Source organism: Eutrigla gurnardus (genome assembly GCF_963514095.1).
Source record: "Eutrigla gurnardus genome assembly, chromosome: 15".
Taxonomy (NCBI): domain Eukaryota; kingdom Metazoa; phylum Chordata; class Actinopteri; order Perciformes; family Triglidae; genus Eutrigla; species Eutrigla gurnardus.
Genome location: NC_139938.1, coordinates 8474018 through 8762375, shown reverse-complemented (window position 1 = coordinate 8762375; position 288358 = coordinate 8474018). Strand labels below are relative to the sequence as shown.

The following is a 288358-nucleotide window of genomic DNA, read 5'->3' as shown; positions in this document are numbered from 1 at the left end:
AAAATTCATCAAGAGTCTTGAAGCACTTGACGATTTGACCGTGGGACAGAACTTAACCCTCAGTGTGCATGTTGGGATGCGGCCTTAGTGAAGCTGTTCTTATTCATATAAAAACGGCTTCTGAGTTACGAAATCCACAGTATTATCCGTTTGCGTCTATTGCTAAAAGGACCTTGAGCGAGCCAGAGGCCTTTGCTGAGCTGTGGGTGGGGGAGCGGTGGATATGGCTGCCATTTGCCAAATGAACAGTCTGCAGCGAACAGGAAATGGCTCATCTCTGTCCAGGGACGGCTTTGATCTCTGCAGCCCACGGTCATACGTGATTTCTTCCCTTACTTCCAATTGCTCCCCGGCTTTTTAACATATGTGCTCTCTGTGTACACACATCACCACCAATTACAACATCGCTCACTCTGCCTTACAGCCGGAGCAGTGATGGACTATGTTTGATCGTTTCATTTTGAACGCTCGGGTTCTTTCCCCCCCGCCGAGACGGTGAAACTCTGGTGGGAAAAAAGACAGTTGGAAAGCAGAGAAGTTGGTTATAAGTGGTTTGAGAATGTTGTGTGGATGTTTTGATTTGGGTTTTTTATAGATGATAACTTTTCATCAATGGAACCAAAGTAAATTCAAGCTGACCGTTACAGGTTTCACACTAACACTTAACAAATATACTTTTCTGACAACCATAACAAAAATAATCTCGCTAAACCTGAATAAAATGAGATGAAATACGGCGTACTGGTAGCTCACTATTTTATACTGTATAATAAATATTTATAATATAATTTATGTAATAATTATATACCGGTAACAATAATCAGAATTGATATGGATATAAATAGTATTTATATATAATTTAAATATTGCTTAATTTATTACCTAATACTTACCAACTTAATTTCTGAATCTATGTGTGCTTTGCTACTAATAACCACTGGAGCTGAAATGATTTAATTAATTTAATTTCACAATAATTAATTTTTCAAGAAGAGAAAAAAGCAGTTGGTTGGACTAAATAAAGCATGAGTGTGTCACCTGGGGCAGCAGGAAATTGTGACAGGAAACTTAACCATAATCTGTCATTAAATAGAGCGAAAGATTACTCTAATGGAGAACGGATGATGATAATAATCGTTGGTTGCAGCCGCGAATAACTCGACTATGATTTGTGCTCAAGTGTCAGCATTGAACTAGAGGATAAATTTATCTTCGAATGGCTTTGGTGTCAGTTTGCAGGACCAGGCTTTTTGTTTTATCTCTAATTTGTGTCTCGTCTGTGTTTCGACAGGAACAAGAGAGTCTGCATTCGTCTACGCCCTGTCTGCCGCGACCATCAGCCACACCATAGCGCGGGCGTGCACGTCAGGAGACCTGCGGCTGTGCTCATGTGGTCCTATTCCCGCGGAGATCCCCGAGCCCGGATACCGCTGGGGCGGCTGCGCTGACAACCTGCACTACGGTCTGATCATGGGCTCCAAGTTCTCTGACGCGCCCATGAAGATGAAGCGCGCTGGTTCCCATGCCAACAAACTGATGCACCTGCACAACAGTGAAGTCGGGAGACAGGTGAGCTATATGGATATATATTATTAATTGTCTTAAAATAAGCACAAACATTTAAAGATGTTTCTGAACGTGTTTTAAAAGAAGTCTTTTTTTTAATTTGGAGTCTTTAAATTGTAGATCTAGTTAATGAGTTTTCTTATGATGCGTTCACACTCGATTCAGTAAAAATGTGTATTGGCTGATTATCATGACGTGTTCAAATATAATCTTGTAGTCTTGAAGATGTTTTCACAATATACAATAGATATTAGAGAGGGGATTCTAACTTCTAACATTCACTATTCTTAAAAAGATGTTCAGGTATGAAGTAAAAACGGTATGGTGGTATGTGCTGACTTGTATCTTATTTGTATGAATGTCCTCTAGGCGTTGAGAGATGCGCTGGTGATGAAGTGTAAATGTCATGGTGTGTCCGGCTCCTGCTCCATAAGGACCTGCTGGAGAGGCCTGCAAGACCTGAGGGAGATCGCCATGGACCTGAAGACCAAGTACCTGTCCGCCACCAAAGTGGTCCACCGGCCCATGGGGACACGCAAGCAGCTGGTACCCAAAGACATTGACATCCGGCCGGTGAGGGAGAATGAGCTGGTCTACCTGCAGAGCTCCCCGGACTTCTGTGCTAAGAATGACAAGCTGGGCTCCGTCGGCACACAGGACAGGTGAGACTGCCACGCCGCGTTGCTGTGCATGGCTGTGAGGAGGAGGGGCTGTCTGCTGCTAGTGGTAGTCCTCTGTTGTTTGGTTGTTATATCAGAGGAAGAGGAAATGGCGGATCCTGGATGTATGCGCTCCCAGGATGTTGACTCTGGTGAAGTGGCGTCCTGCCTGGTGGCACCGTTACGTTTGGGGCCAGCTGATAACGACCCGCGGCCCCTGAGAGGGCTCCATCTGTGGCTCGTCACTGAAAAGGCCACTGTGACTGGAGCCGTTGTCCCGCTATCTAATGACTAATGCCGTTATTCTTAGGGCTGAGTGCACTTGAGCTGATATTGATTGGAGAGGGCCACACAAACGGGGGAAGCCGAAGATAACGGTTTATTTACGCCGTCCGGCTCCAGTGTTTTAGTTGGGACGGCGTTACGTGCTGCGTGAGAAGCTAGTGGGCAGCGAGGAGCCCCTCTGTCTGAGGGTCCGACTCTGATCTGGCTGACCAGAACTCAATGTGCAGCATTATCTTGCAAACGTATTGAATTTCCAAAGTCCCAGGTCGTGTAAACTGTTTATTGATGCTTGGCACAGGAGGCACATTTTAGAGGATAAATGTAGATCTCATATTATTTTCATCAACCCCACGAATCATCCGTCAGACACGCCACCTCCTAAGAATAAATCACACCCACGTGTGCTTCAAAGTCATCCAGCACCCTTAAGTTGATTAAGGTTAAAAAGCTCCACTAAATGGAACGTGATGTTGTTGCATGTTCGAAATGTCATACATCATATGACTGCCACATCACGTGTCCCTCAGCCACAGGCCGCTCTCCAGATAACCAGGAGACATGCTTCGTGTCATGGACACTCACTGTCACCACGTCTGCAGCCTGATAACGCAGCAGCCACACACACTACAGGAACGTGTGACGCCAGTGTTTGTGTGCGAGTGACTGTGAGCGTACGTGTGAGGACGGATCATTCCCATATGTCTAGACCGGGACCGTAGACAACCATGGCAACCAAAGCAATAAGTGAAGTTTTTTGGGAAAAGTCGAAGTGCCCTCTCATCCGCATGTTAAATTACCTCTTTTTACGGTGACTGACAGTTACGTAGCCTGTTATTTACGGTAGATTGATTGACTTTAGACCCGCCCTCCTCTGCCTCTGGTTGGCTAGCACTCGTCTCGAAGTTGATTGTCAATGAGCAAGATTGGTGGAAGGTTGGTAGGTTAATGCTTTCCACTCCAATGTGGACGTTTTCATCAGACGGGCAGCCTTCCGGTTCAGTGCTCTCATATATAATAATAATAGCGTCTTGATTATGGGAGAATGTTGCTATGCAGGTTGCCTTTATGGATGGAATGAAATGACACTTACATTGACCTCGCTCTCGTCTACACGGTTGGCTCTGACCAACTCACAAGACCTGAGAGTGTTTGATAGAAGGAGAGAATCTGGGACAGCGGAAGTTAATTTTAGCAGCCGTGCCTAAATGGATCAAATGTGATCACCGGTACGACGCAGCGTCACAGCCCTGGGAAGAGACATGCCATTGAAGCCTGTGCGTTAGTCTTAAATTACATTACTGAGAACCAACAGATGTGAACGACACAATGCACAGCGCTGTCCTCTTCCATCGCTTACAGCACAGCGGTGATATAACGAGATCCCGCTCCCGACAAAGCAGTGTGAGGTTTCTGTCTTCTTCCCAGCTCCCACCGATCTAATAAACCTGTCTCCCTCCCTCTCCTGTGCTCCCGCAGCAGCCTCAGTGTCTCCCTCACCACGCTGGTCATTAACACGCTGCCATCATAAAACAATGCAATTATGTGGAGAAGACAAGCTGAAGAAAGGGAGGGCCGCCCTGTGTATTCAGTGTGATTTACGACGGGGCTATTCTCCGCTCATTCAACATGCTTTAGACTTCTTAGAGGCTCCCAAGCATCCACCGCTGAAAAGGGTCAGGCACACGGGACGGTCAAGCTCTTTTAAAGGACTATTGTGCGTGCTCAACAAAATATTTTAGAATTAAGCTGTAAACCGAATTGTCTCAGGCAGGAAACCAAACTAAAATATGTTCATAGCTGGTTGTTTTTGTTCAAAATGAACCACCCTTTCTCTCTTATTAAAGCATAATAAGTTGTGACACAAAGTCAAATTTAACACTTTTCTCTGCTTATTTCAGGCAGTGCAACAAAACCTCCCTGGGCAGTGACAGCTGTGACCTGATGTGCTGCGGCCGTGGCTACAACCCGTACACCGAGAAGCTGGTGGAGCGCTGCCACTGCAAGTACCACTGGTGCTGCTACGTCACCTGCAAGAAGTGTGAGCGGATCGTGGAGCGATACGTCTGCAAATGAGTCGCCACCGCCGCCACCTTCGCTGCCGCCGCCGCCGCCGCCGGCCCCACCAGCAGTCCTCCGCAGCCGCCCGAGGCCACAGATTAACCAAAGCACTACAGTACCAAGAAGGCTTACTTCTGTCTTAAGCTTTAGCATGTTTTATCTCAACGAGACAGGGTCTTTTGTCGTGTCAGTATCATTTTTGTATCAAATCTCCAAACTGCCAATTGGGCTTCTGAGCTTTTTTGCTTCACAAGAGCTGGACGTGGAGAGTGTGGTGACAGTGCCAGTTTACGTGAAGACTGCCGTCCGCCTGGGTATTTCCTTTTTCTTGTTAATGATTATAAACGCCCCTAACAGGGATGTTCAAAGCCTATTTTATTATATCTGTAATAAAAAGAAATGATATAGGATTTTATGCTGGAGGAGAGGGATTGTCTTTTCCCCTCACTAGGCAGAGACGTTTGTTTGCTTCATTCCGAGGAATCTGATGGATCCGCGTGGTACTTTTTTTTAGGTACTATTTAAACGTTTTTTCCTCTGCAGCAATGGACAATATGGGGAAAGGGAACACAAAGGGAACTTCAAAGTACTTTTCAATCATGGAACATTTTTTGTGGTTGACGTTTCGGACTCTCACCACACAGGATCTGCATCCCTGTGGATTGAGAGAAGACTATTAAGGACTTTGTGAAATGGTGCATTATCTCCTCTATGTCTGACATGCAGTTCAAAATATATTCTATTTTTCAGAGCATATGAGCTGAACTCATGGATTTTGTAAACCACTTTTGTGTGGCTGTACATACTGTTATTTTGTATACTGAAATAAAGAAAGAAATATTTATAAAATAATTAAATAATCTGCACTATCATCTTTACATGGCCGTTGCATGTTTCTCTTTTTATGTGAACTGCACCTTTATAATGACGCACTGTGCAGCTCATCTTACAGGACTTTTGGAAACAGAACCTTCAAGGCTAATTATTGAAGTTCCAAGCAACATTTACTGTAATTTGCTTCAAATCAAAGCGTTATAAAATGAGTTTGCCACAGCTTATAGCAGGCTGTGATTGTAAATCAGCTGAGCTCAGTCAGTAATGAGTTGCAGGGTTCAAACTGACAGCCTGTTGGGGTCTCTCTCTGAATTACCAAAACCCTGGGAAAGTGTTTGTTTGACATTCCACCTCCTCACAAAGGCCATGCAAATGGATTTTTGTCACTCCTATCGCAGCTTTAACCCTAAAACACTCATCTGTCTGGCGCCAGACCTCCAATGTACCACCATCAAATAATAGTGAAAAAAACAAAGAGGGAAATCTAATTCATTTTGAACACACAGCCAGACTGTTGTCCTGTCACGGGGAGCAGACTTGGCGCTGCATAGAGCCGAGATATTGCCCTCTGGCCAGCCGTGTGTTGGTTAAAGTGGTTCTCATGATTTTACACTGACAGAAATAGCTGTGGAGGATGTAGGGCCCATGCTGGGAGCTCACATGATACATCGCAGCACAGGGCTGCACACTCACTGGAGCTATAACACTCCTTGACCCAAGCCTGAGACCGCACACACAAAGTGCCAAAACAACCCGGCACACTCTGAAATAACAACGCTGAGCGGGGAATTATCACCAGTCATTTCCATTTTAGTGGCCATTTTTTAATGCTTGTTTCACAGCAGTCCATTGTATTTCATTTCAGTTTTGGATACAAACCTAGGATGAGAACAGGCAGCAAAAACTTGCATACTCTCTACTGGCCATCAGGGGGCGACTCCTCTGGTTGCAAAAAGAAGTCTAAGAAGAAAATGGCCCTACTTCTCTCTTGATTAATTATCAGTAAACATTGTAAACATGAGTCTATGGTCTCAATCTCTAGTTTCAAGTCTTCTTCAATCCAGCATGATGTTCATTTAGTAAATTATGGTCCATTTAGAGTCAAACAGACCAGAAAGAAGGAGATGCTTTAGGGCGGGGCTACCTGGTGATTGACAGTTAGCTACTAAGATGACTTTAACATTTAGCTGTAAAGTTGACCTTGAGTTATGAAGCTAACTTTGTTAGCAGCTTCAAACCAGAGACCAGATGGATCCAGATCCAGTAAGGGTGCCACTCTGCTGCTTGTGTTATCAGATCCACCCGTCACTCCTCCACAGTCCAAATATGGTCACTTCCTTCAAAAATCCAAGATGGTGACGGCCAAAATGCCGAACTTAAGGCTTTAAAACCGTAGTCCACAAACCAACGGGAGACGTCACCATGACTACCTCCACTTTTTCTTGTATACAGTCATAACAAGACTAAGAAGATTTGATTATGCGGGTCTAATAAAGATGATGCGTGGTAACAGTGTGACCGAGGGGAGTAACTGAACAATGAACTCTGGGAAGTCTTGGACGGATTGACTGACTGAAGACCTGCACGGCGTCCTCAAATACAGCCGGGGGCTTCGAGTGGGGGGGAAAGTGCTAATGAGGACACCAAAGTCTTGTTAGTGTGGACGAGTATGTAAGCATGCAAGATGCATAGATGAATTTGGAAAAAGGCATCTGTTTTTTAAAAAAATCATGGCAAATACTCTCTGGAACGTTTAAAGCACCAACTAAAGAAAAAGTGCCGACAGTGAGTGAATCAGCTGACTCTCGGAAGTGGAAAAAGCGGATACGTCTCACAAAATGACTTTACATCCATCATTCTTAGTCGAGTCTATATATTTACAAAATGACGAAATTGCGGTTATGTAATGTTGAAATCAGGTTGAGAAATTCTTTGTCACACAACAATGTGAAATGTTCCCGAAATCTAAGCATGACATGAGAGTGATTTCATCACGCCCCTTGAGATTAGATAGGGACTTTAGTCTGGAAATGCTGAACCCAGCCAACTGACCCTCTGAGCAACCACTGCTATCATTAAGCCGTGCAACTATTCGGCTGACCTCGGTCTAACCCTCAGTCTAAATATCTCAATTGGATATAGTCCACACAATAAAGCATGTCAGGTAAGGCCTGTATGCGACTGTTGTTCACATTAATTTGGTCCACATTCCTCCACTTTCCTGTCAACGTGAAGCCGCGGCGGTGCAGAAGGGTGACCGCGTGGGACGTGAATGGGCTGACATTTTGGCGGGGATCAGGTAAAAAGCAGCTTAAGAGCCAACCCTGATCTGGGATGTTGCGAGCTTTTGTGTCCAAAAAGAAGACAAAACAAAAGTAAAGACGACAAAGAGAAGAAAAAAAAAAAAAAACGGAACAAATCGCGGCTGCAGTTTATGTTTCTTTTCTTTCTTTCACTCTTTGTCAGAAAGTATCTAAGTATCTCTCCGTGGTCGCCGTGACCCCTCGCTCTGTGGGAATTGCCCGGTAATTGAGAAGGAAAAGAGGACTTTAATGGAGAGCAGTGAAAATATCAGGGGTTAATGTCAGTCCGGACAATATAATGCCAATTGCCTTTGTGAAGCCTGCGCTCGAGATAACGAGCTGTGAATGAGGGAGACAAAGAATTTGGCTGAAGTGGTAAAGGCTTTCAGATGTACTGACCCGTACTGTAGATTGACTTTTGTGGACCCCACCCCCACCCTCACCCTCACCCCCACCCTCCAGCCTTTAAATAGAAACCCGGCAGTATGTGCTGTTAAAGGACATTTTTTGTTTTGGTGTGTGTGTGTGTGTGTGTGTGTGTGTGTGTGTCCTCGGGCATGTTGCTGGGAGATAGCAGATCATGCAAAGCATGCACCTTTCCAGATAAAGACAAACCAGCGGATGGCAGCGCGGCAGACGGCCACACCAGCGAGGGTTTATGGTGTTTAGTCGGAAACTAACTTGAAAAGTGAACACAAATAAAGATTTCACTGTGGAGATAATTTATCTTCACTCTTAAGGCTTTTGTCCCGTCTCATCCTTGGGTTTTATGCACACCAGCTTGCTTGTGTTTTATGCTGTTCACAGCTCGTTATATTTCATTCCATTTTTATTTGTTGTTTCATTTCTAAGCTCATGTGTTCTGCTTTGTTTAGATTGTTATTCTTTTTGTGATTATGTGGACACATGTGTTCTGTGTAAACAAAGCTTTATCTTCAATTTATATTCATGACTACCAGATCACATAACACTGAAAACAAAATCCTAGTATTAACGTCAAACAAAAATTGCACATCACGTACATCCACTGTGAATATTGTTTTTTAAATCAGTCAAACTTACTCCTGCGAAAGCAGATATTAAACATATATAATAAACATGAACCTATGTCATGTGATAGAAATATGACAGTTTTAAGGAGATTTTGTTTTGTAAACTTTCTTTTTCCCCCCTAAACTAGAATCCCTTATTTTTCCGAGCACCCTGGTGACATTACAAACACACTGAGCTTCTTGTTGTGACTCACAGTGAGTCTGTCAATGTAACTGTAGGAGGCTACAATGTAACGCAATGCAAGCTAGTAAGTGCGTGACTGAGGTCGCTACAGCGTCACCATATATAGGGAAGTGAATTGATTTTTGATGACTCCTTCAATTTACATATAGTTAAACATTTCTACTCGTTCTCTGTGAAACTGTTTCAGAGTTCACCCTCCATAAAAGCAGAAGCATGAAAACAAATCTGTTCATCTTCAGACTAAACTCGACTTTGAACAGCTGCAGCGGATGAAGGTTTACTTCCATCATCTCAACATACGGTGAATCAGCGCCGATCTGGATGGTCAGCATGAGCTATCAGGGGAGGGACGGATGAAAAGAGCCGCGGAGAGAGAGGAGCGAGACTGAATTAATATGAATAAAAGAAGCAGGGAGCTAAGTACGCTGGGAAAAGTAAACACTGCTCCGTGTAATCACAGTAAATCTGTCCGGGGGGTCGACAGAGCCGGCTGCACCCTCAGTCAAGGAGTCAACAAACCCAGAGGAGAGGGGAAAAAAAACAGCTAACTAACTAGCATCACTGAGAGGGGTTAAAGAGGACAGCGGCACGGCTCGATCACATGAAGATCAGTGAAATGCCGCCATGTTTACCCAGCGTCTGGCTGAGTTACACAGTGTAAACCTCTGCAAAAATATTCAGGGTCACAAATGTAAAGACGACTTCAGTCACAGTTTTAGAGGCTTTTCAACTCACTGTGTGTGTGTGTGTGTGTGTGTGTGTGTGTGTGTGTGTGTGTGTGTGTGTGTGTGTGTGTGTGTGTGTGTGTGTGTGTGTGTGACATAAGACCTGCCACTGTTTAAGACCAGAGCGAGAGGACTATTGAGGAAAAACATTCACCCAGCCGGCAGCATTAAGATCAGCCGTGATGATCCTGATAAATGGATCTGATGAATGGACCCCCCCCCACAGATCAGTCAAGGCGTCAGGCCAATTGGCTTTGCATTTCATCAGCTGTCATGTGCTGCCAAGTTGACTGATGTCATGCATCAAAGGGATCTGGTCAATAGCAGATATTAAAAAAAAAATTAAGAAAAAATACACGAGAACAAAGAAGTGATTTCACGCAGGACTTCAAGTTATTGGTTTTAATACTCGTCTTCTCCATCTGTCGATGCAGCGTGTTTTTAGATTAACTTTATAAGCCAGATCTAAACCAACGTTTTATGTGTCACAGATGTCGACTCTTAATTAATTTGATCTAGTTTTAACATTTCTGTGAAGTGGGGGAGCGATTTTATGGGTTCATTGTTAAATAAGACAAAACATTTGGAACACGTCCCGCTCCGTATTGATTTGTGATCTTCATTTGAAGCACAGCTTGTGGACTCCTTTGTTTCAGCGTCCAGGTTTGGGAAATAAATGTGCACGTGGATAATGTTGGAAAAGGGGCTTTGTTTGTCATATATATTGATATATTGAGAACACATGTGGATCCTGTTTATTTCTAATAAATATTCCAGTCTCACTGTGACTGTGGCCTAAAGGTTAAATGTGAGAATCATTTCTCTTTGGGGGTTTTCGTTTTTGCGTCGGTGAATTCAGGAGGCTGCTGCTGATCGCCGCTCAGCTCCCTTTCAGTATTTTGTTAACCCAGAAAACTCAGGTTGAACACGGGAGCGCGTGGACAAGTTCAGGTCTAAGTGCTAACACTGCTCCTCCGCTCCCTTCGACAGTCACAGTTGTTGAGTGGATGAAACATACACACAGCCGTGGCTTAAGGCTGATCGACCATATGAGCTCAGCGCGCGGCTCAAATCCCCCCAGATCTGCTTAAATGCCGCTGTTCTCTCAAGTTGGCCAAACCAACGGCCGAGGCAGAACACGCAGACGTTTCTCCTCTCCGCTGCAACTCAAGCGCATCACAATAAATCAATCTTTTGCCCTCGCAAAATCTTTCAACTTGAGCTCTCATTTGAAAGAGCCATTTTTTACAGGAGGAAAAAGGAATCAACTTTATACATACACACATTTGTTTCAATCTCTCCCTCATATGCAACATAAAGGGGAGTGTTGAATGGCAGCCAGATTACCCCCCTCTCTTTAATTGCTCCCACATTTCTCAGCCTGAATGAGGTAATACCATTTATTTGGCAACCGACTGGGTGGGAAGGGCAGCCAGCAAAGCCATTATGTGTGATTAGCACTGTTTGCAGCCATGATTTGATTTGTGAATTGTCTGATTGGTGACACGGCCGGTGGGAAACGTTTTTTTACATTTTTTATCCAATTTAAGAATACCCCACTGGAAACTACGTGCCACCATCAATCATCAATAACCTGCTACTGAAAGTGAAACAGGTGCTGAAATATGTAGGGCTCCGTCAATTATGAAAGGGCAAATCAGCAAACATACATCTTGGCTCATATTTTGTGCTTCTATTTTCTTGTCAGACATTTTTAAAGTATCCCCCATCTTTCCCATCTTCAAGTTTAATACCTTTAAAATTGTTTAATACCTTTAAAATTGGAAAACAGAGATTTACTATTTAAAACTTGTTACGCTTAAAGATGAAAAAGGTGTGTTTAAATTAAATAACTAGTTTATTACAACTTTTTGGATTTCATAAGTAAAATGTGATGCATTTATTTTACTTTAAAAATTGAAAGAAAAGACAATGTACTAATATTTTTGCGAATGTTTACTTTATATCTATTTGTAATTTACTCTTACTTTACTTTAAATGTATTTGCATTGACTTAAAACATATAAGTAGAAAGTAAAAGGTAGACAGAGAGGTGGTAAACCTTAGTATGTTGTATCATAACCAACAGAAATTAGGCCAAAAATTGTAAAAATAAAACCCAATATGTGGTCAACCTTAAACCTCCTTTAATGAAAATACTTAACCCATAAATTACCTTTTGTATTTTAATTACTTACCCTGTGTTACCCTGAATTCTTGGAAAAAACTTCTCTCTCATACCTCCGTGGTGAACAAAGAATCAAAAAACAAAGAAAAGTGTTTGTATATGAAACCGGTGAAATCGGATGCTCAGTACTTTCCAACCACTAAAACCTTACGATTTGAAACACTTCTTCATAGGCAGTCTCACACTGCTCATCCAAAGTGTTTTAAATAGTAAGGTTTTAGCTAAGATGCATGTTTTTGCAGTTGAAATGACCACATGACTGGATGAGTGAGATTTGGATTATACTATACGAGCCTTCATATACTTTAGATTCTCCATTCGTCGTGGAGGCGAGGTGACAACAAAATGTTCTTGGATAATTCAGGGTAACGCTGATTTGTAAAAGGTCACTCTGTAAAGTAAGTGTTCCTTTAAGAACTTAGTGACAAACTATTTAAAAAAAACATATTTGCCTGTATGTGTTTTCCTAAATATCTTTTGTAACTCTAGTACTTTACTAATCAGCTGGGGAACGTTTCTGAGCACTTCCTTCTCCCTGGAGCGGAGTGACTTCACAACTTAATCTAAAGTTCTTGTTAGGCGGAGCCCTGAGGAACGACGCCGGTGCACACACCCGTCCGCTGTGCCGTCTCCGACCCACAGAGCTCCGCCACAGGATGCAGCTCCACTATATTATACCTGCAGCCTGACGCCAGCCTGATTTACTGGCCTCTATTAGAGCTGGAATGGACCCAACCGGCCGGGCTGTTAAATCTGCACACAGTCACTGTTGCTACGCTCAGCTCCTCCACTCCCACATACACCCTTCTAATCCAAACCCCCTCTCCCAACACGGTCATACAATCTCGTATGAGTAAACACTCGTGGAAACGCACTCTTTCAATCCGAGTCGCGGCGGTTTGGGTGGGCCGGCTCAGGTCTGGCACGGAAGACTGTTTGGGTCCTCCGATGACAACCACAGTTAAAAATACAGGTGTGAACACTTTCAAGATGCACCGAGAGTCCGATCACACGCACCACATTTGGAAGTTGTCATGGACACGTACTCCATTGTTAGTGCAGAGTACTTCCTGGCCACATTAGACACACGCATGTCATCTGTGCGAGTAGAAACACGCTGCCAAACGACGCAATCAGAGGCGAAACGGCAGTGAATGCAAGAGACGGAGCAGCAGCAGACAGAGGGAAAGTTTCCAGGTGGAAGGTCACGCGGATTCTGGTTGGTTCAATCAGCAATCAAGAAACATTGTACACTTTGTGTGAGGTGATGTACACATTATTGAGTACACACTATTGATTAGGTGGGAGAAGTCATCAGAAGCGTAGGATATTGAGACACACACTGAATTTGAATTTGACTGCAACCCGGTGAGTCAGATTACCTTACTAGACTACCTAAACATTTGAGCTGGCCGCTAACCAAACATACCCTCATTACTGTTGTGTTCTCAGAGGGACCCGCTTATTAAAATGATACAAATGTCATATGTACGTACGCAGGTGAGGGAAGATTAATCTGTGTTTGAAGAGGAATAGCTGGAGGGCCATCACGAGGAGCAGGTAGGCGTGAAGGGTCAAAGCAATTAGCGCACATCTCTGTCACATCCTGCCGTGGAGCAGATTTCCGATGCGGTTTCTCATGTTGCCCCTCTCGTGGCCCTGCCGTGGGCTTCACATCCACGACTCTTTCTAAATAGTCAAGTCCTAATATTTACTTCTTGCTTTCAAGCCCAGGCAGAGCGGTGGCTGGGCGCAGTCTGTCGGAGCGGAGCTGGCAGGAACTGATGCCCTCATTATTTCTGCAGAGGGAAACAAACACTTGTCCTTTCAGGGCCTTGTGTGACTTTGCGGAGGGGCGCAGCTGCAGACTGACAGGAGTGGTCTTGTTTGTCGGGTTCACATTTGTGTGATGAAGCTGTGTGTGTGTGCGGCCCGAGCTTGCCTGTGAACCAAAGAAGGTACTCATGCAGCTAATTTTCGAGACAAACAGCAGAGAATGGTATTGTTATGGTGGAAAATGCTCACTGTCTTGGACTGAAATGCTTGTAAAGACTAAATGCAGAAGTATTGAGTCCATGATCAGCCAGCACTGAAGTAGTGAGGCTCGCCCCTGTGTCGGCGTGGCCAGCCACGACGTGGGCTGGAGGGCCGAAGAAGCGTGATAAGGACCAGATGAAGAGCGCTTTCAGGAAGTGCAGGAACAAACCCGAGGACCAGGAGGATGTTGCTGCTGACTTCTCGGCGACAGCTGTTTGTGTTTATCTGTCGCTGAATTAATGCTACAACTCCTCAAGAACCCTGACGAGACGCAAGCTAAGTTCCCGTGTCTTGTTGTCGGCCAGCTGATGATTAAAGTGAAGGCGGTTAGCCCCGAAGTTAGTAACAACTTAAGCTGGACTGATCTTTAAGGTGGACCAGAGCTATTCTCTTTTGAGTGAGCTCTCTTTTATTTTTAATAGTTCTATCAACATCCCTACTGTAATCTCTACTCCGTTTTCATCAGGAAAACATCACAGATCTGACCGTTAAAGGAGCCGACGTCGTCTTCGCATCAATGAACAACCGAAGAAGAAGAGCGATCGTAGCTCTTAGTTTGGTTTATCTTGAATCATGAAGCTGTGCGACGCCGCCGTAGCCTCGATTCTCATACTGTCCTTCCTCGCTGCTGTTGTTTAGAAAGCTGTGCGACCCCCAAAGGAACAGATTTTTGGTTTCACAGCAGAATGTAAATAACATCGAATAGAATTTCACAACCAGCCATTTAGTGTGGAGCAACTGGAGTCACGTTTTATGTTTATTCTACGCCGAGTAAATGATTAAGGATGCTTTCCCCCCCCATCTCTGTCGCCATCAAAGTCTCACGAACAAACAGACCAACATTAACCATCTGCTGTCTATCGGAGATCTCTGTTCTCCGTGGAGGTGTGTCTACGTGACCGTGTACAGTTTTGCGACGTGTCGTGTTTATTATTACAGTTGACAAATTGCGATGTAGACGTATGACAGATTTTTTGTCTTGTTTTCCATCTTTCCTCCCCTCCCCTCCCTCTCTCCTCTGCGGTGGAACCAGCTTATTGCCTGCGAGGTTGGATCACAGTGCATTCCTACGCAAATCGGTTCCCTCAAGAATTTGCATCACAATCTTTGTTCCACATTGAACCACAATTCACAGCAGTACTGGTTCAGCAGCCTTGATCACTGACTCCGTTGGCACACACTTAGCCTGTCACAAAACGTGATGACAGCTTTTATGTCGTGACAGACAAACGAGAGAAGCCAAATGTATGCACTTCATATAACTACTAAACTTTTAATCCTGCCAAGTGGTCGCTGCCGACCCCATAACCTCCCCACAATTCACCATGCCATACGCCATCATTCCAACTTCTCATGACTTTGCCAATCGATTGTGCCAAAGCAGTTTTAATAGATAGAGGTATTTATTGATTTCCTGTGTGCCGTTTGGAAGGAGACAGCTCCATCTATTTTCATAAAGTACGTAAATTAAATGTAACTTTCCTAATGTAATAATAAAAAACATACAGGCACCCCTGTTTGTGAAATATGTTGGTCGGATAAGGGTTATAAGGATGAGTATCAGCTAAATATAATTGTCGTATCAATATGTATTATTCCAGTACTTTTTCTCTTTTTTATTACATGTTTATTTTATGCACCAAACACACCAAGACAAATTCCTTGCAAGTGAAAACTTACTTTGGCAATAAACCTGATTCTGATTCTGATTCTGACGTATAAATTAAATTATTTTCATGAGTAAAAAATTCATAAATGACTGAGGACAGGGGTGCTTTGTAAAACAAACATTTCCTTTGGAAAATGCCATAGAAAAATAAGCAACTTCACAAAAAGGCAATTAGTTAATATAAATGATTAATGATGTGTGCTTGAATCTTCATAAAAACAGAGTATATTTTTCTTTTAATATCAAACTTTCTTTTCCACTGCTCTTATCTGAAATGAAATGAGATCGATCCTAACCTCTCCATTAGTGGGCTTCTTGTCGTGCACCTCAACTGGAGTCAAGGCAGAACACCGTTCACTCCAAGCACGTTTGACAGAGAGCACTTCACAGTGATGGACGGCCTCTTCAGCCCAGAGGCACACACACTTCTCCTCACCCTGCCAACTGGGGATTAGCACTACAGCCTCGGCTGCCGGCCCCAAATCCCCTCCCGGTTCCTCCGCTAACCTCGGCGGTTCTCCACCGCTATCCTGCAACCAGCGAACCTCCCTGCGACCCGACGTCTGCCTCCAGCATTCCTCGCTGCGTCACATGGCCCTCGAGCTTGGCCGATGCTGCCCCGGGCCGAGGGATTCGAGTACCACAGGGTGCCAACATTCCAGCCTGACGGGCGTTTTGTTGGAGGGATTTCCTGTGGGCTTTCATGCCAGCGTGGAACAATTACTGCTGCTCAACAATCACTGGCTCTGACAGGTGGACACAGGGCCAGGGTCGTCCCACCTATCATCCGCCACTTTGAGTGCGTGCTCACTGTGAGACCATCTATTTTAGCAGACACTTTTTTATTGAATTTGATTATGCTGGGAAAGACACATTTCATCCTAAGGACTAAACAACCTGACAAAACCAAACAAACAAGCAGACAAACGGGTCTGGAGAAGCCGGTTCCAGGCAATCATGAAGAACGGAGGAATGTTGCCATTTGGGGGCCGTTCAACGGAGGTCACTTCTTCTTATCAGTTTGATTGTCTGAAGTTGGGCTTCACTTTGACCACACAAGGGCCATATTAGCTTTAAATTAGATCATGTTTAGCACAGATTAAATCAACCCAGCCCCTCAACGAGGTGCAGCTGTGTGTCCGGCTCTATTTTGACTGGGGTACTTGAGAAGGCTTTGATGAGGACTGTGGAATGAATCTCTGAATCATCCATGCTTGCAATATTTCACAGATACGCCTTTGGTCTATCAGAATGATTTAGCCGGCGTGTGTGCTGAGACGTGAGAGGTGTTTAAAAGAAGGGAAATTGTTAAAAGCTTGTATTCTGCGTGAGTTTTTCCCTTTCAGACACACACACACACACACACACATGTGCACACACTTTCAATTGGCTGGTTTCTATTGAGGTGAAGGTCAGAGCGCAGATGCCTCTTAAACGACTTTAATAGAGGCTGATTAACAGAGGACGAATGGAGGACTGGAGATCATTTGGACTGCCCGAGAGGGGCGAGGAATCCTGCTCTCCATTCATGCACACTCTGTCTCGGCTTTCCACTACGCCGTCCTTCTAAATCAGTAACTGCTCTAAATACAGTCAGTAAAGGTTTTATTCAAGTCTTTCAGCTGTTGCCTTGTCAGTATGCATTTGTTGCAATTTGTAAAATTAGATTCAAACATCTGTGCCTGAAAACTTGGCGAAGGAAATCACTCTTCCTTAAAGTCAGTGATTTCTGCCGAAGGTAAATAGATTCAGAGGAGGAGGTAGGAAATCTTCTCCGGGCAGTTATTCCGTAAAGATCCAAGACCTCAATTGCTCTCAGATCCGTCCTTTGCTCTGCCAAACAAGAGCAGGGCTTCCTTAGTTGTGGCAGCGCCGAGACAAGAGAAACGAATTACTTGCAATGTCACTCTCAGTGCCGCGCTGAACCGTTGGTTGGGGGGGCAGCGGAAGGAATTATCTGTCTGCGTCGCCGGCAGTCAGAGGAAAGAGAAGGTTTGGCATCGAAGCCGAGAGGGGCACATGAGATGGTCCCCTTGTTCCCCCACATGAAAGACCCTGCCTGGCTTTTTACTTTAATCACCGCTGGCCCCGGCTGGGAGGAACTACTTCATGTCTACGCTTTGCGAGTCTCAAACGGGATCATTGTTTGTCTGTTTTCGGCTTTTGTTTTTGATGGGCGACATTCAGTTCACTAGTGGCTGATTTCAGCTCTGCCTTCACATCTGACATATTCATATGGGAGAGTTGAAGACACCATCTCTTTAATATTCTGTTATTTTGTGGGCACTGATTCTTTCAATGGCCGTATCAGGTAATAAAGAAATTCCACATAAGCTGAGCTCCACTTGTTTACATTTAGATGTTGCTCTAACCGTGAGCCATAGCTCTTCTGCCAGAATCAATTAGCACCTCCAGAGCTGCCGCTGCAGCTCATAAAAGCTCAATGAGTCAGAAAACCCCTTGGTTCTACATGGAGTGACGGGCCGGGGAATCAAACTAGCGTACTTCCTCCTTCTCCACATGCCTGAGCAATGTGTCTGAGCAGCCATCGCCAGCACATATGATTCGATGATTTATGAGCACCTATGCACCATCTCCCCTGCCTGAACCCATAGAGCCAAGAGGACAAGGTTACTTAACAAATCAAAGGTTTACATGTAAAAACTACATTAGTCTCAGCGCCATGAAGCTCATGTGTGTTTCAGGAGGATTATTCTTTCCTATTTTTTACTTCTTTCCTCTCTCCATGTGTTGGCCTCTCTGAGTGTTTCTCTTGTGGCTCTTTGTGCTCAGCCTCTCTCTTTCTCTCAATGCTCTACTGACCTTGCACTTTCCTTGTTTCCCTCAGTACTGGGTTGCAGCAGCTGGACTGGCTGCGCTGGCCTCCGACTTGCCTCCATGGGGCCGTGATCATTTCCTGTGCGCCCCTCTGCCCTTTCTCTTGCTGACAGTGGCTCTAATCCCCCTGGCTGAGCTCTGCTTGCTGCCTGCCAACAGTGGGAAACATTACTTTTTAAATGGAAATTGCATTGAAAATGGCATTTTGTTTTACTGAGAGTTAAATAAAAAACATGCAAGATGACAGGTGCTTTCGGTCCAAGTTCTGTAAAATTAAATTCAATGCAGTAAAATTATAAAGTGTGTAAATGGCACACCATTGGGTGTAAGTGAAATGACAGCAGTCTGAATAATATCACAGTGTTTCAGTGTCTTGGCTTCATGCAGTAGCTGAAGTACAACAGCCTAATACAGAGTGACTTGAAATATTAAGAAAAGTGATATAATAAGATTGTGTATAATGCAATACTGGTGTAGTTGGTTGCTAATAATGTCAGGAAGAGAAATATTGTACAACTACTTTGCAAATTATGATTTCACATATAAAACATACGATGCATTGTTATAGATTATATAACAGCACATAACTAATCAGTGATAATGGGGGCTATATTACTATAAATACTCAGTTAAGTAAATTCTCCTGATAACAGAACTATTTAAAACTACAAAAAATTTTTGTGCAGTGGAGTATTTAATTTTGTGGTATTGCTACTTTTATCCACAGATTGTATATGAGAAGTGGACTTAGTCACCAATTTGTTTGACGGTTTTGAAACTTCGAGTTCGGCATTTTGGCCATCACCATCTTGGATTTTGGCAATCACTATGTTGAATTTTTGCAACCATTAAAGGAAGTGACCATATTTGGACAGTGGAGGAGCGACGGGTGGATGAACATAAACAGAACAGCAGTACCCGGAGCAGCAACCTTACTGGATCTGGATCCATCTGGATTCTGGTGTGAAGCTGCTAACAAAGTAAGCTTCATAATTCAAGGTCAACTTTACAGCTACAGGATCATACTAAATGTTGGATTGAAGAAGGCTTGAAACTAGAGATTGAGACCATAAACTATGTTTACAATGCTTACTGAGATAATAAATCAAGAGAGAAGTAGGGTCATTTTCTCATAGATCAGAATTTGTATCATATATTTTATTTCTCTAAAGACAAAAAACTGAGCTTTTAGAGCTCCCACTACTCTGTCTCACATGCATCTCTCCACCAAAATATTGCAGGTTATCCTGAATCCATCCCGTTTTTACTGTGATAGCCAGAAAACTAGTTTACACCTGTGGAGTAAAACGGCAGTAGCTCTAGTGTATTTTAAATAATGATCAGTCCAGTTAAAGAAAAAACATACCACTTACCTCTGTAAGCACTTTGGCTGTAGTTTGCACTGCTAGCAGCAAGCCCCCGGCTCAGCTGTAGCCATGTTGAGAGCCTTTGAGAGGCAATCTAAATGCTCCCAGCCTTGTATATTGCACCTTTAACTCAAGTTCAGTTTCTCATTTTATCACAGAGGTAATTTCTTACCAGACATGCTAGCTAGCAGCAGAGTTTAGCTGAGGACCGAGACAAACAGAGGGCTATTTGTTACGGGTTATGGTCAGCTCTTGATTATGAGCTGGAATCATTCAAAACTCATATGGCAGAAATAATCTGTCTGCAGGCACATATATTCAGACAAACAACAATGGTAATGTATACATGGTTCCTTTCGTGCCGTCTTTGCCCTATGATATTAAAACAAGTAACAAATTGAGACGTTATTACTGACAGTAATCTGAGCACTCTTGTGGTTCCTTGGTTCCCCACATGCTCATGGAAATAACTCCACACTTCTGGGAACATAAAACCCTGGTAAATGCCAGAAGCTAAACAGCAACAAATGCATATGCAAAGAGGATGCTTGAACCACATCTGGTTTGTAGTGTCACTCTGTGTCTTTGTCTGTGAGTGAGAGGAGGACATCAGCCGTGGACACAGTGCAGAGCTTCTATCACCTGTAATCCAATTTACCTGAACTAATCTAGGTGTCAAACATTAGGAGATCTCACTCAAACAGCCCTCTGGCTGTCTGTATGGCCTCAGTGATCGGTCTGACTACGGCTTTGGATATCACAACGTATAGTGTGTTGCTGTCCTCGCTGCAGCACGCACAGTTTTATCTTATTTTGTAACAAAATTGTCCATTAATTTGTGGAGCAGCGAAACGCTCAAAACAAAAGTACTGTGGAAGAAAAACAGCCCCCTTTCATCACAGATTACAGACATGAAATGTCCCTACATAACTCTGTAGCCACTTTATAACTGGAGGGTCCTCTGATCTGGTTTGAGATTATAGGAAAAAATGTCCCTCTAGTCTTCCTTGTTTGCTGCTTGAAACCTTAAAAGCAGCCATTCTGAATCAATTACTTGTGCTGAATATTTGCTGCACCTTCGAGGAGATTACACTACTCTGTCTTAAAGGCCCTGACAGAGTTTCTTCTGGAAAACCCACTTTGTGTTTGAACATCCAGATACCACAGGAGCATTATGGGGTGTTTAGGTGTTCAAAGCTGTGTGTTGTTGCCATGGTTTTATGATCACAACAATAAAATAAAATAAAATAAAAGTAATGATAATAATACAGTTGAATTATTTTAATAAAAAATTAAATCACAAATTGAGGGCTTGGTGCCAGCTATATCTGACAGTTATTTTCATTGTACTGACCAGTAATTAAAAATGATTCTGGTTTGGACATTTTCTTATCATCATCAATGATCAACATCAACAAAAAGATGTCATGTGATCAGCGCAAACAGCTTTTTTAACTTTCTGGAGAATTTATTGTTTGGGGCTTCTTTAATTTTTACATTTTCTGTATTTTTTTTAATGAATTGCTAATTAACTTAATCACTTCAACTATAGACATAATTCATTTCTAAACTACTAAAAATAACTAAATTTCCATTGAGTTAAATTAAGTCAAGTGATCTTTAAATTGTAATATATGTAAACACACACACACGGGTATGTGTGTGTGTGTGTGTGTGTGTGTGTGTGTGTGTGTGTGTGTGTGTGTGTGTGTGTGTGTGTGTGTGTGTGTGTGTATGTGTTTTTATATATACACTATCATTTTAAGTTATAAATGATAATGTAGTTAGTATAGATGCCACATACATAATGTGTGCTGGACGTTTATAGTTTCTATATCACGATTCTGTGAGCAGGGTATTGAACCACGACTGGCTTCAACACTAACAGTGATGTCACAAAATGCAGCTCAGGCTTTCTCTCAACTGAGATTGAAGGTGAACACTGACAAAAACAAATGTGAAAACTCTGCACAGACATCGTTCTGAACAGTGAAGCTCAAACATCACAATTAACAATAAGCAAAATACACTTGAGTGGTTGGGACTTTAAACGATTTTGGAATTGTTTCATAAGCAAATCCAGAAAATTATTCCAAATCAGAGGCACATGAGCAGTGAACTTTAATCAAGGTGAATATTTCACCAACGAGAACAAAGAGGCTGTTTGTTGTTGAGCTGTGATTTACAGGCTTGCCTTTCTCTGGTTCACCTTCCTTTAGTTGAACTGAATCAGCCTCTGAAGCTGTTGCTGGGGTTTGTTGCTTTCATTTAATGTGTTCCTGTGTGCTTGTGAATCTCCCGATTCTGCATCCATCTTGGATTAACTGTGCTGAAGGTCCGCTGAATGGAAACCGGCCTGAATAATGAGAAGTGGATGTTGAGACACTCCTTACTGACGGACAAATATTCAAAAACACGCGTTTGTTGCTTGAAAAATGGGACAATGAAAATTCGGTCATCAACCGGGATAAACAATATCAGCAGCCTCTGATTAGGAGCCACGGCTATTGATGTATTGTTATTTGATGTTCCTTCTACTGTCATAAACATTTAGACTTCGATTAAATTCCTATTTCATTTTTCACACTAGCTGTTTATGAGTCATTATATTCTTCAGCCAATCTTTTGCATCTCACTCTCTATTTGTAATGACAGCGAGACAGAGCTGAGAAGAAAGACGGATCAAATATTTATTCCGTCCATTGTTCTCTCGGTGGCCTCTCCTCTCTCACATGCTGAGGTATCCAAACAGATTCATACCAAGAATCATTAACAAATGGGACTTGGAGTGTAAGACTATTTCCCCTGCATACAGTCCTCTCTGTCATAATAGGGCACAGACAAACGTCATTGGTGTGAATGCTGGAAGCACTCACTTCCTATGTTCTTCTAAACATTTGGTGTGAATCCTGGAAAAATTCACAACCTATGTTCATCTAAATATTTATATCATATTATTATTCGTCTGGAGTCAACTGCTTCCACATTTTTCAACGGAAAAAGTTCATTCAAACATCAAAACGTTCATCTCCACGCTTTTACTTTCATATTTCATCTCTTTTATACTTTCATAAATATTCAACTGTGTGCACATTTTTTTTTAATTCAAATGAATGGACCTAATGTTTCACACAAGTTCATGCATTTTCAACTGCTATTTATTCATTCATACATTCCATATAAACGGCATTCAAACTTTAAAATGTCCACGTCACACATTCTGGATATTATTCAAACTTTTTATAATATTCAACCTTCTTTGAAGCTTAGTAAAAATACCCATCTCACATTTTAACATTAGTGTGTAATGAGCAGAGGACTCAACAGTTAGAGTGGAGATCTCAAATATAATATATATAGTATGTTTTAACTTGCTCTCACTCTCACAATTTCTACTCTACATACATAATTTCAGGTTAAAATGTAGGGAAATCAACAAAAACGTTGTGAAAGCAGACGGACACATTTGGCTACAGAAGCCTGAATGACAGGCTCTCCAACCAACTTATGCCAACTGCCATCAAACATTTCTGGAGAACAAACGATAATATTTTCCAATCTACTCCCATCTTCCCAATTTAACATTACACATACATTTCACACAATCATCATGGAAAATATTTAAGTGATAGGAGTTTTTTGTCTGGGAAGCAGCGGTATGAAAGGTGGCATCTTAAACTCTATGCAATGACTTGTCTAAGGAGTCACTTAGCGGTTACAATCACCATGGCAACCTAACACAGACACAGGTGATTGAGATGAGCCAGGTGCAGTTTGACTTTCACACACACACACACACACACACACACACACACACACACACACACACACACACACACACACACACACACACACACACACGCACACACACACGCACACACACACACACACACACACACATACACACACACACACAACAACAACACTGTGTAGTGTTAGCTTTTCAACAAAAATCTTCTAAATTTTAGACCCTATATTATTCAGCTTTTCGAATATGAATTAAACCCATTCCCACTATTTCAAACTATTTTTGCTACTTCACCTTCTTCTTAGACATTTAAGCCAGCAATTCAGTGTAGCAACATCTTTTCAGCAAACCTTGAAATATTCCACATCTGTCATACATTTTAAGCTTTATTCAACTTTTAAAGACAGCAATTCACACGTCAATTTCTTCTGAAATTGCCTTTTCTAGTTCTAAAATAAGTTGCCATGGAGATGATACAGATTTGGATATTTCCCATGTTGATATGGAGATTTGATACTATTTGTTCATTACAGGATAGCACACAGTACTAAGCAACAGATACAAATATTCACATAATTCATGCTGTCATTTCAAATTCCTTACAGGTTTTTCAAAGTGCTTCCAAAAGGCAGAAGTGCCAATTAGACGGTTGTATATCTCAAACTATGCAGCCAATAAGGCCATGTCTCTATTCAGCTATAAACACTCTTTCTTTTCCCTCCATAGCAACAAGAACAAACAAACCATCACTTTAAACTAACCCTCAGACAGAGAAGTCACGTTTCACTCTAATCACACACTACCACATAAAGCGATGACAGTGTGTGGTTATGAAATTTTCTACCTGCAAGGAATTATTTTTTAATATGGAGATGGAATAACAGTGTCATTGTCTGGGATTGACGGTTAGTCAGAATACACAGCAGAGGCTTGTTTTACTGCTTTTGTCAATTTTGATTGCATGACAAGTATTTCATCGAGCAAATATTATTTGCTCTGTGGATGACCTCTGAGTCAGGCAATACATTTTGTGGACAACGTTCAGAGACTTATAAGTCGTTTTTTTTATCCACACAGATTTTTTGGGGTTTTTACAAAAGTTGATCTGTTTATTATTAAACAAACTCAAGCTTTTATATACCGATTCACTGTATGCTTATACACACACAAATACAAATAAACTGTAATTTGTATATAACCCATGTAATTGTGAGCCAGGGCGTGCAGGGCACACTGGTTTAAAGCTTTACACCACGACAGAAGTTGCTTAACAAACAGCAATATTTATAAACCAAACCCCGGTTGTTTCCTAAACCTACAAAGTACATGTTGCATAAAACACCATACAATGCATTGTATTGGGATATGATGAGTGAGTTGATAATCAATTAATTATTTATGCAAACTTGTTATTTAATTTTGCTTCTTTTGCAGCCACAGTTTCCTATTAATAAACTGAATACTGGTTTGGAGTATAATATTGTAATATTGGTTTATGTTCAGAGAAATAAAACATTGTTTGATTTGTTACAGCCATTTTATACAACAAATTAATTTTATACAACTAATTGATCAATTGAGAAAATACAATTGATTGAGATCATCGCTGGCTACGTCTCTAAGAGTGATGAGTAACAGCGAACACAAGCACGCCATTAAGAACAATCACAATCATGACTAAACCAAGGAAAAGATCAATATGAAAAGACACTCAGCTCTGCTTTAATAACCTCAGTCGGAGCTCCGTGAGGAGCATGATAAATATGCACACTCTCACTCAAGTCTTCCCTTCAACCCACTGACAAAGAGCATGAGGAGAGAAAGCAGCCACGGGGTATTATGTTTCTCTTGAAACCCCAAACCGGAGCATTGATGAGGACCTGAGATGTAGCTCTCACTAGGGAACAAAGAGATTTTATTGGAGTCCGTCCCTGCAGGGAGTTTCTGGCCTTTTACCGAGGCTGAGCTGCCTGAGCTGTCGCTGTTGCTCCCTGTTGTGGTGGGATTACGGGGTGAAGGCCCATTTGCCCTACTGGAGCGAGCTGTAGAGGTCAGGCAGACCTAGGCTGTTGGCCCCTGGCCCCCCATGACATTCCTCTGCAGCACAGAGGCCCTCTTCAAGATAAACTGCCACTGAAAGATGCTCACGCATATCACAGGTGTGATTCCCAGGAAAACTGAATACCTGACTTAAAAAAACATATTTTTTATCGCGAATAACAATTTTCCAAGGTAATATCTTGAGACGTTAAAAGCTGAAAAACAGCGATTTGAGCGATACCCTGTACGTGGAACATTTGACTTTTCTCCGTTGAACATGGCTCAACAGTCTTCCTCGGGAAAAGTCCTGTGGGTCGCAGGAAGTGATGTGTTTTTACTTTTCCAATAACAGCTGCAACAGTGGTTTCTTTGTCATAAATCTGAGAGGAAATGTGTAGTTAGCATGAGTAGTAATAACTCCAACGGAAAGGACAAAGCAAAGAGAGAAAAAAAACCCTCCCTAAGATTTCATGTTGTCACCTTCAGCGGGTGGAATGTCCAAACCTCACAGCATAATTTCATTTCTTCAGTCGGCCGCGTCTCACCTGATGTTGCTGTTTTCAAGTCTGTGTTTGTGAAGTCTATTGCGCTAACACCTCACCAATTTGCGTTCAGTACTTTCACATGTCTTTCCATCTGTTTCATGACTTATTAGCAGAGAACTGTTGGCCCTTGTGAGCCAGAACACCCAGAACTGACATTTAGGGATGATTTGTTTAGTTTGCTGTGATCAGAAGAAAGGGTCACTCTCCGGGGATCCTTCACTCACCAAACAAAGATGCACTGAAACTGTAAGCAACTCCCACAGGACTGAATCCAGCAGGTGTTTAACTCCATCAGACAGAAAGCTCAAACATTTCAATGGTCTCTAATCTTCGATTGTTCCTGAAGTATGTCCTTTTATTCTTTCCACTGAACACAGTCCAACGCTTTGACTAAGCCAAACTGGCAAGTCAAAATCCACCCGATCCAATTTGGACTCCGCCTTTGTGTTTGTGTTTCTAAACTACAGCACACTTCTGTTATCTGTACGAGAATAGATACATCCCTTTTCTTTGTCCTCTTCCTTTTTATTTCTCTCTCCATAAGGTGAACTGAGAGTCTGAGAGAAACAACGGAGGAGGCATGTTGGTCAGGAGAGACCACAAGAATTCTGCTTATGTAAACTGTGGGAGTTTTTTACAAAGAACTTTACTGGTCCCCTGTGAAGCAACATCAACCCGTATATGACTCAAATCATAAAATCCAACACGGTTACATAGGAATTAAATGGTTCCCATGATCGCAAAAATCCAGAATGTGCAAAATCCAAAATGTGCAAATTTCCGCTGGGCTATCTTGGCTGACTACGCCCACCGTGGTGGACACTGCCTCCATCTCCAAGTGTGACTCTTCCCCGGAGCTGTTGTGACTTGATCCTCCTGATAAGGACGGCAGGAGGTCTTGGTGCTGTCGTGGTGTGCTGCGTGCGATCCAGTGTGTCTGTGGGGGAGCTGCTGCTGCCGCCAGTGTTCAGATTCGCCGCCCGAGGCTCGGTATGCAGAGATACATGCACTTTACGGGTCCTAATTGTAAGCTCCAAATGATGCGTCATAAATCACATGGCAGGGAGAATGTTGGACTGTGATGCAGCAGCCTGTCAGAGCAGAAAGTGCTTTGGAAAGACCCCAGACAGTATGGTATCATTTGCCTGTGTATATTTGGAGTAGTGTGTGTGTGTTTTTTTTACTCTGTTTATTCTTCAGTGCGATACTACTTCATAATTTTATTGCGTTGCCACGGTGTTGATGGAGAAATAGGTTTTTCTTCTAATTCAAAAGCTGGCTGCATACCTATTTGCAACTACAGAGCAATCCAAGTATGGCGTACCTCTGTCAAGGCTGCACTTTCTCAAAATAGATTGTAATAATAGAATATGTTCACTTTTTTTTATTGCATCCGTATAAACCTCAAATTATACACTGTCCCAATTATGGGATAGATCTTAAAGTATTTTTGCTGCAGGCAGAGTGGTGCTTTGAGCTTAATGCTAACGTCAGCATGCTAACATGAACAAGGTTCACCATGTTCATCATCTAAATTTAGTGGGTGTGCATGAAAACATTTGATAATTATCACTAAACAAACTACAGCTCATGTTGATTAATGTGTGTTTAGTTTATTATGTATTTAGTTTTCTTTACTGGCCATCAGGGGGTGAAAATGACCCTAACCTACTTAATTTATTATGTCAGTAAACATTGTAAACATGAGTTTAGTCAAAGAGACCATAAAGCAGGGTATGCTTGAGGGCATGGCTGCCTGGTGATTGACAGGTTGCTACCACAGCTTTGTCCGTGTCTTAGAACTCAATTCTTTCACAGTGTGTGTTCAGTTCGTTAACTGAAACATTTTGACTGCCTAAAAATGTCTTAAGGTGTTTTCCCAGCAAGCAAATTTTAGCCATGTGTTACTCACGTAAGTTTGACCATGGGATCATTTGTGTTAATTTGCGTTGCTCACGCTAGACGCACGCAGGAGAAGAAGTGGGGCTTCCCTCCATGTAGCCACCAACAAGGTTTCATTAATCATGGCATCAAAATAACTATTGCTGTTTTGTACATGTTGTGAAGTCATGAGTCCATAGCATCATTTAGAGGTGCTGGGTGAATTTCATCATGCTGGATTCACCGGATCTAGTAAAACACATGTCAGCTGGTTTATTAAAGTGGTATGAACCCAAAATAAATGATTAAGCTGTGATTTAATAACTCCATAATGATGATTAGTGAAAAGTTATGCTTTGTTAGGTCTGTCTGCAAGATGCCAAGCAAACAACTTTTAAAATGCTTGTTTTTTTTAACAGAGTTTGGTTGATGGGTGCTATGCTATGCTAACATTGTAGCTGCTCCTTCAACACTCTACACAAATAAGGTAATCTAGACATGATACAAATTATACAAATTTGATGTTTTTGTCTCATTTGTGGCGTGTCATTCGCATCTGGATAGCCACCCGCCACAAAGTTCCCTCCTTGCATTGACCTTGTATTGTCCAAAATGCCAATCTGGGGGCTTCACAACGGCAGTCCACAATGGGTGATGTCACAATGACTATATGCCCACTTACAGTCTATGTTATTTGGTCATAAAACAAAGCGTTTTGACCACCAGATCATTACATTACATTCAACCTCAAGATAACATGAATGAGTGTACAAAACTGAATCACAATTTATATAATAGTTATTGAGGTATTTCAATAAAAAAAATGCTAAACGAGAGCTGTATGTGATATCAAGTGGGGTCGGGCTCCGAGGACCCTGAATAGGAGAGCCCTTGTGCCTGGATGCACTATGAGGAGGTGCCTGATGAAGACCTCTGGCCATTACAGGACTTTGGTTTCAGGTCAGGCTGTGGACACATGCTGCCAGGAGCTGAATGGCACCCCGCCCTCCTCTAGAGACAGAAGGTCAGGGGGCAGCCACATCAATACAGCCTCCTGACCTCCCTTCGTGACCCCTGGAGCGCCTCATGTCTCTTCAGTACCTTGGCCATCAGGGCCACGGCAATTGGCAGAGCTGCATATGTTACAAGTATCATTAACAGAGAGATAGATAGATGAGCAGACAGACAGGCAGTGACACATCTTCCACGCTCTTCAACTTTGTTTCTTCTCAGTGGCTGTGACCCTCAGTAGGGTTGGCCTGGTTTAGACTTACTCTTTCTTTCAAGCCTTAGGGGACCAGGCAGCAGGTTAGGCTTTATTGCAGCAAAATGGATGGGTCGGGTACCTGCTGTGGCCTGTCGTTAGCCCCAAGACAGTCTTATCAGCTTAGAGCCAAACTGTGCTCTCAGATACTAAGGATCACATTAGCAGCCAATGCTGTCTGCCACAGTGCACAACGTCCCCTGCTGTGGGAATCCAGAGTGCAAAGAAGCATCTTCACAATGGATCCCAGTGAGGCAAAGGGAGAGACCTGCATGGGATTATCTAGTCCCATTGAGGAGTTGTTTGTAAGCTTAAAACAAGACATGCCTCTTAAGTATCATTCATCCCCGTTTCTTTGCCACAACTTTACAGGAAACAGATTAACTGCAGTAATTGAGGCTTTGATTTGATGTTCTGTGGGCAAGCACTCCAAGTGCTTTCCATTGTGCGCTTTGAAGATACGGAGACACGTTGAAATGTGTAACACATATTGTTAGAAAACTGATGACTGATGACTCACTTGTGAGTGGTCATAAAAGAGTTTAAAAATCTGCTAACAAGCTCTGTCAGTGTTATTATTTTATAAGTTTCTACAAAGTTGCTTTTGAAGAGCAACAGATCAGTTTATAAAAGTTACAAACAAGCTACAAAGTGCTAAAACAAGCTATAAAACAATAATGTGGACAATGCACAACATATATGGAGCAGCTACTCGTGCCTGGAAAACATTGAAATAAACTGTGTGGTGAATGGTGGGACAGCTCCAGGAACATCTCAGAAAAGATATAAGTTTGATTCTGCACTGTGCTTTATCTTTGCTACGTTTCCAAACTTAAGTGTGCAGTTGGATCGCAGCTCTGGACTTTCATCCAAAATGGCTGCCAGCACATGGTGCACATGCAGCGTTTCTGTGGCCTTGATTCTGACAAATCTGCTGTTCTCACACAAATACTTTGTTTCTGACATCTCTGTTTGGGCCTCCAAAAAAACTTAAATAAAATCTGTTAATCATTTACAGAATGTAAAAGCACTTCAACAATAAAGCATTATCCTATGGACGCAAAATCACACGAGTGTGACGCTGTGGTGCTCTTTAAAGGAGGACGGAGCATCAAATTTCAAACATCTTTCTAATTTCTTTTGTGTGTTCAATGCTCAAGCCATTCCCATGGAACAATGACAAACTGAACGGGCACGTCTTTATCCATTCTGGTTCGTTTTCTTTGGCTCGACATGTCGGACGCTGGTGATAACGCGGTGCCAGCCAGCTCTGGTTTGACGTTGTGTTGCACAATCGACCTAAAGCTCAAACCCAAGGAAGTCATCTCAGTTGTTCCTGTTTATTTAGAGAGGCATTTGTCTGTTTTCCATTCCCTTTCTTTCTTGTGAGAAGATTTCACACAATGCTGAGATGCTTTCCTCTGACTAAAGTAGTAAGTGGGTAAAGACAGCCTGTCAGAGTGACCGGTGTTGAGCTGTTGAGCATCATACTTTCCTCACAGCTGCTTGTCCGAAGGACAACATCAAGAACAGATGAAACCAAACTTCACACAAAGGAAACGCTGCAGAGAGACAATGGGCTGTAAATAATCAAAAGTGTGACATAGTTATTGGATCATTAAGACAAAAATGTCCCACTTTATTCTAACAATGTGTTCGCCAGTTGTTTCAGTGCGGCCTGTTCCACACTTACGGTTATTAAAAAAGGCAGCTTTTAAATGAGATTTTAAGGAATGATGATCAATGAATGAAATGTATTGCTGAACCACACAGGATGAAAACAACACCAGAATCTTGTACTCATTAAGTAGTGATAAAGCTGCCAGCTCTGCTCCCACCAGTCCTACCATGCATGCACGAGCTGTCAGCTAACTGATGGATAGCTGTTTAAACCAGATCTTCCATAATTAGTGTGATCCAAGCCACAGAAGAATTGCTGCGAAACATAATTTACACTCAGCTGTAAACCAATAATCTCATTTGGTTACAGTTTACGTGCTGTAAACAGCTGTCAATCAACTGGGCAACTAAATGCAGTTGTTCTAAATACTTTCTGCTCATTTTCAGCTCATCCAAGTACTGATTGTGTGAGTTTTCAGGAATGTGGACGTCATTTTGGCAAATTTGTTGTTCAGGCCGCCTCAAACAAATCTCTCATTTGCAATCACAGATCACAGATGATTCTCTAGTTGTGGGAACAGATCAAAGACAGAAATACAGAGGTAGGAATCAGCGACCCGTTGGGAAAACCGCTGAAGAAATCGAACAAAGCGAGTTATCTAACAACAAAGCAATTTCACTGTGAACAACATTGCAAATACAAGACGGAACAAGACACTTCAAAGTACCAGTTTTCTCATTTCTTGATACTGCCTTGAAGTCAACGTTCTTCTGGATGGGTTTTTGGTTAGATTCTAAAAAATAAGGTCTGTGTATCGCACAAGCTTAAGAGATTTTAACATTTAATACACGTCAGTAAATACCTGCCGAATTTTAAAGCTTTTACATTTCCAATAGGTGGCTAAATGAGATGACTGAGAATAGTGTCTATACTCTATATACGCTATTAAATCATAATAGTTGTGTTCATTTGTGAAGATTATATTGTTTAACAAAACATTTTTTTTTTTTTACATTTTAATGTAAAAGTTAAATACATCAATCTGGTTCATGAGTTCAAAATGAAGAGGCTAGTAATTTAATGAAATAAAATTTGAGGTACTAGTACTATACTTTAGTATTATCATTATATGTAACTATGTTGATAAACCACAGACTTTCTATGTTTGATGGCATATTCATGCCGAAAATAATGTTATTTGGCGTGTTTATGGAGCAGAAAACAAACATTTTAAAAGTTGTTTGCTTGTCGTCTTGCAGACAGACCTAACAAACCATGACATCAGACTTTTTACTAATTGTTATCATTATATAGTTATTTCTTTGTATTCCTTTTTTTCTGTTTATTGAAATAAAATCATAGCAAACGATGTAATTTTGGGTTCAAACCAGCCGGCATGTGACTTGTTATTCACAGTGAATACAGCTCAGTGAAACTCACCGAGCATCTGTGTGATGGATGAACTCAGACAGGACAGCGTTTTCCTGGTGAATCTGGTGCTTACAAACCATGTACTAAGCAGCAATGGTGGTTATTTTAGCCATGATTGATGAAACATTGTCTGGGTCCACATGGAGGTAAGCCCCGCCTCCTCTCTGGCACGTCTTGCGCAGGTGATGCCAATAAACACAAATGATCCCTCGAATAAACACAAATGATCCGGCGGTAAAACTTGTGTGAGTACGTTTGGTGTGAACACACCTTTAGAAACATGAAAGCTTCCACGTTTATGAGAGGAGTATTCACTGACGTTTTTAATATTGTAGATCAAACGTTAGGATCTCTTAAGCTTGTGTTAAACACAGACCTTATTTCAGGCATCTTACCAAAAACCCATTCAAAGGAACGTTGACTTCAAGACGAACAAACCTGAAGTGCAAAAATGCTGATTCATTTACATTTGTAGGACTCTGTGTGACCTACCTCAGTATATGAATATTACATAAACAAACCATAAATCCTCCTGAAGTGTATTACAAGTGTGCTGTAATCTATAAAAATAAGGTTTTCACATAGCAGCTCAATGACAGGGCACTGAAAGGTTATAATATTGTACACTGCGTGAATTAGCCTAGCAGCTAGTGGTCATTACTCTTACTTGGTTTAAGTCACTGAATCTACTGATAGGTTAACATCGCCACGGACAGTCGTTTTCTTCAGCCCCACACTGTAAAAATTAAATTAAATCAAATCAAAAAAGCTTTATTTTGTTCATGTCCACATTGAAATGCATCTTAGAATTGAGAAATGTCCACATCTCTACCTCCATAGTGGAGCATTCAGCAGTGAGTTGGTAAAGACTAGCACCATGTTAGGAGAGGTAAAAAAAAAAAAATTAAAAAAAAGACGTGAATATTGGAATTATTCACCAGTTGGCCAGAAACACTCCAACTTGATCATTTGTTTACTGCTAACAATTTCGCCACATCAATTAAAATGGTGATATGTCAATGTCGTCTTCACAACTTGTTTCTGCTGCCCCCAAGTGGCCATAAAAGAACGGGTATTGCAGGTTTAAAGAAGTGAGAACTTATACCATCGCTGATTGTGCACAAGTATGGTAAGTAAAGTAATTTCCCCAGTTTGTAATAAATGTATACTTCCTTATTTTCTGTTTTGCTTTCTAGCCGTCACACCTAAAGACGTGCTGTTTTCCATTACACACCTTGACCTGCATGGTGAATTCAGCTATCAGTGAACACGATGGCACAAGGATGACATTGTGCAGGTGTTTCATCTTCCCTCCTGAATATGAATCATCCCACCACACACACATGCAGGCAGACGGGTGAGTGAGCCGTGTGGCTCTTCCGTTAAATGCTCCTACTGTCCTGCTCTGGAAGGACTGAGCCGGTGTGGCTGAGGACTAAAATAAAAGTCAACTCTTTCTCCCCGGACCGCCGGTGAAACCACAGGCCCTTTTGCATGCTGGATAAATGTTTTGACAAGGGGAGGCCAACAGGCTTTCTCCTTTTATGCTTATTAAAATTGTAATCGTCCGTCACTAAATATGTATATGTATGTATGCAACGATTAGCAGCACCTTGAGGCAAAAGGGATGGAGTTATTTGTTTATTTGACTCCTAGCTCCGAATGCGTAGCGGAAAGCCCTGTCACAGCTCAGGGGCTATGGAGATGGAGGTTGGAGATTCAAAATATACTGACCTCATATTTGACTTGTGCTGACCATAAGCAGGCATACAAATCATAGACTGAACTAAGTCAACAAACAGATATCTGGGTTTATTTGTGTCCCACCGTGCAGCTCAGAGCTGATACCTTTATTGCTTTATGGATACATTGACCTCACACTCATCACTGCTCTTTCTCTTTTAGAAACCAATTGACAACTAGGATAGAAAAAGCTAAGATAATGAGGAGGTGATTTGTATAGGTGAAATACTGCCTGAACTCAGATATGCTTTGGCCCCTGGGTGCCCCGAGGGCATCTTGGCTCTTTGATGTCCCACACGCCTTCTGTTTGCCTTGGTGGGTGGGAAAAACAAAACCAACCCAGCGGTGGTTTGGAGCAACAACACTAAGACGCTGTTTCTGTTCAAATTTCACATCATACTGGCCGCCACAAATTCCAGCTAGAAATTCAAAACAAGCAACTCCTTCATTAATGCATAATAACCTTTAAATGGTGTGGCTTTATATATTTGACCAAACTATATTCTAAGAGAGCTGAACTCTGGTGTACTCTGGTGACCCTTTCAAGTCATCTCTTCAGTTTCTGAATTCATTATAAAGTTCAGATTTTCATATGATCAGTGGAAAAACATTTTTTAAAAATAACGTCTCTAGTGTGAGTAAAAACATACAGTTTAGGCAGAGGAATAATTGACCAGGGATGCACCGCTATCGGCCGATACTGACTAAAATAGCTTCGTCCGTGACAATGCTAGATCTATTCAATTCAATTCTATGATCATTACATTTTGACATAATTTGCTGCTGCATTTAAAAGGTATAAACTTGACTTGTAATTTATGTTAATTTGGTGGGTTTTGTTGCTGGTGTTTGATTTTTAATGATATTTTAATAACAAATAACAATTCAGTAAATAAAAAAAAACATTTTGTTTTACAAACTTAGGAAAGAAATGTTAAAGTCAAGCCACATGAAAGAATGATCTCAGTCCCTTTCACAGCCACATTGAGGCATACAGTTGTCGGTACAGCCCAAACCCAAAGCCCAGGTTTCACCATCGGTACCGGGGACTGAAAAAGTCTCATAAATGCATCCCTTCAAGTTTAAACCCAGGGTAAGACCTTTATTTTGTCTTGCATCTCTCTTCACTGATCTCTCTCATTCTTTCCTGATTAGAGTCTAAGCAACAATCCTCAAAAAGACAGTGTTTCACTGTAGTTATATCCTTCTAATCCAAATTTCTTAGAGTTCACCACGTCCCCTCCTGCCCCCCTAAACCCTGCCTGTTTTTCTGGTTAAAATCTGTCTGTCAGTCGATGGTTATTTATGGCGCCGCTGACCTGTGTGCTGGATAATTAATAATAGTCTGATTCATCCCCGTCCAAATGTACATGGTCTGCTCTGAAGGAGGACACAGCACAGCTCAGCACAGAAAATCCCCAGAGATTTAGAGCTCTCTGACTCCTGCAGCAGCAACACAGCAGCCCACAGTCCTCCTTCTGGAATTATTACCCTGCCGCATTTCTGTCAAAGGTAGACAGAGCGGTCACGGGACGTATGTGACATGTTTCTGTCGTTAATGGAAAAACAGTGAGGGTAGCATGTGTGGAGGTAATTTTTGGGATATATTCATATTGTGTTGCCATATTGGACCGATGCCAATCCAAGGCTACAAATATTTGTCTTAGTTTACATTTATTAAATCTATGTCTTTTAGATTTTTCTGGACAAAGGATACTAAACTCTCCTCTGAATCTGGTCTTTGAAAGGTTTATCGTAGGAGACGTGTAAACCTAAACTGCCCACTCGTCTGAACTAAAGAAGCCTCTTTGATAAGAGGAGTCTTCAAAAACCTAAAGCAGTAGCCTGACAAATCTTTCAAAGATAATCATGACCTTGATGACTGAGAACCATCACAGACACTCTGAAACTGGTACTAGTGAAATCAGTTCACATCACATAACGTTTGGTGACGGGTGACCCAACGGTGACATCCTTCCAAAGCTGGCGTTAGATCAAGAAAGTGTCTGATGAGACTCTCAAATGTCTGGAGAGGAACTTCTTGAAAAAGACCAAAACTGCTTCTCTCTACCCAGAAGTCACTAGGGGCTGAGAGAGGGGAACCACACCAGTCTTTAACAACGCGATGGCAGATCTGGTGTATATCTCCGCCATTACCCGAGGTCATATGCAGACATTCCTGTAGCTGGTCCCCCAATCGCCATGTCAAGCGTTAAGTGATACGTCTTTCTGCTGAAGAGGAAAACACAAATGGAAGGAGAGAATCTCGGAGAGCAGCTTCAGAGGGACCATATTAAAAAACATGGATGCTAAATAGTGGAAAATGTCTGGCTGAGGTAGACTGAAGCATTTCTACAGACTGTTAAAGTTTTGTTCTTTTAGATGGGTGCTCTCATGTAACTCAGGTGTTGGGACTAATAATGCTGCAGCCGCTATATAACCCTCACCAATGGCGCTATATATTCCGGTCAGTCACATGCTCTTTTCTCAGTGAAATGCCTTGCTTAAGGACACAGTATGATCAGTTCTGGCTGTGGAAGGAAAGCTAGACAAGGACTCTGGAGCAGAGCCCTTCCTGTCAAAAACATACTTGTCAGAACCTAAACTAATACCTCCATAAGAACTAGCTTATTTCAATAAAAAATGTCCATCATTTATCAAAAAAAATCTGGGCTCCCACCATATAATCTAATATTTTGAAATGTATACCTTTATAACACCCTTAAACTGACTGCAGCTCCAAAAAACGCATATGGTACCAATAGTGATGGTTTTTCCTGTTCCAACTCCAATCTGAGTTGGCTCCATTTCTCGGCGAGGAAAGGAGGCCAGAAATGTTCCTAAAATATCCAAAGGATTTCCAACACAATCAGTGTTCATGATCCCTTGGAATTATGGTGCAAATGTGATGTTGACCCAGCCTGATGTTCAGACATTTCCAGAAGTATTTGACAAAGTTGGAGATGTGGATGGTCAGAGATGAGGAAACAAGGCAAACTTTTCTCCATGACTTCTGCTGCTCAAACATGCCAAACTAACATGAGGCAACCAACCCCCTCGCTTAATACACTTCCATTATATAGGACACAGTTATGTTTATGTTATGTTATTAAGTTACGTTTAGGAGTCTGTCTGTCTGTCTGTCCTTTGCATATCTGGAGAAGCGTCCATCCGATTAACTTCACACGGTGGGCGTGTTGCTAGCAACTAGAGGAAGGTATGAAAATGTCCTATCCTGTTTCTCCTGGATATTATCCCGATAATCACCCAAATGTGCTTGAAAGTTAAAATGGCAGCAAAACCTACTATAATCACTTTTATTTGTTCAGTTAACATCCTTTTTTTGTGAAAACCAAACAAACAATCTTAAATAAGATGATCATGAATAAGGAATGATTTTTGTATCCATAATTTTTTTTTTTAAATCAGGCACTATTTTTAACTTGTCTACCATGATACAATATTTATGATTATCCCAATCTGCTATAAAATAATAATTAATAAACTTCAACAAGCGAACAGTGCTCTGTGTTGATGTGGGGGCGGGGCTTCAGGGCTCTGCAGATGGATGCCATCCACAGCTGATTGACTGAAGTCCACTTTACAACTGAACTGGAAGCAGAATCCAACCAGAGTTTTCATATTCATGCATCATAAATCTATAGCTGTTTAGGGCATTAGTGTTTCTGAGTCTTCTCAACTTGTATGTGATGCTCAGCTGCAACAAGGCTGGTGAGCGATGAGCGTGAAGTTTGTCCTACAAAGCTACAAGCAGCAACACCAAACGCCAAGCACTCATCCCGTTCTTTTTCAGCTGCAATCTACCAATTCTTTAGATGCTTTTAAAATTCTCACACATTTTGTGAATGCTATTATCCTTTAAAGCAGCCACAACCAATATTTTCATGTTGACAATGGCTCACAACCATTTGCATGTTAAAAAGGAAGGGCTGGACCTAATGATCATTTTTTGTATAAATTAAAATAACGGTTTTTTTAATTAGTCAATTAATCTAACGTCTAACATTGATTTTTCTAAAGATTATTTTTTAAATTCCTGCTTAATGTAACAATTCATTTACACAAAATCAATATCAAAAACTTGTCTTAAAATTAAAATTTTGGTTAGACTGACAAACATTTTTCTCAGGAGTTGTTGGAGACTAAATACTAAACGGAGAGTGAATATAAGACTTTCATTTGCCAAGTGGTCCAAATTAATGTTAATGGTGCTCCGTGTGTGAATAAACATCTATTTGCTAACAAGTTAGCCTCCTTTATGAGGCAATAATATGTCATTACTGTGTTCACAGCTTGTTTCCTAAAGGTTATTAAAGGTTTACAATATGTCAAGTCTTTATTTTTTAGCTTAATTTGCGACTGGAGGCCAGTCACTGCGTGTCCAGTTTCACACCGACAGCTGCATATTCTCTTTGGAACAATTCAAGCACTAGAACGTACCATTTCTCTCACTTACTCTTGGAAGTGTCTGAAGATATTGCTAATCTCAGCATACAACATACAACAGAAATCCAGAGTAGGCCCATCGTTTCTCTCACCGGAGGGACTAAATACAAGGGAGCACAATGGAGGTGTAATGAAGCTGATAGGAATTGGCTGTGAAAATGTGCAACAGGAAGAAGACTATAAAATGTAGTGCCAATGGATGACCTGCTGAAAAGGCATTCACACTTTACAGGCTATAACACTCCACTTAGAAAGCCATTGTTTGTCTGTGAGAGAAATCTGGACTTTAATAGGTTGCAAAAACCGCTGCTCCATCTTCCAGACCAGATGTGATAAATGTTTATACTTCGTGGGTTGGGACCAGCTTTGAATAACCAAGTGGACGTGTCTGTTTGAGCTGATTGTGGAAACCTCGTACAGGGATTGGGCAGAACTGATCACTTTAAGTGGATGATTATCAAAACCAAATGTTTTTTTCTTTTTCTTTATTATTTCTTGCGTAGATCTTATTTTTATATTTATTACATGAACATAAATGAATGAAAATGGCAGCTTTGGTATTTACTGAATTTTCTGGACTGTTTCACAACACAGTAGAGTTGTTTCAAATGCTTTCTCAAATGTACAAATTAAAATACTGTATACAATATAATACAGTACAGTACTGTATATAAAATAGAGCTTTCTGTAGTTAAAATTTCCAAAATGATATAAGGCTATAGGATAAAACAGTATACACTGTAAAGTAACATCTGTAGTACAAATAGGTAACTAAGCAACAGCATGGGGTTTCAGTGCATTTCTAATCTGTTTAAAAAGGCCTGAAAAGAAACTATTTACCCCGAACTGGAATCAGAAACATATTCATAAAGAACAATATCATGGGAGTTAAGGTAAAAACAAAATAGAAATATGTGGTTTAATATTTTTTTATAAGCGGTTGTTTCCACCTTATTAGTAAAATATCATAAAGTTGAATATGAAAGGATATTTTTCCTAATTATAATATAAAATATATAATTATTTATTGTTATTAATAATAATAATAATAATAATAATAATAATAATAATAATAATAATAATAATAATAATAGTACAAATAATAATTAGTATTTATTACATAATTTCTGGTCTATTTTATAATCCCTCTGTAAGGCTTGACTACTTATCCATTCCCAGTTGAAACTGTGACTGAGTGGGGTCTAGTGGGGTGAAGGGTGGCTGGGTCAATGTGAGAGGTTGGAGGTGGAGGGAAAATGGAGGAGAGAGATTAATGAATAAATGAAGTATGAGAGAGTGAGTGAGTGAGTGAGTGAGTGAGTGAGTGAGTGAGTGAGTGAGTGAGTGAGTGAGTGAGTGAGTGAGTGAGTGAGTGAGTGAGTGAGTGAGTGAGTGAGTGAGAAAGTTAGAGGAGTGGACATGAAGAAATAAGGGCAAGTCAGTTACATTCATGATTTATCCTTGTATCACTGTGGTGCCTCAGTGAAAAATTTAAAATGACAAAAAAATATTCCTTTAAAGGGCATAACGCAAATTAAGTTACATACTGAAAAGATATTTTACAGCAAATCAAACTTTTGTCACTAAAGATTCTGTTATAGGAAGCCATTTGTCACGGCGCAAGGTGCCTCTGCAGCCGTTTCCCAGCATTCTCCACATTCACAGAGCAATGGCTGCATTATCCTGGATCGGCCTCCTAGCTGCAGCCCTGTGGTATGCCCGGTGCCAGCTGTCACTGGAATGACCTCTAATTATCACTGAGCTGCAGGCTTTAATGTCCTTTTGAATGTGTGTGTGTGTGTGTGTGTGTGTGTGTGTGTGTGTGTGTGTGTGTGTGTGTGTGTGTGTGTGTTATGTGTGTGTTCCGACTCTCTCCATAACCAACCAAATACTCTCCAGCACGTAGACGCGATGTTGATCAAGGAGCTCTGCTGTTGGCTGTTTGTGTGTGGGCATGCATGTGTATACATTATTTGCATGCCTTTGTGCCTGTTTGTGTGTATGTGGCACATAAAAGTTAAAGGCTGCTTTATTGCTGTTGAAAACAGTGCGGAAAGCATTTTCCCACCTGTAACCAAGGAAAGAGGCGATGCTGTTTTAATTAAGGATGGGATGTTCCGCCCTCCCACACACTGGCTGTAGGTGGACACACACATCTCCCACACATGGCTTCCACTTGTTGACCTGCGGTGCCAGCCTGATCCTGTCTTTCTAGCAGCCCATAAAGGCAGCTCGAGTGGACGGCCCCTTCACACTCAAGGGTCCTTCTCAGATCTCATTACACTGTATTACAGCTAAGCCCACCATGTGTTCCCCCTGCGGAAAACCCTACTGTTCTCGAAGTATGGCTGAAAAAACCATTAATTCCACCTCCGACATCTTACGTACTATCATACAATCTCCTCTTCCTGTTCTTCATAAAACCAGTGAGAGCCCTCCACGGCGGTGAGATCCCAGCTGCATGGATGGTGTTCCTGTTCTTATATGAACAATGAAGGTGGGGTGCCACAGGCCTGGAGGGCCAGATGAGAAATGGTTTGAAGAAAAAAGAAGAATATTTTCTGAATGAAATCGCACAGGATGTTAAAACTCCAGCGGAGTCTGGCGGCACTAAATCAGGACAGAGGAGGGCTTCATTAATTAGCCTTTTTGTTATTTTCCCTGTGCCGACGCTGGTATTTTTAGAGCAAACGTGGAGCGGCTCACTCAACAGCTGTGACCTACCCAGAATGAGTGCGTGCATGTATGTTTGCATGAGGCTGAATGCTGTTATTAGTTCATGGTCACCTTCCCGGCTTAGCAACCGGTGACGGCTGGCTGGGGTGTGAAAGTGAGCCAGGCCACACACACCTCATACGTGGCTTCAATGTTTATGTCCCACAGTTTCATCCTCCGTGTGGATTACTGAAACAGGCACAGGAGGCGTCTGGTTGAGATAAAGTGTTAGCAGTCAGATATATTGGCCTGTAGGGCCCCACCTGGGAGAGCTAAAGACCTCAGATAGCTGATCCTCCTCACGCTGATACTGATGTATGATCTGATACTGTGTGTATCACTCTCTGAGTGATCTGACACTGGGGTGCACAAGGCTAAAAGACAACCCTGGGACCGGCTGCACAGGGGGATCTCGGATGGCGAGGCCCCGAACTCCGCGTCCACAAAAATAATAATAACATGCTTCTTTGTAGCTCCCTCCATGTCAAAATCCCAGCCTGCTGCGATCACAGGGGCAAGAACGAATTCCTGTCTGGAAATGCCAGAAGCTGTTAGTCTGAGGAGCAGTGTTCACTCGCTCCGTTCAAACAAGAGGGAGGGAAGATGAGGGTTCTTCTATACAAGGAGCCAAACTAACAGAGGAGGGGGGGGGACATGCCTGCAGGCTTTCAATTCATCGGGAGGGCGATTAAATCAATGAAGATAAACAGCTTCCACTGAGAAAAATTATTACACCAAAAACATTGACTGTAAGTATTTCACTGACATGAACATTTATCTAATTTTATTATAGAAGTTCAATGTAAAGCTCAAATTTAATGCAATGCTTTCTATCATGTTGTTTCAGTGTGAATAAATAACTAACTAAATAATAATACAATAAAACTAACTTCTACAAAACCCATATGTGTTTATTCAAGTATTGCATATAAAGGGAAACTCTTTTCAAGTATTATATGTTCGTATTGGACCAAAGAAAACAGCATCCAAGGACAGTACTCAGAGTTCAGGGTTCATGTGGGTCAAGTGACGATTACTTACTCTTACACACATCGCACATATCCTCCTTTTTACTTGATTTGTTTATACTAAGCATATTAACGTCAGGTTTACTCTTTTTCTATATCTCACTTATATTTTTACCTAATTACCTTACTACCTTTTTCATGTTTTTCAAACCTTCTTTTCCTCTCTACCTCTTCACTATATTTATACTTTTTCCATCTTTTGTACGATAGTCCTTAAATGTTTCTCGTCTTCCTTCCTAACCCCCCCCCCCTTTAACCCCTTTTACATTCTTTCTCTCCCCCCCTTTTCTGGCCTCCCATTCCTTTTTTTCTCCCATCTTTCCCTTGTTTCTTCTCTTCTCCACTTCTGTTCCCATTGTTACTGTTCCCTCCATTATTTCCTCCTTACCGACTTTTCTCCAAACGACTTTTTCACTTTCTTTTCTATTCCTTCTCTTTTCTTCATATTTCTATGCCACTTATTTACTTGTTCACCACATTCCACCTTCTTTCTTTCTCCTTTACCTGCCTTTCTCCTTGTCCCCCTCATACCTTACTTTCCTCTGGCTTTCTGCCACTTCCACTTTAGTTTATCCCTTCATACCTTCCACCCTCATTTCTCTCTCTCCCCTCTTTGCCTCTATTGCAGAGCACCACGGACATATGAACTCACACTGTATCTTTGTACTTGTCTCATAAAGTGACCGTCAGACACTTAGAAGATTTGAACACTGAGCTTTATGTGTACATTGTGACAGCTCCTAAATGCTGCTGCCTCTGTAGTGACAGGCTGCTGAACGCTTGGTTGATGGGACACAGTTAAAGTTACAGCGGCAGATGGAAAAGCGTTACAGAGAAGCATTCAGGGCTGCTTTGCATGCCCATACGCATTTGTGCAGCAGTAACATACAAATACACACACATACATATATATATATATATATATATATATATATATGGTGAGGTATTAAAAGCAGAAGGTTGTATATATCCTGTGCTCAAACATATCCTGGGCAACCAGGAAAGGGAGGCTCATAGTTTTCCCACATTGCACCTGGGTGGATTTTGAACCAACCATACTCGCTCACTCCCCTTCCTTCTTCATTTGTCTTTTACTTTTGTTTTTTTCTTTAGCAACCCAGTATCTGACACTTCTGCGCCGCCACCCTGACAGATGATTTATTTCCATTAGGTGCAAAAGGGAGTCCCACCTTGAAGGATGTGCGGCACTGGGGGGGTGGGGGGGCGGTAGCGTGGTGTTACACCACAGGCGCTTGCGGTTTGCATTGTTGTCATGCTGCACCGACGTCATTTGACATTCATACCTACCTCATACCCTGCAAACTGACTGATCTCATTACCATTCAGCAGGCGGAAGAATAAATCCTTGGCTGTGTAAGAGTTTATAGGGCTCCCTGGATGTTATTTATCCCTGTAGCCAGAGGGAGATCCCATGTGAGTACAAGGCATTCAGGGGTTAATGTGAAATCCTCCTCATTCCCCTCATACAGCATGATTTATTCCTCCGACTTAAGTTGTAGCACATGTGTCTCGCATGGACAGAGCAGCACATCGGATATGACTGCTGCCCCTGATGCCTTGGGAGTCATTTGTTCAGGGTCCAAAGGGGTCAGAAATAATTTTTGACCCAACAATCAGCCAAGTGTGCCGGCCGCGGCGTACATATCAGTTGTTGTACACGTTGACCCTTAAAGGTACTTTGTGTTGCTTAACAAGCAGGAGGCTTCAGCTCAAGTATCAACAGCTGGCAAGCTGTCACCATCCCAGATGCACACAGGCAGAATACAGGCGGCAACAAGTGACAAACTGTTGCGTTAACACTGAGAACAGGCAGTCATCAGATGTGTTATTTAATCACAAGGCAGCCTGGATGTGACTGGAGGCTACGAACCTGTAAGAGCCGTTAAGGTGAGCAGCAAAAGTTAGCAATCAGGATGTCAAAGCCTTGTCGGGGCTTAAAATACACCATTGTCCATATTGAAGGTGTATTTTCGCCTTCCTTCGACATTGTTCATGCCCATCTCCAGTATCCACTTGGCTTCTATTCTTAGCTCTATTGTAGCTGGGATTACAGTGACATGTTGTCTATTGTGGCGCTTACAGCAGCGACAGCATCCGTCGCTGCAGGACCAACGCAGGTCAGCCAGTGTAAGTTACAGGCGTCTTTCACGCACTGTGCCTAACGTTACAGGCTGGTTTGATGAAGCTTTTTCACAAGCTTAGCTAGGAAACATTTCAAATAAAAGGACACCGATTAGTTCAATAGTTCTGCAATAATTTTGGTCATGGTTAAATAATTTATTGCTGTTTATAAGAATAGTTCCAAGTTTTGGAAAATATGCTAATTTGCTTCCTTGCAGAGAGCTATATGAGAAACCTCATACCACTCTCATATCTTCTATTAAATATGAAGCTGTAAGTAGCAGACAGTTAGCTTAGCATAAAAACCAGAGTGTTGACTGTGCATGCCACATAAAGTCCTACATTTAACCAAGTTATTTTGTTGACTAAACATAACCAAGTTGTTTTATTGCATAAAAGTAACCAGTAGTTTTGTTGACTAAACATAACCGAGTAGTTTTATTGCCTCATCATAAGCAAGCAGTGTTGTTTCCTTAACTCAACTAAGTAATTGTGTGGCCTTCATTTAACCAATTCGTTTTGTTGCCTTAACATTACCAAGCAGTTTTGTTGCAGAAATGTAACCAAGTAGTTTTATTGCCTTCATTTAACCAAGTAGTTTTGTTGCCTTAATTTAACCAAGTAGTTTTATTGCCTAAACTAAACCAAGTAGTTTTGTTGCCTTCATTTAACCAAGTAGTTTTATTGCCTAAACTAAACCAAGTAGTTTTGTTGCCTTAATGTATCCAGGTAGTTTTGTTGCATAAATGTAACCAAGTAGTTTTATTGCCTTAATGTAACCAAGTCATTTTATTGTCTTAATTTAACCAAGCAGTTTTGTTGCCGAAATGAAACCAAGTAATTTTGCTGCCTATTTTCCTTCCCTGTTTTCAGATTGTATACTCAGTCAAGCTAATAGGCAGCTTCCCTAGTTTTATATTTAGCACAGATATGACAGTGGAATCCATCTTCTCGTCAAAACCTAAGTGTATCTCCCAAACTATTTTAAACTATTTCTTCTCATCCAAAAAAGTGTTTTGTTTGCAATTTCCCATAAGCTAGTCTGTGTTTAGATGGTAGGTAACATGTATTTTGGCCTCAGATGTTCCGCAGTCAGATGGTATCAGGTCACACCAGCAGTAGGTGGCTTCTTGTTCAATTAAACAACCTTTTAAAAAGATAGTCATATTTGGATCCCACACTTGCATATGTGCAGTGGACGCAAACTTTAGGTTGATTTGTGCATTGTACAAGTGTAAGATCCCCAAAGAGTAATAAATAACATGTTGGCTGATAGGTGATTCATTCATTAAATAGCCATCATAGAGTCATATCAGTGACATATCATCCAACACTCACGGCTGCTTGTTTTAGGAACAGCACTACATTTTAGTACTGTTTCAAGTCATGATTCAATATCTTGTTCCTGCACGGACACAGACTGCTGATTGAACCAGTGACATTTCTGCACCCATTGTTACAACTTGGAGAAAACAAAGCAACAACAATCTAAAGATCCTCGGAGATTACAGTGGAGATGAAAAGTAATGCATTTCAATAGCACTATCTCAGTTACCACCCAACTGTATGATTATGGAGGATGACAATCAGAAAACACAAATGTATATAAATTGAATATATACTGTATAAGTATGTATAATATATTTAAAACTATAAAAACACTAATTAACTGGTTTAAGCACATTTTAGCTTCGTATTCAGTCGCACCAAACATGGGGGGAAGAAAAGGTAAGAACAGATGAGGAGGAAACTGAACACTGGATGTGCAATAAACCTGTCTTTAAGAAGGGAGGTCACATTTCCCACTACGCAAAACATATCAGCAAGCCAAAGTCAGGTCACGTCTGTCAGTCGGTCAAGCAGCGTTGCCTCACTGCAGTAATCCTCACCGGGGTGATCAGGTGGAATATGTTCTTACTCCAGGGCAGCTGACCTCGTGTCCCCTACCGCACACCATCTGGATTGTCTGTGTATTTGTTCACCTGAAATATAACACTGGCCTGTAACAAACAAGGGAGGAATTCCTCTTCCTGTTTTGGTTAAAAGATCCTCGATTGTGTAATAAGTCAGGCCTGCAGTGCCAAACAACAAACAGAGCACAGTAACTCTGATTACTATGACTATATGAAGTGTACATTTGTTTCAACACATCAGATTAAAGTTAACTGAATGTGATACATTGGGGGAAACTTATTAGCATTAGGAATGACTGACATTCTTTTATTTGCTTGGCGAAAATATGATTTTAAAGGTAATTGCTGGTTTTATTTACAGTTCTATTCTTTATGTGATGTTTTTCTTTCATAGTTGCATGCTGACAATGTAATTTATATTTACAGCATTTAGCAGACGCTTTTGTCCAAAGCGACTTACAATAAGAACATTTGTCAAAAGAAAGAAACCACAACATATCATTGCCTATAAAGTAAGAGCAAAAAAAGTGTTAGGTCCTCATCTGGGTAAAGTAGTAGCTGTTCAGCAAGTATACCTTAAGTACAACAGTGATATGGGGGGTCGAGGTGAAGTCTGAAGTCTAAACAGGTGAGTCTTGAGCCTTTTTCAGAAGATGGAATTTATGTAATCTTTTATCCATCCACTCCTCTAGGGAACCCCTGTACTAATTATGTTTTCTCAGATGTGACTCATGTTGTGGCTATGCTACTAACATGCTGGTAAAAGTTCAGCCCATTTCATGGCCATCTTGAACAAAGTCATGCGTCTTCATCCTAATTCAGTTAGCCTTGAACCGGCAAAGCCGCTGCGTTGTTTCCTATGAGGAAGGACTACCAATTCTGATAATGCAGCCACATATGCCTCCAATAAGAAGTGGCGGGAAATGGGGGTCAAAGGTGGCATTGCTAAGGCTGAGAAAACATCAGAAGATGGAGATATAAATCTGACAAAGTCAATATTAGACAGATAGGAGAGATGCAGACTTTGAAGGAGACATCTCTAGATCAATGCACCGGCCCTCGGGACGTTTAAGGTGGACCCCTCTGTCCGGCCCCACCCTCATCCCTCCTCTCTTTAACTCTACCTGCACTCCAGCCTCTATCTCATCCATCTCATCTGCAGCAGTGCTGTTGGCTGCTCCTGCTCGCCCAGCTGCCTGCTCAGGAATCCACATACCACCTTTCCTCTGCACTCCCCCGCCCTGCCAAGCCCCATTCGGTCCACAAACAACAAATAATTTACCTCATCTGATGGATGACTCGCTGTGAAACCTAAGAAGGAAGCTTTCATCCCGTCTGCGGAGCTGCTGACAGCTTACCATTGCTGGGGGTGTAACAAAGTTTTGATCAGGATGAAAATGCAACTGATGTGTTCGTCATTAACTCAGGACAAAGGATTTAGATCTGCAATGCACACATAAAGTTGAATTGGATGGCTGATGTGATTAAAGTCTGAGGATATTTTCTTTATTTATTAGTCCTACTCCCAGAGCTCTAAGCTCCCCATACGTTTTTATGTTTAAAGCTACATTCAAAACCTTAAATTCTCACTGATGGCTAGATTTACAGATAAGGGAACAACTACAGGTCACATTTCACATATTCGTAGTAGAAAGTGCAGTGGAGTCGAGCCTGGACAGCAGAGATTTACTGACCAAACAGAGTGTGCCTGGATTCAGACCTCAGTCTTTTATATAAAGTGCTTCCCCAGCAGTTCCACTAAAGGAAGATCTTCTCCACAGAGATGATCTTACAGGACATGGTATCTATGTAGACCTGAATTGAATTCCCTATATTGAACAGTTTACCATATGAAGTAGAATTATCGGAAAAGACCAGACAAACTATGTTACTGTTTTATAATGAACGATTTGTGAAAAACAATCAAATAACCTTAAATAAGATCATGATAAATCATAAGGTCTCCCTGCAAAAATAAACCATAAATACGTTTTGCTTTTTTAATGTATTTTTATATCCTGTATTTTTCAAATCAAATCGCTTGTGATGATATTTACGATTATCCCGATAATGGAAATTCACTTTGATCAACTTATTGTGAATGTTTTTCATCCTAATACGCGATAAAATCCCATTTCGTCCCATGTCTGCCTACAGTACCATTTTGCAGTACATGGATGTCCAGTCTCTCCTGCTGGTCTTTGGAAACCATTAAAACCAGATTGTCGTCAACAGAACTCGTACTGACAGAGAAATCGCTGTCCTGCCACCTCACAGTGCTTACAGCTGTCAGAATGGATTATATGTGAGGTGTATATTGTAACCGTTTCTGCTTGACTGACAAAACAAAAACTGTGCTCTTAAAGGCTGTTTTCACGGTAGCTCGGTACGGACTGGTGAAGAAATGAACATCCCATATTAGAGCTTAAAATGAGCAGGTACACAAGTGATCATATCTGTAATAATATTAACATCAGCGAATAACTCATGATGATAACACTTTCTATAGAGAGGGGGAAGCCACCATCTGTCACGAGAGCTAGGATGACATAATTATTTTCTCCAATGACACAGTTGAGATGCTTCTTATCTTAACAACAATGTCAAGCCTCCATTGTCTCTAGCATTCACTTTTAATCCTTCTGTTCTGATGTGGGAAACTAAACCCGACAAACCAACAACTACAGTGAACCTGGAGTAGAAGAAATGAAACTATCGTGGCCCTCCTCATACATGTTCCTCCAGAGCCTTTTAGCGAAACATTTAATTGGATAATCCTCCTGTCCTTTGCCATCACTGAGGTGTGAACCAGTCCCAAGGTTTACACCATGTAATCCTGCATTAAAAAGAGTAAAAGAGTCTGTATTATCTTCTCCTTTTTGAGGAAGCAGTCCTGCTGTGTCAGACTATCGCCCTGGCTAACATTGCCGCTGTCACAGTAGCAACCTGAGCCTCTCTGAAGCCTTTCTTAGTCGCTCATACAAGTGGACTGAAGTTTAAGATACTGGAACTTTTAACTGGTTATTTAACAGTTTTGATTTAATACTGATGCCTCTATGTGTGTGACTCCAGCGGGGCCTCCAGCAGCGGGACGGGACAACCAGAACCAGCACCGCGGAGCAGACTGTTAGAGCCTGTGGCAGTAAAATGAGAGCCTTTCTTAATGGACTCTGGTGTGCGGAAACACTACTGCTTTTGTCCACAAGGACCGCCAAATTAAAGTTCATTGTAGTAGCTTTAATTGCATTTACTATAATTACTCTGCTATCCCCTGATGGCGGAAGTGAACCAGCTACAGCTGACAACATTGATACAGTGAGCTCGACTAGAACATGATACGTCTGTAGAGTAACAGGTTGACATATGGAAATAAAGTTGGAAATGTTCCTTTAATCTAAAATGAGTTACCTTCTGCAGCATGAAAATAAGCACATTTGCTGATGTTTCTACAGCCTGGGTCTACAGTACAGTTTGTCATGCAGCTACTAAAGCATGAAGGCTCAGTGTACTGTTCAATACACGCAGTCTAATGGACTAGCAATCTGCACACCAACCACTTGAATAGCCCTTGTCATTAGACTCTAATCAGACTTTAACATGGCTCAGTGTTGTTTTACAGCGCATGTGTGAGTTATGTGTGAGTTATGTGTGACTAGTCAGTTACTCAGTGTACACTTACTTTAATGTTCTCTTGATAGATTGAAACGATTTTGCCCCTTGCTCCGCCGCTTGCCATTTCAACGTCATTAGACATTATTGTTATGATAACCAGGACAAAATCTTTGGACCGGCAAAGGCCGAGGGAACATTTGATTAAATGCATCAATCTCTATTAGGAGGCCATACGTGGAGTCTATGCTTAATACATACAGACGATGAAACCCTGAGCCCTGCTGGTACAAATTAAAGTGACGTTTTTTCCAACTTATCAGTGGGACGGACCGCCTCGTCACGGACATGAGAATATTTATGGAGATTTTCAAGTGAGTGAATTTCAAGCTTTGAAAAATGTTATTCCTCTGCCAGGTAGTTCAGTACGTGTTACATGAACGTCGGTTTATCACGCCTGAATAAGAGCTTTGTATCAGCTGCATGGCACACTGTGCACTATTTCTGATTCGGCCATTTATAACTGAAAAGTATACCTTTGGGTTAGCCACAGGCAACTCATGTTTTCTCTGTGCACTTTCTGTCATTGAACGCTGTCTGTTCTATGTGCCGCTCACTGACATGTGCTCCCATGTGCTTTTCATTCTCAGTCCTCTGGTTAAAGCTCAGTCTCATCCAGTCTGCTTTTCTTCGGCTAAGCCTAATATTGTCTCGGAAATTCCTGGTGCAGTATTATTCAGCCCGAGCATTGTTATACAAAAAGTACAATATTGCCTGTTGGCGTTGCCTTACACAGCTTATCTCATCCTTCCCCTCCCTGCTGCTGGTGATAGGCAACCCACCGGTCTATGTTGGGAGCAGTCCAACTGGACGACAGCAAAGCAGGAAGCAGTGCTGTTTTCTGAAAAGTGCACTCAGGAGCGTCACAGGAGATGATTGGGTGGTATCTGTGGATGTATTCTGTGTCGCATTGCATCTATTACACATTCGTCATCTGACATACTATCCAGCCTCACAGGCCAGAGATGCAGATTGATCTCGTCCACTCCAGTCTCCACATAGCAGGAAAATGTTTTTGTTAAAAATATTAATTGGAGCATATATGATGATTTATTTGGAACCAATTTGATACCTCAGACATTAATGGCAATTAATTGATCACAAACTTCATCAACTTTTCATGTATACAAAAGGTTTTTCAGAAAAGTAATGATCTTGGGAATGACATAGAGGAAAGTTGTGTATCAAATATGTTACAAATGGCGTTGAGCACATTTTTGCACAGCATATATTTGCACATTCCCTCCTCTTCATTTCAAACACAGATGTTCATTTTAGAATATATAGCATTTCCATTTCATTTGTAAATCTCCTATTTTATATTAATGATCTTGATTCACAAAACTGAAGTCTAAAGCTGTGATTCCACCAAGCAGTTTTTCCGTTTTTCCATTCACAAAAGTTGTGGCTTGTATCTGTTACTTTTTTTTTTTGCCCCACCTCGGTTGAACTTCCAAAGGAGCTGAACCGAAACTAGAAGTTGGAGTTAAAACACTGCAGACTAGGGATGGGACAATTAAGGATTTAATCGTATCAACATAAAAAATACGATTGTGTTGATTGTGGTGAATTTCTATTATCTGCATTATCGTAAATATCATGAATTGAATATAAGCTGTCTAGCTTGCTATTATAGCAGATAAGTGAAAATTAGAGTCTGATTTTTTAAAAATGCAACAAAAATATATTTTATTTATTAATCCTTTATTTATGAAGGGAGACCTTGATATATGATCATTTTATTTAACAATTATTTGGTTGTTAAGGTTAATTGTGACAAAATCTTCATATTGTTCCATGCTCTCTGCAGACCACTGATTGGTCAGAGGGAAGTGACCACTGATTGGTCAGAGAATTATCACTAAGGACTTCCTGTACACAGTTTTTGATAGCGATGCTTCCGTCAATAGCGGTGGCAATTTGTGCACATTCCTCCGTTTGGTTGCCATTTAAATTATTCAGGAAGTGTCCCGTCACGGCAGTTTCACGTGGCATCGCTATGGTGATCAGCTGAGAATCCTGCCTACACCGAGGTAATACTATCTGCAGTGGAAAACGAAATAGAGAAAATGACCCGGTACCAGAAAGTGAGTGAAGTTGAACAGAGCCGTACCATGCGGCGGTGTCTCCAGGTAGTGGAAAATGAAATCAGACTCATGAAACCAGGAGTATTTCTTTTGAGATACATGCTGCATACTTTATGTTGTCAAAGTAGTTTTTCCAATGGACAGAGCCAACGATAACAAACACAAAATGCAAAATATTTCCAGAGGACAGCAATCTCCAAAAAATACAGTAATTTTCTTCCTGAGGGTTGTATGATTGCAGATTAAAGTAACACTATCAGACATAATAACACCTTAAAAGGACTTGTTTGTGTGCTTTCTTAAGCTTAGTCCACATGATATTGTCTTATATGTCATTCTTCACATTACAAAAGACTTTGATATTGTGTCTGATTTCAGTGTTAAACCGGTAATAGGAGTAATGCTAATGGCGTAATACCACCGTTTTATGATAGAGGGGCCGAGTATCCATTTCAAGGGCCACTAATGGACTACTGGTGTGACACAAGAAGCTGAGGAATGTTCCAGGACTCCTTTTACAAACAAGACACAGAAATATGCAGCCGCTGAACAATAGATATACTGACAGCTGTGATCTTTGTGGTTATGTGAAATCAAAACACCTCTATTGTAGGATATAACGGAATACACATCCAAAATGATCCTATAAGAATCAACAATCATTTGAAAGCAGTTTGAGTTTTTACTTTGCAGTGGTAATCTGTGAAGAAGCCCTTAACATTGTCGGAAATTCATTCTTTTCCTTTCTAAATCACAAACAACATACCTTATTTCTTACTTAAACAAGCAACCTCCATCTTCTAACTGCCTGTGTGACCAGACAGAAATGTTTTCAGATGGCATATTACATTTGGCTCACCAAGTGCAACCTGTACAACATATGAGAAATATTTGGCAAGCTGGCCTCTAAATATTACACAGGCTGCCAGAAATTAAGGAGGGAGAAAATGATCCAATGTAGAAGAAAACATACACATGGTGGGTTTTTTGCAGGCTGATTCAGTATTATTTTGTGTTTTTAAATTATTCTTTTTAGGCCAATACATCAATAAAAAAGTATTCTCCACCAGAATTTTATCCCTGAGAGAAGAGAGCTTCGAAAGTGCATTTGGCACTTTATTTTGGAACGTAAAAGTACAGTAATGATTTATTTTAATGGGTTTGTTATTTCCTGATGATTTACAGGGAAGTTTCCAGAAGTTTTCTGTCACACTTTTGAGTTGAGTTTATCAGCCGATGTACGGTTTGGTTATCAGGGAAATCCCCTCCAGTTCCAGTGTTATACAGAAGTCTTCATAGATGCCAAGGCGATCAGCTACACACACACACACACACACACACACACACACACACACACACACACACACACACACACACACACACACACACACACACAAACACACAATGACTAATATCGTTAATAATAAAATCATAGCTACACAACCACACAACAACGATGCAACGATAGATGGCAACCTCCACTTCTAAAAAGTGAAGTCAATGCTGCGTTGCCTGAAACTTGCATTCTCCCTCCTAGTGACCAGGGGGCGACTCCTCTCTGATTGTATAGAACATTCTCCTCACTTGATTTATTATCTAATTAAACACGAGTTTATGGTCTCAATCTCTTGTCCTCTTCAATACAGCATGATGGTCATTTGGTAAATTATGGTCCATTTAGAGTCAAATAGACCGTAAAGCAAGGGATGATTTAGGGTGGGGCTACCTTATGATTGACAGTTCACTGCCATGGCGTTGCTACAGTCGCTATCATGCTACCAATGCAGTTAGCAACTAAGATGACTTTCAATCTGGACCATCAATATAAGAGGAAACATTAAAAGTGACAAATCATTTTTCTGGAGACATCCCAAACTGTTCCTGTTGAGATTTTCAATGGGTCTAAAAAACCTGTCAAGGGGTCCCATGTGTCCCATCAAGGGCTCTCTGATCCCCCAATATTAGATGAGAAATCAAAAAAACATTTACAAAACTTTCTATAGGTGTCTGTCTGTTGTTTTCAGGGGGAATTCAATGTTTCTAGAATCCTGTTTGGACCTGATTCTTGTTTCAGCCAGTTTGAGAAATAACTTGAGAAGTATCAATAAATCTCTCACAAACACCTACGAAGGCCTGTCATACCCCTGACGCAAATCTGCTTCTCCCTATTTAACCCAGGATATTATTAGGCCCAACATTTGTTTGGGTTCCTCTCCAGAGGAAGTTGGTTGAGGGAGGTCAGGGTGGTTACGGCTGTTTGTCAGTGCTGCTGCAGAGTCCTGGAAGAGATTTCTGGAAGGGTCTTCAAAACAGGGGCCTGGCCATGTTTCTTCCCCCCCGTTGAAAAGCTAGACCATGAGGCCCTCTAGAATAACACAGAATTCCTGGAGCAAACATAATCCTCCCCATATCACACAATAAGGGAGTATGTGGATTTTGTCTCCAGCACAGCTCTGAGAAATGTGCAGATTGATAAGAACACCGCCGTCTTTATCATAAAAAACAAGGATATAGGTTTTACTGAGCAGGCTCACCAGGCTATCCATCTGACATCCTGGCAGTCATGTCTATCGTTGCATTCATCATATACATAAGGTAACTGAAACCAGACAACCCTGACTGTACACAACAAGCATCGGAGACGTGTTGTCCTGGCTGCTTATAACTGTGCATGAAGAGTCTTATTGTTAAAAAACAACGTATACCTGTAAACTGATACTGATGTGTTCAGTTTGCATCATTCGTTTTAACATAGAGGACAGAATAAATGAATATATACAATGGAATTGAGAAAATAGTCATGTTGCGTAGATAGACTCCTTAAATTACCAATTTGTCCTTGAAATTGAAAAGGAGAAATCAGATCAATCAATAAGGCCAATAAAGATGATCTAAAGGAGAAACCTTGAGGCTCATTATGCGTACATTATAATAATAGTGATCATTTAACAGATTGCTATGGTCAATGAAAAAGAAATGGCAACAGACTGAAGGAAAAACTGAAGAGTGTTTTTCCAGATATAGTCCATTTTCTTCTTAGGTTTGGCTCAGAGTTTTCATATAATCTACTTGTTGCCTCACAGTTCATTTTAACATAGCTTTCGTGAGAATAACTTTTTCCATGCATTAAGGAGTAGTCTGACATTTTGGGAAAAGCACTTATTCACTTTCTTGTTGGATGAGACGATCAATACCACTGGCTTATCAGCCCTTTAGATATGAAGAGCAGGCAGGAGATTGGGCCTCTTTAACAAAAGTCCCTGAAGAAGAAATGTCTTCTTAAAACCCACTTATGCAGTTTTCACAAAGATTCTGACATTCACCAATGTTCTCTGATTTGTTATCTTAGCATAGCATGAAGACTGAAAATACTAGCCTCGCTCTGTCCAAAGTTTAAAAATGTGCTCGTCAACGAGTTTGGACTGAAACTAATCAAGAGATAACATGTTGATTAGCTGAGGTAAAATGGTTGTTTATTATATGCTGAATTGTTGATAAATATTATTACTATACTTTTACATTAAAACACATTGTATTCAAGTAAAGGCACTTGTGGGGTTATGGATATATGATACTACTGTTTAATTAACAAAATACATTGTATTCAATGTCAACTAATACACAAGTGGAACAACATCAGCAACAAGACCAACAGACAGGCATGTGAGGAGTAGGCAGGAGATCTAGGTAATAGGGGATGACAGATGGGGAAGTAGGACCACATGTGTCAGTGGGAGGTGCTCAGGTAAGAAAAGGCAAGCTTGACGGGTGGTCGGCCTCTTTGTCTTCCACCTCTTGTTTGAGCCAAACACTGAGATCTGGGGTCAGAGGCATTCAGTGATTTTCAGGTGTCTTATATGAAGTCTGATAGGAAATCTATATCTCTGTACTTTTCTTAGGAAAGCTGATTCAAAGTACCTTACAGCCAAGTCATGGTTTTATAATGTCAGTCTGCATGTATTATATTTACAGTAGTGTTGTACATATACTAGATACTGCTTGATCTTGTGTTGGGTCAATCCCAAGCTGTTACAAAACAGCCCTCCTATGGCTGTCTGGGTTATGTGTACTTAAATATCTGGTATTTATTTAGAAATGTAGATAAATCAAAGAGGATGTGAAGCTGGAATGATTTACATCGATGTGTGCCAGGTAATTTGTCTTTTAATTCCAGCCAAGTGCTGATACATCCATTAGGTCTTGTTTATTTGTTTAAGGCTTCCCTTTACATTTTACATTACAAGAGAACTACCTCCGAGGGTTTCCCGGAGGCAGCCAGTGGGTGAAATGGGGATGGTTTCATGTGGGTGGCACCTGGACCTGCAGTGGAGTGGTGTGTGGTAGTAGTTGGGTGTGGTCACTTTAGGGTGGATAGTGTATTTTGGTTGTAATTCTTTGACCAGCTGCTAACCCCTCTGCTCTCCCTTCAGACTCTCTTTTTGGTGAGGTTGTAATGACATAAAACTGCTTGTAACAGGGCTTGAACTTGTTATTTTGTCAGCTGTGCTAATTCAGAACTACATGCAGCTGTATTCACTGTGCATTTTGTCACCATAACACTGCTGCATGTCTATACAATTGATTAACAATTAAATATACAACAGCCTCCTTAGTGTATAGCCTAACAATAATTAACTAGAAGAGACCACTTGGACCAACAATGATTGACAAATAATCTATCTATGGACAATAAATCAAACCATCTATAGACAGAAACTACTCTGATAATCCCCAGTGGAATAAAACACTGAGGAAAAAAACAGGTAAACAATCACAACTCCGCGGATGCAGCGCGTGTTGCACACGCTACTCTGTTGCTAGGCAACACCGTTGCCCCAACAGAGGTTGTTGATGTTAAGGTCTGGGAGAGTTCAGCAGTTTGGTGTTGTACTGACCTGTTTGAACGGCACCGTGATGTCATCCAAAATCTGCTGCAGGTTAAACAGCTCCACTCGTTCTCCAAGCATATTGTACCCGGTCCAATGGGCCTCTCTGGCTCAGTAGGCTATATCTGGTCCAATGGGCCTCTCTGGCTCAGTACAACGGGTCCAATGGGCCTCACTGGCTCAGTACAACGGGTCCATTCGGCCTCTCTGGCTGAGTACAACGGGTCCACTCGGCCTCTCTGGTCTCACTTTCCTCCTCAAATTTAAAAAAAAAACTTTTGAGCTGAATGAGTCTCTACCATAGATTACCTGTCTCAAACGGCAGATATTAAAAGTTCTTCAGTAAAGGCAACAGTAAAGGCCCTGTGAGCGTTTTAGCTTTTAGCATTTAGCATGTTAGCCAGCAGCAGCGCACCCCTACTGTTTGGGTCACGAACATCGTGGCTGTATCACGTAGCCTAGCGTGACCACCGGGCAGTTAGTCATTCATACACTAATGCTAATTAAAACACCTGTTCTCTAACGTAAGTTGTTAATCTTCTCATCTCTGGAGCTACGACTCTCAGCGATCAATAACGCCCCTCTCTGCATCTTTTGTATGTTACCAGGCAGTAAATTCATTGTGCTTTTTATATTAGTGGTAGCTTTAAATTAATCAGATCCATGAACGTCAGCACATGTAACAAACCCAAACCTCCACACAGTCACTGAGATACAGCAATGCAAGTGAACCATACAGAGAGTACAATGCTCTATGATCTAATATTAACTCATACTATTCATGTAAGTTATCCTAGAGAATATTTGCATTTGTTTCATCACCAAATTAGAAATAGCAACTAGCTATACAATTAAAAATCCAAAATGAAACTATTTGAGATGTCGTACAGCTTCGGGATTCTCATACAGGTGTAATCAATAAGATAAGAGATTCAATATGAATATTGTTTTGTCTTATGAACCTCAGATATTATTTTCTGCACAAAGTCAATATGGATGATATACGTTTAAGATTACAAACTGTTTGACGAGCTGTGTGTCCGGGATTACAACTGGCTACATACTGTATGTTCCATTACAAGTGCAGATTTTTTTTTTTCCGCCTGATTACCTGAAGCGTCGTATCAGTTCCTGACGGGCAGATTTCCGCTTGATTGAAGCATCTTGTCGACTAAACAAAGATAGAAGCTTTAAGTCACTAAACATCAACATTAGCTGCTGTTGCTGATTTAGCCCGCTGGAAACGTAACTATCAAACAAAGTCAAAATCCATCTGTTTATTTGAATGGATTCTCTTGTTTTGTGAGGAGAACGGTCCTGTTTCATTTCAACGCGCCCTATAGTAATATGTAGCACATGTTAGTTAGTGACCACTTACAGGGCTGGACAGGAAGTACAACATTTGGACGGAGCTTGTCGTCAAAGTCATGCACTCTGCAACGTTTTGATCAAAATCCCATCACTTTAATCTCTGGAAAACAGCACATGTTGGATGCACCAGTGGACATGCCGACGTGCTTTTGTGATAGGTCCAAGTGTTCTGCATCCAGATCTGGGATCATTCTAGAGATGTGTTGCTGAAGCCCACAGATGTTGGGTGTATCTCAGATATCTCATCACTTATTAGAGTGATTGAAGAATACCTGGCTGCTGACGCTGCACATTTTCATTAATTGGAACTGATGGAGCCATAAAAGTAAGTGAATGGGTAATGAGAATGATTGCCCTGTACACCCAAATAAACCTGTACAGTCATGAAACACGACATTCACTTTTACTGTCTGCAAATCCACTTTGTGATTTATTGTCATGAATCTCAGTCAAAGCCGAGTGATTCATCTGGAATGTATCCTCCTCTCCGTGTAAAATGAACCGTCCGTGGAGAGTTAAGTGACATTTTTATAGAATCCAAATTGGTTCCAAGGTTTTTATGTATTCCTTAAAAGCCAAATGTTTAGCGGGATGAAACACGCAGACTAAGTCCATCTCTAATATGACAAAATGGGGAGGGAGGGAAATGCCAAGCTGGAGGTGAAGCGAGCCAGCCAGGGGCTGAACATAACAGGAGTGGACCAGTGCAACCGCTGGAGAATGTTGCATGTTGGGAATTATGTTATTCTCATGCCACCAAACAAACCAAGCGTTGATAGGCACTACAGCTTTTCATTTGAGGGGTAACTTAGGTCCTCAACGTACATCGTAGGTAGCGGCAAACACGCTCTTCCTAACGTTATAGTACCTTCAGCAACTGACATCCGAGGTCATGCCCGACCAGTCAGGAGCAGCAAAACGGAAAAAACTGTGATGGTTCCCAGCAAATTAGCAAGGGCACTTTGAAACAAAGGGATAAAAGTCCAAAGACGTTAAATATTTTAACTGACTGAAATCACAAAATGAGACAGCGAGTGAACATATGCTTTCAACTGTGTGTGTGTCTGACAAAGCAGAGGCTCATTTTTTAGTGGCGGAGTTCGATGCCAAAGTTAAAAAGCCACATACCATCGCGGAATCGCTCGTATTACCAGCGTGCAAGCTGGAGTAAAGCTCGGGCCAGATGCTGTTAGAGACATCGAGAAAGATCTGCAATCTGACAGCACCATCAAACGGCACGATGACGATATGTTGGATGACATGAAATCTGTCCTCAGTGAGAAGGACGGACATTTCCAATCAAAATTCTGGGGTGCAGTGGATAAAAAAAATTATGTATTGGGGTGCCCTGAGCCCGAAAATATATAAATATATTTAGTATATAAAGTCCTCTAATAGTCCTTTCCATAGACCTCTAGTCCTATATAGTCCACTATATAGGCCTCTATACAGTCCTACATAGTCCTCTATATAGTCATCTACATAGTCCTCTACACAGTCCTCTATTTAGTCCTCTACATACTCCTCTATATAGTCCTCTATATAGGCCTCTAATATTCCTCTCCATAGACATATAGTGGACCATATAGGCCTCTATATAGTCCTACATAGTCCTCTATATAGTCATCTACATACTCCTCTATATAGGCCTCTACATACTCCTCTATATAGGCCTCTACATAGTCCTCTATATAGGCCTCTACATACTCCTCTATATAGGCCTCTACATAGTCCTCTATATAGGCCTCTACATTGCCGTCTATATATTCATCTCCATAGTCCTCTACACAGTCCTCTATATAGTCCTCTACATGGTCCTCTATATAATCCTATACATGGTCCTCGATATAGTCCCCTACATAGTCCTCTATAAGTCTGCTAACTTAGCTACAGTATGTGGCACACAAATGTAACGTTACCTTACGTGACTATTAGGTGTGTAGTCTTTCTAATTACATATTTCCGTGGCCTTCCCAGTTGCTGGGTGTTTTCCAGAGGACCGAAGGAAGTGCAGTGTTGAGAGCGAACTCTCAAATCCGTGACTCACTTTAGCACATTCAAGAACAGATAAAGAGACACCAGAGATCTACAGGACGTATGTATGTATTAATTATTTTTCTCGACAGCTGTTCATCCGATTCACTTCACACTTGGCAGGTGTGTTGCTCAGGACCCCAGGAAGCGTAGTGTCGAGTGTGAACTTGTTTGGATGAGGGGTTATCGAGGACGCTGCAAACAGTAACACCGGATCCAAACCAAGCAATCAGCCCTTTACTGTAGCTGATATCATTATCAACACTGGGAAACTTGACTAACCCTCCCAGTTATTTTATTTCATTTTATTTTTTCATCTTTTTGGGCCATTTTTGGCTTTTATTAAGAGAGAGAGAGAGGGAGTGAGTGAGAGTGAGAGTGAGAGTGAGAGTGAGAGTGAGAGTGAGAGTGAAAGTGAAAGGGGGAGAGAGATGGGGATGACATTGCAGAAAGGGCCGCTGCAGTGAGGACTCATCCTCGGTACGTGGGGCGCCAACTCTGAGCCATCCCGGCACCCCCCACCCAGTTATTTTATGTATGATGATGTTCACTTTGTATTATTTGTTGTGAGATCATAGTATGTCTTCATGATGAGAGTTCTGCGCAGGCCTAAGGCCTCAGACACAAAACTGAGTTTAAAGAGGGACCGTAGACTGTAAGAGAAGTGGACGTAGTCATCACCCATGGGATTGTGGACTATGGCTTTGAAGCCTCGAATTCTGTGTATTGGCCGTCGCCATCTTGTATTATGGCTGTCACCAATGTGGATTTTTCGCAACCAGTGAAGGAAGTGACCATATTTGGACTGTGGAGGAGCGATGGTTGGATCTGAAGAAAACATGCAGCAGAGCAGCAACCTTACTGGATCTGGATCAATCTGGATTCTGGTGTGAAGCTCTGAACAAAGATAGCTTTATAATTCAACTATAAGTGTTGAAGTCATCATAGTAGCTTACTGCATTGGTAGCGATGGTAGCGACGGTAGCGACGGTAGCGATGGTAGCAAGGCCGTGGTAGCATCCTGTCAATCACAAGGTGGCTCCGCCCTAAAGCATCTCCAGCTTTATGGTCTATTTGACTCTAAATGGATCATAATTTAGTAAATTAAATTTACTAAATAAAAATCATCCTGGATTGAAGAAGACGTGAAACTAGAGATTGAGACCATAAACTCATGTTTACAATGTTTACTGAGATAATAAATCAAGAGAGAAGTAGGGTCATTTTCTCATAGACTTCTATGCAACCGCACTTCTTTTTGCAACCAGAGGAGTCGCCCCCTGATGGCCAGTAGAGAGAATGAGATTAAGGCACTTCAGCGTTGGACTTCACTTTTCAGAACTGGAGGTTGCCCTTCAAGTTATATGCTTGCATTTAAAAGGCTTAATCATGAAAAAAAATGTAATTCATTAAAAACAAACCTACTCCAACAGCGAAGCACCAACACAGAACACAGCACCGTGGCCCACCTGCACAAGAATATATAACTCAAACAACACTTTCACCAGGATGAGGTAATGGACAATAAATCTTTAATAAGTGGATCTTAAATGTGTTTATTCCTTTTAGCACTCTGAAAATGTGGATGAGGTGTGTTAAGCGTTCAGCCCTGTTGATAAAGTTTCATCATCAGTTGATTTTAACGTTCCCCGCTGGCTCCTTGAACTCTTGGAGTTTTCCGGCCAAGGTGAAATACTGGGAGCTCTCCCAGATTCACTCTGAATTGTGTTTCCACACAGAGCTTTGGCAAGTTCCAGAGGAAGACCAGAGACCATTTGTCAGAAATTAACTTGACACGTTGATGAACGGTTTTGCTGAACATTTAACCGCCACATACGTATCTTAAATCAGCTCTCAGCGATGGGAAGTGATGTTGGTTGGCCAACACTGTCCATGAACGCGGACTTCAGAGAGAGGTGAGAATGTGTATGTGAGTAAGCATAGCGCGGGCAGGAAGAACAGATTTCCAAAGCTCTGGTGTGGGCGAATCAGTCACTGTTTCCAGGCGTATCAAAGCTGCCGGTGCAGCCAGGAGGACATTCTTCTTTCTTCACACAAGAAAGCTTTTATTCTCCAATGCAGCCAGGAGGCTTTAGTAAATCCTCAGGCAAGAGTGTCCCACCTGCTGGGTAGATTTCTAGAAAAGGGTGCTTGGCCCCAAGGCCCTCCCTGGAAATCTCACCTCCACCACTTAGCACTCAAGTGGCTCTCCTTCACACACACATGCACAGCACACACTTTTCATTCCTCAGCCCCTCTTTCACTTCCTCTAACTCCTTTGTGTAACCGGTCTCTCTGGGAGACAATGAGCATCAGATGTGCGTAAATGCTTCTGGGATCTAAAGGGCCTGGATCCACCTGGGATGCCCAAGACGAGACAATTACACACAGGACGAGGTGATTAACAAAGAGGACATCAAGTCAATTCACCAACCTTGAAGATTTCCTCAAGAAACGGTGGTATTTCAGTGATTATCAGTGGAAGTGGCCATGTGTGTCCCATTATCAGATGACTGAGTTTGCACAGTTAAGATGTGGTCTTGGTTTGAGTCCAAACTGGATCTTCTGGGACAATCTCACATAAAAAGGAGTCTATTTACTTAATAAGCACAGCTACGATTGTTCTAATATGTTTTTCATCAAGGAATCTGAGAAATTGTTTGATCAGTTCTCCTTAAATGTAGACTGATGTATCTTCATTTCTGGCAGACAACACACGTTTGTGCTTTCGGGCAACATATGTTATTAATGCAGCTTCTATTGGAAAGTAACACAAATGTGCACTGTCCCGAAGAAGACATACAGATGTGGTAAAAATGACATTGTGACCTGTGTGTGACTTGTGTTTGTGATGGTTGCTATGGGGATAAAGCCTATAAAGTAAAATAACTGTCTGCCCGTTAACAGCTGACCTCCAGTGGTTCATTTTGGGTTTGACAATAAACCAAACATTCATAAACCAAAGCATTAAAACAGTCTACAGTCTAAAACCTCTTATCAGAAGTTGTATGTGAGTTGTGGGCAACATCGCCAACAATGTTGGTTGTCTTTTTTTTGATTATCTACATTTAAACAACTTTAGAAGCCTGAAGAGGTAAAACTCTTCACTATTTAACAATGAATAAAAGAGTCGTCATGTGGCTCTGTGAGGCTGTAGCTCTTCAGCTAAATGTTAGCATGCTCACAGTGAAAATGCTGCCATGACGATATTCAGCAGGTACAATGTTCAACATGTTCACTCTTTTAGTTTAGCATGCTAGAAAATGAAGCTGGACTCATCTGTCATTCCTTTTGAGGCTATTTTAAAAAGGATTGGACAAATTTAAATTTTGACCCATTGATGGCGCTAGATGAAAAAGTCCAGGGTGAACCAAAGAGATAGATTTGTTCCCGAGGAGGGCATGCATGTGTGTAACACAAATATGACCATGCAGCTAATAGTTACTCAAAACCACAAATATGAATTGGGCTTCATTCTCTGAGGACCACGAATGTTTGTTTCATAGTAATCTGTTTTAGGTGATGAGGTCTTTCACTCTGGATCAATACAATGTGTTTATTGTGCAGCAGACAGAGTTTTAGAAGTGTTTTCTGAGGATCGTTTAATGGCTTTCAGGGGGTTTTCAAACTTGGAAAAAGATTTTGAGAAATGGCTGCTTTGGATCTATCAAATACGAATACTAATGCTAATAGATAGGAAGCACAAACTGGGGGACCAAATCGGTGGACTGACCAAATTACAGATTGCTACATATTGCTAATTTTAGAATAAAAGATTGGATTTTGATTGGAAGAAATGGCCTTTTCGGTATATATTAGATAGGTGAACAATATGAGGCATTTTTAATTTCAGATCAAATTAATGCACAAGTTGTGTTTTTTTCCATGTTTTTTCTTTAATTAAGCCACTGTTTTCTTTTCTTTTCTTTTTTTTTAATCAGTCATGAAAAAGTTGGGTGGGAAAAGTAATTGCATTCAAATCCTACCTGGAGACACTGGGTGTTAGGTAGAGGACAGATGGGGTGTGGTGGGACTCTGTCAGAGGAAGACAAAAATCATGCTGAAACAATCTACCAACAATAGTCCAATGCATGCAAATAACAAGCAGACGCCACGCTTTGTTTTTACTTTCTCTGTCTTTTCCCATCGGATGCCATGCTGTGTTCTAGCGGCGCAGCAGGACGCCGTGGTTGTTTGTGGTGACTGGCGTTTCACTCACGAGATGGGGACTTTGAATCAGTGCACTGCTGGACCTCAGAGGCACACAGAAGGAAAGGGAATCATTCCCAGAAATAGGAGAGGAGCAAAAACGATGTTATCCATGAAAGTACATTTACTTCAAAACATGTACGCCACATAGTGCACAATGGCTACTGTACAAAAGCAAAATGATCATCCGGCACAAATCTAACCTTTCCCCCCTGTGCTGTGATATTCCGTTTCATATCGTTTCCCATTGCGGTAGCTGCAGGGGGGCCGTTGTTCAGGCCTTTTGTGTGTTGTCGTCTGTATGTCGGGTATCAATTACGTCATTCAAACTTTCTAAAGGTAATTATAGAAAGCCACAATGTCTTCGAGCACCAATTTACCCCGAAATCCTCGTACGAGCGCGATGACATCAGTCCTCAACAATCGGTTTTAATTTCACAAGGTCCGTAATAAAACAGTCAAGGTCATTGTGATATTATTTTTTACCCAGAATTCTGCGCTCAACGGCACCCCAATCTCAATATTGATATTGCTGCAATGAAATCAGCTGGACGCTGCTGCGTTTCATTCGCCTGTGCAACTGGAGCATGTGGGGAGAATAAGTCAGCCCTATAAAAGTCTGAGTTTGCTGAATTGCTGGGAAAGGTCGAGGCTGGCGTTTTAAAAAAGAAAACACTGGGAGTGATGGAGAGGAGCAAGGTTTTACTGCTGAAAAATTGGAGGGGTGACTGGGATTTCATCCAGGCAGATGGTCTTGTTCCAGAGATGGTTTAAACAGCTGAGCCGGGTCGCACTGCAGCGTTGACCGGCCCAGTCCAGGACAGGGACGGGTCAAGGTGAGCGGATCCACCAGGGTCTGGTCTGAGCTCTCAGACAGGACACCAGAGCTGCAGAGTCTTCCGCCAGGCTTGTAACGCCGTCCCCAGGTCCCTGTATTATGACTATAATCCAGCAATAAAGAGGTCCAGTCCTTGTATGAGGTCTCGACTCACTAATGAATGAGAAAGTACTTTACGTCTTCGTGTTGACTTTAAACCACAGAGCTGAACCCGTGCCAAGGCTGATATGTGACTCCTGGCCTTCTCTGGTCCTGGGACGAGACCCAAATGTGGGACATTCACATCAGGACACAAGGTGTCCCGAATACTGTATGCAACATCAAAAGAGTAGTGTTGGATATTTGCTTTTATCTTTTACGGAGAGGTCGCTGAGAAGATCGACACCTCTCTGGTATCAAAGTGTTAAATATGAAGCAACAGCCAGGGAATGGTGTGGTTAGCTTAGCGTAGCAAGGAGACTGGAAACAGGGACAAACAGCTAACCTGGCTCTGTCACAGGTAAAACAAATCTCATTTGTTTAATCCGTAAAATAACCCTAAGTGAAAATGGCAACTGGCAACGTCACGGTAACAACAGGACTCCAGGAAATCACCGTCTCCGGCCAAGAAATTGTCCACAACCTCCAGTAAAACCACAACTTTAGGTTTTACACTTGTTGTAACCTTTGGACAGGGCCGGGCTAGCTGTTCTCCGGGTTCCAGTCGTCGTGCCAAGCTAAACTCACCGCCTCATGTTGTCAGTGTAATGGTTCACGGTAAAATGGAACAGTAGCACAAGTAGAGAGGAGTCATTACTCAGTCAGCCATGCAGCCATATCAATCTCCATTCTGCTAACGTTAGCTCACATGAGTTAGCATATTGCTACTTGTCAGACCGGACCGAGGAAGGCTAGCTTACCGAGTTGAGCAAGGGTACGTTTCATTGCTCTTCTTCCAAATGTTACATTGTCTTATTCTCAATCATCCAGGTCATACAATCTTTGAAAGCTTTATCGTAGGCAGCTGGACTTGTTTAGGTTACATTGTCTTACTTAAATTTCAGCTGAAACCAAAACCCTTTTACTTCATTTCGCAATATGTGCCGAAAAAATTACAAATAAATATCAATGTCTTCATATTTTTGCATCGGACTCCAATATCTTTTTCTACCTGGAAACTTAATATGACGCATGCTTATATCAGGTGGTACCAACCAGGACGACATACAGCCTCTTCTGTCCCGGGACGCCCCATCGAGTGAGGAACAACTCCCTAAAATACCTTTTTAATGGGGAGAAAGAAACCTAGATGAACAGAAGTGCAATAGATGTCATGTGTACATAATTACAACAAAAATGACAACATATATGACAGAAATGATACATGTGAAAAAAAGCAGTAATAGCAGTAGCAACAATAGCCAAAAAATGATTACCACTGAAGATAACAGCAGCAGCTGTCTGTCCACCTGTCTCTCTCAGAAATGTCTCCATACAGAAGACAGATAGTTCAGCTCCACTTTAAACCCAGAAGTAGTGAGAGGCATCGATCTCATCTTACGTTCTTACAGTCGTTTGCCTGAAACAAACCTTAATGTCTCTCTGGAGCTTCTCTTCCCACTCTCGTTTTAGTCCCAACAGAAGCCTGATGGTCATTAATCCCCACAATATACCGTAATGCTGCCATCAAAAACATATTTTCTCCGTTCACAGCTCTCCACAAGGAAAAGTACAGAACCCGGCGTTCTGTCTGATGTGCAGCAGTGACAGGATTACCGTGCCTGAGTGACATCCGCAGTAATGATGCCGAGGGCCGTGTAGGATGGCGGGGACCAGGTAATGACAGGGGTCTAGTGTTTCAGTGGGACCAGGAATGACAAGGGGACGGTGAATGACTTTGACCTGGGCCCGATGCCGTCAGACGATACGGCGGCTGTATAAATGAGGTGGTGACGGACTGCAGTGACACTCCTCCCCGTGCACTTTGTTAATCCCACTTGTTATGATGTTTGCTTAGATGGATTCACCTCCATCGCAGGACGCTCACCAGGAGTAGACGGGCCGGACACATTTGGCCGGCGACTATTCAGATCAATAATGCAAGTTTATGAGGACACCGGTGTAGGGGTGCCGGCGGAGAGAAAGGGTTCATTCATTGCTGTCACACACGTACACGTACTCACATGGCGGTGTAAAGCCCAGAGGCCCGGGCTTAGACAGCCAGCGGCGCTGGGTTGGCTGGTGTGTATTTTGTGAGGTGCCTGTGATGATGAACAGTACAGCAGACTATACAGTGGAGCAGCGCTGAACTCTTTAAACTGAGCACTCCAAAAATATGAAGATGGCTTTGTGAGTAAGGGAATCGGGCCTGCTTACTCTCACTCTCAGTGCCTCGGTTCTTGTTCTCATAAACTTTAAACTACAATAACAACCTGCAAACTCTCAGTGTTTTAAGCCATGCACCTGTGCAGAAGGCACATGCACTCACATGCTAGCGCAGCTCCGGTCCGCCTTCCACGATGGCACAAATGTCCCGCCTCTGGCCGGGTGAAATGGGATTCCCAGAAGGCCGAGCGTTGAGGCCTTCAGACACCTGTAGGGGCTTAGCCTTGAGAGCAGACAGTCTGCAGAGTGACACAAGGAGCTTATAGGAGCAGGAAACTGCTTTATGTGAATCTGGAAAGAGAAACGCAGTAGGGATAGACTCGGCAATCATCTGCATTATTGAAATTCCTAATGGGAAGCACTATGAAAAGTCCAACAGGTGATTCGAGAAGAGAAAGCTTTATTGCCATGAGAAATGGGCTGTAATGTAATGATAGTAGCCAACCGTAATCTGCCAGAAACAACCGAAGGGGGGGGAGGGAGGAGATTCACAAGCACACTCTACACTTCAAATGCTTTAAGTTACTGTTTTCCGGTGCTTAATGTGAACAAATTGATACATTACCTGGAGCGCTGACAACGCAGTGACGCGGTAATACCGGCAGAAAGGTTGGCTCTCACTCAGACAAATGCATAATGAGGTAAAGGAATGCAAAAGGGCTTAATGTAAGCACCGAAGGCACTGTAAGGTTGGTCACATGTACAACCACATGAGGCTATATATGTACGTTCTACGGTGCTCACATTCAACAGGCTGAACTCAGGGAAGGAGACTTTAACCCGTTCTGGCCGACCGACCGGAGCTCTGTGATGTGACATTATGAATCTGAAATAATGAGGCGCATCAAACCCAAACAAAGAAGCAAATCCTTCACGAAAGGTTCAAACAGTCACAACTGAGCTGCATGTAAAATAACTCAAATACACAAAAAAACTTCAAGATTAAGAGCTCTATGTCTGCCAGGTTATTGTGCTTCAGGCACGAGGGGGGAGGACGCTCCTGGAGGCTTCCCGTGAATCAACACCCATAAACATATCAGATATGAACATATCTGTGGCTATGCACCTTCACAGGAACATGAAATCGATTAGTGGTCCCACCTCGCAGGTCTGCCCTCATATCAGCTGATTGGATCTGGTGTCAGGAGTGTGCTGGTGCATTCAGGGACCCCTCACTTTGCCTTTTGGTGCAATTAATGATGTGACATTAATGACATTCAGGTGTGCCAGATCCAGGTATTGTTAATGGAACAGATGATTAATTAATGTTATCAGTTACACCTCATGATTTTTGAGCCAAAATGCCAAATATCCCATAGTGTCAGCTCCTTTTCTGGATTTTCTTGGATATCTTTAGGTTTTTGAATGTTGATCAGAGGAAACAATACATTTGATGACACCTCCGTGGGCTTCTGATGGATATTTTATAACTATTTTATAACATTTAATGAACCGCATGAACAACTGATTCGTTGAGAAACCTCCATATTCACCTATCATAAAAAGCTCTCCCAATGGATTGTAAAAATGTGGTTAATCCTCTGACTTTTCCTCTAGCAGATGCAGAAACACCTGGCTGTCGCCTCATCTAAGAGCTGATTGGCTCTTAGTTTTGAAAACGAACATCACATTTAGTAGAAAATGCAAATTTTCTGTGTAATTCCAATTTTTAGAACTGGATTGTCGGCTGTTCGTCTCATGTTGTGCCGCGAAGGTTTAATCTGTTAAACATTGTTTGGTTGATAATAATTATAATTATAATAATAATGACACTAATAAAGGCTAATTTACTAATACTAAGACTCATTTATATAGCACTTCTGAAAATGAGCAATTACAACGTGCTTCATGAGGCATAAGAAGAACAAAGCCAGATTCACACACATTTACACACAAATATAAATCAATCTGAACATGGTCAACCAATACAGGTGGCCTACATATAACATCTGACAAGATGCAACTATTTTTTTAAGGCTGCTAGAAACCCCAGCTTTTAGACTCCGCCTCCTGCTGGTGACGCCTGAGCTCCAACGAGCCTATTATATCAGCTGTGCTGAGGATTGGGGGCCAGAATAGCCCAACATGCTGCCTTTCATACAGCATGTAAGACATCCTGGTATTTTTGGCATACTGCATCTACAAATTATATATTGGGACACGATCAATCTTTTTTCTGGCATACTAACTAGTTTGGTAGTATGGGTATTGGAGCGCACCATGAGACGATGAACATGGTAAATAATATGACTTCTTAGCATTAACATATTAGCACATTAACGTTATTTTAGGAGTATCCAGGAGATATTAGGATTCTGTTCATTTTGAAACCATCGTATCCAACATGTTTCATACATTATTTCCCTGCTGTAACCACCTCACAGCTTAGCTCGGTAAACCAATAGAAATGTAGTCACAGAACTCTGAAAGGGGGCTACATAGATCCATGCCATTGGACTGCAAGTCTTTAATAACAAAAAAAAAAAAACCCTCCATACAAAAGTATCTGTACATGGTCACTTACTGAACTGTAAAGCATTTTATGGAAATGATCTAACATGGTTCGTCTTTTAGTTTTAAATACAATACTTCTCAACAGTCAGCAACCACAGTACTGGATCTGCATCTCTGTCGTGGCGGGTGATGCAAAGCAGCCGGACATCAGTCTAACATCTGACAATATTAATGAGCCACCACCCATGTGAGTGGGGACATGAAACTAAATATTGATTTCCTTTGAAACAAAGCACACAATTGTTGAGAGACTTAAATAATGCAATAACTGACCCAGTGCAAGAAAGCATTCCGATCATGGAGACAAAATCACAGACAACGGGATCGACACACTTGCTATCAACACCTACAGTGGAGCCTGAGTGAGACGTTCCAGCAGAAAACGGACACACAAGTACAATTTGGGTCCAGTGATTGAATCAGTGGACGTGAACATTGATCTTAATAGTGATGGGATTTGTCAAAATAGAAAAAAAAGAGGAAAAATGGAGGACATGGAGATGGACAAAAAAAAAACAATTGCACTGTATCCCTGCCATGTGCTGTGAGCTGCAACCTGCCAGCAGATCCTCATCTAAAGACCTGAAGGAGAAACCCCGTGTGGAGAATGACGGCCAGGTTCGGACAGCGCGTTGTCACATCGGGCTTCCAGCTCCCACCTCGCTTTGCGGGGGCTAAATCCTGCCTTGCTCAAAGGTCATTGGTGGGATCGCTTGACGCCTAGCTGTGGTTGCATTCTAATGAGAAGCCAACCCACACGTGGACACAACACGCCCCCCCCAGCACACAGCCGCTGTCACGCATCCTGAACCACGGCTCGGGGAGCCTCCGAACATCTGCTTGTACTTGTCAAAGGTGGAAGTGTTGGGACAGCGGGCTCGGTCACGAGGATTCACTTCTACTGCAAGCGTTCCTGTTGTTTATGATAATGATTCTGATAAAACGTCCCCAAAAAAAGCTGCTGCATTGAAACATCTTTATAGTGATATACTGAGGCTGCACATGGGAATCTTAAATGCTGTTCAGAGACGATGATGTATTGTACAAGAAGTAGAAGGCTGTTATTGCTTTAATGGTCCCGTTATGAAACTACAAACTACAATAATGACACTTATTCATGAGGATGATTGGCCAAATTATTTTGTGAATAAAAATGTCTCACCCGTCGTTAAAAAATATATTAATGCAGCCTTGAAACATAAAAGTAAAGCTAACTGTCCCAATACTTGCACTTTTAACTGTGTTCCATTTAAAAGATTACTATGGAAATGTTTACAATAAGTGCAAATTGGTCGTTATTCCAGAATAGCTCATATGATTTTTGATGTTGCCATGAGGGAGTGGGGATCCCACCCTTGTCCTCATGTCCCTGCCTCGTAATTGTCCAAACCCCCTGTGCAAGTTTCCTCATGCCTCCCTCCCCACGTAGGTCCTCACTTATCAGAGTTCTTGCGCGGTCTGCGGAAGCTGGACATGTTCTCATTTAGTGCATAGATGCGCCTGGAGAACTCCTCAAAGCCAGCAGCGTCCAGCTCTCCCAGCACCTGATCATCACACTCCACAGCGACCGCGTGGTCCACGGGGATGCAGCGGTAGTCTTCCATCCGGGCCTCGTCTGCTAGCCCTAACCCCATCCCCAAGCCCAAACCGGTGGCCTCTGTGCCCATGATCTCCTCAGCTTGCTCCACGGAGCAGCGCAGATCTGGGTCCAGGCTGACCGGTGCCCCTCCTGGTACTAAGGAGCCGTTCATGGCGCCCGAGTGCTGACTACTTTCCTCCCCAGTGTCCTGCACTGTAGAAGAGTTGGATGCAACGGTGCTACTGGGCACCTGCTCCTCGCTCTCTTCTTCTTTATCTACTTTGATCTCTCCGTCGAGACTGCGTCTCTCCACTTCCACCACCATCCCCGTCCCCCCGCTCTCCTCCTCTTTCACCTCCTCGTTGGACTCTGCAGTCGTGGTCAGGTTAAGTGAGGTCATGCCGGCGTCGAGGGAGGACGACAGATGTTTGGGTGAAGGCGAGGGCAGTGCCTGGTCAACCGGGGCCTGCTCTCCACCCATGGCTGTGTTGTAGCTCGGTGGAGGCGTTGCCTTGTACTTGTCGGCCTCCGAGCTCACCCTTCTTCTCAGGCCTCGGTCTGGGGAGCTGGTGTGGCAGGGGTAGCCGATCTCTGAGGCAGCAGACACACCGAGCTGGGCCTTGGCCGGCACTGGGATGGAGCTGGAGACATGATGTCTGTCGCTGTGAGGAGCAAAGAGAGAGAGAGAGAATGAATCAGCACGGAATCAAGCTACTTCTAAGCGCAGAATCAAATTCAAGACTGAGACTGTATTTGATTTATCCAAACAACCTCTACAGCCTGGGACGTCATGAAGCACCCAGGCTCTATTTAAGACGTGGACGTCACTCATTGTATGATTTAAGGCTCGACTTCGGCATTTTTGCCGTCGATATCTTGGATTTTGCAGAGGAGCGACGGGTGGATCTGATTACAAGCAGCACGCAGAGTACTGGATCTGGATCCCTCTGGATTCTGGTGTGAAGCTGCTAACAAAGTTAGCTTCATATTTCAAGGTCAACTTTACAGCTAAGTGTTAAAATCTGTCTATCTTAGGAACTGTTCACATTGGTAGCTTGTTAGAGACCTGTCAAACACAAGGTTGCCCCGCCCTAAAGCATCCCCTGCTTTACGGTCTATTTGACTCTAAATGGATCATAATTTACTAAATGAAAATCATGCCCGATTTAAGAAGACTTGAAACTAGAGATTGAGACCATAAACATATGTTTACTAAGATAATAAAATTGACTTGACAATCAGACTTATTTTTGCAACCAGAGGAGTCGCCCCCTGATGGCCAGCAGAGAGAATGCAAGTTTAAGGCACTTCAGTCGTTGCATGAATTGGACCTGGTTCTCCATTGATCTCAGCCTCCACCTAAAGCACCTACTCCATCCCCCTGGTCCAGGAAAAAAAGACAGCTGCACTTTTTGTAAATCATTCCAAGTTACAACATTCACAAAACATTTGTGCATCCTGCGAGACTCACATGTGGAAGTGCACAGCAGGCGTCCACCCAAGTATGTCAGACATTTTCCTCGATAACAGATAACAGACTCGGGATCTGGGGACACCTCGTCTGGCCCCAGCACTGGAGCCGTAAATTTACTTAAATGGGTCCTCACCGCCTCTTCCGATAGCTGGGCAGAAATCACAGGAGTACTTAGCGCTCTGCTTAACGTGACCATTCTGCTATGTCAGGAGGCGAGGCACTGTACTTTTGGGGTCAAAGGTGAAGCGGGGCCTCCCTGTGTTCTCCAGAGACTCACATGAGGACAAATCTCTGCTTTTTCATTTGGACATGTGGTCATAATAGATATCCTTGTAAATTCTCACCCATTGCTCTGCATTTACCAAGCATTTCTTCGTTTAGAACGGTGGCATCTGACTTAAGCATTTATTGTGTACTAGGCAGCTGTCTGATGAACAGTTCCACCTCCAAACACATGACAGCTTGTTAAAAGGGGCCTGACCTTGACCCATGCCAGCACCCTGCGGAGGTGGTCCTGACAGGGTTCACAGGCAGGACACTGTGTTCAGAAGAGCCCGTCTGGATTTAAGAGAAACGTGTCAGACTTCAAAGCGCTTGTGATACAGAAAATGAGAACCATCCACTGTGTGAAGGTAGAGTATGTAACCGCTCCTAACAACCTATCAATACCGGAATGATAACATTCAAGCTAATTGGGGGCATACATACTGGATGGTCAACCAAGGTCAGGGTTAAGAAAATAAAGGCATAGGGTAATGACCTGATCCTGTGAGGGTGTGAGGGGCAGAACAGGTGATGGACTGTGCTTGACTTGGCAACACATGTCCATCAAAACACATCATTCTATATGACTGGCTTTACCTCGCCAAGCCCCCTCTTAACGAGCATATGGTTCACTTTGCAGCAACGCTTTTTGGGGCAAAATGGAAACAATGTACTTCTTAACACCTAATTCTCTCGGGAGAAAAATGTGAAGTATGAATGAACGATTTGCCATCTCAAACACATATCTGTGACTCTCCAAATGAAAGCACCATGGGCTCTTTGGAAGCCAGTCAAAAGAAAATTCAAAACCTGAATTTGTTACGAACGGAAGAAAGATAGATGTCATGAGAAGTCAATTATGATTGAAGTAAGTGGAAAATGTGATGCAGAGTCTTTGAAACATAATACAGGTTTTGGATACCGGAGAGAAGCTGTACCGGGCGACAAGTTTCAGGTTTCCATGCATCATTTATAAAAAGTTAATGAGCGACTACTACGTCTTTTAGCTTGACCGTGATGTCTTCACGGCAGCGGCTGATTGGATGGCATTGATTTGAATAATTATCAAGCATTTTCTTCCATTCCTCCCTCCAGCTGGCACCCTAATATAATCCAATTGGCCGGATTTTAGTTGGCCATCTACGCAATAAGCAAAAGTATTATTGACACTGGCATACAATCACATGGTCATCATTGTTGTATAATGAGGAATTCTGTATTTGGACCGTGTTATTTTGCTCCACTCGAGTTTCTATGTTTGGCCCTAATTTGTTCTATTAGATGTGTCAAGTAGAGCAGCGGTGAATGAGACTGGGTGTGTCGGGGAGGACTCCAGCCAAGCAAACCTCTGGACAGCCATAACAGTTTTTCATGTAACATTTTAACTATTATATTGATGACATGTTTTTTTCTAATGTGGCCAATTAGGCTACACATGTATGGCCACTGTGAGCATGTGTGCTGACGACGGTTGCCGAGGAGACGGAGCTGCTGAAACACACGTCCTGTTGTTTGGGAAAGCTGGAGCTCGTGCAGCCAAATACTTACATTGCATGAGCTAACTGTCTCTTGTTGACATTCTTGGTGCACTGCGTGTCGATTTTTCATATTATTAATAAACATTCACTCTGTTCCCATTGTAAAACTTCCTTTTCCTTCCATAAATCATTCTAACAAATAGTCCTTTAACTGATTTTTGAGAGAGGTGGAATGAACTCTAGGGAGGGCCCCATCCGTCTGCGTGTTGGTCCTCCACTTTGGTCCAGACTGAAATCCCTCAACAACTACTGGCAGGTTTCCTCTTGAGTTTTAACTTCTTACTATCTACAAGAGTGATTGGGAAACAACTTTCATGTTTCCAAAAGGATGAATCCTAAAGACTTAAGGGATCTCCTGACTTTTCCTCGAGTTCATTTATGATTTTAAAGTGAAATGTCACAAAAACTGTCGAACACAAGGCCACAAAACTGAGGACACACCTTGTGACGCCTCAGGATCAATTGACTCTTCACTAAGTCCTGCCCCTCGGACGCAAAGTGACCAATCATAACGTAACATCGTAGTGAAACTTGTTACCCAGAGATGTTGGAAGGAGATATACATTTCTAAAATGTTACCTTTCTACATAAAAACCTGCGGCGCTAACATTAGCAGAGCAAGTTAGCACATTATTAAGTAGCGTTATCGCTTCTATGCTACACTAGCTAATGAATACTGAGTGTTATACGGAATGTCAGCTGAACCAGTTTGACATCCTGGATATAAACTATTACAGACCCTACTATCTGCTTCTCAAATCGTTTCTTACGTTTTTCCAAAAATGTGATATTTATTCAGCCATTTTGACATGCAGGGTGAACACAGGTGTAATCCATAATATCACATATGGCCCTGTTCCATTTAGGTGGGCCAGGACACGAGCTCACGAAAAAGGACTACAATGGGGCAATGATTGATTTCATCAATTACAGCGGTGTTTACTTACGTCTGACACGTCAAAATGGCTGCTGTGAAAAGGGCTGATTGTTATGACCTTTGTGACCTCTTTGCCTTTCATCTAGCGCCATCATCAGTTCAAATTTAAAATGTGTCCAATACTTACTGGATAATTACTTGCAAGACTGATGACAATCCCATCAGCCTCAGCTGTCGGCTACACTCTGTAATGTATGTATTCATCTCGATGTGGCTGCAGACTCTTGGTGTTGTTAAAACAGTTAGGTTGAAATAGTCACTGCGTCACTGCTCTGTTGGGACAATGATCTCTCCTGATTTGTTGCCAGGCAACCCTGAGTCATGACACATAGATTACTTGATGCCCTGTGAGTTAGATGCCGCGGCTCACTAGAAACAGTTATTGTGCGTGCAATGATGTTATTGGGCACGTCTTTAATATTCCTCATCTCATAAGTATGTTGAATGTTTTAAACTTTCTGCTGCATTGGCTTGAGCTTTGGCAAATGTTGGTACCACTGCCCAACTACCATTACTGAATCAATAATAATGAAGAAAGTAAAATACTTCGTCTCTCCATGTGAGGAAATTGCCTCCCATGTGTTCACTATTACGGGACTGCACAAGAGAGGATTTCAAACTTTCCGTGCAGCTTGGACTTCTCCGGCTTTATGACAAGCAACGTGGATTCATGACAGCAGCTCAACATACCATACTGATGGAAAAAAGGCCTGCTGCTCATCTCAAACCTATGTTACATAGGTGTAAAGGGATAGGCTCCCTCCACTGTTAGCTAGCGCCTACAGTCAGTCTGTAAGTGTCACTGGACACCAAACTGCTGCATCAGCCAGACAACAACTTCACTGCTCACTGTAAACGCTGCTAAGATGCCTAAAACTCCACATGGGGAGCCAGAAATAGCTCCAGCTCCTTTCTGTCCGCTCTCTTCCTTTCCACTGCTGATGTCAAACCTCCTCAGGAATTTAGTAAGCCAGACCTTTCCACTGTCCAATCCCTGGACGGGCTTCACAACATGCCCCTGTTCATATGAAAATCCTGTTAAGGAGCCACGATTTGGGGCCAAAACCAACAATGGCAGATAAGATTTGGCCGTTTGATGTGGTTTGGGGAAATCCCTGTGAAACTAAAAGAGCAAACATTAGTGAGAATTTGATATGCACTGTGGTGGAAGCTACGTTGTGCTAGAACAGGGCAGCACTTATTGACTGTCTGGCCTTTGAAGACAGGGAATCAACACAGCGCAGCATGTGCAACACAATCAACAAGCTGACAAAATCAACAGCTCAGCTCAGCAGGGCATTAGCTGACATATTACATTTATTACAAAGTTCATAATACAACACTGCTAGAAAAAGTTCAAAGTAAACTGATAGAAAAAGTGTAAATGTGTGATTTATAACAATAATGTACCCTTTGTCCCTCTTTTGGATGGCTTTGCTGTTCAGCTACTTCTACCACGGTACACTAACACTTTTGTTCAACTAATAAAGTCTAATAAGCTTATGATTATCTATATTCCACTAACTTGCTGTGAATGGTAAAAATGTGCTGTAATTCTCTATTGTAAGCTCTAATAACATTTATAACATTCCTATAAATTCTCATGGATCTAAAAGCTGAATTTCAAAAATAAAAGCCATCATGTTACAGTAACTTTCTTAAAAAAAAAAAAGAAATGTTAGCATGTGTGTGGTTAGAATAACGGTTTAAAGAGTGAGAAATGGAATGGAAACGGCATTATTTTTCCCTACGGATGATGAGGAAGTGGTGTTTGGAGAACCAAGGTACCGTTACAGAAAATCACATGAACGGGGAAAAAAGAAAATATCCCAGATTTATCCTTCCAAATAACTATCCACTATTAGAAATATAGGAAATCCATAGGGCACCTGTCAGGCTTAACGTACCTTGCAAATGCTTATTTTAGGTATATAAATTCTAGATTATATCCTTTTATCTTTCCCTGACGAGCCTGCAGCTGTCTAAATATGGCATCCCTTTGAGTCCATCAGTGAACACAGGGGGACTACTGTGGTTTCGTTGAATCTGCCTGGCTCGGAGCTGTGCCACACCTTGCCTCCCCCTGTGTACGTAGCCGTGCTTCCAGGCACCGGAGCAGGATTAGGGCCCTGTGAACCCCGGCCAGGCCCTCAGCGGATGTGGAGCGGCAAATGGCAGCATGTTGAATGCGTTTGCTTTGATCTCAGCAGACTGTACAGTTTACAAAGAATTGGTTTCTGGTACCGTCTCTGTCGGCCTCTGGGTAATAGATTCACCATTTTCCGCTGTTTCTTATCCTTCAGCAATATTTTAGAAAAACAACCCATACTGCCCATTTTTCAGCAGAGCTGCACTGTATATATCATGACATGTTATGATGTGTTTCTGAGAGAGTACTGTTTGGAAATCTATAAAGATATGATCAGCAGCTCTCCAGACGAGCATCATACAGCCCACTGTACAAAAGCCACCTCTTACATGCACTCCTCACTTTTTCCATCCAGCCTGGAGAAAATGTCCAGGATGAACCGGCTTTGCTCCCACGGTGTGGGTCTTGGCGTTTTGAGAAATGCTCTCCCTGCAGACTGGATGCATGCTGAATTACTTCTATAGGGAGGGAGGAACCGTTTCCAAATGTTTTCTGGAAGGTGCCCTTGGTCATATCCTTCATCACATCATCCTTGTTTGGATGCGTGGAAGGAAGAAAAGAGGTGGCAAGGAGGGATAGAGGAAGCACATTCGTCTTTCTCTCACAGTCTATAAGATAATTATCTGCAGCTGCCATGCGGCTTTCTTTTTTTATACATCCATATTTCATGAGTTGGGTCCCAGTGCTGGAAATTGTATCTGAATGTAGTCTTTCGCAAGGGTGAGAGGACGACTGGAACTGATATGGGAAGGAAATAGGTCAACAGTGTGTGAAGAAAAATCAGTATCCTTCTTATTCCAGGGCATTATGAAAGTCACCTCCTCATCCTCACTGGAGGCATTAAATTAGGCTGAATGTGCAATATGCATGGTGTTATGATGAGAAGGGGTTTCAATTATACCGCAAATAGATCCCGACTTAGATTTCAGACATTATGGAGCTACTTGCATTACAGTACGTCCAGCTAAGACACCAATATCACGATGGGCTGCACTGTTCTGTAGTTGCAAGATAGATAAAGTAGCTTAATGAAATATCAAAAAGAAAATATATCTGTAAGATGTGACTGGTATGATGCTAAAGAATGGCTGAAGGCTAAAGCTCACTAATGAACTCATTATGTTTGGTTTGTTTAATACTTACAAGAACAGAAATGTAAAAACGGCATGTTGTGGTTTTCACGGGTGTTAATTAGTGGCAAACTGTTTCCCCTGCTTCCAGCCTCTGTGGTAACACAAGCTGAGCCGCCGCTGGCTGCTTCATACTTCCCACACAGCGACGCGAGAGTTATCAATCTTCTAATCTTACTCTGGCCAAGAATGCAACTAAAAGTTGAACTATTCCTTTAAGGCGTTGATAAATCTATCCCCCCGGTAGCGCAGCTCCGCATGGTTTCACAGCGTGAATGACTGATCTCAACGCAGGCCGTTGAAGCTGCTTGTGCTGATGAGAACGGCCGTTTCCCGATTCTCAGCTGATGACTCGTGAGTCAGTACAGGGCAGCTTTGTTCCCGTCCCTGTGGTGTCGTTGTCGTACATGGAGTGTGACTGTGGCCACTGCACAACGGTTACACTCCCACCTCCGCTTCTTTAAAAACCTTCATGCATGTGTACACACACACACACACACACACACACACACACACACACACACACACACACACACACACACACACACACACACACACACACACACACACACACACACACACACACACACACACACACACACACACACACATAGCTGCAGGCTTAGCGGGTCCCTGCTTTCATCTCATCTATCTTTGGGCCCTTCCACTTCCCATTAAGAGAGGGAGGGGATGCGGTGGAGGGCTGATTTGAGAGCTTAGGCTTTTCATGGCTTCTTTCCTTTCAAAACAAAAGATTATTCAATTAATGTGTGTAATACACATTTTCCCCTTTGCTGACCCTGGGAGTTGAGTGGAGATCAAAGACAGCTTTCTCTTATATAGGGCAGCGGAGCTGAAGTTGGTCACAGACCGGCTCTCAGGTTTTAGTGAAGGGTTACTTACAGGCCAGTCGTCTAAGCAGGCCTCTTCACCGGGACTAAGTAGTGGCTGCACATCTCGTCCAGCACTGTGGAGGTACTGATGATGTGCAGAGGTGCTACGTTACTACACCGGTGTAGTATGTAGCATTCCTAACATTCACCTCGTACATGCATATCATTTCAGACGATAATGTGCTGTGTGACACCAAACATCTGACAATCTGTATGTGAACAATCTTAAAGAGATTAAAATGCCTGCAGTCAATACATAATACATGCAGATTAATATACTGGTGAAGCCAAACCAACCCTTTAAACACCTAATAAACTGGTTTTTGTCCCGTGGCTTTAAAGCATCGATAACGGTTTCAGTTCTTATTTGGAAAGGGCCGTCTGACAGCAAGTTAGAGTGGGGAACATTTTTAAATCTAGCATATGGTTTAACTGTTCATGTCATAATTCATAATTTTACGTCTGCGGGTATTTTTGGTCCTTGGACAGTATCCCCAAGTGCATAAATATTTGAGGTGTGAAAAGTGTGATTCTCACCATCGGACCAGCAGACCATGCTCCAGAAAGTTCTTCAGGTTGGGTAGTGTCTGCTGCAGGTCCGGGGTCGTCAAGCCATGTTGATATCTCAGCTGCAAGATAAGGGAACACATACTGCATCATTAACCTCGTACAACTTACACACCGCGCGTCCTTAAACCACACATATGATGCATGGCCGGCGAGCACAACCACAAATCACTTAGACACGTATGCACATTCCCCATGTTTGGATGTTGTTGGGAGAAGAAAGAAATACCACCTACAGGAGAGGGCTGAAGCCTACATTCTTTCACCATGACACATTTCTGCTCCCCCCCACCAGACCATTACTCATCTGGACACACAATGGGCATCCTTCCCTGATAACAGGCATGTGCGCTAATATGTAAGGTGTGTGGAAAGACAGGGGATGAGATGCGGGTGGCAAGAAACTCCATTAAAACATCTGGAAGAAAATGGATGGAAGTGAGCGCCTTTGGAATATCCCAATACATTCTCCAATGATCCTTCCCTCTCTCTTCTCCATTTGGCCTTGAATGTCTCCTCCCTTGTAGCACAATGCTTTATATAATTATCATAGGATCAAATCCAGTGGAAAAAAAAACAAGGCCACCTTGAATCTGCAGCTTTGGCGTCAGAAATATCTCCTCTAACAGTTGAGTGATGTCACAGCGAGCCAGCTCTTGTCCCGCGGAGTTTATTTAACCTATATTAGTGAACAGCAGAGGAGCATCACGCTGCACGTCCAGCGCATATCTCTGAGGCCCCTCTGTCACACACACTGCCTGCACCAGCTGACATCTGTTTTGTTTCCACTTGGGCGCCGCGGCAACCACTCTCCTGTGTCCTGCACACACACTTGTGCAGAGGGGATGCATCGCACATGACTCCGAAACATCACTCACCCAGGATAACTGCTCCTTCAAATAATGGATGAGTGACATGATAATAAAGGAATTACAGAGAAATAAATCTCTGAGCCTCAGAGGTCACATTTACTTGGTTTTTTGTTAAACAGTTTAGAAGGAGACGAATGGTTTTCAGGGTATCAGCAGCCCCCTAAACACATCAATACCTGTTGTTCTGTGGTTTACTGCTTTAATATGTATTCACAACCCTCATGTACTGGCTCTTGTAAAGCTTGACTAATGGTGAGAGGGGTTTCATAGGCGGCGTACACATATGTGTGTCAAATCTCTACTCAACATAAAATGGCCAAATCCCGGTTAGTGTGCCAGAATAATGTGTGAACTGTACGGTATGAACGGTACGGTATGTGCATGACATGAAGTGTTCACATGCCTGCATCAATGTTTCAGTGTGTTTGCACATGTGCGTGTGTGTGTTCTTGCTTCAAGTGGTCCGGCAGTGACAGTACCGGAGGACTTTATCAAAAGGAGCTCAGATTGAAGGAGAGGGACAAGGGGTGTCGCCCCGAAAACCCAGATGGTGATGGAATGGTCCAAAACCTGCGAGAACAACATAGAGATCCATTCATGGCTCAGAGTAAACCTCAGGGTCTGACCGAATGACGGCGCTGCGCTGTCCACAGGGTCAGCTGAACGGAATTGGGTTTGAAGCAAAAGGCCAAGATCAATAACACCACCAGTTTAGTAACAGAAAGAGCATAGCAACATTGGGCAGGGGGGGGCTTGCTTGTTCTGTGGCCAGATGCTAAAAAAAAATGAAAATCCCAATCTCATGGAAATCTCAAGGTTATGGTCGACAAAGTCTGAATCACAAATCGGGAAGCAGATATGAGCAAAGAATAAATATTATGGCTTCAGCAAAGGTAAACAGCGTTGTGTGCTTTCTTTGATTTTCAGTGAGAAGGCCGTAACAAAATGCTCTCTATAAATTCCATGGCTTGGCTTGAGCTGTGAAGTGTGTGTAACAACAGCACTGTGTGTCTGACAGGAGACCCTATGTCAAATTACACGGCTGCATGTGTGAGACTGTGTGGGACAGAGACAGCATGGCTGTGCATTAGCATGTGTGCCTCCTATTGTTTCCCTCATGTGAAGAGATCTCGCCAAGCGTGCAGCACACAGAAACTGGATATGGGTGAAGACAGGAGAGTGATGGGTGACATCACTGGCTCGCTCCGAGCGCACTTCATTACTATGGCGCTCGCTAATAAAAAAAAAAAAAGGATGATGTTACTGGCAGGTCCGAGTACATATGCCTCCGACGAGCCGACGCAGGGGAAATGAAACTCATGCACTTTTGCCAAATCTCTGCCAGTGGGCACCAACAACACCTGAGCTAAGTGTCTGGCTGGCAGCGGTGCAGAACCACCAGCGCTGGGCGACTGCTGCTTCACACCGTCTTTGTAATGAGATGTGTTAAACACATTGAGACAGTTTGGAAGACTGAATAATGCAGACCTACAGCTGACCCAGCGCTCAGCCAGCCAGACCATCAATATTCATAAACTGGTCTGGCCCTCCCTGGTGGAAGCGCTGTTGAGGTTCTCCTCACTGTACATGTATATATATATATATGTGTGCTGCTCGTGGCCTTTGTACTAGGAAGGCATATATCCTGGACGCTGCTGCCTCCTCCCTGCTACTCTGCTCACATGAGATGAGCAGAAAAACATTAGTGACCTGGCCGTGTCGTCTGGAGGGAAAGAGAACAGAGAATGTGGTGAGAGAGGAAGAAATGAGGAAACAAACAGCTGAGCTGGAAAAGGTTTAGATTCTTGTCTGTGAACCTAAACTGGTATTTGGGAGTGTGTTCTAAGCATGTGAGGTCACACACACACACACACACACACACACACACACACACACACACACACACACACACACACACACACACACACACACACACACACACACACACACACTATAGTGATCACATCTGTTTGGGTCTAATCACTCAAACCAAATGAATATTGTAACAGATTATGTTTATTTTATTTCTCATGCAGCTTACCATCTAATTGACCCTTTTCTAAGCCCCGCCTCCTGCTGCTAGTCTATCAAGCTCTTTTTGGAAAACAACATTTAAGCAGGACTAACCTTTGAATCAGAGTCTTTGGAGCAGAGTTGGATAGTTGCTGGACTCTGGTCGGAGCTAAATGATGCTACGCTATGATTGGCCTGTTTGAGGGGAGGGACTTAGTGAAGGGTTGATTGACATTTATATATTTATTACATGAATACAGCTTTGCTATTTACTGGCCAATACTTCTTCCTTTTCCCTCCCCAATGACACATTTGGGGCGATGCTGGTTTCTGGCGGACTCTGTGTCACCGCCATGCAGCAGTAAATGCACATGAACGGTGTCCACAAGGCAAAGTGTCGAGGGAGTACGGATTCTCCTACCATTGTTGCGCATCACCTCAAGCTTAACCCGTATAAAACCGAACTCCTCTTCATCCCGGGGAAAGACTGCCCTCACATGGACCTGTCGGTCACTGTCGAGGATTATCTTCATCAACTGCGAGGAACCTGGGTGTAATCCTCGATGACCAACTATCCTGCACCCCCAACATCACTGCTGTGGCCCGATCCTGAAGATTTGCCCTCTACAATATCCACAGGATCTGGTCTTTCCTCACAAAGACAACTCCTGGTCCAAGCACTGGTCATCTCCCGCCTTGACTACTGCAACTCTCTCCTGGCTGGACTCCAGGCCTCGGCGACTAAACCATTGCAGCATATCCAGAACGCTGCAGCACGCCTTATCTTCAATCTACCCAAATTCTCCCATGTGACCCCTCTCCGCCGTGCAGCCTGCATCCAATTCAAGACGATGGTACTGGCCTTCAAGGCCATCAATGGAACAGCACCCATCTACCTTCAAACACTAGTCAAACCACACGCCCCGAAGCGAGCACTTGGCTCCTCTACTTCAGCTGGCCGGCTGGTACCACCATCGCTGAAATCAAACAAATGTCGCTCAGCAAAGTCCAGACTCTTCTCTGTTCTGGTCCTCAGTGGTGGAACGAACTCCTGACAAGACTCACCTCGACTCTGCATAGCATGACCAGCTCCCCACCCCCCCCCAAAAAAAAAATAAAAAAATTATATGTTCTTACCTGTGGCACTCTGATTATGGAACTGTTGTACTTAAGGTATACTTGCTGAACAGCTACGACTTTACTTTACCGGCAACGGTGTGGTTTCTTTCTTTCGACAAATTATTACTTACTGAAAGTTGCTTTGGACAAAAGCATCCGCTAAATGCCCTAAACGTAAATGAGTAAGATCATAAACAAAGCAAAAATGTAATAAACGTTAGCCTACTGTATTTTTTTAAATATTTTTACATATGCTGTCAGTTATGAAAAGACTCAAAGCGAACAATGTAAGTGGACAACTTCATTACTATAAGCAAATGATTTAAACAGCATTTGTATAGGAATGCGTCGGTAACCCAGTGAATTGGGAATTTCTATACAAACATGGCGACGAGAAACAACCTCTGCGTGTCCTTATGTCAACAGCTCCAGACCACATCATACAAAGTGCTCAGAATCAGTCCACCTGAGACAGCTTGTCATTCCTGGTTTCCCTTTCATACATCACTGTGATGAATGCTGCCGGAGTCCTTTGCGTGCTTGTGCTTGTGTGTATGGAGGAGGGCTCTCGAGCTGCTGGCCACGAGGCTCTTTGTAATGGGGCTAACCAGATCGTGGTGAGAAATTCCCAGCGTCCATTGAGGACGGCTGAAAGGCGAGAGGGGTTGGCAGGGTGGAGGGGGGCTTTCACATGATGACATAGTGAAACAGATCCGGCCAGGTCTCCCCGTCCCTGCTCACACCTTTGTGTCTGGACACTCCCTTCCCTGTTTTGCTATTCTATTAAACCCACGCTGGGCTGTGGGGACGCCGCGGCATGCGTAGCGGGGAATCAGTCGGTATGAGTCTGGGAGAGTTTAGAGCACAACCGACTCGTCACATCTGAGGGTTTGGGGACTCATCCTCATCCGTCTCAAAGATAAAGTAACCACACAAAGAATGCGGCAGTGTATACAGTCCCAGCCTGCCAATCCACTGGAGCCACGACTGCACATAAACACACTCAAACTGACTGGAGCTGGCGGGAACCAGTCAGTTTACAGTACACGCCACCCATCATTTGGCAGAATCTGCTTGTTTGCCCTGAGCTCTGTACAGAGGCTAAACAAACACAGCCTGGCTTATGCCACGTATTACTGTTTCCCCGGGTTTGTCAGTACTAATCACCCTCACATCAGTACACGAATGTGGGCGGGCTGCACAGAGTTTTGAGGTTGATTGCTGATGATGTGGTGTAGAAGGGTGGACCAGGTAACAAAGCACCCCTCGCCCCCTCCGTGCCCTTTATGCTATGAGGTCACTGTCGGAGCCACTTGTCTGCGGCGGACACCCCAACAGTCGAGCCGCTGCATGTTATTAGCATTGTTTGACAAGCGGTCTTCCATCGTCACTGGAGATGGCCAGCGGAGGAAATCTGGGACACGGGGTATTTTCATCAAGAGCCTTTCATGTGTCAAGAGGTTAAAAGTCTCCAAATCAAATTCCGGAGTATCGTGTGCATGTCGGACCTGCATCATGGACAATTACCCCGCGTTTATAATCAGCAGCCTTTTTGTCCACTTGGGTAAAAATAGAAACGCTTATTTTACAGCATACATAGGTTTTACATAGTCCCAGGGGAAGATAATCAGGGAGCTCATTAGGTCCTATGACAGCTTGTTATAGAGGGGCTAACCAGGTGTTCCTCCCTCCACCATCCCTCTGGTCAAACTGTGGACTGGATACTGCAGACATTAGCCTCCACACGTAGACCTCACGTGTGGAGAACCGGAGCTGTGGGAGATAACCTGCCACTGACAATATCTCAGGGCTGTGCCTCTTCTGGTTAACATGACATGATTCATGAACAGCGTACACACCAGTGAATGAGAAAAAACAAGCTGTAAAAACATGATAAGAGCTGATACCACATAGCATGGGACAATATGAAAATGTCATCATGCCATGATTATACTGCCAGAATAACTGCAAATCCCAATATTATTCTGATATTCATCAAAATATGATTAAAACTCGCAAAATGGCACTAAAACATACTGGAATCACTTTACAATTGTTAAGAAATACATATTTTTATTGTGTCACAGATAAGACATCTTTTTAGTGAAAAACTATACAATAATCTTAAATAAGATGATCATAAATCATAAAGATTCCCTGCATAAATAAAGGATAAATACAGTTTTTTCAAGTCACTATTTATCCTGATAAAGGAAATTCACCACGATCGTATGGAGTCTTATATTGTCTCATCCCTTGATACCATAAGAAAACACTGAAAAATGATGGACATTAGTGCTGACTCATTTGTTGCAGTGCAGTAGAAGAGTTCCTGTCGCCTCTCCTGTCATTTCTACTGATCCTGCCAGGAAGTGGAAAATAAAGTCCGCCTGCTGAGATGTTAATTATTAAGCCAGAGCCAACAGAGTTCCTGTACGGCAAACAAAGTGTCAGTCAAACTGCACAATCAACTCATTAGTGAAACACAATTACTGTTGTTAAAATGAGTCCCAGGGAGTCCAATGAAATGGTGAAAACTGTGTTAGATTCACATGTTGTATTCACTTCTACTAGGACGGATACAGGTGGTACTCCATATGGGTCATTCCTCATAGCTTTAATTCATGGAATTACGATGCGAAAAGCAATAAAATGTTCAATAAGCAACAGTGTCTTGGCTTGTGAGAGCGGTTTCTGGGCATCTATGGTGTCCTCTGGAGCCGTTTGGCTGGCGCATGAAAACCACATACCCCACACCAAGTTCATGTTTTTTTCATGATTAAACTCAAAGAGCTATTAACTCCAGCCAAGAATTTGCCTGCAGATGATTCCTGTGCACAAGACTGCAAGTGCCAACTTCCCCGATGGCAGCAGGTGAAGTTTTATGCTTCTCATTATAGTGGTCGTTAAATGTGCGGGCGCATGTTCCCGTTTTAATCCTCTCATGATGTCTCTTTGTCTTCCCACAGCCCGGCTCACACAGTGGCACATCGATCCAATTATCTTACATTTTTGTTTACAGCTCTGTGAGACACACATAAGCTCGGGAACTTTACCAGCAGATCTGTTGTTGCCAACCTTCAAAGTCCAGCTTTGAGCAAATAAACAACTCATTCACTTCAGTGTGCTGATATAGTAGAACGTACATGACAACATTATATTTACAGATACAGAGAGTTTCTGTCCGATCAGTTGTTTTGATCTTTGATTAAACATTTTGGTTTGTCCAGAAGAATTAGAAGGAGTAACCTTGTGTGGCATCACATGTTTGAGTGTTCCCGGCTATATTTATTCCAACCCCAAACATACAATAAAACAGAACTACGCTACAAACACATACTTCACTTTTACTTTGAACAAATATAAAACAATGCTTTTTTTTTTAAATTTCTCACCTTGCAGCTGAACCAGAAAGCAAAAACACGTCACTTGAACTGTACTTTCCACTTTGCAGTGTTTGTGGCTAGCTCACTATGATGGTAGAGGAGTTAAAAATATAGTTCCCCCCGGGGAACACGTAGCCCAAACAGCCACAGTGGGGGGTGATAGTGTCAGGTTAAACACCCAGAACCACCAATGTTATATATATATATATATATATATATATATATATATATATAGTTTCTGGTCTTTTCAGTATTTTCTATGTATTTTGCCTTTTGTGTTTTCTCCACCACTTCATTTGATCTATATTACACAGATCTCCCCCTCGGAGAAGCTCTTTCTAGCTCACTGGTGGATTTGAGATGGTTGATTATGTTGGCTACAGTGCTCCAGTGATTCCGTCCATCTGGCTTATTGTGGGCACAAAATGAAACTCGGTCTGTACAACCTTCACTCATCCACTAAATACGCCTCGGTGAAATGTTGACCAGGATGCATACAAAACGGCAAAGACAAAGCAGCTGCAGATGGAAGCCGCGAAATGAAGTGAAAGAATGATTGTAAATATGTTTCACAGGAGAGCAAAAATATGAAAATGACATGTTAATTCTTCTTTCTTCTAACCGTTAATGTGTATTTACTGCTTCGTTGTTTTCCGTTGACCTGCAGTTTCTCGTTTTCATCTTCGTATGGGACAACGGTACATAAAACCTCACATGGAGCAACGGAAAGGCTCAAAACCTCAACAATCATGTGATACGGTGTTGAACATGAAATCCAACTTGATTAATCACAGCAGCCTTTCATGTGTCTCAATAAATATACAGAGCGGGGCTGAAGCAGTGTTTGAGTCTGGCTCGAGTCATATAATTCATTCACAACAGAAATGCAGAGCAGTGTTCTGGCCTTGAGTACGTGCCACGGTCATCATCATCCAGCCTTAAAGCCAAACCGGGGATCTGGATCCATAAACACCACAGGCGTTTGCTTACCACACAAAATATCTTCCCACACACTCGTGGTGTGAGGAATCCCTGCTCTCTCATGCAGGCCTTGAAAAAGGTATTTCTTTGTTTTACAAGCACTTTTTTTTGTTTGTTAAAACTGCTATTTTATTTCATTTCTTAATGTAGAAGCCTAATGATTAGAGAAATAATGGTTCATCCAAGTGGCCCTGCATCAAAGGGGTCAGTCCGAGGAAAGAAGGATCAGCAAAGTATCCCATTATTACTTCTTTTGTGAAGTCTACTTTCATTAAAATGTTCAGACGAAGTAAACCCGCAACACAAGAAAGTGTATCTGAACTCCTAAGCTTGAGGGATTCTGTGATAAATTCATTCATATTAAATACTCCGACAAAGAGTATAGAGGCCGGAGCTGCGGAGTCCACCGGTGACACAAGCCCTCCATTGCCACAAGCATGTGTGTTCTGCACTGATTAGGCTGAAGTCGGATTGAGCCTTTGAAGTCATTATGAGATTGAAGGTCAATATTAAATGTTGACTGGTTGATAAACGGCTCCCGTCAATTCCAGACATGTGTCAACACGAGCAACACAAAAGAATAACTGATGTCAGCAGAGCAGAGTTTAAAATAATTAATTACAGTTTCATTGACACTTATTAATCATCCATCTTGATAATATAACACACGCCTGCTCTAGTTTGTTTATGATAAAAAACGTTCAGGTTTTAGCATTCTAAGTGTATGAGGTAACAGTGAGAACTTTTATAGGGACCTGCACGCATGAAATACAGCCTCTATCATCTAACGCTTCACATGGAACTTGTGATCTCGACATGGGAAGTCGGTTCACCATCTGCTTGGCGTTGTGAGAACCCCGCTGCTAGGCAACAACATGGACGTTGAAAGCCTCAGAGGCTAACAATTTAGCAGGCAGGTAACGAAATGCAAGAAATGCAAATGCATAATGACATCGGGAATATCAACATCTTCCTCAGACGTATTATAACATTACAAAAAAAGACTAAAATTATATCCATCCATCCACCAAAAAAAATGTGTGGCCTCAGTCATTTCTGAAAATGTCAGCAAGCACGTCACAGGAACTCATGAACTCATTTCCACATCCGACTTTGTGAAGGCAGTGTAAAGGTCTATAGCTCAGCTCACAGAGGCCTGTAAGTGATATACAGAATTTAAAATCTAATATTCATAGTTATCACAGAAGATGATAATTAGATTTCAGAACGAGCCGACTAAAACCCCCAAGATGATTTTGTGCTACAGGCCAGGAAAACAGCACTCTTTGCAACCTTGGCATTGATTGCCCTTCAGAGGCCTCTCAGGATGTGCGCGGCCTAAAGCCTTTCACTTTCACACACAGATCCACACCTCCAGACGATTAGATAGCAGATAGTGGAGGGGTATGTTTAAGATTATGCTGTTTGACTAAGTTATTGACTCTAGCAGTGGCCTTATCGCTGTAAGATGTTTAAGAACCAAAGCAAACTCAACACACACGTGTCCATGGGAACTGCCTGACTGCATACTTCATACTATATATTTAAGCACTTCCTTAACAGCTGAAACGCAATATTCTTTGTCCTTCCTGCCTCTGCTGCCATTTCAAACAAGCATGTAATAAAACAGTTTTTAATATTGCATACTCTCGGTTCTTCCACTTCATTTAACATCCTTTACTCCGCTCCTTTTACTCTCTCCGCTCTGCCCTCAGTTCGCTCTCCTCCACACTCTGGTAATGTAATACAGGTGTGGTGCACTCGCTGCGCCTAGGTCCGATTCAAATGCAGCCCTAATTCAAACCAGATTCTTCTGCCGCATTACTTGTTGTTACACTTTGCTGAGTATCGTGTTGCCGCCAAATTCGGTCAACAGATTTACATAATTACGGGAAGGGCTGTGTGAGATGAATAGGAAATTCAGTTAGGGAGACCACCGGTGACAAGAGACCAATGTCAGTCTCCTCTGACCCCAATCACTGCAGGGGTTCTGCCATGCCCACAGTCTTAATGAGAACCTTCATGGTGTGCCTGTGTCTGGGCTGGTCAGCAGAGGAGGCCAGCCAAGTGTTGTGTGTTACAGTGACACCTATTGGACGAGCCACCGTCCTTGAGGGACGCTCTGGTCCTCGGGGCTAATGACCCTCACCGCTGTTACACCCGGAGCCCAGCTAGAGCTGGAGAGTAACCCAACACCCACAGAGGCTGACCCTGTTTGTGAAGTCACAACACTGGAGGTCACCTAGTTAGCAGGATTGGCATCCAGGACCATCATCAATCCTCCATGGCAGCTCTCACCAGCTCTCCCTGCTGCCTGCATGAGGCACACCTAGGAGACGATGCTAATTCCCTGCTTTGTAGTGTCAAATTCAAAGCACGCGGAGCTTGGTCTTGAGGGACGCCACAAACGGTTGTGGTCTGAATGGGAAATAGTGCAGAATGGAGAAATGGCAGGCTGGACTCAGCAGCACAGGTCTAATGTCCTCAGCATGGACAGATACATTCGAGGAGGAAAGCGCTGCTGAACAAACACAACAAACTTTGCCCTCGTTGTAGTACGCCTTTTAAATAAAGCTGCCAAATATAGTCATTAAAACATTATTTTAATTTAGAGTTTGATCACACTCATTTTATTATTTGGAATAAAAGTGTTGTGGTATTTTATAAGGGAAATCTTTTTTTATATGGGTGTTGTGTTTCCACACGGCCCCTAGGAAAATAGTAGGCCAGAGAGGAGGATGAATATATGGTTTGTGGGCAGGTGCCTATCCTGGCTTCATGCTGCCCACAATTTCTCTCCCTTCCACTCCTTGTGAATGGACATATTATATTCTCTTCGTTTCCTCTTTATTTTGTGGATGGCTTTACGACTGAGATTTTCTATTAGTATTACCACTGGATTGGAGGTCACAGGGAGAGCCAGGGCTGCCATACTGTGTGCATTCCTCTTCATCCGTCTCAGCTACTAACTTTCAAATGCATGGCTTTCAAAGTGACGGTTGACGAGCGCTACTTATCCAAATGTCTGCAGTTGTTTTAACAAGTCAAAAGTGTGAGTGAGCCATAACAAGAAATGAAGAATGGATAATAACTGATCTGGGATTCAGTTTGGTTGTTTCTCACAATTCCTCACTACATAAAAATGGCAAACGTGCATCTGGCAAATAACGTTATAAAACCTCGTTCAGCTTACTTCATAGAAACAGTTTGTCAAGTATGAATACAACCTCGATGACAGAAAAATGACCATGTCTGGCCTACAGTCCTACTTGCCTGGCCAACTACATGCCCTATCAAAACAGTAACCAGAGAGCCCCAGATTAAAGCCCAGACTTCCAATATTTCACAGAGTTCAAAGGGATTTCCAGACAGATCCTGCTACTATTCTACCAGGTTAAAACATGCAGCATCAAACTGCTCCATGAAGGAATTTGTCTCGGTGAGGATAAAAGTATAAATTAGAAAATCATATATCCACACGGCGAAGGATTTAGCCATGTGTATCACATGCTATATACCGTACGTATGTTTATTGAATGTACATGTATGCACACAGCACATACCGCAGCTTTGTAAGATTCTTGTTTTCGTGTGGATCTGTGTAAATGTGTGGTTGTGTGGAAGCCAGACAGCCACCGGGATGAGGTTATGAACAGCATTAGCAGGCATCCTAGTTGTAAGCTGACAGATCAGCGATGCCGGAGCTCTAGTAGAATAGATCTGAGGCTGCGGTCAGCTTTCCACAAGCCAATGGCAAAGTCCACATCATGCTGAAAGAAGCTTTACATGAGAACATCGGACAGAAAAAAAACACAGCGAATGTGAAATATGGTATAAGTAATTCAAATGTATTTATATAGCGCTTTTCACAGACATAAGTCACAAAGGGCGTAACCATGCATAATAAAATAAAAGAAGGAAATCATAGTAGTAGGAGTGACTATATAAGGGCACAAAACATACTACATGGTGGGAAACTCAATACACCATAAAGTACACAATAATTACATATAGTGTATATTCAGCAAATCCAAATGCTCGTCTGAGCCAGTATGTCTAGCTGATCTTAAAAGCAGTATGAAAGGGAAGCACAGGCACAAGTCACACTTGACAGTAGCCTACTGTAGACCGAATTGACCCTTTGCTAAGCCCCAGAACCCACACTGTTAATAACTGCACTCTGAAGAAATATTATCTTGTGTACAACATAATTCTAAAAAGATTTAATTTGTATCGGATCCATTAAATTGCATTCAGTCTTGAAGGTAAAACATTTGGGATTTTTTTTCTGGATATAAACTCAATATTCACAAAAGTGAACTTTTCTCGATTAATGCTGCAGCAGACAAATGTCCACTTGATTCTTTTACACCTAAAGTTGACTTATTTGGGCGTAATTGTAACGCCAATATTCATAATAAGTCAATAAGTCAAGAGATCTTGCCACAATTTTTATATTTTTTCCATCACAGTGTAAAAGTGAACCGCCACATCACCCGGTGATTGAGACGGAAGCCAATGTAAAGAAGGAGCAGCACTGTCCCTGTAAAGACAGGTAGGCCTGAAATGAGGAACATCTGAAACAGTTGAATGAGAGTCTCTGGAGCAGAGCCCGATAGCTGTCGGTCTCTGATCGGAGCTGACTGATGCCATGCTATGATTGGCTTGTTTGCATTTGAGAGGTGGGTCTTAGTGAAAGGTCGATAGTGGAAATCACAACCAGGATTTCAGTCATGAAAAAAAGTAATATTACACTATAAGATGGGTGAGTGCTACTCTACTAGCAAAAAGAAAGTAATATTAATTAAATAATGAATATGAATTAAACTCACTATGTCCAGTCGTTTGATTATAAACAAATTGTGCAGTAAAATCCAGTGTGAATGTTCAGCCGATAGAGTGGTGATCAAAATGATTTCTTCAGAAGAGGATAAAAAGCGTAACAGTACAATAAACAAAAGACAATAAAGACCCCTTGGCTTTCTTTTTTGTTGGCTCCAAGTACCAAATTGAAATCTGCCACGGTATGGGAGGAGTATCGGCCGTGTCCGGTTTACTTTGGAGAGCTCGTAGCATTCTCTGCTCATCTGGGTTTGTTCAACTGTAACCCTGCGTAGTGTCAAAGTGTTAAAACCTTTTTGGGCGCACAGCTTTGGCTCCAGTGTTTCCAATTGAAACAGTCATAGTCCAACGCGTAAAGATTTTGTCATTGTGAATGGCTGATTAAAATCAGGGTTGATTTACAACATTGGATCTTACCTAAAAATACGCATGCAGCGTTTGCTGTACTGTGTTCAAGCAGATGGTGTAATCTTTGATTGGACCGGCGGATCCAAGCTCACATTGTCCAGAGTTCAACCTGCTCAACTTTATGCCCAATAATAACAGCTCACAGCTCTAAATTGTTTGCCTATGATGACAATGATTAGATTAATTTGCTACACTTCCTCTCCAGCAGCCAGCCTCCTACTGCTACAGTCAGAAAATAAACATACACACATTCACATACACACATGTACTCACAATCTAATGTTGATTTGACGTTGTCTTCTATAATTTTTTTGTGTATCTGCTATATGTGTGTATAGATATATTAGTGTTATTTGCTCCATAACTAGCTACCATTGTTGGTTCTGCAGATTCAATGTTTTCCTTTCTCTCTTCGCTTTACCCATCTTGTCCATTCAGGTCAATAATAAATACAATAAATAAAGTTTGAAGTATGCAACAGGAAGAGTATTTTTAGACAGACAACAGTGCATGTAGTGTAATACAGTGTCCATAGTAGTAATAATGAAGCTCCATTTTATGTGCCTCACTCCTCTTCCCATTTTTTTTTTAATAAATAATAAATACATAAATGGCTTATTTCTCAAAAACGTGATGTCATTCTCAGGGAACCAAATACGAGTTGAAGAGAACGCCAGAAACAGACGGATGAACAAGAAACAAATAGCTATTGTGTGGTCAAGTTTTTCCCCACACACGTTTGGTAGCCAACTATGTGGATTGTTCCATTAATTCAGCATGACGGAAAGAGTGTGAGGTTGAACGTGTGGTTTCTAACTCTCTAATGAGCTGGAGGAAGGCCACGGCTGAATTGAATTGAAGGTTAAAGTGAAATCCGGCTCTCCTACAACGGCCAATTCATATAAACCAAACAGTTAGCAGAAAGATTAGCTGTAGTACAGGGCAACACTTTATAATAACTATCATTAATAAATGGAAAATGGTATGCCAGTTAATTCATCTTTACTGTCGCCTCACAGCGAGCGATGGACTGGTGTACCCAGCCTTCGCCCAATGACAGCTGGGATGGATGGCTGACGGCTGAGCCGATGGCTAGCAGTTAACAGTGCTACCAGCACTAACAGTGCAAGCAACATGATTGCTGATGGAGAATACAGCGTTTACCAAAGGGGGAACCTCAATCTTGTATGAACCATATATATGGTCCATGTGTCTATGTAATGCTTGTAGATGTTTTACAACAGCTCAGTCGACAGGAAGAAATGGTGCCATTGTACGTTTATGCAAACAATGGATACGTTGAATGTAGACTTAGAAAATAAATATTTTTCGGGAAGAGCAAGGGTTATTGAAAGGAACGTGGAATAACAATGAGTATAAAGAGCAAAAAAGGCAGGCGGGAGGGAGGGGTGGTTTATGGGTCAAACAAACACAGGACTTTCACCCAGGTGACTGCCATTGGTGTCCTGTGGGAAACCAGATCAAAAATGTAGTCTATGCATAGTATGTAATGTTGTGATGCTCGTTGGGTAACTTTATGTGAGAAAGTTCACTAAGGATGGTTGTTATTTATTCGCAATAGTAAGTACAATAAACATAACAATAATAACTAAATAATGATAACATGATTACAAGAGTTAACATGATTAATGATAATGTATTGTTTGTTAACAGTAAAATAATGATTAATTAAAGTTGAATTAACTAATTAACTTAACCCCTTTATTAGTGTTGGGTATTCTAAAGTGACAGTCATAACTGTGGTCTATAGAGTGGCAGAGGTCAACAGGGATGGAGGAGATGAATTATGACATATGAACTTATCCAGCTGTCTGGTTCTCACAGAAACACTTGCCTCCTCTCAAGAATAACATTGTGCTCTGAACTTCTACTTCGCCGCTCCGACTGTTGCTACAGTTGTGAGGCTTCAGGCTCCAGACAAATAAAAGTCAAACTCATGAGCTGACATAATATAATTACTGCATGTGCACTTGTGTTTGTATTTGTAGTTGGATGCATACTTAGTCAGGCAGGGTGCAGTTTCTGTGGACAGCATCCTAATTGGTCCAAAAACACAAGCCAAAGACTTGGCTGAGTTAAGAAGTCTGTTACCATGGGGACAACAGTTGTATTGGCAATTTGTCCAAACTAACATGTTAGCGATGCCTGCTTGGTGTCATAATTGGGTGAGTAACAATCTGAAGTGTAAAAACAAATAAAACAGTTGAGATGCAATCAGACTGAATCTAAATATATCTGATATAATGTGTGATTGGAACCTTTTAGCAGCATATTTGACTTCATGCTACATGTAGTCCTATGCGGTAAATGTAGTCCTACACGGTACATGTAGTCCTACACAGTACATGTAGTCCTACACAGTACATGTAGACCTACACGGTACATGTAGTCCTACGCGGTAAATGTGGTCCTACACGGTACATGTGGTCCTACACAGTACATGTAGTCCTACACAGTACATGTAGTCCTACACGGTACATGTAGTCCTACGCGGTAAATGTAGTCCTACACGGTACATGTGGTCCTACACAGTACATGTAGACCTACACGGTAAATGTAGTCTTACATGGTACACGTGGGCCTACACGGTACATGTGGTCCTACACGGTACATGTAGTCCTACACAGTAGATGTTGGCCTACACGGTACATGTAGTCCTACACATTTTCTGCATGCATCGTGTAGTTAATGTCAGCTGCTTAGACATTCTGTCTGGAGAGGCAAGGACACGGGAACTATTTAGGAGGAACCTCATGCGTCTCAGTGACAAAGATGGAACATGACGATGCAGATAATTTGCACTGGAAACATTGTGCATAGCTTTCATTCCTTCTCATCGCACTGGAGAGAAGCTTGTTTGTTGCATGCATGTCCATGCAGCTAATATCTTGGAAATAAAAGTCTGATTCAGGTTAAACAGCTCACACTAATTATTTTCAAAGGAAAAGAAAAGGGAACCCCCCTCTCGCAGCCTTGAGCTGGTGTTTATTTAACAGCTGCTTTCATGAGCCACTTATCCCCTTTCTCCAATAACTGTAAAACCATTATTTGGCCTCTGGGACAACAGACCTGGGCTCATCACACACGCCTCATTAATAAAGACAGAAAGCAGTGGCTGGATGGCACAGAGGATGACATGACAGCCATGTCCTCTCTTCCTGGCCGAGTAATGGAGGCTGACATCAGGAGGTGATAGAGAGACACACCCGCCTAATGAGGTGGGACTTTATTTGATGGAGGGGAGTGTTGGAGCCACTGACATGCAGACAAAGAGACTAATGCTGACATTAACATGATAAAAAACCAAATTAGGGGAAAGAGACATTGATTCTCTTAACTCAATGATGAGTGCCACTGAAAAAACTCTGTGGTCCGGAGGCGCTGTGTTAATTCAGAGGAAAAGCTGCTGATTGGCCAGAGTCAAAGGGCTGTAATGAAATCCACATGGAAGCAGGATCGGCACTGGGGAGGAGGAAGTAACACAGAGCCAGGATGGCTGAGATATTTTTTTTCAAATACTGACCAGATGAGGCCAGCATTGTTTTATTCTCGAGCTGTTCAATGTCATTGAGCCACAGCACACCCCGCTCTCATGACTCCCAAACACCCAAATGACAGCACACAGGGTTTGATGAATTAACAAGAAAAACACATTTTCCTAAACTTGCCGACATAAAATATACTCGGTCTCTGCCCGCTCCATTCTTATGAGAGGTTGGTGGGGGCCCCCAGGAGCTAGGGTTGGCCAGCCAAAAACAGCCAATAAACAGAGAGAACTCCTTTGTTTGTGTGTCTTGGTCCAGTTTCCATGGACTTCACCGAGAGAAAAACTGCAGATATTTTAACACACAATGACATAGCTATGATCAAAGGTATAGATATAACCTCCAGAGAAGACAAAAGCACTTACTCCACTTGCAAAAGGCTGTCTAGGCATTTTTTCTCTCTCTCCTTTTATCTACAGAGCAGCTCCATCGAACCGAAGCCAACATTTTTTGATATTACCATAGAAACATGAAGTGGGATCGGTTGAGACGGAGGAGTTATCTGTGAGCGAGCATGTGGTATAGCAGAGTGGTATAGCATGTAGCGGGACAACAGGAGAGCAGACTCCCAAACAAACAGGCCTCAGCTACAAATTCAAACCAGCTGGAAACTGCAGACTCACTATTAAGTAAATGACGGAGCAGAGGAGCCAACACTTTCCAAACACCCAGAAACACAGCGAACCCCTCGTTATCAGAGCATTTTGCCAGTAAAAGCCACAGTCCGACCTGTGGGAAGAAGACAGTCTGAGAAGGTGATCGTAACGTGGCGGCACTGATTGATTATAAAAAAAAGATGAATGTAAGCAAATGAAACACGCCATTTATTGCATCATCTCTAGATCTGGACCTACCACTGCTGGCTCCCGTCTCGACATGACTACTGTACAGAGACACCAAACATTGGTCCAGGATTCAAAGGATGCCAAAAAATGGAACACATTGGCACAAATCATTCACTCACTCACACTCACACACGCACACACACACACACACAGGATTAACATTTACTTTCATCCATATATTTAGTGGGACTAGCTCCTCTGGTACCTCTTTGCGGTGATGGACAAACCTGGAACTACCAACCACAAAATGTGGAAATTCAATTAGACGGATTTAAGTGTTTCATAAAGTCATAGGTGGCTGTCCAGAGGAATTCCCATAAAACCGTGGCGCTCAGGCATAATCGCGGCGCACCGACAGGCCTCGCTACGCACACACGCCTCAAAATGGAAGCCACACAACGGTGACATACACTTACAACTGCGGTCTGAGACCCGCTTAGAAATCAAAACTTCTGGCCGACGTCAAGCTGACAGACTACAAAGACCACTCTCTCCGTTGCACTGGAGCATCAATGACTTACATTCTTCTTTCTTATCAAACATGGAGAACAGCCGGGCGCTTGTGGCTTTGCAAGCACCTCAGACACACGAACGCCTTTCCACAATCTCCCTGATACAGCAGTGTAAGGAAAATATCGGTTTATAGAAAAGGGCTCTCCTACTTCTGGTTGTAAAAAGGGTCCCATCAACGGCTCACTCTAGCCAATCAGTGGCATTGAATGTGAGCTGTAGCTAACAACAAAAGTTTGTGATGGAAAACAGGGACCACACAGTCAGGCTATGAAAAGCTATGGGCAAGGAGAAGTATACGTTGAGGCCTGGGTTCGGTTAATAGGTAGCTTGAACAAGGAGTTTCAGAGAACCACAGGACGGCTGAACCACTGGGAGCTTTTTCCCCTACAGGCTTTTCTTCAGATCAGAGCAAACGTTCTTATCTGAAGGCAAAGTCATTTCTCACTAGTGATTTTTTCCTGTAGCAGTGCAGCGAGCTGGTCAAGCTTCTCCTCCCACATCTCTGGCTCGGCCTCGTGGCCCAGCAGACACATAAACCTACTCATGTTTCCTTTTCCCCCTTAAAGACTGACGACAGTGTAGAAGTGCGGGAACTGATACACACATGTTGCAAAACACGCATCCCTTCACAGGTAGAGAAGCACTAATTATTGCTACTCTTTACTTGTTATTAAAATGTGAGGATACCTACAGTGCAACTATTATGTTTGAGGTTAATTCCCCTATAATCTGCATCATGTGATTAAGTCTTTCTTAACGACAGGTCGGTTGCAGGAGATTTTAGTAGGGTTTGCAAAATAAACTAGATGAATTTCTTCCAATCTTTTATTTAAATGTGCTAAATGTGATATTCAGAGCATTAATACAGCAGCAAATAACTGATGTAGTTGTAGGTATGTAAAGTTATGGTGGAGTCATGTCGATGAAGTCACTCTCCCTCTGTGTGTGTTGTTATTCAAGCTTCTCTGCTCTTTGTTTACATAGCTGGGCCAGCCATGCGTGACACGTGAGCTTGGCCCACAGGTTTGCTCTGCATTGCAGTCATGTAGCAGCTACAGCTGAACTACTGAGTCGCCCAAAAACGTAGCACCCCTGAGGTAAACATGGTTTGCTCTGTAATTACTTGTTTCCACTTACTTGTTTCCTGCTGAGAGTCGCTGGCTCAGTCGTTGTTTCAAAAGTGTGTTTGGGAAATACTAATTGAATGCACCTTTTTACAACTCTATTATCATAATACTATTCAGATAGTATCTAATGCACAACCCAAAAGAGACAACTTCAGACTACACTCAGGTGACAGATCGAATCTTGAGTCCAGCATCATGAAAACGGTGACTCACCTTTTCTCTCTTTGCATCACTCAGCGGAGGGAAAGAGCAGACAGCCGTCAGCCTACTGCTCTGCTTCTAACAATCCCACAATACCAACCACCACACTCTCAACTTAGCCCACTTATAACCTGCCCAAAATAATTTCTTGCTTGCACTGTGATAAATAAAGTACACTAATGAAGTGCTTTTTACTGTCAGCGCAGTGCAGAAATCTTGTTAAAAGTGGCACCATAATCACATCCAAATGCAAAACACATTAACAGATTCAGGGTCAATAACTTGTCCTCTATTAGATATAAGGGGGTGATTATCCAACATTTGTACAGCATGTGTGGGATGACGCTCGCAGCACACATTCACGTTATTCTAAAGCAAAAACATCACCGAAGAGAAGACTTCACTTAGTGGCTCATTCCTTCTTCCCTCCTTCCTGTCAGGGGTCAAAGTGACGTATATATTACGTCGACTTGGCACTCTTGTGTCTGTCACACACATTATGTGTTTTATCATATCAACCCCTGTAAAATGGAAAACGGATGTGGCTGTTATGGAAGGATGAAGACAATGAGTGGCAGCAGGCAGTTGAAATGGCCTGATTACTTCCAGGCTGCGTCTGGAAGTCAGAGATGGTGGCAGAGCCTGGGGAACTGTGGTTCGGGGTTCAGGTAAACAAACAGCGTAGCCCACACTGGGCTGCATTTTGATTTCTGAACATTGAGGAGTCTGTTTGGATAGTGGAGATGTAATCATCTGTTTTTTTCCCCCGTTTTTTTTCTTCCGACGCACAAAGAAGTGAGTCTCGGACCGCAAGCCTCAGTCAGACAAGGAGAGGTGGACCAACGGGCTAAAAACAGTCTATAAATGTTCCAAGTCCCGTCCAAAGGAATTCAAGTGATGGAGGAGTGTATAAATGGTGATAAATACCGCAGATATGACCAGATAGAGCCGGACATTTCTCCCGGGAGGAATGCTCTGGAGATCAAATAATGGACCCTTGTCAGTTATGATGAAGGACTCTTAAGGGAAGATAATACAGGTGAATAGGGTAAATATTTTACAGAATAGATACCACCATGAAACTTGGATATGCCTTGGTATCACTCCATAAATCAGAGTTTTTTGTTTTTTTTAAATCAGGCTATACATAATACAGTATGAGTGGGGGGAAAAAACGCTCTGTAGAAACCTTCAGAATTTTTGATATTTTGATTTCTGGATCAGAGTCTGAGAAGAAAAAACATTTAGAGAAAAAATGACATACATTTTGAGATATTACAGGTGAATGGGGTAAAACCCTTAACTAACAGCTATCAAGAGATTTCTACAGACAGAAATAGACAAAAGGAGTGAAATAAATCTGTAAAAGTTTTGTTTCCATGAGTGCATGAAAAACTATTTTGAAGCCCGGTGGCGTCGTCCCTTAAGTAGGTTCAGGATATGGGGTCATAGCCATCCCTGCCATCTCATTCAATCCTCTTTGGTAGAGTAATGTAAACATGAAATATAATTGAAGGGAAGTTTGCATACGAACAGAGATTAGAGTCCTGTGCATGTACAATGTATTTCACACGAGGAATATGGAACCACATTGCTTGAACTTTCTTGTCCCCACAGAACAATTGATTTTGAAGCAGTGTTCAACATAAAACAAAGATGAAAAAACATTAGTCAGAGTAACACAAATGCAGCAGCACTACATCAATGAACCAGCGCAAACCTTGGAGCAGTGAATACATGGTATCCAACATCTGACTATTACACAATCCCTTCACAGTCCTGTGGAGCGACACAGAGTAAACACAACTGCTTACAGGAATGTCAAGGGTGGAAAAACTGAGTTCATGTGCTGATATGGTACACCCATTGTTTCTCTGAAGGGAGTCAACTACATTCACAAAACCCCGCTGCAGACTGCAGCATCTCTGACATCACAGTGAAGAAGAGGGAAACAAGGTAATCGGTGGAGACAGTTTCCACTGGGAAATTTAAACGGTCTTGACAACTTGGTCCGAAGTGAAGAGTTACGAGGTGGAAGGGAGATGTGTAATTTTTGTTTTGCCGGGCTTTGCTTGGATTGTTTGGTTTTTATCGAAGCACAATCAGATGGTGGCCACGGAGGGCTGGCCGTGCCAAGACGATGGGGAGTGACAGATATGCAAAATAAACACAACCTCTTAACGGCGAATTACATGGTGGTGGAAACAATTTCCAACACGACAGAAACAATTTATTTTTAGGTTTCGGCAACAACAATTTAATGTTAGATTTAGGGGAACAAAACCACTTGTTCAGGTTTCGGTAAAACATCATGGTTCGATTTAAAATAAGTAAACTAGGATTTAGGCAACAAAACTAACGTTAGGTTGAGTGCATACATTCTAGCCGTTACTATTTTGGGTAGCCGTCTACTAGATTGGTAGTATAGTATATTCATATCATACTCTGTGATGCATTTCCAGTAGTGCAAACCCTACACTAACCTTCTATTTCTACTGTGACGTTTTAAGAATACAGAGGCACCACACCAGTTAACACTCCAGCTTGTTCTAGCCATTGTTGTGGACTTGACATTGAATCAGGAACTTGTTTCTAAATCTGCACACATTTTGATGCCATCAGTCTGGTTGGACCATTGTAGAGGGTTTTGTTCTTCATGTCCAAAACCATTCATAGAAAATAACATATATATGTAAGAATCCTTTTAGAACCAAAAAGGATGAACGTTTCTGTAGATGTTTGTATCTACTGCCCTCTGCCTGTATTTTCTATTTTCTTATAGTGCGATGTTCGGAGCTGTTCTGGGGTCAGCGAAGACAATGTGGATCCAACATGGGAGTGTAATCCTCAGCCAATAAGCATGGTGAGCAGCCTGTTCTCATTTCCAGCTCAAGCACCACCATAAGGCTGCATTCATTGAAAATCTGATGACTGATGTGGATGTGTGTATTTGTACGTAACGGCCATGAAGCAATCAGAAAATAATGTTGAATTCTTCTGATTACTGGCTTTCTTCTCACTCCTCCTCGTTCACTTAAGCTCACTCTTCCACCGCTGCACGCTGTCTCCCCAGAGAGGAAGGGCCAAATCTGAAAGCCGGGTTTACAGATAGCAAGCGACAATGTGACGACATATTATACCTTAAAGCAAAAGTTAACCTACAACTTTTCCAAATAGCTTCAAAATGAATACCTCCCACCAACCAGCCCCGAATCTGCTTTCTGCCACCTCCACTAACCACTAAACACAGAACGCTCCCCCATGAGTCTGAGCCACGTTTTATGGAGCCCCTGTTGCCGTTCTTAATGGCAGCAGGGGCTCTGACGTACGCTTCAGACCACCAGAATGGTACTCTGCCTGCAGGTCATGGTGTGAAATTGCAGAGAGACTTGGAAGGTTGGAGACTGTGGGCAACTTTCCCCAGTAGACAAAAATAAAGGTGAACCAAGAGGTGACCCGGCGGAGCCACAACAGAGTTGCTGTGTTTTAATTCCCAATACTAGCCTTCCTGTGCCTGAGGCCCACAAAATATGATACGCCAAGCTTAGTGACTGAGAACTAATTGTTGTGCCCACCCCTCCTCCTAATGTGTAGCATCAGTTGTCATCTAATCAGCCCCACATGCCGGTTTCACAACAACATATCCTCATGGATATCACAGAGGAGTAAGTAAATGCAACACATGGCGCGCCTCCAGACAAAAGACTGCTGGATTGCCTTTGGAGTCAGCCAAACTAACGTGGCTAATTTGTCTCTGTGAATGGAGGAATGGCAGGTTTAAAATACACACATCCCTGTGGATGGAATCACATTCTCTTTAATTCATGTTCTGGTATCAATTCGACTGGGAACAAAGAGAAAACATGCGTGTTAACACTCCACATACACATGAGTCACTCGGGCATGGCAGATTTTGCAATATTTACTGATTTCACAAGAGATGAGAACGAGCTTCTGGGAATGGATGAATCTCCGCAAAGCCTTTGTTAACTTCTCTTTTCCAAACAAATTAAGCTGAGGTGGCAATAAGGGAGCCTGTACTGAACCCACCTGACATCCAGGGTGCTGCAAACAGCCACCCCAGCCTTGCCCCGGGCCAACATGACATGAGGCCTCATAAAAGCAAATTTCTCCCTCTGCTACATCAAAGCAGGGTGGACCCGCTGTGGACCTGATCCTTCGCCAGCGTCCCTGTATCACTTTCAACGCAGAGCAATTTAATAAGAGATGGACAGCTAATGTCTCCCACCCAGGCTAAAACCTCTGCTTTGTATCGGAGGCAGACATCCAACAAGCTGTGCAATGGCTGCATAACACGCCTGGCTCAACCGACCATTAAAGACGAGGAAGAAGACGAAAAAAGTACCGCCTCGCGTTTGTCTGCCTCTGTCATCCATTCATGTGTAAGTTTACATCCATGTCCATCCCAAATGTCATCATTATCATATGAATCCTTGAGACCTTTGACCACCAAATTCTAATCTGTTCAACATTGAGTTCACGAGAACGGGAAGCATGTGAGGTCACTGTGACCTTGGCCTTTGACCCTTGACCACAAAAATCAAATAATTTCATCCTTGAGTCCAGGTGGATGCAAATTTGAAGAAATTCCCTCCAGGTGTTCACGAGAATGGAACCGGACGTACATACGTACATACGGATGGACAGACAACCCCAAAACATAATAAAAAGCACAAACTGAATAATAACTGTGTTGCAACTGAAAGCTGTCGTTGGTGAATCATATCAGCAGGAACAGATCCGTGCTCAACGTGTGGAGGCCAGTACAACAATAATTTCTTGATAAAAAGCCCCAATAAATTAAAAAGAAACACACAGCCGAGCAGGAAAACAAAGTCACACTGATGAAGTGGTTGAGAATGACATGGTAATGGATTCCTAATTAGATTTACAAGGAGAAAATAAATGTAGCATGAAAGAGTTCCTTTTTCCCAGCCGTACATATGCGATGTGAGATCACACACACGGTTTAATGTGTGCAACCAAACTGGGACCGGGAAGCTCCGTTTGCTGTGGCTTCTATTTTATCGACTGTGACAAGTTTACCACTGCTTCAGTTTTGAAACAATGGTGTATTATCATTATCAGATGGGGCTGGCTTACTCGTGGAGCACCGTTATATTGTTCTGGAGTCAACCTGATAATTCATCCTTAACATGGACGTTGTCAGGCACACATGGAACGCATGAGACGCAGCTTTGAAGGAAAGCTGAAATTTCATCCTGTGAAAACACTGATGCTCCACCAGAGCATGTTAGCTTTAGTAACAATAAGAACAAGAAGTGTTTTCCCCTCGGCACATTGAAGGTGCAATCTCTTTACTTCTGTGTGCACGGGTTACATTGAGTTCACCTTTTCACTCACTGAGGCTGAAAGAAAGAAGTCTTCATGGACGTCATGCTGTCTTTCATCGATCTATCATTCCACAGATTGCTCTTACAAAGTTATCATGTGCTCTTCACATGTGCCCACCAGTGTTACAGCTGCTGCTTCACATCTGGTATCAAAACCTTACGTTGGACTCTTTCTGCATGGGCTTCATGGAGACACAGGTAAAGCAACGTCCTGCTGTCTGGATCTCATTTCTCATCTGCAGTAGAACAGATTCCTTTGAAGCTTTTGCATACATAGTGTTGCTGAGTGCGTCGCTACCGCTAAAAGCTAACAACATGCAACACACTGCGTCGCTGCCGCTCCGACACATTGCGGCCAGAGACACAGTTAATCCGGTACTTTTTATTCGGCATCAAGCGTTTACATGCGTTTTATTTGAAAAAAAGGGACTTGAAGCGGTCTAAAACGCGTCTAATACACTTGCGGTCTAGACGGGGGGTTAACCAATTGTGGTTTGTATTCATTCAATCAAACATTACAGCAGTGGTCGCTGCAGACACACCTGGCGGAGATCTGCCCTCTGCTGAGTGCAACTTCTACTTTTGGATGTAATTAGTGGGAAGCTGCTTCAGATAGAAAAAATATTTCTCCTCAAGCCACTTGCATATGCCTTCCATCAGTCAAATTAAACTTTCAGCAAGAGTGATCGCGCAATGCTACGTCGGATGGCACCACATGGTTAAGATTCATGAAACAGAAATCTCCCAAAGCTCAGATCCTGACGCATGGCTTTGATAAAACGGATTATGGGTGGGGGTTATGTAAGTTGAAAAGTAGGAATATGCATTGAGATGACCGCATGCCAAAAGGTTCTAACATGTGAAAAAGATTATATAGTGTCATGCAAATTTAAATCTGTCTCTCTTTCTCTCTGGTGCATAAATACAGTGCAGTGTGCATATCAAGGTTTAGGAACAAAAACTTCCTACATTCGACTTACATGTTACACCATGACAATAAGCTGTTTTCAATAGATTATTAAGCAATGTCTATTGGTCACTTGTTCCCTCACACACTCGGGTGTTTTCCACACAAAGTACAATATGTGTTCAGTTTAAGTGATATATGAGCTGTATAAAATGTTTTCTTTGAGCGTCCCATGTGTCTGTTAGAAGTCACAACGACGCACATGGATGTGCGAGAATCAAACATGTGTGTGTGTGTTAAGTCCCAACAGTCTGAAGATTCTCAGTCATCCAGGTCATGTCGTCTTTGGAAGTGCTGAGTGCATATTTACGTGTAGAAACAGAATCTTCAAAAACCTGAACCAGTTGCCTACGATGGCCTTTTCTCCATTACCTTAAGAGACCCACATTGACCTGATTTCTTTATGTAAGGGGGACAGGATCTTTAGGCGGAGATACAGATGTAAAGCCTCTTGAGGCAAATTCATGATATTATGCTAAATAAATATAACTGACTTGATAGAATGAGTGGTAGACTCAAGTTTGACGTTTTACAATGTACAACAGTTCACTGAATAATGACTTCCATTTAGATTTCATCACGCCTTTTCTAAACACTAGAACTGTGTCGTTCCCTTTGGTGGCTTCATGTAGCACTTATTTTCATTTGCTGTCGAAAATGTTTTCTTATCTGGCTTCCATTCTTATTATTGGACCGTGGTGGGAAGATGGCAGGCTTGGATATTGGCTAGCAGCTTGTGGTCTGGCATTAGAAGTAAAACCTCCCAAAGTGCAGTGGTTTGAAGTCAGCCACCTGCTAGCGCTAATTGCCTAGCCGTATTCAGTGGAGGGGCCCTTCATTCCCGCCCAGATGAGGAGGAAAACAGGGAATGGAATGCAAATTGTTATAAGCCAGTGGTAAATGTGTGAGGGATGAATGGAGGGAGTAACCCAGGTCAACACATTAGGTGTACTTTAATAAGCACGGATAGGTCAAGAGTTCAACCCTCCCCTGAGGTGTTTGTGTTTATGAGAGATGGGGAGAGAAACCAATCTAGAGCATTAATTCAACTTGTGTACCGCTTGACACCCGCACACACAGACACATTTCATATAAAGGCACATTAAAAGACTGGTGATATTTCATAGTTTTCCTCCTGTCAACAAATCCATGAATGAATGTTGAACGAGGTGATGTTCATTCATTATGATGGACACAGGCTCTGTAATAGTCTGTCCCACATACACCGTCCTGCTGCTGATTAACACATTTTTTGTAAACGGCTTCTGAAAGACATGTAGTCAGCAGAAATGTAACGTTTTCATCATTACCAGCGTTTTGTGTGACACCTTGCAAGAAGCAGGAGAAGCTCTACTTAGTTTCAAACATTTGTGTCGTAGATGTCTGTTCCTACCTGGGCGATGTTCTTGTTGAGCAAGTAGACCCCGTATTCAAAATGAAAGCGCTCTCCCCTGGGGTACAAAGGGAATCTGTTGAAGACGGGAGGAAAAAAACAAACACGGCGTTAAGCTTGAGCAGGTGATTTATTCCACTTGATCCAACACCAACAGAGCCTGTGACACAAAGTTGTTAAGAGTCATACAGTCAAGCTTATGACAGCATTATATCCATGCTGCATATCATATTATACGTCTATATGCGTGTGAAAATACCAATAAAGGGTGGTGGGATTTAAAGGGTCTATTGCTTATTAATTCTACTTTGAGAGATTCAGACAAGTGTTGCTCTTCGGCTCTGCAACAGGCAGCGGTTTCTTTCCCATCGTTGAAAGTGGCCGTTCATGTAGCCAGCAGCGTTTACAGTTGGTAACACTGGCAGAAGGCAGATGAAGCTGGGTCCGGGTCTATGATCCCATCCCTCCGTATTTTGTTAAACTGAAATATCAAACAGGAGCGGAGGCGTCCTAACAGCCTGCCCATCTGCCTCTAAACCGTTCCTTTCAGCGCGGTGGGAAAGTATCGTAGTTAGCGCTGCACAGGGAGTGCTGGTGAAGGATGGGGAAGATACCCTGAGGTGCTGGTCTGAGGGTAGAGAGGGGAAGATGTTGACACGGAGAGAGATAAAATTCTCTTTGCTATCGGGGACTTAGCGCTGGACTCATCCCATCCTGTCATTATGTGCTTATTCCTGCTGATCTCCCACGGAGGAGGATACCGGATTTTGTGAAACCAGCTCCATGAACTGAGCAGAGCTTTGCTCACACACACATACACATACCTGTTTGCATCAACATACCTGTGATGACCCTGGTTATCTGCATTCACATCTTAGCCCTACCTAACCTCCATCTCTAAATGCTTCACCTTAACCGGCAGAGTAACCTAAACCTAATCCCACTCTTAACCTCTCACCCAAACACTGAAATGGGGCTTCATAAGTAGTGGGAGGAAACATGTTTTCATTTTGGAGGATTTGGAACGTTCCATTCTGCACATGAAATTGACATCTGGTGTTTGTAACAACATAAAAAAAAATACCACTACACACGTGAGAAGTAAGCAAGGGTACATACATTCATACATACATACATACACGCAGAGGAAACATCCACGCAGTTAGTCACATAAACAGCTGTTGCTTCTTCTTTTTTTTTTTTTTTTTACTGCAGCAGTTGTTGCTGCTAAATGGCCATGTCAAAGCGGAACAACACGCAGAGGAAATATTATTGTAAAGATGAACCTTTCCATCTGAAACTAACTAACAAAGCTTGTGTTGTTGTCCGATGCCATGTGAGACAGGACAACCTCACAACAACAGCACGGCATTGTGTTCTGAAGCAACACATGTCGTTAATCATAACTTCAACAGATGATAATTAAATGCACCTTCTCACTTAAGGGATGAATATTGTTTTTCCATGTACTGGTCAATTTGGAGGTCTTCTTCTTCCAGCGTGTGGAAAGAAAACAACCAAAACACACATTTAGGTTTTTATAAATTTTTATTTTACTTTACTTTGTCTATTTGCATTCAATAATGTCTCATTTGTATATTTAAACATTACATTTGAGAAAACTTGATATAACAAAATAATTGTCTTAAAGTCAGTAATCAACTGGGGATATTTCATGGTGATCTCAGATAGTTTTTTCCCTATTCATATAGAATTTTACAATACATACCTTTAAAGGCTGTTTTCTCTAAATGTCCTTTTATCTCTATTTCAGTCGCACTTACATCCACCGAACTTTCCACTTTCATTCTTATCTATATTCCCAACTTGTTCATATATCATCCATAGACTGATTTATACAACATTTTATTACTAAAATCATGGCAAATAGGTATGTTTTATTATGGCTGTTGTCCTGTTGACAGTATATTCTGATTTATGGAGTGATAAAAAACATGAAAACCTCCCACTGTAAAAACCTTTGACTCTAATATATCAACAAAATGAAACAATTTTGAATTGTGAACCTGGCTTTATTCAAGGCTGACATTTCTGTTCTGGAAATGTATGCAAACTAGCACATAAGATAATACTTTATTTTCACATTTAAACATATCATTTCAGAAAACTTGTAATAAAAAAACTGCCTGAATGTCAGTCATGAACTGGGGAATTTGAATGCTGTCTATTGGTAAAAATGGTTTATCCTGTTCACCTGTAGAGTCTCCTCTTAAAATAGCAGTGGTTTCATTTGCTAGCGGAGTCTGAGAGAGATAGAGAGAGAGAGAGAGAGAGAGAGAGGGGGGGGGGGGGGGGGGCTACCTTATTATAAAGACATTATGGTATTAACAGGAGAAGTTAACGGAAAAGATTGAGGCTCTTCATTCGGAGACGTGTCAACACAAATTCTAAAATGTGACGCATCCACACAATTTTAAAAAGCTGTATCCTCAGTGGTCCATATGTAAGCGTGACCAATTCCATGAGACATGCGCCTCTGTTATTATGTGACGCTGCTGCCAGAAGCAGCAGATGCGTTCTGATGTGCGTGCACTGTACAGTATGTGCAGACATGTGTTGAATGCTTTGCACATGTGTGTGTGTGTGTGTCCCCTGAAGACTGGGTCATGGTCTTTCGTTAATCCTGTGTGAGAGCAGATATGAGGCTCTTCCTCCCGCCCTCTAAATGGGACCTATGTGTGCTTGAGGCAATGGGAGAGTACAGTAGAATATACACTTCCCCCGCGCTGACACTTCACTGGACTCTACTGTCAACCGAGATCACGCCAGCAGCGCTGTAACGCGGCGGGTTCATGTATTGATTCACGTGGGATTTTGACACTTTCAAGGCCAGATTTCACTCCGATCTTAATGCTCTGAAATCTGCCAGCATTTGAGTTGTACGAGCATCTGCCACTGGAAACATGAACTCAACCAAGGATTTGGTTTTATTTCATCTGTTTGTTTTTCCCTCCTCATTTCTGAGCCAGTCTGGAGATCTTAGACAGCATCCTGACCTTCTGCTCACTGTAAACACCTCCTCACTCACACATTACACTGCAACTCCGGGAAGTTAAAGAAGTAAACCCTTAACAGATGGACGTCATTGTGACCTTAGAATTAATTCTTACAGGATGTTGCTTCTAAAGGCCGGCGAGTAAAGAGTGAGACGCTGTAGCCTAGGGGCCACACTGCCAGACACTTATTGGCCCTACATATGCCCGACATGCAGCCGGGGCCCCACGGAGAAAGCGACATGCCAGAGGTCATATCTCAGCACTAGGAAATAACTAACAGAGAGAGGAAGAACAACAAAACAGGCATTCCCCTCGCACCGCCGGCCTTCCCAATATCACTTCCCCACGAACAGATAGGATTTGTTTGCTGATGAACACACTCACGAAAAGGAAAACAGAGCTGCGTCCAACACACACACACACACAGACGCACACACACACGGACACACACCGTCATGTCGTCACAGCGAAGTGATTAATGACCGCTGTCCACCATGTCTGAAATCACACTGGAGAGACTCCGGTTCACCAAACACCAGGAATTCCTCCCGGGGACGTCCACTAAAGTCAAATATATTATTACACACCAGTGGGGAGGAATCGAGGGAGGAAGTCTGAGCACGGAGGGAAGGGAGGAGGCGCCAAAGCAGTATGTGATTCGGTTAGCAAGCCCATTTTATTATTTTATAAATCATCTAATCTGACCAGATTTATTCCACTGAGATTAAAAAGACCTTTCAAAAGGAGGCCTTGCCAAGAAAGTGCTCAGAATAAGCATAAAAGATGTAAATCAAGTGTAAAGCAATGCAAAATGTCTGAAGACGAGGTCACATCAAATAAACAGAAAGCAATCACAAATAATTCATTATGCTGTCAAAGGAAAAGTAACTTTTATCCTTATTTTTTTTGTCCTTGAGGATGGACGGGTACATCACTGCTATCTGTTCTGCTAAAATACAAGTGGTGTGTATGACCTGGAGAGAGAATAGGACCAGCAGAGTAAGAGGAGACAGAACGCCATTTTTAATCACTCAGCCAGCGGCAGCAGCATAAACTGAAGCAGTCCTCCACACTAAACAGGATGAAATAAATTACAGTCCTGGAGCAGCATGCCGGCCAAAATCAGTACCATGTCTGTCCATCGGGACGGAGGGTCCAGAATAAACAGAACAAACCAGAGATTCACACACAGGCTGGAGGAATGCTGCGTAGCACTAATGGGGCACTAATTGTGCTTTCCATCGCATCGTTTGTTTGTCTGTCGTCTTTACACAAGCTCACGCTTCCTTCGCCTCCCGCACCTTGTGCACGACGCCGTCGGTTCTTTTGTGTAATTCTGTTGTACAGATAAATCAAATGTAATCATCTCTATCTCAGCACTACCTCCTCACATTTCCTCACTTTCCTTAATCAAGCCGTTTCTTCCGTCAGCACATCCCTCTGCTGCTCCCCTCGGTGGCAGCTCCGCTGAAGGGTCTCGTCCGTGAAACGAACACAACGCAAACTGAATATGACAGGCACCATAAGCAACACGCCCACTCACTATGGCGTCCATTTAAAAGACTGATTACTGAAACATGAAATCTGCTTTCGTTTAGCTAATATTCAACTCTGTGTGCACTGGGCAAAAAAAAAGAAGAGATGAAAAAGAAATGACAGTGAGTTGAGCGCAAAAGTAAACCACTCACATAAAAAAAAAAAAATGCCGTCCTCATCTTCCCCTTCAGAGCCATCTCACCACGGGAGAGTCAACGTGTGAGCACTGGCTCTGTGTGTAGACACAATAAATATGTAATTAATAAGTGTGGAGCCCTGACACCGAAAAAAGACAAAAGCTGTGTCTCACAGGAAAGTCCCCTGTCTTTATGAGTGAGAGTATGAGCGCCCCAGCCTGCCAGCGCTTTAACTGCAAGGTCTAGACAACTTCAAAACATAGGAGGAAGGACCCTTGTTAAATGGCGGAAACAACCAATAAACACATAGCTACAGTGATGAGATGAAGTAATAGGAAGTTCTTTCTTCCTGTCCATTTCTGTCTTCTAAAACACTCCTTGCCCTTTCTTTTATTCCTGTTGAGGGATCTTTTAATAGCAGGCTGTTACATCTTTCATCTCAGAGTGATCCACCACCACCGCCAGAGTCTACACGTCTCCCCGGGCTGCACCCCGGTGGGCCTCCTCCTAGCAGGTGTCAGCAGCGTATGACGTCTTTTATATCCTCCGGTGAAACGGCCATATTTGTGGGGCTTTTAGTGCAAGGGAAGAGGTGAAGTTATTGCGGCCCAAACACTCCGGTTAAAGCTCCGTATATGCCTTGTGCATACAGCCTGTTTAAAACCGACATCGGTCTCTGGAGTTTTACCACCACGGAGTCCATCCGAGCTCCGTTTTTGTTTTTCGTTAAAATGACCACGGCCTCTATAGCCTGTCCTGTTAAAAGCAGTCTATTAGAGAAGGCCACAAGGTCAATGGGGGCGACTTGTGAAAACTTTAGAGAGCATGTATATTAAAAGCACCCTCTCTCTTCCCTCCTGGGTCCACTGTATTAAAGGTAGGAGTATAAAGGAGGACAAAACTATGCAGCTGGGTGGTCGTGCTCGGCTTTGCCGTGGTTCATGAGAATACGTTGGGAAGACTCCTAGCGACTGGCTGACCTGCAGTAATGTATACACAGGCTGAGGTCTCCACATGTGTTGGCTTGCCTGTTTAGACATCCTAATTAATACTCCAAATGTGCAAAACAACAGTTCTGGCTCACATGCTGGAGAAGAGACTTGGCCAGTGTGTACACCCCTGTTGTAATGGGGTGCGTGCGTGCGTGTGTGTGCGTGTGTGTGTGTGTGTGTGTGTGTGTGTGTGTGTGTGTGTGTGTCTCTAATGTGCATGTCTTTAATGTGCAATTTCAAACAGCATGGGACCATAAATCATCTGTGTCTGCTTTTTAAAAAAACACCTGCCTTACAACTGTCAAGGCTCTAATGGCAGTGGTTACTATATAAATCACAGCGGGCTGTAATTTTCAATATCTGAAAAATGATTACACTGAGCATCTGTCAGTGAATGCTATTTTAATGACCGCTGCTGCACTTAAGACCCCAGTATAACCGTTTCGCCATCTTGGTGTACGCTGTTACAGCGCCTCCTGAGTGATGTGGCGGTTGCTCGCTCTGTCATACTGGGTTTTCATCACAGCTCTTAAGAATATCCAGGGGTCTACTGACCCCAGCTCCCAAACCCAGCACTCTCATTTCCCCTCCTTTCCTTTTGTTTTCTTCCATTGTTTTAAATCACAAGCAGAGATGGAGAAGAGAGGAGTTCAGTCTGACCAGAACCCTACAGCACATACCAATCACCGGCCAAAAATGTAAGCCAGAGCAGACCATCACTTGCACCCAAATGCAGTATTTATACACATGCCATGTGACTATATGTGCTAGATGAAATCAAAAGATTAGAAGACAGATTTAGGATTAATATTCCAACCATGTGGCAGTCTCTGATGTCCAAGGCCAAAGATGTTTTCTTAAGTCTGTTAAATATGTTCAGGGCATTTGACAAATATTGCAATTTGAAAAATGCCACACTGTGATTTTGATATCATTTTGATTAATTGCGTACTCTGAAACATTAACATGCTAATTAATGCTAGGTATAACATTTACAACATGCTCTGCCAGTCCATCCCATAGTTGACAACGTGGTGGACAGAGCAGCAGGCAGACATGCCTGCTGCCCCCCCCCCCAACCTATGTACAAGAATAGAATATTATTAGACATTCTCAGCTGGGTTCATCCCCTTCAACTACAGCAACCTCCAGAAAGCCATTCGGCACAGATGTTTTTTGTTATCTTTTTAATGAATATGGACAAAGATTGCTCAAGCAGGCTGCACAACAGCAGGGCTCCAAGATGAAGGGCTGCTAATGCAACTAACCTGTCAACCTCGAAGAGTCTCCTCAACCTCTTCAGAGCCATTATAAACACGGCATTCCTGCAATTGTCCTTGAGTGATTTGAAAGAAAACCTCAAAAGACAAGTAAACATTCAGTCCAGTCTCAGGGTGCCTTTGTAGTTGACATACAGACCTAAATAATGAGCTATTTGTTGGAATCTGAGTTAAACTCTCTGGCTCCCGTCGATCACCTCTTTCATCTCTATGGAAAACACAGTAACAATGCAACTGCAACATTGCCAAACGTGCTTATCACACTGCTTAAATAATGACTTATTCTATCATGGCAGACAATGTGCAGTCTCTGAAAAACACCATCCTCAAATTCTCATTAAATATTATACTTGATGCTCATTTTAACAACACAAGCTCAAAATTGCACCAAGAATTTGAATTTGAATTCCAGTTGGAGCTGAAATCCGTAACTATGACAGTCTGTATATAAGAAGTGGACGTAGTCATCGTGACATCACCCTTTGCCTTGTGTTTGGAAGCCTCAACCTTGGCATTTTGGCCATTGCCATCTAGGAATTTGCAACCAGTGAAGGAAGTGACCATATTTGGAATGTGGAAGAGCGACGGGTGGATCTGACAAACACAAGCGGCAGAGTGGCAACCTTACTGGATCTGGATGCATCTAGATTCTGGTGTGAAGCTGCTAACAAAGTTAGCTTGATAATTCATGGTTAACTTTACAGATAAGTGTTGAAGTCATCTTAGTAGCTAGCTGCATTGGTAGCATGGTAGCCAGTTAATCACAAAGCAGCCCCGCCCTAAAGCGTATCCTGCTTTATGGTCTATGCGACTGTAAATGGACCATGATTTACTAAATGAACATCATGCTGTATTGAAGAAGACTTGAAACTAGAGATTGAGACCATAAACTCATGTTCACAATGTTTACTGAAATAATAAATCAAGAGAAGTAGGCTCATTTTCTATGCAATCAGACTTCTTTTTGCAACCAGAGGAGTCGCCCCCTGATGGCCAGTAGAAAGACAGTTTAAGGCTCTTCAGGGTTGGCTTCACTTTTCAGAACCAGATGCTGCCACCTGAACTGTATCTTTTTTTGCAATGACATTAATCTTTTTTTTTTACATAGGACAGGTTGTGGTGGAACCAATAAAGATGGCACATTTAAAGAAGGAAATTGTCAATAAAACTAGAGATGGTAAACTGCTTGTAAAACATGCTTTGTTAAATTCGGAGAAATGCTCATTCAAACAAGCATAAATACTTCAAATGTTCTGCCACGAAAACAAAACAGTATGTGTGGCTGTCGCAGGACCGTAATAAGCCTCCTTAATCATTTAATTCAGGCTGAGTAAAATGACCAGAGTCCTGCACAGGCTGCTAGCTTGACAGCTGTGAGTTATAACAATAGCAGTGCTTGTTGTTTACCTTCATAGGGGAAATTTTGGGGGGGGTGGCTTTGAAGGGAGGCCTTAAAGGACAGGCATTGTAAAAGAGTCGACAACACTGGGCTGTTTATTTGTATCTGGATAGATTTTTTATAAACCTAGAGTAGTCCTGCTGGTTTCTCAAGCTCACAAACCCTAGATTTAACTAATTAACTTACTAACTTAATCACCGCTACTTAAGTGATTTCCGGTCGACTTGTGTGTGTACACATTTCTTTATAATGTGCCTTTCAGCAGGATGTGTAACCATGCCCTGCAGCCTCAGCGTTTTTCCCTTTTTCACCAAGCAGGACAGGTTAGTTCGGGTGCAGTTCCCCATCTCCTCCTGTGCACATGGTCCATGTTAAGAGACATGAAACCGCTGAAGCTCCGGAACAATAACCTCTTTTCTTGGAGCTCACAGGTTCCTCTCGTCTCAAGCTGGCCTCCCTCCCCTGGCATTCACATTTACTACCTCCACCAACAGTTTATTTTGTGTTTGAACCAAGCAGTGATGTGTAAATCCCACGTGCATCCGTTTTCCCTTTAGCTGTGATAAAGAACAAAAAAAAAACTGATTTGCTTCAATACTTTGGGCGAACAAATATATGAGGCAGCGCTTGCTTTTTAATGGTTGGGCTCTGGTCTCAATCAGACACTGGACATCTGGATCGCATCTCCCTAGTTCTCCGCCATGCAATCAGAATCACTAGAACTGGGCTCTCCACAGGACAAAATGTGGGTGCAACATGTCGTTAGAGGCCAGAGAAGGTGAAGGGGGGAGGCCATGATCCCGAAAAGGCCAAATCATACAGAGTACCAAGCAGACCTGTCATATTCCACACCAAAAATAAATAAAAAATCACCTTTATGAAATAAGGCAGCCTTTATTTACTCTATCCTCCAGGTGGAAAGGAATAAAGTGATATCAGCCAAGCTCAAAAAGGTTTAACGTATTCATATTCTCAACACCACATGAAGGCCCAATGCTTGTAACACTTCAATCAACAGGCTCGGTATGAGGAACTTTTCTTTCACAGGTACACCCTGGGCTCTGACAAGTAAACATGAGGGATTTAATGTTGGATAGTAGGGTCAATATTTCACTACCCAAATCACGCTCCACACGACTGCAGTACGGCCACAGAAAGTGGAAGTTGAGCCTTACTTTGAGGGCTCAGGGAGCCATCTAAAAACAGCACAAAGATTCATCACATTACAAACGTGGGGTTAGGACAATTTTACAGCGGCCTACGGCGCAACGCGCAACTAAAACAACATAAGGTTCCTATGTGCACGGCATTATAATTGACCGACTGCTTGCTAATCCTACCACGCTCTGAGAAACTGATCCCATGCCACCTCACTTATCACCACTGGCTGCCTCTTTCCGACACTTTAATCACCCCTTTTTTTGCACACTTTTAGAGCGCGGCTAGTTGCTTTCCGTCTCCCCACACATCATTTTGCTGTGTCTGCAGCCCGTCGGGACCTCAGGGGTCATAAACATATGAAGGAGGGGAGTGGGGGGGTGAAAGTTTGCCGGAGCATTTGGCCCCACTCAGGGACACTTCAGGGCGAAGCTGGATTGTCGTGTCTGTTCAGCAGCCACACAGCCAACACATTTATTTTTCTTTGTTGCTGGGTGTAAACATCCTCCACGGTGGACTGGAAATGTGTAAAGGGACTCCCGGTGAGCCTCTCCAGCTGTTGTCATGACAATCCCCCACACAGAGAGATGGCCGCTCCATCACTGAGTTGTCTGATAATGTCTCTCTTTTCCTCACACACTTTCTCCCAGCTGTTTGTCTTTTAAGTATGACACATGTGGATGTGAAAGTGTCAGTGCTGATTTAGGGCCTGTGTCCACAAATTGTCTTCTTCAGGGGAGCGCTGCACCCCAGGGTTTCATCAAAAAAGCCTTTGGTTTTTATGTTTCTATGACAACAATATCCTGACAACATATCGCCACAGTTGCATGATAGACTAGCGCCGTCCCTTTGCTTATTATTATCCACGAGGGCAACTGTCTGATTGTTTAACAGAGATTTTTCGTCCCAAGCAATCTGAAAGCTGTAACGTTAGAGCAAGGACAACGATCCGCCGGAGACAACGATCCATTAGAGACAATGCATACATAAAAGCACAAATCGTCTCCCACAAATGGGCTCTTTAGTCTTTGTTGTGATAGCGTGCGTCTAAAGATCAGGACGGACTGACAAGGTCAAACAAGCTTCTCCTCCACTTTTCTAAAGTGATATTCTGAAAAATGCTATGATACTTTGATTGACGGGCTCAGAGCTGCTACACAAACAAAGAGCAGCACTCAAAAACTAAAAGATGCCAACATATGCTCTCTCCTCATAGTCCAGAAAAAATGGTTCCCTGAGAATACAGCACAAAGAGATGCTGGTACACACAAGAGTTGCTGACGCTTGCAGGGTTACAGCCATGGTTGGCAGGTGGCTGTTGTCATACACTGTTAATAGCTATATAGCTAATAGCTATAACTACGAAAGAAAATGTATATACATCCCACAAAATCAACTCGAATGTAATCCACGCTATAGTGAACCAGCAAGTAAAAAGAGCGACAAACCCTATGTAGGGAGGAGGTCAGGGTGGATGAGATGAACACCAGACTTTCACTCAGCTGTAAACATACTGTAAGAAACCAGAAGACAATGTTAACATAACTTCCATACTAACATCCCTTTCATAGTTTAACCCAAACCACAGTCTTTTTCTAAACCTAACCAACTACTTTTGTAGCTTAACCTTAACTAAGTTGTTTCGAGGATACGTTGCCGTCTCCCACGCTACTCTATGAGCAGCTCAACACTGAGCATTAAAAGGTGAGAATGGCATGGGGAGGCTCTCTGGTCTGCAGTCGGGTTATGACCTGATTTAACATTGCCATGTGGCCTGCATCTCTTCTCCCACCAATTTAAATGATTCGCTGTAATGAGCTGACTCCTTATTTCAAACGCACCCAGCTCTTTGCTTTACAGCCACCAGGAGCAGACTGCTGACAGGTGCCCCCAACATGCCCATATTTGTTCAGATTCCCGGCAATTAACACTCCATTGAACACGTGTGAAGTTTCTTTACGTAAAAGGAGTGAAATACTCTGTTAAATATCAACAAGGCCCTGCACGGCAAACGCAGCGTGGTGAGGCTGACGTCAGAGCTGACGAGTGCAAGCATGACTATGGATTTTCATCTCTAATCGTCTCTTCATACCAGGACTTCTCACTCTGACACCAAGGAGGCAATCAGATTCGCCCACCTCCACGGCTATTAGTAACTGCCGATTCTCACATAATCTTCGCCGCCACTCCCCCTCCCTCCCTTATTGAAGGCTGTCTTGCACGTGTGGAATGTCAATATCCGTATAAGGTGCATACCTGGGCAAGTGTGTATGCAATTATCATAGCGCAGCAGGGATTTTTTTTTTGTCCGGACTTGATGCATAGTTACAAGACCATAACATATAAAAATAATAATTTCATTACATTGGCTCTTGCTGTAATTACAGTGCCTGTAAAATTCATGAGAAACAATTCTGACAAAGCCTTAGGTGACGTTATAGAATCTCTCTCTGCCAACGTGATATTATCAAACATCAATAGTTCTCGACTCAACAACGATGACATAATGCTGTGGAGATAGGAAGCAAGTTACCATGGGCAAAACAAAACAGCTCGATAAAACAGCGCCTCCTGTCCAAGCTATGCAGGTATGTAGTGGAACTGGGGAAGAGGTCTTTTGTTTTGTCTTTTGCAAAAACAAGTGTATGTTTTGAGATTTCTCTGGAATGTAGCATCTGAGTATTTCATAATATGATCTTTATCCAAATCCAGATGCAAAGAAAAAGCTCTATTACAGGCTGCTCAATGTGTTTCTATTGATGAACTGCGTGTGAAGCGGAAGTAAACATGGAAGCTACTGAAGTCAGTGTTTACAGTTCCATTACTAACTTGATGTGCAGTGGAAGCCAGTAAATTCACAAGAAGATGATGAATGAGTAACTATGGAGCCCACACTGTCTAACTGCACGAATTGAAGAAACATTATCCTTATATTATCGCAATTTCAGACAGAAGGAAGACAGAAGGGTCTAAAACATAGTTTGAAGGATAAATCAGGATGTCAAACTGGTTCAGCAGTGAAAACAGGTTAAAAAGCTAGAGCTACAGGCCACAGTGATACAGAATTAACACATCACCTGGTGATCCAGACAGACGGCAATGAAATAAAGGAAGAACACGGATTTTCTCAAGGCCTATGATTGGCTAATCTGTGTTCATGGGATCAATTGTGGCGATAGGAGTGCTGGGATGGAGGGGTGACATTAATGGCTTCACAGCGCAGAGTTGTGGTGGATGTTGATCTAGAGTGATGTAAAAGTTGAATTCCATTATGGCTGTTCAGACTGAGGAAAAAAAACAGACCTGTATCCGATTTATGACCCCAATATGAAAAGTGGCTCAACAAATTAAAAATTTCATGTGATTTGCGCCGCTCATGTTTGCCTGCAGTGTGAACGTAGCCTGACTGACTCGACTAACATATGAACAGTAATGATCTCACACAGAGAATCAGGCTGCTTTGAGGCATTTTTTAAGGTACATTAACAATTTTTTGACACATTAAAAATAAACCTGCCATTCGTTTCTGGACAGCTTTTGATGACAATATAAGCTCTCTCAGGTTACAATTCCACACCAGTCTGTATTAATTATGTGAATTTATGATCCGTTGAGATCTTAAATACGGGGCCTCAAAGAGAATAACAGTAAAACAAGTCCGGAAATGTATTGTCTACAATATCCAAGGTCTTTGAAATCTGGCAGCACTGAATTATTTGATGTGGGTCTTATGGTTTGATAGATTACTAAAAGTGTAATAAACTTGGAGGAAATAAAAGAACGGTGTGATCATTAAGCAGTGATAATGACATAAAATAAACATTGAGCATGTACTCTGGGTTTTACCATATGTACTTTCTTGTTAACACCGTTAAAATGTAACAAATGTTTTACACTGTTTGAATCTTGACTGTTGCAATTGGGAATGACTACCAGCTGAGATGTCTGATGAATGGCCCTCTCATCTTACAGCAATTCTTTTCCAGCGAGTCGTCAAATTAGGTTTTACAGGCAGCTCTGTGTGGTTCTAATGAGACTTCTCTGTGAGCACAATGGTATATGTTCAACAGATTTGCATATGTTCCAAATTGGTTGGCAACATTGAAAAGAGTTGCAGTAAAAAAAAAAAATGAATTCAGCCAAAAACAGCCAACAGGATAAAACAGAAGGATGGATGGGGAACACACTCCCAGAGTCAGAAGCATTTACAACAAAATCCAAACGATGATTCAGTATAAAAATACATAAAATATATAAAAGTCATTTTGCGCAGGATTGCCTTAATTCATCCAACATTACAACAGATCATACCTTGATGATATGTTGTGGTTGATACGTCAGATACATAAAATAATTTTCCCACAGAACCCAAGAGCGTGACTCATCTTATCTTCGACACTTAAAATCCAGTTGTTGCTAGACAACAGATACAATGATTCACTCAACAGCCGTAGTGTATGTGCATTAACTAAATGTGTAGCACAAATACAAGTAGATGTGAAAATAAAGAGGTACATTATTTTGCTTCTGGTTGCTGAAACTGATCATCTGGTTGCCATTTAGGTGGGCCGTTCTCTTCAGTGTCTAAAACATGATGTGCTGCTGCCCGTGTCCACAGGCGTTGCTGTGCTGCTGTCTGTTTCTCCAAACCGGGGGTGTGTTGACAACCATCTACTGTACATAAAACACTGTGGATATTACCTCATCCAACCCCACCCCAAACACTCTGAACTATCCCTTTAACATATAAAACTAGAGTTACTGCCTTCCGGTTGTGTGCCTCCGTCAAACAATCATGTTGCAGATCCATGGCTAAAAATATCATCATGTCATCATTTTATCCTCTTCGACATTTGAGTGAAATTGTCATAATTAGCACATGGAGGACGGAAAAGATGAAGTCATAACGCCTCTGGCAAGTAGGCATAAAGACACGTCTATAAACTTGTTGTTAATGACTACCCTTGAGAAAATATGATCATACGCCGTTCAGAATTCAAATTAATCTATTTGTACAGGAAGACCAAGCAATATATGTGACGAAAGCGATGTCTGTTAAAATGAGATATTCCATAGTTTTTGGTGAGAAGTATTGAGTCCACTTACTCTCTCTCCTTCTCAGTGAGTCTGTCAGTGATGGTGTCCTTGATGGAGGAGCGGGAACCCTTGTGGATCACCGGATACCGAAGAGGAATCTGCAGGAAGCACGAGATCATCAGGACCAGGTGCGACGTGTAACCCAGGGCGACTGCCACACTCCCATCATCCTTTGCTGCAGGACACAAAATAAAAGTTCCAGTTTAATGTGATCTACAATCCAATCCGATAATATAACACTGATTAAATTAAAAAACAGCAGCATTTTAATCTCCAAAAAGTCACATCACGTTTACATCCACGTGCCCACATCTTGAGAACCTGAAGGAAAAATGTATCAACAAACATCTGACCAAAGATAGTCTGGTAACCAAGTATCCACGGGAAGAAGAGACGTTGTATTCATGTGGGATCTTGTTTCGAAAGCGATACTAAATTTTGCACACAAAGCACCCAAAGAACATCGGTTGTAGTGGGATACCTAATATCTTTCAGATATGTGCTTGACAAGCAAAACCATCACATAGCTCTATCCTCGCTGAGCCCGAATAACCTTTTAGAGTGGGAAACTGGCCGCCTTGGTGAACATCTCTGACAGCAAACCATCTTGCTTTAAGTACGAGGAATGGTTTCAAGACGACACTCTAAGTGGTTTCACATTGTGCTCGAGGCAAAGACTTAAAATCCCCGTGGTTTTTATCATAATGCGAAGTAATAATAAACTACGGCAACAGTGAGTGGAATGCTCCTTGGCTCATTTCGCTTTTAACGAGGAAAGCTTAAATTGTATCATTACTTTTCCTGCATTTTCTCACCCACAGCACCCAAAATAGCACCTGGAGTAAACAGCTAGCCGGTGCTGTTGGATGATGCTACACACTAACAAGAACACCAGGTCAACTAAGGGACACCTTAGTGTGCAAGTGGAGATGTGCTGATGTCTCCTCAGGCTGAACTGACAACGGAAGCTTAGTTAAATGTAAGACATTGAAGGGCCCCAGCAGGGCCACTCTGACCTCCAGCAGGATTAGGACTCTTAACTAACCCTGACCCTGGTCTCTAATGTGGAACATCCTCCTCCTGTAGGCCTTTTCAAACTCACCTCCACACCCATCCAGGCAGTTCTAGACATGACCAGGCTGTTTCATGGCAGACCTCACAGAAATGAGAGCAGGGGTGAAATGAACGGGGTAAAATACTGCCCTTTGCTAGATGTTACAGCGGTTATGTTAAAGCAGGGCTCAGCTTTTTCTATATGAAGTGCCATTTTTAAATGTTCTTAATAATCATTTTACCATATCAACATGAAGCTTAATATTAAGTTTAATTATGACACCACATCAAACTTTAAATCTCCAACAGATCTGTGATTGTATTCCATTCATTATAGAGAATGTGCATAGCAACACATTGTTTATTATCTATAAGAGCCCTTTATCCTTGAAAAACATCCACATCCGAGTTGAAATCATACCAACTTCCCACCAATCTTGATCAGCAATAAACTTGTTAAGTTTATTCCTAGAAGTAGGCAACAGGTACTAGCCAATCAGAGGCAGAGTAGGGCGGGTCTTGGTGGAGAACAAAAATAAAAATCAATCAAACCACCGTAAATAACCACGCAACGACCAACGGATGTGAAAGAGGTCATTTGGCATGCAGAGAAGGCACTTCAACATTTCACAAAATGCTCTTGCACACTTGTTGCTAGTGTGCAGTTGGTAAAGCCAACACATGCCGATGATGGACATATGCCTAATGTTGCATTAGAGGGTGAATATTAATGGATATCTGGATGCTATGACAGCTCTTCGCTGCATTTCACAAACCACAAGGCTTCTGACCAGGAGGGGAAAGTGGTTAGCGGTTGTCTGTTAGGCCTTTTATCTTCTGCCACAGCTCATGCTCAGTTCTTTACTCACTGCTAGGTGTCCACCTATGCAGGACTGGCAGGCAGAAACAGACACAGGCCTCCACCTTATGGGAACAAGTGATTGCTGCGAACACAAATGGGCTGGCTGTCACTACTGCACACTTCACTCTGCGTTTAACATATGTTAACAGGTGGAGTGTGACAGCAGGGAGTGGAGGAGATTGGGAGTGGGATTTTTGAATTATGTGTTGGGAGGCCTGCTGGGTCTCACCAGCTGTGAGGAAGGAGGCGCTGGAGAATGTTGAGTGGACAGTGGCGAGTGTGTTCTCAGTGTAAGACAAGTGCTGCAGACCAAAGCTAACCATTCATTACCCGTTCAATACCAGCTATTGAGAGGTCATGAAGTCATCACGTTTCCTTCGCTGTGACAGCAAACCCCATTTATCCCGGCACAACCAGCGTGACCCTGACTCTAACCCAACACACCGACGTGATTACAAGGGCTTTGTGGCTGAAACCGCCTGCTGAAAAAATGTCTTTTAGCCTAATACTGTGTCTTTGATATGAAATTGTGTGGTTATTGTGTCTGCATCTCATTGGGTTGGAACCAGATACAAAAGCATCTCGTGACTGGACTCTATAAGACTGCGGTCAACGGAACAAGTCCTCCATAAGCATCCAATAAGAGATCAGAAAGGCTAAGTGCTCAAAAAAATGAATAATGCAAACCAAACTAGGTCCTTGTCGTTCTGACTGCCTGCTCTGTCGGGCCCACATGTCTGCTTCCAAACTGTTTTTATTTACTTAAAGATTCCAAGAATCCAGATACTTTTTTATCTTTTGTTTTTGTAGCTAGATCAGTATGCGGCCCTCTCCTTCCTTTTTCTTATTTTTTATTACAGAAACACAGATTTTATTAATTCATTACTTTTACAGAGTGTACGACAAATCAATTGATGTAAATTAAACAGCCAGGATTCCATCCAAATGTGTGACATTTAATTTAACTAATTTTAGAGAAATATGGCAAAAGACAAAAAATAAGAGAAAACATTTTGTTTGTTTTCATCCATTATCATTATGTGACTATTCGAGTTGGTTCATCGCAGGTGATGTCAATTCTCGCAAAAAACGTTCTACCACTGCAGAAGAGAATGTGACAAGATAACATGATTAAAACAGAGTTGATCCTCAAACGGTCACAAACACTGTAGAAAACTGGATGGAAATATCACACATCTATTTGTTCATGAAGAAGGTCACATCAATTACATTATATTTATATAGCACCAGATCACAAACTTGTCTCAGAGGGCCTTGCAATCCGTACAGAGTACATCCTCTGTCCCACAATCCTCCATTAAATCAGGAAAAACTCCCTGAAAATCCCTTTAAAAGATCTGTGTGGAGCGATATTTTTTATTTCTTCAGTAGAGCGAAAGCTTTGGTGCACGGTGAAGTCGCATCTTTCCACACACACAACTTTCCCACCTCGGGCATAAAACAGGTGTATGAAAACGCACCTAATGTCAGGAGGTGGAAAAAATAATAATAGAAACAAAAGAACATGACGAAAATACACTGGTGGTTTGTGCATGCATGCCTGTCTTTTGCTGCAGGAGAGTGATTACAGATGTGCTCAATCATTACAAACTCATCCCACACACTCAGGTGTTTCAAGATATTAGGTATCTCAGGTAAGACACGTTGTTAGGTGTATCTACTCTGTGGTTTCTATTGTAAAGAACTAGAGTTAAGAGGTGCGTCAACTTTCCCTTGCTAGTAAAACTATTGATGATGCAATTATGTCTTTATGTCTTTTCCCCATTAAAATGACATAATGTACCGGTAATTATAAAATGATGTCATTTATGCACATAAAAGACTGTAATACCTGAGGACTGTAATGCCAAATTGCCACATATAATAACCAAAGTTATGATATCATAGATACTGTATCTATGATATGATTGGCCATCAAATTGCTTTCTATTCAACAAATAATTTACATCTAACCACAACCATTAAGGCCGATAAAAGCGTTCGTGCAGCATGTCGTACCACAGTGTATCCTCCTGTAACCATGAGCACACACAAGCAGGCACATAGTTCATTACCTTGGAAGTCTTCAGAGTTTGGCAGCTTCACTCCACAGATGACATAATCCGACTGATTAGCCTGCAGATAAAAATAGAAGGTTTAATGTTAAAGAAAATGATCAGACATGGAAACCAGACAACATTAAACTCCGGTGCGGAACAACAAGCTTTGCCCCCAGTGGAGGCACTTGCTTTAAATCATTCCATCATTGCTGGGTGGTGTCAGCATTTAAAATGCTGGATACCAAATGTTTTAGAAAGTGTAATATTTACCAGAGGTATGCTAACCAGATGGGCCTTAGTAGAAATAACAATCAGAGACATTACTCTGCACACTTGACTATCTGCACGTTTTCTGCTTGATCAAAGCCTCGTTTCTGCAACCAGCTGATTCTTTGCAGTTGCCTTGTCAACAATGTGTTGTGCAGCAGCGTACCATCCGGTTTAACTCACCACATCAATGGGGTAGATGTAGGAAAGCTCGGAGAGGAGCTGACGACAGCGGAAGGTGAGCTGAGCGTTGGACTTGAGGAACTGCTCTCTGGGGAGACAAAACCAGACACAAGGACGAGGCGGTGAGTGGCCGGCTAGCGGAGGGAGACGGTACGTAGTAACGAGTGGAAGACACTGGAGCAAAGGAAGGGCTTGAGAAAGAGCAGGGATGAGATTGTAGGGGAAGTGATTGGAGAGAGTGGAAACGAGCGGCAGAGATGATCCAGGCTAGTTACTGCTCCACAGGGACCCGCTGGGAGACATGAAGGTCAGTAAACAGAGAGGAGAGTTTAATCATGCAGCATTATGATGTGTGACAGCAGGTTCATGTTGGTCATTGTGTGGATGAGAACTAAGTGACTCATTCGTCATCTTCAGAATAGATTCTAAAAAAAATAACAGTGGCTCTTTGGACATCCACTGCTATAATTACAACACTTTTCCAGAATCTCGGAATTATTGGGCAGTCCCAAAAGATATTTGGTAGCTATCTGGTGACCCGGACATTTAGCAATTATGAAGCCTGATACCTGAGTATACAGTAGATCTGATACCAGTGCATTAAATATTTTATATATGTAGCTGTGATAACATCTACTTCTAACAAATTAATTCATTCAACTTTCTTGCACTACATTTTGCAACATTACATTTGAACACATCATAAAAAAAATTGGAATTTAGCTTTGCCCAAAACTAATTTTGCCTTTGAACCCATCATAATGTAACTCAATGGAACCTTGGTTAACGTTAGCTGTTAGCGCCATGATTTCACCCAGCAGGACTGTGCTGCCCACTGGATGCTCACAGCTAATATTTTTACCATACGCATACGGTCATCATGTGCACCTATTTAACAATATGCTGAAGAAAAAAAGAGGAACAAAGATTTCTTATATTTTGAGATCAAAATCCTATAATTTAATTCTTCCTGGAAAAGAAAATTTGACGCATTCTTACATCAGCCAACCAATAATGTAATGACATCAATCCATCAATCAATCTGCAACCAGAGCTCTGCACAGACATAAAGAGGTCGTTAGCTAATCTTTTGAAGGATCAACGGATGTGTAGTACTAGTTATGTGTATTTGTGCAGGGTGTACAGGTCGGGTAGCGAGTGACGTGTGTTGTTGTTGTTCCTGTGTAACTTAAATGATAGAACGTGATATTGAATCGTGTAAAGACTCGCACACTAACTGATACCTGATAAAAGATGTATCCGAGGCATTCCTCATACTGGTATTGGTATCGGAAACAGCTTTACTGAAACCCCTAATCCACGGATTTATGTTAATGTTAATGGTTGTTGAAGGTGCTTAAAAATAAAATGCCCATGTCTCTCCAACATCCAACAGTAATTTATAAAAATATCACTGAAGATATACAGAAGATTTAACAGCTTTTTCTGGAAAACAAGTTAAAATTTACAACCCATTCCAAATGTAAAACATCTCTTATATCTCTGCAGCCAAAAAACAAATCCTCAGGTTTGATGGAGTAAATATAGCACGACTTTTCCAGGATTTATGTGCAGCTTTTCCTGGGACTGCTTATGTGTGTGGGTGTCCTCTACAAAACTACTTGTGGGTAATAACCCATCATTTCATGCAGATGAAAGGGGATTTAGGGAGGAAATATTTATTGAATGTGATGCAACCTCCCATCCATGCTCCTCGCCTTACACTTGAATTTCCTATTTGGCTTTGCATCTGGTTAGCAGTCTCTTATCATTTCCCGTTCCCTGTGTGCGGCTGCTTTATGAAAGAGGACGCAGATTGGTCTGGAATGAGCGTTTGATCTGAAATCACTCATCTGTCCAGCAGGCATTGCCTCATTTAATTGGTTAAGCCCAAGGTGTAAATCCTTCACATACCCCCCTAAAACATGGGGGGCACGTCCTCAAACATGCAAACTCCTGTCCGCCTTTTTTAACGTATAACAAAAAAAAAAGTGTTATTTCTACATGTTACTGAAACACATACACAAACATCCTGGCACGTGACCAGCAGCGGAGGGAGAATTAGTCAGGTTCTTCACTGAAAGTACTCCATTAGAGGGGAAAGTCCTGTGTTCAAAATTCTTCTTGAGTAAAGGTACTGTAGAAGAAAATGTGTTACCTCACAGTTTTATTTTAATCTCATCCTAATATTCCTTTCTCTTGTACTGATCAAATGTCCTGTTGCTCCTATTTGATTGTGGTTAACTTTTATTATCCTGATAAGAAGACCTTTTGGTCGTTCTCCCTTCCTGGCCTGACTCCGAAACATCTTTTACTTTACACTTTGAGTACATCACACAGTCATTTTTCACTTTTACTTGAGTAAAGAAGTTGAATCAGTCTTTTTGGACACAAGTATCTGTACTTCTACTTGAGAATAGAATGTCTGTACTTTTGACACCTCTGGTGGGTCCCAATCTAGGGGGTTGGGCCCCATCCAAAGGCTCACCAGATAAATCTGGCAGCAGGTTCTGAAATTAAGTGTTTTCCTCACCTGGCACTGTGGCAGATCACTGAACATTTCTACTGGCCACTCAATTATGTGTGAAATCTATGTAAAAAGCCTTAGAATCATAAACACTGAGTCAGTGGTACCAGAGAGTAGAAATATGGACTATATCATATAACCTTAATCCCTGACTATTTTTAACTTGCTTTTTAAAAATAATATTTCGTAACATATGGAGAAAAATAAGGATCTGCTATGAAGGATTTTTTTTACCTGCCAGAGCCAATATTTACCCTGTATTTGGCAGGCACCAGGTGCTAATTTCACTCCCTTTATGGGGGAGAGAGAGGATTAATGAGCTAGAAAAGAGGAAAAACTCGATTTTGCATCACAATTTTTTTTTTTTTTACAATTTGTTTTTATGTGCTTAAACCATCTGGAAAGTTACAGGTGACATCCAAACAAAACAAGGGGCCCCACACTGTTGAATTGGAAGGGTTTACAAGCCAAAACAGGTTGGTAACCACTAGTTTAAGCTTTAACAAAGCACTGGATTTCATACGATTATGAGTTTTTTAATGTTAATCTTAACCTGTAAAAGTAGATTACAAAATGTCCTCTGATATGTATTGGAACAGAAGTATAAAGTAACATAATGGAAATACGTAAGTAGAGAACATAAAAAGTACTTAAGAATTACTTGGTTAAATTCAACTAATGATATTGTAATACTGTAGTCTACTGGGATCTTGAAAGGCATAAGTCTTTTTATGTTTTCAACCACAGCCACAACAATAAAGCTACTATAACTATGCCATGCCTTTTGGGAGATAAGGTGTTAAACAGCAGCTGTGAAATATTAAGCAGGAATGTGGAAAGGCTGAAAATAAGTGCGCATACTCAGCATAACCTTTCCCTAGCAAAAGGTTTAAAAAAATAAGTTAAATAAAAAGAAACATTTCCATGAAAAAACATCAATGAAACAGATATTTCCAAAGAATGGATGTTAGGCAGATGTACAAGTGTCGGGGTTAATTTCCTGTTTGCTGGGTCTCTTGGCCCCTGCTGGCCTTCCTGGGGCTCTGGTTTACCCTCTGTGTCTGCCAGGTACTTCTCAGACAAACAGAGCTGTATCCAGGGTCGGCACTCGCCGAACACGTCTCCCCGCAGGCCAAGGCAAACACGGCCCAATAGGCTTTTTAGCACAATGTGCAAACTCTCTATTGAGAGCACATAAATAGGCAGCGGCAGCCGCAAAAACATCACCTTGTTTTGAGAGAGAACGGTGAGAGGCAGGGAGCAGGGTGTAGCCCCATCACAATTCAATAGGATTGGGCAACACATTGGGTTAGATCTGGGTAGTGTCTGACGGGGGAAATTAATTCAAAAAGTATGTTTTCTATGCAGACATAAAGCAATAGCTAATTACAGGTTCACACATACCTCTTGGCAGTGCATTCCTTCTGCAGCTTGGTTAAGGATTCTTTCTCCTCCTTCAGACTCTCGTGCTGAGCAGAGAAGGCTTCCTCTGAAAGAGATAGAAAGAGAGGGAAAAAAAAGTCAAAATTATCAGGTGTGTGTGTGTGTGTTCTCTTCTGTTACATCTGAACAGCCAGGTGGGCTTGTGTTCGGTTGGCCGCCTTCCCCTGTTAAACGAGATCAAACACCCAAAACCATTTCCTTTTGACAGCACGTAAAATCAAACAACATGTGTATGCAAAGTACAGGATTGATCAGACTGTGTAAATACAGAGCAGGGCAAATAAATACAAATCTGACAGATAAGGGACGGTGATGATACAGTCTCTGGATGTTGTGCAACAGCAGTGTTGGCAAGCTCACAAAAGCTCAGTGTAGCATGAAACCAGAACGAGGCAAAATATAATTTAGGGTTGTAACTAATCTGTGTTCACAGACTCACATATGCTGGAATGCCAGACAAATAAATAACTTTCCACGTGGCTTGAATAAACAAGAGGTTCAACTATCCAATCAACACAAAAGAAATCTATGAAAAGTAATTTTGGCATTTTATTTTTAGCACTTTGTTTAATATTGAAATCTCTAAGGGGTTCTGTTTTGCAGCAATTATTACATACGAGCCCCATCATAGGTTAAACAGGCCACATTTTTTCTTTGTATTTTTTCCTGAGCAGAAGAACTTATTTATTTTGAAGCTGAAAACTGTGATCGCTATTCAAACATTGGGATGGCTTCCTAATCAACTCGGAGGTCTGAAAGGATTGTGAGATTAACCGTCAGGTACAGCAGCTAAAGGACTGTGGCTGATGTATTACACCATGGTGGCAAAGAAAGAGCAAAGGAGAGCCACAAAGCAACATTCTTCATGCCAAAAATCACATGAGCTTTATGCTCAGACATCGAATATAAATATCAGTAATGAGGTCTCCCCCCAAGATGGCTGGCCTCAGAGCTAGGTCATGTAGACAAGTCACTGCTCCTGGAAAAAGGCCTTTATAGTCCGGGGGCATCGCAAATAAATTACACCAAAATGTGAAATACTCGCCTGTGACTATTACATGCCTAGGTTTTATTGTGAAAGGTAAGAATGGAAGGAGTGGATCTGGTATGCGGTGTCTTTGTCAAGGTGGAAAATATGAATAAAGTTTGCTGTCTTTGATTGGACTACGGAGCCTCAGAGTGCAAGTAAAACATGAAAAAAATAAACCCACTGCTGTGTAAATGGCCTTAAGATGAACCAAGAACGACGCCTTGGTCAAACTTTTCAGTGACATCACTCGAGTCAGCATTGGTTGAATAATAATAATAATAATAATAATAATAATAATAATAATAATAATAATAATAATAATAATACATTTTATTTGTAATGCACTTTTCATTGTTAAAAACAATCTCAAAATGCTACAGAGTAAAAAGGCTACAAGTTTAAAAATGTCGTCTTGCCAGACATCTGTAACCCATTCCTCACAGACACAACCCACACCAGACTCCCACCAACCTTGTGGGTTAGGTGGGTGGCAGGTTTGACAAGAAAGAAGAATGGGTGGAATAAAAAAGACGGCATCTCTGGTTCCGCTGCATCGACTTTTATCTTTTTTTTTTTTTTTTTTTAAGTGCTCAGTGTGGATTGGAGGGCCGCAGTGGGCGGGCACTACGCTTCCACAACGACACTGTAGATTTGTGACAGAGTTAGAAGCCCAAACTGCTGTGTGAGCGCAATGCTGAGGGCAATGAGCACAACAGAGACGCTCACATGCACTAAAAAACAGCAGCAGCCTCCGGTTCTGAGAAGCCAAACCTGAAGTGCCTTACATACATAACGATCATTCTCTCTGCAGGCATCAGGGGGCGCCCTCTCTGGTTGCAAAAAGAAGTCTGGTTGGAAGTCTATGAGAAAATAATCCTATTTCATTCTTCATTTATTATCTTAGTAAACATTTGTAAACATGAGTTTATGGTCTCAATCTCTAGTTTCAAATCGTTTTCAATAGAGCATGATGTTCATTTAGTAAATGATGGTCCATTTAGAGTCATAAACCATAAAGCAGGGGACGCTTTAGGACGGGGCTACCTTGTGATTGATGACTTCAATACTTGAACTGGGGCATCCCATTGAACTACCAGGTATGCTTTAATATAATCACATAATTGATCATTATATATCATGATCATAATATAAATGATTCTGATTCAGCTAATGGAAAAACTGTGATTATTGATTCCTGGGTTCTATTCTTGGCATATTATTTAAGCAAAAGTATGTTGAAAGCAAAACACAGCAGAAAAATGACAATATATACGTTTGTGGCAGAAATCAGGTTCACAAACAGACTGGCAGCTGGACCGTCGGCCTAATGTACAAGCCGTAAACAGAATGCCTCTCGATGTGATGACAGCCGCTGGCAGAAAAGTGAGTTTGGGGAAATTAAGATGATCAAATCACATTCGTAATCTGATGGATCACAGGACCTGCTTTTTATCACATACTTCCAGTCACATCCATGCTGCTCAAGCTGACACCATGAGGGTGGAAGAAAAGATACGTCGTCAGAGAGAGAGGGATGGAGAAAATAAAGGTACTCTGAGGTCCCCATCAGATTAGAATGGAAGGCAGATAGTGTCAAGCGGAGATCAGACAGGCCATCCCTCTGTTGAGGGAGGACACGAAAACATATTTTAACGCCGGCTGCGTGTGCCTGTATGGTACTCTTGCTTTCATGTTCTGCCCAGCTCGGTCCTATCTGTTCCCTCAATCTTGTCACCCTTTCAACCCTCTAAGCTGATCCAGTTGGTAGCACGGTACAGCCAGACAAACTGCAGCGAACACCACGGCAGCGTACATGCAGCACTCTGGCCTGTGTGTGTCGACACATCTTCTTCATCCAACATTATGGGATACAAAATGGGCCGTGGCTTGATGATGCTACAAACTGTCCCACATGCTGGTCAATCGGATGTTGAAAAATGATAATGGGACAATAAATGCATTGAGGGTCTTTCCTGTGTTTTTTCTGATTTTGGACATGAGAGTATGAGTGTATTTTAGTGTGTAACATCCGACAGGCTTTGTGGGATTCTGAAAGAAATCAATTAAGGGTTTGTTCAGGCTGACCTCTGTGCAAGAATTGGAGTGTTCCTGGACTGAGTGAGGTGTTCCTGAGGACAATAAAGGTGACACACTTTATCACATTGATTTAAACCCTATAGAAAAAAAACAATAGTAATTAAAAAAACGTTGTATCAAGCACAAAACCACAAAACGCTGAAATGAGCTGAAGGGCATTGTGACAGTGTTTCAAAGGAATAAACTATACGAGTGTCAGGGGGGAAATAACTATGAAGACCATATTGAATGCTGCATGTTGGGAAACAACTGTAAAGAGCCTCCCTTTGTTTCCAACTCAAAAGAATCCATCAGAACTGACTTGTTTTTTAAACCGAGGCTCTTTGTGAAACATGAGGGATTTGGATATTTGCTGACAGAGTGGGATGTCAGGGGGGTGGACAAAAATAACATTGATACGTAGAAAGACATTAGTGAGTCATTAGGCCGAGTGTCGGACTGCGGTGCCTTATCCTCAGTCAAGATGGCAGCCAGCTGAAGGATGTAAATGTGTAAAGCTGCTGCTAAAGGAGGCCTAATGATGATAGCTTCAACATGAGACCTTTTCTCTGAGGTGACAAATACCTCCTCACACCATACCTTCGCAAAACCGTTCCTTCCACTTGAGAAACCCAACCACTGACATTTATTGGTCGGGAGCCCTGGCTGTGTTACAGAGCGTGAGAATAACTACCGTTACTAAGTACAATAAACGCCGTTCACAGACCTGATTTATGTCATCTGCTCAATGTGGAAGGAGGGAAATTAGACTGGAGGAAATTGTGACAAGAGTGTGACCCCACCAAAACCAAACCCATTTATTTTCAATTCATAGCCCTAAAGAAGGAAAGAGGAAAAAAAACAGTGGTCATGCTCATATGTCCTCGGTTACGGATCATGTGAAAGACATGCAGCGGACTTAGCGTGAGTGTGGTTGCATTTGTAGAAGTGAAAAACAACAGCTTTTCTCAAGTCTATGATTTCACTGCCATTACTGTAAATCAGCGTGCATTGAACAGTTGGTCGTTAACCTGTCACCAGGATGATACCGACTGCTGATGCTTTTCAGTGCTTATTGTGCAAACACTATCCAGGATGCACATGAAAAAAGATGAACAAAGTGGAGCAAAACAACGTAATAGTAATGACTTCACACAAAAAAAGAAAAGAAATGCAGAGACCAGACACACATACCTGCAGAACCCCGACTGTATGTTTGGGTTTTCTGAGCCTCTTGTTTTGAGAGAGGCCAGTTTCCTGGGAATAACAGGTTGATAAGCGTCACTTACTAATGGGCCCCAGGACTGTGTGAGCGATGTGAAGACCACACAGACAGGTACAGACGAGATCCGAAAGAATGGGGATTAACGGTCCAATGCGGGATGCACTCTGGGGCATATATTACAAGCAACGTACTCACACATGCTGATAAACTGAGTATTAAATCTACAAAGAAACCTAACCTACCTAATAAGCACTGGAATGCTGGAATGTGGAAATTTAACAAATTAAACACTCGCTTCCAATTGAATCAACATAAGTTTAGCCGTGAACTTGACTGGCATCATTTGAATGGATTAAATCTGCTTCTTCCCGTTTGTGTGTGTTTTGACGGACGCCAATAAAGTCTCCAGAGGAAGAGTTTCAAAATAAAATTTAAGCCACAATTGATAAAAACATGCGTCTCCACGACGAAAGATGAAGTCAGATGAAACAAATACGACACGGTGCCAATCTAAATATAATCAGACACAACATCAGCTGCTGTATGAAATACTGTAAACGCCTGTCTCCCAGAGTATCCTGTCGGTAATTAATGCTTTTAAGGCTTTTTTTCCGATAGTGAAACAAATGAATATGTGCAGGCTGATTAGAAGAGTTAAACAACAAGCTGGACGTACAGCAGAGCTCTGCAGCATATGGCTTTTAGATTTTGAGTTATGAGTCTGGGAAAAAAAACAAGAGTTTTTTTCAGCGAGCCCTATTCAGCGAGAGCATTTCAATTTATCCTAAAAAATACATTTGCCCTCCTTTACCAGCTGAAGGATTTTTTTCTTCTGTTTCTTAATAAGCACTTGTCCTTTTCTGGAGGGAAAAAAAGCTGTCGAGAAGGAGAGCAGCGAGTTCTTTTGGCTGTGGACGAAGTGGTGACAGGTAAAGAGGTAGAGGATTAACAGACTTTTTTTAATAATTGCAGCACAAAGGAAACTTCTCCCTGAACCTGCTGTCCTTTTTGTCCGAGTTTGCATAGGTGTGTGCATATATGTGAAGACTACATGCTTATCATTAACAATCCCTGCCCCAGGTTGGTGGCTCAGTGAGGAGTCGTTGCTCTGTGGCCAAACAGCAAGCTGATCTTACTGACACAAGGTACCAATTAAGGTGGAATACCTTCTTTGGGGCTTCAAAGCTTCAGTGAGAAACATTTGATGCTGGCACTATAAGGCACTGTATACTTTAGTGAAATTGTAACACACACACACACACACAGAGGAAAAGGGAGAGAGGGAGAAAAAATGTCAAAGGAGAACCTGCGTCTCTTTACGAGTATCGCTCGCCTCTCATCTGTCACTCACTCAGTCAGTAAAAGAGACAGATTTCAGAGTCAGGTGCCTGAGAACGTTTTTTCCTCTCACTGTGGCCGCTTGTGTCAGAGTAAAAAACACACTTCCGTTATGAAGCACACAAAGTCAATGATGTTTTTTTGTCCTCCCTGTGGATTATATTTTATTTGCCCCCCCACCCCCCCAATCCTCCTACGCCCTTTGATGTCGTCAGACCATCAGGCTTGAGCCCTGGCGAGCCCCTTCATTTAAAATGGCGCTGGAATGGGGAAGAAACTTGTGGCCATTATTTACATTACTTTGCTATTATCGTCTAATGGCAAATGAGGTCAAAAATGTGATTTTTTTGTTGAAAATATAATGGCTACAAAATATGCAATAATCACACTGAATGAATTGAAAGCCCAAATAAGAAATTTGGATAAATAAATAGACTGTACCCTATGCCAACATATAAAATATAAAACCGATCTCCTTCGCTGCATTTCAGGACCCTGGACAGCATTGCTATTATTAAGGATGATGCATAACAAATTATGTAAGTTTACTTTTCCTTATTCCATGGGCTATTTGACATTTTTGGGGCAATGCATATAAAAAGTAACAAGAACCTCCAGGTCAGGCTTCATTTTAGTAGATAGCAACTGACCCACTTTAAGACAACAAGAGAGCAAAGATATATATTCAGTCATATATAGACATAAAATGTATTTTAAAGATGCTGCTCAGGAACGGGTTCAGTGTCCAACACACAACATCCAGGCTGAAGCTGTTGGTCAAAATTAACTTCTGTAATTTTGATTCTGGTGTGACAGCTAGTAGCTGTTTGTTCTCATTCTGCAGTAGAAAATCACTTCGATGCACTAAAGTCATCAACAGAGTCACTGTATGATGCAGTAGGTCTCCTTGGCTGCTATTAAACCTGAGTTTGTATGAGCACCACAAAAAAGACATAACTAAATACTAAATAGAGGGAGCTAAAGTTGGGAACGTTGGTGTGCTGCAACCGATGAGGAATACTCTGACGTCACGACATACAAGTTGTGGGTACATGCAATTATATATACATATATAAAAACAAAAATTGTGTTTATTTTGAAGCATACCTGCATACGTGTTTGGGTGTAGATTTGTCAAGCCGAGCTTCACCAACACTGCCTTTTTATTTCCCCATGTACAGTAACAAGCAGCCATAAATCCCTCCTCAGCTCTCAGACATCAGAGACAGGAGCTGCAGACTTCACTGGGTTAACTAGATGACACCACTGCACAAACACGGTCGCTCTAGTGGCCTGGCACATGCTGCAGAAACCACAGGAATGGTGATATATACTGTACATTATGGGCATATGTGTTGAGTGACTCCAATCCTCTGACTGGGAGCGTGACAGACGCTTCCTGTATGTGACAACACTCTCTACTGTACTCCAACGTGAACAGGTAACACAGCTCACACACAGTCTACCTGCTGCTGTCAGACAGCACTGAAACCTTGACCAATGTGTTTTAAACTAGAGTTTCTGTACAATAAACTCACATGTCGATGGTGATGTTGGGACCTCAGGGATTGCGTCTATGAAACAATTCATGGATGCAGACTGAATTGTTTCTGAACATTCAGATTGGAGCGTCCTCTCTCTCCTTCCCCCTCCCCCATCTGCATTTGGACCACAGGTCTCAAGTCCCCAAGCAGCGATTGCCACCAGTATGTTCATGATTCAAGCCATGATATTGGTGTAAAAACTACAGACCGTTTATAAGAAGTGGACATATTTGTGGTGACATCACCCATTGGTTTGTGGACAACGGTTTTCAAGCCTCGAATTCGAGGTTTGGCCGTCGCCATCTTGGCAGATCAGCATCCAGAGCAACAACCTTATTGGATCTGGATCCATCTGGATTCAGTGTGAAGCTGCTAACAAAGTTAGCTTTATAATTAAAGGGCAACTATACAGCCAGGTGTTAAAGTAATTTTAGTAGCTAATTGACTTGGTAGCGCGGCTGTGGTATCGACCTGTGGGGCGGCTGTGGCTCAGAGGTAGAGCAAGTCGTCCTCCAATCGGATGATCGGGATATCGATTCCTGGCTCCTCCAGTCCGCAGGCTGAAGTGTCCCCAAATTGCCTCCGAAGGCAGTGCCATCGGTGTATGAATGTGTGTGAATGGGTAAATGGAGACTGAATAGTGTAAAGCTTGAGTGGTTGAAAAGACAAGAAAAGCCTTATAGAAATGCAGGTCCATCGACCTGTCAATCACCAGGTAGCACCGCCCTTAAGTATCCCCTGCTTTATGGTCTAATTGACAATACATGGATCATAATTTACTAAATGAACATCATGCTGTATTAATGAAAGACTTGAAACTAGAGATTGAGACCATAAACGTATGTTTGCAATGTTTACTGAGATAACAAATCAAGATTGAAGTAGGTGGATTTTCTCACAGACTTCCATAAAATCAGACTTCTTTTTGCTACCATAGGAGTCCCCCCCTGATGGCCAGCAGACTAGAGGTTGCTGCCTGGTAAAAACATTGTGTATGACTTTAGATTGGACTGGCAGAGCACAATGGCATTTATAGGCCTACAGCAACTTATTAGTTTTATGTGTAAATTAATGTGTGTATTTTTGTGTGCAAAAGGGAAACAAAGCAATTAATATAAATCCGTAACCCCCATCCAATCCTCCAATTCATTAGGATAAAGAATAGAACAATAAAACTTGTAATCTTCTGGAGTTAACAGGCAAATCAGTCAGAGTGTTGGATGTGCAGCCGTTGGCTTTACCTTTCTTCTGAAGCTGTGCCCTCTCCTTCTGCCGCAGGTCGATCTCCCTGCCAAGTGCCTTCCTCTGCCGCTGCAGTTCACTTCGCAGCACAGCTATACGCAGCTGCATGCACTCTCGCTCTTTCTTCTGCTCGGAGCAAACAGGAGAGAACGGTATGGAGAGAAAGAAGAAGGAAGGAAGCATAACGGAAAATATTTACTATGTGGTCACAGCAATTTTAGTATTTATTACCTTTTATAATGGCCGATATACTGTATATTCCTATAACTTCCCACAAAATCAAGCTGTCTTATAAATTAAATGCACATCTACTGATACCGATATCGGGCCGATACCGACTCAAACAGCTGGTATCTTGACTGGCCCAAAAAAAGTCACACACTCTAATATTTCAGATAATTTCAATAAGCTAATGCAATATCAAAACGTTTATTTCGGTCCAGACTTGCTTCACGTCACGTCTTTTACGCCTGGGTGCTCGGAGCATTTAGATAGCACGCCGTATCGACTCGTCTCGCCTCTGATGCGGCTCCGTTGCCGTCTCAGAGGCATAATATTACGCCTTTACCCCTCGGCGAGTGTTTAGACTGACGACGGGCGGAATAATGGCGGAGTACTCCCGCAATGAAAAGGCAGTCTAAAAGGGGCTCCTGATGCACCCATCACTCTGGAACAGGGTCAATCTGGACTCCATTCCATTGTTCCAGAGTTCATCCTTTATGCTCCCTAGCAAATTGAAGCCTTTTCCCCTGTGAGCCTGACTGATAAGTGATTTTCTAAAGGCTACACAGCTGTTTGGTCCCAATCCCGTGAGTTCTCCTCACGTGCTCTACTGTTGATTTTTTACTATTTGATTTCACCAAATGTTTAAGTTTTCTTCAATCACGACCATTCATTATTATTTTCCGACCACATTTTTTCCTTGAAGATGAAGGTTCACCACTATCCTTCCAGGTTTTAATAATGCGTTGGACAGTTCTTAACCCGATTTATGTAGTTTCAGCAATCTTACTTGTTTTCTTTGCTTGATGCAGGCCAATAATTTGACCCTTCTGAAACAGAGTTTCCATAACCACAGAGAATGAGAAGCTACTCACTGCATCTGTTAGGGTTAAAGAATTTGTTGCCAGCTCAAACATATGAATCACTGCAGTAATTATCCAATGGAAGGCTCTTACCTATTTGCTTAGTTAAATCCAGGTGGCGACTTGTCTATATTCTATATACATTATATACTGGAATACTTTTTAAATGTTAACCAATTTGCATTAAAACAGTTTTCACTTCATAAATGACAATTCACTACATATATATGTATTTATTTGTTATATTTTATTTTACAAAGCTAGGAAATCAACGTTTAAGTCAGGCCAGTTGATCCACTTCTACAAAGTGAGACAGCTTATTGGTATTGGATCAATACTTGGTATCAGCCGAGATATCGCTGTCGGGACTGAAAAAGTTGGATTGGCGCATGCTGTTCTTGCTGTCAATTACCCAGAATCCACTGTCAAAAACTAAAAACAAAGAAGTTTGCAAAGGAATTGACAATCCAATACACCTGACTGAGCCCTGACAGTGTTACAGGTGAAAAGGTTCAGTAGCAGCGATTAGCACAGCAGCACCATGTTTGGTATTTGACCTTGAAATTCAGTTAAAAAACAAAAACCTTTAATGTGGTTAATGCTGAAACACTGGTGAAGCAGCCTGTATTCATCTATAAATAAATATGAGTACTTCACATCGCTGCTTAACGCCCAGCACACAGAGAACCATGGGAGAGACGAGACCACAATAAAGCACATCCGCTCCAGATGAGTCGGCCTTTGTCTCTGGGCCCTCACCTCTTGGCTGGCGTCACTCTCACCACATGCTCCCCGACCAGCAGCAGCATCCGTGTGCAGTCATTAGTCAACATCTTGCTCTCTCTAAAGTCCGTTGCTTCATCAGGCTTCATGTCTCTATCTGAGCCTGCAGTGGGCTAACCCTCTAATGAAGAACAGCACCAGGGATGCAGGGACTGATGGATGTGGATGTGGTGTACAGTAGATGAAGGGGGAGAGATTGGAGGTTAACAGAAACATGGAGTGAAAAATGATGAAGTTGGGGATGACCAGATAGGGCAACTTCAAAACATGCAAGGGGAGATTTAAGAGGCGACGTTAAGGGATTATGTGATGACGACAAAAACATTTCCATGGAGAGTGACATGGATAATGAAGAGTTGGGAGGGAGAGAGCTTACTGGCAGGATAACCGAGAGATTCAGCCTGTAGTTTGCAAACAGGGACTGAGGCATCACACATACACAGATAGTGATCGTGGCCTGGATCAGAAGAAACACAGATATGCTTCTTCTTGAAGACATCTGAGGGCTTTGGAGTGAAAACAGAGGGGGGTATCAGTCAGAGAGAGAGAGAGAGAACTGATAGAGCCTCCATCTCTCCACTGCGTCGCTCCCTGATGCTTGCATGTTAACCACCACTGGCTTTGGCACGAACTATTGAGCCTCCTACACTTTCACTGAGCGACAAAGTTGACAAGTGGGTCAGAGCCATGTCAGCATGTGTGTGTGTGTGTGACTGTAAGCGACCACCAGGGCCCGTCTGACTCCTACTGAACATCAAACAGCAGTGGGTCAGCTGAGTAAATAGGCAGCAGGCGTGGGGGGAGCACGATGTAACCCAGCAGATTAATGGCACAGTGTGGGTGAGAGGGTGAAAGGGCCATGTGCTGGGGTTGGTGGCCTCCACTCTGTCCCCCTTTGATCCACGCTCACTATGACGCGCACAGAAGGATAGTACTGAGCTCTCCAAAGCCAAAGAGGGAAACCCTTAGAAGGGCCACACAATGCTCCACTCACTCTTTACAGGGTTTTTCTTTTTTTTACGGAAAGGTGGAGGACGAGGATTATGTGATTTATTAGCTGATGTGAGCTCTGAAAAGGGTTTTTTAAGGAATGCTTCACTGAGGAGGAAATCAGAGACAAGTTCTTGAAAGGGATCCTTTGTGGCAAAAGAATGGAGCCTCAATGTTTTTTGCGGGGAGGCTTGAAAAGGCTGTAGTGGAGCTACTTTAATAGGTAGGGTGACCTGAAAGGTTTTTGAAAGGAACAAAAAATGAGCCATATCAAACGCAGATGAGAGCATGATGGAAAGAAACAGCTGTAACAGCTGTCTAAAGAGGCTCTCTACAGAGGCACTCGAACTCTTTAAATTTGGTATCAGTGCAAAAGCACAAACGCAACACACACTGTCCCGCAGGTTTGAAACACTGGGTGGACACAAACATATCCCAGCTGCGCTTTTTCCAAAGGCAAGCCTACCTGGAAGATGAAAACACCGAAGTGTCACTGCCTCGGGGCTTTTATAACAGCAGAAGACACGGGATGCTTTTGAAGTGAATGTTTACAATAAACACAATGTCAACCTGGGATCAGTGCTTCGTTTTCACAGCTGTGTGGCTGCCAATTCCAAAAAATGTTAAATATGCTTTCTTGCTTTCGCTGTGGATCCTAGCCGAGGATACGTGACAGGAGGTGGAAACATAAACAGTGGATTCTAGTCGAGGCGTTAGCATTTAAGCAGGTGGGATATTGTTCTCCCCAATTTTCAGTTGAGCCACTAAAACAAAAGGATAAAATAACGGCCCAAAGGGTATATTTACGCCTCACATTACTTTACATTACAATTACACCTGGAGATTTAGGTGAACAAGCTCTTAAATCTCACATAAGTATTTAGCACAGGACAATTGGCTGATGTTTGTTGTTAGGGTGGAGGCCAATGGGCCTGTGATTGCTGATCGCAGCAATTACTGCTCCATGGTGACGGTCTTTCAAAAATATCAAATTGCACCTCCTCATTATACATCTTCCCCAAACCTGATATGTTTACATATTTCTACAAGCACATGAGCTGATGAAACAAACTAAAAATAAGCAGATAAGCAGCCTAAACACTGCTGATTTAAAGGGAAGTTGCTGATGAATTGGAATTCCGCTGCAGACAGTGGTGCTCACCCGCTCTGTGCAGGTTGCTGTCGTCCTTAGCTTTTCCTCAATCTCCTTCCCAATCTTCTGCACAGTGACTTGGGTCTGCTTGATGGCTCTCTGGGCTGTGTGAAGCCTGCGGGAGGAGGAGAACACAAAGTCATCATCCAGATCGTTGTTTGGACCCACACACTGGACCATAAGGACAACTGCATGTTGAAACTGGATTTCCAAGTGGCCATTAAATTGACTGGCTGCACCAGTGTTATGACTACACCAGCACTTTATTTCATTTATCTTGGACTGTTTGGAGGGCATCCTAAGAGTTATGGCTGTCCTCATGTAGAAGACTCATTGTGCAGCATGTTTGTTATCCCTCCTCCTCTCTTTTTCTGATTTACTGGGGTTAATCTCTTTGTTGCGGGCTGACTGCCGAGTCTCATGAACTGTAAAAGTTAATGACGAGGTTAAACATTAAACAAAAGGATGAAAGCAATATTGAAAACATTCATAATAATAATAAAAGTCAATAGTTCATTTGAGCAGACAGACCAAAATACCACAAACCCAAAATATCACAAGTTTAATCACACATATTTTCTAATAATCCAACCACAATATGAGATCAAAAGTTGTCCCATAGACCTGAACCCGTCAGGCCCAGGAAGCAGAGACAATTGTCAAAGGGCCAAATCGTTCACAGGAACCATAAAGATGGAGGCCTAATTCCAAATGTCATGTCGCTCTCATCACTGAAATAGCGAACAGCAACATCGGTAAACAAATGACAAGCCAGCACATTATTTAGACCATTAATCACATCACAGGGGCAATTAACTTCTGAGTATGTTTTCTTCAAGTCCGAGCTCGTAGAAAAAGAGCCAAAACACAACCCACGGGATTCCAACAACACAGCTACAGACAACAATCCCACATGGTAGGAATACTTTTCTGAAGATAGACAAAGGGGAGAACTGGAAATAAGCAATCCTTCCTGCTGAAGAGAGAATGTCTGAACAATCTGGAGCCCAAATAAAGCCAAATAACCCTATGGTTTGGGTCACGAGGGTGATGTGAACAGGGTTTTCCTATGCAATAGCTTTGAGACTTGTGTTAGAGGCTCTTTTTTCACAGGCCTTCAGCTTGTTGGGGCCATTTTACACAGTCACTTCTGGATAATATTCCCTATTCCTGGCAACAAATCCATACCAAATGTCTCTATGATGATGTAAATAAAGCTTTGTGCAGGAGTCCTACAGGATAAATATTTTCTGCCCACATTTTTAATCTGCCTCAGGTGACAGTGCTAGCCGTTTCAGATAGTAGCCCCTTAGAACATCAGGGCAAATCTGTTTTGACAGCTTCATCGGTTTGGGTGATTGCGATGGTAGAATCTGATATGGTCTTTTTCCCCCAGGTGAGAATAGTTATCTTCTCTCTCCTTTTCACGCATGTCTGCTCCCTTATCATTCCCTGAGTCTTGGCCTAACACCTGCCCATCAGGCTCTATCACAGCCTATGTACCAAGAGGGGACGGGGGAGGGGGGAGGGGGTAGCATTTGGGTAGCTGTTTAAGTTTTAGGCAACCTCTGGGCAACGGTCCAAAAGACACTTCTCACGAGCAATGACAACTTTCCTTTTTCCGAGACATGTGAGGTAACTTACAACTCTGCCACATGGGATTTGCAGGAAGTTATGACTGAGGCTGTGCACTCAACCCTTGATGACGATAAACATCAGAAAAACAATAACATTCTCTCCTTTGAGCAGGGCACTAAATCCTGCAGGGGTGTCAGATGAAACTTGTGTTTTTGAAACCTCCAGATCATTTGATAAACAGAAGGCATCTTGTAGATTTGTTTTAATGGGGGCTTTTAGGTAGAGTACAAATGCTTGAATTATAAATGTTAAACTTTACAATCAACTAAATGCAAATGCATGAAACTGATGACCCAGGTCTTGGTCTTCTGTTCATTTACCTTTATTGCTAATCATGAAATAAATATTTGCCATTTCCATGCACTATTGGAGTCAGCATCTGCAATTTTGCAGTCAGGCATGAGAAGGAATCAGCAAAGACAGATGTGAAATCTGGCTCACGAAGATAAGCCAGAGAAAGACCTGGGATATGATGAAGACACCAGGGAGTACACCGGTGTTCTTCTAGGAGAAACTTGGGAAAAACATCAAGTACGCCTTATGTAGCACCGTTTCTCCAACAGGGAGGTCGATCTAGCAAAGCAGCAGGGCGACAATGCACACAATGAGCAGGAAAATTAGGTGAATTAATCGCCCGGTTCAAACTAAGCAGACAAATACTTGGCTGCTTCCGCTACCAAAGCAGTATCTTAAAGGTATTGAACATCACATGGCCTGGCCAGTCTTCCAGCTTTTCATCACATGCAAGTGTGCCTGATGCACTTGTCAAACAAACCTGGGTCAGAGGAAACAAGCCTCAAGGACTAATGACTGTACTGAATTCATTTCCAGCAACCATTTTTCAAACAACACAGAGTGAACAGGGCAGTCGATAGAGCGATTCAAAACAAGCTCAGAGACATTTTGTGACAACAAATTGAGGATAATGTCCCACTATCACACTTCTGCCAGGGACAAAACAGATGGCAACGCATGCAGAAAATCACAACAAACAAAACCTCCAAATTCCGCCGGTGTCTCATTGCTGGAGAATGTCAACAAATTTCACCACTTGTTATCCACCTCACTTCTCTATTGTCTCCATTTTCACGGATCAAAAGATAAGATTACTGGAGTTTAGCAAGCCTCCATAAGCACTTCTATTCCTCCAGGCTTTCTGTGGGGATCTGAGTTGCTATGAGCCATGTTTACATGACAACTACAACTGAGATGCATTCAAGCCAAAGAGATCTTCAGAAAAGATAGTTTTGGAAAGGGCAAAATAGGGTCACTGTAAATAATAATAGAATAATAGAAGTTTGGATGCCCAGTCATGGGAATTACCTCCTTTCCCTTGTCTTACATGAAAAAGCTCAATCTGTTAGTCATGGATACATAAGCTGCGTGATGGAGTAAGCCCTATTATACACAATGCACAGGCTTAGCTATAAATGGTGTTTAATGTCCAAAAATCATATAAATATTTCTATTAGTCAACACCCATTGTCTTTTGTTTGAGAAGCCTGAAAACACAAGGAGAGGCTAAGGTTTAGTAGTTTTGAGTTTGGGTCTAATTTGAGTGGTGGACGTAAAGAACACTACAAGCTGAGATAACAACAGACAGCACCGCAAGGCGAGCAAGCGCTACAGAAGCACAACACCAAAAACTAAGCTTCCTCTTAAATTATGAATATGGTGTTGCTTTTATTCTGCAAAAGTCCACTCCGGAGGTGTGAAACGAAAACAAAAGCATCCATGTCCATTTCTCCACGGAGGTTTAAAGCTCAGGCCGTCGGTTTGTTTTTGTAGTCTGGTTGCTGCTGGTTGAAACCTCAGGGTCAGCCGAAGACTCTGATATACAGCTGCCTGGATAACGCAGGACCGCAACAATGTCCCATGGCTGAGAGCCGGGGCTGCGGCCTCCAACCAGCATGTAAGTAGACCTAACGGGCTGCCTGCAGACCGGGGGACCCCCCACGGAGCTTCACCTTCACTGTGTACTGCTTCTGTTGACACATACTGTACGAACGTGCATACTCAACACAGGAGCATACAATGGAAATCAGGAAACACGGGCAACATATGGTTCTGATCGTGGGTGAAAAATAAAGTTCCCCCCTTTAGGCTTCAGGAGTTAGAGACAGGTTTAATCTGCAATGTCACAGTGCTGAACTGTGAAAGTTGCGCCCCAAGAATGATGTTTACCATGTGTCACATGGGCCACACGTTACAACAGACCTGGAACTCTCAACCTTCACTATCTATAGTATTTTCACTATAGACAATACTTCTAAAAGTATGCACATAACTGTTTGCTTTCTGAGAGCTGTGAACAATATAAGATGGCCTCTAACAAGTATAAACTGGAACATTCACTCTTTCAGCCTCTCCTTTTTGTCACTGTCCAACTAATTCAATATGCAGCTCAGTAATGCAAAGAGAGGAAGTCAGCCTACCATCAGTGCTTTAACCTTTAATATCTGCACTTGTATCAATAAAAAAAAAAACTTTGTTGAACAGCTGGATCATCTTTTTCACCATCTCCTTTCTTTTTGCCCTGACAGGGGCTCTACTGCATGTAAGTTGTGGCTCAGCCTCTATCTCAGCCTGGAAGAGACCAAACGTTGCTGATTGATCACCTGTGTTCTTCATCTCTCCATCTGAGATGTGATGTCGGGTTGTCTAGCCCACACCACCATGTTACTCACACAGACACATAGACCATAGCTCTTGTCTAAAAGGACTGGGGGCAGACTGTAAATCTACTGACTAATTACCACAATTAATCAAGACCAGCACATTCTCAGGAAAGAAGCTCTCATCCATCTTTACCATCAAAGCTCTGCACTGGGACAGATGTGTTGCACTGAGCCAAGGTGTGGGAGAGACATGTATTAAAAAAAAGACATTTACTCTGAATTCTCTTGAAGATGCAAAACAAAAACAAAAATAGAAGACCACCCAATTACACGATGAAAAGGTCAATGCTGTGTCAGCTCAGTGGCATATAAATGTGGCTGCTATATAGAATTTATCAATGCCTGCAACCATGTAAGTGAGCCAATAACACAAGCAGAGATTTCAACACCAAGCACGGTTCCACCAGAGGCACTGTACCTGAATGCTACACAAGGTTAATGCACTTTGAAAAAGGCAGAGCTCTGCAGGTCAGACACTGAGTGGTATATATGGTTATATACCAGGGGGGGTTGGGGGGGATAATCCCTGTTGGAGTGTACGGTATCTGATGAATCATTCTATAGTACATAATCATAAACTATGTGCATATGAGTGCACCGAGCCAAGGAAAAACTCTGACAGGGGTGAGGAGCTGCAGGCAGAGAAGTGTGTGGGAAGAGGGGGATCAATGTAACTTTGTTAAACTCCGCAGCGTCCCAGTGGGTGTGGATTGAAGAAGAGGATGTGGAAGAAAGCTGCAATAATAGAAGATGCAAGAGCAGAGGTCATAAACGTTATGATTCAAACTGGGATTTTTCTCCTGCAAGCTGCTGGGGAGGCAATGGTATCCTCTCATATAAACATAAACCATGACCACTTCTAGATGAGGGAGCACTGTTTAAGTTCAGCTTGCCTGGGCAAACTCCCTTTTTTGGATACTGTTAAGGCCTGTGACACATTTAAGTCCCCCTATTTAATTCTTATAATAGGAAAATGTCAGTGGAAACCTTCATAGTGCTCCTAATGACAGGACCCTTATCTTATTTTGGAAACGTCAAAGTTGAACCTTCCAGATATACATTATTTCGTTAAAACTGGGTGTAATTACATTGTTACTTGATAAGACTATGATCACAGGGTTTCCCTCTGGGGAAGCCCTGGAAAGTAGTGTTTACATTCTACCACATTTAAATATAAATGTGAAACAGCAAGGCTATGTTTGTCAACAGATGCCAGGACTGCCTTGTCGTCTACAGTTCTCTTAATTATTGCACCAGGGTTCCCCTTCTAGCAAACAACTTTCTCAGCAAATCTCTGTCTCCTTCCTGTGGTGTAAATTTGTATTGCAACCATATTTCACAGTCTACGGTCATTTTAATCAGGATCCCAAATCGGACCATCGGAGCTGGCTTCATGATTAGGTGCCTTTGTTGGATGGATTTCTTAAAATATTCTATATAATTGTTCCATGATTTCCAACAAATACAGACTGGACTACAGGTTAGTGACATTCTATACAGCCAGAGGCCAGGAGAGCTGCCTTGATAATGGATCAAAATGTCAGCTTTCCTGTGGCACCATCTGCTGGAACACAAATGCCAAATACAACACACATAATAGGAGGAAGTCTGCCAATTATGCAAACAGAACAAATAAATAATCTATTGTGGTGGATTCAGATAAATATGCACATGAGAGCAAAGGTTGCTGCATTGTAATGATATAATAAGTCAGAGGAAAAGAGTCCTAACGATATGATATTATGATGTAAGATGGTTACATGGCATGAATCTTACCTGAGTAAAGAGAAAACACTGTAGGAGTTCCTGACTGAACTCTGGTCGACCTGAAGCAGACTGTTTTTCTTCCGTTCCGACTGATCCTGCAACAGCCACATGTGAGTGTTTCAGTGCCAAACAGCATCCAAATAAAGCTAATGAGATTAGGACAGGGTGTTTCACTATGATGCAAAAACTCTGGAAAACTGACAAAAGGCTTTACCTTAAGATCAAAGTCAGCTGCATAGTAGCCGTCATTCAAACCAAATATGATCTCATTTGGATTCCTGGATCGAATCTGTGGACAAAGCGAGACATTAGAGTCTCACACAGACAGAGACGGGGAGAGAACAAAGGACAATGGGCATCTAGTGGTTTACGAGCTTTGAAAATAGTCTCACTGAGAAAGAATGACAATAGCATTGACTTCTTTTACTCATTTCCCCAAAGAGAGTTTCAAAGTGCAAAGCTCTCCGATTCAGAGTGAAAATACGACTTGGAACTTCATAATCAGACACCTCACATTAGCACAAGTTTCAGTGCTTCTCACTAAGTCTACAGATCACAGAATCAATGTGTTAAGAAATATGTCTTCTCATTTTTACAACCGAGTGAGCAACCCGCAACATTATTGCCAATTACTTGACTACCACTGCCGTACATTTTACATTTAAATGTTTTTTATATTGTAAAATCACCTGAAACTAAGAATCATTATGTTTTTATTATCTTAGAGTAAGATGATAAGATAAGATGTTTATTTCTACACTGGGAGCAGATCGTCTTCACACTGTTTCTACAGAACAGAACAGACAAACCAAACACTGATTCTAGAGAGAGCCTCACATTTTTATATTAGCTAAAGGCCACAATAGTTCTCTTGGAACAGGAGGGTAGTGGAGGGATATTCAGTTGGATGTAATCTGCAGTCCCACCACTAGAGGGCACTTACACACACTGCTCATTTATGTGAATGAAATAAGGTTTGTCTTGACACCACACATGTCAAGACATGTTTGGTGTCTTGACATGTGTGGTCGATGCAGACCTAGAACAGTAAACTGAAGTACAGACACACTAACATCATTTGGCCTTGTGAGAATGTAAAATGTACTGCAGTGTAAAGTGGTTCTCCCCCAGGGGTCCTGGAGGGACGACCAGGGCTCCTCAGAGAAATAAGGAATCGTTTATTTTCACTATTTTATTTTTACTATTTTAAGTCAGCTCAATGTGAGAAATGTTCACACTGTGACATAAAAAGCAACATACAGCCAAGTGTGGTCAGCTTCACTGAACCACCGCTGATGTGTTGCTCAAGCACTCGTTGACGTAAATAATACTGAGAACTGTCTAACGGCTTTTTTTTTTTTTTAAGATGGGACGGAACAGGGTGAAACAAAGCCATATGATTGGCTGACGCTTAACCACATCAATAAAGTGCTTAGAAAAGTTGCGACCAGCTCAACTTGAATCACCTCACACCCATCTCACAGCAACAAGTGTCAGCAACAAGTTTGTAGCTTCATGTCACCAGTTTCCATTAATTAAGACTCGTAGAATGCTTTTCTTAATCCCTCATAGTGTGAACGCAGCATGAGAGTCATAAGAGTGCCTCTTCTGAACATAGGTTTCCTTAAGAGTTCCTCTGGTCATATCTTAAGACCAAACTATTTTCAGACAGAGGTCCCTGAAGCAAAATCTTAGCAAATAAGGAACTGTGACATGTGTATTAATGTAGGGGTTAAAAGGCTGGATCACATTGCATAACCAAACAGTAAATGTATGTTTTCAAAAGACATTCTTACTCTACATAATTTGACTTATCTCATTGCCGTTTGTATCCTTTTGGGAAATTACTTGCAGACTGTTTTGACATGAATTAATTAATGTCTGACTGCCTTATTTAATTAAGATCATTCTATTCTAAAATGCAACAATGATTCAAGTTCAGTAATAAGCTTTTACAATTGTGTGATGCTTTGATGAACTCACTGTGTGATGCATTACTGAATGTAATGCAGATGTCTTCATTTTGTGTGCCATGTTAGATTCAAAGCATATATTAAGACAACACCATTTTGTGTTACTGTGAAACACTGTAAAACAAGGACTGAAAACGTTGAAACTTATGTGTTTGGACTATAGTAAACAATGAATTCAGCTTCTGATCAGATGCTGTACTGCATGTGCCTTGTAGACCATAAGTACAAATGACAGCTGTGTTCATAGGTTTGCTCTCACCACTTACTGTTTGTATCACTTTGCAGCTTGTACACAGTTCCTACCACACAGGGATAAATAAGAAAGAAAAAAAGGTTTTAATGTGTGTGGTTGCTGACCTGCTGCCCCGTGTATCTGAGGCCATCCAGGTTGACCCTCCATTCTATGAGGAGCTGGTACTGTTTCTCCTGTCCTCCCCAGATCCTCACCACAAAGCAAGACACTGAAGTGTCCAGAAGGTCCGGCAGCATGCCGAAGTCCAGGCTCCGCCAGGTTGGATTCTGACGGACACACACATACATGTGAGGATTCACAGTCACTTGGTGCAGATAATCAGTAGTAAGACTACATTAAAACCTGACTGAACAGCCGATCAGCACAATAATGGATTTATTCAATTCCATTATAATCACATTTAAGCTTAACTGAAGCTGCTGATTAAGTCAGACAAGTAAATACTTTAACTCACTGTGTGAGCTTTTTTTTTTTTTTTTTTATGTAGATGTTGAAGATTTTGGACCAAAATCTAAAATCTAAAATGCACGGTACCTCTGTCAAATTCAATGTCATAATGTGATCCGTACACATGAAAAAGTAATTGAATAAACCTGTTCCACATTAACCTTAAAGTCTGATCCCTATTAGAGTTTTTTTCTCTGTCCTTGAGCTTCCACACTGACAGCACTGAGTGCTGGTTCTACAAAGAACTGCAGCTTTTTACATCATTCAATTATGTCCCATTCCCCCGTCCATCAGAGAGAAAATCTCTGGCTATCCGGGTCACTTTCAAGACAAGGCAGGGTAGGAATGTCAAAAGCAGAAGTGGAGGGTAGAAAACAGAACCAGTGAGAGTCGGTAGCGGAAGCAACGAGGCAGAGCAGTTACAATGAAATCAGGAAGAACAACAGGAAACGTTTCCCCTCGACAAATGATGATGGGAAGGAGACAGAATACTAGAGAACGACTGCCAGCAAGGATGTTAGATTCAGCAGGAGGAAGTTGGGCTGAGAGAGATGACAGGAGTCATGACTCCTGCAGCGCATTACACACTCGGTCTGCTGAGGGTACTGAATAGTATGCCTGGAAAGCAGCTTAGGTCAGCTCATGACTCGGCACCAAGCCCAGCAGTAATGGCTTGCTCTCCTGGGTCTGCTTCTTCAGCAGCACACAGAGCTGTATCCTCCGCGCAAATAAGAGTAGCAACGGCCAAAGAATCCTGGGTCATTTACAGGATTGACAGAAAGTTACATAAGGGAGCAGCACATATCATATTCAATTAGATTCAATCAGATATTTTATCCAATGAAGCTTGTTTCACAGCATTTCACTGTAGTTTGATGTTTGAAAAACAGTTTAAGGAAGTTTGTAGTGAAGTCCAGAGATTAAATGTGTGACTGGCAGATTGGCAGCAGGAATACAATACAGGAAACTTCTCTCATTGTCGGACTGCCTGAACCTAATAATGACCAGTGTATTAGCACACTGTGCAACAGCAAGCCGCAGGTTATTGGGCTGCACCTAGCCACATTTTTTCAGTCCCAATAATGATGGCAATACCTGGGCTTTGTGTATCAGCCGATACGGAGTGCCAATCCGATACCAAGGTTTAATTAATAAGCTGGAAGCCTCACGCTTTGGAAGTGAGACATCCATTATTATTATTATTTTATGTGCAAGGCAAGGTCAGGCCTGACTTAAACATTACATTTCCTAACTTTGTAAAACAAAATGTGAAAACAACAAAAAAATACATAGATATAATTTTACTGAATTGTCATTTATTATTAAAATATTACATTTAAAAAGAAACACATACTTCCATAACAGGAAGTATGTGTGCTAATATCCATCCGTAAAACACATCTGACTGCCTTTTTTTGTCTCTGAAGGAAACAATAAATATTATAATTGAAAACAACTTGACAGGAATTACAATTTAAGTGTAAACATTTTAAATGCAGCAAAAAATACCAATCCAGATACCTAGTAGAGTAGGGATGGTACGATATACAAATTAATCGCAGATTGTGATAAAAAAAAAAAAAATTATCGGAATTTCCATTATCAGGACACAATTGATTTGGAAAAGCTGTCTAGCTGCTATCATAGTAGAGAAGTGAAAAATAGATTTAAAAATATATTTTACTTATTTATCTATCCTTTATTTATGTAGGGAGAACTGTAATTTATGATTATCTTGTGTAGGATTATCATATTGTTGTTCACTAAAAGAAATGTTCAGTAGAAGATGTGTCTTATGTCTTAAAAATAATAAATATAATAATAACAATGGATCATCATGACATAACATTTTCATTTCCCATGACTACAGCTGATCCAGTCAGGTGTAGTCAGTATCAGCCTGATATTATCAGTGCAGGTGAAGACAACATCCTGATGATATCCCAGGAGGCAGACAAGAATAGTTTGAAGGTTTAAGCAATTATACTCACCAGCGAGTCTCGTATGACTTCACTCTTGTAAAAACCTAAAATGAAATCAGAGAATGCTGATTAAAAGAAAGTAGAAAACCCATTTACACAACCAACTGGGTTATACCTCAACTACAATTCACAGAAGCTCAGCTTTACTTTGTGAATCCAAACCAGTTATGCCAGTTAGAGATACACAAGGCTGTGGTGATCATGTCATTTAGTGTAAACACATAGCGAGGGCACCACCGTGACTTTTAGGGATTATGGACATGTTTTGATTTGCAGCTGGGATTCATACATGAAAAAAAGCATCTGAATATCCATCCATCCATTTTCTACCACTTTATCCTGTAACATCTGAATATATAACCTTTAAATAATTACTCCCACTGTGCCAAAGATGCTCATGATGGTTGAATGTGTGTGTGTGTGTGTGTGTGTGTGTGTGTGTGTGTGTGTGTGTGTGTGGGAGGGGTGTTCACACTGACCTCGCGATATGCCGTCTCCTATACAGAGGTGGAGGGTGAAGTAAGTGTCCAGCAGTGGGGATCCATTCTTGTTGACAATGTTTCTGGCCGCGATGCTCCGGAGATGACGCAATCGTCTCTGTAAACAGAGATGGGGAGAGAATGAGGATAGACCGAGAACAAATAACAGGCATCGGGCTGTTGTATTCAGTTTCATTTTGATCATGGGACGTCGTTGGCAAATAATATCTAGGTTGTTCTGAAGACACGGAATCCTGACTGGGTCCTAGGACAAGTGAGACGCGATGCCAATAGGTCAATGAAGCAACACATTCTCTATCCTATTTATAATCAGCATAAATTAGTATCTCATTCACAGAGGCGCCACCAGCTGTGATGGTCTGCTAGATGTCAGCGCTTCAAATAATAGAGGCATGACATCTTCACGGTAGAATTAGCCAGTTAACTCAGCAGGCATGGTCAGTCATGACAGTCACATGAGAAGTGTATCAACATTTTTAGCTTGAAAACGTTTTATTGTAGAATCGACAAATCACAACAAGCCAATTACAGAAACTTCATTTCTAAATAGACTCTCCATCAACTTTCCACACAAAACAAAAAGGCAGTTCATCTTAAGGCCAGCATATCAGTGATGCACATTAAATACAGATAAAGACTTTAAAAAGACAAATACCACATGTACACCACGTACGTGTGTGTGTGTGTGTGTGTGTGTGTGTGTGTGTGTGTGTGTGTGTGTGTGTGTGTGTGTGTGTGTGTGTGTGTGTGTGTGTGTGTGTGTGTGTGTGTGTGTGTGTGTGTGTGTGTCTGAAGGGAGGGGGAGGGATACAAGAGGCAAGGAGATTTGGCAATTTCCCGCTTCAGGCAAACACGTCACCACAGCACAACTTCTCTCTTGACCAGCAGGCCTGGCGTCTCTCCTGCAGCCATACTGAGACTAAATCTAAGTCATGGGATTCCCTATTAACATTAAGGGCCTCGCAAACAAATACACGGATTGTTCCACAAGGGACTTTTAACCCCCCTCTAAAAAATGTGAGTGTACATTTCTGAATGCGCTAATGTGGACCACATGCAGAGTACACACTGAATTTACTCTGGTGTGCTGGGTTTTCTGCAATAAATGTACACTAATATCAGAGCCCTTATTATAGACTAAAAGCTTAGACAAAGTTCAAAGTTAGGATCACAAGTGGTTCACCGCAATGATCAAAAAAACTGGTGGTGGTATGTGACAAAGTGATTAGCTGGTCACAAGTCTGTAACGCATGAACATACATCCCATTTCCTTATGAACTGGACAGGACAAACTAAATCAAAGCTCAGTCTTAAAGTGGTTGCAGGGATTCACAAAGTTATTTGGGCAGACCTGATATGAAACAAAGAATTTACATAAAATTCTTACTAACCAAATCATGTGGAATAAACCTTCTTAAATACAGTCTACAGTAAAAAATCTTACCTTCCTGAAGGTTAAGATGTTCATTTTTGTTGAAACTGTTTTAGAGACATGATGATTCAACAGTATGGTCTGTACTGCTGTTTACCCTCATTGATGCCGTTTCAGTTAGCTGTGCCTGTAGCTAAAAACTGGAAACTAACTGATTGCATTCTATCACCATTTACCGTAAAGTCTTATGTGCATAGTTAAAGCTCTCCTCAAGCTAGAAAAAAAGCCTTATTTGTGAAACAGAGTCTAAAACAAAGTTGGGCAAATGACAAAATTGTAAACATGGCAACTGTACCAGTGAGCATGTAGCATTTTGATCAGAAAGTTTAGTTCTGATAAATGGACACTACAGAAAGCAGAGCTGTGAATATACAAATATGATACAGATATATCATTTTCATATATTACTATATTCTTAGTGGTATAACATTTTTTTTAATTTGGGTTAACATTTGCTGTGTACATGTTCTGTCTCCTTAAAGGACCAACTTTTATCCCAAAATATTTTAACATTATAGTATGCACAGTCTGATTACTTTGATATACATATAGTATTTGGTCAACAAACAATGTTGTGTCTGTGTCACACAGCCTACGCCACCAGAGAAAGCTGTCTCAATGCACAGTGTTTGCATTGTGTTAATGGCGGGTTATTTGTATTGCTGTAGCTGTAAAGGTTTTGTTAAGTTGTTTATGAGGACTCACAGTTTTATAGCAGGTTTATTAACAGAAGTCACAAGCCCTCCATAAAAACTCCTACTTAAATCATCTCTATTGAGTTTAGCTCTCAGTCTGTCTTTTGGTACAGTGCCAGTGGGCCAGCAGAACATTGTTGCTGGGACAATGTGTTATTATGGAGCTGGAGAAGGGTGTTGGAAAACAACACAATTAAATTCAATCAATGAAATCTGGAAAGACAGATTTACCATACACAATGTACATGCAACCAGTAAAAAGAGATGCATTGGTCACAACCTCATGCATTCTGAATATTCACATGAGATCAATCATGTGAGCGAGCACATGAAGTGAACATCAAATAGGAGCTAAAGATAAAAAGGAAGAGGCTTTTTTAAATGAGCAGTTTACCCAAATACAAAGAGACCATGTGTTCCACTTTACCAGAGTAACAGTATCTAGTATATTTTTTGGTTGATGTTTTGAGATCTCTGTCTTAATGTCTGCTGCCAACCCAATATAATGCAAGTAAATGGAGTTTCAGTGCAGATAAACAACAAGACATTCATCTCTCCGTTGTATTGGGGTGTCTGGAGAATATTCAGTCTACATTTTCAGACATAGAACTAATTTACATGGCCAGACAACACAAGGGAAAGAAGAGACATTTTAGGGAGATTTTTTCCCTCAGTGGAATATGTTAACTCTGTTTGAACTGAACTATTGACACAGTTTGAATTGGCAGAAACCATATTGTCTAGCAATCTAATGCAAACTCAAATAAGGAACAAGGGTCAAATAGTAGTTACTGGTGCAAGAGAAAGTACATGAATGGAGGCCCACTATAAAATGGATTGTTCTCCCTATCAATATGTACACTGCTTACTGTGACCTGCTATATAAAGTAGGGTTTAAATCCAATGGATTACACTCACAGTTTCCTTAAGTTCATTTAGATTTTACACTTCTACACTGACTGTGGAGCAACATACTGTAAGGGTTCTCCGCAGTACATACATGGATAATTGATGTGTAGGGAAGAGTTTTGATGTAGGCTTGCTGCATATATAGATTGTTTGACTCTATGGATGTTGTGTGCAGCTGCACAATATGCATGTGATTCTCAGCCTATGAAAGGCATCCAACAACGTGGATAGCCTGTTTCTCACTACAGTCACTTACAGGGTAAGTGGTAATGTGTGTCTGTGAGGGCCGAGTTCACGGTCTGGGGTCGGTAGCCCTAATGACTGAACTGTCAACATCTTACATGTCGCTTCCAAATTAATGAATGGATGGCTGGAGGGAAGATACATGTTAGGGCTTGTCAAAAAGTATACATAAAAGCAGTTTAGGGTCTAGACATTTTTCAAAACCCAATAAAACAACTGTAAGAGACAATAAAACACGTGTTAGATACGCTGCTGTTTCCCTTTAACTGAGCTGTCACCTGCGTGCTGACATAACCCCAAGTTAAGTTTCCATTAGCATACTAGCTTCGCTCACAATTCAACGTGGAGAATAATACAGTGGTATATCCTCGAAATAGGGCTACATGCTTTAAAAGCCGGGCTCAGAAATGCCTACCATCTTAACCAGTGGTCAGTGTTTCTAGAGACTCAGTCCAGGTCCATGAACTAACAGTAAGCTAGCTATCTGCAAGCTAGCAGTTGCTAGCTAACTGGCTAGCCTGACAGGCCTGCCGTGTTCCTCCAGGCAGCAGTTGTAACTGACGTTGCAAACTAATATAAACCCCACTGAGGCGACCCAGTCGGAGTTCCCCTGTGTCGTTTGAAAGCGGTTCGCATCGACGTGAGCTCGGAGGCTTTGCATTTACCTGCTGGGACGTGAGCTCTACGTGTAGGGCTCGAGAGGATGAAGCTCCAGAGTTGGTGACTGAGGCGGCGGGGATGGCGAGAACCCGACCGGTGATGGAGTTCATCCTCCCGTCGGCACCTAGCGAGTCCCCTCATTCAACAAAACATCCCATCCACGACATCCAGAACACCCGGTTTAAAGTGTACGACGCTCCGGGCGACCAGCAGAGACGTGCACGCAAGGTTGTCTGTGTGGGAGCAGCGCTACAACAGCTGTCAGCTAACCAACGGGACGTAAACAAAGTACGAGCGATTTCGCTACACTTGGTTCGGAAATCCGTCTCCGGTTGGGAGGCGCGACGCCAAGTACGCTGATTGGCTCAAACGAACATCCGTCATTGAAGGGCGGTGCCCTCTACTGAAAACTCGCGTTTCTATTGGTTGTATTATCTGCTTATCTTCCAGGATGGGGCGGGTGCCCGTTGAAATCTGTCAAAGCTGCAAAATGTAAGGAAATTGCATAGCACAGCGTGACATGCAGGTGACAGTAAAAAGATGCCACCCAGACAATCTCCATTACAAAAAGTGACGAAAACTATTCATATGTAAATGGTACTGGCCATCGCCTCTTCATCGACCCTTGGTCACTTTATGTCACTGATCTCCAAGTACACAAACATTAGGCCATAAACAAACAGGCTAGTGAGGGTGAAACACATCTAATCGATAATGTTCGAATTACGTTCTCTATAGGAAATGGCGCCGTGCATTAGACCACAGTAACATCAAATTATCCCTCATCTAGCTGGGGAAACGAAAAGACATAGAAGGATCTCTAGGATAGAGGAAGTATGTAAAAATACAATTACAAAAGTATCGTTGGCAAAATTCCCCCAATGCAAAAAATAAACTTTCAGAGTGTTATATATAGATTGCATTAGACTTTACAATAGTGGATGCACGAACGTGCACAGCATTGTTAAGTAGCTAATGTTGCAGTGGAAATAATACACACCATTCATTGTAAAATCTGAAACAATGCACCTTTTTGTATAAATTGATTGTATGTTTTGTATTTAAAACTACAGATGTCATATACAATGCAGAATACTAAACGTATAATCTTTCCATCTGAAATGTATTGTATTATTTATCGAATACTTTAATGTGAGAACACTCAAGTACATTACCTCAAATGTATACTTAAGTACAGAACTTGATTACATGTAGCCACTGCTGGATCCCCAACGTGTACCACTCTACTACATGATGACTAGTGGAAGCCTTGGTCAGTCTGACTGCAGATAATTTATTCACCAATAGGGGGCAGCATGAGACACATAAGGAGTTCTGTTTGGGTCAATGGACTTCACAAAATACACAGATTGCCTTCTGCTTTTAGGAAATCTCTGATTTGTGTATTTGGAACAGACCCTGCATGGTGTGTTGTTGTACAAAATAAGCATATTTAAAAAAAAAAAAAAGTGGAGAACATGCAAACCCCACACAGAAGGAACCATAACCCGACCAGGGAATCGAACCCAGAACCCTCTGGCTACACCCCCATGCAAAGAAATCAAGCAAATAAATAAATAAATAACACACAGAGTGTGTAAGAGTTCATTTGGCATGCAGACGAGAGAGCCCTGGTTAAACTACAGTGTGACAATGGTGGACACGTGTCTAAGGTTGTCCACCCTTTAAGCACACTTCATCAACAAGCCTCTGGTACTTTTAGTTCGAGGCTGGGACTTCCCTGTAACTGTATTACACTGTTTCACTTTCTTTTGTTCATGTCAAACCTCAGACATCTGCTCGTGCATCAGTCAGTGAAATACTGTCCAGCCAAGCAAAGTATATGTGATACTGTCAGAGTCACAGTTTGAGAAAGCAGCTGTGTACAGTGTTGTTGTTGTTGTTACAGGGTTGTTAGAGAAGAACTTCTCTGTTGTGACTGAATGTTTAGCTTCTGTATCTGACTCCTATGAGCATGTGTAAACATTCAGCATGCAGCCAAGCCATTCTTCTACTGCTTTTACTTTCACTTCTAAGAATGTGTAACTTTATACTTCATCCCTGCACAATCCTATATATATATATATATATATATATATGGCTGTCCAAAGCTTTCTCCCACCCTCTGACCCAACTCAGTTGACAGCTCCGCCCCTCTCTTCACCTGAGTGTCCAAAACATGCGGCCTCAGATCAGATGAAACAATCACAAAATCAATCATCGACCTTCAGCCGAGGCTGCTCTGGTACCGTACACTTATAAGCATCCTTTAGTTCGAACATGGTGTTCGTTATGGACAGTCCATGACTAGCACAGAAGTCCAATGACAAACGACCACTCGGATTTAGATCAGGGAGGCCATTCCTCCCAATCATGCTGCTCCAGGTATCTCTGTTGTTGCCATGTGGGCAACGACACGTTGAAGTCTCCCAGCAGAAATATGGAGTCCCCTACTGGAGCCCCATGCAGGACTGCATTCAGGGTCTCCAAGAAGGCTGAATACTCTGAACTGCTGTTTGGTGCATATGCATAAACAACAGTCAGAGTTCCCCCTCTGTTAACAGATGTTTTGGGTGAATTAAGGTGTTTAATAAGCAACAGCACTTGAATTAGAAGGGAACATTCAAATTAGGGGGGGTTTAGCTCAGGAGGTAGAGCAGATGGCTGGCAACCGCAAGAGTGACGCTGAGTGCCTGGTGTCCCTGAGCAAGACACCTTACCCTAATTGCTCCTGACGAGCTGGCTGTCACCCTGTGTGGTTGACTCCACCGTCGGTGTGTTAATGTGTGTGTGAGTGGGTGAATGACAGTCATTGTTGTTATCCATCATAGACAATGATCAGCACCCTCTCCATCACACAATGGTCAAACAGCTTCAATTCACAGTGGTTCTTCAACATTTGGTTGCATCCTCCGACCAGCCTCAGCCATGAGGCCGTGATTGACAACATGGTCCACAACTGTAGCCCTTATTTCATTCGGAATCTGCCGATGTATTTGGCCTCTTCTCCCTCTTCCTCTATTTTGTCCCCTTCCCCTTCCTCCCCACATCATCACCCTTCTTCCACGATGCTGACCTTCCATTTCTGTGAGAAGAATTGTAGAAATGGTCCACACGATGTCCTGCTCGGTTCATATATGCTTACCCAGTGAGGGTTCATGGGATTCATCCCTGAGTGACTGTGAAAAAGTGGCTTGTCATTGATTACAAATAATACTTCACACACCTCCTCGTGAGTGAAAGCTGAAATTCAACTGAGAGAAATTGTTCAATATAGGAGACATATCCAGGAAAAAATGATAAAGAAATGTATACAATTTGATAACTAGTTCAACAATTTTGTATGTAATGACTCAAGCAATGAAATGAAGACTATTAGTTTTATTGGGAACGACTTTTCAGCATCCATAAGTATAGTTTATTTTGACTGACATGACACAAGCAAATGATAATGTTATAAAACAGCAGAGAATTGTATGAAAGCAACTGATACGTGTCCAAAAGCATTTGCAATTTGTTCAGAGGAAGGAGACATTGCTACTATGATGTGCACACATGACTAAATGTTGTAGAGGTTGAACTAATAGTTATGAGAATTTTCATTCTGATCTGAGAAAAGCACCAAAGCGACTGAGAAAAATTGTAATTGAATATCAACAGTAAGTCAGACTGTTGCCATGGAAATGCACTTGTGTTTAAAGGAGAACTCAGTTGTTAAACAAGTGTTTGGTGCAGTTGCTCCAGCAATGCCAATCCAGCAAAATATATATCATTGATATCACCTTTGATTGTTTGAAATGATGATCTCACTTTGAAAAAGCATACTCTTAAGGCTGTGCAAAGATACTAGTCAGGGTCACGGGGGCTTGGGCTGGAGCCGATCCCAGCTAATAATAATAATAATAATAATAATAATAATAATAATAATAATATTAGTAGCACTAGTAAGTTGTTTTACTTTGAAAACATTCACCAGAAGTGATAGTATTGCATTGAGACTAAAACGTGAGTGTATTTTGAACTATGAGTGTTCATTGCCCCCTGGTGGTCACAGTGGAGAACTGCAAAACGGTGTTATGATATTCTAACATTTACAGTTTTTCTCAGTCGCTTTGGTGCTTTTCTCAGATCAGAATGAAAATTCTCATACCTATTAGTTCAACCTCCACAACATTTATTCATTTGTGTTTGTTCTAAATAAGTGACTGCAGGGTGCGAACTACGGGGGAGCCAGGGGGGTCTCAGCCCCCCTTAATGAGACATGAGCTCCCCTGAAAACATGATTAGTGAAATTTTGGGGGGGGTCTCTAAAATATTGGCAAAATGCTGTTTTTTCCCATGCATTTCCTTTTTGTTTTGTTTTTTTGTCATAATCATGGATCATGTGTAAAATTGGGCTATTTTTAATGTATGATTTGCGCATGAGGGTGATTGATCACTATTTCACTTTAATAAAGATACCGGCCTGCATGCAATTCTTGTCCTCACCATTGAAGCATGGGGGCGCTATGTCTTAAACGTCTTAATGCGGACTTGATTCCTTGTAACCAGACTGGCATGTTTTGATTTTGATGCGTGTGGAGGTTGGATGTGATATGTGCTTATGTGCTGGCATACAGGCTTGTAATAATGGATGTGTTTTGAGTAAGTCCTCGCTCTGAGGCACGCGCAAGCCCCCCCGAAAGCCGCGGTATAGTTCGCACACTGAGTGACTGTAGTGTATTTTTCTTTTGTACAATGCTGTAGAATTGCAAAGAGCATACCGTATTCAATAAAAATGTGAAACGTAAGTATTCAGTGTCTTGTACTCCCTTACTCCCCTAACTACAGCAATGTGTAACTTTACTGTAGTTTTCAAATGGCTGTACAAGTAGCGTATAGTGCTGTCTTGAGCATTTTCAGTTCGTGTCACCGAGTTCTGACTCGACTGATGTTTTCATTATGACAATAAACTGTCATAATGAAAACATGACAAAGCCATTTGACTATCTTGTTCATAAACGATGGTGTCAAGACTTCTCATTTTGATGACACTGGCAGTTTCATTGACATGAATACTTGCTTTTGAGGAATGTATTTTGAGCAAGTGATGTGCTTTTGCAGGTTATCCTGGGGGGTTTAGCTCAGGAGGTAGAGTGTCAGTGTTGCAGATAGATAGATAGATAGATTCCCTGAGTTATTTATTCTTACAATAATTAATTGTACATCAAAGAGTTGCTAAAAACCTTCAGAATTAACAGGAACTATAACCCAAACGCTAAATTTGTGGAAAGGATTCAGCATTAGAAATAAATCTGAGGTTTGACGGAAACTCTTTTCAAATAACAAGACACAAAAACACACATCTCCTTCTGAAAACATACAAAAGTTTAATTTAAATATTGGCAGACAGATGATGCCATTCGTCACACAGACAGATCTCTTGCCATTGTAATTTATTGCAAATTGATTGCACATGGATTACACTGCTTTCTAGAAGAAGGCACAGTGGTCAAACCAGAGGAAAACACTCTTCGAATGACAATCTGACGATTTACTGCCCATCTTCATGCCTATCCACACAACGCACGCTTACTTACTTTGATAATTCCTGGGATATATTTGATACTCAAATACTCTTATTTTACGAAAGTACTTTTGGCACCCTCGGACCTAACATAGTACCAGTAGTAAGAGACCAGTACAATCCCTTCCTTTTCAATTATCCCCATGGCACGGTTCACTGGAATCATCATACATTCAGCATTTTCACCCGCAAAAAAACCCTCCTCTTCTTCTTTTCAACTGCAGAGACATGGCTGTAGTTCTTGTTGCTTAGACATAAACACACCCATCCAGACCCATCCAGACCCATCCAGACCCAGACACCAGTTGGACCATAAAGCGGAAATCAGGCCAAGCAGCACAATGGCCGTCTTGGAATATTCTCATATCAGAAGGCACAAAAACCTCAGAAGGTAATCAGCAATACAAAAAGTGCATCAGAAATATCCACTGAGGGACAAGCACTGAGATAGGCTTGTTTTTCTCCATACAATATAATTAATACTTTATGGCATTATTTATTTATGTATGTGTATATACAATCTCACACTGTGTGTGTGTGTGTGTGTGTGTGTGTGTGTGTGTGTGTGTGTGTGTGTGTGTGTGTGTGTGTGTGTGTGGACAACCTAGTTCTTTGGTTAAATTAAACTTTGGGCTTGTTATCCCAGGAATGATGTGTAATGTATCTTCCATTTGCATTGTTTGTGCGTTCAGCATATAATCTTAAAGAGCTTCGGGAGAATTATATGGCTACAGAAGTGAAAGAACACAAAAGCATTGGCACACACCATCCAGCTCCACCTAGTGGAACTCGGCCCCCTCTGCACTGATATAAGACAGCCCAGACCTAATGAAACAACAATGGCACCCGTTTTTGATGTAGGATTTGGAATAACAGCTGAGACGGTTCAACCTGATTACAGCAGCAGGGAGAGGTGGCTATTGTTCAAAACCTGCCATTTCCTGAGAAGGAACTATGTGTGTGAAACGATGCAGAGAGCAACTATTCTTTAGCAGACATGCTCATGTGTAAAGTTTGCAGTCCAGAGACAATCCAAAGCCCAGGAACTGAGAGTGAAGGTGGGCCGGATTGGGGAAGAGGTTTAGAGGGGTCTGAAGATGCAGTCAATAGTTCAGAGCTTCAACAAGGCCCTCTTGTGATTTCACTGGATGTGCAGGACGTCACTCTCTTTCAGGCCGAAGCGGGTCTTGTACTTGTCAAAAAGGCACTTGAGGGACCTGATGTACATTGAATGGTAGAGGTCCACCATCTCCACTGTTGGATCCTCGATTTTTGGCACCGTGATTGGCTCCCCAACTATAACAGAACAGAAGAGATGAGCTGAGTGAACAAACTTCAGTTGAAATGGTTACAATCAGTTTAAATCATTAATACACGGGCGGCAACGATTGGGTCTAATAAGTGAAGCCAATGCTGAAGTGCGTTAAACTTGCATTCTCTCTGCTGGCCATCAGGGGGCGACCCCTACTTGATTGTATTGAATCTATGAGAAATGACCTGACTTCTCTCTTGATTTATTATCAGTAAACATTGTAAAGATTAGTTTATGGTCTCAATCTCAAGTCTTCTTCAATCCAGCATGATGTTCATTTAGTACATTATGATCCATTTAGGGTCAAACAGACCATAAAGCAGCTTTAGGGCGGGGCTCGTGATTGACAGGTCGCTCCCCCTATCTGGAGTGTTTTCATCTTAGAAGTTCAACCCTTTCATGGTTCGTTTTCAGTGGAACGGAAGTTAACGTTTGGATCATGATGAAAAAAATTGTGGTGAAATTCTATTATCAGGTTAATCGGTTGTCCTGCTAACTATCATGATAGCGAAGTGACAAATGGAGCCAAATACAGTGTACAGAAATACATTTTTTAAATGTATTCATCCTTTATTTTACAGGGATACCTTATGATTTATGATCATCTTATTTAAGATGATTTAATTGTTTGTCACTAAAAAGAATGTTCATTAAAATTGTTCTCCGTGACCCAATAAAAATATTTGTTTCTCAACTAAATTTAAAATGATTCCAGTATGTTTTAGTGCCATTTTAAAAGTTTTAAGCACATTTTGATGATTATCAGGTTGAATTGCAATTATTATCCCATGCCTAATTGTAATGGCCAAAAACCAAGATGGCGATAGCCAAAATGTTGAACTCAAGGCTCCAAAACTGTAGTCCACAAACCAGTGGGTGACGTCACCATGTTCCACTAGTCTGTAAACTGTACTAAAATAGCAGACTATTGTTGACTTTTTTTTTATTTATTTTTTTATTAAAGATAACCCTTACCCGTTCCTCCGTGAATCAGCCAACCAAACATTAGCTTGCAGAAACGTACCTATTGTGGTGATGGGCTTGCCATAAGGCACGATGCCCCAGGAGTTGCCGAAGAATAGGCCACACCCATGGAAGAGGCACGGGGCGAAGCCGATGATCTTCTGTAACCTCCTCTGGACAGCTCTCCAGTAGCTCCCCTCCTCGAAGATCACCTGCTTGTAGGCATCGTTCTCTCCAAAGGAATACACTGGAACCAGGTCAGAGCTGAGGAAACAGAGGACACGTCAGCAGCTGTCCTCTATGTGGACAATTACAAAAGCAATGCTGCTGCAAGACGATGCCGAGGAGTGTGTTGGGACTTGGTTTTAAAGATCTAAAATCAGCAACAACATATAGAAAACAAGTGAAATAAAGACAATTAATACACTTAATAAATGTAAAACAATAAAAAATATGGATAAAACCTCAAATAGACTATTAAACAAAACTTTTTCCTGGAAAAACATCAAACTAAATGAACCTTTGCAAGGTATATATAACCTTAATTATCCATCTGTACGTCACTGACAGGCCCACTTCAGCTGCAAGCAAGACCCAAAACATCAAAACTTCATGTGATAATTAGCTTGTAGGCAGACTGATTTGGTTTCCAGTCACCAAATCAAGACATTTTTGGTTTTTGTTTTGGTCTATATTCAGCATCACCGTTGGTGAACAGCCAAGCTTTTGTCCCGCTAGTTATGCCAGTTATGAAAGCATTTATGTAATCAGGAAATGTTCTGGATTGGTATTAATTCTACCTAGATCTTACGCAGAGCTAAGCATGTAACATTTGACCAGTGACCCAAATATTTCTAGAGAGAGCTTTTAACTTCAATACTGCTCAAAATAAATACATATGGATGTTTTCCATACTGTTTGACTGAACTAATCCTTCCATGGAGCATCGTCTAGACTATTACTGTATGGTAAAAAAAAATGTGATCATCTTCCCACTATTAAATTTGAATATTTCTCAAGGCCTGAAGTGATGAAATAATATTTTACTCGCAAAAAGAAAATCCTGTAAATGCATCTACAATGGACAAGGTGCTTTTTTGAGAAATGTGTCATTGTAAAGCGTTTTATTCCATTTTCCAACTTGTTTTATCATCATCTATTAGCATCATAACTGAGCCGTAAAAACTTACAGAAAGTCCCATAGTGAACTCAATTCACACGTCCAGCTTATTTCAGCTGGAATGCTTAGCTGCACGTCTCTCCTGGCGAGCCCTAAGCTTCTGGACGAGGTGCACCCTGTGATAAGCCACGACTCTATAATCAGGCTTGTTTGGGTTAACGAGACCAACCGGGTCCACTTTCCTTTATAGTACACTTTGCATAAGTGATTAATTTGTGCCTGAACACAATGCCAGCTCACGCAGTCATTCATTATTCAATCATCTCGGGGACATTCATTCCAACGAGACACTACAGAGAGAGATTTGCATTTTCCTGGTCAAATCTAATTTGGTCAAAGTTGTGTTTAGTCGCACAGTGAGCACAGGTGTCCTTGCAGCCGGCTCACCCTTTCTGCAGCGCCAGCCTCACGAAGCCTTTACGGTTCTTCAGGGTGACGGTGTTCATGCCCGGGGAACACTGCAGAGACTCCGCCGCTCCCCCAACAACGATGACCACAGCATTTCCTGTCCCGTTACGTGACAGCAGGTAGTCGATGGAGTTTTTGTTCACTGGACAGATACCTGGGGGGGGGGGGGGGGGGGGGCAGAAAGATGATTCAAACTGCAGTAAAGAAGCAGTGCACAAGAATCAGATTTGTTAACCCCATTTACATCTTATTCTTCCTATTAGATTGGGATGATTACTGGCTGAAAATATTGCAATTTTCTAATATTTCTAGACTTCTGTACTGTACTGTATGCACCTTCGTATAATTGGGTAAAATGTGCAAACTTTATTTGCAGGAAGATTGTTGCATTACACACTACAACAGAAATAAGTTGACAAAAGTTATGAGTGGGATTTACCAATGAAGACCTTTGAAACAACAACCTATAGTAACCTCAGAGAATATGTACAGTATCTATGGGTAGAGCTGAACAGCAAACAGCCCTTCAGAACAGAACAGTGGGAGCTCTAACCAATCATTGAAATCAGCCGATCCAAGCAAACAGAAGCTATCTCAGCTGTGCAAATGGGCAAAGGTCCTCTCTCTTACAGATACAGACTTTTCTCTCAGAGACGGGTCTCACCTCCAGACATCAGGTAGTCGCGAAGGACAGGCAAGCGGAAGTTTCCCGCCAGGGTCGCCAGGGAGGGCTTGATTCCCGGGAACTTCTTAGAAAAGCCCGTCGCCTCGGTCCCAAAGTTACAGAAAGCACCGAAGCAGAAGATGCCGTGGGGATGGTAGCCAAAGATGTAGTTCCGGCTGGGCAGCAGGTTGTGCGTTTTAATTAGCTGGAGGACAATGAGCACAAAGAGGAGCAGTGTGAGTCCGATTTCCACACTGCCAGACTGGGAACATCTGATAGGAGAAACGTCATGTTGCAACCAACGTGGCTTCAGGGCTGGAGAACAGAAGCCGAGTACCAGATTCACACAAAATATGTATTATACACATTAGAAAATATCGTCTAAACGCATGCTTGGTGTTTTACAATAAAAAAAATTTAAAATAAAACTTCAATAAAACTTCCATTTTCATAAATACGCTTCATTATTTATAGTCGATCATCTAATTGATTTTTCAACTAAGTTTTCTCTGGAATGGTGAAGTGAGTCCACTCAGGTTTGACTGTCATCCAGCTGTGAGATGCTCCACCACGTGTACACATGACTAAAACAAAACTCTTCAAATGTATCTATTTATATGTCAATAGGCCTAAAATGGTGTTGTGTAGCATACATGCAGGTACAGATGTCAATGCATTCAATGCTTGAGTATGAAGAGTATTATTATTAATTATCACATTATTATCATTAGTTTCGCACTCAGCTTGTGATTTAGAGAACAAGAACATCCTTATCAACGTGAACCCGACATGACTCCCGTCTGCTCAAGTGCGGTCATAAAACAACGGCCCACTGTACATGTTTGTCGTACTGGTAGCAATAAAGCACAACTTTAAACACTCAGCAGTATTTTAACCTCTTGGATTCAGGTTGAACTTGGAAAATTGCAGAATCTCGTAGGAAACTCGGGCGGTGCGGTGATATACGGTGTGGACTCAGATCCATCACGATGTGTACACAAAGCTCCCTCCGTTGCTACTCAAACACCACAGTTGCATAACGACATTAGCGAAGGAGATCACATTCAGGGTCTCCATAGTAGCGCAGGACTCCACCTGGCCTCCGCGGCACATGTGAAGGGATTACTGCTGCAGTTACGTCAGGAAAAATTACTTTTTGACATATTTGCTCAAATTGTCATTAATCCTGTTGTGTAGTATGTGACACATATAATCAGGGTTCCTCTGCCTCCTTTTAGTCTCCTAATGGCATTTGCAAGATTCCACTGCACCCAAAGTAAAACAACCAATCAGAGCCGAGGAGTCTCTAACGCAGCTGTCGATCACTGATCGGGCCTCAGGATCGAATATGAAACAAGATTCTGTTACTGTATTTTCTATTGATGACCTGAAACATTTTCAGACGTATTTTTTTAACACTTCAGCTTTAAAATTAGAAAGTTTGCAATCCGGCTGGTGGGTTGAGCTTGGTTTTGGCTCAACTGCTTTCAACATTGCGGCCGGGTCACAAACTTTCTCATGTTTCTGAAAACATTTGAGGCCAGAACAGAATCTGGATTCATATTGGATCCGTGCCGTCTAGTTTGGCAGTCTTCTTCTTCGGCTGCAGAGGAATCTTTGATGTCATCAGCAGCCTCAGAGGAGGAACTACGACTGTACCATACGGTATATAGTAAGAGGGGACGTGTAGAGGTGGAGGCTCCACACGTTCCACTGGTTATTGCATAAAAGCAGTGATATTACAGAAGAGGCTTTGTTTCTAGTGCTGAGGCAGACATTCATGGTACAGCCACCCTCCAGACTTCCTTCGTCCTAACTTTGATTTTAAGGCCAGTGTGGACTTTGACCAGTCGGCTTCCAACTCATATAAATAATAGGTCAAATGCTCATGATAGATAGAGAACATTTGCCCTGCAATCAACTGATGCCCGTGCAGATATAGTCTGCTTAATTTGAGCTATGAATCAGCAAAAGTATCACTTAATACACTTTTATATTAAATGTATTCAACTCTTATTATGTATTCTTCAACATTTGACAGAAAGCTAAAACTTTGCAAAAAGAACACAAATTATGTCTTGCAGCAATATTGAAATTAAAACCAGAGATGTGAAGAGTCAGCTGGCATGAAGCGTCCGGGTGAGAAAAGAATGATCTACATAGAACACACTGTACGATCAATGAGACGAACAAAGTTCAGCTGCAGACAGGAGGACTCCTCAACCCTCCCTCTGAACTTCCTTTTACTCTCCGTACAGAAGATAAGCTCATCAACACAAAGTCGGTGGTGAATGTGTCATACATTAAATAAGGGAATGATGGAATCAAACAGCTGTGTGTCTCGTTAGCATCAAGAGGAGCAAACAAAAGCTACCTCAGCAACAGAGAGGAGCCATTTGACAAAACATTCAGGACTTTTTTTGTGAATCAAGGACGGAGTGATAAAGGGACATTATCAGTACGAAGGCTGTGACTACCAATTCAAATGGATCCAATGTGCCTCTTATTAAATGCCACCAAGCATTGATAATATCCATCACAGTATCCCTGCGTCATCAAACAACCATCAAAAACCCACTGACTCTGTTTACACCGACACCAAACAGAAAAGATACAAATCCTCTTAATGCAGAACCAAAGAATGATTGATGCCTGATTATTTTTGTGACGCTCCACGAATCAATCAACTCATTGTGTCGCGGCTCTAGTCTGTACAAGACTGATGATTCGATAAAATGCAACTGAATCACGCACGACATACAGCATATCCTCCCACACACACTCCACCCAGGACACGTACAGGTGTGTGTGTGTGTGTGTGTGTGTGTGTGTGTGTGTGTGTGTGTGTGTGTGTGTGTGTGTGTGTGTGTGTGTGTGTGTGAGAGAGAGAGTCAGTCCTCTCATCTAAAGATGCAGTGGGGAATACCTGACTAGGACTAAACCAGCTGAGCTCTGCTCCTTGGATATCAGACAGGACAAAGTCTAAAACACCCAACCATCATCAGGCACTCATTACAATGAGCGCAGGACAGGGAAGAGCATGGAGCCGCCAGCTGATACACCATCCAGCCCTGATAAGCTTATCTACAACGGCGAGCCTCTGCATGACTGCAAATCGATGGACTGACTCATCATACAACACGGAGCCTGGGAAGGAACCTTCGTGCGATCGCACAAAATATGCATATATGCATATGTCGTTACTGGTTGTAATGCTGGCGTCTTGACGAGCTTGAGGTCGGGTTGGATCAGAGAAACTAACACGTCATTCACCAAGCGTTCCACACAGAAACGTGTTCTTAAACCCCACTTACACTTTCACGAAGATTCTGGCATTCACCAATGTTTTCCTATGTGAGATTTGTTCTTAGGTAAGATTCATATATGCCCCCCCCCTTCAATCAGCGGGAAATGCGTACTCGCTAAAGAAATGCGTACTCGCAATTTACGGAGACGTGGGAATCATCAACATAAGAACACAGGTGGGAACATTTGGGCGGCTTAAGAACACATGAATCTGGCGTAGGTTTTTCTTAGGAACTTTCTTAAGAAAACATTTATGAAAAGCCCTACCCTGACTGGGAAGTAGTCACGGAAATACGTCCACACCGTCCAGTTTCTCACCCAAGAGGACCTCCTGCCACCTGAGGAGAACATCATTCACACATCAGAAATCACTTCATTACATCAAATCTGCAGCTAACAATTATTTAAAATAGATATTCATCTGTTCCATTAAAGCTAGTGTGGGCAATGTTCTTCAAAAACATTTTTTGGTTATATATATTTGTTGAAATTCTCTTTACATCCCAACAGCAATCAACAAATCAAATGCTCCACAAGAAAAAAATGTTTTTAATCATCATCTTGATCAGTCTGCTTTCAAAGACTCATTGAGTCATTGAAAAATGTTCAGAATTAACAAGAATTACAATTCTGGTGTGAACCTTTTTAATGCAAACCGTTCCAAAAATTCCAGTATATAAAGTATATCGTACATGAACATAGAATTGAATAGATCAGCTCTGTGGGCACGATGCCTGATCTGCTAGATATCAGGCTAGAAACTGGACTATTACACAACAGGGGGATTTGAGTGACATCTTTGGTGTCTTGCCTTGTTTCGGGGTGTTCCAGTCAACGATGAGCCAGGCCGTGTAAATGGCAGAAATAAGCCAGCAGTCAGTGCAGAACATGTAGATCAGCAGCACAGTGCACAGTGCACCTGGAGGGAGAAAGGAGAGACAGCACAATCAAGTATGAGAAGAGAAATGACTCGGCTCAACGACAGGCTAAAATATTCTGTAAAAGGCTGGGAGAGAAGCCGCCTGCCTGCAGCTCAGAGATCTGACCTGCTCATCATGAGACTAATGAGACTACAAGCTAAATCTTGCAGCTTTCTTTGCTTCGCTCGCAGCTTAAGTGAAACGCACGGCGCAGAACACACTCGCTCACCCAGGGCTAGGAAGCTGAGGACCCACTGCAGCACGGAGATGACTTGCAGATGCTTTTCCATCTTGGATCTGCAGGGCCAGAAAGCCACGGACAAGTCCTGCAGGGCAGAGAGGATGCTGTAGCCGGTGCCTGGAGACAGAAGAGAAGAAACAACGAAAGAAGAGTTTTATCAAAACGGTCAGAAATCCACGTGGATGACTGAAGACACAGAAACGCTGACGCTGAAACAGACGAGGGACAGAAGCTTGGACGAGCTGCGGTTAACACACAGTTACACTCCTGGCTGGAGTTTGACAAACCCACAAAGAGAACATCGGACCTACGGAGATTTTTAATTTTTTCCTAGAACACTGTGTGAAACCACCGAGCAGCTACATCAGTGCACGTTTCAGCCGGGTCCCAGCAGCTACTCACCGGCTCCTTTCAGTCACCGGCCCATGAGAGTGAAGCCATGCAGCGACGTGTGAATAGAGACCACAAGCATCAAGTAACAGACACATTAAGAAGCTAGTCAAGCTCCACCGAGAGCCAATTAGAAGGAGAGCTCCCCTCCAGGAAAACACGCTCCTCTAATCCGATCTGTGGACACTGAAATAAACCCAGCACTGGGCTGCTGCTGCTGCTGCTGCTGCTGGTGGTAAAACCTGTCAACTATGATCCTATGACGGCTTAAAGGCCATCACCAGGACGGAGATGGAGACTCTGACGGGATGCAACTGGTGACCAGTTTGTGCCTGAATCTGCCCACTTACTGCCGCTGGGAGGCAGATCAAACTGGTCACCAGACAGAGTTACACAAACACCAGCATGCAGAGAAAGCAAGGGGGGGACATGTGCTCATGGATGGATACAGAAGGGCCCTACCGGGGAGCAGACTCAGGGGCCCAAAGGGTTTTGAATAAGGGGAGATACCAAACAACTGCAAAGACACATAAAATAGCTACAAGAACGGGCAAAACAACAAGAAAGAGACAAGAATAACTACGGCAATGGGACCCCAAACCACAAAAAAAAGATACAAAACGATAACAAAGTGACACAAAACAACAAAAAACAAAAGAAATAAACGACTAAGAGGTGGTGGGTTTATCTGCAGCTGTCGAGTTCACATTTTCAGGTCTATCTTATAAAAATACGGTGATTTCCATATGTACATGGACAGAGTTATTGGTTGCTGTAATTGTGTGAAGACATTCGTTCCTAAAGCCATTTCAAAAAGAAGCGATCAGACAAAATCCTACAGTTTTGTACCATTTAAACCGTTTAAATTTCTTCCATTTCCACAGAACAAATCACCATGATTTCTTAATTTAGCCGAGAACTTTAAATATTTAAAATGTGGAAAAATACACACATGGAAGGCACATAAAACTGTTTTTTTGTTAGGACGCAGGTGTTTCTACAGCCACGGGAAAGAATGGAACTTCATGATACTAACTTTCTGCAGTAAATCTTTCTAGGATTTTTAAAAATGCAGCATCTTTTTTAAAGTTTTTTAAATTGGAGTAGCCTATTCTGTATTATTATTAGATTATATTCCAAAAGGTGTTATAGTAGCCTTTTTTTCTTTTTTAAATTACAGTTATGTATAAACATTGTAAACCTGATGTAACAGAGTGCTTCTCTTTGTAACATCAGGTTTGGTGCTGTGTACTCCGGGTCCCTCTGACCCTCCCCACGGCTCCTGATTTGTTTGTCCACCTCTGTTTGTTTGCTCGCCCGCCTGGTCGCACTCATCCAGCCGTCAACACTCTCACCTTTGAGGACGCCAGAGTACGCAGCAAGAATGGTCTTCATGGCTGAGGCTTCTTGGATGGAGAGGGTGTCCGGTGGAAGAAAAAAGCTCAGGTGCTTGCTTGCTGTCAGGATGGTAACAGTCCTCTGACACGGCTGCCTTCAACTGCTCTGCCGCCCGCCGAGGCGCGGAGCTGACATTTAATCGGTGCGGGGCGGAGCTACGGAGACGGGGACGGGAGGGAAAGTGGTCTAATGGGGAGTCTGGACGTGAGAAGTCTTTCCTGTGCGGCAACACGCAGACCTGCAGGTGGGACACGGTGCTCGCGCTGCTGGCCTCGCGCTCTGTATTTATTGGGGTGGTCACGTGGGTCAACTGTGAAAAACACCACACTGACCATTGATCCTGGTCCCCTGGGTGCAAGATCTTGAGGTGGATCACTCATTTTACAGAATTCTATATCGGTCTCAAATTCGTGAACAATATAAAAAATTATTTATTTATTTTTTACCCATGATGATATGTTTATTTAGATTTATTTGTCCTCTTTATTGCATGTTATGTTTCTAAGTCCCGCCCTTTCAGGTAGACCACCATGTGACATTATTTTGGAAAAAATAATTGTAAGCACAACTATCTTTGATCCTAGATGAATTTGTGGAATGAATTACACATGTGAAGTTTGTCAATTTAAAATTAAAAAAAATACTATTTTTCATGTCAAGAACGTTCCTCATCAACTTCCATACCATCAGCCTCTTTTTTGCAAACAGATGAGTCGCCCCCTGATGGCCAGTAGAGAGAGTGCAAGCTTAAGAGTTTTTTTTAAAATTGGCTTGCTTTTTCAGAACTGGAGGTTACCGCCAAAAGTCACCTCTCGCATTACTCACACTAACAGGTCTCACTCCTTCTTTCTCTTCCTTGCTTATTACCAAACAATCTGCATCGTCATCGCATAGCAACTTTGGGGAGATGTATTTGTTGCAGTGGCACCGAGCATGTCAGTGGTACCTTGAGTGAAGGCTGCATTGTAAGGGTCTAAAGGGGCTGCTGTCCATCTGACCAGCCTTCAGTGTAAGTCCCACTTCTGACTGTGACTCAGTCTGCCAGCTGGTACTGCACAGACTCAAACTGACCCAGGAGCTGCTGAAGGTGGACAGAGAACTGATGCATGGCTGCTGGTGAGATGGCATCAAGAGGTAGACACTATTTATCATATTTTACTGTTATGTTTAAGTACCGTTAACATAATGTAAAGGTGATCCACTACAAGTAAGCCCTTTATATAAAATACCACTCTAGTAGAGGTACAGTAGTTTTATCAGTAAATCTGTGCTAAAAGTAGTTTTATGAGATATTTGATTATTATGAATTATTTCAATGACATTTTTCTGTGAAACAACCAACGTGACAAAGGACACAAACTTGGCACTGCCTTTTTAGGACAGGGCCACAAGCCAAAGGTACTCTGCCTCATACTCTCCTGCAGCACGTGAGTAGAATGTGGTCAGTTGCTTTATTCCACGATGATCATCAATATCATAACCAATGTGAATTAACTTGGCCTCAAGGCGCGTAGAACATCAGCTCTCAAGTTAAGATTAAATCTATGTAAGCAGAAGTCAATTAAACAACCCTGAAACAGTCCTTGCCCCTATCATTTTATCAAATTCGATATTATACCCACGTCTCTACTTGAAACATCTTTGCACTTTGTATCGAATGATACTGAAAAGTTGAACTGATAGCACATATCTAGTGGAACCAGGCCCAATAATCATAACTGCTTTTGGCTGAAATCAGTCACAGTCCTTGACACAAGACTGCTGTTGAGAAATTTTAACAATTTTGGGCCATCAGATATATAATGATGCAATTTTATATTCCAGTCTCAGCAACCCACCTCTAATAACCATCAGCTTTCTTCCTGTTATTTCTATCTTGGTTTTGGCATTGATTGTTCTTCATCATGATACCTCAATTACTCTGTTGACTCATGTGGTTTAAGTGTTCTTATATAATGTGTGCTGCATATAGCATACTGTATCTGAAGAGTAGATACCAAATCATCCAAAGATATGATTTTATTATCATGCAAGCTTGTTTTCTGTATTTATTTTCCTAAATGACTCAATAACTCCTTTTTGTTGTCCGAATACAACTTGTTTAACCTCCGAGATTCAATCATAACAATCGAGCTACTGCTGTATATACAGTACATGGTCTAAAGACTTGGCAGGAGCATATATCATTTATGTTTTGTCAAAAGCACAGATAAGATATAACGCAGGGCCTTGATTCTTTTGTACCTTGACCACTTTCTTCAAAAATAAGTCAATAATGTTGTTATCCTGAGCTCACTCATTCTCCACCCAAGAGGATACTTAGACCAAACAAGGATCAACTGTGACAACACCAAACAGCAGACCCCAATGCTGCCCCCCCCCCCTCAATAAATGTCTCTAAAATGAAAACATAGCCAGGTCCATTGATTTTCTATAGATGTCAACCATAGCCTGTAGATAAAAAGTGGACGTCACCATGACGTCCCCCGTTGGTTCGTGGACTACAGTTTTGAAGCCTCAAGTTCTGCATTTTGGTCATCGGCTTCATGGATTTTTTGCAACCAGTGAAGGAAGCGACCATATTTGGAATGTTGAGGAGCGACGGTTGGATCTGTTGAACACAAGCAGCAGAGTTGCACCTCCAGCAGCAACCTTATTGGAGCTAGATCCATCTGGATTCAGGTGTGAAGCTCTTCATAATTCAAGGGCAACTTAGCTAAGTGTTAAAATCGTCTTAACTGCATTGGTAACATTGTAGCATGTTAGTGAGGCCATGGGTTCACAACTTCACAAGGTAGCCCCCCCGGATATATGGATACTAGCTAGTAAGCCAAGCTAACAGATAGAATGAAAGGCATTTCTGCATTAGCTTCACTTTTCAGAACCAGAGGTTTGCGCCTGATGTCAACTTTGCAGCTCTGCAGGATATGAAACGCTGAGAGATGATTGTCAGTCTGTTAGATTGTCTAATCATCTTGTGATACAGAAACAATGTCAAGTGTGAAACCACCACATACTTTTGACTGGTTTACTATTGACTGCTTTGACTGCTTATTTGTCTCTTTTGAATCACAGTCCTCTAGTAAGTTATTTTCTTCTGGTCAGCATTTTAATCGGACACACACACACCCCTAAAACCTCGTCTAGACTGTGCATTGATAGGATCAGGTCATTGCCCAATCTGTCACCGTCATTTCATTTGGAAATATCAGAACTCTGCCATCTCATATGAAAATGTCAGCCAAGATTCACAGACAGTCTTATCATTTGGGACCAGATCCAAAACCAGGAATTTTTAAATATAAATCAATAAATGAGACACGTGTTCGTGTTCATGTTCATCGAGCATGTTTAATGTGACCATAGCCGCCGTTTATTTCATGCCCAGCATTTCACATCATGTTTGACAAGAATGGACAATTGTTTTTTCCATGTTGTTCCATTTGTTTAAAAAGTGTGCTTCTTCTCTTTCTTGCAGAGGGTTGAAAGATGAAGCAAAAGCTTAGCTTAGCTTAGCATAATTTAGCTTAGTTTAGCACAAAGACTGGGAAGAGTATAGCACTAGAGGTTCTGGTCTATTTTGTTTCATTTGGACAGAGCCAGGCTAACTGAGCCAGAGACAGTTCAGAACAGAGACAGACACCTAACTGTCAACCATCAATGTCATGTGGGGTTCACCGCTGCAGCGCTCCTTTTGGAGACTAGCAGCAGTGAACATGAACATGAACACACATATTAAGACCGAGTCTTTCCCTCCTAGTCACCAAAGTCAATATTGGACCTATTTTTTACAAGCAACACATCTTCCAAACATCTGGCCATGCCATGACCACGCCCACATAGAAGACAGGAAGTGTTTATTGGCGGATTTTGTCATCTTTGTTATGGAGTATCTTTGCTGTCTCCTCTGTTGAACCAACAGTCTTTGTGCTAATTAAAGCTAACTGGCTGCTGAACGTTGGGTGTACAGATTTATCTGTTGGTTACATTTGAATCTCCAGGTATCTCACCATAAAAACTAGGAAACAGCTAATCTAGTTCCATTCAACAGGATTAATCTGCTTGCTAGCACCTCTATAGCTCAAAAAAGTAACCCTATCTTGTTTAATCGATCCAAACACAATTTGTAAAAGCTGTGGTTTTAAAGTGGGTTTTGTGCCATACTATTTCATGGCCTGGTACCAGTGACTTTCCAGACTCTCTGCTAAGCTAGCAGTTTCCCCCTGCTTTCAGTCTCAATGCTAAACTAAACTAAGATTCTCCTGCCTTGAGCACCACATGCAACATTCAGGTATGATTGAGTAACTTTTTCAAGCAGCATTTTAATCCGACAAAAGTTTTAAGAGCTAGTCCAATGGTTCCCAACACACATGATTAATCATTGTTGGGGTTTTCCCTGAAATACTGAATTTCTTTTTTTACCTCTTTCGGCCTCAAACAGTTATTGAAATGAAACCATGAAAGAATTTCTCTTTGATGGAACTGCTAAAAATGTTTTTTGTCAAATAGAATGCAAAAATGAAATTGTTTTATAAAAACATCATTATTTACCATATGAAGAGCAGTAAAAAGGGCAGTACGTCCCTCTAAGTCTTGGAGAAGATGTGTAAAGTAGCAGAACATAGAAATACACATACCTCAAACTTGTCCTTGAGTAAATGTACTTTCAACACTGAAATGTGGAACTATTCCTTTGACGTTTTAATGAACAAAAGAAAGAAAATTCACTTGAGTGCTGTATAAAATATTTTTATTTTCCCTTTTTATAGTAGAAACCAAACCCTGAAATGAAAATCTCCAAACGATGTTGCAACCCAAATTCAACCTCTGACTGTTTTGTGTCAGGTCTTGCACAAAATCCAGAAACCCAGACAGATGCCACAACGGGGAGATGTTGAGACAGCTTGTGTCAGCAGTGCTCCCTCTGAACCCTGTCCCAGCAGTCTGAATTACACAGTCATGGATACAGAAGCAATTCTATGGTTGCCTTTCTCTTACAGTGTCATTTCATCTGTCCTCATGTAAACGGACACAGCAACGCCTCTTGTTGCAGAACTGACAACCGTTTATTTGTCTTTCATTTACAGGCTTGATATGAGCCAATCAATATCTGTGAGCCTGCAGCCTTGGAGTTTTACAAATAAATATGCATTCAAATCCACTCAGCCATCAGTCAGTCCAGTTTAGATAAAGTTCAGGTGTGTGTCCTTGTCCACTCCATAGTTGCCCTTGTGCTCCTCAAACAGATTGCTGAGTTCATCCATGTACAGCTGGTGGAGGGCACCAAGTTCCTCGGCCGTTGGCTTCTCATTCCTCTCCACCCTTATTGGCCGCCCAACTGCATGGAGGTGACAAGGTGAAGTTCACACACACGCACACACAAAATCTCTGAGCCAACTCGGTGACATTAGATGCCAATATCAACTGCAGGTTGGGAAATACACAAACATACAAATATAGCTCACATTTTCATGCCAGATGAAAGTCTAATGTAATACATTTCACATGCGATATAATGCTGATACAGTTGAACAGAATCCATTGATCAAAGCAAAGAAAGAAGCTCACTGTGTGCTGAAACTGGCTACATGTGCTGCACCACGAGCACAGCCCACTCACCTATTGTATTAATGGCTTTTCTGTAGGGCATCAGACCAAAGGAGTACTGGAAAATGCCCCGTGCGTGGAAGAGGGGCAGGGAGATACCCATGAGTCTTTGCAGCCGCTCCTGTGTCCATCGAAGCCAGGTTCCTTTTTGGTTTTCCACTTGATCAAACACTTCATTTTCTCCAAAGGAGAAAACTGGCACCAGATGAGCACTGAAAACAAAAGATTGGAATTGTTGAATTGATTTGTAAAGTTTTGAAATCCTTGTGTTTTACTTCTGTTCCTCATTCTTAATTGATCTCATAACGGCATGCTCTTCTAGGAAATTCCATGTGAGGGGCTTGAATGAGCCTCTGTTTTAAAAGGACACGCTCAAGTTGCAAAAAAACCTAAAATGAAAGGACGGGTCCAATCCTTTCACAAGCCGTAAGACCAAGAATCAGCTGTATTTTACCAAGAACTTTCCTCACCCCCCGAGGGCTCTCTGCTCTTACCCGTGCTCCATCGCCATTTTGATGAAGCCTTTCTTCTGAGCCAGTAGAATATTAAAGGTCCCAGGGTGGGCATCAAGGGCTTCTGGGGCCCCACCGACTGCTATTACCACAGCGTTCCCCACACCTTTTTTGCAGAGCGGATAGCTGGCGCTCTCTTTGTCCGAAGGAATCAGACCTGCAGTGTTTTAACGGTAAATAAAAAGTCAAATAATATGTTGAATGTATTTACATTTTTGCTAACATAATGAAGCATAATATCAGTACTAGTTGATCTGATTGAGTATGATTCAAACGTCTGTGGCCCACACCTGCAAACATGATGTAGTCTCTGAAGAATGGGCATCTGAACCAAAGGGGCAACATGAGCATGTAGCTGGTGAGGCCGGGGAACAGCTGGTTGAAGCCCGTAGCACAGGTGCAGAAGTTGGTAAAGGCTCCTGCCACCAGCACGCCGTGGGGATGGAAGCCCAGGATGTAGTTGTAACGGGGATCCAGGTCAGCCGTCTTCACCAGCTGGACGAAGGGAAGAACAGAATGCGTTTAATGTCGGTCCCTGTCTGCGTCTGAATATTTGTCATTAATCACTTAGTTATGGGGAATGTTTTATTTCAGATCATCTGATGTTTCGTAAAAGAGCTGACAGTGTTGCACTGTGTTGGCCCGGCTGGCTGCAACCCAAACATGGGCCCCCATGTCCCCGTGACAACACTGTGAACCTGCTGCAACCCTCCTGTTTGTGTGCAACTGTCCTCCTGAGCCCCATTTACTCAAGTAGGGTTAGGGTTAGGGTTATGTATTTATTTTTAGCAACTCAGACATTTACTTGTCTATTTTACTTTATCCATTTTTAAGCTACTTTACTTCAACTCCTCTGTATTTTAGAAGGAAATGTTAGTGGTGGAATCTCCCAAACAATGGATCAACAGATTATTGGTCACTTCACCTCTACTGCAGTGTTTGCAGAGTGATATGCAGCCGGCAGTGAACCTTTAACCCGTCTTATGTACTGCATATACTGACATTCTTCACCACAATATTCATTTAGTTGAATTCCGATTCATTTTGTTGCACATTTTTTTCAAATATTTAGTACTCCAATGATTTAGCATTTCTCTTTAAAACATAGTTAGGCTCTCGGGGGACTTTTTTAAAGTATCAAAATCGATACAGCAGAATAAGAGTTATCTCTTTTGTTACATTAATTAATTTCCTTGTCAAAACCTGATGCGGCCCTGTGATAGACTGGCGTCTTGTCCAGGGTGTACTCTGCCTTCGCCCAATGATAGCTGGGATCGGCTCCAGCCCCCCCGCAACCCTGAATACAGGATAAAGTGGTAGACGATGGATGGATGGATGGATGGAAAACCTGATGCCTACATTACCCACAATGCAAACTACCAGCAGTTTGGTTAGAGATTCGGGCGTGTGATGCCAGTGGAAGCAAACGTAGGCTTGAGATGCTGCCTCAAGCAGAGATGAAGTGCTACAGAGCCACTGACAGCTTCAGTATTTGACGAGTCGTGAATAAGAACACGTTGGCAGATATAATAACATTCTATTCACTTTCTGCTAATATATCTCCAAATATGCTACACACTGGCCCTTTAAATACTCAATATGTTCTGCCTATTTGGATTTGATTTGGGATTTTCTATGTAAAAGTAAAAGTGAACTCTGCTGGTGTTGAGCCTTGACTAGAACCAAACTCCCAGTGTTTGTCCTGACAGGAACTCCACAGAGACGCTTCGATGTTTACTTAACACGGACTTGCAGGTGAAATGACTCTGGTGTTGAACGAGCCTTTGGGTGTAATAAATTCTTGAAAACAGTGCAGTGTCAGAGATGGTGGATCTTGATCCTGGACTCTAGATAAGAGCGTGGTGCTGGTGTGTGCGTGTCTCCACAGAGAGGACAGGAGGGAGATAATGAGAGGCACCAAAGGTCACTGTCAAGGGTCAACAGCTCGTCGTGTGCTGTTGTTTGTTTTGCAGCAAGTATTGTGCTCACTCGGATAAAAAACATCTATTTCAAGGCCTCACGGTTCCTATGGCAACGTTCACAGCCATTATCAGGATACCGTTCTGCCTTCTCAGGGACAACAAGGCAGCTTCAATGAATGAGCTCCGCAAAACTTAATATGACGTCCATGTCTGTAATTCTTTATAGGCATACTTCACACATGCGTCATCATCTGCCTATAGTGCTGCTAATGTAACAGTTAGAAGTGCTCAGAAATATTTTATATTTTTTATAATAATTTTATAATCATAAGACATGTTGACGCATTTCATAATGGCCGATTAGCTCAATACTTCACAACAGCTGGTCACTGATCATAGTGTAATATAATTCTGATTTTTGCAATTTATTATAATTATTTTATCATTGTTTTGTCATAATGCATTATATATGTGATCAACTCAGAATCCACTGTCTCTCCACACCTGAACCACCAAACTGATAAATGCTGTTTTTGATCATAACAGTGATTATAATGTATTATTACCATGGGAATAATAACAGGTTATGATCCTTGAAAAAGAAAATGGGGGGTCCTGTGTCCACCCTGTTTGTGTTGGGTACCTGGTGTGCTTCTGACCCTCGAGGTCACAAAGTTAATCATTAGCTGACCTTCCTCTAATGAGGAGGACTCTAGCTGTTTATAAACAAAACAACTGACCACTCGTGACCAATCACAGAGCTCTGACAACCTGAATCGTGCTACCCCTGCCAAGGATTGGGGTTTTAGAGTAAGTCAAGAATGAGGGTAGTTAGTGGAGATTTAGATTTAGACATAATTACATAAATGGTGTGATATTTCCACTTCCTTGCAGAGGGAGAATTGATATTTCTCCCCCTCGGCAGAAGAGCATGCTCCGTTAATCCTGCAGTTATAGATCCTGAGTACATTTTGTCTGGTTGCGTCATTCTGTTGAAAGTAAGTGCACACATCAGCTGGTGAGCTTCTAGTCAGAGCTGGTGATGGTGTTATTAGAAACGGTGGCTAAAGACACGCCAATGAAACTAATTAGGCTCTCCAAAGGACACTGCCTCTCTTTTCCCGTACATTGACTCCTTGTTTCAGACTTAACGTGGCATGCAGTCAGATGACGCTGATGATTCACTTTGAACTGGATACGTGAGATCCGGCCAAACCAAAGGAATTTTATGAGTTCTCAATCTTGGATGTGACTTGAATTGTATTTATCTTTACACGGAGGAAGGGAAGGAGCAAACAGTGTTCGTTTGTCTGATATACAGACACACGTGTTGAGAATGACATAATCAGCTCTGATATGTATCACCTGAATTGCCCAAAAATACAGATTACTGCCTTTATTGACGGCATTTCAAACCATGTAAACAGGGATGTTTTTTTGCAAGTCACCACCTTTCTCTCAGCAGCCATGTTGACATGTCATAACAGGTATACACAAGTATAACTGATGAAATTGATTATGGTCCCGTTCTATTCAGTGTGTCAATGGTTACGTCCCTACTCACTGTGATGTCTAGGGCTTTTATTATGGAGGGTATGAACTGAAGGAGCAGTTTATGCTTTTGTTGTCAATGTGAAGGCAATAATGGCATTTTACAGAATTAAAAAATAAATCCAAAATACTTTTTGACAGTCTGTTATGATGCTCTGCTCACATTACATATATTATTTTCATATGTTTGTCTCAATCATGCTGTTCTCTCATCTCAGTCTCTATAGAGGGTATAATACACTAAATACACTAAACAGTCAGACAGAATAACAACATGGTGTACTCACTATTGAGCAGTGAGGGATTTCAGACACAGCCACTCCAGTGAGTCAGCATTAACTATACAGGGTCCTGGCCCACCTTAATGAACATGGCTGTGATTAATGTTACTGATCACATATTGTAATCTAATTGGAATTCTGTCAGAAAGAGGTTGATTTTCCTCTTTTTTTTCCATTTTACCACATGTATGTCTATATCAACTCTATTTATCTATTATTTTTTTGTATTGTTTTATTATTATTTAAGGCAGTATGACTATTGTTGATTTCACTCAATGTATTGTTCTTGTGATTATAGTCTTATCACTTTTGTGCCATCCTTCTCCTGACTTTTATTGTTATATGATGCTGTGTTTATGGTGCTCACTGCTGTAACTGCCTTATCATACCTCTGTTATTATTGTCCTAATCCTTTTTTTTTCTGTTTTCTTGCTCATATCTGCCCCCCCCCCCCCCCCCCCCCCCCCCTCCCTTGTTGTTCATTTTTCCCCAATGAAAATATTATAGTTGGCCATTTTTAAATGCACATAAATAAAGTATGATAAGGATGACACTAGCAGAAGTAGTGGCATTAATATTATATATATATATATATATATATATTATGTTATATATTTATATATACATTTCTGCATCATAATGTTGTTTTTAATCTTCAATTTACTGGATTTTATTCTCTGCTATAAAATGATATAGACAGGCAGAATGTGATTAAATTGTTTAACTAAACTAGGCAGTATGGATTAGTTTGTTATTTATGGCTGTACTAATAATACTAATACTAGTACTAATAATGCTTAAAGATGCAAATAAATCTGAACATCTTGTGGAGCAGGTTTCTTTTAAGATTATGAACTTATTTTATTGATATAAAAATCATTATAAAAAGAATAAGTAAAATGCTGCTGAACGTGTGTTGTTGCTGCTGCTGCACCTCGTCTTATCAGCACAGTCCAAAGTATATGTGTTGCCCCGGGGCCGGATATACAACCATAGTGTGCTGCATGTTGTCAACAGAGGTTCTGTTCTCCATCGAGATGACGTGCTTCGCTAATATTTTCCGTATAAAAAAAAATTACCATTGGCTTTGATGTCAAATACTGGTCTTTTCATGATGAAATATTGTAATGAAATATTGTAATGAACCGTGCCTGAAACGGTGACGCCTGTATGCACTACTGTGTCTGGCCATCAGAGGGACACAACAGGCTGCAGGAGAGAGGAGCTGACTATGAAGACACCTGTGCAGCGTTAATCATCACTTTGGTTGTTGTGTTTCTGTGCAACCGACCTCTGGTTCACGAGATTAATATGATTTGGATTCTGTTTTTTAAGGGTTGTGTGGATGTTTGGGCTGTATGAAACTGATTATCTATTTGCAGTCTGAGAAACCGCCTTCTATATATTTCATATCAGTGCCTGTTTTTTTGCAGCAGTGTCTGCCCAGCAGCCAGAGTAATTCTGTGAAAAAACTCAAAGGCTGCAAGATTAAAGGAATAGTTGTTTATGAAAATTTCCTCAATTGGTTTCCAGCCAAATGATGAAGTGATTCCACTGTGTCATGCCTGATTCCCAGACCCCAGACACGTCACATCACCCTGAAGTCTGGTCTAATGCTGACGTTCCAATATAACATGGTCAACGACGTGTTTCTGCCGGAAAGCATTTGTCTTGGATTCAACATGAATACGTTTCTAACTGTAGTCTGTGGCCCTGTGTAAAGGCAGTTAGAATGGATGCAGGGCTTTCACCCAGAACGCTAAGACTAAATATGACTAAAAGACAACGTTGACCTATTTCATTTTACATCTATTATTTCAATAATGCAACAATCATCCCTTTTTAGGCCAAAAAATTAGGTTTTACTCAACCAAACCAAATCGTTTTGATGACTAAACATAATCAAGTAAGTGTTTTTTGTTTCCTGTTGTTGATCAAATACATCACATTTTAAAACTGTGTCTATATCCTGGGAGGAAAAAAACATTCTCCTTAACAAAAATTGAGAATGCAGTTCTTGGACTTGTGTGCACCCTGATCTTTATTGCCCTGTAATGGAGTGTTTTATGATTCTGAAATTAGTCTAGTATTGACATTATTAACACAAGTCAAACACACGTCGACATAGCCTACAGTACTGTGTTTGATCAAGCAATAAAAATGTGTACTTTTTAGGATTTGGGAGGATATGTGTGTTTATGGTGCATGACTACGGGGAGGGGTCTCATTCATCAGGGGTTCCATCGCGGCCAAGGACAGAGATAGAGATGGAGATCAAAGATGAGATAAGTTGAGGTGGCAGATGAGGATGTTACGTTGTCCAGCAGATAAAGCTCACCCCGCCTTACATGGACACACACAGGAAAGAGAGTGGTTGAAATGGAGGCCTCGGCTGTCGCTCACCTTGATGGGGAAATAATCCCGCATGCATTTCCAAACTTTGAGGCCACACAAGTAGGGCAGCCTGCGGCCTCCGCGTGCAGGGGTGTCATAGTCGAAGCACCACCAGACGGCGTACAGCACGCTGATCAGCCAGAAGCGAGTGAACATCAGGTAACAGAAGAGGACGATGCAGGTGGGTGCTGAGGAGAGAGGGGGGGCAGGAAGGTCATGAGATGCAGCAAGAACACACAGGCGCATGATACTGTATGTGCACTATGATGTGGCGTGACCAATGCAAAACACATTGTATGAAGGGCTACTAGATCATGTGTTCAGCTGGAGTCGGAGGTTTTATGAATGTCAGGCGTCTTTTTGTCATCGTTGGCGTTCAGTTCTGCTGGAGATGACATCACAAGTGGTTTCGGTGGTTTCTGATAGCAGAGCCGTGGCCGACTGTGCTTATGTGATGTCAGTCCAGTTTACTGCTTCACTTGTGATGTAACGGTCTTCATCGCTCACTGGTTTCTCTTTGTGCACAAAGAGAAACCAGCTCATGATCATCGTTCCCATCAGGTAACGGTCCGGATGTCACACATGGGATTACTAGAGTTAGGAGGTGGAGGATGTCACCCCCTCCCTCTACTTATGCAACTAGATCTAAAATTGCCACATTTTGCCACTGTTGCAAAGAACTGCTTGCCCTCTCCCCTGGCTGCATGTATTTAGTCTTTTGTAATCTTGATGTGTAACTCTCACCCAGATTGGGATTGGTTTTTATTATGTTCATGGTTTTAGACAGCTCTTCTGTGCTGATCTGTGGTTTGATCATTTTTCATCTCTTTGTGTGGCAGTGTGATGTCTATGTTGTGTTATTAATGCTGCCCATCATGACCAGTAAACTCTTGAAACAGGAGATTTTTAACCTCAGGGAGTCTTTCCTGAATAAATAATGACTCTTAAAAATATGAAGCCAAATTGGTGTGAGATTGATCTTTAGCTTATTTGTTGTCTCCGTAAAGATGGCGAGGCAGAATGCAGCTGGAGACACCTCAACACCACCTGCTGGATCACTTTGATATTAAATATAAATATTTAAAGATTGCATGAATATTGTTAGATATACATTTTTAAATTAATTCAAGTGAAAACATTTGGAACATCCATCCATATTCTACCACTTATCCTGTATTCAGGGTCGCGGGGGGCTGGAGCCGATCCCAGCTGACATTGGGTGAAGGCAGGGTACACCCTGAACATGTATCACAGGCTGACATGGAGAGACCGACAACCATTCACACTCACGGGCAATTTAGAGTCCTCAATGAACCTTTCCCCATCCTGCATGTCTTTGGACTGTGGGAGGAAGCCGGAGAACCCGGAGAGAACCCACGCTCACACGGGGAGAACATGCAAACTCCACACAGAAGGAACCCGAAGTGACCCAGGAAACCCAGGACCCTCTTGCTGTGAGGTGACAGTGCTACCCACTACACCACCATGCAGTCATTTGGAATATGACAGGGGTATTTCAGACAAAAAAAAAATAGATAACCAACATTTTGTCTTTCAGAGATAAACTAATAAAGTTGGGGGAAACCTTCATTTGGATGCTGACATGTGAAATGTACAATGTGACCTGAGGTCATTTGAGAGGGCAAACGTTTGTGTGGACTGCACTCTGCTCTGCTCATGTCCTGCTTAGCGCCCTCTTCTGGCCAACAGTTCTCCACCTCTCATGTTCACTTCCACTTTCCCCCAAGCTAGACCAACATGTTTGATTAACTACTGTAAAGAAACAAAGACTAGCTGTACAACAGATGTCTGAACCCTCCAATCAGTCTCCAGATGTTTTCAGTGGACACCCATATTCAACGACACGCACACTCACCCAGGCCGAGGAAGGAGAAGACCCACTGAGACACTGCAGCCGTCTGCAGCCTCCTGTGGAAGGGCATTTCCAAGGGGGCGAAATCAATCTTCATATTTTCCCCGAGAGAAGAGAGACGAACCGAGACGCTGCAGCCGGTGGCGAAAAAGAAGAGCGAGTGAAGTGGGTCCAAAGTCTGCCCTTCTCTCCTCTCCACCATCACTTCCTATTGACAGCCTTATCTCAGATACTCAAAATAGGGGTTGATTTGTCAATCCCTATCTATATCTGACTTTTGACCATGCAAGGAAGGAGCTGCTAAAACACAGCGTTCAAACATGAACAGCTGTAACTGGGAGATGGGCTTTCTTTTGTTACTTGTACTTATTTTGTGGTGGTTAGTGGTTAGCATGAGTGTGTGATATATACTGGTGTGTACTTGTAAAGGCAGCCCCATCTGGTTGACCAACCATGTAACTGCATCGCAGGGTGCAGATAGCGATAATGTACAAGTATTTGTAGAGCTGTAACACATTTCTTATCACATATTGTCATTGAGAATTATATGAATATTAGAGGAAAGTGCATACTATAGTTTTGTAAAGCGGTGCTTAACATGGTGGGGATGAAAGGTTATCCGATGTGTTGATGAAGGGAGAAGAAAAGATCTTGATAGTGGAGAAGCCACCCATGTCCTCCCTCACCAATCAACACACACAAAGACAGACAGACACTCAGTTTGATGAATGCCTTTATGTTTATTTGTTAGCCTCATTTGCTTCTGTTAGACAGATCTAGCTGCCATTCTATTAGTTGTGCCCTTTGATTGTATCTTCATAAATTATTGATTAAAACCTCATTAACACTTGATCTCTGCAGCGGCGCCCGCACAGAGCCCAAAAGACAAGTATCTGATGTTGTACCACCAGACTACAGAGCAGCTTCTTTCCTCAGGCTCATCCTCCTGAATCATATGCAATGCGTGTGTGTGGTAAATGGGCTATAACTCATATTTCGTTGCACAACCCTTGACCCAACGTCAATGAACGTACCTTGCAACCAGCAGTCGGTTAATGTTTACCTGTACCATAAACAAAACAGTGTGGAGGATTTCAGAGGACTATATGTGTTTTAATGTGTATTATCACATGAAACTAGGAATCATTGGTTTCTTGTTAGCTTAGAATGAGCCCTTCATATCTACATGCAGGACCTCTTCACAGGAACATGTTTCTACAGGAGCCCGTAAAGGACAAACACAACAGCCTTCTGCATTTGTGCTGCAACAATGCATATTCCTTCTGTCTACTGCCTTTTTGTCTGGCAGCTTGAATTGAAGACAAGAATACATCGCAAATGCACCTGAAGGCCACCAGAGGCTCAAATCCTCACTAAATCCCACACACTGGTCCTTTAAATAAAACCCTGTGTCAGAGTGCTTAAAAAATGAGCTGTCATCCTTCGTCATGAAAAAAGCTCTATCAGATCACGTGCTTGTCCGTCAGACATTAGAATACAACGTGAAACAGGCCCTCGGGCTGTGTAATGAGTTGGCATTATTCATGTGTTGCACTATTTGCTGGCACAGACTGACAGAAATGTCGTTTTCACAAATTTAGCATGAATCAGTAGCTTTCATTTAGCAGTCTGGGCCTTTTTATGGCTTTTATCATATAGATTTTACATAATGTATGCAGTGGTATTATACTTCATAACGTCCTTCAATATAAAAATTACTTGCTATTGGTGATTAATTATATTATACAATATAATGTTATCCAATAGTGTATGCCAATGTTATCCTATATATATATATTTATTTTTTTTGCCAATTCATGGTATCAGAATATGTATTTATTCTCAGTTATCATTTTAAATATTTCATCCTGAAATATATTTCTGTTATTTGTATTTAGGTTACACTGACCACTCATTCTGTTTGATTAAATATCAACAAATATCAAAACACTGCCAGAAACAAGCAAAGTGATGGCTGGACCACGACGCAGTGTGCGTAAAAAACACCCTGTCAAGTTCACCGTCTTCCATCAGCCTTGTAGCGGAAATTGTTGTTCTCTTTTCAAAATAAAAGCAGCAGCTCTTAGCGAAGGCTCGGGAGAGTTTACCTTTAAGAAAATAGTATATAGGGTAGATCTCTTTTGGTAGGCTACTATGCTTTCTTTTTCTTGTGGGGGCTCTTTTTAGTTACATTATTTAATAATAGGGTCACTGCGGCTTTGGGGCTGCGGGTCCAGCCGGAAGTTATTTAATAATCGTTCTAGCCTGACTTTTATTTTGTCGTCGGCATCTCCAGCTCTGTCTCCGGGATGCTGAGCAGGCAGGCGGGGCTGTTTTTCGTTGCAGTGCCATGCCGTGGAGTGATGTAGCAAGAACCAGGGGACAGAGCGGAGCAGAGGAAGCACAGCTCACCTTAGGAAGGTTGTTGTTGTCATTTCCAAATCCTCAAATCTGTCTGTTTTAGAAGAAAATGTATTTACTGAATCAAATCTAACGCCAACCGTTGTGGAGGCATCCGTGCTGCCCGCTGACACACGGACATCTTGTTTCTGTCATCAAGGTAGTGTAGACATCTTTTTCGTGTTTTTGGAGCCGGTTCTCGTCGTGCTGTAGTGGGGCTCTCTCCGGCTCACCATGGCGTGGCCCTGTATCAGCAGGGCGTGCTGTATGGCCCGCTTCTGGAACCAGCTGGACAAGGCTGACATTGCGGTGCCTTTGGTCTTCACCAAGTACACGGACGCCTCTGAGATGCAGCACATCCAGCTGCAGCCTCCCCAGGCCCGGGTCACCATAGAAACGCAGCCGTCTCGCGCGGAAAACCGCACCACGACAGCGACGCGGCCGCCGCGGAGGTGCGTCTCCGAGGAGCGCGTGTGCAGCTCGGTGACGCGCGAGGACTTTAAGCACTGGAAGGTGCGACCCGAACCGAGCTGCAAACCCAAGAACGAGTACCACGGACCGGAAACACCGTTCAGCAGCCAGACCCAGTACCAGAAGGACTACAAAGCCTGGCCCATCCCGAAGAGGTGCGACCACCCCTGGATACCTAAACAGCATCCCTCCGATGACCGGTCCAAGCACGCCAAACAGCAGGCGGACGCGGACAGCGGTGTGGAGAAGAGCGCTATCGCCGACAAGGTGCAGGAGAAAGACCTCCTGCAGGGACAGGAGAGGAAAAAGAAGCCCGGGAAACAGGAGGTGCAGAAGAAAGTTGTCGTGAAGGTGGACGGAGAGGCCAAAGGGAGGGCGGCGGCGGACGCTGTGAACAGGCAGATCAAAGAGGACATCACCGCCGACAGCTCGTACAAGTGAGTTTACACTGAACCGTGAATGTGGGGACAACGTCAACAAACTCAGAGACGTGGCAACCATTTACTGTTAGTTACCAGTTACTGTAGAACAACCATAACTACGTATAGAAGACACAACGATTCATCTGCTGTCAAGTGTGAATGTTTAGGGACTGTATACGGCAATGGTGAGAGTGGGAGGGGTGCTGAGCATCATTCATTGCTTTAAAAATATGTTTCTTTGGGCTCTACCCTTAACTAACATTAAAACAGCAAACCCCAGCATTCCCAAAAGAAACGGGATGTTGTCATTAATAAAGAAAATACGTTTTAGGTGTGATTATTCCAGTTTCAACCATTTTTTAATGGAATAATCCTTTTAAAAGGCAAAATGTGCAATACAATGGAATAGTTAAAGATCATATCCCTGCTCATATTGTTGACCTATTAAACAATATCATCTGTATAATCCAATATTTTCTTCCTGGAAAACAAAATATAATGCGTAGACTTAGATGAGCTACTAATAGTCATCCATTAATTAATCTGCAACTTTGGCTCAGCACAGAGCTGGAGAAGGTCAGCTATTCTTTTCAATGGTCACATCAGAGTTCTCAATGGTGTGTCCCACCTGTCCTGTTTCACTCAGAAATACATCACAATATGGAAGATGGACAGTCTGGAAATGACGTTTCAGAAAAACTTTAACAAAGTCATGCATCCTGTTTGGCTGTTCTCCTTCACTGCATACGTAATTGCAGTATTGCACTACAAGAGAAATTGTGAGCCAAGACGTGGTTGCCTCTAAGGAAGTCAGGTGATGTACGGCGAAAGTCAGCCAAAGTCTGCCAAGGGAGGAAGTAGGGACTGCAAACAAACACAGGACTTTCACCCAGGAGACAGCTGTTCATGTCTCGTTACCTAAAGTCAATGTTGACTTACTTAAATTAACTTTAAACCTAACTAATGTAGCTAAGTTACATATTTTAACCCAAACCAAGATCTTCTCTTAAAATCAAATTAAGTAGTTTTGTTGCTTAAACTGGTTCTGCATTGCTTTGGCTTACACAGGTTCACTGATCGCTCACGTCGCTGGACATTTATAAAATTACTTTTCCCAAGATGTCAGGCGAATCATTAGGTGTTCTTACACAGAGATCCCGCCATAGTCACAGAAAGAAGACCCCTCAAAGTACAGCGATCTCACCTTATATATTGATCTTTAGTCCTTTTACACAAGCTTCCTGAATTTGCTGAACCAGAGAGGTCGTGACGTAACACATCGCCGTCGGCCGTAGTGTGAGGTGTTAAATAAGCTTCGGAAAATGTTAAAAGCTTTTTAAATCGGCGGGTCGCACATGTATCACGTCTTCAAAACGTCACCTTGTGTTCCAGCTTCGAGCTGAGGTCGTCTGTCATCGTTTCTCCTGTTACTGCTCTGAGACGACCTTCATTACTGCTCAGAGGTGGAAGGACTCTGACATCCCTTTCTGTCTCTCTACCTTTTACAATAACGACGGTGTGGAAAGAATGAGTGACACTCCCACAATGAAAAGGCAGCATACAAGGGGCTATTGTATGAAGATACATTGCTGCATGCTCTCTGCGTTTTCTTAACACCTTTTACTCCAAATGACTTCACATAGCTGCTAATTATTTGAAGGGGAAAAAAAGAAAGAGACGCTTTGTTAGTTGTTCCATTGGCCTGAGAAATGTGATTGTTTCCCACAATACAGGACTTAACAGAGGGTGACTAATTGATCACTGGTTGTTCTCAATCTTAATTGAAAGCTTGTTTTCTTGAAACAAGCAACACACAGCATGTGAAAACACTACAGATCAGTCAACTGTTATTTTCCCCACAGACGGTAATTGAATTAAATGGAGAGATGAAGGAGGATTCTAAGCTGTGTCCTATTATGCAATGTTCCAGGGGATGATGGAGACTGGTGGATGGATGAGCATCCAGTCACGCATGTCCCTGGAAGCTGTGCCTCTGTGTTAGCGGTTGTGTTCATGTTCTGGGAAGGCTGCTGGTTGTGAGCTGATGTGATGTATAAGATCCATGTCACCTTTGAGCCTTGACGTTACCGCTGCTGTGATCTGTGGATGTTTAGGAGTTTCAAAGCATTCAGTGGTTTATTCTTTGACTTAGATTCATGTCTCAGCATTTATCTATACTATAATCTGTAAAACATTTCATTTGATACACAGAGTTGTGAAAAACAAATGCAATAGGATGCAACACAGATGTGTAGAAGTGCACATCTGTGTTGGACTGCGGCTGGCAGAGGTGAACGGCTCCATGGGAGATCAGTGAGCGAGTCTTGCGGGTGTTTGGTGCCTATATTTCTGCCGTGTGTGTGTGTGTGAGCAGTCAGCAGGGTGCAGCCTGCAGCACTTTGCCCCCACATGGCTTTAAATGGTGCACCGTGACAAGCAGAAGCCCAGTCAGCTCTGTCGTACTCTGCCGGCGGACACTTAAAGCAGGTCAGCTGTGGGTTAACATCAGGGATAGTGTGCATACAGTTACACACTACACACACACACACACCCACACACACACACACACACACACACACACACACACACACACACACACACACACACACACACACAATTAAAAAAAAACATATGTTCAAGCTGTTGTTGTTTTTTTTTCTTTCTTATCACTTTTTTCATTATCGAGTATTTTTGCATAATAAATATAGTGGTGGGATTCATCAGTCTTCTCACGATTCAATCGATTATTAAACTATTCTCGAGATGCATCTCTATTTTGGATTTAAATTGAATGAGGATTTTTCCTTAAAATCTTTCAAACCAATTAATATTTGTATGATAGAGTTTTTGTGTTACAGTACTAATATGTTTTAGACTTTCGATGCAGAATTGTTCAACAAAGCATCATGATGCATCATACCGATTATTTCTCCCACCTCTAATAATAACACCATCACTGTAGTTTAAAAGAAATGCAAAGGCTGACTCATCAATCAGGCCCTGTTGATATTGTTGAAATTAAGTCTTTGGTATTGTATGTAGTGAACAAGTGAAGTGAAGATAACATCATTAAATGTTGAGGTGTTTTTGGCTGAGACAGACCAGAGAACTGTCATTTGAAACTGATCAATGATGCTGTTTTGCCCTTGTTGTTCTCTGTGACGTTTGCTGGAAGTGATGCAGTTTTAGGTGGTGTGTGGCTGTAAAAGATAGCCTAGATAGCCAACCTCCGTGATTACTATTTCTTTTCTTGTCTGAATTGTTGCAGATTTTTCTACCAACACTCCCCCAGTCACGATCCCCGTCCAGCCTCCATCTCGCCACCAAGCCACTGCGTTATGTTTAAAATGTCATATTTTGCATGAGAATAAGCCATGAGCATCAGACAGCAGCTTCTGAAGTATTTGTTAGTGTTTTATTTTTTACTACCAACATTGCTGTAAAAGACAAAGCCTTCATCTTGTCAGCATTATTTGTCCCATCATGCAATGCGTCTCATGAAAGACACACAAAGAGCAGATTGCATTGACATGCATTATCTTGAAGATAGTTTCATTAGTACAGTTAGGGAGGTCGTGCAGGTTCATTGAGTTCAGGAAAGGAGAGAGGCTGAGGCAGGATATTTAATTTGTGTCATTACAGCTTAACATTTTCCACAGCTTCTTTTGGTTTTCCTTTCTTCTCTTCTGGACACATACAATCCAATCCTCCCCTCCCAGACAAGGATCCCCATCAACTCAAAAATATGTCACGTTTCCAGAACGTACACACAGTATATCTACTACTACCAGACAGTACACTCTAAAGAGGCCAATGGATTCTGGTGGATTCAGAAATGATCCTCTTAGCGATGATCCTCATGTTGCTACTGACAAGGACTGAATGCAGAAACACCCAGTCTGGGATAAAAAAAATGGCAGGTTGTTATCTCACATGTCCGAACTCATTTGCAGTAAAACTGAGCTCCGCTTTTTCCCGCTCCTTTAAAATACAACCAGCTTAGTTTAGTTGTTGCGCAAATGTATTACCCAGATGTCAGCTGATATTCGGTGTTCATTTGTTGCACCAATTCAGAGCTCAGTCAGCTACATATATCTGTCTTATGTAACCAAACTAATCTGATTGGTCACATGTGATTCCAGTTAATTTACAAGGAAATGTCTTCAAATCAGATTGTGGTTATGAATGAATTACGTAAGGTATTGTAACCCAGTTAAACCTGCAGTTCTATCTAAACTCTGACCACTGTTATTAACCGAAAACCTGCATTTTGTTACAAACTGATGTTTTTGTTGATTTGTAATCGAAATTAGCATTACTGTAATTACTGACAATACCAAGAATGCCTGGGAGCCTCCCTTTGTGCCTCAGTGACACCCCCATGTAATACTGTAATGCAGTGTTCCAGCTCTGAGCGTAGAGCTGTTTCCATTGAGCCGCTGCCTGAGAAGCTACAGCCAGCCTGTGAGTTAGAGATGAGGCCAACTGGTCCCAGAGGGAGGAGGCAGTATTGACCAGAAGCCAGCCTCTCACCCGCTGACACACCAAGAAACACTGCTAGGAAGTGGAGCTCGATACTGTGTGGGCAGATTGATTCCCTGGAATACTGTGAAAGAAGCCGGCCAGCCGTTTATGTGAAGCCAGCTCTGGTGTAGGATTAGAGTCACTGTGGTCGCCATTAGAGATATCTGCACACAAGTTTATCTGAGCAGTGTAACTGCACTGATGCATCGCTGGTCAAATGCTTGCTTCGTCTAATGAAAAGCATCCCAAACCCTGCAGAATGTATATTTTTATTTGTTGTATTTATTTGCATGGATGTGGTAAAGTATATTCACTGTCGAGAGCATTATATTACTACTTGTAAGAAACTCTATATAGATATGCATGATCCCCTGACTTTTCCTCTAGACAGTTCTTTAGTTTAGTGAAATGCCTCAAAAACGATCAAAAATGATCTGTTTAAGATAATATAATGTGATGCATTGGCAGTAAGAAATGGTCAGGAAGGTCTGATTGCACACAAATTCGACTCTACTTCTGGCTAGTTTTCTGCGGCCTGCTGATAATCTGTCAGTGTACTTTGAAGTTTTTCTATGTCAAGATGAACACACAGGACGCTGGCTGATCCCACAATGCAGCAGTGTGTTTTTATTGTTTTGTCGTCACTCTCCCCTTGGTGGGGGTCCAGTCTGTGCCATGTTAGAGAGATGGAGCTCAGCGGTGCTGTACCCTGGCGTCCTTCCACCACCGTCACTTCCAGTGTTTGGTTTCAGTGACGAGGCCGTTTCTCTGCACATCCTCTTCTTCTCAGCGGGTCAGCAGGGTCAGTCACACGGGCTGTTTTTAGATTCCCACAGTGTAATGCAAGTAATACAGCAGCTCTTCATACATACTGCATGGATTGCATCAACGCTGAAACAAATTATCTATTAATCCATCAGCCGATAATCAATTGAATCGTCAAGTTAGTCATCTTTCAAGGAACGATCCCAAAACATTTCTGGTTCCAGCTTCTCAAAAATCAGGTTTTGTTGCTTTTCTCTGTCTGGTGTAACAGTGTAAATATATAATATAATTTAGTTAAAGGATGGATGTGTTTGCTGCAGTATTTATGATTATTTATGAGTGTATATTTCTTTTGTACATTTCTGTTTCTGCAAGGAGCAAATATTGTATTTTGTAAAGATATATTAAAAACATGATTGCTTTGTATATTGAGTATCTAAGTGATGATGGTGGTGATCTACATCACATGAAGTGGTTAATGGACTGTCAGATATAATGAAACCAGAAAAAAACACTTGACCTCCATGCTATTTCAGCCTTTTCAGGTGAAACGTGTGGCCGCCAACAAGGAGATTTTTGTTGAAAGACCGACAGAGAGCTTAAGAGAAGCTGGTTGCCTTTAAAGAAATCATCCTGGTGAAAGGAAGATGAATAAAGCTGCTGTACTGGAGGAGAGTATTAGTGTGAATGTCTGACATGAAACATAGAGGTCGGGGGTAATTTCTAAAGGAGGTCCCCATGTAATACTAGTCCCAGGCCAATTAGGCATGGAACTAATTCATTTTGAAAAATCTCTGGATGTATATGTGAGCGTTTGGCTTCCTGCCACAAACTAAAAAGTTATGCTTCGTACTTTGGTGTCAGTGATCACTCGTTTTTTAAACAAGTACCAAGTACACACTGACCTCAGAGACACAGGCTTCATTGTTACTCAGTCATGTGTCCATGAATAGCAGCAATGTTACAGTTTCACTCCATGAAACCTGTCTGCACTCACAACCTGCCTCTGCCTCTCACACACACACACACACACACACACACACACACACACACAGACACGCACACACACACACACACACACACACACACACACACACACACACACACACACACACACACACACCACCCTGATGTGAGTACTTTAGAGCCTTGGCCTTGGACGTTGTTGTATAACCTGTCTTTGCATTGTGGCTTCTTGGCCCAGTGGAGCAGCGAAAATGGACTTCAGTCCAGTTATGTAATCTCTCTCTCTCTCTCTCTCTCTCTCTCTCTCTCTCTCTCTCTCTCTCTCTCTCTCTCTCTCTCTCTCTCTGGCCTTGGCCATTAATAGTTGCTTTTCATTCAGATTAATTGGAAGATATTTTTATAGTGATGGAGATGAGATGAGCATTTTGATTTTTAATTAGGGCTGTCAATCGATTACAAATTGTAATCAGATTAATCCCAAGGTAGCTGTGGATTATCACGATTAATCACTATTCATAAATGTGAAAAAATTCCCATTTGCTCTGTTTATTGCTGTGGGAACGGAAAGATAAATGACAGAATATGCAGAATGTGAAGCCTCTACAAATAGAGATGCACTGATAGCACGTTTTATCAGACTGAGTACAAATATTTAAATGTCAATGCCGATAGAGTACTGCTACTTACAGTTATAATACCATTACAGTTCTAACAATACCATTCAACTTTGTGTTTTCCTGATACAAACAGTAGAGTTTGCAGTATAAATACTTACTGTTACTGTTTAATTTGCTGTCAGTTACACAGTTAAAATAAATATTAAAGCTCAAAAAGCTCAGAGAATCAGAGGAGCAGCTTGTCAGGAAAGGAGAATAGTGCTGGTCCACCTTAAAGATCAGCCTAGCTGTTAAGTGTGACTGAGCCAGATTTTTTGATTTTTTTTTTAAACATACCGGTAATCCCTGAACCAGTTGCTAATGTCAGTGCTAACTGCTACATTCACAGCTGTAACAGGATCTGAGCTCTCTGTTGCTAATGTCAGTGCTAACTGCTACATTCATAGCTGTAATGCATCACAGCTGTAGTCTGTAAGTGTGCTGGAGCTGCTAACTTCATACTAACCTTCACGCTCTCTCTCTCTCTCTCTCTCTCTCTCTCCACCGGACACTCGCTAACGTGATGTCATTCATTGATAGTTCCATCTTTCTTTCTTTTTTTGTGTTAATGCGTTAAAAAAATAGTGCATTAACTCAAAGAAATTAACTGACGTTAATTTTGACAGCCCTATTTTTAATTAAAAATGTTAACATTACTTTGGTGACCTCTAACCTTTGCTTTAGCCCCATCATCAGGTGTATTACTGCCAAATTAATGGCTTTCCTGTGAGCCTCAGCTGTAGACTACTTTGACTTTGCTGTTAATTAGTTTTATGTTAGTATGCTAGCACACTAAACTTAGGTGTTGACCATGCTAACCACTATACTTGGTGAGCATAAACCTATTAGCGTTGTCATTATGAGCATGTTTAGCATGCTTACATTAGCATTTAGGCTAAGCTCACAGCTGTGCCCTAGTTCAGCCTCACAGAGCTGCTAGCTGCTGCAGACTGTGAATCCCAGAGAGGCTGCTATTCACTCCGAGAGCCAGACAGCAGTCTGGAACAAACTGGACCTGTTTTATATTCGGAGTGCTGTTGGATCAAACAACAACGGTATAATCCAGCATCCATCCATAATGGATGCTGGATTATACACTTGTTGTGGTTGTTCAGAGCACGAAGCTCTCATTGTTACAGAGCTTGTGTGGTGCCATGATGGCTTGTTGGTGTGTTGAGCAAAGCATGGGCACAGTGCACTGCACCACTTACCATGCACGCAATGTGATCTGAAGCCAGCAATGAGTGCAGCACAAGCTGCGTCCTGTGTGGAAGGCACGCGAGGAGGCCGAGCAGCAGAGCGCCAAGCACAGTGAATGTGTGAACATTGTGTTGAAAGTTGTTTGCCATACTGTTTTGTTTATAATGTTCAGCTCAGCTGAGTGGGTTACGTGTTCGTTGCCGTGGTGAAGCCAGACCGAGCAGTGATGACGTAATCAGGGCTTGTGCATGGAGTGCGAAGGTTCTGCATGTTGTCGCGGCGCTTGATCGCAGACCTCTGACTTTGCTAACGAGGCGCCTGTTGCTAACAAAGCTAACCTAACTTTAGCTATAGCCCATGTTTTCAATTTTATCAGCATATAACAATCAACAAAAAATGATGAACCGCTGAGAAAACGATGAGCCCCATTAGTCATGTAGGGTTTCACCCTCACATGCTGTCCCATGACAACCCACCAGCTTTCACACTGTGATGCATTAAAGCATCAAATTACCTGTGCCTGAAACGTACGTCGCATTAAACAGGATCCCAGGAGCTCCGGGATCTCTCTCCATATGACTTGAGCTAACGAGTGTCTTGTACAGCAGCCTGGCCTGATCTGCTGTGCGTTGCCACAGGGAACGATGACTTCTCCCTGAACTCTGGCTACAGCTGCCTCTCAGTGCTCGTGCTGGATTGTGCTGCAACAGTGCAGTTTCATCTGACTGCTGTAAACACAGAGCTGTCTGTTTTCTTTTCTAATTAGCCACAGCATCACTGTATCCTGTTTAAGGAGAACAAGACACCATAGAAACACACATTCCCTTTTGTTTGCATTATTGGCAATATTATATTTATTTGAATTCCTCACACAAAGGAAATACAGTTTCTGTAGCTGTGATGTATGTTAGCTTGCTTCAGATGAGTGGATGCTGTGGGAATACAGCAGTGGTGGGAATCGTCTGTCACCTCACCATTCAATTATGAAACGATTCACGATGCATCTCTATTTTGGATTTAAACATAATGAGAATTTTACCTTCAAATCTTTCAAACCAATTCCCATTTGTATGATACAGTTGATACTACTAGTTGTACTACATTACTTCACATATAAAATGTGTAATATGTAATATGGATTGCCCCCCAAAAAAATGTATAACGATTGTAGACTTTACTGCATCGATGCAGAATAGTTCACCAAAGCATTGTGATGCATCATAGCAGCTAGCCTGGCTCTGTTCAACACTCACAGAATCTGAATCTAAAGCTCTCTAGTTAACATGGTGGTTAATGTGGTTCTCACTCCATACAAAACACAAAGTGTTAAAATGACATGTAGTATGGGTGGTTATTTATAGGCCACAGGACTATATCTTGTCCGTGTGCGGCGACCTCTAGAGTCTTGTGTCACCTTGAGGTTGCCAGGCAACCAGTAGTGACTCATTGCTGTAGCTTCATATTTATCGTACAAACATCAGACCACCTGACATTAAGCACATTCTCCAAAATGTCTAATGATACCTTTGAAGCTAAAAGTCTCCTAGTTTTAGGTCTTGAACATTGTCTTTTAATCAGCAGTTAATTACCCAGAAGGCAACTCTTTCCTGCACGGTCACTACGGTCATTAATAATCATAACTGATGGATTTTAAAGCTCTACGACACAGCACATTTTCTGACGATACCTGATTTCCTCCTCTCCACACAGGACTGAGTTCAAGGCTTACAAAGATGTGAAGCCGGCAAAGATGATCCGGGCCAGGTCCCAGTACCTGCCACCGAATGAGAAGACCAGCCTAGAGACCAGCTACAGTGCCACCTTCAAGGGCCAAGTCCCGCTGCGTCCCACTGACAACAAGGCCCTGGAGAGGAGGCGGATACGCAGTTTGTACAGCGAGCCTTACATAGACCCCATCAAACAGGTGAGAACACCCCTTTCCAACACCGAGAGCTTTTAGATAATGACGAGCAGGCATACATGAAGCATTTCCTCTCAGGAGTCTCATTTCCGCTGTCCGACATCCATAGGTTGACAGATATAGTGCCCTTCGCTCTAAACCCAAAAGGCCCGGAGCCACAGGGGCCGGCCAGGGCAAGCCAGCGAAGAAAGCCAAAGATAAGCAGAGCGCCGCGCTGAGGGGCTCCAAGAAGACGACCTCGGAGAACAAGCCCGAGAACCGGCCAGCGGTGGGGGACAAGGAGAAAAGTAAAGAGATGAACAACAAACTGGCTGAGGCAAAAGAGTAAAAATCATTTAGCACTACTTCTCCTTTTTCTTCATTTTTTGGGGGGAAAACAAACTCAGAGGCTGCAAAATAAATTAAGGTTCTCATCATTTTCCTTCTTTTTCTTCTTTCCCTCCAGTCTCTTCTTCTTCTTCTTCTTCTTCTTCTTCTTCTTCTTCTTCTTCTTCTTCTTCTTCTTCTTCTTCTTCTTCTTCTTCTTCTTCTTCTTCTTCTCTTTGTTCAGTCTCTCTTCTCTCACTACCTCTTGGCTACATTTGTACAATATTAATAATAATAATATAAGATGTGGCGGTTTAGACATGACATGTCATAGCCCCTCCCACCTCACGCTATATAAGATCGCTATAGTAACGAGTGGGTGGGAGCATTTCCTTCCTCTGCCATTTGATGCCGCCCACCAACATCCCCCCCCTCCCCCTTTCTCGCCTCCATCTCCAGGTTGCCATGGCTACAGGCTGCCTGACTAGCCAATGAATGGCTCTCTTTGCATGGGTCCACCAACAAGCAATCCTGAAGGTTTGGCTTTGATCAGCTGAGCAGATTGGTTTGTTGCGTTTATCAAGGATTTTTTTTTTCTTCCCCTTTTCTCTTTTTTTTTTGAGAAAAGATCATCAAATTGGCACTCTGGATCTGATTTCTGCACTTGCTAAATTAAAAAACAAATCTGAAAATCTTTGATAAATGTCTGGCTTGGTTAGTCACGAGTGTGTGATCTACGGCTCGTTTACAGTAAGACTTCTCTGTTCATGGTGGAGCTCACAGGGCTCACAGTCTGTGTTGGGGAACGCTTTGTTCAATCTGATTCTGTACATTTCATTGTGAACTGAACTACAAAATTGTTTTCATCTAAAGAAACCCACCCTGCTCTTCCATTCAGCATTTGCTCCTTTCACGTGAAGCCCATTCATACAGTGGCATTTTAGCTCTCTCCAGGCTATGTGGTAACGCCCAGTTTGTTGCCAACGAAGCATCTGGGTCACGCTATACTGATTATGCATTAAACACCAGCCATTTGCATAGCAGATGAGCAGTGAATAGTCCCAATGACATTTAGCATTATTTCACAACATTTCTCAGAATCAGAGAGGGGTGAGTTCAGAGGAGCTGGGAGATATTGGGGTGAGTCTGCTGTCAGTATCAGTAGCCATACCTCAGTGTAATCCCCTTCAGGGTGGTCTGGACCTCCTTTTGTCTTTTTTTTCACCCTGCTGAGGGTGACCGTAACCAATACGATTAGATTAGACCGCTATGGGACGGCAGCAGACGGCTCACACTGCAGCTTAAAGCATCTTCGACATGACCTTTAAAGAGGGAGCTGTATGGATGAAGCCCAGGTCCACATTACTAATACATCCTCAACACGTCACTGTTTTTTCACACAAGTTTTATCTCATCTTCTGTAGTAGTAGTATTATGTCTACTCTGTAAATACCACCATCTTTTATTTGAGCACACACCACTGAGGACACGGTGACGATTAGTGTCACTGCTGCTGTTCATCACTCTCTGCTTCTGAATCCATGTTGTTCTACTCGTTTTGCCCAAATACCAAACATTGGTTTGATGAGGTTGAGTTTATTTTTGATTTTTTTTTAAAAAGTTGATTGGAAACATGGTGGTGTATTGTAACTGTTTATCTGTTAAGACTCAATCTAACCTCTTTTGTGTACATATACAGTCTATTATAGCAGGGCTACATGTTGCACTTGGTCCAGCTGTTTTCACCTAGAGAGAGACATACTCCTTTGTGTTTGGAATAGAAGAGCACTGTACACTCTTGTCATGGGTCAGGCCATCATTGTGCTCCACCCCCCCCCCCCCACAAACCTCACTGTTCTCATTAGCGCTCAGCATCCGTCCGTGTGATGGACGACTGCACCGTGTCAGTGTCTGACGGCAACCATCACCACTACCACCACGCCTGTCCACGCTGAGCTCGGGCCCCATCACAGATGAGGGCCTGACTCGTTAGCATTTTGCAGCCTTTGGTTGGGGGACGCTTGATCATGTAACACAACAGGAGGTGGGGGGGCTTATAAACAGCACACCCACACATCTGTGACTATTAGGTAAATAAGGATAGAAAGTATGGTGAAGAAAGTTATGTCTTGCGCAAAAAAAAAAAAACTGTGACGTGCTTGTGTTTTTATCTGCTTGCTCATATTTAATGAAACATTACAAATAAATGCAAAAAAGCAGAAAAGGGCAGTGTCTTCTTGCTTTTTTTTTTTTAAGAAGAATGGTGAAAGACTAGCGGTTGCAGGTATCTGTCAGTGTTCCTCCTGTCCCGCTCATTGTCCTTGTGAGACAGACGACATTGAATCAATCCACATGGAAGAGAATATTTTGCTCCCATAACTTCTTTCTATGCTTATTTAAGATTGTGACATCTTCTCCAAGCCCTGCATGTTTGCCCTCATGTGAGACCTGCTGAATATATTGTTTTTGCATCATGTCTCAAATATATTCCATGAACCCCCCCCCCCCCCCCTCCCCTTCTTAATATAGCTACATGCATGTCAAAGGATGTCCAGAAACATCTTCCAGAATAAGTTGTCATGTGCTTCTTAGGCTTCTAACTAATGTACAAATGATGCTCTTTCATGCTAAAAGAAAACAAACGCCCACAAATGTGTGATATTACATTTGCTGAGATCATACTGTCTTCATACTTATGCTGTGTCCGACCTGTCGTGTGCTAATGAGTGACATTCTGATTCATTTGAAGGGTTGTGCTAAAACAGTACCACTACGTACAGCTCTGCCAGCCAATCCGAGATATTGGCTGGGTGCAGACTCTAAAGCAACACCTGTGGGGCTGTGCGCTACCCGATCCAAGGTAATCCCCCCCGCGAGAGCAGTGAAAGGAAAACAGACCGCGAGCCGCAAACGCCACTCATGCTCATTCATACATGCTCATGGAGTTGCCATGGACTTTTGTTTTCTATTGCAGTCGCCGCATTCTCTCCGGTCTGCTCCTCCGGTCATAGCCGTATATTTCTCTTCCATATGGACAGTAGGGTAGGGGGGAGGGGGGGATGGGGCTGTGTGACATCCTACATGTGAGGTGCCCATTCTTAAGGAGGCCCCAGGTTTAGCCCCGACCTTTGTCAGCCGCTGTAATACACCCATTTGTCTTGATGCTTAAAGGGCCAGTGTGTAGCATTCAGGAGGTTCTGGTTATTGGAACCAATCTTTTTTCAGATTGCCATCTTATTTCTATTATTTTATTCATGAAATGAATATAAAGTAATGAAACGGACAGATCCTCTTTTTTCTGGCTCACTGCCAGCGGTAAAACTTGGGGTGAGGCTTTGCTGGGTTTTCACTGGTTCTGTGTCACTTCAGTGTGGGTCGGTGCATGCAGATGAAGGTGGTGGCAGAGAGCTGGTTGAGGGTCAGCAGAGTTTCACTTTTGGGGCATTACGTGAGCCGGCATCACTCAATCCTCGTGACAAGGGCGCCTTCAACAACATGTACTTCCCCCGTGCACATTTGTTTTTCATTGACAAAATAAAAGACTCTTTTCAACATTATGTCAACGTGCACGCAGCATCGGCCTCGGGAGGCAGACGGGTTTCCATGAGGCAAGGTATCATGAGAGTAAATTAAAAAACAAAACTAGAATTTCATTCACATGAATTTACCGTAACTTTAAACTAAGAATCGTTGTGTTTTCATTAGCTTTGAATAGGCATGGGACGATACGGAAATCTCACCTCATGGTTTTCCTGTTGATAATCATAAAATCTCCCTACATGAAAAAATATTTAGCTTTTTTTCATCCTCTATTTTTCACTTGTCTACTACGATAGTGAACTAGAAAGCTTTTACAAGTCACTCATGATATTTTCAATTATCTTGGTAACGGAAATTCACCACAATCAACTTATTGTGAGGAATAAAAGCTCCCCATCCCTACCTGAGAATAAGTGGATTATATCCACATACAGAGACTTCACTGAGTCCTCCATGTTGTTTCTACAGTAGCCCACAATGGACAAACCAAACATGTTCATGTTTGGCACGCAGGAGAAGTTTCAGTCATTTGCAATCTGCAGCCTAACCACTAGAGGCAGCCAAATCTACACACTGGTCCTTTTAAATGAATTGCATGACTGTTGAATTATCCACACGAGAATGAAAATCACAATTTCCTTCATGTATGAGGCAGATCACTCACATGTTTGAAACTGCAGCATGGTTCATCTTAGCTTACTTATGTTTCATTCTACATTTTACACTTTAAATCTGTCTGTAAAGCATGCCGCCACTGTTTTCTGTTGGACCTGCAATCTGATGTTGTGTTTAATAATCTGGTTTAGACTTTGAGTGTGAGCTTGGATGTAAGATGAGGGGTAAGTATGAATGGAATGAGGGAAACGGCTCCGCTTTGGAAACACAGTTCAAAGGAAATTGTAAGTGCATGTTACTGATTTTTACAGCTTATCTAGTCCCATGTCAATGTAATTTGTTCCATAGTGTACTGCATTTTGTAGCACGGAACACCCCGAGACCCTCATTGCACTATTGGCATCCAGTAGTTCATAATGTCACTGCGACTAATTGAACGGGTCGAAGTATAGATTGAAACCAATGGTCCGTATTGATCGAAATGCAAAGCTGTCCATGGCATCATTAGAAAAGCCAAATGGACTTTAAATGTGTGTATAATGAGGTTTAGTCTTTTTCAAAGTGATATATTGCATGAGGAGTCACTTGATTCTATCAAAATTGCCGTGAGGCGTTTTGATGTAATCTGTGATAAGCAAACCGGCCCCCGTAGTGATGTTGTACATTCGTCCCCTAAAACAGTCCTCTGAAATGAGCGGTCACAGGGTGCTCGACCCCATGACTTGTTGGCCTGAGAGAAATGCCTCATCGTGTGTCTCTTTCTGTCTCCTTCTCTGGTGTCTTAACCATGTGCTGCCTCCTAGAGATGCTAAAGACGAGCTTCTCGGACCCAGTCATCATCATTCCCAGGGTGCTGCGGGAGGAGAGCCACCACCACCGCTGGAGAGACCCGAGCCTCGGAGGAGCAGCGGAGTCGTACGCTTCGCCCTCGACGTCAACCAGGCGGAGTAGTTCTGCCAGTGGGGACGGAGGCACACACACCTTATAAGACTGATGCCCTGCCCTGTAAATATCTAGTGTCTGCAACTAAGTTGGATGAATACAAGAGGTGAACGACAAAAAAAAAAAAAGTTCCGCAATCCAAGACGCCTCCCTCACATTTAAAACACGCATGTCTGAGACAGCTTCTGGCTATGAGGTCACAGCTGTTCGACCCATGGCGTTAATGCAAAGGTGCTACATAATTTTCTGGTTTCATGCAATTTATTTTATGTCGATATCAATAGAAATGCCACCACCATTAAGTGCTTATACAACAATTACAATAGAACTGTACTGTACATTAATCGGTTTTAGTGTAAATAAATAATCACAACTTGCAAATTAATAGACTGTATGGTACTTTTTGTTGGTCAGTGATTTTTCAAACAGGGTGTCTGTGTGGAGGAAAGGGATGAATAGTTCAGCACGGAGCGCTCCTCATGGGCTCCATTTGGATGCAGTCTAATACCATTAAGTTTAAGTGCTTAACAAAAGGGATGGGAACATTAAAATGATGGCTGAATGATGAGGAACTGAGGGCTTCATGTTTGAAACCACATTTTTAAAAGCCCTCCTCCACTCAAAAGAACGTATTTTGCTTTTTTGTTCACTCACTTGAATGTTGGAGCCTCACCGTGTTTGTTTTCACATTCATCTGCTGAATCAGTTAAAGTGTCTCTGGAGGTGGACAACATCAGAATGTGAAAAAGGAGCCTTTTGAAATGTATTTTATTTTTTTAAAGGTGTTTTTTTTTTTTTTTTTTTTTAAAGGTCAATATTCTTCATTTAAATCAGGAATTTGATGAATGAATATGCAAACAAAATACTCCGACATTCAAAGGTAGCTCTCTTGTATCCCTGCTGCACAAAAACGAGGACAGAACCTGTTACCATGACCTTCTATCTGCACTCCAAGTCATCAACAAAAAGGACAAAGCAATAGATTGCCTAGTTTCTTTAAAAAGCACAAGAAGCCGCCGTTTTGTCAGGTTTCTAGGATGCCTCATTAAGGCTGCTCATCTTTCATTTATGGCCCAGGATGCAGCGTGTTGGAAGTAACGGGGATCAGGAAAGAAGACCAAGTGGCTGGTTGGAGGTTTTGGTGCAGAGAAGCTGTTTCCCTGTCACAGTTCATATTCCTCCCCATTAGACGAGCTTTCCTTCATTAGCGCTGTTAGCTTCGCGGCTAACAGTAAATGACAGTAAATGTGATTATGCTCACGTCCGCTCACATATACACACACAGACAGAACACAACGTGCACACACACACACACAGCCTCACAACTCCCATTGTGTTTAACAAGCAGTGGGAGGAGGGGAAGTCACTGTCAGTCTTAATCAGCCGTCTTGATGGAACGCTCAGAAAATCATTTGAAACCCAAAGAGGACCACCATCCATTGTGTTGTGTTTCTGTGTCTTTTCAGAACGCTCCATACAACATTTACATCACAATAAAGCAGTTTTCAGGTGCAGTGAGTGGAGACTGAAGCACACAGATCTTTATATCTTTCCATCGGTGATGGATGAGATATTCATATTCTTCACTTTAAACAAACAAGCAACACCACGGTGTAAAAACACTCCAAACAACAGTCCTGCAGTGAAAATGTGACTTCAGTAGTCAGAAGTATTAACAAAAGAACATACCATTTGTATGAAAATGAAAATAATTTAATACAGTAAATTGACCTTATGTGTGATACACTATTTAGATGCTGCTGATGCATTTATTTAGAAATAGCATTTGACTGTTGTAGCTGGAGGTGTAGCCAAGTGTTTAACACTTCATCACAGATCCCATAACTTCCTGTAAAAAAAATATATATATATAGTGGAAACTCATTGTGTACACTTTCATTGAACTGCTGCTGTAACTTACAGTAGATAGACTTATAACCAGTTATCAGGATTTTAGTCGCACCCTCTTGCAAATCTACAGCACTCTGTATGACCAACATACCGACGCTTTATCTAGAATTTGTACTAAATTACACAGATTTAGAAAAATCAAAAAATCTTGGTGTAATAAGTCATTTATCTTTTAGAGTAAAAAGAAGCAGGGCTCTAGTGGAGTAGAAGTGTGCACGCTGTAGTAAAGTACACATCACATGTGCTCGGCTTTATTCCACCAGTGAATACATGAATGAAATCGATGGACAAGCAGAAGCCACAGAGCAGGTGACCATAACAGTCTACAGACGGCAGTTATGCCATCCATTACATCCACTGTGTGCTTGGAGGAAGGCTGAGCTGCTCTATATGAACACAATAAGACTGTGTATGTAGTAATGACCTGTGTGAGTGAGAGCACACACACAAACACACACACACTACATAAAGCATGATGAATGACTGTGTGTCAGAGCCGAGGTGACCTGGATGATCAGAGAGAGAGAGCCAGATGTGAGGAGGAGAGGGAGGAAAGAGGAAGGACTGCCGACACACACATCGTGTTGCAGACCGTTACCATAGATGTGTCTCCTCCAGACCCCCAGTCCCCAAAGCCTCATTCATGCACCTGGGACCCACTCCCTCGACACGTGTTTTGTGTATTTAACGATGCACAATCAGGAGGAGGTGGACATTTGAAGTCGAAGCCCAGAAATATGCATCACCACGTCTGAAGCCAGTAAATTGATGCTAAAGGCACATTTCATGCAAATCTTTCTCTCCCCTTTGATCGTTGCTGCTCTCCCTCCCTCCCTCCCTCCCTCCGATCCCTGCACTGTGCTGTTACCATAGAGATGGGTTGCCAGGTCTCAGACGCCGAGGATGAATGGGTTAATTAGGAGGCGGAGCATTTGCGAACCTCCAGATGGTAGCAAGGCCCTCTTTCACCGCAGGTCTCCAGGGACTTCCTCTCAAAGAGAAAGCCTCTCCTGTTTAATATTCAGTCCCTCTCCGTCCATCCAGGAGCTGCATTTATGACCCTGTAGTCAACAATGTGGGATTATGGGATGTGTGTGTGTGTGTGTGTGTGTGTGTGTGTGTGTGTGTGTGTGTGTGTGTGTGTGTGTGTGTGTGTGTGTGTGTGTGTCTGCAGGAGAAACATGCAATGACATCCAAACCCCAAAAAGATGGGAAATGTCTTTTCCTCATGTTGCCTCATACATTCCACTGTCCTCCGTAAACAGTGTACACATGTTGTTTTTGTGCATGCAGGACTCCATCTTGCCATGTTTCTATAGAGCTGAAGAACTGCGACAGCAGCCCCACCAAGTGTCTGCCTTCATACAGGACATGTTTATTGTTTCGCCACACAGCACGAGAGAAGAGTTTGTACCAGATTCATATCTCAGGTCTCTCACAAACGGTACAAATACGAAACGTGTAGTTGTAGAAAAATAGCAGCTAAACACAAATAAAGAGATAACTCTGCTTGACCTGTATTATTATGATATTTTACTTCATGAACACGATTCTTTATACGAAGATTTGCCACATGATCTAGTTAAGTGCAAAGTCATTACATCACACGCATGTAGGTAAATATTCTCCATACTCACTTTCAATATTCTGAATGTACATCTTCTCTCCAACACGTCTCCTGCTTGTGAACATGTTTCGTTTCAGCTGAAGGCAAAATGTAGTTTTTAAAAATGTCTAACAAGTAATTTATTCTTTTATGTTAAATATTCAGTACATATCTTTATATTTGACCCTCCACTATTCAACTACTTCATCATTGTAATATCTTAAATGTATGTCGAGGGGAAGTGAAATATACATATAAATAATCTGTAATTCATTCATTGTTAAATGTGCAAAGGTTTGCAATGTTTGGTGAGAACTAATAAGCGAATGGTGCAACAGTGCCACCCAGTGGCAGCTGTCCTGTATCTGCTGCTGCAAGATAGTTTATCTTTTCCTATTCTGTGACTGTGGTTGTGGGTGCTGCTGCTGCTGCTGTTGCACCCCTAGGTGTTGAACACAAGGTAGGTGAAGTTCTCCTGCTTGGGTTTGGCGCTGAAATTGTAGTGTCCGATGCGGTTCCTCTGGAAGTAGAAAAGGCAGACGAAGCCGATGATGAAGAAGAGCGTCAGGCCGATTCCCAGACAGGAGATGCCAACTAAGTGAAGGGTGCTGTATTCCTCGTCAAAGGACTCTGCAAGAATGTGTTTGGGAGAATTAAAAACCAGCAAACGTCCAGTAAAAGGGAAACAAAAAAATGACTACTTTAAACTGAAGGGCTGTGACTCGCTCTTGAAACAAGCTCTTTTGTTCAGCACACTTCCATGAGGCTGAAATGTTCAATTCAACTCACGAGTCCATCATGAAAATAAACTCACTTCAAATAAAGATAATTTATCGGCTTCGGGGCTTTTAAAATTTTCCATCACGCTACTTAAACTCTCCTCTCCATCACACTGATGATGGAGGGTTCTACAGCGAGACCATTCAGAGACACTCAGGTTTATAATGGATCCTGAACACCTTGATTGCTGCTCTACTTTTCAAACTGGTCTAAGTGTCCGTGTTACTTCACTCACATTTAAACACATCCATTTCTAACGGAGCCACATATCTCAGAAGAGTGAAAGGCAGGTGTTGATATTCTGCGTGAAGAACTCACCTTCGTCTGACTTCAGCAGAGGCCCGGAGGAACCGAAGCCAGTCCCGATTGCGTTTGAAAACCGAGCTGTTCTTTGCAGACAGTCCTGCAAGGAAACACGACAAAGGAGAAGAATCTCTTCTTCAACATTCAAACAACTAAATGATTTAAGATCCATCCACTTCTACAGAAGCTTCATGGTTGTATCAGATTTTCTTCATAGGATGGACTCACAGGCACACAGGTATCCGATCCCCCCTGCACACAGATCATGACCTGGCAGTGCAGGTAGATCACATCCAGGTTGACGAAGGAGAATATCTTCACAGAGACACGTGATGTGCTGGAGTTCCCGTTCATCAGCACTTTGGTGTATTGGTTCAGGGAACAGCTGTTGACACAGAGGGAGCTGCAGCGTTTCTTTCTGCACCTCTTATGCAGCGTGTATAAACAGACAGAACAATCTGAAGCAATATTCAACTGTCGGTTTGAGGTTGTAATAAAACCACATCAGGAGGCGTGTGACACTCTGTTGGAATCAGCCAATGACATTGAGTTAATTATTGGACTGATTTACTAATTGACTGTGGGTTGGTTGTCAGTATTTGTTTTGCTTGAGGTGTTGGATTAAATGAGTTCAATTTGACTTTTGGGGAATCAGAAATGTGTCTCCCTGTAATTATGTTTCATCTGCAGCACAAGCTGGTTCAGTATGTATTTGTATATCTGTAAATACAATGGTGCATTAGGATGATATGGTGTTTTTCCTTTAACACTTGAACATTTTATGAAAATACACTAATGTTTTTTCTTGCCGACAGTCTGATGACAACATTGATACCACTCTCACATATGTTTTTATTATCTCTGCCAGGGGATCATGCAGTCATGTTTGTGTGCGTGCACCTCTGTATCTGTCCACAGCTAATCTCACATTCTGTTGCAGCAAACTGCGTAATATTTAGGTGTACAGTTATGGCTGCATGCTCTTGGACCTCTCATGGTTGCAGTGGGAATTTCTGAAAACACCTTTATTTATTTGCCTGTTTTAAACAGCCATTGACTGCCGACTTCTCAATCACTACTCTTAACCGCTGGTGATAACAGCTGAGTGCATCACTGACCTCAAATCTGCTACTCTGAGACACAATGGGTGGGAAACAGTTTGCTCTCTTTAAGTGTGTGTTTGGCTAACAGCTAACAGAAATACCAGCACACACACTGCTGAGTACATCGCCGCCACTGAGCATGGGCAGACAGCTTGGTGATTTTCAAGATTGTTTCAAATGTTTTATGTGTGTTTCACCACACCTTACAGCCCTCTGGTGTCCAGACGGGGGGTTAGCCAACTGTGCCTACCCCCCAAACAGCTGCTTCCAGGAACAAAATATTCAGTAACAAAAGTTTTAGCCGATGGCAACTAAAAATATATTTGAAAAGTCCTTTATCCCAAGTGCCATCAACATTCTTAACTCAAGAAATTATTATATATATTAAGTAATACATCAAACAATTGTTGTATGAATTGTTGTATGAATTGTCTTTCATCTGTCTGTTTTTAACTAACTGTCTTACTGACTCTCTTTGTTGTGTGGTGCAGTTTGTCACTTCCTATGTCCTGTGAGCTGAAGACAAATTTCCACCCCGGTGGACAATAAAGACCTATTCCATTCTATTCTAATCTGCCTACCAGCACTTCCAAATCTCTGTGGGGTTTTACCGGGGTTATACTGCAACACCAGGGTTACAACAAGACTCCAGTAAATCACTGTTTGTATGGATTAAACAAAGTAGAGGTGCTGGTAGGCAGACTGTGATACCTTTAGACTGAGCCAGGGTAGCTGCTTCCTCCTGCTTCCAGTCACTATGCTATGCTAAGCTAAATCGCTGCTGGTTTTAGCTTCATATTTTCACAGATAGACATGAGAGTGGTATGAATTTTTTTTATTTAACTCTGACTAAAATAATTTAGCATTATAAATTAATTTTAGAATGCTTTTTGTTGAAAAAGCTAAATTTATATTGAGTCTTGATGCTCAATGCAAAAGGTATGTGATGACTAACCACATCACATACCTTTTATATTGATTTAGATTACAACACATGAAGTAACAAACAGTTTCTCAACCTTTTTCCTTTGCCTGTTAGTATATTTCTAGGTCACAAAGTCCTCATTACTCCAGCAATTACAGTGTTGTCATGGAAACCTCCTGTTAGTATTTTATTTTGAAAAGCATGAAGGGAGCTTCTCATTGATTATTTTGAAAAACAAACGCATAAGAAAATAATGAACTCATGATCTTGAGTTAAAAAAGTGATTGGATCAAACATTAATATAAAAAAGTCAGTAATGCCAGTTGCCTGTAGGCTCATGCCCTTAGGGTTAGGACCCTCTTACATAGTGGTGATAGTAATGGTAGCAGTAATAGAATTAGTGATTAAAGTGAGAGAAAATGTACATGCATTAGCTCAAACACTAAAAGTGAAAGTAGAGCTGTAGATGGAAGCAGACCTGTTCTCCAGGAAGGTGTGGCCAAAGGTGTCTCCGGGGTTTTTGCTTGGAGTGGCCCAGCATTTGCTGATGACTACTTTAATCTGCTCTGAGGAGGTGTTGAGGCTGACCTCCACCACCACCGCCTCCTCAGAGGACAAGCTGTAGTTGTGGGGTAGAGGCATTGTACCGTTCATCAGCTGCACCGTCACCTGGAACGACCCCGAGCCTGTGATGAGATCTTTGATCATGTCATACCTGGAGATGAGTGAGAAAGAAAAACATGTATACAGTCATATATTCAACAAAACAACAAACAAAAAGCTCACTACAGAGCCAGGTTAGCTGTGTTACCCTGTTCCCAGTACTAATGCTAAGCTAAACTAAGCTAACCGTTTGCTGGCTCCAGTTATTTACGGTACAGACATACAGACTTCAATCTTCTCTTCTAACTCTGGGTAAGAAAGTAAATAAGCGTCTCTGAGGCTCTTTTGAAAAATGCTCAAGTGGGTGAAGTGTACCCCATAGAGCCGAAGTCAGCGGAGATGAGCATGCTCTTCATGTAGGTGCACATGATGGGAGCCTCCAGTCGTATTCTGGGTACCTCTACTGTTCCACTGGCTGACGCGTACACGTCCATGGTGTTGAACAGGGTTACATACGCCGTGTAGTAGGTTTCATTCTAAAATAAGTTATTAAAGTTATATTCAGAGTTAATGCTCTTTACAGACAAAATACTGGCAGGCATAGTGTCTATGAAACATGCAAAAGAATAGATGAATGCAAAATCTTTTTCAAAACTCACATGCACAAGACTCGTTCCACACTCATTCCAGGCCACGGTCAGCTGGGCATGAGTGGCATTGCCTCCATTGACGGCACATTCTGGCAAGCCCATGTATAGAGTCTGCTCCCTGATCTTGTTGCTCAGGAGAAAATCCTTGGCAACCGTCACAGTGATGGCAGCAACCCTGCACTGGACTGAGACGGCCCCTACCATAGAGGCATTGGTGGCTGTTGTCAGGGCAGCAGTGGTCATAGGAGCTGTAATGGTGGTAGTGGGGCTGCTAACAGGGATTGTAGTGGTAGAGGCCATGGATAGCATTGCAGTAGTGGAGGTTGTTGGGGCAGTAATGATTGTTGTTGAGGCAGCAGTAGTGGTAGATATGGGGGCAGTAGTGGTGGTTTGGGCAGGATTGGTGGTTGTAAGGGCAGAAAGTATCCTTGTAGGGTCAGTAGTGGTGATTACAGGGGCAGTTATGGTGGTTATAGGGTCAGGAGTGGTAGTTGTAGGGTCAGTAGTGGTGGTTGTAGGGTCAGAAGTGATGGTTGTATGGTCAGTAGTGGTGGTTGTAGGGTCAGTAGTGGTGGTTGTAGGGTCAGTAGTGGTGGTCGTAGGGTCAGTAGGGGTGATTGTAGGGTCAGGAGTGGTAGTTGTAGGGTCAGTAGTGGTGGTTGTAGGGTCAGAAGTGGTGGTTGTATGGTCAGTAGTGGTGGTTGTAGGGTCAGTAGTGGTAGTTGTAGGGTCAGTAGTGTTGGTTATAGCAGCAGTAATGGTGGTTGTAGGGTCAGTAGTCGTGATTATAGCAGCAGTAATGGTGGTTGTAGGGTCAGTAGTGGTGGTTGTAGGGTCAGAACTGGTGGTTGTATGGTCAGTAGTGGTGGTTGTAGGGTCAGTAGTGGTAGTTGTAGGGTCAGTAGTGGTGGTTATAGCAGTAGTAATGGTGGTTGTAGGGTCAGTAGTCTGGATTATAGCAGCAGTTATGGTGGTTGTAGGGTCAGTAGTGGTGGTTGTAGGGTCAGTAGTGGTGGTTATAGTAGCAGTAATGGTGGTTGTATGGTCAGTAGTGGTGATTGTAGGGTCAGTAGTCGTGATTATAGCAGCAGTAATGGTGGTTGTAGGGTCAGTAGTAGTAGTTGTAGGGTCAGTAGTGGTAGTTGTAGGGTCAGTAGTGGTGGTTATAGCAGCAGTAATGGTGGTTGTAGGGTCAGTAGTGGTGGTTGTATGGTCAGTAGTGGTGATTGTAGGGTCAGTAGTCGTGATTATAGCAGCAGTAATGGTGGTTGTAGGGTCAGTAGTGGTAGTTGTAGGGTCAGTAGTGGTGGTTGTAGGGTCAGTAGTGGTGGTTATAGCAGCAGTAATGGTGGTTGTAGGGTCAGTAGTGGTGGTTGTATGGTCAGTAGTGGTGATTGTAGGGTCAGTAGTCGTGATTATAGCAGCAGTAATGGTGGTTGTAGGGTCAGTAGTGGTAGTTGTAGGGTCAGTAGTGGTAGTTGTTGGGGCAGTAATTATTGTTGTTGTTGTTGTTGTTGTTGTTGTTGTATGGGTAGTTATGGGGGCAGTGGTGATTATATGGACAGTAGTGGTGGGTGTTGGAGCAGCAGTGGTTGTTGTGTTTTCTGCACATGACAAAACAGTGTGGTTATTTAGTGCATCTAATCTATGTAATGAATCTTTCCCACCACCACACTGAGACTGTACCTTGACAGGCTCGCCCAGGCCTTTCTGGGTTGTTGTCTATAAATCCGTCCAGGCAAACACATGTGTAGGAGGCCCAGGTGTTTGTACATATAGCCCACTGGGAACAGTCATTGTCCCCTAAAGTACATTCATTAAAATCTGCAAAAGGAAAACGCATTAGGCTCAGTAATCAGGCTTTGTGTTGTTCTTAGTATTGTATTGTTGGTTTCTGGGCTAAATATAGTTCCTACGTGATAACCAGACAGGCATTATTAGATTGTCTGACACTAACCGTTTCACTCTCTTGATTGCTTTTTGATACAAAATAGGTTGTGTCTTAGGTCCTGGTGTGGGTCAAGATCCAAATATTCCCACAATGCTCCTCTAAAGCAACATCATACTCACATTGCCTTGTGAATATCATTGTTTTTCAAACTCCTGCCCCATCTTTGAAACAGCTTTCTGATAAGAATTTGAATTCTACAAACCCAAACTTGGATAAACCTGATGGCCCAGAATGTATTATTAATTTTCACTCATCAAAACTCTTGATGGGTAAAATCCAACTTAGACTTTGCTGAAAGTTACTTTTAACATATTAAGACCTTTTAAAGCACTTCCTAGCACCAACCTTGGTTTTATAAAACACACTGTTATATAAAAATATAAATGGACATACCATTTGTTCTTGTGTTGTTTTTATCCACAGTGTATTTGGTGCTGTTCATCAGAGAGTGCAGCAGAGCTGTGGACACATTACTGATGTCTTGGCTTCGACTGGGGTCCACGATGATGGTGAAGTTGACCACCACACTCCCCTCTGAAAGGCTTCTGATCTCGATTCTCAGCTGGCCTGAATCCACCATGGCCTTCATTTCTGGGGACAGAGACTGGTAGATCTGTTGGCGACAAAGGAAACAGCCCCACCGCCACAGTAATGAAACAACTTTAACGCAAATTTGGTAATTCATTAAACGGACATATTTACACTGTGGAATTCAATCAAAAGATCACATTCTTCAGTCAGTGGTGAACAGACACACCTACCTCCTCTGTAATACTCTCAGTGAGGTTTTCATAGGCCAGACTGCTGGTGTTGTACAAATCTGCAGTGAACTCGATGTTGGTGAGACGCGCTGTGGCGTCAAGAGTCTGAGCATCTGGAAGAAAATACTTTATTGGCACGCACACATATTCTACAATTAAATATTACATGTACATTAATATTTCGGGCATTTGGCAGAAGCTTTTATTCAAAGCGACTTACAATAAGTATATTTGTTGGAAGAAAGTGCAACAGTATATCGCTATATCAGCTCCCTAACAGTCCTGGGCCTAACTAAACCAGAGAGTCAAAGGTGCTAGAACTCATAGACTGTATATACGAGGTGGAAGGAGTCATCATGATTTCAACCATTGGTTTTGGACTACAGTTCTGAAGCTTCAAGTTTGGCATTTCGGCTGTTGCCATCTTGGACAGCTAAGTGTTAAAGTCATCTTAGTAGCTAATAGCACTGGTAGCATGTTAATGACCTGTCAATCACATGGTAGCCCCGCCCTAAAGCATTATGATCTATTTGGCTCTAAATGGACCATCATTTACAAAATAAACATCATGCTGTATTGAAGAAGACTTGAAACTAGAGATTGAGACCATAGACTCATGTTTACAAACTTTACTGAGATAATAAATCAAGTGAGAAGTAGGCTCATTTTCTCATAGACTTCCATGCAATCAGAATCCTTTTTGCAACCAGAGGAGTCGCCCCCTGGTGGACAGTAGAGAAAATGCAAGTTTAAGGCAAATCAGTGTTGGCGGTTGGAGGTTGCCGCCTGCTTGAACTATCAACTTCATCTTTGTTCACACTTACCAGTCTTAACTGATATATGAAGGGCAAATCCTTGGCTTCCGCAGGAAACAGGTGTGACGGTAACATTGTAAAGAGCTCCAGGCTGCAGTTCCCTCACCTCCATCATGGACTGATTGGTCATCCAAGACTGAATGACCTCTGACCTTTTCCTTAGAACAACCTGGTAGGTCTGGTTTGTCTGTACCTGGCCGGACCAGTACACACAGAAGGAGGTTCCTGTGACGTTAGCCGACCATGCGCTGGTGATGCTGGGAGGAGCTGGAAGGTGGTGGTAGTGGAGAGGGGACATTCTGTGTTAACAATCATTAAGTTCCTTTGAGACAAGAATAACATGCTACCTCTCATGTCAGCAAGAAAGCAAGTGAGCGTTCTCTCTAAAAGGATTCCTTTAAAAAGATTTATCAGCTAGAGAATGAATTGGAGCAAAAGACTTTCCACTTTCAGGTGACAATTTTCTATTTGGATACAGAAGAGGATTTTAAGCAACCTTGGGATAAAATCAAATGTTGCTTACAGCACGCGGTTGTCGGCTCTACAGTTGAGCTCACGCTGCTATAAGGTGCAGAACCTGTCCACTGCGAGGAATTATAAGCGACAGTGCTCGAGTTACTCGGAGCTGTAGTCATGCTGGTCTCCGAGGAGGTGAAGACTCCCGTGATGCTGTTGCCCAGAGGGTCCTGTGTGCTGTTGGAAGCCGGGGTGAGGGGTGTCTTCGTCGGTGTAAGGTAGGTAAGAGGGTGCTCCGTGGTGGTCGCCACGTTGACGTCAGCTGGGGAGAGAGAATACAAGATGTTGAAATCAACGTTTCTGATGCAAAAATATGAACCTGCCACAAAGCAGTGTTGCTGGTCTGATGATATAAAAACAAGTCAAGTTTCAGTATCGTTATGTCTAAAAGTGGTGTTTGTGGTGTAAACAGAATGTTGTCACTTTTAGCCTGACCTCAACTTCCTGGTTCAAGCAGCTTAGAGGAAGTGCTTCGGCACATGTTGAGGCATCTACTTCATTTTGAGCTTTCTTTCTTGATCCCCTTTAGCTTCTGTTTGTCTTAGACAGTAGCTATTTTTCCTGGGGTCTATATATATTTCCATAATATTAAAGCTGGTGGTTTGTTTGAGCCAAAGACAAGACTTGCATAGTCTTCCCTTCCACCGGAATCCTAGGTTTGTGTTTCTTGTGGTGTTTTCTTCTACACAGCTGTGTTTACCTGCCACCTTCTTGTTAGACTCGAGTGCATTTCCCTGTCATGTGACCCTGACAGGAACATGAAGGTCGACCCATGTACACACAAGTTACACGCAGAATGTTCCAGCTTACTCTTTGTTTCACCAGATCGGCTCCAGTCAGTCCAAAAAATACCAGGTACACTTATCATGAATTATCACACTGTTAACAAATATCCTTGACTGTTAGACACTGAATAAATATTATTAATTATGATCCATTTCAATAAATTAGTGAAGAATATGGGGAAATGATCACACCGTTCACCAACAGTGTAAGAAGGAGAAGGAGGGGTGCTCATCTCTCAGTTATGACTGTACGCTCACAGTGTTTCTTGAAAAGCAGAAGTGATCTGGCATCTGGACTTTTCTTGAATATATTTAGATGATTCCCCTAAAGACATTCAAATTGATCAATCAAATATAATGCAGTAAAATGCAATACTTTGTAGTAAAGATGAATATATACAACATGTATTAGTTTAGTTTACATTATTGAGTTTCATGGTTCATGATTCACTGGAAATACTAGTTTGAATGTTTTATATAATAATATAATATAATGCACCAATTTATGTGTGTACTTTTTGTATATTGAAGTATAATACATCATAATTTGCTAGATGATATGAATTTAAATATATTAAGTAAGTACATTAATATTGTTTCTTGTTTTGTTAATTAATTCAATTGTTAATATTTGTTATTTATATTTAGAATTTTACTCCACAGAGAATGTTGGAAACATTATATAATGAAACCAAAAATGATGAGGAGGTATTCACAGCTTTACTTGCATTATAAAGGATGTTTACCATCATTTTAGGCTTTGAGAGTATAATCACTGTATTAGTAAGTGGTATCAAAGAGATGGTAGATGTGTGATATAAGGTGTGAAGTGAAGGCTTCGGGGTGTTATGATTTCCTACTTTTGAATTCACAGCTGCCACATGCACACACACACACACACACACACACACACACACACACACACACACACACACACACACGGTCGAACCTGTGCAGTGGGCTCCAGGGTTACTGGGGTCAACATCAATGAATCCCTGGTGGCATGCACAGTGGTAGGAGCCCACGGTGTTGTTGCAGTCAGCCTGAAGGGAGCACTGACGGAGAGACGGCTGTGCACACTCGTCTACATCTGCAGGAAGAAACACATGAAGACGTTACACTGGAACTATACTATTACGAGTGCATGCTGCTTGAAATATAGTTCAATTGTGAAATTATACACACAAATGTTGTTGTAGAAAACCTACAGTAACGATTTCATGTAAATATATATAATATATAAGGTGCAAGTTGCCTTATTGTCTGATTTAAAAGTAACTCAAAGGTGCCTTATAGAAATGAAAGGACATTATCATGCTGACATAAAGTGATGAATTGAATTTGTGCTTTAAGAAGGAAAATATTAGAAGAACATTTCAAAAGCATGTTTGATTGAATGGTGAGCTCTGTGCCTTTTGTGAAAATATAACAAGTATGACTTATTCATAATTAATATGAGTGTGACGTGTGTGTGTGTGTGTGTGTGCGTGTGTGTGTGTGTGTGTGTGTGTGCGTGCGCGTGTGTGGCTTGACTGTTATTTTCCGCTATTGCAGGAAACATCCCACAGATGACTGTCAGTCAAACAGAAGTGGTGGGAGAAGGAAACTGTGCGCTTGAGTCATTCTTTCCTGAACACTGTGTTCTCTGCAAAATGAATCATTCTCAGAACTGTACAAGAATGTCATTCCTCTGAAGAAAGGGGGCTCGACTGCTCACAGAACAACTGTCTCCTCACCCTCCACGCTTACAGACGACACCTCCTGTATGTGTTTGAGGAGAAGATGCAGCTTTGACGTGACATTGTGCAGTGAAAGGGTGGAGTTGCAGTCGATCAGCAGAGAGGTGGCAGTTCTGTAGGGATGAACTGGCTGTGAGCTGAGGTAGTACACGGAAACATCAGACTGCAGAGCTCCAGTCACCTATTAGTGTTAGAGACATAAACACAAAAGGTAATCTGTGTGAAATTCATTTTTAAAACACATACATCTTAAACAGACAAGTGGATGCCTTGGTTTGCCTTCTGTGTTCGGATGAAGAGAAAAACCAGAGAAAGTGCCGGTAGCTGGCTGGTGTTGGCAGCAGAGTCTTATTATATAAGCAGCAGAAGTCTAGAAGCAGTATTAGTATCAGCAGCAGTATTACCATTGCTTGCAGCAATCTTGTGTGATTAAGATGTCCTCTATCACTGGACATCAGTTGCTGGTAATCTGTCTTCACTGTCACTGTTGCGTTAAAACGGTATCCTCCATTCTTGGAATAATTGGCTGAGCCTGAAAGTCAAGTCAAAAAGGTCAATTCACCCGAATCACAAATATATATCTTCTCACTTAAACCTAGTGGGGTCTTTAGGAGCTGTGTGGCCAAATGATATAATATAATATAATATCATAGCATATCATAACACATCATATAATATCATAATAAAACAACAAAATTATAGTTATAGTCCCTTTATTGTCCCTAAAGCATTTATGTATAGTCTCTAAATGCAGTAACAATTAGATTTTATTTGCCCTGTTTTTTTTTTCTTGTTTTTTTTTTTTTATAAAAGTAACAGTGATGTTATCATTATAATACACCACAGATCGTCCACTCAACAGGTTTGAATAGGACGGTTGTCTAGATGAAATGGTATGCAGTGAGAAATTAAATCTTGAATTCATGAGCACCAGTTACAGTCTAACTTAGTATGAGTGTTTAACTGTAACGTGTACAGTTACACAACTATGTGTGTGTAATGCTCCCATACAATTAAACTGCACTCTCAATTAGGTTTCGCAGGAAACATTTTTTCTCCTGGACTTGGCTAAAAATGACTATGAAATTGAAACAAAACAAACATTCAACAAAGTACTTGGTTCACGCGGGACACAAGTCGTGTTTTTGACCAAGCAGCAACCTCACGTGCTGAGAAATGAAGCCAACTTGGAAGGGATAAAACAAAACCTGCAGTTCCTCTGATGACCAATTGAGGCGGCATCCAAAACCAAGTCAGTCTCTATCAGGGCAACCTGAAAAGTGAAGTCAACACTGAAGGGCCTTAAAACTCACATTCTCTCTACTGGCCATCAGGGGGCGACTCCTCTGGTGACAAAAAGAAGTCTGATTGTATAGAAGTCTATGAGGAAAATGACTCTACTCCCTTGTGATTGCCATGTTGCTACCACGGTGTTGCTACCATGGCGTTGCTACCATGCCGCTGTTACCATGGCTACCACGCTGCCAATTCAATTCGCTGCTTGACAATGCTTGACACCAGAATTCAGATGGATCCAGATCCAGTTGGGTTGCTGCTCAGGGTGCAGCTCTGCTGCTTGTGTTCATCAGATCCATCCGTCACTCCTCCGCAGTCCAAATATGGTCACTTCCTTCACTGGTTGCAAGAATGATGGCGATGGCCAAAATCAAGGCTTGAAAACCGTAGTCCATAGACCAATGGGGTACGTCACAATGACTACCACCACGTCTTATTTACAGTCTATGGTCTCAATAGCAAGCAAGCAGAAATAAACAAGTTTACAGCAGAAATAAACATGGTTACAGCCTGGTGCATTATTGGGTGTGTGGCTGCTTATGTACGCTGCCTTGATAGGCGGGTTCCGTCTCAGGTATCACTGTCTGCTCTGCTGCATCCCCCAGGGCAGGCCCACCTCAGCCCCACCGAAGATCCACCTCTTTGCCCATCTTTGGATTGACCGGAGTTAGGCTGTGTCATCACTGCCACTCTGAGCTTCACAACAGCTCTTTAGAAACATATGTGTGACTTCACAGAGACTTCACACTCCTTCCTACACCGACTCATTACAAACTTTGTGATAAGTCAAAAGCTAACGCAATTCCTGCCAGATTTGTTCCCTCAAAACGTAATCCACAATGCAGTTTCGTTGTATGGGAAAGTCCTTTTTAGGAGACAGGGCTGCAGGCTTTACATTGGCTCAATGTAATGTTTCAGTGCTTTGATCATGAAAAACATGATCCCCCTCGCATCTGTTTAATTGTCTGAAACTATCTGCAGGGTTTTTCAGGCTTCGGCTATAAATTAATAATAAATGCATTCTTGCATTACATTCTTTTAAAAACACATAAAAAAAAAAACAATCGGCTCAACTAACTTGCAGGATCACTGCAGAGAAAACGACCCGATCCGTGGCAGCATTTTTGCCAGCCTGGGCAGTCCACATCCCACTCACAGTCCTCAGATCTGGGATGCGATCCATCTGCAGTTGGACAGGATCCTGGCCTGGCAGGGAACTCAACAGTCCTGTTTACAGCTTCATTGAAAGGAAATAACATGTTACAGGCCATAAATTAGCAGCAAGATATTTGTAGCACTCAAGATTTCTGTGCTTCCATCTGGTGTCTTGCACACAGCAGCACACTGAAAGGTCGTGCTGATTACTTGCCTGTGTTCGCCGTGCCATGCAATAGCATCACATTTTATAAACACTTGTGTGAAGACACTCGAGATCAAACAGGACAATTTGTGCTCTTCTATATCATCTTTGAACGCATGCGATGAGTATGATGTGCAGCCAGACTCACGCAGGGCGCAGTAACGGCCAACTTGTACATAGCCGGAGCAGCATCTGGTGACCCGCTCCATCACTGTCTTGTACTCGGTCTGGTGGGTCATCCTGTAAAGTGTGACTGTACATGTCCTTGAGAGGAGCCAGCCGCCACAAGGCGTTGTCACGGTATAGGGGACCGTATGCATCACCAGGAAACTCACATTCCTCGTCTCATTGTGAACACAGAGATGGTAGCCAGACGCAGACAGGCTACGTCCTAGAATTAAACACATCTTGTCAATCCTACTGTTGACTGAGCTTCTGCGGCTGCATCATAACATCAGATTTAGACATTTACATGCTGCTTGATTTTGACTCATAATGTAGATAATACATGAAAATAAAATAGAGGCCTTACCTTCATGCACAGTGTTTTGTCCCTTACAGAGTGCCAGCAGGGCCGTCGCCACCCAGACGGAGAGCATCCAACTCATTTTCACGGATCAAAATCTCCACCACATATTTAACGACGACATTGTTTGTGCATGTTGCTCTTTGAGATGATGCTAACACACTGTTCAGGGCGTACTCAAAGACTAAATCCTCTGTGGCTCCGTCTTTCTCCTCCCCCCCCCCCCTCCCCCCATAGCACCATCAGTCCCTGATGAACCACATTGAACGACAGCTAGCAGGTATTAGATTTATGAGAACATTTGGAGTTACATCTGTCAGTGTGGTTAAATGACATTCATCTTTGCAAGAATATTACAATGTTTTGACTATTTGATGTTGTATTGGCATGAAGTATGGCAGCATGACAACAAGCGAGTCCGTTTATTCTAAAGATAAAAGCCTTTGGTTCGTGTCATTTTCACAAAGGGAGCTCAGGTCTTGCCTTTATGTTTTGTAGGATAAATAAGTTGTCATTTTACTCATTCTTCGGTGGTGTCAGTAAACATGTTAATGATGCCACGGAGAGAGAGGTGGAATGGGAGGAGTCAAAGTCCCTAATGACTTGGTTTCCACACAGGTAACCATGGCAGTGTTTGCTATTCTGCTGGCATGAACAGTCTGTGTCAGCCGTTAATGTCAGGTGAGCAGGAGTGAGAACGTCCCTGCCATTTCCCCACTTCGGTCTCATTATATGAAGGAACAGCGGGATGCTTTGGCCGTCAGAGAAATGTTCTTTAGAAAAAGACGACATTCTGTCACTCTTGGACTCCATGAATTGTGAGGATACGTTCACGTTTAAATGTAGTGAATCATGTAATAGTGCTTCTTTAATAGTAATGAGGTGTGAAAATGTGCCTCATTAAACTTCTGTCAGTCATTAAGGGATAATTCTACATGCAGATGCATTGCAGCGTGATGATGGAGGGAGGGAGGCGCGGGATGACAGGCTGAGTCGAATAAGGTCACTACACACAAAATAAAAATGATCAGCTCAACAGAACATGGTTTTAGGCAGAATGCATGCTTTTCACCACCAGCGCCACACCTGATTGGGTCATGGTGAGCTGACGAGGCTTTCTGGGAACAAGCCTGGAGGCTGAATTAGCAGCAACATGTCCCTACTGGATGCCAGTAATGACACAAACCTACTGCTCCGCGAAAGTCCAGTCAATCACCCGCCTAATTGGTTTCATTGGGGTTAACGGTATATTATATTTGTACATCACAGTTATAACAATCGATCTCTTCTCTATGTAAAATAGAAAATAAAAAAATGAATTTAAATAGATTAGCTAAAAATCAAAAGGTGGGCTCTGGTTAATTGTTTTTACTCACAGTGAATATTTGCTTTTTTTTTTTTTTTTTAAACAGGAAACTAAAATAACTCTCCACCCATGTCCAGTTTACTGCAACACAAGCTAAATGGAGAACTTAATTTAAACCGCACATAAAAGTAATTACAGAACATTCCTCCAGAACACTGTCAATTACAATATGGAGAGCAACTTCAGTGAGCCACAATGAAAACATGGCAAGAGGCAGAAACACTTGGGGCCAACAGGAAAAATACGAGCGATCCCTTTAAATTAGCTTCAGTGTCAAATCTTCCGCTGGCCCCGCCTCCTGGTCCCTCGCCGGCCTATCGGAGCGCAGTGCACGTGACGAGCGTTCTTTGCGATGACCTCATCCCTGGTGTGGGATGACGTCAAATTCAAGATGGATGGAATCACGACCAGCGCGCAGAAATCTACACAACAGTGAACAAAGTCCCGGCCGTGTGGAGGAAAGAGCGTTCTGACGACGGGCAGGGTAAGTGTGGACGCGCCGGCAAAGTTACCGCGAGGCTCCGCTACGCGGGAGGCTGGAACATAGTTGGAAGAGTCGCTTTCTCCGTCTCCTCCCTGACGTAACTAGAAAAAAGGGGCTTGTGCTGCCGTTCAACCCGACCAGATAGAAACCTATTTTGCAGCCGACCGCTACGTCGTGTCGGGCCAGGTTGAACCGTTTTTGGAAAGATAGAAAAACAAACACACACACACCACTTCCACCGGGGGGTCGGGTAAGTTAGCGGGTACAGTTAACCCCCCCCTCGCGCACACACACGCACACATACACGCGCACACACTCCCCTCGCTGCTCTGTCTGCACCGACTGTGTTTTCATTCCGGGATCGTCGTGGCGGAGTCCATTAAAATGGGCTCAACTTTCCCCCCTCCTCATTTGACGGACCCGTTAAAGCGGAACAGCGGCTCTTTCGCCTTGTTACCCGCACAAGACGAGACACTCGTGACTCTCCGCTAAAGTGAAAGTGGCGTTTCGGTTGGAGAAGTTGTGTCAGTCCCGAGAGAAACCGAGCCTCGTCTCGTGTTGTGGTCTCAAGTTTGAACGCCTCACTTCCGGCGGGGAGACACCACGGCCGAAACGACGCCGTTGGGTCTCCCGACGTGGACTAACGGGTTCTGATGGAGAGGTTTTGACGAATGAATGAAGCGTCTGCCCTGTGCCCATGAGCCTATTTCAGCGAGCGTCAACACAAGTAGCTCGCCTTCCGGTGACCATTTTCAAAATAAACGCCTTGAGGAGCAACATGCGTTGTTTTTGAGAAAACTAGGATTGTAAAAACCTTAAATGTGAAAAATGTTGTATTTAAAAAGGTAACTGATATACAGCCTCCAATATGACCGTAAAGTTGATCCACCCTGCTCTCAATCAGCGTTAAAAAAACTACTAACTTAATTAAAACCTTAATTAAAGTGTGATTTATTGCAGTGCTGGTGTATTAACCATACCTCGAAGGGATGGTGGAGCTGTTTTCCCCTCACTTTTCACAATACTATTTCTGTCTCTCCCTCCTCACTTTTACTGAAGGTTAATTTTAAAACAAGAAAAAATCTCCATACTGCATATTTGTTATGCGTATCAGGCTAAATACAGGCTGCCTTCACTTGTTGCTGCAGTTAACAGATGTGTTTTTCCAGTTAAAAAAAAAACATGTCATCTATATTATTATTTTCTGTTGATTTTCTCATAAAGGTATTTTAAGTAGTGCCTTAACTATACAGCAGGGGTAAACATACGTTCTGTTTGTATTTTATGTAAAAATGATATGGAAAACAAACAAACAAACAAAAATAATTTTAATTTGATTTTAAGTGTACCTGTAACTAAAAACACAGGTTACACACACTGAACCCAAACCTACGGCCTTGTGTACCTCATTAACAGTCTGGTGTACATTACAGTGGATCAGCCTTATGTCCATTTTACCCTGCTAGAGAGAGAACCTGCTTACCAATAGAGGATTTCCCCCAGGAAATTGTTTAGCTTCGGTGATAAAACCGAAACTTCCTAAAACAGCTCATCTGACAGTCAACTCAGTAGATGACGGCCTAAACAATAGTCACACGTGCTAAATATAAACGCAGATGCTGCATGAAATACCACCTCTGCTCTTTCCTCTCACAGAAGCATATGAAACATAGTTTAGCTGTATGTGGAGGTGATCTTTTCCTCTCGTGAGCTGACCCACCAATGACGCTTTTACTTTAAAGCATGTGTCTGTGTTACTGAGGCTGACTTGACAGAGCTGCGTTTTCATACCTTCTCACTCGTAACATAATGTCCATAAAAGTGTATTTCTTTCTGTATTAATGATCTTCGTGTTGGGGTTAAAGGTTAAACTGTTGATGACATCACAAATGACAACCAGCTCAATTGCCAGAGAAAACATACAGTTATATCTTCCATTACTAGTTAAATTATGTTAAACTGTATAAACTATCACAATGTACTTAATTTAAGTCATTATTCATAATCCCAAAAAATTGCGTCAATGAAAGCATTTGAAATTACTTCAATGATTAATCGTTTATGAAAATATGTGCTAATCAGCACTAAGTCATAGTAATTACTGTATATCATTGGTGTCATTACTGTCCCTTAAAACAATTAATTATTTTCACATTCAAGACTTCTTGTTGCCTCTATTGACCATCAGGTGGCAGCTGATAACTTTTTAAAGTATATTTAATGACTGTAAAAAGTCAAATTATTTCTTAAATGTGAAAACAAATTACATCTTCCTCTTGCATTAATTCATGAAGAATTTAAAATGTATTTATTACAAAAAATGCTCATAAATAGTCAAAACCTGCAGTAAGATCAAGTTGTTTTGACAGAAACATTTAAACACTGTAGTGGATTTAATTATGCTGTTTAGAGATGATAACTGTGTATTGATTTTTTTTTAGATGCTGATATTTGTTTGATATTATTTTACATGTTTGTAGAACAGTTGGCACATGTCGGACTACAGTATATAAAAATGTATATATACTGCGATAATATCATGTAAATCAAGTATGTATCTATGACAATGATGGTGTTGTAGCGTGAGCAATGACCAGATATATTAGTATAATATATTTGTCGTAATAATAAGAGGCCGATAGTGCAGGTACCTGACCTCCGGTTGGTTATTATTGCATGTGTGCATGTGTCTGCTCATACCTGCCTTTACACTTAATGATAACCTTTTGATTTACATTCCTGCTTTAAATTGTAATCCTCTTGTCTTTCAGCCATGGAGAGCCTAGTGCATTACAGCAATCCTTCCCATGCCCTCTCCGTGTTAGGGGTCCTGAATGAGCAGCGTCTGCGGGGCCAGATGTGTGACGTGGTCCTGGTTGTGGCGGACCAGAAGTACCAGGCCCATAAGAGTGTTCTGGCTGCCACCAGTGAGTATTTCCAGTCCCTGTTCACAAGGATGGACGCAGACTCGCTGACAGTGGTAAACCTGGACTTCTGTGAGCCTGACGCCTTCGAGATAGTTCTGAATTACATTTACTCCTCCTCACTTTTTGTGGACAAAGGCAGCCTGGCAGCCATTCAAGAGCTGGGCTACAGCCTCGGAATCCCTTTCCTCACCAACATTGTGTCAACAAGGCCCCATGCATCCTACTGTGTGTCGAGAAAAAGGCTTTCGTTCTCAGAAGAGGATGAGAATGATCTCCAGACAAGGAGCGTCATTGTGCGTCGGGTCCGGAATGACGCAACCCACCCCTCTCGCCCAAATTATCAGAGGAAAACACCAGAGCGATCGTCGACTCCCCACTCTACTCAAGAGTCGGCTCCGCCTCAGTCAGAACGCAACCGGTATGAATCAGTCCGGAACTCTGAATCCCTCAGCAGGAAACCATCTGAACAGAGTGACTCTGCTGAAAGGAAGTCCACCTATCCCTACGCCTCCATATTAAAAGGGAACTCATCACACGTCACCTCCATCAGGCCCCAGCTGACATCATCAGTGTCTTTCAGTGATGCGGAAGTGCAGCACATCAGGCTGCAGTCCGACACTAAAGAGGAGGATGAGGAGCTGGAGTCCCACTATCAAACCAAAGTGCCATTTCAGGGTCAGGCCACTGAGCCAAGCCAGACCATAGACCGGAGTGGGCCGCTCATAAAAAGCCTGCTCCGAAGATCGTTGTCCATGGACAGCCCCGTTCCGGTCTTCTCACCCACACTGGAGCTCAAGGAGATGCAAAGTCGGGAGCAGTCTGTTGTTAAAATGGCATCAAAAGCCTCTGGGCCGGAAACATCCGCTCACAACGGCAATTCAAAAAGAACATCTCCCCTGGTTCTCAGGTCAAAGTGCCCCAGCAGGTATGATGAAAACACTCAGGTAGAAAGAGAGTGCAGTGTGAAGGCTGAGCCCAGCAGTCCACTCGCCGACCCCATGGACATTATTCGAATCACAGTCGGAGAAGCATTGCCGGTCAATCTCAAAGAACTGCAAACCAACTATGACCAAGATTCCAAGCCAGACTTCACTCCTTTTGGGAAAAGAAAGGACAGGCCGGACAACAGAAGGTACCCGTTCAAGAAGACCAAAATCTTTAAAGAACACACCGTCTCGCATGATGAGAACGCGTCAGAAACAGTACCTCAGAGTGCCAGCGGCGACGCTGACGAGCCACCTCAGAACAAGATTTTCAAATGCTGGAACTGTTTAAAGGTGTTCAGGTCCAATGCTGGACTGCATCGTCATGTAAATATGTATCACAACCCCGAAAAACCATATGCTTGCGACATCTGCCACAAGCGTTTCCATACCAACTTCAAAGTGTGGACTCACTGCCAAACTCAGCACGGTGTCGTACAAAACCCGGCGTCCTCCTCCAGCTCCTCGGTGCTGGACGAGAAATTTCAAAAGAAGCTGATAGACATTGTGCGAGAGAGGGAAATAAAGAAAGCCTTGCTTTGGAAGTTAAAGAGGAACAAGCAGGGTTTGCAATCTCCTGCACTCGCCAAGAAGAGATCGAGGCCCAGCTACATATGTCCTTACTGTGGGAAAGTATTTGTGTTCCAGTCTCAGTACAGGCAGCATTTAAGAATGCATCCCTCTGAAAAAGCTGACCAGGACGCGGCCGACGAGAGCATCCTCTACCAGGAACAGGATGAGAACGTTCAGCAGAAGAACACAGACGCTGGTGCTTACACCTGCAGACTTTGCAATATGAAGCTGTCGTCCCTCTTTGAGCAGGGCGACCATGAGAGGGGCTGTCGCCATGCAACCGTGTGCCCCTACTGTGGCCTCCGATTCTCAAGTCCCACGGTCAAGAAGGACCACGAGGCGCACTGTAAGTACAAGAAACTGACGTGCCTGGAATGCATGCGGACCTTCAAGTCCTCCTTCAGCATATGGCGCCACCAGGTGGAGGTCCACAACCACAACATGATGACGGTTAAAGACCAGATTCACCTGAAGCAGCAAGAGAGCAATGAAGAGGCGTCCGAAATCCTCAGTGAGGAGCATTACAGCGACGAGCCTCACGGGAGCTCGAGAGAGATCATTACTTACAGCGACTCCTCAGGTCCGCCCATGTATGATTCCGAAGACTCCTCGTCTTATGTGCCTGAGGACCTGAGCATGGGCCATCATGGCAAGCTGGTAGTGAAAGAGGAGCCGATGGAGGAGGCCGTGAGCGAGATGGACAACTCCGAGGGCACCAGATCTGGGCCCGAGGAGGCCGGAGTGTGGCCATGCGAGAAATGCGGGAATCTTTTCAGCTCACGCAAAGACCTGGAACGACACCAGGAGCTGCTATGCCACATCAAACCATTCATCTGTCACATCTGCAACAAAGCCTTCAGGACCAACTTTCGCCTTTGGAGCCATTTCCAGTCCCACATGTCGACCGCTAACGAACCTGGAGCCAAAGAGATCGACAGAGACGCCTCACCTCTGTCTCCCTCCCCTCCCGTGACCCCTCAAAACTCTGAGCGTCCCTCCCCGCAGGCCTCCGTGCTCAAATCCACCCCGGCGGCGCCACTCGCTGCGGCGATGGCTGATGAGTCCAGCAGTCCGGAGCCCTGCAGCTCAGCAGCGAGCAAAACGACGAGGCCCGAGCTGGAGCCCAGCAGCCACAGCCCGCTGTCGAGGTCAAACAGCGCAGAGAACCCAGGTGGTCCTCAGGAATCCGACACACTCTTCTACCACGCGCCGTCTCTCTCTGCCCTGACGTTTAAGAGGCAGTACATGTGTAAACTCTGTCACAGGACCTTCAAGACGGCCTTTAGCCTCTGGAGCCACGAGCAGAGTCATATCCATGTGTAAGCATCAGACGGGCTCTCCATGTGCATTTCTCTTACTTAATGTTGGTATAAACACACCTCAGCCTACAAAAGGAAGACTTTGAATGTATAGCTTATTTGCTTGCCTCCAATGTCATATATATATATAAATATATATATATATATATTGAAGTGGCCATGTTCATTAGAGGTGTAAACGTGAATGTGCAATCAAGTGCTAGATTTCTCTGTGAGACGAGATGAGTATAACTGGTTTATTTTCTTTACAAAATGAGCATTTATCTATTTTAAACCTCCTTTAGTTGTCTACTTGTATTTATCTATCTAGGTGTTTTTGAGAAAACAAGCGTTGTACCCCTCATTATGAGCCGTACCACTTTTTGACTTAAAGGTACAGTGACAACTATATACATTGTTTTCTCAGTGTTGGAAAAAGTGCTTGTTTTTTTTGTTTTTTTTTCTTGGAATCTGCCGTTGAATTACAGATTGGTGTTTTTTGCTCTTGTATCAGATCTATCTCTTGGTGTGAGTGACATCCCTAAAGATAATATTGGTGGCCTCGACAATGTTTTTAATATGCACTTTGTTCAACGGTTTGATTCTGTTAGAGGGGGTTTGTTTGGATCCTTTCGCTGACTGAAGTTTTAGGCTGCAGAAGTATAAATGGTAAATAGACCAAGTACTTTTGTTTCTATATTCTTAGCATTCCTTTCAATTTTGAGTGAATGAATTTGCGTTCTCTCACATTTGAGTTTCTTATTGCTTTTGCATCATTTTGTGTAATGGACTGATTGAATAAGACCGTCAGTATACTACAAATGTATATGTCAAACTGTATATCAAACGCACCTCAGACACCTGTTGTTTTTAGGACTAGGACTTCTGTATGCAGCCTTAATTAATTGCGTAGTCTTCATGCAGTATTTTATATTCCTAACTACTAGCTACTTCTTTTTTTTTTACACGTACACAAATGAATGAGATGAGTGCAATCATCACTCAATATGAACACAAAGCGTTCTAAATGTTCCTGAAAAAACATAATTGTGAAAAAGTGCTCAGACGAGTTTAGTAGTGAAAAACTGGTCAGTGAAAATAACGGGCTGATTTGATATATCCTAAATATAACATCATTCAACCTGTCAGAAGAATGTTTTAAAAAGCACACAGTAAAGCAATGCAATTTATGGTTATATATAAATATATATATATGATATATATATGATAAATACAAAAATTCTATAATTTGTTAGACGTCACAATTTCTGAATCACTAAAGTCCACCACCCCAGTGCAACACCAGTGTGGTAATAACTGAGCTTTACAGTGCTTTGATGGCCTTATGCAATTAAAACGATTTTGTTGATATTATTTGACATGAAAGCACAACAGAGTTTCACATAATTTATGACTCAGGCTTTTCAAGAAGAGGGAAGCATTAGAAAGCAAATATTTTATTCTCTGAATGGTGACAAAGTGTTCCTGCTCCCTAAATATGTTGATTGTATTCAAGTTGTTTCACAATTGCATTCTTGTACAAGTGTGTGTATAGTTCTGCTTTGGCTTGATGGATTAGACCTTTTGTCATAAATTATTATGATTGCTAAACATTTGGGAGATCTTGCATTCAAGGAGTGCTCCACAGAAACTATGGGGATTTATTTTCCTCTGTAACGCGAGCTGAATTTTGATGTTATTGTATTATTTTGAGAGATTCTGTATTGATAATAGTGCTTTTGAATTTCTTGTGATAAAATGATTTCTGAAAGTTTCACAGAAATGATTAGAGTTGTATACATGGAAGTGTTTGTACCCTTGATTTTGTTCCAATTTTGTTAGTAAACAAAGGTTTTATCTTTTTAGTATTCCTGTGCTCTCACTGCAATAATGAATATTTCTATCAGCATTGGTTGCATTATTGTTGCTTTTGGAAACTTGCAGCTGTTTTGTGTTTAGGTTTTTCTACAGTTTTTTTTGTGCTTCATTTCTGTAATAAAGAGTAACAATGGAGTATATATACAACCATGTGTGATATTGAAAATTATTATTTTTTCCATAAATAGGATTTCCATAACCCTGCCATTAAAACTCACTCTTTTAGTGCTTGTGTACATTTGGGTATCTGTAGTGCTCACCAGCCCACAGACTATGAAATAAGACGACCCAGTCAGTTTTTTTGTTGACCGTCTAGATCAGAAAACATTCAGATTCAATAAGACATTCAGATTTGGCTCCCCTTCTTATGTCACATGCATGCTCATTAGAATAATGACTACCTCCACCTACAACTTGAGAACAAACCTTGCAAAGGTGAGCCATATTTTTCTCATGAGCCAAGTGAGAATTTTTTTTTTTTTTTACATTAAAATAGGTAAACATGTTCTTAGTTCATCCTCACATCAACTCCTCTCAGTCCCCCACTCATGCCTCAAAACCAGAGGTGACCGAGCATTTTGTTCCCTTCTTAACTTCATTCTAATGTCCTCTTACTTAGCTTTTAATCTGTTCATTTTATTTAATATCTCCTAATTTCATTTTTTACTTCCTTTTTGTTTGCATTACATTGTTGTAATGCCTTTGATGCACCTCTTATGTCTTTATTTGTGTATACGTATCATTACTCATCTGCCTCGACTAGAAAGCACTTTGGGTTGTTTTGAATGTGCTATATAAATAATCTGACTTGACTAGTAGAACCCACAAATATAAGTGTGAATTTAAAAATGAGCATATATCCCCTTTAACTTTGTCTTATTTGAAATAGACACATTGGAGCTCTGAAGTTACCATTCAACCGTATTCATTATCTAGATTCACTGTGTCTTCTTTTTCACCAAAACTCTATTTCCACCTCTGCACACTGCCTCACTACTTCAAAGCCAGCATAAGACAGCCTGCATACAATATTGACTTGATTGACTTTAGGGCTTTGGATTTAGTGACACACAAAAACATTTTGTCATGCATTACCAAATCTATGCATCCATCTATCTTGCTTGTCTACCTGTATAACTGCAGTATGTGGAAACGGACACAGACGTTATCCTGTTGGCACAAGACCCGGAGTCAGGGGATGTTTTTCAAGCTGTGGGCCACGATGACAAATTCTGGCTGGAAAACTTGGGAGTGAATTTAGGAGGCGTTTGCTTTAATTTGGAAAAATTGTAAACTGGAAATCCTGTCCTACCCATGTGGAAGGTCAAACTCTCCATGAGCTGTGCAGGGAGGAAGTTTTCACATAGATGAGGAAATGTGCTCGCAAACTCTGCCATATCTTTTGCATAAAGGGGGGGAAAAAATCTGATTTTTTTCTTATTATATGATCCAGTCTTGTGAGTTTCTCATTGCCATCAGCTTTTTTCTCATCATAAATGTTGAGAAAGGTTGACATAGTTTGAAAGACCTACGGTTGTTAACTACGATTAGCTACAATGAACAACATTTATTGCCATAGATCAACAATTTACAGATTTGACATCAGAAACTACTTTTGAAAAGATATATTGTGTTATTTGCTACTGTGTTGACGTTATATTTCTAGATGAAATGTGAAGATTATTTGAAAGAGAAAGCTTGCAAAAAAACAAAAAATATTCTAAATCATCATTACATAATTGAGATTCTTAGGTACAAGCAATATGGAAACCACAGCAGAGACATCAAAAACGTGACTGATTACACGGCCTCTGCTTCACTGTACTGGAGCTGGCAAACTGTGTTTCTGGTCATAAAAAGAGTTGTCAGGCATGACTATAGATACAGTTATGGATCAAATCGTCCAGATCCCTTTTCCTCTCCGTCTTGGATCGTCCTCACAGTGCCAGCGTATCTTTAATCAGCCGTCTCATCGTCGTGCTCACAGAGGTGCCCAGAGAGTCTGTGATCTGGTATGTGATTTTGTAAAGGTAGGGCTGGACATCTTTGAGACTGGTGTCGAAGACATTGTCCACTTCAGACTGGGTGGGCATCTTTGGCAGGTATTCGTGGCGGTTTATGACCTCAACCACATTGATCACCTTCTCGCCCAGCTTCTCGCCCACCTTCTCCCTGCAGATCTGTCTCTCCTGCTCATTGGCCAGGTTGACAACGTTGACCTTGATGCTCCACACTTCCCAGGGAATGCACTCGTCAGAAAAAGGCCAGCGAGACTTCTTCTTCTGGTAAAACTCCAGGGAGATCTGCCCCATGCCATCGCTGCCGGAGTTGCCCAAAGCATCCTGTAAGATAGCATGTAATCAAGTCGTGAGATTATAGGCCTGCCCGAGTATTGCAGTCAGCAATCACTCGTTGAAACCACCAATTACCTTGAAATCAGACACGGCTCTCCTGATCACCCTGTCCAGCTCCTCCGAGGACACCCTCACAAAGGTGAAATCGATGAAATCGCAGTCGAAGTCCAGAGTGCCCACGGTGCCTATGGAGTAGGTGCCCTCCTTTTTGTAGTGAAACTTCCCGGAGCTGCGATGCAGTAAAATGGTGTGCAGCAGCGCCAGCATCGCTTCTTCCACCTGCCTCGCCTCCACGGTCACTTCGAGCACTTCTGAGCGGCAATTCATTGCGAAATGATGGTTGTTACCGTTCACATGGGACGGCTGTAGAAGGCTGGCGACGGCTGCTGTGGCCCAGCTCGATCACGTTAGGTGACGAAGCTATACTTTGTTTACCTCTGCGGATGGGCGGGGCCTAATCCCACTGCATCACAGTATATTAAAACACGAAATGGTGTTTTTTCACGAAGGCTAACCTAAATCTAAATTTAATATGTGCGAAATGAGCACATGGACATTGTTGCAACAGCTAGCTAGCTGTTTGCTACAAATGGGACAGGAAGATATTGGTTATGGTGACAGCTGGAAAATCTACGGCAAGTCGCGAGGTCCACAACACTGTCTTTGAGGTCGTTTTTCCACTTACTGCGCCTTTTTAATGGAACTTACATCGACTACTTTATCAAAAACAAAGAAGTCCTGCTTAAAACAAGGTTTTTAAATACCACATCTTGTCCTCCGTTAAGAAACACGCTCCTTTTTGCACGACGACCGGACAACAACAAAGTCTCGCAAACTGTCGCGGTGCATTCTGGGACTTACAGTTTGTGCCACATATCCGTTTAGAAACGGCAACTTTGTACAGTCGGACCGAGCCGCAAAGCGAGTCCAGCGGCGAGAAAGGCACTCTTCGTCTTCGGGACGTTTTACCGGGACTCTTGTTCGATATCTGGATATTGTTCAGTGGAGCAGACCGGCAGACTTTGGACATAATTCCGTTTCGGGAAACTTTTGCGGTTTGAATAGCTAATGAAGAATAGCTAGTTAAGCAAACCATGGCGAAGATTAGCTAACTAAGCTAACAACCATATTGAATGGGAGGAGGAGAGAGTGTTGTTCTGCAGTTTATTCGAAACCAGATACTACGTTAGCTCTCTGACAATGCTCCAGCTCACTATAACCAGCTTGCGTAGTTTGGGACTTTAATGGTCGTTTTAAAGCGAACGTTACCATGGAGTACTGCAACACGGATCACAGTACGCGTTATGTGTTTTGGGGGTTGACATCTGTGCTGTTATCAGCTGTGGGAGATTGCTTTTAATGATTTCGTCATCGCCTGATCAAATGCATGCTATGAGGTCCCCGGGGTGTTGCTCCGAGGAGGCGTGTTAAGCTGTTATCGTCGTTCCCATTTGCGAAGAATGTCCGACTCAGAAAGTCCCAGCTCATATTTCGGTGTGGAGGATCCGCAGTGGCTATGCATGGTCACGCTTTTCTTCGCGTCCCTCGTTACTCTGATACTGTATTTCGTACAGTATTTCCAGCGAGGGGCTGTGGGGGACGAGCGGACGGCGGCAGAGGGCAATGCGGCGGAGGAGGAGGAGGAAGCCGCGGCGCTGCTGGGATGGGCGCTGTCACTGAAGAGCTGGAGCGGCCAGTGGAGAGCAGCTTGGTGCAGGGCTTTGAATGAGCAGTCGAGGAAGCGTGGGGTAAGTCTCATGACCGCCGAGCCACGGCCACCCTGCTCTGTGTAGGCAGGAGACTCCAATAAAAGTGCAGATTTCATAGGGAGTCACTGTGTTGGCATGAGACAGAAAGCAGCACCTCTATAGTCTGGTTTCTTTTTCGTTATCAGTATTACCACAACACTTGACAAGCCAGTTAAACAGTTGAATATTCCTCCTCTGTGAGTTGTGTCAAAGGTTTTTGCTGTTTTTAATGTTTACGTCTTCTTCATCAGAGTCCCGTTCTGTTGACATTTGAGGAGGATGACGATGTCGAGGCATCAGAACTGATGGTCAGCCAAGTGTCCAGCTTTCAGAAGTCTGCCAGAAACAAGGTACGCCAACCTTCAAGTCTATTATTAATAACAGAAGGACTTCTGGGAGATATCTGGATCAATTCTACTATTGTTGAGTGCTGGCGCTGTGTCCTCCTCCTCCCAAACACTGCAAAAACAATAGATTTAGTTTTTCATGGTAGCTTTAGTGTTCATCTTGGTTATAGCAGCAGACACCGCTGGATTTGTAATGTCCTTGTTAATGTTCTTTATTGACGAAAGCTGTCCTTCAACTCAATCTCCCCTTTTCTAATTATGTGGAGAGGGAGTAACTCTACAGCCAGTCGTGCATTTTAGCTTGCAGTAGACGAGCACTGACTCATCAACGCACCAACTTTGGTTCAGGCATTTCCCGCATTAATTTAGATTTAGCAAATTAATCTGCTTATCTTTTTTCCGTATGTCCCCATGCTCATCACAGGAATCAAAAGACACTATGAATGAACACTTCTGCTTAAAAAGAAGATATGAAACACTTGTATGACGCGTCTGTCAGTGAGATTGATGTACCGACCTGCTGAAGGCTGTGTGTGTGTAAACTACCACCGGAGGGCTTTTATTTTCTGAGAGAGAGGTCAGATAGGGCCAAATTGCTTGCTGTGTTGCTGGCCCAGTTGGCTTTGCAGTACTCCCAATGCAAACTCAGCCTTTTCTTTGTGACCGTCGTGATATGGAACAAAATACCAGGTGCTCTGTTGTTGAATGCGGGACTTTAATGAACAGAGGCTTATATTTGCCCACATGCTGTGTTTGTGTGTCAGTGTGTGTGTGTTTGTGTGTCAGTGTGTGTTTGTGTATTTATTGTGTGTGTTTGTTTGTTTGTGTGTGTGTGTGTGTGTGTGTGTGTGTGTTTGTTTGTGTGTGTTTGTGTGTGTTTGTTTGCGTGTGTACGTGTGCTCGCTCTAAGAAGCTTACATAGCTGTCAAGCTCAACACTGAGGAGGAGCAGGCAGACAGGAATGCACCAGCACCTATGTTTATGCTTAGGTTTCCCCTCACAGTGATGTAATACCCAGCTGGACCCAAACACACCCATCCTCGAATTAAATCAGAATGAATCCAATGAATAAATACATTACAAGTGAGAGGAGGACACGTATAATACTTGTGTGGTCATTTTTCTCTGTTCTCGATGCATTACATGTGAATGTGATTCATTGAAGCTGCTGGTAATACATTTGAAAGCTAGAACACATGTTCTTCTCTTTTCCCAGTTGAGCATGAACTTCAGCTAAGGCAGATGTTTTGCTTCTGGATCAGTTTCAGCAAAAGTCAGCCCCCGCTGGTTTTATTTTAAGTTGTTTGTGCTATGTGTTTCTGGTGGAAGACTTGACAGTAACAAAAATGTATAATCAATGAATCCATCTACTTCCTTTTACGCATGGATGGACATACACCACCTTACAGTTTAGTACACATTGTACTTTCTGTTTGAGTTGCTTTCATTTTACACGGTATAACTAAATGCGAGTCACATGCAAAGACCTCACAGCTGTAGCTCCGGATTTCTCAGTATATTTATCGCACTGATGCCTCACTTTGTATTCCCAACAGGCCGCTTGCTGCAGTGTGGTCGGGGAGAAGTTCCAGTTTTCTCTCCGTGCAGCATCGACCACCATGGCTACAGCTGATCCTTGTAAATACTCAGTCTGTATAGCTCCACTGGAGATGCAGGTAAATACTCTTTAGTTGGTCTCAAGGCTTCTGTCAAAGTCGTACGTTTCATGAAAGGAAACAATACTCATTTTGTTCTTTTGTGCATATCCCTTTAACTCTGAGGCGTTTAGTTTCATCCTGTGGAAGTCAGTGTCTTTTGGTTTCATGGGAGATTTCATTGAACACGATGTGCTGCGCTGCATTGGCTCGCTGCTGGCAGGACTCTTAGATTAAATGGTTGGGGTATCTTTCTGTGCTTGGCAAATGTCCCGAAGGCCTCATTAACATCTCTGTCAGGCTCAATCCCAGTACGACTGGCCCACTTTACCTACATGCACATTTGTCAGGCGCCTTCACACTGAAAATGGCAGCAATTTATTTTACTTATTTATTTATAATGACCAAATCTGACTGGGCTCTTTTTCCATAAAATATTGCAGTATTGAAATGAAGTCAAACGTGATGTGTTGGGATATGTAACAGCTCGTGTATTACACCCTGGTAAACTTTCATCCTGTTCTTCATTCATTTCTTGGGTTATACAAGCTAACCCAATTGTATTACGGCTATTTTTAAACCAATAAGGTGCTTGTCACCCCCTCTGAACTCATTGTGCCATAAATACAACCTGAGTGAGTGAGAGGCTGGAAAGCTGAAGTCAGGATTAGAGCCGGGCGGTTTTGTTTTGGTTGTGGATCAGTTGTTGTGGCAGGAACAGAAAGGGAAAACTCCAGTCTCCTTTTCACTCTTAATTGTTTCAGCTTAGTCTGGAAACATTGGAGAGCCCTTTCAAATGTCCTCACCCATCCACTGGAACATTGGTTAGCTTTTGACTGAGATTCGTGCTAGAATGGACGTGGCTTGTCATGTTCTGAGGGCTGGGATATGTGGACCAGAAGCCCCAGCACATGGACACAATAATAAAAAATAAAAAAAACACCCAGTGGACCATGGCTGCTGAGTGTACTTTGTCTTTTAACACACTACTGCATCACATGACCTGTTCCATGTGGGCCACATGTGACATGTGTCGTCCCAATGCAGTAACAATGCATTTACATATCTGTTGTATGCCTTCACTACAGGCACTTCTCTCTTTGTCATGGTTAGTCAGGTGATATGAAACTAGATTAATGGTTAAGCAACTTCTTGGAAACCTACTTCTTTTCTTCATCTGACGTGGATGGAGTATTATTATTATGCATCTTAGCCACACAAAGCTGTTTTTATGAACCGATCCAGGTCTTATCAATGCAGCCTGTGATATTGTTCTTCTGGATCCATCTAAGCATTCTCTTTTCTATCTGATAAGGCCTTTGTTTGGCATCACAGAGGCGGTTGTTCAGTCTTACACTGGAATCCAGGCGTGCCGGGACAGGATGGCCCAGTCTGTTTTCTGCCTCTCTCTTTTCTTTTCTCTCCTCTTCTTTCACTTTGCCTCTCAGGTGATCAAGGGGTTGATGTTCATTTTCCTCACCTTTTCTTCTGAACCTTTCAAGGTTTTATAATCCGGATTTAAAATACAGGACATGCTTCAAAGAGAAAGAATACAGTCTCATAAAACAAAGACAGTTAACAAAGTGTTCTTGTAATTAATGGCATTACCAATGGTAATGGTACATTTGCCTCATCAAACATAATGAATAAGTGAATTCTTACGTCAAATGTGCTGGATGACCAGAGAGGGAGGGGCCTTACCTCCATTTGGAAAGTGGAAAGTCATGCTTTATTTGATCTGCCTAACAGATGACAAACCATTTTTGAAATGCTTGTTTTCTGAATGGAGTTTGGATTGGTTGGAGGTAGGCTATGCTGACATCCGTCGTCTACCGCTTATCCTGTATTCAGGGTCGCGGGGGGCTGGAGCCCATCCCAGCTGACAGCAGGGTACACCTCCATCAACACTTAATAACGTCATCTAGACATAAATACAGCAGCTACCTTGTTGTTTGACCAAAAGACAGTCTCTGGTTTCACCACATAGTCTGGTCTGGTCTCTGGACTAATATGAGCTGCGATCATAGACCTCTGGGGGACTCACAGGAGACAATATTTGTTTCCTCCATTTCTGATTCAGCAACATCAGTTTCCACTACTGGGGATAGTTACTGCAAACAACTTAGATTAATACTCTTTGGCAACTGTGGACAGCTACCAATAGCTCTCTTGGGAAAATCAAAACCCCTTATTCTCCTGTTTTGGTTGCGTAGTGGTTGACGCACTTCTTTTGCATCGTAAATCAAGTCTTCATTTTCCCAGCAGATCGTACCCGGTAGACAGAATGTTAAAGTGAAACTGAGGCTTTTAGGTATCAAATCGAAACACTTACAGCATCATTATTCTATAGTCGTCATATTGTGCAATCCACATTTACCTCATAATGATGAGTCAAAGCAAAAACCTACTGGCAGTTTAAACACCATCCTGATTTCCTCTCCTCTGTGTTCCTCAGCTTGACCTCCAGATGCAGGAAGCTAAAGATGAGGTCAAAGTGAGCTGGGGAGTGTCTCACTTGGGGACAGGGGAGCTGCAGGTGACGCCCGCTTACACCCAGGTAATTTTGACAATGGGATTACAGACTGTCTGTAGAGGTTCCAATGCACCAAAGTAAACGCTTATACACCAACACAGGGAGAGATGCTTCACTGGCCCAAAACAAAGAGGAATTGACTGTTTCATGTGTGTTATGCTCAACAGATCTGTCTTTATTCTGTCATGTGTTCAGTTTCATAAGTCTAAGGCTAAACGTAAATGACAGCTCTGAAGAAACATTCATTAGTTTGTATTTTGTAACTGAATCCATCTGTCTGTTGATAGTCCAAATCATCTCCATTACAGTGAGTCAGAACAATATGCTGGTAATATGTGGGATGTGTCTGATGTCATGTCTCTCTGTCAGGACAATGCCAACACACTCAGTGTAGCAGCCATAAAGGAGCAGTTGAGGCAGCTATTGCTTGCGACGCGTCCCTCTGTGTTGCTGTGCTGCAGGTCTGCTCAGGCCTCGGAGCTCAAGGTGAGTCGAGGAGTCGTGTCTGACATGTTGCATCTTAAGATGTGAGCTGCAAATTGATAAATAGACTTGAAAGTGACTGATTGATATTTTTGTAACAGTGTATCAAATTAGCACTTTCGACTGCAGCAGAATTGCAGGTTGATGGCAATTATATTTACATTATATTTTATATTAACTACAAAGCAACTGTTTCTCCACAAAAATGAAAACGTTTCATAATTTGAGCATGTGATCATGGTCACTGCATGCTTACTGCAATTAAAGCTTGCACTAATGTAGTGCAATGAGTTTATGATGCGGACACGCTTTTACAAAAAGGGTTTTACTGATGTGCTCTTTGCCCACCCATCACATGATGCCCTGTCATGTGTTCTTGATTTGATCACGTGTCATGCGTTAAGTGACGAAGGGATCCTTTGAAATGTATTGCATTTTTCTTTTTGCATTTTACACAATATGAAAGAGAGAAAAGCGGGCAAATTGCCAATTTGAGAAGAAATAACAGGAACTGTTCTAAAAGTTACCAGATACGCAGATGATTTCTGTGTGTTTGATCTGACGGCACACCGCCAGGTCCAGCTGACATATTGTCTTTCAGAGGCTTTATCAGGTTCAGTTTTAAGCGGTATCGTATGAAACTAGACTACCATATGAATCTATTGGTACCAACCATGTCACGCTAGCTTCTCAGGAAGCGGGATGAATAATGCTCCAAACGTGGAAATGGGTCCAAACGGTGTATTTGCATATTTACATCTTGAAATTGGATAATTGTGTATTTAATGAGCCTAATCGTATTCATGTGCGGTGATGTTGGTCCCTAAAATTGCCCTTTCATTGTAGTGAGATAATGCTTTTGAAACTTGACCTCACTGTATACAATGACCTGTTGTGATCTCTAGGATAATCAGTCTCTCTTTACAACCACAGACTAGAGACGATCAGAGAGGACACTCGAAGGGTGGATGATTTTCATAGGTTTATTGGCAGGACAGGGTTTGTGAGCTGCTTTTAGAACAGAAGTGCTCGTCATTCAATATCCGAAAAATGCAAGTCATACCAAGACACCGCCTGGCTTTTTCTCTGGTGCTCCTCAAGACCTTGGGTGTCTTAATGTGGTATTCTTTGAGGGATTTTTCATAGTTTTCATCAATTTTCGAGCACCAAATCTGTACAATAAATGGTATCAATCCATTGCTGCAACAACTTATGAGACATGAGTGAGCATTGGGATGGCCATCAGAGACTACCATCATTTTTGTTTAACTCGATACATCATTGACCAGTTTGCATCATTGAGTTCAATTGAGCTGGAAAAGAGTGAGTTGGCTTACATTGTTGCTGTACATATTAATAGGAAGCGGCCAACAACATGGCTTCACCCCCAAAACCCCCTCGAGCCCACGACTGGAAGCTGCTGGTGAAGAACATCCGAGTGACAGTGAATCAGGAGGAGGATGCTGCAGGTACGAAGCTCGTCTCCTTAGAAACGTAGAGTTAGTAAGTAAGTTCTGATGAAACTCCTGTAGCTTATGTCTTTGTTCTGCACTGAGCGGTTAAGCCAACCTCAGACACCTCTAGTCTGTAACATGTGACCACGGTGGTCAGCTCACATCTGCATTACAGTGACATTTCTGCTTTATTGTCAAAAGTTATACCTTACAAAAAATAAAGAGATCCCTTCATTGTAGTATTTAAATGGGACTCATTTAACCCCCTTTCTTTGTGCATATAAAAATAATGTACAACTATGAAGTGTATTATATATATATATTATATATATATTATCATATTTGGTCTCATATGGTAGTAGGACTACTATTTGAGGGGCTGTCTCCGCCTCACGTAGTCCTGAGGCTCTCCAGATAGTGACGCAGAGGTTGGTTTGCCAGTTTTCTGTCAAAGGTGGCAATCAACTGCCTAAAGATAAACAACGTTGGCAGTGTGTTAATAATACACCCACAGCAGTGTCACTACACCCTGTGTGGTGGCATGGAGCTGCACAAGAGTTATGATTGAAGTAAAAACAAGGTCTTGTCTGTCAAGAAGCTAGAGGACAAGATGTTCTGAGTCATCAGACGCTGTTCAAATTATTGTCCAGTGTCCGACCGTAACATCATCCACAGCAGGCCTGTTTTGGAGTCATTCTCGGATTGTGAATCAGCAGTTTTCAGGACTCCAGACTTCCTCTTAAGCATTCAGCCAGCACTTGATATTGTACATCAGAGAGGTGACGCGGCGTTCATCACGTCCTTATCTATTTCCCCATCTGTTAAGTGCAGAACCGTCAAACTTGGTTTCACGTCACTTGTGCTGCTTAAGTGGATGCTCTGTCTGGAAAGCTTTTGCTGATGGTGTATTCATTGAGACACAGTGCTCTCAGTGTTGGAGTCTGACATGTGGCTAATAAAGTTCAGTTTAAATGCTCCATGAAACGAGCTTCATCATGTGCTGAGGAAGAGCTCTCTGCGAGGGCTTTGAGTCTCCTCCAACCTATTCATAATTCATCATATATATATATATATATATACAATGTACGCTGACCTCCCCTCCGTCCGAACATCAAAGTGAAGCAGAGGAAGTGACCACAGCATAATTTAATCTTGCAGCAGCACATTCTATGTGATCAGCTGTCAAAGGATATTGCAATGCTCTGAGGCTGGATCTTGCATCACACTGCTCTTTGTTCCGGTGTCTCTGATCTTCTCCTGCTGTGTTTGTAGGCAGCATGAATCCTCTGTGTGTAATGCAGTTGGATGATCCTCCACAGAGGTTCAACACCTCTGTTTTGAAGAACACCACCAATCCTGCGTGGGACCAGCCGTTTATCTTGTAAGCTTTATTGCAAACAATCACTGTTTTCTTGCAAAGAAGGTGTTTATTTCTGTGCAATCAACATCTGTAATGCATTTTCTTTCTTTTTATTCTTTTATTTTTCACCAGTGAATTAAATGGACGATCAAAAGAGCTCAACATTCAGTTAATGAATGATGGACAACCTCAAGAGAGTAAGGAAGAAATGACTGACTCCCCCTTTATCCTTTTGGTCACATGTTTAGTAACGACCGGACTAAAGCAGTTGTGTTTCTCTTTTCTAGATGCATTACTTGGTCAGGTGTCGGTGCCTTTCGATCTTGTAAAGAAGCAGCCCAAAGGACAGCAAACATTTGCACTCACGACCAAAGACGTAGTGACTGGATCACTTACTACTGATGTAAGACCGTCGTGTAGTTTAGTTCTCTCCACCTGTCTGAGGTTTTCATTCGTACAAAGTTTGAATAATATGTGGGGGAATTGTATCCTTCAGTTTACCTACCTGGAGCCCAGTGAGGTGAGGTCCTGGCACCCTCCCACCCCAGCCTCCAATAAGAGGGTGGAGATGGACCGTACAGTCATGCCCTGTGGCACGGTGGTCACCACCATCACCGCTGTGAAGAGCAAGCCGGGTCGACCCCCCCCTCTCAACATAGGTACAGCACCACACACAGTCCATCGTCCCCATGAAACAGGTGATTGAGCTAACACAGTGCTCCCTCAGATCCTGCCCTGAAAGCGGTGGCCAGCAAGTCCAAGCTGACGGAGCGGCGCGTATCAGAGCAGGCCTCCATGCTGGGGTCCACAGTCAGCAAGGCCTTGTCCTCTTCGGATACCGAGCTGCTGATGCTCAACGGCACGGACCCGGTGGCCGAGGCCGCCATCAGACAACTCCACCAGTCTGCCAAGCAGAAGCTCAAGTCCCCAGTGAAGAAGAGTACCATCATCATCTCTGGTATCGCCAAAGTAAGCACCAGAGATTCACTGTTTCACCTCTCAATAGTTCTCCTTTAATCCTCAGGATAATGAACAGCTTTGGCCGGGCTCTAGTGTTTGCTTCCCGAACCTGATAATCAAAGGAAAGAAACAGATCTTTACCTGCAGAGCCCTCAACTGCCAGCTAACAATAGCTATTCTAAAATGTTTCAACCCCTGATATTAACAATATGCTTTAAAAAGTCAGGTAAAGCAGAGCTTTGCCGCTTTTCAGTGGTGGCACATGTCCACATATGTCTTGTTTGCTTAGTCACACACCCTCCAACATAGGTTTTCTTCTTTTGAACCACCAATAAACTCCATGGGTTAATGATTATATCTGGCTCTTCCAAATACAGATAAAAATTCCCAAAACAGTTTGCCTCATCCGACTGCCTTCCTCTCGTCATTTTAAGACCGATGAACACACGCCCAGAGCTGCCAATGCAAATAGTTGGTCACACATGATGTCCGAGGAAATATTTGCATGAAAAAAATGCAAATGTTAAAGCAAAGGAAATCTCTTTTCACTCTAAACTGATTTTGAAAACGTGAATATGCTTAATTTTCCCAGACGCCCTTGTCTCAGGATGACGAGCTAGCTCTGATGGCGGGCTACGCCGCAGCGATGGACGCCTCGATGTCAGAGGGCAGCTCCACTCAGGATGTGACCACAGCGATTGCGACAGGGGCCAGCAGCCCTCCGGACACGTCTGAGCCCCAGGAGGGCCCCAGTGGAATCGGCCGGCCTCCAGACGACTGGGAGAGCCAAACCGGAGAGCAGCTAGACCACACATCGCTGTCCATGTGTGTGTCCGAGGCAAGCTGCAAGAAGAGAAGCGGTGAGAGGTCACAGTGACTCGCTGACGACCAGAAGCCATGAGTAACCGTAGACACGGGGGCATAGCTGCTCTCTAAAACATAACATTGACAGACCGAATGATACATTTTCTCCATTTGGCTGTTTTAATGGCCATCTGTTGCTCCTCGGTGATGCAGTCTGTTTTTATGTTCTTGTGTCTCTTTCCTTCCAACTGTTTCAACCTTTCCTTTCCTTTTATCATCACTGTCATCCTAGAGGAGAGCAGTGCTAAGCACACATTATGTCCACATGAGTAAGTTCTTTAATGAGTCCCTTGTAGTATCTGTGGTACTCTAGTATGTGTAATAACTGCTAGCTAACAGTAGAGTAGATAACGTTGCAATGTCGAATTCATTTCAGTTCATGTAGAATCAATTAGACAATAGCAGCTCACAATATTGATTCTTGGGCTCACGATTTGAATCAAAAATGATTTTCGATTCAAAAATGATTCTCAGTTCAGTACCGAGTGGTGCTAATTTCAGAATCTACTCCAGCCCGCAGATTACACTGTATTTGTTTAACTCTTTTTATATTACATAAACACATTGTTATTAATGAAAATAATAATATGGATATCAAAAATTCCAATAATGCAAACTAGTGCAGAGTAAAATACCACACATATATTGCAGATCAAACAATCTCATTGCAGTATTAATCAAAGTGATTCACTATATAGTATGTTGTTGAGCCTTAAGCTGTAGGAATTGAATGTATGGAGGATACTTTCTCCATTTGTCATGAATTAGTTTTCAAAGTATAGTTTATAATATCAACCAAATCTAATCCACAGACATTATTAAATCCCAGAAACTCCTTAAGGAGGAAGGAAGGAAGGAGTGGCGGTGCGACTGCTCTCTGTTGGTACACTTCAGGGTCTGTTAGCTGGTGATCAAAGGGAGAAGAAACCAAACGTTCTTCTCCAATTTGTCCCCTCCATGAAAGATTTTATCACCATCAGTAATCCACAATCTCCATCTAACATAAAGTTTGTGCCACCGCTGCTTCAGCCGTCTTCAAATTGCTGCCACTTGAATATTTTATTGGTGTCATCCTGACACAGTCCTCCACTGAATATACCTGTCCTTTGCCTCTCCACTACAGGCAGCTTCCTGCAGAAGAGCGCCAAGCTCTTCTTCCGGCGGCGTCACCAGCGCAAGGACCCGGGGATGAGCCAGTCGCACAATGACCTGGTATACCTGGAGTCTCCGGCCGCGGTGGAGCAGGCCAGCCGAACAGCCACGCTCAGCCGCATGCTCCACCGCAAGAGCAAGAATAAGAGCAAAGCCAACGGCTCTACCTCCACTGGGGAGCCACAAGCGTGACCCCGCCCCCTCTCACCTCAGTCCCTCCTACAACAACTACCATCACCACCTCCACCTCAATCTTGCACTGGCAAACTTCCTGGCTGACTTACTCCCCCTAATGCCCAACCTGCATACCGGGGCTCCTGCATTGTGAATGGGAAAAGCTGTGCAGACAGAAACAAAAAAAAAATCCTCTTTTACTGCCGTTTCCTGCTTCCTGTATGAAGCAGTGATCCCCCCAAAAGAAAGTGTGTACATGTGTGAATGAAGGTCTCCCGTCTTGGATTAATGGTATTTTAAGAGGATTATTTTGCATGTTTCTTTTATCCAATTTTATGCAACATTTAGAAATCTTTTAAGTGCTTTTGTGGCCTTGCTACCCACGGATGGGAGCGGCGTGGGCTGTCACTCTTTTACCTCACTGACCCCGAGGGCGAAGAGTAAACTCTCCCTGCTGCAATCCGTACATTTCCTACAATGGACCAACAGGACCAAAGATGAACAGAAGAGTGGTGTTTGTATGATTTGCACAATATTAGTATCTTTTATTTAAAGTGCAATGACAGGAGCTACTCATGTAACACATTCACAAAGGGAGATGATCTCTTCACTGCACAACCGGTGCAAGTGGGAGAGAGTAATGCGACTACTTTTTTGACACTAATACTATGAAATACGGTGTTTACTTCATTTAAAATCCTTGTCGATTCAGGTGAAGCAAGATCAGAGCAACAGCTAGATTTGATGTGCAAATGAAAGCCGAAGCAGTCATGTATGAACATGGTAATTACCCTTCTCAAAGGAAAAAAAACAGTGACACCGTGGCTAATATGAAACTTTAGCGATATGTTTCGAAATTATATGCAATTTTCTCCTTTGTCTTCCTAAGAGAGTCCTCCTGTACGTTACTGTTGTCAGCAGGGTTGTTAGTGTGTCAAAAGGGAACAGAATGAACCTTTATCCAGGGACTGTGACGTTACACATGTCGCATTGCGTACTAATGAAACTCGTTCATCGCTCATGTCACCCCAATTGAATCCTCCGTTGTTTTAGTGGATGTTTTTATTGTTTTTAAAAAGATGTAGCTTTGATGAACACATGAACAAGAGAGAACGTGTGAACACCTTTTTTTTTTATCCAGCTAATGATTGTATTTTCTTTTTGTGAGCGGCTTGTTGAAGACATTTTCATGTACACCATGTTAACTACTGTTTATCTGCTCGGAGAACGGACGCAGCAGTGACGGACAGAACTAACAGATTTGCCTTACAGCTATTCTGAGGATGATGTCACGGGGTGGACAGCGGACTCTATGAGACTGTAGCGGACTGTTGGGAAAGGCTCTGAGAAACGAGGGTTCCTGCACCATCAGCAGTGTCTATAACCTAGAAGCCTATGCACATATCTGTTAAGTGAGTCTTTACATTATTAGACGATCTGAGAATTAAAAACACTCAACTTTGCTGTCCATGACTCTGTCCTGCAGCTCCAGTGTGGGTTATCTTTGTGTCTTGGTATACGCAGTATATTATGGACTTCAGCCGGGTTTGAAATGTATTCAAAAGAATAAATATGAATAAAGTTGGATTACCTTTTCAGAAAGAATCACCTTTAAGCTGCGAGTTGGGGAGGGGGGAACGGCAGCCTGCATCATCGGCTACTGTTCTGCATTCAGTTAGCATTAGAGCTGCATGTGATTGATAAACTGCTTCCTGGTGGGGTTTTTTATTGGCATCTGCTCTGTGCACAGAAACTGACTGACACGGCTGTTCACGCTGAATGTCAGTCATTTCCCTGCAGGGATTGTAACTCCTATGCATATCGAGTTATTTCATTTTCAGCAATAAATATTGATTGAATAACTGCCACCTTGAATGTCCAGGTTCGAGTGAATTCTCGGTAACATGTTGATCTGCTGCTTTACAGAGGCTCATTTCTATTTTGGTGAATATGATCAATACAAAACATATCAAGTCCTAGCATATGATGCATGATTCAGGGAAAGCAGACCTCCCTCTTATCAAGTCATTTAGTCTGGAAGTGACTCCTTGGTGGGATATTATTTTCATAAAAAGTCAAACAAAATGTCATTGTAGTAAAAATTAAAATTAAGTTGCATGAAAATATAGATTTTTTTTATCAACTTTTCATTATTCTAGTGCTGCAGTGTATATTATTCTCTGTTGTTTCATGATACATTTTCACTTCACTGAAAAAATGTGTCTTTCAGACTAATTTACAGGGAAATGACTTTATAAGAGTGACATGTTTTGCAGGTAAAACTGTTTACTTTATAAAGTAGTTAAAATCGTGAATGCATCACTGATAGTAATCCTCTATATATATATGATTGATATTTAATCCAAAAACAAGCTCTAATTTCGTATCAATGCTCGACTGAGCTGCTTTGTATCAACTCTGACCAGCCTACATTCCCCACAATGCACTCGGCGCGACTCGTTTCCGGTCCTGCGCCGTTTCTGGAGCGGATTGGAACCCGGAGTCAGGATTTGCTAAATGAAGGGTCTTTTGCAGAAAAGGTAACGTGTTTCTCTGTAAAAATACGCGGCGTTGTTAGAAAATGGCGCCGCCGTTGAGTCGCGGAGGTGCAGCCGCTTCGTCCGGGCCGCTCCGGGCGTCGCTGCGCCGCCTCCGCTGCCGGCTGCTCGGCGCTGAAGTGCATCGACTCCGGTCTGCTGCTTCGCGTCTCCGGTCCATCCGCCATGCCGACTGTTCTTTGTTACATTTGACTGAAGAGGAGCCGCTCAGATCGGAGTTAAAACCCGGCGCTTGGGAACGACTCAAATCCCGGATCTCGTCTCCTAACCGGACTGCTGACGTGAATGTGCCCCGGCTGTGTCGCCGACACCGAAAACCAGTTCATGTTGTCATAATACATTTCTGTTTAGCCGGGAGGTCTGGTGCGTTCAATGCAGCTCCAGCGTCCCGGGTTAAACGTACATGAATGTTTGGAAGTTCAACATTGTAACAGAAAGTAGTTCCTTCATATGAATGTGCATCATTAAGACGTCAGACCTCCGTCTCCTATGAATGACATGAGATGTGGTATTATGAGCGTTTCTCCTGTTTGTAGGTTGGCATAATGGCTGAGCAGGCGCCAGATGAGTTCATCTGTGAGTATGAATCCAGCTCTGACTGTAACTGCTGACAAAGTGTGACACTGGGCCGTGGTGACAGGTGTGATGTGTGCTGCAGGGTGCGAGGACTGTGGACAGTACCACGACTCTGAGTGTCCCGAGCTGGGGCCCCTGGTGACCGTCCAGGACTCCTTCGTGCTCAGCCGGGCCCGGTGAGTGAGAGCTTCACAGTCTGCAGTCAAACCGGTGGTTTTTCATCCAACCGTCTCTCACTTCAGGTTATTTACTGAGATCCAAAGCCTGAATTCCTCCTCGCTGCAGACATGAGAACTGACCCTGATCTCTCTCCTCCTGCTGGAGAGAGGGAATTAAAATACATGGCCTCTTCCAGTGTCGCTATTCATATTATAGACCTGCTCCACCTCACTTTTCAGAGGCAGAGCCTCTTCTTTTATCCCCTGAAGATCTAATGGAGATATTGCACACTCATAACACAAATATGTACAGAGGAAATAATATAAATGCAATTTGATATCAATCATCCTGAGTTGTTCTTGTCCTGGATCAGGTCGTCTTTACCAAACAGCCTGGAGATCAGACCGATGGCTGACGGGCAAGAGGGGGTGTTCGTGCTGCGTCGGGTGGTCAAGAGGACCCGGTTTGGGCCCTTTGAGGCTAAGAGGGCCCCCCACCTGGAGAAGGAAGGAGTGTTCCCTCTGAAGGTGCAGCCTGATGAATCCTGAAGTCGCTCTGTTCTACTATGAGTGTGTGGTCGTTCTTTTACCTTCCTTCTCTTGCTGGTCCTCCGATGGCCAGATCTTCCAGAAGGACGCCGTGGTGGTGTGCTTCGACTCCAGCAGCGAGGAAGACTGCAACTGGATGATGCTGGTGCGACCCGCCACCGACCACAAACACCAGAATCTGACGGCTTACCAGCAGGACGATGACGTGTACTTCAACACGTCCCGGGTGAGTGTGCCCGTCCTTCAGGGATTCATTTAGTCGTGCATCTCAAGAGGAGATCGGCGCGCTCTAACGTTGCTGTTTGATTCCCAGGATGTGCTTCCAGGGACGGAGCTGAGGGTCTGGTACGGCGCTTTCTACGCCAAGAAGATGGAGAAGTCGATGCTCAAGACTCCACTTCAACCAGTTCCTCCGCCAGGTAGATGACATATTAGTGACAAACACTCACAATACGCTGAATATCCATCATAATAATCATGAAAAGTTGTCCAGCATCGTAGACAAGGGAAAAATAGAGCCTGATTTAAAAAAAATTCGGCCTCCAGGAATCATCAGAAAGATCAGATTAGAGATGAGATGTAGGATTTGATCACGGATCGGTGAAAAAAACACTATAAGTTAATCTTGGTTTAGTTTTTTATTTTGCATATTTTAATAATTATCAGGATAATCTAGTGAATCAGTTATTAAAACACTCACAATGTCGTTTTTTTTTTTCAAATGTATCCATTATTTTTTTATTTGTAGTTTAGGATCTTCACTAAATTAAATAAGTGTTCCATCTGTGACACAATACAAACAAGACATGAAGTGATTCCAGTGTTTTAGTGCCTTTTTAAGTTTTAAACATATTTTGATGAGTATCGGGATGATATAGTGTATCATAATTATTTTGACCAGGATAATCGTGCCATGAAATGTTCCTATCAGCCCGTGTCTAGATGACATTATGGAGCTGAAGCACTATGACAACGGTGCCTCATAGTGTTGTCTCTCTTTTCTCAGACGTGACCGAGACCTCAGAGACGTCTGGAGCCCACGTCCCCCCAGTGGCTGAAGAAAACAATGCAGGTAAGATCGTTAAAGACATCCGTCAGCTCCAGTCATCTCAGAAATGTCCTCTTCTCTCATAAAGAGGAGCTCAGTTTGAGGTCATGTCTGGGTCGGCCGTTCTTCTCCACAGTGAGTCCAAAACATGTCTGGGATGAGGAAATGCTGTGTCATCGTTACACACTCTGAATCCTCTACTTCCTTGTTTTGATCACAGGCAGCATGCTGAGTCACCTCGACGACGTGACGACGGTGCTTCCGGTCGACCCGCTGCTGCCCCGAGAGGAGAGCCTGGTTGGCCCTGAGGAGGGGGAGGAGGAGGAGGAGGGCGAACTCCCCGCAGTTCGACCGGGCCCCAAGAGAGGGCAGGGCCGGGGGAGGAGGGCTAAGGGCCGCAGGCTCGGAGCTGCAGCTACCGCAAGCAGACACAAAGGTTAGGACGAGACGACGGCCTCAAACACACCAGAGAACAAACATGGATGTCCTTGTGTACATTTGTGGAGCCGGTTTGTGGAGAAGTCACAGTTGTAAAGGATTCAACACACACACATTTAAAAGTATTGCCAACATAAGAAAACATGTATAATAGAAGAAATATATAATACAATACATATAAAAGAATACTATAAAATATGGACAATTTAGCTGAATAAATATGGGAGTTCTTAGATGTAGTAGTTTAGTGTTAAAATGTTCAAAATTGTCCCAAGGACTGTAGAAAGGATCATAGTATAAAAAGAAAATTCACTGCACAGAGATGTAGTCCCTAATAGGTGAGTTAATGTAACGCATACAGACAGAGGTGATGTCATCGATGACACGTGGCGTCGATGGGAGGCGATTAGAGTCCAGGTCAGTGGTTGAGGAGGTCAGTTCCTCTCACTTCACCGGCACTCTCAACTCTGATGGACCGTGTTGGAACCGGTTCAGACACATTCTGCAGAGGTCGATGGATGGCATTCTGGGAAAATGCTGCACATATCTCACTGAGGTAGACTGTGATGGATTATCTTGGTGGAGAGGGGTTCTTCCTGTTTTCCTGGTCGACAGAGGTTTGCTGTTTGCATCACTTTTGTCGCTCCTGTTGCCTAGCAACCGACTGCCGTTGACAAGAAATAGCAGTGAACTAACTTGATTGATGATTAAAATGGGGCCAGAGATAATTTTATTGTATTATTTTTATTACGATGAAGGATATGCTTCACTGCCGGTGCTTGATATATTCAGGAGAGTATTTCTGCCACATCACGCGTCGCCATGTTGATTTAAAATCCAATCGTCACGGCGTGCAATGAATCTTGGGGTAAATTGGGATGATGAGAATCTGTGCCAGTGTGTCACTAGATTTCTCTGTGATATTCCTGATGTGTGCAGATGTGAAGCCCTCGGTGCAGAGCTCCAAGCCGGAGGCCTCAGGGGCCAAAGAGGGCCTGCTGAGCTCTGACAGCGGGGCCGTCCTGAAGAGACACAAAGCCAGAGAACACAAGAGGGTCTACCGCTGCTCCCTCTGCAACAAGGTCTTCCAGAACAGCTCCAACCTCAACAGACACATTCGCTCTCATGGTAGGTGGAGATCAGCGGGACCCGGAGCGTCGCGGCGGTGTTGAGTTCATCCCACTGGGAACGAGTGAAGCATTAAGGAGTCCCCCTCTTGTTATCCCCCCAGGTGATAAGCTGTTCAAATGTGACGAATGTGACAAGTTGTTCAGCCGCAAGGAGAGTCTGAAGCAGCACATCTCTTACAAGCACAGCAAGAACATGGTGAGTTCCACTCCCAGCTGTCAGCTCGGGAGCTTTCACTCCCCCTCCCCCGTCATTATCTCACCTCTGCACACCTTTGTCTGTGCGTATGTGGATGTTTTATGTGTATTTTTTATTCAGCATTGTTAATTTTACTTGCTGACCTTCTTAATGCACGTTGTTCAGTGTGAACTGTTATAAATACTTACTTACTTACGCTGCTGGTTCACCTGTCTTCTCCTTATCTGCTCCCAACAGCCCGACCAGGACTACAAATACAAATGCAACACGTGTGAGAAATCCTTTCGCCTGGAAAATGCCTTAAAGTTCCACAACTGTCGGACAGGTCAGATAGTGACATTAACTTAGCGTTCCCCGTTTTTGAAAGATATTTCTACTCAACATCCTCGCCAGATCTTCTCCCCTCAGATGTATTTGACTCGGTCTTCTCTCTCCAGACGACAAGACGTTCCAGTGCGATATCTGCTCGCGCTTCTTCTCCACCAACAGTAACCTCTCCAAGCACAAGAAGAAGCACGGCGAGAAGCTCTATTCCTGTGAGATCTGCAACAAGATGTTCTACCGCAAAGACGTGATGCAGGAGCACCACAGGAGGCACGGCGTCGGTGAGTCTGTGTGGGGATGCGGTGCATCATTCACAGGGAGTTAGTTGCATGTCACCTTTAAGCTCTCTGCTCAACTAAAACCAGCATGCATCCGAACAGGACCGAAGCACATGAAGAGGGAGGAGCTGGAGGCCAACGGAGAAGAAGGGACCCGCTACAGGAAGGAGCCGTCGCCGTGTCCCATCTGTGGAAAGGTGAGCGCTCGGCGCGGCGTCTGCGGCGGCGGCAGGTCAAAGAACTGAGTTGAGAAGTGCTTCATGGGTGGCGTGTTTGTGTGCTCAGGTGTTCTCCTGCAGGAGCAACATGAACAAGCATCTGTTGACTCACGGAGATAAGAAGTACACCTGTGAGATCTGCGCCCGCAAGTTCTTCCGCGTGGACGTCCTTCGAGATCACATTCACGTCCACTTCAAGGTGAGACGGCAGAGTGGGGGCTAATGCTGAACAAACGTTTACACAAACAGCCATTTTTGTTTAGCTTCTTTGACGATGTAGGCGGGTCATCAATAAACTGTAAAAAATGTACTGATGTTTGTCTCCAGAACAATACAAAATCATTTTATCCTAATATAGAGCAACAGCAGCACCAACAGTATTTGTACTTGACCAGTAGTAACATACATGGTTCAGGCAGCCAATCAAAATGCAGGCACATCTACGTCACCGTTGTCACCCGTCGCTCCAGGCTGGAACAACCGTAGCGGTGTCTTCCTTGGATAAAATCAAATAAAATGTCATTAAACTCGTTTTTTCTGCCTCCCTCAGGATCTTGACTGTCTCTGTGTTTGTTCCAGGATATCGCCTTAATGGACGAGCAGGAGAGAGAGTGCTTCATCAAGAAGATCGGCATTTCAGCCGGCGACAGCGACGAAACGGACGACGACGACGAGGAAGACGACCCCGAGCACCACAAGTACAACTGCAAGAAATGCCAAGTGAGCTTTGTCCCGACAGGCAGGGAGACCGCCTGCAGACTCAACACACACTTTAAATTAATAATATGCAAACATTTCAGTGAGTTGAGGCACATTTTAGAACATTAAGTATTTTATCTTTCCCTCAGTTATCAGAGTTCATTGAACAGGTCATGAACTTGCTGAAGGCCTTCTGATGCAAACTTTGATAATGTAATATAAACTCTCACGCTGCCGCACTACTTTATTCCTCAAACAAGTTCCTGAGCTCCCTCCGTCTGCGTCTCTAGATGTCATTTGCGAAGGGCAGGGAGTACCTGAAGCACATCCTGGAGCAGCACAAGGAGCGAGGCTACGGCTGCGGGATCTGTAACCGCCGCTTCGCACTGAAGGCCACGTACAACGCTCACCTGGTCATCCACAGAGAGCAGCTGCCTGACCCTGCAGTACAGAAGTAAGCCCCGCTCATTTGTGATAGAAGAAGAGGGCAGCTGTTTTGAAGACTTGGGTTTTGAATTTTGTTCATTGGGGTCTTGGTTTTTAACATCTAAATGGAACATAATTTACCAAATGAACATCATGCTGTATTGAAGAAGACTTAAAACTAGAGATTGAGACCATAAACTCATGTTTACAATGCTACTGTGTTTTTAGAGTGAAAGATGAAAGTAATAACCTGCAGTACAGAGTAATATAATCATATCTGCTCTTCTGTCCTGAAGGTACATCCATCCGTGTGAAATTTGTGGCCGAATCTTCAACAGTATTGGTAACCTGGAAAGGCACAAGATCATCCACACTGGTGAGCACCGGCCTGAGGTCTCTGAATGTTTGTCCCATGACGTGTGTGTGATGCTGAACCCTTTAATGCTGAGGTTTCCTCCTGAGGTAGAAGTTTGGACAAGGATGTCCCAACTAGTCACGTGTGTTGATTCTCTTGCTAAATGATTGCAAAACTTGCATTGAAAGTGAGAGTTTAAGTTGATCTGCTGCGTTGCTCCAAGAAAAGTGTGCTTGTCATATAAATGAAGGAAACTTCCAAATGTGATTACAAAGATCTATTTTTTCTATGGTTAGTGATATTAATAACATAAGTTACACAGAGAGACACAAGGTAACACTTGACATGCTGATCGAGTGCCTGTACGCGTCCGTCTGCTCCTCCAGGGGTGAAGAGCCACGGCTGTGACAAGTGTGGCAAGTCATTCGCAAGGAAGGACATGCTGAAGGAGCACCTCAGGGTTCACGACGACATCAGGGACTTCCTGTGTGCAGAGTGCGGCAAAGGTCAGGTCCTCTCAGCCACACCACACACCTCACGACTTGTTCCTCAGTGTGTAAATGCCGTCATCAGTACTGCAGCCAAGGACCACATAGCTGTCCCTTCCCTCCCTTCACAATATGCCACCAACATGAATTCAGCACCCCACATCGATGGACAGCGACAAGAGGAAACGGAGTGTCTTCCTAATCAGGAAACACAATATGACACTCATCAATAAGACAATTCTAGGGCTGTACCCGATATATGGAAGCTTTAAAGCATCATTCCATATCTTGACATTCAAATTCTAAATCAACATTTCTGCACAGTTCAATAATATTATGAGTATTATAACATTATTGGTATTACATTCCAGTGGTGGCTGCATATGATGCTTTCTGAATCCTGTCTTCCATTCCAATAATTCCAGAGAGTTGAAAAGTCAACATTAATTGAAAAAGATAGATATGCAATATGTTTTTAATCTTACAAAATATTCTGCTTCAGTCCATATTTCTTTACATCTGCTTTTAAAAACAACATATTTACTGCATAAAACCACTTGCTTTTCCAATTTGCCTCCTCCCATTGGAAGTTTAATTCATGTTACGCCCCAAAACACACCTAACCTGTTTGCACCCACACTATCCAGCATTTAAAGTGGCAGTCTGTAAGAGCAGTAAGTACAGGTTAGTGGGTCATGTGATCAATCACCATAGTTTTAACTCCCTCTTTGAATGATAGTAACTTAAAAGACAATTAAATAGATGAAAATGTTACGGACTGCCACTTTAACTAGCAAACACTCAGTTGTACTTAAAAGGACCCTGACAATGTGCTACAGGTCGTTTAAAAAGGAACCACAGTAGTTGATCACAGTTTGGATCATGGTTTCTTGTGCAGGCATGAAGACCAAACACGCTCTGAGGCACCACATGAAGCTGCACAAGGGCATCAAGGAGTACGAGTGCAAAGAGTGCAACCGCAAGTTTGCCCAAAAGGTCAACATGCTGAAACACTACAAGAGGCATACAGGTGAGAGTTACACAGAAAGCAAAACCTTCACCGGAGGTAGACATGGTGGTGGATTTACATCTTCACGTGATGTTTCCCGTCGCAGGTATAAAGGACTTCATGTGTGAGCTGTGTGGGAAGACGTTCAGCGAGAGGACGACTCTAGAGACGCACAAGCTCATCCACACAGGCAAGATGATCCCAACACACTCTTGTTGGACATGAAGAATGGTTTAGGATTAGACAGCAAATGATTACTTCAGCATGATTTATGAAGCCAAAAAAAGTCAAACTTTTCTGTTAATATAATAGTATTTTCATTTTGTTTTTGCATAACACTTTAAAATACATACAAAATCTCAAGATGCTTCACATCCAGATTAGAAATAACTATACTACAACATTAAAACTCAACCATGATTTAGTTTTAATGTTGAATAAAACAATATGATATATTTTTAAATATGATGAATAAAACCAGACACAAAATATTTTCAAGACCAAAGTAAATCAAACTAGAAACGAGATTCGAGACGGGATTGAAGCAGGACCTTCGGGGAAGGCCGAGAGGAACACATTTTAAGATTTGATTTTTAAGTAACACCATTATTTATTGAGGAATTCAGGTCTTTGTTTGACAGTTTCTTTTGCTACCTTTCGGCTCCATAGAAAGGAGTTTAAATGTGAGAAACATCTGCATGCTGGACTCAGTTTCCCCTCCTCTCTCTGCAGTGGGGAAGACATGGACGTGTGCCACGTGTGACAAGAAGTACCTGACGGAGTACATGCTGCAGAAGCACGTCCACCTCACGCATGAGAAGGTGGAGGCTCAGTCATGTGACCTCTGTGGGACCAAAGTCTCCACCCGCGCTTCCATGAACCGCCATCTGAGGCGCAAACACGCCGAGGTGAGTCATTGGGGGACTGGAGGACTGGGGGACTGGAGGACTGAGGGATTGAGGGACTGGAGGACTGGAGGACTGGGGGATTGAGGGACTGGAGGACTGGGGGACTGAGGGATTGGAGGACTGGGGGACTGAGGGACTGGAGGACTGGGGGACTGAGGGATTGGAGGACTGAGGGACTGGAGGGCTGAGGGACTGGAGGGCTGAGGGACTGGAGGACTGAGGGAGTGGAGGACTCGGGGACTGAGGGACTGGAGGGCTGGGGGATTGAGGGACTGGAGGACTGGGGGACTGAGGGACTGAGGGGACTGAGGGACTGGAGGACTGGGGGACTGAGGGATTGGAGGACTGGGGGACTGGAGGGCTGAGGGACTGGAGGGCTGAGGGACTGGAGGACTGAGGGAGTGGAGGGCTGGGGGACTGGGGGACTGAGGGACTGGGGGATTGAGGGACTGGAGGACTGGGGGACTGAGGGACTGAGGGGACTGAGGGATTGGAGGACTGGGGGACTGGATGACTGGGGGACTGGAGGGCTGAGGGACTGGAGGACTGAGGGAGTGGAGGACTCGGGGACTGAGGGACTGGAGGGCTGGGGGATTGAGGGACTGGAGGAATGGGGGACTGGAGGACTGGGGGACTGGAGGACTGAGGGACTGGGGGACTGGGGGACTGGAGGACTGAGGGACTGGAGGACTGAGGGACTGGAGGACTGAGGGACTGGGGGACTGGAGGACTGAGGGACTGGAGGACTGAGGGACTGGGGGACTGAGGGACTGGAGGACTGAGGGGACTGAGGGACTGGAGGACTGGGGGACTGGATGACTGGGGGACTGGAGGGCTGAGGGACTGGAGGACTGAGGGAGTGGAGGACTGGAGGGCTGGGGGACTGGAGGGCTGTGGGACTGAGGGACTGGAGGACTCGGGGACTGAGGGACTGGAGGGCTGGGGGATTGAGGGACTGGAGGAATGGGGGACTGAGGGAATGGGGGACTGAGGGACTGGAGGACTAGAGGACTGAGGGACTGGGGGACTGAGGGACTGGAGGACTGAGGGACTGGAGGACTGAGGGACTGGGGGACTGAGGGACTGGAGGACTGGAGGACTGAGGGACTGGGGGACTGGGGGACTGGAGGACTGAGGGACTGGAGGACTGGATGACAGAATCCAGTTGCTGTGATTTATCCCTCTGCCGTTGTCCCTCCAGGTGGTTTCTGTCAGAATGGACGAGTTTGATGATCTTCAGGAAACCTCAACAATCAATGACTCATCAATCAGCATTGTGCAGGTTAGATTCCAGTTTGCATGATTTACATATCTGATGAGTTATTATGTCCATCTATCATGTTCCTTGTACTCTTAACTTCCTTGTTTTCCATTTTATTTAGTATTGTACTGTAAACATAGAACTGTCAGAGTTCCTGTTTCTTCTCAGTTTAGCGATGAATCAGACTAAACGTTACTACCTCCGCTTTCCTCCGACTCCCTTCGTGTGAGATCTTTGTGTTCCCAAATGAATCCGATGTTTCCTCCTCAGCCCACTCTGACCCTGGATAAAGACGGCATGGTCCAGGAGAGGCTCAGCCGATCCTCCCGACACCCCAGGAAGAAGCAGAGAGTCGCAGCCGAGCCGGAGCTTTCCGAGTCCGACGAGTACGTTGATTACGTTGACTCGACGAGGCACGAGTCGTTGGCGGAGTACAACACGGTCATCGTCGGCGACGAGGTGGAGACGAGCTCTGCCGTGCAGAGCATCCAACAGGTACACTTGAAGGTTTTCATGAACGTATCCTCATTGTCATAGTAACGTGTCCAGTCTCTTGACCACAGGGAATAGGTTTTGTTTGCTGAACGGTCAACACAGAGAATAACAACGGATGCAGCTTGTTGTAAAATAACTGGGAGATTAACTTTCTTAACTTTTTTTGTTCTTTCTGGTAAAACGGCGGTAAAAAGGTTTCTAATAACACCTAAATGGGTTTAATAAAACTGGCAAATTGACAGATAATGTCAGAACATCACATTAACCAGCAATTATGATTTCATTTACGTTGACGTATTAAACTGAAAACACACGATGTAGCAACTTTGCAGCAGCTGAACAAAACATACAATAATAAATATATGTATTTCGTGCTGCCGTTTCAGGTGGTGGTCCTGGCCGACCCCGGCGCTCCGTCAGCCTCCTCACCCAACAGCTCGGTGGGTCTGCCCAGCATCACCGTCACGCCCATCGGCAGCCACGCCCCCGCCCAGTTCACCAGCCTGCAGCCCGTTGCCGTGGGACACCTGACGGCCAGCGACCGGCCGCTCACCCTGGACAACTCCATCCTCACCGTCACCTTCGACACCGTCAGCGGCTCCGCCATGCTCCACAACCGGCCGGCCGAGCTCGTCCCAGAGACGGTGGGTCCGGGCGGGGGCGCGGCGCCGCAGTCCGTGGCCCACTTCATCAACGTCACCACTCTGGTTAACCCCATGGGCCACCAGCTGGAGGCCCCCAATCTGGCCTGGAGGCCTGTACCGGCGGCCGACGGAGGCCAGGTCGGCCCCGTGGTGGAGGGTGTTCAGGGGGACAGTCAGGAGGGCCAGGGCCTGGAGCCAGGCCGGTCCGTCCAGAGCCAGCCGCCCACACCGCAGCAGCAAGGCGGCGCTGCACAGCAGATGTTCAGCTACTAGAGAGAGTGGAGGTGCTGGTCGCCTCGCTCCCACAGACCTGTAATATAGTAGAGTAGATCAACCACCGTCACCCTGATGCCTCTCCAGCCCCGTAGAAGTCAATCCGTTTGTAATGATTTCTTTTTCATACCGACAAAACCCAGTGGCTCTTCATAATGAACATGATATTTAAAAAAATCACTGACACTCCAATAGAAGATTTTCGTTTCAAACCAAAGCAACATGTTGACTCTTCAAATGCCTTACCAGCCTTTTAAACACGCGCATGTTCAGATCAATCTGCTGCTCAAACACTGAAAATGCACCGACACCAGTCGGTGCAGCGGACGGTCCGATGACAACACTTCTCCCAGGTTATGTGATGATAATGTAATGGTTGGCATCACACATGAAACGTTATTTTTGAATGCTGTAAACTGTAATTATTGATGAGCTGTCTGGAAAGGAATACTGGAAGAGTTTTTGTACCGTTATTTTTAAACAAAGTACTTCTTGGAAACGGTTGTTCCTGTTTATTTGTCACAAACGTGATCAATCTGGCTGTGAGTGAATGAATGAATGAATGAATGAGAACGTTTTAGCAACAGCAGGTTCTCCAAAACCAAAGCTTCTTGTCAGTCTATTGGCTTTTAGACCAACATGCCTGTTGGATGATGTTTCACTGACTGTATGGTATTCTCAGTAATATGAATATAGTGTAGCCGACTGCTGATTCATTAAACCGCTAGGTTTGTGCGATGCTCTCCAGACACACACCGTACAGAGAGAGAGAGAGAAAGAGGCTGTGCTGCATCACATCAATTGAACTTGCAGCGGAGGGAGCGTTCAGGATTCATGTGGCAAACCTCAGCAGGTTCGGTTTGGATGTGAAACGTGTTTCTCTCTTCCACTGAGTGCACAGATGTTGAGAGGAAGATGATCGTCCAACCGACAAGGGAAGAAGCAGCATTACAGTCTCATTCGATGAAGATGCTGCCGGCGGCATCGCGCGACACGGAGGAGGAGAGCTGTCTCATCTAGGACGCTGCTCTGAGTCCGAGCACGTTCATGGCAGTGACCATGGTGAAAGTGAGTCTAGACCAGACCAGGATCTCTGTGCTCATCGAGGGTTCGGGTCCTGTCGCCGGGGTCCACTCCGGTAAGGTGCTGACACTGAGCATGCTGGATGAGAGGTACCGGACTGCTTTGCTCTGCCAGCCCCACCAGATCGCCCCGGACCCCAGAAGTGTGACGTCTCTGCAGGGACTCTATATATTTATCACTCTACCAGTCTATATATAACATACTGTACGTTACAATAGCACCCCAAAGCTATGAAGTTTATAGCAACAGATACGGCTTCAAACTTAAAATCATTCTTGTGCTAATCTGGCTATCATTTCCTCTCATGCATTGTATGATAAAACACATTTTCTGTCAAAAGCTGATCTTCCCTATGTAGCAGCGGTCAAAGACGAGAGGCAGGAGTGTGCCTCGTTTCAGCACAGTCAGCAGAGCAGAATACAGATGTTCTTACCAAACATGGTTTTAATGGTTTGTCATTGGTAGTATACTGTATGCTGCAGCAGACAACAACATTCCTGTAGATCCATTTCCTCATTGACACCAGACCTACTGTAGATATAGTTTTCTACACTAACACATTGTATAACGCCAAACTGAAGGTGGGTTCATCAGTTGAAATCATCTGTTCTGTAATCCTCGCTACAGTTTTTACCCCAGCGGAGATGAATACACTTAATATAGCAAACAAATCCCCATCCAAACATATTATATCATCAAAATAAAATGGATTTCAAAACTTAATCCTATATTTATATTGCAAAGGATTTAATTACAGATTTCTACCACCGGTGTCCCCATGCCATAAAGGTGTATTCATGTATCATGATGCCATTACAAAGGTTTACACTGTGGGCTTCATAACACACTAAGAGAACAATAAGATGAGATCAAACCTCCCACCCAGACTTTGGATGAAGAGATCACTTCTACTAACACAAAAACCTCTAAAGGGGAAGCAACGAGTGATCAGAGTGAGCAAACAATTCTGTAATGTTCAGTGACTATTTGTGTCATGGCTGAAAACCAAAGACAGACTTGATTACTGCTCCGTTAACCACAGTGGTGCACTCCTGGCGTGTTGCTTCTCGTCTCCCTGCTATCCAGTGACTCAGCGACCTTTGGAAGATGGAAGACGAGGTCAAGAGGGTGTTTGATCACAGCAAACTTCAGTTTTGTTTAGAGTCACTGCCAAGTTTTCCATTTCCTCTTGATAAGACGAGACATACTGCTTGACGAATGCTTCTTCTTCCTAGCCTATCAGTGGTTTGATTGTCTGAGCACGCACAAAGGGTCTGTTAATGACCTGTTTATTTGCAGGCTAAGTGGATTTAACGTGGATCTCTTCTGCTCGGGGCCATTAAAGCCCCTGTAAGGTCCCTTTAAAGCCTCTGTAAGGCTCCTTTATTCTCCTCATCTCCTCCTCTGCACGGTGTTTACTGAGGGGCCGCGATGCACACGGGCATCATAATAAAAACATCTGGAGCCGGTTTCAATAGGTTATATTAGAATATAACTCAACTCAATATAACCCTGTTTGTAAAATTCATATAATGAGTTTAATGAGGGAATCAAATCCTTTGGTTAAATAAAAGTTATAATTATGTTGATTGTAACTAATTGAAATGTTACAACTATCGGCAGTAAAAAAATCAAATAAAATAGTAAAACTAGTTCAGAATGTTTAAATATTGAAGCTGTAACCTGAAATAATTCATCAATGGACTAATTGTTTGAAAGTGATCCTTTCAGTGGTTTCTTCCGTCAGAAATGCCAGACATCATGGTTCCAGATTCTCTCTCTGCTGACTTCCTCGTTGCTCACCGAGTATTATTGAATTTAGGACATGACCCGGTCCTCCCCACCATCCCGGCCATAAAGGGCCTGAAGGCCCAGAGCCCTTCATTTACACGTCAAAGAAGCGTTTCTTATCAACTGCACTGGTTTCATATTGATTCTGGTCACATGCACCATGAATATCAAAAACACCAGGCTGAACAGGTTTCTCCACATGTAAATGTATCTGGGTTTAGGTGTATCCCTCCTCCTGAACCAACAACAGGGAGTTTAGGTTTTTTTGTTTTCTTTGATTGAACCTTCATTTAGGTTGTGTGAACCACACAGATGAGATAAGAATACAGTTTAGAGATTACGGTCTGGCTCCTCTCTCATGTTAATGATCAAGAGGCGTGACACCGCCCGTGTGTTCACGTTACACCAGGGGGCTCTCGTTCAACGAGCAGCAGCCTTCACCTTGTAGCTGCTGTTCATGTTAATGCAGCGGCAGCCTTGGGGGACAAACATTGATCGGTGCTGCAGTGACGAGAGCCAGCAGCCTGAAATGAAACCTTGTTCCTCACGGAGCAGTAAGATCTGCTTATTGTCCCAACAGCCTCCCTGATGACATATTTACACTTCGTCTTTGTGCCTCGTCCTTCCAGTTCCCTCAGGTGGAGCAGCTGATATCATCACTTGTTATGCTGGCATATTAGAGGTAAATAGAGAGGCAGGATTTTCAGCCGCTGATCACCAGAAAGCAAACAGTACAGAATTAATCATTAACATGCATTCAATTGTATATAATCTTGATTTACACGCAGGGTAAGAATAGCTGATGCCACAGAACGTTAAGTGACTCAGAATGAACCATTTGTTTTCAGAATATGTTGACGTGCAGGTAAAACAAAATGAAGGCTGAGAAACTAGAAATAAAGGGGTCATCACATAACCTATAATTAAAAGAGATCCGTAAGGGCCTGTATGACAATGATTAGGGGGGAGATCGAGTCGGAGGGATTCTAGTATTATTCATCTTTCCCCTGTGATATTTATAATAATAACCATTATTATTATAAATACATAAAGCTCAAATTGTTAGATCAGAAACATGACATTTATTCTCCAAGACATCCAGCCAGACTATGAGGTTTGATATCATATTTCGTTAAAAGCATAATGATTCATAGAGAATGTTTTTTGTCAGAGTAATATATATCTCTAATATCTCTTTTTATATACATGTTTTTATACATCCAGTAAGCCATAAATTAAACTATAAACTCGGTGCCTGTTTGAAGACTGCCCTTCCTTTAAGTGTCATTTTTTTAACTGTATGCCATTGTTTTCTTATTATTGTATGTTTCATGTGATCACGGTCCTGAGCCACGTAAATAAAATGAGATGATTTGATGTGTCTGATCTCATATATACCATCTGATCAAAGCCACATTTTATGAAGTAGAACCTGACGATGGCTGGTAAAATATTGCAACTTTCTGATCCATTTACTCATCTGTGGCTGCAACCCAGTCATTTTTGTACGGTCCCTAAGGTTAACGTTTCTGATCTGTTGAGCCCAAAAGAGATGATCTCTAGAAGTTTTATGAGTTAGTCTCTAACTGGTATTATAATTATTATTATTGTGTGAATGATATATTCTTTGAACTGGCTTCATTACTTAGACGTCAGCTTATAAAACAGAGCAGCCTGAGATAAGGCTGGTTGAACCTCCAGTACTTGTTTTATGATAAGTGAACAAATCAATCATTTACAGTCAGCCACCAGAGGACGAAGCAACATGGCTGCTCTCCTCTTTATGACCCTGAACTACAAGTGTAATGTCAGTGGCAAGTTTCCTGTGGTGACACTCCTCGGCCGTGAAAGAACGTTATGATCCCCCTCTGCTGAGACGATGAGTCCACACATTCCCAAACCATCTCCCCAATATCACATAACCCACCTATTGTTAGGACATTCCCTCTTCTTACCTCCGGGGCTTAATGGTCTACAGTGGGACAAAGGTGTGTTTATGAAATGACACATTCCTGGGGTTTGGATACAAAGATGATATTCTCCTTTTCATGGCAGAAACATGAGAGAGCTTGGGACTGTAAGGCATCTGAAAACAACCGTCTCAGGACACAGTGGCCGCGTGTTGCCTTGTGGTCTGTGTTGTTTCCTGAGCAGGAAATCTTTCCACCTCTTCCAATCGGTTTCAAAACCAGGAAGTGGTGTCACGGCTCCATGCAGGCCCAGCCCCTCTGATTTCACCTGAAAAGAGGGAGGGGCCACACCGAGCTTGACAAGGGGAAAAACAAGGAAGAGCTCACAAGCAGGCAGTTCAGTGTGTCTGTTCACTTGCCCAGATTGTGCCTTGGAGACGGATAAAAAAAGAAGGAGTTTACCCTGCTGGTGGGTTTCTCAACACGGATATGGACGTACCAGATTCTCCACATGGGAATATGGGGCTGTTGAGGACGTTTGAGTCCTCTGAGTTTGGCAGCTGGGAGAAAATAGGCTCAGGTGGATTTGGACAAGTTTACAAAGTTCGGCACATACAGTGGAAAACATGGCTGGCTATCAAGTGCCCTCCCTGCCTTCATATGGATGACAAGTAAGTTCCAGCCACATGGATCTTAGCTAGAGAGATCTTTGTCCCGTGATCCTGTAAAGTGATGTAAATGTAAAATGATATGAAGAAGTACAAAAGAAGAAGCTAGCTCAGATTCGTGTTTCCTTCTGTGTTTGGTCCTCCTGTGCACCACATGTACAGATCTGTCTCCACCCAGCTGAGTGTCGACTGGAGGACCAGTGTCTGACCAAACAGTAGCCGGACAGCGGCTCCGCTTATGACTGTTGGTTGAGAAGTCATTCAGAGTCTTGTAGTCCTTGAAAGGTGAACGTCAAGGAATGTGTGACTCACCCACTGCCAGTCTGGGCACACGGAGCACTAAAGGTGCCGCAGCAGCAAACAAGAGGCCACGTTTTACATATTCAGACTGATAAGTCGTGCTGCATGGCCCACTGACATGTTGATTCTTCCCCCTGGCAAAAAAAAGTGAGCCTACATTGCTCGGGGACAGGGCTGTTTACTTATTCAAACACAAACCTGAAAGCTTCCCCGCTGATTCCCAATCAACACTTCTCTCTCGGCCTCAGGGAGTGGCTGCTTTTAATACATGTGTATTTCAATAAAGGAAGCAAGGTGGTCGTTTCCCCCTCTGTTGTATTCTGTAACAGTTTGCATCAACATGACTCTCGTTTTTTGCTCTGCATGGATCTCTCAGGAAGGAAAATTTGTTTTTTATACGGTTTATTATTATTATTTGTGTGTGTGTGTGTGTGTGTGTGTGTGTGTGTGTGTGTGTGTGTGTGTGTGTGTGTGTGTGTGTGTGTGTGTGTGTGTGTGTGTGTGTGTGTGTGTGTGTGTGTGTGCACACACTGGGTTTGTCAGACACACATAAATATTACCTCACCATAACCCTGCTTCACTCCTCCCAGAACCTGATGTGCGACTTTAAGCATCCGCTGAACCCGAAGCAAAGATCTTATCATCACACCTGCAAAGTACATAAACCATGCAAACACTTGATTGCAGCCTTCGCTGACCCACGCATAGCATCCGGCAACAGGGACTCGGAGCCAGCTTTGTCTGGCTGCCGCTGTGTGGCGCAGACAATAAAAGGAGCCGTAAAACCGGTCTTACCGGGCCTCTCTGTCTAAACGGAGACATTGTTTGGTTCTGAGGAGCCGTGGAGGAGCACTTTGGATTAGATGACGGATTGAAGCAAACAAGTGGTTGCCCCATCCTCCCATGTCATGTTTGATTATTCCTGCCTGGCTGGATTTGGGGGCTTGCGCCTCCTCCACTTGTACTGACTATAAAGGACAATTATAGCCAGATCCCTCCTGAGAGAACACGACTCTTTTAGTAACCTGATACACTTTGCACACAATGGACTCATGGGAGTCTTAGGAGTCTCTTCTGTGCGTCTTATTTAATTGTATTAATGGTGGGAAATCGCAATTCTGAGGCACATTCCTACAACCGTTAGTGTTTTATCTCTCTCCCATCAATCCTCATTAAGAGTTTGGCTTTTCAAAGCAGGCTCCGCTGTGCAGAGATGAGGTCATGAATGACCTGCACAGTTGTGTTTGAGGTATGTTAGCAGGGCCAGCGGACTGATAAAGAGGGCTGTGCAAAGGTTGAGCAACAGAGAACAAGAGCTGCGTTTAAGCCTCCTGGGCTCTCCTGATGCATTCCAGGCCGGGCTGGAATGTCCTCAAGGCCTTGAAAATAGCCTCTGGACAGTCAAGTGCACAATCCACATACTTGGCCTGAACAGTGGTGAATGAATGCTGGATGTCTGCAGAGGTCACAGCCTCTGAGGTAAATGCTGGTGTTTCCATAGCTGGGAGCTCATCTACATGCTGGAATTTGGGTTTGGACAAAAGTTATGCCGAATGTTATTTATCATGTTAATGTTTGATAAGAAGTTGGATCTGGTGAATACCTGTGAGCTAATGACTTGAAAACAATGTTTCATCCCATGTCAGCTGCACTTTGTTTGCACTCCGTTTACGTTGTTTAGTCACTCCAGCAGAAGAGTCGCTGAGCTGTAGAATGAAACATAAATGTGTCATTTTGATAAATCACAGGGAGCGTTCAGAGCTGCTGGAGGAGGCTAAGAAGATGGAGGCGGCCAAGTTCCGATACATCCTGCCTGTGTACGGGATCTGCGACGACCCCCAGGGCCTGGTCATGGAGTACATGGAGACTGGCTCCCTGGAGACCCTGCTGGCCACCGAGCCTCTGCCCTGGGAGCTCCGCTTCCGCATCATCCACGAGACGGCGGTGGGAATGAACTTCCTGCACTGCATGAACCCACCGCTGCTCCACCTGGACCTGAAGCCCGCCAACATCCTGCTGGATGCCCACTATCACATCAAGGTAGAGACTTTAGCACAGAGCGGCAGCCTCAGAGGCATTTCTGGTGACAGAAAATGTGAGGATCATATTCAACACGTTCTATTTTGTAAAGTGTGTGTATATATATATAATATATACATATATATATATATCATTTTTATGTGTCACAGATAATGACGCCGTTTTTACTGAAAAACAATCAAATCATTTTAAATAACATGAATTCAGATCTCCCTACATTTAAAAAAAAAGGATAAATAAATAAAAAATATAGCTATTTTTGTATCCCGTATATTTTAAATCAGGCTTTATTTTTCACATCGCTACTATAATAATGAACTTTTTCAACTCACTCATGATGATATTTACAATTATGCCAATTATGCAAATTCACCATGATCAACTTATTGTGATTGGTTTTTTTTTTAATCGCGATCCACAATAAAATCATTTATAGTCAAACCCCTTTGCGTCGTCATTTAGTTGTAATGACAACATTGAGTTAAGATGTAAAAATGTAAAGGTAAACATGAGAAATCCTCTAATTCACATCTTATATTACGTTACTATGAAGTGTAATTACTGAATGTTTTTGCTGCTGTAAAACAGATTCGACATGAAATCAAATCACGTCCATCTTTTTCTCCAAAGCTGAAAGTCATTCACAGATTTTTGGAAGGAATTTCAGCCATGAGGTGCTTTGCGTTTCCCTTTTCATCCATTTTAAAATGACGGCCCTGCACACGCTCTGGGCAGACAGGTGTCTCTCAGCCGCTGTCTCACCTGCAAACAGCTCAACTGTACTGCGAGCGATGGGTGGGAACCGTCATTTCTGGAGTTTAATATGTGGATGTAAACAGCTCACCCGGGCCTGTCCTGACATGACGAATTCAGCTCCTATTAAAGCTCCCTCTGTGAATGTGTGTGCGTGAAAGAGCGTGGGTGTGCGCCCTTCAACACGAACGTGAAGGGCCTCTCCTCTCCTACAGGCTGGGACACGGCTGCGTTGCCCTCATCATACCACTGAGTGCACATAATAGAGGCTTAGCAGCCTGTCACACTCAGCGGGCAGTTAGTCATCAGTGTCGCGCTGCTTCATGAGAAAAGGCGGCCATGTTGCTCTGTTTGAGGCTCTTATCTGATCTCTCCCCGTCTCAGATATCTGATTTTGGCCTGGCCCGGTGGAACGGCCTGTCACGGGCTGATGACATCAGCAGGGACGGCTTCTGCGGCACCATTGCCTACCTGCCGCCGGAGAGCATCATTGAGAAGGACAGAGTGTCGGACACCAAGCATGACGTATACAGGTTGGATTTTATTTTCAGCAGTTTGTGTGTAAATGTAGCTTTTTAACGTCTGTCTGCCTTTTGGCTTTCAAGTCTGACTCCCTAATGAATCACATGAAGGAGATGGATTTGCCAGTAAATGACATGTTTATACAAATGTCTTAAAGAGATTCAACAAAGTTTCAGTTAAAAGGGATAAACATATCTATAACGACACTGCAACTGAATTTTTTGACAATCTGACAGCAGTGTTTTATACAGCAAGAGTGGGGTCAGTGATGATTAAATGGTTAGTTCAGTTTGAAATGGGAATCATCTCAGTTACTCTGCAGTATGTTTGATTTTTTTAAATTGTATTTGTACTCACATCTCTTAATTCCATTTTTCCTCTATTCCAGTTTCTCCATCGTCATCTGGGGGATTCTCACCCAGAAGAAACCCTACCAAGGTGAGACTTGCAGTACGATTAATGCATGAAACCAACAAAGATTTCATTCAAGATTGATGGGAAACTTTATTTCATTTAAGACTTTGCCAAGAATTTGATAAAAAGTCAGAAATGCTTAAAATACAAATAGTTATGGTAAATTAGAGATTGACACATGATAATTACAGTAGGTCTGGGCTATACACAATCATTTTGTGACTTTAAATGAGTTGACCATATTATCATACGTTCCTGTTTTGCATGTACAGCCATGCTAACTGCTGCGCTGCTTTAAAGGGACAATTTCAGGCTCCTTTTCAGACTCACATTTGTACTTTGGGTTTCTACTAGAACATGTTAACATGCTCTAAAAACACATTCTTCTTCTCATACTGTCTCTCTAAATGTACCTGTATTCACCCTCCGACTGAAACGCTCCGTTTTAGCGCCTGTCTCTTTAAGCCCTCCTCCAGATGAAGTCAGTCAGTCTTGGTTTAATCTAATGAGCCTGCATGTGACGTAGGAAGGGGAGCCAAAGCTAAATGGCTTTTTCAATCACGTGTTCTCTGATCTAGACAGTCAACAAAAAACTGACGGGTTGTTTTCTTCACAATTTGATGGTTGGTTTCCCAAATGTATCTGCAGAAGCACTGATCAAGTGAGTTCTTCATGTCCCCTATAAGCTAAATGCTAACATCGGCATGCTAACATGCACACAATGACTATGGTGTAGTTGTACAGGTACTGCAGGTACAGATCACCTTACATATTAACCTCGTGGTGGTGCTAGAGCTTGATCAATTCATTTAGATTAATCTCCCTGGGAACATGAATTAAATGATATCATGGCATTCCATCCAATAGTTGTTGAGATATTTCAGTTTTTACTGACAAACAGACATCGCCATCCACAGAGAAACAAACATTTGTTTTTCCATTGTAATTCTAAGCATCAATTTATTTGCCTTATTGCCTAAAGTGATTTATTCTGCATTACTCTATCATTATATATTAATATGAAAAATATGAATTTGAAAAAAAACCTTCACCCCCTGCCCACTCAAGTTAGAATTAGGTATTATATTTTCTACTTAGCAAGTCAAATGTTTTAAATGTTTGACTTGCTTTCTCATAAATTTGACCCATCATAAATCTTTATTCATCCCTCCTAACTTTTCGTTTATTTTTAGTATTTTCCTGGCTGGGCTGGGCTTTCATAATCCCCAGTTAAGAAAGAAATAATGTAACTTCAGGGTACACCTGGCAAGGTGTGTGTGTGTGTGTGTGTGTGTGTGTGTGTGTGTGTGTGTGTGTGTGTGTGTGTGTGTGTGTGTGTGTGTGTGTGTGTGTGTGTGTGTGTGTGTGTGTGTGTGTGTGTGTGTGTGTGTGTGTGTGTGTGTGTGTACTGTATGTGAGTATACTGTTTATGTGTGTGTGTGTATACTGTGTGTATACTGTGTGTGTGTGTGTGTGTGTGTGTGTGTGTGTGTGTGTGTGTGTGTGTGTGTGTGTGTGTGTGTGTGTTTACCCTGTGGTAAGTGGAGTGTATTTGCTCCCAGGCGTATCAGGTAGCAGATCACTTCAAGGAATTTGTCTCCTTTTGAAGGCCAGTGTGTCGATGAGGGTTTCCAGGTTGGCACCGCCTGTATTTATCCAGACAGTAATCATAATCCAGAAATGGCCTGGTTTACCAACCCTTCCCATCTTCCTCCTCCACCTGTGAAGGGTATTGTGGCGACAAAAGGAGGCAGAGCAGCTGTGATTAAAGCCTCGACCTGTTTGTTCTGAATCATTGACTTGGCTGATCCCATGGTCCGATAGAAAGAGGCCAGACCAGGAACTCTTGAGAGCTTTTTGCTTTTTTTGCTTTTGCTCCCATGGGAAACAACAGCACACTCTCTTATCTGAGCACATGGGGAGATGGGGATGAAGCTAAACACTTCATTTTATTTATTATCTTACATTACGACTAAAAGTATTTTGTGTTTTGTCCTCAGGCAGAAAGTGTGTTTTTTTGTATAAAACCGTATTTATTAGTGATAGAACTGAAATATCGGGTTGATTTTTTCCCCCCATAGGTGAGAATAACATCCTTCAGATCATGGTGAAGGTGGTGAAGGGGGTTCGTCCAGACCTGGCTGTGGTGCCACGCTGCCGGCCTTCAGCCTGTGCCGGGTTCCTGAGCCTCATGCAGCGCTGCTGGACTACAAACCCTGATGCCAGACCCAGCTTCCAGGGTAAATCAACTTTCTTCTATCATGTAAATCAGTATGAATCACGTGTTCCTCTTCCTGAGGATAACACATGCTGTTCACTGGAGTTTTTGTATTATTACTGAAACATGACCTAGAGCTCTTGTCCTTACAGAAATCACATCTGAAGCTGAAGAGCTCTGCTCTAAACCTCAAGAGGAGCCCAAGACGCCAACTTTATCAACATCAGAGCCGGAGCCCTCGTCTCCCAACGCACTCACTAGTGAGCAGGTATGACATGACGGCTCTAGACTAAATCATTGCCTCCGGGGTAACGTTGGCTTCTCTGGAAGACGTTGTGTGTTTTTGTTCAGTGGAAGATTTTTGAACCTAGCAGATCATGTGTGCCTCCATTTCAAATGATAAACAACCACATAGATGATCAACTTTTATATTTTGTTCCTTTACTTGTCTCTCATTCCTCGTTAAAGCTTTTAAACGGACTGTTTAATGTTCCGTTAATGTTTAACTACACACCCAGACACCAGGAAGCTTATCGCTAAATAGCTCCAGACATGATTATGACTTTTTAATTCATATGTTTGTGTCACTGTTTGACATGGAAAAACAGCTGCGTCACTCACAAGGAATGTTGACTGATGGGATTGTTTGGCACATACGCTGATGGATTGGATGTTGTGGTACGTGACTAGAAGCAGACATCCTGATGGCTGAAAGTTTATTCTGTCTTTGGGGGCAGAAGATTTTGAACTTCTGTAGGTGTTCAAGTGATTTTGACTGGATCAAACCGAAGTTCAGCACATAATCATAATGTCTTTGTTATCCGAGCAGCGGCTACTTACTTGAGTAGAACTGTAATGGTGCTGTGTCTAACACCAGCTTGTCTAAATATGCTTATCTGGCTATTTGCTCTACAGGTTAAAGACAACAAGCCGGTGCGTCCAAAGTCAGCCATGTTGCCGGAAAAAGATTACAGCCTGTCGGAGCTGTTGAGCCAGGTGGATTCTGGGATCTCGAGGAGCTTTGATCGAGTGAAGGAGGATAGCTGCAAGAGGCTGTCTGGCATCTCCTCAGCGGACTCAGCCTTCTCCTCCCAAGACTCTATCACGATGTCTTTTGAGAAAGAAAACACATGTGGTAGGAGCTGACAACCATTACTCACGTAGACCTAAAAGTACAATATGATCACGATTAACTGGAGTTTTGCCTCATACCCATACGTTTCCTCCTTAACGCCCAGATTCTGCTGAAGTCCAGAGGCGGAAGCTGTGTGAGGCCATCAGGACTAAAGACACCGCCAAGCTGATGAAGATCCTCCAGCCTCAGGATGTCGATCTTCTCCTCGACGGTGGGGGCAGTCTGCTCCACCACGCCATCACATTGGCCAATGACGAGGCTGTCAAGTTCCTCCTCCTGAACAACGCCAATCCCAACCTTGCCAATGCCCGTGGCTCCACACCGCTGCACCTGGCCACAGAGAGGCACCTGAAGCCCCTGGCAGAGCTTCTGCTCGGCCGGCGCTGCACCAACATCAACGCCAAGGACGAGGACCAGTACACGGCTTTGCACTGGGCGGCCCAGAACGGGGACGAGGCTATCACACGCCTGCTGCTGGACCGGGGAGCGGCCATCAACGAGGCCGATGGCCAGGGACGCACGCCAGCTTACATCGCATGCCAGCACGGCCAGGAAAACGTCATTCGGGTGCTGCTAAGCCGTGGCGCTGATGTCCGGGTCAAAGGTAAGGACAACTGGACGGCGCTCCACGTTGCTGCCTGGCAAGGGCATCTGGGCATCGTCAAGCTGCTGATCAAGCAGGCAGGCGCCGACGTGGACGGGCAGACGACGGACGGCCGAACGCCGCTTCATCTGGCTTCCCAGAGGGGGCAGTACCGAGTGGCACGGATCCTGATTGAACTAGGAGCGGATGTTCACATGACGTCCGCTTGCTTGAACGCACCCCTGCACGTGGCGGCAGAGACGGGTCACACCAGCACCTCTCGCCTCTTGATCAAACACCAGGCGGACATTCACGCCCAGAACGCCCACGGACTCACCCCTCTCCACCTGGCCTCCCAGCGCGGCCACCTGGCCACAGTCAAGATGTTGATTGAAGAGGGGGCAGACCCCGGCAGGTCCAACCAGGCCCTCCGCACCGCGTGCCATCTGGCGGCAGAGAACGGACACTGTGAAGTCCTGAAAGAGCTGCTCCTCCACTGTCCAGATGGTGGCGCTCTGTCAGACGAGCAGGGGCTCAGCCCATTGCACCTGGCACTGCAGGGCGGACACTCAAACATCATCACTATGCTGCTGCCGCAGGAGTGCCAGGACTTAGTAACCGAGAGCTCAGCGCAACAAGTAGCTGAACAGCACGCGCCCCCGGAGGCCAAGCAGCTCCAGAGGAAAGTCGTCATTCTCAAGTTGACGGAGCACAAAGACGTCCCACAATCCACCAGCTCACAGTGTGCCTCAGCACCCTGCTAACCAGAGCAAAGACACTGCCGAGCGTGCACAGAACCGTCTTCACTGTCCTTTTTTTATATCCACTGGTGCCTCAGAGTTGGGAGAGAGAGGTCGTTGTTGGACTTCAAAGCCCTTTCAACACTGTAGGTATTTCCTTATGGTCAGAAAAGCTTAAATGTAAATATGTACACTGTGAATAGAAAGTATAAATACTCTGTTGTGTTCAAAATTAGTGTTTACTTTTTTTTACCTAACAAGCACATTTTTTTTTACTTAACAAGCACCAGCATCAGCATTCTGATGAGGAAAGCGGTGACCTTTGTTTCACTGTACCGCACTGCAGCTGGTACGCCTGCCTGTCATATTTAAGAGAGCACTTTGCTCACAAGCCGTATTAGGGAAACCCTGTAGATCATCAGAGCCAATGAAAACAACTTTGACCTTCAGTGTTCTGAACCTGTTACATATCAGTACTGCATCATACATTAAACCATTTAAAACCTTTTATTTTGTTTCACCTCGTCCCTTTTTTCACATTTAAAACACAAGAAATCGTTCTGCTTTTGAGACGAATGTTAACCTGTGTCAGTTTCTTTACTTTATAACATGATAAATGAAAGAGCTTTTCCTCTGTTTACTCATCATTCATAACCAGATAAGTCCTCTGTTGATTCCCTAAATCTGGAAATTAGCAAATCTTAAATAATCATGATCAAAACATACCACCAAAGTAATAAACAAAGCTGCAATATACCTTGATGGCTTTGGGTATTCCTTTATACCCAACTAAACTTTATTTTTCCTAATTGCATCTACAGTAACAGTTTAGATGTGATGATAAAAGCTTTTGGTTTAGGTGCTTGAAAGTGCTTGAATTTTACTTAAAAAGCTGAAGGAACCCAGAATAAAAGACCATTAAAATGCAAACGTAATGATACATAAACACAGATGTAGTCAAATAGAACCACATAGAGTGTACACAGTATTTAAGGCTTGCATAAAGGATTTTGTTTTCTCGAGGCCTGTCATATATGTTCATAAAATGTAAGATGTGTAGTTGAAAAAAATATGGTTTTGCAATCTTCATTTCATCATCATTGAAAGCATGTTAATTCTAAGTCAGGTTTTAGTTCAATCAAATGTAGTCACAGAAGATGGGAGTGAACCTGTTGACCGAATCTAGGCATTTAAAAAGTAACACCGAGTACTCCTTGCCTCACGTTCTGTTTTTCTAATAATGATTTAAATGTTGGCTCTCCAAAGCAGCAAGCAGTATTTGTTTTTCAACGCCTCATGTCTCTGCAGGCTTGTTGAAGAAGCATGTGTGTGCCTTGGTGCTGGCGTGTTTGCATCTGCCGCCTTACCTGTAGTAGTATTATTATTATGTCTCTGCTCCAGACCCCACAGAGCATGCTCAGGTTGGCACAGACCATGGGAACTGCCCCCGAGGGGGATCACAGGCTCTAAGATGATAGATGAGCGAGAAGGGGCGCTGATGTTCTACCTGCAATCTTCCAGCCTGTTGGCTAATTCTTTAGACCTCTTCAGCTTTTCATCACTCACTAAAACCAACATCTCTGACGCCTCAAGGGCTCGGCTTTTCATAATCTGAGGAACTGAGCGAGGGTGGGTGGCGCTTGTAATAGTCCTGTTTTTATAGCTGGTGTTCTCAGAGAGAAACACCCGGTGAAATGTGTTTCAGGTACACAGCGCTCTTTCCTGTTGGTTGCCAGGTGATCTCTCCAGCCACGAGGAAGACAATGGTCGTGTTGTTACCTAATCTCAGCTCCTATCTCCTCTCAAGACTGCTGTTATGTTTAACAGACCGGTCGTTTAGGTTTGTGTCATACAGTAACTTACAGTATTGTGTTTTATTTTTCATTCTGGGCAATAAACAGCATCAAATGTATAGTTTTGTTAGTTTGATTTAAGTTTTTAAGTACTGTAGTAGAACGACACAACAACCAGTGAAGAAGTCCAGCTAACAAGTTAAAAGCAACAGACATAGTCTTCTTCCATTCTCTTCTGTTGATAAGTTACTGTCATGTTAACTTTTAGACACATTAACGCTGCGTGCTTAGAACCTGATTATGTAAATGTGTCTTAAAGTGATACCGTATCTAATTCCTCTCTCCATTAGATAAGCTGCAGGTCTAAAAAATGTCATTTAATTACACCAATTACTGTACTTTAGATTGGTTCAATCAGGGTGTGATTTTGCTCAGTAATCTTCCTGTCATAAAGTATACAGTAGTATATCAAGACTGATTTTAAAGGTCACAGAGAAATATTTCTTTCTAAAGTATACTTTCTACAGACTATGATGCTATAATCATAAAACTCTATGTATACCATTTCATTAGAGATAATTCTAAAAATAAACACTAAAATAAAATAAAAAACAATGGGGAACAATTTAGGGTAGATCCAGCCCCCCTAAAATAGGCCAAACAACATCATTGGTTTATTCCATGTTTTAAATGTTGAAATTTGAAAATGTTAAGACTGTAAATGATTAAACAAATCATTTAGACTAAAAAAATAGAAAGAAAAAAACTACAGTAGTGCAATCATTTCTAAAGACTAAAGGCTGGATTATGCTTCCGCGTCGACACAACGCAAGGGGGCTTGCGGACCCCTTGCGTCCTTGCGGACCCCCCTTGCGTCAACGCAAGGGCCTGACGTGTGCTTCCCAAAAATCCTCGACGCGCGTCGAGGCGACGCAACGCCAACGCAGCGGCTTTGGCTGTGATTGGTCCGCTAACTACATCCGCTGGAGACCGCTATCCGGTTTCCACTCATAAACACCGCCATTTAAACTTTTAAAAGGCTACTTTTATTGTTTTCACCTCGTTTTATTGTTTGCACCTTCTCGCTTTTGCACAAATAAATAAAACACCAAGTTCTGAAAAATTGTGGACGTTTAAAGCCGGAAAGTAAACAAATACGCTATAACGAAGCTTACGATGATATACGCCAAGAGTCTCGGTCGGTCGGTCAGTCTTTACAAAAACCATAGCGCCCTTTACCGGTGTGGCATTGAATTGCATTTCGACACGTAAACCCAACGCAGAACCATCACGGTCTCCAAGCAACTGCGTGGCCGTTGCGTTGCCGTTGCGTTATCACTACGCGGAAGCATAATCAAGCCTTAATATTTTATCAGTCTTTATGATGTATCTATAAAGTTGAACCATGCATACATGAGTCATTTCCTTGTCTTAGTGTTCAGGTCAGAGTTCAGCCTGTTCATCACACCCTGAGTGATGGCTGAAAATGTCCCTTCCATCATATTAGTCAGAGGGCCTGACTAATATGATGGAAACCAGTCCGGGGTCCCGGTGTGAAGGAAACCAGTCTGGGGGCCGGTCTCCATTATGTTGGGGAGCAGCCCAACGGGTGCTTTCTCTTCAACAGGATGTGACGTAACCTGCTGTCCAACATGTCTGTCAGGTCTGCTAGCTCAGCTGTATTCCTCGGGTTAGTCAGTCTTCTGCCTGACCTTTAGTGGCCACAAAAGTTGGTATAATTTATGGGAACATGGTGATGTAAAAGCTGATCCGGAGGTTAATTTAAACTAATATTTGTTTTTCGTATTGTTGCTTTAATGTTTCAAAAGCACATTGTTTGCATACCGTCTGTCTGAATGTATTCACCCTCCAGCAGCACGCCACCGTTGTCCTGCTGTGGGTTCACCTGGGACTGGATCCCGGTATGAGCCACAGACGCAAGTATAGCTACTCTCACTCAAAGAAAAAAACTTAATTGGACTCCAGAGTCCAATTAAAATAATCAAGTGAAATGGATTTTTATATATCAACAGCTCTCAACGAGGTAACTGCCGAACTAACAGCTCCTAGCTAACGGTGCTAATAGCACTAACAGTACAAACTATGGCAAACATGCTGACAGAGCAAACAGGGTTTTCCTGAGGGGGAACCGCAGGATGAGGACACTGTTAAAGCCATATGAGAACAGTGCAGAGCCGGGGGGGCCAGCTAATGGTGAATATGCACATGTACGAATATGCACTAAAAGCAGGCGAGGCTGGCTATGTAAACTAAGCACAGAGAAGCTCAGATAACAACACACACGGAGGGAAAGTGACGTCATCCTCAGGTAAATATCTTTACATAGACATCGGTTGTTTGGTGCTATATTATTGCACTGAATGATTTATATTACTGCTTTTGTTTTTTGTTTTTAATTAAATTAACTCATTGACCTTGAGACTGATATTCAAGTCACACACAACTTTAGATGAATCATATTACATATCTATATGAGATCAGATGTCAAACTTTTACAGATTGTCACAATAGGCAGCTGGTCTCTGCTGCTGTATTATAGTTCGGCTAAGAGAGTTCAGGTAATCACAGTTTGCTCTTAATTGTTGTGCGGCCAGTAAACTGGACAGGTGAGAGTGTCCTCCTTCCTGTCAGACATGGCGTCTGCTTTCTCATTTCTATGACTGATGTATGATGAGAGGGACTTTTCGGTTTGGCTGAGTCACACCGCAGCAACAAAACCCTCATGAACCAGAACACGCTGAAGTGATGCAAGACAAGAGGAAAAGTTAATGACTGTAGTCTAAAGGGAATTAAGAGAAAAGCTTTGATTCCTTGTTTCCACACCCTTTGCTTTCGATTTCAGTCACAGATGATCTGAAAACAAACGCAGAAGCAACGAAACAACATCTGTTCGACACTCTCCGACTGGTTGCTGGGAGAATAGAGCTCATACAGAGTGCTTTGGGCTGTTTTTTTCTTTATCTCTCCCCTTATTTCGATCTCACAGAACTCGCTGAACAAGATCAGAGGCAAGCTGTAACATGTGGATGCAACGTCAGGGTGAAGGGATGGATGTGTGCGCACACAGCGATGATGAATTATAAGATTTACAACATTTGAACTAATATGTATCACCATCAAACTTCCCAACCTGATAATTACATTAATATCTCTTTGTATCACTTCATGAATCAGAAAGCAGCAGTCATACAAAAAAGAATTCTTAGGAATACAATGTGGTTAAAATCAGGCTATGAATGATATATGAACAAACGCCTGTTTAAGTGCTGAAGTGGAGATTTCTGGCTCAGTCTGAGAATAAAGTAGTTTAACCTACAGAAAACAACCTTTAAAGAGATGAACTGAAACCGTTTGAATGGTGTAAAATAATATCACCATGAAACTTCCAGAATTGATTACTTATATTAAGATAATATATAATCTCTCTCTCTCTCTCTCTCTCTCTCTCTCTCTCTCTCTCTCTCTCTCTCTCTCTCTCTCTCTTAATTGCCGGCCACGGTAATCACTGGGCGCTCTCTATGGGAATCTATTGAGGCAGGTGATTGCCACCTGGCTGTGCGTTTCACCTCCCCCCACTTTCTCCCTGGGAAGCCGGATTCCGTGTTGCTTGCAGGTAGCTCGGGTTGGCTCGGCGAGTGTCTTCTGCATTATAGGTGTTACAGAAGCATGGCCAGGTGGTTACACGGTGTCTGAACGGTGTCTTTCTTTGCATCGGCGTCTCATGCTGAGTCCAATTCCTGTTTACAGTCCCAACTCATGAACGGTGTGACTTAGCTACCATATGTGATGTTGTTTGGTGAACTTGATGTTACTTTCAACATGGGTGGGGTGCTCTGTTGATGTTATTGATTTACAAAAACAATTCAAACAACCATTGGAAACAACCTGTCTTTTTAAAAAGTACATTGAAGGAGGTCATCATAGTGGTGGAATGTGTCTCAGTCATTATTCTATTGCCATCTCCTGGTCAAAGAGTAGAAGTACAACTACCAACCTACAATAAACCTTATTTCATAAAAGAAAAATAATTGCCAAAGAGGTGATGAAACATCTGTATCCTGTAAAATAAAGAAATAGTTGCATTGCATAGCTGTATTCCATAGGTTATACACTGTAAATGTTGACCATCTGGCAGCCTCGGCACAGTCAGATGTGCAGCCACCTTCATTGTTTGTATACATCACACAATTATACATAGGCCTCATGTTGGCAATGAAGGCTGCAAGAATCAAACTATTATCAAACTAATTCACAACTCCTAGTAAAACTACTGCTAATTCATGGCTAAAAGTCCTGCAAGCATCCAAAGAAGCAGACAGCATCATGATGCCTCCACAGACTGGAAGACTGATGTAATCTGAAACAGATTGGGACACGTGTTGACACCGTAGCAGTACACTGGTTACTGAGTGGTGATATTTCCACCTCACAGATGCGTTTCACCTCAGTGTGAACTTTAACCTTACCACACGCTTTTTGACTTAAGCTTTTCAGGAATCTACATTTCTCTCCTAATGTACTTCAATTAGATAAACAGTTTAGGTTGCCAAGTAAAAAGACAAATTTAAAAACTTTACAGTGATTGTTAAAAATGTTAACAACATTTGGCCATGTGGTCATTACAGATTTGACACCAACACTTGCTCTTCTGAATGATTACCATCTCATAATCATTTAGAATGTGTGTGTGTGTGTGTGTGTGTGTGTGTGTGTGTGTGTGTGTGTGTGTGTGTGTGTGTGTGTGTGTGTGTGTGTGTGTGTGTGTGTGTGTGTATATATATATATATATATATATATAATGTTTCACACTATATTTTTTGGAGTTTATATTTTATATTTATTCTGTTTTGCACTGGTGCTCGTGTTACCTCGTATACACTTAAAATGTATTGCTTTGTTTGTTCGTGTTCTTCTGTATTCCTTCAATATTAATAAAGTTCCATCTCATCTTATTGCCTTTTTATTCACCGTATGTATTTAATTGCGTATACCTGTACTGAGACTCGGTGGTAAAGCAAAGAGAACTGGATCAAGAAATGACAAGCGTTCCCCACTCCTCCCAAATGGCATTGATCAAAGAATTTGGTGCATATTACTAAATTAAGTTGTCAAATGAAATTACCAGAAATGTAAGCCTGACTTTTACAACATTGTATGCCTAAAAACATTGTTTTATGGCTGTTGACAGTACTTTCTGATTCATGCACCCTGCAGTTGACTCTAATATAACTAAATTAAACAGAAACTTTAAATCTGTCTTCATCCAAAAGTTCACATTTCTTTTCTGGAAATGTTTAGTAATTAGGCCAGCATAGATATCTTCAACAGGTGGTCCATTTGATCCCAAACTTTTTTCTTCCAAAAATGTAAATAATGCCCAAAATACACATTAACACAAATACAAACTATAATAAGCAAATCTTCCTATTTGTTAAATGTTTTGTTGTGAAATTGTGATTTAAAAAAATGCCCACATAGAATTAAAATATGTTTATGAATATGGAATATGTCCCTGTGTCTACTGACTTCTCCCCGTCCGTCTCTCTCTCTGTCTCTCTCTCTCTCTCTCTCTCTCTCTCTCTCTCTCTCTCTCTCTCTGTCTCTCTCTCTCTCTCTCTCTCTCTCTCTGTCTCTCTCTGTCTCCATCTCTCTCTCTCTATCTCTCTCCACCAGACGCTGCTAACGTTATGTCTTTATTGATAATTTGATCTTTTTGTGTTAATGCGTTAAAAAATAGTGTATTAACTCAAAGAAATGAATTGACGTGCGTTAATCCATTAATTTTGGCCCTAATAGATATACATATACAGTATCATTCTACTCTATTTTGCAGATTTGAAAATGTGTCTTACTAGGTAAAATTGTTTACGTTTTTGTCAAAAAACGTGATCAGTGATCAATTCAATAAATGGATTTAGGTCACTGACTGTTTGGTTCAGACACTGGGATTAAATCCCAAATTGTTTTAGCAATTGTAAAAAACTGTCATTTAAGGTCATCACTGTTTCTGAAATACAACTTCAGAGCTTTCAAACAAAAAAAATAAATGGTTATTATAATAAACAGAAAAAATGGATGCTTCAATGCAACTATTTCTTTATTTTACATGAGATAGTATAGGTTGGTGTCGAGGTCACCGACTGCGAGAGGGAGAGATGTTTCATCACCTTTTTGGCAAGCTTTTTCCTTTTTTCATAAAATAACAAGGTTTATTGTAGGTTGTTGTACTTCTACTCTTTGACCAGGAGATGGCGCAAACTCTGCAAGCTTGGCTAGAATAACAACTGAGACAAATTCCATCACTTATGATGACCTCATTCAATGTACTTTTTAAAAATAAAAGTTGTTTCCAATTATAATTTGAATCATTTGTGTGAATCAACAACATCAACAGAGCACTTGTCATCATGAAGATTATTATTTATGAGCTGGTAATCATTCAGAGGAGCCACTGTTCTTGCATGCTAAAGAAGGGTCGGGGTGTGTTAGTTGCATAATGCAAAACATAAAGTTAACCAAACAACCTCAAAGATTGTCTGCTTAGTTAGTTATTTCCAAGTCAAAATGGCACGACTCCCCCTAAAGCTATTACAGTTCTTCACAACTGCTAAAACACTTATTCCCAGTCTGTGAACCAAACGGTCAGTGGCCTCAAGCCATTTATTGAATTGATCACTCTTTTGGCAAAACTCTAAACACATTACGCTAAAACACATTTGTCAGAGAGGTCAGAGTGCACAAGTGAGTTGGAAGTTGATATCAAAGATGGATGGAGACAATCTGAGAGGCAGAAGAGGAAGAGTGGGTGTGAGGAGGAAGAGGAAGAACAGTAATTTCAGATGACAGTCAATGATACAATTACTAAAAATGCAGTTTAAATTTCCAAAAGAAATATTCAAAGAGCAAAGACCCCAGAACTTTGGATTGTCCACTTCTCCTCTGTGCACCTGTCCACGATTTTGCTCTTTGAATATTTCTTTTGGAAATTTAAACTGCATTTTTAGTAATTGTATCATTTAATGTAATTAACTTTACTTACCTATTTACTATTACCTCAAAAGTAATACACTTAATACACAGCAGGGGGTCCCCATAAATTATTTGATCCCAGAAATGCCAATATAGAATTACAATATGTTCTATAAATATATGAATCTGTCAACAATTATTATTTAAATGGCTTAGCATTGTATACATACATCATTACAAAATACTTTTATACATGGTCCTATGGTCTGCACTACACATTATGATTGGCCGGGTTTAATAAGCAACACAATTGTATACAATATGTAATATGGGGGCCCTCCACCGTGTCGCTATATAAACGTTGAAGACCTCTGATTTAGAGAAAAGCCTGGAAGGTTTGTAGAAATGTGGCTTAGCAGTTGTGAAAAACCGCAATAGTTATTCACATCGTTCTTTCGCGGGAATTCCCCACGTGTTACTTCACGTGAAGGAGAATAAAAACCGAATATGCGGAGCGCTTCCTGAAATACAGGTCTGCGGGTCCATGCAATAACTTCAATAAGGAGGGGATGATTTTCTATCACGAGTTTGTGTTTTTAGGTTACTTTGTTAGTTATACCATAAACCCCGAATTACTCCTTTATAGAGAAATGTTTTGATGACGCTAGAAGAACTTACCTTGACTTAACAGTAGGGGTGTTTTCACGGCTAATGCTGTCAGAGGTGGTTTGTATATTGAAACTAAACTATTTCCATGAAATGCTCATGCGTATTTCCTTTACCAATACGTCATACTTCTTGTTGGTGTTTAACTCGGGGCGGACTCGCTGATAAATAAAGTGGCCATGATTCTGTCCACCCCTCAGATAAACTAGTGGGT

At 42.6% G+C, this 288358-nt stretch overlaps 9 protein-coding genes and 1 pseudogene across 12 annotated transcripts in view; 6 read left to right on the top strand and 4 right to left on the bottom strand.

Annotated features, from left to right (window-relative positions):
• Positions 1 to 5428, top strand: part of wnt11 (wingless-type MMTV integration site family, member 11) — a 9871-nt gene extending 4443 nt beyond the window's left edge. Inside the window, exons 4-6 of the mRNA XM_084028320.1 lie at positions 1292 to 1569; positions 1936 to 2228; positions 4409 to 5428. Coding sequence (XP_083884446.1) covers positions 1292 to 1569; positions 1936 to 2228; positions 4409 to 4583 — 746 coding nt within the window. The 3' untranslated portion in view covers positions 4584 to 5428. The remainder of the gene's footprint in view (positions 1 to 1291; positions 1570 to 1935; positions 2229 to 4408) is intronic.
• A 64760-nt stretch (positions 5429 to 70188) lies between these two features.
• uvrag (UV radiation resistance associated gene) lies at positions 70189 to 159365 on the bottom strand. Its single transcript, XM_084029141.1, has 15 exons — positions 159074 to 159365; positions 155109 to 155226; positions 154639 to 154673; positions 152305 to 152466; positions 150189 to 150263; positions 149984 to 150069; positions 143901 to 144006; positions 139880 to 140006; positions 131387 to 131471; positions 127456 to 127543; positions 127021 to 127081; positions 123040 to 123205; positions 108415 to 108490; positions 80777 to 80868; positions 70189 to 72516 (listed from the first exon to the last, which is right to left on the bottom strand). The coding sequence occupies exons 1-15, from the start codon at positions 159176 to 159178 to the stop codon at positions 71709 to 71711; spliced, it is 2190 nt and encodes a 729-aa protein (XP_083885267.1). The 5' UTR covers positions 159179 to 159365; the 3' UTR covers positions 70189 to 71708.
• Positions 159366 to 164414: 5049 nt separating this feature from the next.
• LOC311025303 lies at positions 164415 to 189758 on the bottom strand (annotated as a pseudogene). Its single transcript, XR_014599337.1, has 15 exons — positions 189560 to 189758; positions 187693 to 187871; positions 181826 to 182030; positions 181518 to 181692; positions 181036 to 181235; positions 180606 to 180754; positions 176363 to 176526; positions 175374 to 175510; positions 173617 to 173745; positions 173279 to 173386; positions 172735 to 172805; positions 169162 to 169366; positions 168477 to 168651; positions 166971 to 167173; positions 164415 to 165930 (listed from the first exon to the last, which is right to left on the bottom strand). The product of XR_014599337.1 is annotated as an uncharacterized misc_RNA (transcript).
• On the top strand, positions 186591 to 279205 carry ripk4 (receptor-interacting serine-threonine kinase 4). Its single transcript, XM_084028334.1, has 9 exons — positions 186591 to 186595; positions 269741 to 269993; positions 272039 to 272330; positions 273468 to 273616; positions 273994 to 274043; positions 276101 to 276259; positions 276390 to 276505; positions 277153 to 277372; positions 277476 to 279205. Exons 2-9 carry the CDS (start codon positions 269812 to 269814, stop codon positions 278717 to 278719), a joined length of 2412 nt encoding a protein of 803 aa, XP_083884460.1. The 5' UTR covers positions 186591 to 186595; positions 269741 to 269811; the 3' UTR covers positions 278720 to 279205.
• On the top strand, positions 191879 to 208644 carry map6a (microtubule-associated protein 6a). Of its 3 annotated transcripts, XM_084028335.1 has the most exons (5): positions 191879 to 192864; positions 202671 to 202884; positions 202991 to 203205; positions 205937 to 206047; positions 208146 to 208644. In XM_084028335.1, exons 1-5 carry the CDS (start codon positions 192191 to 192193, stop codon positions 208291 to 208293), a joined length of 1362 nt encoding a protein of 453 aa, XP_083884461.1. In that variant the 5' UTR covers positions 191879 to 192190; the 3' UTR covers positions 208294 to 208644. The 3 variants fall into 3 exon arrangements, with proteins under 3 accessions (XP_083884461.1, XP_083884463.1, XP_083884462.1); XM_084028337.1 differs by lacking the exon at positions 205937 to 206047 and having other exon boundaries at positions 202991 to 203168; positions 208146 to 208643; XM_084028336.1 differs by lacking the exon at positions 205937 to 206047 and having other exon boundaries at positions 191880 to 192864; positions 208146 to 208643.
• On the bottom strand, positions 211752 to 225996 carry umodl1 (uromodulin-like 1; the record flags this gene model as incomplete). Its single annotated transcript, XM_084028339.1, has 17 exons — positions 211752 to 212431; positions 212900 to 212984; positions 213113 to 213269; positions 215391 to 215627; positions 215891 to 216051; positions 216175 to 217769; positions 217852 to 217989; positions 218510 to 218729; positions 218878 to 218990; positions 219702 to 219959; positions 220216 to 220470; positions 221943 to 222083; positions 222730 to 222913; positions 223137 to 223264; positions 225107 to 225265; positions 225537 to 225779; positions 225921 to 225996. 17 exons carry the CDS (start codon positions 225994 to 225996, stop codon positions 212244 to 212246), a joined length of 4338 nt encoding a protein of 1445 aa, XP_083884465.1. The 3' UTR covers positions 211752 to 212243.
• zbtb21 (zinc finger and BTB domain containing 21) lies at positions 227625 to 235580 on the top strand. The gene is made up of 2 exons (XM_084028333.1): positions 227625 to 227764; positions 230536 to 235580. The coding sequence occupies exon 2, from the start codon at positions 230538 to 230540 to the stop codon at positions 233568 to 233570; it is 3033 nt and encodes a 1010-aa protein (XP_083884459.1). The 5' UTR covers positions 227625 to 227764; positions 230536 to 230537; the 3' UTR covers positions 233571 to 235580.
• atg101 (autophagy related 101) lies at positions 236976 to 238523 on the bottom strand. Its single transcript, XM_084028517.1, has 2 exons — positions 237853 to 238523; positions 236976 to 237765 (listed from the first exon to the last, which is right to left on the bottom strand). The coding sequence occupies exons 1-2, from the start codon at positions 238102 to 238104 to the stop codon at positions 237361 to 237363; spliced, it is 657 nt and encodes a 218-aa protein (XP_083884643.1). The 5' UTR covers positions 238105 to 238523; the 3' UTR covers positions 236976 to 237360.
• c2cd2 (C2 calcium dependent domain containing 2) lies at positions 238691 to 252375 on the top strand. Its single transcript, XM_084028516.1, has 13 exons — positions 238691 to 239525; positions 239777 to 239875; positions 241429 to 241548; positions 243983 to 244084; positions 244430 to 244546; positions 245904 to 246012; positions 247270 to 247378; positions 247490 to 247554; positions 247645 to 247760; positions 247854 to 248016; positions 248085 to 248326; positions 248910 to 249177; positions 250305 to 252375. Exons 1-13 carry the CDS (start codon positions 239238 to 239240, stop codon positions 250523 to 250525), a joined length of 2019 nt encoding a protein of 672 aa, XP_083884642.1. The 5' UTR covers positions 238691 to 239237; the 3' UTR covers positions 250526 to 252375.
• prdm15 (PR domain containing 15) lies at positions 252926 to 265031 on the top strand. The gene is made up of 24 exons (XM_084029555.1): positions 252926 to 253047; positions 253602 to 253641; positions 253724 to 253817; positions 254174 to 254327; positions 254422 to 254574; positions 254662 to 254767; positions 255355 to 255420; positions 255617 to 255832; positions 256774 to 256962; positions 257066 to 257160; positions 257398 to 257485; positions 257598 to 257765; positions 257865 to 257959; positions 258048 to 258179; positions 258560 to 258700; positions 258970 to 259133; positions 259402 to 259481; positions 259847 to 259966; positions 260847 to 260978; positions 261064 to 261147; positions 261690 to 261865; positions 263067 to 263147; positions 263397 to 263621; positions 264008 to 265031. Exons 1-24 carry the CDS (start codon positions 252949 to 252951, stop codon positions 264536 to 264538), a joined length of 3429 nt encoding a protein of 1142 aa, XP_083885681.1. The 5' UTR covers positions 252926 to 252948; the 3' UTR covers positions 264539 to 265031.
• Positions 279206 to 288358: the final 9153 nt, after the last annotated feature.

What these genes read in the sequence shown, in the direction of transcription:
- c2cd2 (XM_084028516.1), top strand. Translation starts at nt 239,238, where the DNA reads ATGTCCGACTCAGAAAGTCCCAGCTCATATTTCGGTGTGGAGGATCCG. An exon ending in TGACGCCCGCTTACACCCAG is followed by an intron (nt 244,085 to 244,429) that starts GTAATTTTGACA and finishes TCTCTCTGTCAG; the next exon opens with GACAATGCCAACACACTCAG. An exon ending in CTCAGGCCTCGGAGCTCAAG is followed by an intron (nt 244,547 to 245,903) that starts GTGAGTCGAGGA and finishes ACATATTAATAG; the next exon opens with GAAGCGGCCAACAACATGGC.
- atg101 (XM_084028517.1), bottom strand. Translation starts at nt 238,104, where the DNA reads ATGAATTGCCGCTCAGAAGTGCTCGAAGTGACCGTGGAGGCGAGGCAG. An exon ending in GAGCCGTGTCTGATTTCAAG is followed by an intron (nt 237,766 to 237,852) that starts GTAATTGGTGGT and finishes GCTATCTTACAG; the next exon opens with GATGCTTTGGGCAACTCCGG.
- zbtb21 (XM_084028333.1), top strand. Translation starts at nt 230,538, where the DNA reads ATGGAGAGCCTAGTGCATTACAGCAATCCTTCCCATGCCCTCTCCGTG.
- uvrag (XM_084029141.1), bottom strand. Translation starts at nt 159,178, where the DNA reads ATGAACTCCATCACCGGTCGGGTTCTCGCCATCCCCGCCGCCTCAGTC. An exon ending in TCAGATACACGGGGCAGCAG is followed by an intron (nt 150,264 to 152,304) that starts GTCAGCAACCAC and finishes CTTTGTCCACAG; the next exon opens with ATTCGATCCAGGAATCCAAA. An exon ending in AGTGTTTTCTCTTTACTCAG is followed by an intron (nt 144,007 to 149,983) that starts GTAAGATTCATG and finishes CTCCTCCCGCAG; the next exon opens with GCTTCACACAGCCCAGAGAG.
- map6a (XM_084028335.1), top strand. Translation starts at nt 192,191, where the DNA reads ATGGCGTGGCCCTGTATCAGCAGGGCGTGCTGTATGGCCCGCTTCTGG. An exon ending in AAACTGGCTGAGGCAAAAGA is followed by an intron (nt 203,206 to 205,936) that starts GTAAAAATCATT and finishes ATTCATTTGAAG; the next exon opens with GGTTGTGCTAAAACAGTACC. An exon ending in TGTGCGCTACCCGATCCAAG is followed by an intron (nt 206,048 to 208,145) that starts GTAATCCCCCCC and finishes GCTGCCTCCTAG; the next exon opens with AGATGCTAAAGACGAGCTTC.
- prdm15 (XM_084029555.1), top strand. Translation starts at nt 252,949, where the DNA reads ATGCACTCGGCGCGACTCGTTTCCGGTCCTGCGCCGTTTCTGGAGCGG. An exon ending in AAGGGTCTTTTGCAGAAAAG is followed by an intron (nt 253,048 to 253,601) that starts GTAACGTGTTTC and finishes TCCTGTTTGTAG; the next exon opens with GTTGGCATAATGGCTGAGCA. An exon ending in CATCAATCAGCATTGTGCAG is followed by an intron (nt 263,148 to 263,396) that starts GTTAGATTCCAG and finishes TTTCCTCCTCAG; the next exon opens with CCCACTCTGACCCTGGATAA.
- ripk4 (XM_084028334.1), top strand. Translation starts at nt 269,812, where the DNA reads ATGGACGTACCAGATTCTCCACATGGGAATATGGGGCTGTTGAGGACG. An exon ending in ACCAAGCATGACGTATACAG is followed by an intron (nt 273,617 to 273,993) that starts GTTGGATTTTAT and finishes CCTCTATTCCAG; the next exon opens with TTTCTCCATCGTCATCTGGG. An exon ending in CCAGAAGAAACCCTACCAAG is followed by an intron (nt 274,044 to 276,100) that starts GTGAGACTTGCA and finishes TTCCCCCCATAG; the next exon opens with GTGAGAATAACATCCTTCAG.